We start from the raw sequence: 288358 nt of genomic DNA, 5'->3' as shown, positions 1-288358 counted from the left end.
AACCAGAAAACAAAACAAGAAAATAAAAAACAAACTTATACATACATTTTGGTATCGGTAGGTAGTAGGCAATTAATGCCTAAATAAACAGGAACTTTGATACACAACCTTAATGCTGTAGTAAACATACAAAAATATTCAACTTAACATAAACTCAACAAAACAAAAAGTGAAAACTTCACTGAGGTTAATCAATACGGCACTAAACGTTAAGACACTAGACTTTAGTTAGGCACATATTCGTCTGTATGATAGGGATCTTCATCCAACTATCTTCACATCTATCACAAATGAAATAGGGATCCCTACTATCATTATTACAGATGCCACAAATCCATTTTTGGCATTTGCAGCATTTTATCCATTCAACTCGATATTTGTAGGTTTCCCACAAACACTTACAGATGCCACATTTGTTTGAATCATCTATTTTTCGTGTCGATTTTCTTAATGGGAGATTTTTTTCTTTACCCTTAACGCCCAACTTTGATTTATTTGTTACGCTCTTCGAATTTCCTTTAGAGGTGGATGGTTCTGCATCATCATCGACAATATTCATGGCGCTCTCGCCTACTTCTGAGGAGGTGATGGACGAAACATTTTGCCCTGGTTCTATTTTTTTTCTTCTCGGGATTTTGAACTCCCCTATGTTCTTTTAATAACTCAACTAAACTTTCGTCTAATGTTCTCCCAATTTCTTTTTCGTGAACAGCAGTATCGGGAAGTTTTCGTAGAACCTCTTGCGCATTACATGGATATAAGCCGGTGGTGCGAAATCTTGATATTAAATTTTGCGACACTGTGTCACTAATGGCCACCCAAAATCTGTTCAGTAAAATGGTAAATTGTTCTTTTGGAATTGACCCAGGATATCGACTTTCTCTTCGCCAGCTTTCGAAAATATCACGCCATCTCTTCTCCATTGGTCCGAATACCGCCACATCTAATAGTTGCATTAGATGTGTGGAATTGGGAGGAAACGGGCTCATATATATATCATGTTCTTGCGCTGCCTGTACGACACTTGGAGCAAAATGGCTGGCCAAGTTGTCTCCTACGAGGATCACTCTTTTTCCAGGTTCTCTTGTTCTTAGGACATGTGGGAGGAAAATTTCCTTAAACCATATCTCGAATAAGTTGGCGTCAAACCAGTCACTTAGACTATTTTTGTAAACTGTTCCTGGCAGGCCGCCTTTACACCAGTTTTCATAAATATTATTGGCTTTATATACCACCATGGGCGGCAACAAGACTCCACTGGCGCTACCGCAGACCATTATGCTATAAAGGTCATTGGTAAAGAAACAATGACTTTTTTAGCACCGGGGTCATCAGTGGCGTTTGTTTCGTCATAGTTACATATATGATCCCCACTAGAGTCTAATAATACTTATTGCAAAAAACTTCAAAACATCCTCTTGGTCCACTGAGGATCGGGATCTTTTGATATCCGAGGCTATTCGAACAGATAAATTGTTTCGTTTGATGAAAGCACTAACCATATCATCCCCAGGGGTGTTGTCTTTTAGTACAGGTATAACAATACCCTTTTTGTTAAGGTATTTTTTAATAACAGCCTTTGTTAGTGGAAATCCCCATTCTGCCACAACTCCCAAGGATCTTGATATTAACCCTTCTTCTTCCTTACTGAGGACTGTCGGATGTCCAACAGACTTTGGGTGCCTTCCAAGGCATTTATAGACTAGAGTTATGCGTGGGATCCTATAGGTTTAGGCCGCTAGTTTTTTGCTCATACCACTTCGAACGGCCTCCACTGCTTTTTCTAAATTTTCTTCGCTATAGTTGGCATATGGCTGGCTGCCAGGGGTTTTTTCGTAGGTCCTCATGGTTTAATTAGTTACTTGGATTTGTAACAAAAGAACTATCATTATGTTTTAAATTGCAGCCGCACATTTTTCCCTTCATAAAAAAAACTTTTTACAAGGTTACCCCGGGGTGACAGAGTAACCCCGGTTTACGGTACTTGAACCTTCAATATTTAAAAACATGTTAAGACGACAAATGTTTCGTGAATTAAACTAATGTTAAACTAAGTGCAATTCAGCTCATTTATATTTTGTTAAGTATCTTAATTTTTTTTTAATTATATTTTTCTGTGCATCATATTTAAGATTTTAAGAAGTATAGTGTTAATTTTGATTTTGTTTCTTCTTAATTTTTGAAATGTATTAGTTTTGTTTAATTGTATAGGGGTTGAACTTTGAATAATTTGTACTTGCTTTTATCTGCTTTTTTTTGCAATTCGTACATTTATTTGTTTAGCCTATGGTTTTGATTATGTTGCAAAAAAATAAATGGTACTATTATTATTATTTATTAAAAAAAATTAAATTTTTCGCGTCATGTAATAGCAATTATTGTATCGCTTTTAACAGATTGAAAAATTGTGTTAAAAATATACTTCCTTTAAAATCAACATTTATAGTAATGGAATCACAGATCTTATTATTAATTTCGACATTAATACATAGGTAACTTAAATGTATGATATTAAGAAAAAAAAAAATTTCCTTTAAAATCAATATTAATTATGAATTCTAATTAAATCTTATTAATAATTTCTGCAATCACGCATAACTTAAATGGCTATGTTCATTTTTTTTAATTATAGAATTTCATGTTTTAATATTAATTTTGGCATTAGTGCATAAATTAAATGGATCTCGTGATAATTTTCTTTCATTTAGATGTAACAAGATTCTGATGGTGCTTTACAAGCAATTGTTTAATTATTTTTTACAAACCAAAAAATTTTATTAAAGTTGTACTTCTTAAAAAATTAATATTTTTGCATAGCTTTAATGGATACTGATGGATAATTGAGATATTATTAAATAACCTATCGCCGGCTTTGTTCAAATATTGTTGTTGCAATCTTAAGTTCGGCAGATCAAAATTGCACTTAACTAATATGCTTTTTAAAATCCATACTCACTTTAATAATAGTGATGATAATTCAGCTGCTTTAATATCGAATTTGTAGTGCATAATTTAAGTGGCTATGATGACAATTTGTTAAAATAATCTTGTATCCTAGGAAACCGTCTAAAGATGCTCGTATAGATCAAAACCCATGTTAAAGAAAAATGTTATTGCAACCCCATAGAAAACTACACAGTTCCTCGAATTGGTCTCAGTGTACAGCATAAGAACGTTATTGTGTGGTACCGAGAGTATCATGTAACATTACTCGAAAAAAACATGCCCGTCGCTCACAAATTGAAAAATGTTATCTGCGATCTTCCAACATATTTTCACATGCGTTTGATCGCCGTTTGACGTGTACCCCGATAAATATAAATGGCCATATTTTATTACACGAGATCATCGTTCTCGATACGAGGAAACAAAACGTCGAATTACAAATACACTGTTTGTTTGCCTTGCTGACTTGCTTGTTTTGTTAACAAACAATCATAATTTTATATTACATGAACGTGTGTGCGTACAGGTATTTTTTTTCTCTCTTGATTTTCAACCACCCTTCAAAATTCATTTTAAGGTCAAGGGTTCGTTTTTGCATTTCAATTGTTTAACAAACGATTTGTTTGTTTTATATATTCAGCTGTCAGGTTTATTTTAGGTCAAAGTATTTAAATAATAGCATGTAAAACCTTTTGTGTGCATAACTTTAATGTACAAAATAAACAAATTCAAATATAAAAATTACCTATACATGAAAAAACCTCTATAATAATTTAAGATGGACGTAAGACACGCATTTAAATCACTATAATGGCCCCACCTGCCCATCATTACCATAGGTGTGTTTACCTTAAAGCCATCATTCAATATTCAATGTCAACCCATTCAAAAAGTGTGTGGTCTTTCGAGCCGCACAATAACTGGAAATAATAACAGTCACATTTTAAACCATTCAAAATATTTACCTCAATGACGACGTACAATGGTTTGAAGTGGGTTGACGTTGTCTCCTTGTAAGTACATTTTAAAGGGATTCCTATAGTGAACCAGATCTTTTTGACCACCTGGATGTGATACTGTATATCTTGTTTTAATTGAGATGATCCTGTTGAAAAGCCAGTAAGTTTCGAAACGATAAAATTAACCCAACAAACCGTAAATTATATTTTATTTCCATACGTAAAGGCCGTTCGTCCAAATAAAAAAAAATATTGTAATGCCCAGGAGAATTATAGCTCACTAAACCAAAGATTTAAGGCATTGTAAACTGAAGTTATAATTTGTTTGGAAGAGCACCGTATTTATTGGTTTCTAGGCTAGCATTTATAGATGTTGCAATTAAAATTACTTCCAGGAAAATAAATGAAAATCTATGGGGATAATTGCAACCACTTATAATGAGAGTATTGTTTTAACTTCCTAATTAAGGCAGTTGAAAGTTCCTTACAAAAAAAATAAAATTAAATTTTTTATATATAGTCAAAAAAAAACTAAAAATATGACACAGTGAGTCAAAGGCAAAAATTTATAAAGTAGTCAAAGGCTAAAATCAGTTAGTAACCATAGTTGACTCACCGTAAACCGCAAAAATTAATTCTTCGAACCTGCGAATTAAAATTACCGAATATAGCAGGAGATAAATTGCAGCAATTTATAAGCAAAATGGTTTGTATTTATCTAGAAGTTCGGCTACTAATGGTTTTCACCTTCATTTTCATTTCAACATTTTCTACCTGAATAAAGGATCTTTCAGTTATTACTCACCGTCAATATTTACAAGCAAGAACTAATATTACGATCAAAATTTTATATTAATTAATTTGTGTTTGCGCACCCTATGGCCCTTGCAAAATTATGTTTTGATTTAAAATTACTGAATAAGCAAACTCATGACAGTGTATCCAAATGCGAAGCAAAACCAACAGGACGGTACCTAAAAAAAACACTCAGTTTTGCATACAATACTGTCATGCACACAATACCCTTATCAACCTACACATGAACATAATAAAATAGCAGAATTCTGATCTGAATATTCCTCAACTAAAAAATTAATAATAATCTGAGTCATTAAAAAAGGGCGAAATTTACTTGTCTTCCCGAAAAAATAATGTGACATTTGGGTACAAAAGCTGACTAATTATGGACCATGGATAGCGTGAAAACGGGACTGAAAAAAGGGGTTCGCAGGACTTTTTTCGGTGTCTCTCGGTACATTACGTGTATTATCTGTAAATGAGTCAATTAAGCGGAAAAAAAGGACGAAATTAGGGGGAAGGCTTGCTTATATTTGTATTCAGGTGTTTATTATGGACCAATTCATTTGGGGATGCGATTTTAATAAAATGCTAAAAGGTTTTAGGCATTTTTTTATTATTACGTCTTTAATGTGATATTTTGTTTTTGGATAATATAATATTTTTTAATTTTTAGTACTTATTGTTTTAAAATTTGTACTTAAAATGCCTTGTGCCACCAAGCAATTGTATCATTTATCACGTTTTTTGCATTTAAATTGGAACATGTTAAAAATTTCTTAGTTCAGCTTCAGAGGCTTTTTTTATTGAGACCTCTTTAATTATGCAGGTCTCTTGTAAATGATATTGATATTCCATTCCATCCATATACGTGTAAGAATAGTATATCGTATCCTACACAATGGCATATATGCGATATCGGGGTTATTTTATTACATATTTGGGGTATAGTAATCGAATATAAAGACTAGCTATGTAAATCACACGTAAAAAAAAAAGAAAAATACGATAAAAAATGGCACTACTGCAATTTATACGCCTTGCTTTCGTCAAATAAAATAGGATTTTTTCACGATTTACTCAAAAACTAAAAACCATTTTTTTTTCAGGCATTTATTTTCTGCAAAAAAAAATTTCTCATTAACTTCACCCTTACCCCCCACCCACCCCACCCAACTTACCAGTAAGAAATTGTTTTCAAAAATCATTGTTTTCCAAAATAATACACATGAATAATAGCTGGTTTCGTCGTTAATATGTAATCTAATAACATAGTTTGTTTATGTAAACTTCATATAATTATATAAATGTATTTTAATAAATATTTATTACAAAAACAGTGCTATTAGATTGGATATTACGAACGAAAAACGGCGATTTTTCTAAAAAATTTCTTACTGGAAAAATGTTTGGGGTGGGTGGGGGGGTAAGGGTTGTGATGATGAAAAACAATGTTTTTGTGCAGAAAATATATATTCACTATTTAATTTAATAGCACTGTTTATTTAAATTTGATATAATTTTATACATAAATATTTAGCATAAAAACAGCGTTATTAGATTGGATAATATGGACGAAAAATAGTGATTTTTCGGAAAAATTTGATCAAACATTTGAGATATATTAATCAAATTTAAAAACTAGATATGTAAATCTCGCGTTAATTTTTTTAAATGCCTTTTGTAAACAGAGTAGTATATGATATACGTATATTCTACAAATTAATCAATATACCCTGACCTAAAAAATCATTGATTAAATATATATTTAATGATAATAATATACGATGTGTTGCTTGGGCCGTTATTGATTCACTTAGGCGACTTCGATTTATTCTTATTTAAATAGTACCACAGCGTTGCCAACAAACCTAAAATTTCCAAACCTTTAATTACTTCTTAAGACTTAAAAAGAGAGCCAAGGAAATATAAAATCTCAATAAATTAAAAAAATGACTTCTATTACCTATAGTTTATTTAATAATCATCAAATTATCTTAAATTCCAGTATCTATAGGTTGAATATTTAATGCAAAATCTCCTTTCTCACTAATGGTATAAATTAGACCAAGTTAAATAATTACACGTTGACTGCCGTAATGCTGAAAAAAAATCAGTCCCTCAGGCCAACTTTTTTTTTTCTTTCAAAAGTTAATTGTGGTATTCTAGAACACTCATGAATATTTTGTTTTAAAAAAGAATGTAATTAGAAACTTTTTGATAATTTTTTTATGAGAATCTTCGTATGGCCACGCCACCTCAACATATAAAGCTTAAATCACAAAACACATTACGATACTTATTTACAAAAACTAAACCTTTCAATGAAAATGAATTTAATAAAAATGTAATCTATAAAATTCCTTGTATTTGTGGTAAATTTTACATAGGTGAAACCTGTAGACCATTACCAAAAAGAATTAATGAACATAAATCTTACATAAAAAACAATGATTTTTAAAAATCAAAAATTACACAACATGCATTCGACAATAATCACAGAATAGACTGGAATGCTTCCTCAATTTTAGCAAAGGAACCAATTTCAAAATTACGTAAGCTAAAGGAAAGTGCATTTATAATGTTAAATGAAGATAAATGCTACTTGTTCGGTTGATTTTCATAATACATGGATTCCTTTGCTAAAGAGAGAAGTAGATCAGGGTATTCTCAAAATTAATTAATGATTTAAAATATTTGATATTCATGTATTTTCTATGATTAATTTACATTAAGATCACACCCCTTTAATTTTTAAAAAAGTAACCTTTGAAAATTTTGTTATCTTTCAAAATAGTTTGTTAAACTATTAATAAACCGTCAAATCATATAAAAAAGTATATAAAGTATTTTCGAATTAGGAAGAAATTTTGATGAGACTGGATTACTGAAAATTTGAAAGATAAGTATATTTTATTTTTAATATAATTTAATTTTACTTTAATTACCTTGATAACGGTAGTAGATATAACTACCGAAACGTTGGTTCAAATTAGGTATTTTTAAAAAAAGTAGGTCTTCTTGTTGTTTTTTATCGTTTTTTAATTATAATATTCATAACAAAGTTAGGTCGGATATTGAAAAGAAGAAACGAGCTTAGAGATTAATAGATTGAACCTCAGCTCCTAGGTATATAAAAAAATCTATTATACCTCAAGTAAATTATTGTATTTAAAACTTATTGAACTTAAATTAAATTAAGTATATCAAACGGTATCGTTACAGATTTAAGTTCATATTTCTTTTAAATACGTGAATAAGTCTATTTTCTTCTTCTTTTCAATTGTTGAGCGTGTGAGGTAAAAAAAAAAAAAAAATTTCTAAGTTGATTTTTGCTATAAGTGACGTAATACCCAATATAATAAGTAACTCAATATAAAGCTTAAATCAATGCTTGTATGCAACAAATGTTGCGTCTCACTTCCATCTGCCTAAGCCTGTCGTTTTGAGAAGCAAAGTTGTACGTAGCATCCGTTTTAAGCATCCTTTATCCTCCGAATGCATAAGTTCGGAATAAACCTTTATAAGATGTGCATCGAAAAGGGATATACTTACAGTATGGTGATTTATTGTGGGCAAGATTGGGTAGAGCACCAATCTTCATCACAAAAAGTAGTACTCACTCTTGCAAATGACTTTCTTTACAAAGGAAGTATTATTTTTACAGATAATTTTTATACAAGTGTGGTTTTGGCACATGCTCTACTTGCCAGGAATACTCACTTAGTTGGCACTCTTCGGTCAAATCGAAAAATGAATCCTAAGCAAATTGTTAAAAAAATGCTCAGGAAACCGCTGCCTCGGTTTCCTGAGCATTTTTTTAATATATAATAATAAAAGCACCTCAGGTCTAATTGTACAAGAGTGGAAGGACAAAAGAGATGTGTTTACCTCATCCACAAAACACACTGATGAGTTAGTAACCATGATAAAGAATTCAATTGAAGTCCTACACCACTTCATTACGCAGAGTGATGAAGTGGTACCGTAATCTTGCTACTGAACTTCTTATTGGCAGTGCTTTGGTAAATGCACATATTTTGCGACAAGAAGTAGCGAATGAAAAACTGTCCATCACAAATGTCAAGCAGAAGATCGTAAACAGTCTCTTAAATCTTGATGTTTAGCAACCCAGGCAAAATGTTGTTTTGGAAGAGCGTAAACCTTAGAACATTGAAAGCGTTTTAATTTTCTAAGGCGTCAATATTCGTTGGAAGATTCGTTCGTAACAGACGTCGATGCGCTATTTGTTATCAAAAGCTTTAAAGAGAATCTGGACGCTTTTTTCAATGTTTGAATTTGGATGTATTTCGTTTATTTTTTTAGCTTTCTTGCTTTTATGCTGTATTTTAATCAATAAAAATGTTTATTCTCTATACATTTTGACTTTTTATTAATGACCTATTATTAAAACCTTGAAGATCCACTTTCGAGTCTCAAATTCAAAAACCAAAACTAGTGGCCGTTACAGTGGAAGTTAGAGCCACACTATTTCAGTTCATATAACTTATATAGGACTAAGACGCCGATCAAGGCTCACACGGCTATGGTACACAATTACCTCTGAGACACCACAGATATGTCACGCGGCTATTATTGAAAGTAACATGAGACAACACATTTATGTCTCACGGCAGTTAACGTGTTAAAGTGGTTCAGTACAAGATATCTTACTAACTAAATAGGGTTGAGGGTTGTGATTTAAAAAAATAAATAAAAATCTTAATGACCTGAAGGGTGATTCTAGTGAAATTCGAAATTTCTAATTTAGTTTGGCACCACCTAAATTAAAAATTTCACCGGTTTATCTAAATTTAAATTAAATGTATGTTAACTAGAACCTTCGAATTATTAACGAGTGTCATCAAATTTTCAGTCTAAACGCCTAGGTACAAGTTCTTCAAAATATTATTGAGGACAAAAATACGGAAAAATAAAAACCAAAATTTAATTCTTCTACAGGCCAATCATTATAGGAATCAATTAAATCAAATTAAAATATTTGGTTTTCATCATAGTGGCTCACATAGTTCAGGTACCTTTTATTTAGGAAAAAAATAGAGAAACAGCTTAATTATTAAATTTTACTTTGCAAGCGAAATATGAGCATACATATAAATTTACAGATCAGCAAAACCCTACAACTAAGGAGAGATTTAAATGTAGTCAACAATATAAAATTTAAAAGATAACCTGTTTATTATCGAAATTCAATAGTAAATCGAATAAGTATTTACCATTGAATCAAGGGTAAGATGTTCCAAATTAGCTCGTCACAATCAGGGAAAACACAGTAATAGGAATCCAAAATTATCGCATTTTAAAAGACAAAAGGGTAAATCAGCGTCAAATCAATGGTACCCAAATTTAAAATGTAATTGGACCATTTTTATCCCCTGTAAAGGGTGAAATTTCCAAGGAGATCCAAAAATAACGTGCGCTTACAACTACAATCTCCAGTCAATTGAGAACCACAGCAAAATTTTTTAAATCTTATATATAGATTTTTATATAGTTTTAGATATTTACATAAGAAAGGAAGGTCGCCAACGTCCATAAGGAAAATAAGAAGGAATTGAACACAGAGTGATAAGCTCTATACATGGCATTTCTCCTCATATTAAAAAGATCGTATTTGTAGCTATTTGTTAAGGACTCAAGATAAACAAACATCAAGAGTTTTCAATCTTTTCCGAGGAATACGTGTTCGAAGAGCATGGGAACCAAGCAAACCAAAAAGTCAACAAGAATGACCAATTTAACTAACAAAGAAACTCTGAATACCAAGGAAAATTGGGTATAATACAGCTTAGACCTAGTGGAAAGATACTAATACAGGGATACTAGAAAAATGTGTGAAAACAATAATTGGACCCAAAGAAGTGCCCAGCAAAGGACTTTTGTGTGCTTGGCACAAATATAATAATAATAATAATAATAATAAACAAAATTTATTATTTTTTATGACAGACTTACAATAATATAGTATACGGAAAATAGTAATAGAATATGAAAAATAAAAGGCCATGTCAATGCAGCCTGCAGGCAATGCCAGAAACTGTTTAGGCCCTAGTAAATACCTATTAACAAATATAACAAAATATAAGAATAACGCTTTAAACTGAAAAAAAAACTTATATAAAAATGTTAAATAATATAAGTAATAAAAATGCAAGCAGCATGAAGCAAGCATATATACACATATTTAATGCATTAAGGGATAAGGAGCGGGAAAGGGGAGGAAAAGGATTAATGTCGGGATAAATACGTATATATTACGAATGAAAAAAAATTTATATATTGATTTATTTTTTTTACTGGCAAGAGAATAATAATTGTTTAACTTGCTTTTTAAAGGTAGCACAGAATAAGACAAATGTTGAAATGTTAATAAGTTAACAGTATTGGCGAGATTATATAATAGTTAGTAAATGTAATTTTCCAAAGCGTCGGTGGTGAGTATTTATTCGAAACTGGAATTTACTGTATAAATATGAAGGTGTTTTTAATTTTAAAACTTTGTAACTAGGAGAAGCAAAATATAATTTTCGACGATTGAACATATTTAAGCTTATGAGATATATGGAGGCATGCATTTTGCACTTTTTGAATTCTACGTGAGCCGATTTGATCCAAGCAAAGTCCATAGACGATATCACAATGGTTGAACTTGGATGACACTAAAGATGCACAAAGAAGTCTTGACCTAAGACTTTTCTTTGGTTATAGATAAGTTTAAGTGAACTATAGGCTTTCTTTAATTTATCAGTTATATGCTCATGAAATCGAAGATCAGAATCAATAATAAGACCTAAGGATTTCGAAGTGTTAGTTATTATAATAGGGGTGTCACTTATCCTTAATTTGAGTTCCTCGCTTATTCTAGATCTGTGGCTTTTATGTCCTCCAAATAAGGTAACTGACGATTTTGTAGGGTTTATTTTTAAATGATGTTATTTGGAAACTGTAATAATATATGCACAAAAAAATTACAGGGCAAGATGCAACATTTCTGGTTGACTTCTAATTGAATATATTATATTCCAGAAATTACTTTACATTTTAAATCTTTATGATATTATATAAAACTACAAAATAAATCAGACTATGCTGCCAATATGCTTAAAATTTCCTCAGAATTCATATACATGACGAACCAAGACTAAATGAGCGTTAAATCTATTTTAAAACAGTGGTTCGCACGGACTGTCACCAACAATAACTTCGGAACATTAACATTGCAGAAATAATAACGAAGTCATATTTCTACGAAGCGTTTTTACCCGCCCGAATTGGACGCAATACGGTTGTCCGATTTGCTCCGGTAACCGGTCAAATTATCCGACGTCTTTTTAAAATATGTTAATATAGGTTAAGTCGTTCTTGCATAACAGATACGCGTCAAAATATCATGTTCACTTATCATACCCCATGATATACTTACGAGATAACATCACTTGGAACAAAAAAAAGGAGTTCGCTTATGCAAAACGTAATGATGAAGATGATGATACGGTGGATGCACGGTCGGGGGATCAAAGTCGCGTGTAAGTTGGTAGAGTTTTTTAATTCTGACTTGCTGAAAAGTTTGTATAATGTGAGTCAGATTAAGGATGAACCGGAGGGACTTATTATTGCTTAATTTTTTTTCTTTTAAATAAGAGCCATCGTTTAGGATGACAAATTGAAATAACGAAGATGTCTGAGCCATAATTTAGAGGACCAATAAAAAAAATTGGAGGTTAAACCATTGAAAGTCTATAATCTTTGACAATCATTTATAGTGAATATAAAAAAATTAATTACTCATTGATTCAATGTACATTAGTATCCCTTTCAGGATTACAGGCCCAGGAAATTAATGTGCAAATACCGTGAATTTTTTTATTTATTTTTTTTGAAGAAAAAATACTGAAGTTGATATTTTATATGTAGAACATGAGTTTTAATTTCCAAGGTTAATTTTTAAATTTTTAACAAGTTTTCGTAAAAATCTCTCAATATTAATCCTTTTATTATTAGAATATGTGTTTCACTTTTTGAATCTCTATGTAGTTTTCTTACAAATAAGCAATATTTTAAAAGAATACTAAATATTCATATAGAAATATCATGAAATTATTAAAGTTAAATTCAACAATACTTTTAATTTAAATAAAAAAGAAATAACTAATTTATTTAATAAACATTAATGCATATTAGGATAAATATATGACCAAAAAATAAAAAAATCTGGAATGATAAATAATATATTTTTTACTTTCTTTTCTGAAGAAATAATAAAGAAACTGAACGGCAAAGAATCGCCTGGATTTGATGGCATACGTACTGAAATTTTAAAAATAGGTAAAGAAATTGCACACCTCTTAAATGTATAAAAATAGGATATTTTTCAAAATGCTTAAAAACAGGCCTTATTTCATTAATGCTTAAATCTGAAAGCAGATTAGATACCATAAACAGGCCAGTCTCCCTATTATCGAACATCGCAAAAATATTGGAAAAAGTCCCTAAAAGTAGAATCATGAAGTTTCTTAAAAATACTAACTAATATCTCATAACCAGTGATGTCAACTGCTGGACTTACATCACCAATATACAAAAATCTTGATAAGAGTATCTCGATATTGTCTATCTTTCTTAAGACTTAACTAAAGCGTTTGATACAGTATTTAATATTTTCATCATTTTTCTTCATTTAGAGCGATATTTTTTATATTCACTGAACTCGTTTTAGATTTTTTAGCAAATACATCAAACTTACGTTTTGATGTTTTTAAGCTATGTTTGTTACTGCAAAGACGGAAAAATTAATAACTAAGTTCACTAGTGATATCCGATACCATTCAATAGATTTTTCCAACAATACACAACATTGTGTCATCAGCAAATAATATAATAGAGATTTTTTGGACAAAATAATCGTATCATTAATGTATAATAAAAACAGCAATAAACCAAGCACAGTTCCCATCATGGCATGGCCCCAAGCACATGTGTCACATTATATTTAACATAAATAGTTTCAGATATAGAATTTTTATATTTAACCCTTAGATAAGTGTAACTTAAATCAATTTATAGCATTATACTTAACCCTTATATAATCTATTTTCTCAATAGTCTGAACATGTCTATAGTGTCAAAGGCTCTCTTCCAGTGGAAAATTACCACCAATACAAAATTGCCAGAATTTATAGCCTTGAAAAAATCATCACAGATATTATTTGCATAAGTGATTTTTACAAAAACCCGATTGATTCGGTGCAAATATCTGATTTTTGTTACAGAATTAAATTAGCTGCTCCTTTACACACACTTCAAGAATCTTCTCGTACATTGACACTAGGTTGATTGACCAAAATTCATTAGGGCACTTTGAGCTTTGCACCCTAGGAACCAGAATAACAATTGGCAATTTCCAGGACTTAGAGAAGACACCATTGGTTAATGATGTATTGACAATATCCAGAAGTTAGTCTTTTGCAGCGTAAGGGCACATCACAAGGAACTTTCTTATAGATCCCACTTTCACTACATTTTTAGGTTTTTTAAGTCGTATATAAATGTATAGAAAATAGATGTGAATTGATACATAGTTCCAATGTTTCCTGGTAAAAGAGTCTTTAGATGTTTCCATGTTTGTTTTGGATCACTTCTATTTAGACCAGTAAAGTTTTTTTTAGTTATAATTTCTTTCACTACATAATTTCTTTTCTTTTTATACTTGTTTCAAATATCTTCACTTCTAAAAAAAAATTGCCCTTTATTTAATATGTATTTCCAACATTGGAAGTATTCTAGTTTTTAACTATTAGTGAAGAAATAGTCCATACTTGCAGTGAAGTCGTAGGTTAAGGTAAAATGAAAATCCTGCGGCTTCCCTCCACTTTTTTATTAAACATTCAGTTATTCAAAACTCCCGACATGTTTCGGACATAGTCGTGGCCATCATCAGAGGATAAAATTTATTATTATTGTTTGATTAAAAAAAAAAAATAAAAATAAATAGAAGGGTAAATAAGGTCTAAAATTGGTATTAGATATACGCCCCAGGGTTTAATTCCATGTCGAAAAACCCTCTATTTATTATTATTATTTTTTTTTAAATTTAATTCCAATGCCAAAGCCTGATTTCATATCAAAAAACCCTCAAATAGTGCAGGGAGACTGAAGGATTTTCATTTTATCTTATTCTATTTTTTAGTCAAGGAATTTCTGTTTATTAATAACTTTCGTAATGAGACACATCTTATTACTCATATAATTGTGCATGTGATGATCTTTTCAGCAAAATCAAAATTAACGAAATCGTCTATACAGTTTCATTTTCTCTTTCTCTCATTTCATGTTTTGCTTTAAATCTTTTAAATTTCCAAGTCGATTTTCGTATATCGATCCACGCATTTCAAAATTCATGCATTTCCCGTGGTAGTACTGCTTTTATGGTAGAAAGCAGTTTTAGATCTTTGAACATTTTTCTGAATTTATCCGATATGTCGCTTTACAAATTCTGACTGGTAAAATCAGAACGGAGCATTTATAAAAGACAATTTTGTGTTGTACTACGTTTATCCCACCTATTGCCACAATGGTATTTTACGCGACTCTGTATAATCCAAATAAGTAAAAATTTTAGCTTCTTAAGTTGATAATTTCAAAGCACAGACTTTGGTAATAAATACTACTTTTTAAACGGCGTTTAGCCCTTAAAAACAACGAATACGTGTCAAATACAAATTTATTTTACATAAAAAATTGGTCTTAAACAAACCTTTAAACTAATAAACATTTTTTTTTACTTCTCCCTCTATTTTCTCTCAATACAATCTGCTCCTGTAGAATGAAACATCAAAAATTTAGTTCCCATGACCGAACACAAAAATATTCAACCTTTTTTTCTCGCTTAAACTCGGTGCTATAGTGGTACCATCTGCGGCAGGTGGCACATGTTAAATTGATATTCTAACCTAGTTGTAAAGGGTTGAAACAACTTGGATGCTACTGTTTTATTAAGCAATAAAAGGTTCTTAATGAATTTATTTACAAGCAAAATATGGTTAAAATAGAACCGTCAGAAACAATAAAAAAAAAAAAAAGGCTCAATATTCAATGAAATTTGAATCCTTTTTACGTGACGTGCGATCAGCAAAAAGTATTTTCACAGCGCCCTGTCAGTAACTTTTTTCACACTCGAATATCGGACATTTTAGTCGCTTATGCGGTTTACTGAAAATGGAAACTTTGTGGAAATTAGTCTTTTATTGTGATTAATGAGTTTAAACTCTGTAAAAGGGAGTGTTTTTTTTTATTAGGGTAATTTGAAATGGTGCACCTTTATTGGATTTATTTATTTATTCAGCGATTTGCATAATACGAAAAATGTATTGGAAAATTTAATTTGATCGGTCATTCTAGGCAGTTGAGGTTTATCCTCTCTAAAATCTAATTGAACTTTTTCCTTCAATTTTCAGTTGTAGCGTTCTGTATTTTTCCGTTTTTTGCTTCTCATTGTGTGCCCAAAGTAACTTGCTTTTCTTTGTTTAACTGTATTCATTATTTCTGTTTATTTTTTCATACGGTTTAGGAACCCAATTTTAGTAGCATATTTTATTAAATAATAACTTCTGAGCTACACAATGATTTTTTATTGAATTATAAGATAGTATAGAGAAGCTGTACCACCTTGGGAAAAATTGATTTCTTGCTTTAAAAATCAATAAAAGTAGTTCAGGATATATATATATATTTTTAATAGATTGATTTGTTTTGTACCTGGGATATGACAATGCGTTCTTGGTAGGCAGGAAAAACAAAAAAAAAAGTCATTTTTTATTATTCATAATTCGTTTGCATAAAAAATCCCCCATTTTACTCATCAAAATACTGTCTAATCAAAATGATAATTAAAACATCATGCAACATTATTTTTCCATGTGCTCACCCACTCGTAAAAGTTTGTTAGAGAGCCGCGTTCAAAACAACTCAACTTCGGTATTGTATTCATTTGCTGCTCGAACTCACCGCTACAACAATAATATTTTAATTTATGTAAATTAATTATTGTAGGGAGCTTTGAAAGCTTATATATATATACATGCATTTTTTAAAAATATTTGAAAATGATGATTTTCATGCTACCGTCAGGGATTGAATCGCATACATCAAAAGCAAAATAAACAAAATTTCCTAAGCCACTTACGGTTTACAGAACGGGTCGGATAAGCTTTTGAACAAACAAATTATATTTTCTATCCGACCTACCCTCATTTTTTGATGACGAAGCAGACAGAGCGAAATTGCGCAAACGAGTTTCGTTAGGTATAGGGTCAATATTAACTTTTTACATTAGTATGTCGTTTTGTGCGCTTTAATTTTATTAAAAAAAAAGTTCATATTTTCTTGTCTATTTATTTGACTATAAATAGACGGGATAATTGATTATTATTATTTTTCAAAGACATGAAAAGATTGGAACCGTATTTCAGTATAAAACTTCATCATTAAAAAAAAACGACTTTTTAGGACAAAACGTGTATCCCAAACAGCACACATCCACAAGTAGACGTCCTGTATTGGTGCAAACTAGATCAAAATGTCCATGGATTAATTACGTATATCCTTTTGATCATAGTTTTGTACAATTCAATGGATTTTAAATTTTCTTTATCCAGTGAAGCTTGACAACGACCTTTCAAAAGATGTTTTGAAAAGTTTTCAGGAAGCTTTTTTTTATAGATATACCAGACATTCATTACTGAAAAATATTTTTTTAATTTAATGAATATGCATAATGTTCCATGGATTTCGCCTGGATCAGACAGCTTAAAGAAATGAGAAACCATTTAACCAATAATAATGAATTAATAAAAAGTAATTGAACTCATATTTTTATAACACCATTACATATACAGTGTGTCCAAGATAAGGATGTCTATCATTGGGATCTCGGCAGCTAAAGAAGATACGAGGTTGATTAAATTAGAGAAAAGTTGCGCATTTTAGAGCCGTATAGAAAGTTTTAAAATTTTATGTAGTTCCGGAGACATTCGAGAAAAACCAAAATTTGTCGATTTCGTTTTTATTTTTTTCTGGCGTTATTTAAAGAGATATGAAAAAACAAAACACACTTTTTTCATAGATATATCAGACATTCATTACTAAAAAATATTTTTTTAATTTAATGAACATGCATAATGTTCCATGGATTTCGCCTAGATCAGACAGCTTAAAAAAATGAGAAACCATTTAACCCCAGAGCAATAGCCCCAGAGAAAAAAGTCGAGCGGAGTTATGTCTGGGGAACGAGGAGGCCACGAAACTGTTGAATGTGTTCCTATATCCCTGTTTAGGATTTTTTATTATTTTTTACTTTTTTAAACATTTTTTAATTTTTTTTTTAACGAGAGATTTTTAATGACCTTTTTTTTTTGACATTGTATACATTAAATTGTATATTTTATAATAATATTTTTGACTACTTACAATTCCTAAATTGTATTAATCTGTATATATTGTAGATAATCTATTCTATTTATTTATTTATATTTTTTTTTAAATTTTGTTTTGTTTTTCTTTTTTTTTTAATTGTGTTTTGTTTGCATTTTTGTGTCTTTTTTGTTTTACAGCTTTGTCTACAAATTGTAACAATTTCTTGACAATAAAGCATTGATTGAATGATTACATTTTTCCGAAAATCTGTTCGATAGATACTCTCGCACGATTAGGGCATTGTGTGCGGGCGCACCATCCTGCTAAAACCAACAGTTTCTAACCTTGGCAAGCGATAAGTTGTCCAAGGACTCTTCCAAATCGCGTTCCAATAAGTTGCGATACCGCTTTGAGGTAAGAAAATTGTTGTAAAAAAAGGGGCCTATTAAATCTGTTCCGAAAGTGCCAACCCACATATTAAAACCGAAACGGTGCTGATCTCTAGCCATTCGGTGTACTTGGGGATTACCTCTTGACCAATAATGGGTGTTCTTCCGGTTAAAAATTCCATTATTTGTCGGACCAGATAATCCTATGGGGAAATTTTTCATCCTCCTGATACTTCCTGGTGTACCATTCACAAAATGTTCTGCGCCTTTCTTCGTCACCAGGTCTGAGGCCTTGACAGATTCTGAATGGGGGTGGTATATATGTTTTTTCAAAATGAAATGGGCAGTGGTATTTTCAATTTTTCTAACAGATATTCCCGAATTTTCAGTTACAGCTAATACCACATTTTCTTTTTCCTCATTACAGGGCTTATTTCTTGACAATACTGGCTTCTTAAACGCACCATACTGCTTAAGATTGAAAACCAATCGTCCGAAAATTTTTGTACCAGGTTGTTTCCTGTCTGGATAGTTATTTAAATTAATACGACCAGCTTCAACGGCGTTGCTGTAGCATAGGATATATAATATTTCAACATATCAAACTTTTTCTCAGGTAAAAAAGCGTCTTCCATTATGTAGCAAAAAAAACTAGCAACAAGACGCAAAAAAAGCAGTGTTTAATAACACAATGTCAACTAAATTTATTAAATAATTAAAACTATTTACTTCACTTAAGATAAAAAGAATAAAAAATAATGGTTATAATAAAAACTACTTTGACATTTAATTTTGACATTTTCTCAACGTCATTATTTTACATCAAAACTATCGGAATTTAATAAAAAATAATTTTTTACAATTTAAATATTGTAGAAACATATTATATCATACATCGTTGTAATCGTAAAAAATATGCAATTTAATACAGAGTATACTTTTTTTACGCGCCATATGAAAAAATAAAGATGATGATGGTTTCTTCGAAACGAAACGTCATATGAAAAATCTCGCAATTTTAATTTTTAGAGCATAAAAAGTGGCCATGAGAAAGTGTCTTTTGTTTTTCCATATCTCTTTAAATAACGCCAGAAAAAAATAAAAACGAAATTGGCAAATTTCTTGAATGTCTCCGGATCTACTCAAAATTTTAAAACTTTCTAAACGGCGTATTGTTAGACTCTAAAATGCGCAACTTTTATCTAATTTAATTAACCTCATATCTCCTATATATCTGCCGAGATCCCCATGATAGACATCCTTATCTTGGACACACTGTTATTACCATTATATTATATGTATGCCCTATAAGGATTTAGGTGAATATTTTAATGAATATATTGGACATCTGGTGGTTTTACAAATTTCTTAATCTCATAGATCACACAATAATAAATAGCCATTGGACATTGGACAATTCCAATTATTTAAGCATCTATTAACAATTGAACCCTATACGGACTGGATGTGTGTCTAAATAAATCAGCGTAATTCATGTAGGTGCCTCTGACTCCACTGTAAAAATTTGAAAAAAAAATTCTGTTTAAAATTTTTTGTTATTTTGTTGTTTCAATTTATATAAAATTTTAAGAGAAACGCGACAAAAAATATACATATTTTTATAATATAGCAAAAAAAAAATTTTTAATTATTATTGCAGTAATAAGTTGTAGTAAGTTTTGTTATCTCTATGTAATGAGGAAAACTTACTATTGCTATTTTATATATTTCTGTTCATCAACAAATCATCTCTACAGTGGACAATTTTATTTAAAAGTCCTATACTCGGCAAATCCAGGATCCATTGGTTTTTTCGATAAATTAAACGTATAGTCCTATGGTTAGAACCTTTGGTGTGATGCCCAAACGCGACTTTTTACTACTATCAAAGAGTTTTGGTTAGTGGTAAAACTGTCTCGTAAATTGAATTAAACGAATATTTATTGGATATTCTAATTTCAAAAAAGGGGAAACCTATGGATGCCCATGGGATAGATTTCTGCTGTCTGGGGTAATAATGTAAAAAATAATAAAATTTGCACCAAAGAGATTTAAATAGACCTGAACATATAACTCTGCTTCTCCTCCCAAATATTGATATTGGTATCACCACAAACACCATCAACATCTAACCTAAGCAATTCAGATGAATAGCGTAACAAATCATTAATAAATACATGTACAATCTATTGATGGTAATGTATAAAAATGTGTTTTTAAGCCTTAATAATTTTTACATTGAACAATTTTTTTATCTCGTATTAGTATGTGAATCTTGGATTGATATATTCGAGGGCACCTTCATTTCCCTTAATATTGCCGTTACTGTATACCCCAAATTTTCAAAATATCTGTATTCAATATCTTTTTTTACGCTAGTTAGACCTTTGTGAAAATTTTTTATTTCGTTCCAGGCATTTGATATACTTTGTAACTTCTAGAGCTTTAAAAAAAAATTGTTTCTAAATTTTAAATGTGTTAAAAAAAATATTGCAATTTTTCAGTTTATTCCAAGCTTTTAATCCCATTTTTCATGTCTCCCAGATACTAAAAATAATTTTTTGTGCTATTCAGTCATTTAAGAAAATTGCGTATTTTATTTTAGGTATTTAATCACATTTCACGTCTTTTAGGTATTAAATATCGATGGCCTAGGTGCAATGCCTCGTAAGTAACAAATTTTTAAAAATCGAGGTTTTCGCGCCATATCGCTTTTTTAATACTCCTGCGTTATTGGGTAGATCTTGAACGGATCAGAACCAATAGAAACCCCGGGCCGGCAGCGTGGCAATACCAAAATGCGCAAATGTCACTTGCAATAACTCGTAAGTACATTTTTAGATAAGAGTTCGTACATAGTGCCGATAATTCAGTTTGTGTGCCGTCTTTCAAGCTAAAATCAAGGTAAGTTTATTATTTTTTTTTGTGGAATTTTAGTTCATTTATATCTAGTAGGTACCTGGAGATAAAATCAATAATTAAATTATCGTTTTTCTGTTTTTTTTAAATAAAATGTCATGTTTAAATTGCATTGTACATACGTGTTATTGCAACTCTCAGAACAAGTTTAGTCACATTGTTCTGAGTTACCTACGATGTGTTGCCATAAATTTTTAGTATTGAATTGTATCCAATTGATATTTTTTTACGTCCCTAAATTCAATTAAGTAAGATATTAGATTTAGGTTAGAGCCTCTTTAAAATGTGGTTTAAATAGTCAGTACTTTTTACCGAATTTTTAACATAAATATTACTTTATTTTATTTATTATTGTTTATTTTCACTAATACCTCTATAGAGCCTTTCCTAAATTATATTTTCAATATGCTTGTATTAAATTAAAATTATTTATAATCTTGATTAATGGGTTAAAAAACAGTACTTAATTAAACTTAGAATATCTATTAAAATGAATTTTAAATTATTATTTTTGTTTTTATGACTAAAACAAATTTTATAAAGGGCATCACTTTGATGAGAGTATGTCAAAGGGGTTAAGTATGACGTAAATGCCATTCAAAACCGTTGCAAGTCATCCATGCACACATTCTCATGAAATTTACTAATGATCGTACATGCAACAGTTTTTGTTTGGCGTTCACACCATACTTAATCGCTTTGACATACTCTCGACCCACTTGATGAGAGCAATAAATCAGAATCCTCTTTATAAAATTTGCCTAGTTTGTTTTGGATATAAGGAGATAAATATTCAAGTACCTACCAAATATGTTTACCAACACTAGCTATTTTTGCAGAATGAACAGGGGTAAAAAATTAGTTGCGCTGGCGCTGGAGGAAGCTGCAGAAGGCAAGGCTTTGTAAATAACGACAGTTTTATCAATTTACTTGATAATACTGTATTATTTGATGAAAACATTTTAATAGAGTGCTGAGCCTCAAGCTTGTGAAATTTATGATGTTGCTGATGACGGTATAGTGACTGAGCTTAGCAGTTGTTGGCAAAATAATGAAGTGGCATCAGCTAGTGGAAATGAAGGTTTGGCCCACGACACGTTCTTCAATCAAATATTCACTTTGGACATCCCCGTTAACGAAGAATGTACAATCTCAACCACCAGACCCTCAGTTGCCTTAAAAGAAAGAAAAAACGGCAGCGTTGAGTTCCAGTTGGAGGATCAGATTCAAAGACTAGAAGAAATTCGCGACCCAAATTTCCAAGTTGAAAGTGAAGAAACTGCAGAAGAGGATGAAGAAGAGAAAGAAATCATGGATGAAGAAGAAGAAGAAAGTATGGATGCAGAAGAGAAAGAAAATATGGATGAATTTCCTGAGGAAGAAGTTATAGAAGAGAATTTGCATGAAGAACATAATGAGAAAAGGACGAGGTCTAAAAGAAAATGATGTAGATCGAAATGAGTGGAAACGAAACAAGAATAAAATCAAACGCATGAAGGGAGAAAATTACTTAGGATTTACAAGGAAAAATAAGAATTGGAAAAATGATAAAATGCGCGATAAGACAGGTTAAAAAAAGGTGTACCGGAAAACATGATAAGAGTAAAATCTATGAATGTGACAAAATCACAGATGATGAGAGAATGCAGACTTTCAGCAAATTCTGAAAAAACTTATCGTAGGACCAGAAGAAAATATTTATAATTAATAACATCGAAAAGACCGAGCTAAAAAGGAGGAAAACGGAAAATAAAGAAACGCAGAAGTCACAAACCATTTTTAATTGTCTTAAATTTGAAAATAAAAAATACCGCGTGTGCAAAAAATTGTTCCTAAATACATTATGTATTGGAGAGTGGAGCGTAAGAGAATGGTGTAGAATAGTCAAAGCAAGAGAAGAAGTTCTTTCAAAGCGGAGTGAAAACAGAGTTCCTAAGATAAGTGAGAGAAAAAAATTTTTGGAGGCCTGGTTAGAGCAACTACCAAAGTTGCCTTCCCATTATTGTAGATCGGATTCGAAGAAACTGTTCCTAGAAGATAATTTTGTAAAAAACAAAGCGGACTTGTATAAAAGGTATGTGTCATGCTGCGAAGAAAAACCTCTTAGCAGTTGCGTTTTTGATGAGGTACTTGAACAAAAAAATATTGGAATATTTCAGCCAAGGAAAGATCAATGCGACGTATGTTGTAGCTTTGAGTCCGGCAATCTAAATCAGCAAGAATATGAAACACACATTGCAAATAAAGACAGAGCAAGAATGGAAAAGCAAGCAGATAAGGAAAATGGTGCTAAAGGTCACTGCCATGTATTGGCAATGGATCTGCAGGCAGTGCAATTATGCCCTAGGATGTTTGCTTCCATGCTTTACTACAAACAAAAACTCAGGGTACATAAAGACCTGTATACATGCAAGCCCAAAATATCGTATGAAAAATACCAACATCTTCAAGAAATTACAAAAGTTATGAACTCAGACTACCATTCGTTTTACAAAGATTTGCCTCACGAAACTACCAAAAAGAAATAGTGAAAAATTTACATTTCAGGTACTTTTATTTATTATTAATAAGGTTTCATTTATTTTTTGTTTCGCAATGGTATTTTAATTTCACTTTCAGAAACATACAATTACAATAATTTACCTTTTTCCATTCAAAATACATAATTTTACATTATACCTAGTTCCTTGTGTTAATTTTTACCTAACATTACTTGTTACCTAATGTAAACTAAATCGAATAAACAATAAAATAAATGGGTAAGTATGACAAAATTACAGCAATATTTTATCATTTAAATTATCTCGTACCAAAAGTACCAAAACTAATAAAACTCAGAAATGCAATACCACGTATGTTACTCAAAAAATTTAAATAATTAAAATTTAAAGCTAAAGATTTTCCATTTTATCAATAGAAGATGATTGTAAATTTCTTTTAAAAATGGTGTAGGTTTAAAAGTCATAGAGTATTTAAGTTTTTTTACAATAACAGCAAATATTGCTCATAGTACATACGAGGTATTGCACCTAGGCCATCGATATGTTTTTTGTCAATCTTTTAAAAAAATAAAATTTTATCTAATTTTTCATTTTCAGGCCTATAACGGCATTGTTAATGCCTTCCAGGCACTCAAATATTAATGGTCCTATTCAAACATTTAAGAAAATTTCGTATTTTATTCCAGGCATTTGATATCACGTTTCATGTCTTTTAAAAAATAAAATTTTAAGTAATTTTTTATTTTCTTCCAGGCCCATACTGGCATTGTTGAGGCCTTCCAGGCACTTACATACTAATGGTCCTATTCAAGTATTTAAGGAAATTTTGAATTTTATTCCAGGCATTTAATATCACGATTCATGTCTTTTAGGTATTAAATATTTTTTTGGGTATCTTTTCAAAAAATAAAATTTTAAGTAATTTTTAATTTTTTCCAGGCCTATAACGGCATTGTTGATGCCTTCCAGGCACTTACATACTAATGGTCCTATTCAAGTATTTAAGGAAATTTTGTAATTTATTCCAGGCATTTGATATCACGTTTTATGTCTTTCAGGTATTGAACATTTTTTTGCGTATCTTTTAAAAAAATTAAATTTTAAATAATTTTTTGTTTTCTTCCAGGCCTATAACGGCATTGTTGATACCTTCCAGGCACTTACATATTATTAATGATCCTATTCAAGCATTTAAGGAAATTTTGTATTTTATTCCAGGCATTTGATATCACGTCTTTCAGGTATTGAAAATTTTTTTGCGTATCTTTTAAAAAAATAAATTTTAATTAATTTTTTATTTTCTTCCAGGCCTATAATGGCATTGTTGATGTCTTCCAGGCACTTACATATTGTTGATCCTATTCAAGCATTTAAGGCAATTGTGTATTTTATTCCAGGCATTTGATATCACATGTCTCTTAAATACAAATTTTCCTAACCAAATTTTTATTAAAGAATTTAGTGTTAGTACATACTAGAATTTCATAGTTTTTTAACTTCAAAGTTTATTGTATATAGATCCATTATTTGGTTTTTAAAATTATTTAAAACGTTTTTAGAACTTACTCAAGTCCTTTGCATAGTAACAATTTTCAATAAACTTAACAGTCTTATACTATTTTACGGCAATATACAGAGAACTTTTTACATTTTTACAATACGCTTTTGGGCACTAAATTAAAGGTACCTTTTACCATTACTCTTTACTAGACCTGGACCTCACTCTAGGTCTGATGGCGATGACGTTTTATTTTCTATTACAACAGCAAAAGAATGAGTGTTTCTTGTGTACTAATTGAGTGACTAATTTTAGTGTTTCTATTTTTTTATTTAGACTTTTCATTCAAAGGTTCTCGACTTTCTAACAACTTCTTTCGTTTTTTATGATCCAATATCTGTTCACCTTATCCGTCTCTTAAAGATCATTTTATTTAACTTTTATAACTCAAGAAGTAGCGGCAACACGGAAAGCCCGTTAGTTTCTCCATTTTTCCTTAACGTCGATCATTCGAGCGAGACAATATATCAGATTTCCCATTCGCCATAATGCAATGGCGGTGACACGTAGCCGTTAGTGAAGGCAGATACCGTGTCACGTGACGAAAACATAGAAAACTGCTCAGACGACACACACACACACGGTCGGGTTTATATTATGATCCGCTATTTCCAATCTTGTCATTTTCTTGTTTTATTTTTCTAGATGGAGGCGTTTTGTTATAGATGGATTTTCAATGTATTAAAGTTTTTTTTTTATCGTCGTCCCTCGCAGACGCTCGCGATAATCTAGAGAGAGTTTCGAGTGGAGAAAAAACGATTGAAAATATATTTTGTTTCATCCAATTAATAACTCTTGAAGCAATTTATGCATAACTTAAATGGACTTGACCCTCCTTTTCTCAAGACACTTTGTTTTATATGCTAGTTCACTATTAAAATGTGAAACAAGTCTTCTGTTTTGGTCAAGCGATTACTGATGATATATTTGACAAGCGCTGTCAAGTTTAATTCCATGATTAATACGTTATAGGGGCAATTATACAAAAAGCGAATACATCCATATCGAAAAAAAAAAATTTTTTTTTGGAATTTTGTCACGATTCCAGCAATTTAAAGCTCTTAATAAAATAATGACCTCTTTGGGCGATTTAGTATTTTGGCGCGCCGCTCGGTGAAATTTACGAGTGCGAAAAGTGGTCGTAATTCGGCCGGCGATAATTCAACTGTGCAAGTGGCAATTTAGTTGATTGTCTTTGTACTCACTCGTGAATGAATGATCATGCCCTCCTCTGTTTGTATCGCCCCGTTAAGTAAATAACTTTAAAGATAAATTTTTCCGCTTTAAAATACGCCCGCGCGTCTACAGGGTGGAAGTGAAAATATCGCCAACGCAAACAATAGGAGAAGAAATCCTCCGGTATAATACTCCAAACTAATTCTTTTATACCACATGATATCAAATACCAACCTTCTAATAGGCATTTTTAGTTTTACATTCAAAGGTCTTCAAGTAGAGGTATTTTTTTTACAAAAGTCTCGAATGTATAAAATATTTCAGCCATAGGTTTTTTTCGGAATTTTGATTAATTTATCGTGAAATTTTCACTCTGTCACATTTTATAAATAAAATAAATTTTTTTTCAGGCATAACTCAAGTAGATTCTATACCCCTTTTCTTAAGATAATACTTGTTTTGCTAATAAAATGTTTAAAAAAATCATTATCGTTTGCAATAATAATGTTAAAAAATAGAACCCCGATAGCACCTTTTTCCAAAAACTGCTCCTTAAACCCCAAAAATCACTTCCTTCAAGTCTAATAAAGAAAATTTAATTTATTTCACGCATAACTTAAATGAACATGATGCCTTCTTTTTTTTAATTTATATATTTTGCATACAAATAATGTTCTTTCACGCAACTGAAGTCACTCCAACTGCCTGAAATAAATTAGGTATTAACTGAAAAAATCAAAGAAATAAAAAGTTCTGAAGGAACTAAAGATAAAAAAATGTCAAGTACTTCAATAAAATTTGACTACAGATTTATTTGATTTTTATTATTTTTTCAGGCAGTTGAATTGCCTTTATTTGGTAGAAATGAGGTAGTACCTAAAGAGTCAACTGCCTGAGAAGAATTTATTTTTACATTGACTAGTTAATTGCAATTTTCTGATCTCCAATGTCTTGTAGAGAAAACTCACTTTAATTTAAGCATAACTTAAATGCATCCGATACCCCTTTTTTTTAAGGTAGAAATAATTGGCAAAAATGATAGAAGCATATAACCTAGACATTTTGGTTTTTCAAAAATCACTTTTCTTAAGCCAACTAATGCTCCGTTAAGGAATTAAATAAAAATAAATTAACGCATAACTTACATGATTCGGATGCCCACTCTTTGCATGATCATTTTTACTGTTTACTGACACAGATTTCAATTAAACAATCCTTAGTATTAACAGGAATAACGCAAAATTTCGTAAAACTTTAAAGAAAACAGCCTTGAGTCATATTCTCTTAGAAGTATCATTGATACAATTAAGTTTGTTTAATTTATGCATAACCTAAGTGGATGCGGTGCTTTTTCTTAAGATTTTATGCTGGTTTTGCTCTGAAAATATAATCTTTTTTAAAATAAAATGCAAATATTCTTTTGCAATTATGTTTTTTTAACAATAGATACAAACGCTATATTTAACCAGTTTGTATAATATTCCATCCTCATTTCTATTACGGAAAATAAGGATATTCTTTTATTTTACATATTAAATAGGCTTATAAAAAGCATTTTTTATTTTATTGCGTTAAAATATCTATATATAGTGTCCTAGTAAAAATAAAGTTTTTTTTTCAACACTTTCAAACGGATTAATTTTGATAAAAATCATTTTTACTGACCCCTTCTGTCATATCTTATAAATAAAACAAAGGTTAATTCATGCAGAACTTAAACAAATGCAATGCTCTTTAAGACTATTTATTTATTTATTTACGTCACTTAACAAAGAAACTCCAATAATAAAATGGAAACAAATACATATAAAGATTGTAATAAATTAAAGTAATTATTAAATACTTAAAAAAGAAAAAACTGCTGAAACTATCACACTGATCCTGTATAGAGTTGAACATATTACAAAGGGTTAGAGAGAAAATTTAGTTTAATTAATGCATAACTTAAATGCATGCGACACCACTTTTTTATGATAATTGTTATTGTATACTGGTTCTACAACTAATTACAAATTTAATTTAATTTTGAAGTTCACAAGTGGGTGCAAACAAAGATTTCCCCTTATTTACTGCTCATACTAAAGTGGAATCAGCTGTAAAAGCTTTAAAATTTAGTTTTCCACGTGAATTTCTAACCAGTTCTCTCTTGGATAGTTAGGCGAGTTATTCTAGGCATTCCAAAGCTTAAAAGATGTTGTCTTGGATTTCCTGGAATAAGTTAATTACTCATAAATACATGTGAGTGGCTTGATCATTTCATGTGGAAGTATTAAATAAAATCCTTCAGGAAGTTTAAGTGTTCCTGGCATAATCAAACTAATCACATTTATATTGGTCGCTTTTGAAGACTTAAGGCCTCAAAACACATTCCTTCTAGCCAACTTAAGTTTTGTAGATAAAATTAGGCCTAATTCATGCATAACTTAAATGGATCTAGTGCTTTTTTTTTTTAATATTTTGTATTTTATGCAGCTTTGACTATTAAAATATATTTTTGTAAATAAAATCCTTTGTTCTAGGAGTAATGCAAACATTCCTTGAAAAATACAAATTTGACTTAGTGTGTTTCCAAAAATGACTTGCCTTAAGTCAACTGAAACTCCTTTAATTAATTAGTAACTTTCTTTTCTAACAACCGCTTTTTTTAAGCCAACTGATGCTAAAAAATAATTTATGCATAACTTCTATGTACTGAAAACCCCTTTTTTTAATATAATTTATATGTTTTTAATTAAAAAAAATGTCAGAAATATTGCTTGAATTAAAAAATTAGTTTGAGGATGTAATACTAACGTAGCTATACTACTTTTGCAATTTAAACCTGTAAGCCAACTAAAAATCCTATAAATTAATTAAAGTTTATTTCATGCATAACTTAAATGGATCTAGTGCCTTTTTTTAAATATTTTGTTTTTTATGCTGGTTTGACTATTAAAATATATTTTTGTAAATAAAATCCCTAGTTCTAGGAATAATGCAAACATTCCTTGAAAAATACAACTTTGACTTAGTGTGTTTCCAAAAATGACTTGCCTTAAATCAACTGAAACTCCTTTAATTAATTAGTAACTTTCTTTTCTAACAACCGCTTTCTTTAAGCCAACTGATGCTAAAAAATAATTTATGCATAACTTCTATGTACTGAAAACCCCTTTTTTTAATATAATTTATATGTTTTTAATTAAAAAAAAATGTCAGAAATATTGCTTGAATTAAAAAATTACTTTGAGGATGTAATACTAACGTAACTAAACTACTTTTGCAATTTAAACCTGTAAGCCAACTGAAAATCCTATAAATTAATTAAAGTTTATTTCATGCATAACTTAAATGGATCTGGTGCTTTTTTTTAAATATTTTGTATTTTATGCAGGTTTGACTATTGGAATATATATATATTTTTTAAATCCTTAGTACTAGGAGTAATGCAAACATTCCTTGAAAAATACAACTGTAACTTAGTGTGTTTCTAAAAATGAATTGCCTTAAGTCAACTGAAACTCCTTTAATTAAACAACCGCTTTCTTTAAGCCAACTGATGCTAAAAAATAATTTATGCATAACTTATATGTACTGAAACCCCCTTTTTTTATAATTTATAAGTTTTTAATAAAAAAATAATGTCAGAAATATTGCGTAAATTAAAAAATTACTTAGAGATTTAAAAATTTCTTTCCTTGTTTTATTTAATTTAATGTTTAAATTTTACATGCAATTCTAGGAAATTCAAGACAACGAGCTCCACTTTAAACATGAAATCTCCTTAAATAGGAAAAACTGTGGATATATTTCGGCCAACTGATATTTTTGACTTGATTCTGTAGAACCTACTAACAAATATTGTGAGCCAAATTCTCTAAACAATATTAAAATTTTAAATTAATTTAACCAATTCTTTAACCCTATATTTCTCTTTACTGTATAAACTACCGAGGTTTAAGAGTGTAGGCGTCCATAAAAATTTAACGTCGTACATTTATTTTAATAAGCAGTGTCTTCTAACTTTGTAGGCCGACCTTTTCGTACGTGAGGTCACAAAGTTTTCGTGCATAAATTGCCGAGAAAAGATAAAAACTTACTCAGCAGAAAAATAACGTTGGATCTTTTTCTTTATGTTATATAATCCTTAGTGACAGGGGAGACGTTGAAAAAACTGCTGAAATTCGTGTATTTGGGTATTAGGTTTGTTACTTCTTCAATTTCACCTGGTTGGACTATTTCGAGGTGCCATTTGAAGCAACAGAAGATGCTTAAAATAATCAAAATTCAACTTGCATCACTCTAAATAAATAATATCGTACGAATCTGGAAAATATTTTGCCGGAAATAGCCGAAAAGGGGGCGAAATATATACGAAAAATATGCACATCGAGTCATAAACCAAAGTATATGTGACACAATTTCGTTGCACGGAATCGCGCATTGCATTTATCACTCTAAAACCGGGAAATATAAGAAAGTATAAATCAAAGAAAGTCTTATTTAAAGATGGCCCGATATGAAATTTTTGCAAGATGGTGTCAAATTTATGGAGGCAGTTTGATTTCCCGTGCCATCTGCTGACGATACGGCCGTAATATCTCTTTGGAACGTAAAAAAAAATAAAACGGAAAACAAGGGAGAAGCAGGAGGTTTTTCGAGACGTTTACCGGTAAAAGTGAAGGGAACTGGTAATAAAATAATAACTTATGTGGTTTCGATTGATATCGAAAAAGACGGTTTGAATTATAACTAATGTTATGGTGGAAATAGGGGTTCTGATTCATAATTTATGATCAACTAAAGTCACAAGATTGTATTGATGTTTCTTATAAAAGTGTTAGGCTACAAAAATCCCTTAGGACTTAGCAATTCAGCTCCATATTGACCCACTTTACCATTATTTGAGTTATCCAGACATGTACGCACTTTTGTTATTACAATATAAGTTTCTGTTAACTAAATTCCTTAGTATTGGCAGGAATATTTCGAAATTCAAAAAAGCCTAGGCGTTCTGTTCTTCCAACAACCCTAAACTTAATTTTTTCAAACCTTATAAAGCTCTATCAAGTCTTATTGATAAAATTAAGTTTAATTTATGCATAACTTAAGTGGATGGTGTGCCCCGTTTTTTAATACACTTTGTATCATATAGTGTTTTGCTATGATCTTTAGTGGATTGCAGCCCGATATTGACTCACCTTATTCCAAAAAGTGGAATATCTCGACGTACAGAAAATTTTGTGTTATCCAGACTTATCGACATTGACCCACCTTTAAAAAAAGTGAAATAACTCGAGAAATATTATAAGTGTAAATAAAAATAAGATGAACTTATTAATCAATAATTATTCTTATATTTCTATTTACATTCCCATAATTATCAATAACCTTTCATTTAAAATATGATTTTCCTTTTTGCTATTTAAAAAATATGACTTTACGTCATCGTACCCTTGCTACGTCAAGCTCATTGTTTTTTGATGATAGCTCTTGATCTACTGAAGCTAAAATCACCAAATAACTTTTATTTGATTCACAATAATTTGCTTTAAATTATTGGTAATAAATATTATAGGCTAAATCCGTAAAATCAATAGGGCTGCAGATATCTTTGCTCTTAAAGAAAATATCTTCTTTAAAAGGAACATAACCCAAAATTTGTCTATATTTTTTTTTGTAATAGATCTACAGTGATAATTATTAAAACTAAAGTGGAAACCCAACTAATTATCAATTAAATTGTTATTTTACTATTTGCTGTTTGAGAGATATGGCTAATTAAATTTGACTTCACGTCATCGCCCCTTGGCTACGTCAAGCTCATTGTTGTCACCATAGAAGCGTCATTTAATTTCTTATAGTTTTCCTAAGATTATTGGTAATTACCATTAGACCTGTAAACTCTATAGGGCTACAGATATTTTGGCTTAAAAAAAAATTACAAGACAAAAATCAATTATATCTTATTTGAAAAACGACTTACAGTGATTATCATAAGAACTGAAGTAGGTCTACTGATTATCAAGCAAATATTTTTTAACTACTAGTTTACCATTTGCCGTTTAAGAGATATGGCTAATTAAATTTGACTTCACGTTATCGCATTTTTGCTGAGTTAAGCTCAGTGTTTGTGGATGATAACTCATAATGTACTGAAGATAGAATTATCAAATAACTTTTATTTTATTCCCAATAATTCATTTAAAATTATTGTATATACAAATTCGTATAGCTAATAAGACTGCAGATATATTTGCACTTAAAGAAAAAAAAAATTGTTTAAGGAGACCCGATAGAAAATCAAGTATAACTTCTTAAAGAATCGACCTATATTATTAATCATAATAACTTAATTAAAAGCCCAGATAATTGGCAATCAAACTCTATTTAAATTATCATTTTTCTATATGCGATTTAAAAGTAATGGCTAATTAAATTTGACTTCACGTCAACGCACCTTGGCTGCGTCAGGTTAGTGTTTTTGGATGATAACTCTTGATCTACTAAAACCAGAGGCATCAAATACCTTTTATTCGATTAAAAATTATTTATTTAAGAATATTGGTAAATACTGTTTATTGTTGAACTCATCGAATTAATAGTTCGCAGTTTGTGATCGATATATTTCATGAATTGTGGTAAATTATAAGGAACATCTTTGATTTCACGTAGTGTGACATTGGACATCCTTAAATCTCTACAATTTTTTCATTTATACGAAGTAGTGTAGCACTTATGAAAGAGAAAGAAGGGATCCACATAGGTATAGGAAAAACTGAGTAAATAATAGCTTTCTCTTTCTTACTCTTGATAAAGACAATATTTTTTAATGCTAATTAGGACAGAAAAAACAAAAAAGTGAATCAGATTTTTGGGCTATAGTAATTAATTAAAGAGAATATCTATACTTAAGCATAATCTACTTGCAGCTGATTGACTATAAAGAGATTCTTCTTTATAAATGAGGACATACGTAGATGCGTATTCTATTTTTGACAAAAACTAGTAGATTATAAAACCGGCCTCATTATCTCCGAAAAATCTGAAAAACAAAAAAACAAAAGCAATTACTCGCAGTCCGAAAATGAAAATCGATTTTACACCGAAATTAAGAGACCCCTATAACGCTTTCGGCCTTTATATTCATGGCCACCGACACGGATCATAAACATTTAAGGTTTAACTGGAAAAAATGAGTCGAATTAATAAAATGCGCCTTTTTTCATTCATTTTTTTTTTTTTTTAAATTTTTATGTCTTTGTAATGGCGGACTCAAGCATGAAACACGAATTAGGCCGATGAGTTCTAGTAATGATAATAACAATAATAATAGCTCTCGAGCTTAATTGAACTTCGAATTAGTCTTGTCTATCGTGTGTTTTCATGTTAAATAAACGGACACCAAAAGGTTTTATAAAATCTATTTCAAGCCCGTTTAGAATAAGTCAAAAAGAGATAAGGTCTGACGGAAGGGACTATTAGTCCTTGGAACTAAGCCACCGAATTAATTGGCCAAACTTTTTGCCATTCCGACAAGAAGGAGCGTTTTACATCAATTCTACAGCTATCTAGGGGTTTAGTTTCGGATTCTGGCTAATGTGAAAAAGTCAGAGAGGAATTGTCTCTTTCAAATCGAGTTCTCCTTTCTCCTTTTATTTATATTGTAGACGTCCCATGGAACTTATTAAATAAAGTAAAATTTTTTGGATAAAAAAAATCAATACTCGCAAATATTCCCTTTTTTAGGTGATTTCGACAAAATAAGGGCTTTCCGTTATTTCACATCCCCTTAATAAATTGCTTCTTTTTTATATTATACGTTTCGCTTTATACCCCTTATAATTTGGCACCCTCTGACATTATCCTTAGCCAACCGCAAGACAATTTTGTAATCCCGAAAAAAGTGAAAAAGTTCCTCTCGTCTGCCACGTGTCTAATAATACACGCAAGTTACTTTTATCACGAGCAAAGACGGAAGTTTTTATGGAAAATATAATAATAAGGTGGAACCTTGAGTTTACGGCTGTGGTGTAGACAATGGGATTCACCCTTAAAAAAATTAACAATTTTTAAAGTTTTTCAATTATATCAAACTGGTATAATTTTTTTGTACAAAAATTCCGGTTTTTATGACATGCATGACTGGCCCGCTAAGGAAGACGTTCCATTTCAAAATTTATGATTTGTCACTTTCGAACAATTAAAATGAGAAACCTGATGATATTGAGAGCAGTGAAGTGGATAAGGCGTTTTAAATAAGATTTGCCTGATCGGAGAAAAAAAATAAAATTCAGATCATTCGGTGCCTACGAGAATAATTATAAATAAACTAAAACCGTTGGTTCGGTTGAAAATCCTGAGAGAGTTATGGACTATTTTTTTAACTAAAATTAAACTATACAGAATAAATAAAAATTAAAAAGTCAGGTCCCACCGAGATTTGAACTCGGATCGCTGGATTCAGAGTCCAGAGTGCTAACCATTACACCATGGGACCTATGCGTTCAAATTTCAAAAATATTCTATTGCAAACGTTTTTTCTTATTTTCCTTTAATGCATAACTTAAATGGATAAGACTCTTATTAGACTTGCTTTAAATGTATAATTTAATATACAGTTAATGGTATGTCATAATTTTAACGGGGAGTTCTTGGATAAATTTTAAGTCGAAAAGATCATGTAAACTTGGGTTTTAAAATGCTTGGTTTTTAAGATACAGGGTGTTTAGTTTTTAATAAATTTTCCTAAGATGGATTGAGATATCGAATTTAATTTTACCATAGGATATTATGGTAACTTTTTTTCAGTAACCAGTGGCGTAGCTATGAATAATTATCAATACAATTTAAAAAAAATACCACGCCATTGACTTGGGAACAAATATGACTTTGTATTAATGACCAATCAATGATAAACAAAAAGGGCCTATCGTTTGGGAGAATTCGGCAAAAACATGTTTTATGTACATAATATGTGTTACAGTTTAACTTGAGGACCGGAGATATTAAATTCCATCCTAAACATTGAGATTTTAGATTTTATTGAACTCCTGACCAGCTAAATTCATAATATTTTGTTACATAAAATAAACAATAATGACCCCAAAACTGCACCCTGTCAAATACCAAATCTAGACTCAAAAATAGGATTTGAACCAGTTTAAGACATTACCCTTAATCCCTAAACCTTCCAATTTATAAAGCAACATTGCTTTGACATGACAACACGGCTAGAACATAATCATTTTTATCAATTACTCTTAAAAACTCATCGCATATATTTACACAAACGGGCTCGCAGTTATATTAATGTTTTCTGCATTTAGATTAAATATGAAACTCAACTTTCGACCCAATGGGTTCATGATTGGTTATTATTGAATATATTCAGTGAATTTTGTCATAATGAAGTTGTAGTTGAATAATCTTGAAACATTGACAGACTAGAATTAGCATTATCGTGAAACTATAGTCAGTTTGTTTGTTTGCAACATCACTGATGCAATGATGTCAAATGATTATCTAGAAATGGAAAAAAAAACAAATTTTATAATATCATAAAAATTTGTCACTTATTTTGACAGGCGCAAAATAATACTATTCCTCTTTAATAAAATATGATAAGATACTTTATAAAGAAGTGGATAACGTTCCTTTCACCAGTGACTTTATTATTAATTTATTATGCTTTAAATTATAAACAATTGAGAAACAGTGAGTTTCAAATTTTTGTTTGAAAATCATTTTAGGTTTGAATTCTAACTAAATCATTATAAAAGGCCTTAAGAGGAGCTAGATCCGTTGCTACCGTAATTATCATAACCATATAGAGAAAGCAGCACATAGAAGAAAACGCAATACCATATATCTGACTTTGTCAGGCCCTTTAGCCAGAACTAGACTATGTGGTGGATTCCGAGAGAGAACAAAGGGCCGTCGCCCTGAGGCCCTGGTATAAATCATATGCGGCGACCTTATCTCGGCCGCAAAATGACGAAAAATTGCACCAGCCCGCTATAAAGTTAGCGAGTGTAGCGTAAACCCGCAAGTTCTTTAGCTCCTTCCGCCCTTTAGGACTATAATAGTTCCCCCTCTCCTGTTCACTTCACCCCATTTGCAGTTTATTACTTTATATATCGTTGGGATTTAGTTTATGACGTTTTCTGCCGTCTTTAGTTTATATTTATTTTAGTTATTAGAATGACAAAAGTACTGGCACGAAATATATGCATAACTTTATTGGGCATGACTGTTGTTTTTATATTCATGAGAACTACGTGGTTAATCATGAAATGATTTAGTGAAACATCGATCAATTTGCATTGTAAGCGTCCAGTTGTGGGTCCCTCCCGGCTTATTTTTTACTTAATCTTATGATACTTAAGGGGCCGGTGTCACAGCGGATATATATTTAAATCCGCAATTTTTATGGCCGAACGATCTATAACACCACGCACAGTTAAATGCTTTAAAGACCTCTTCTGGAAATCTTCTGTTATAAATTATACTTTAGTTAATGGCAGCTGGGTAAATTTGCATGTCGTTAAGTTGAAATTGGTATTTGGTATTTGCCGCGGCAATTTATTTCTTATGATAGATCAGAGCCTTCGTTTTATTTGAATAAAAATCATATTTTGTTTGTATGGCAACCACCGCATAAGGTCTTTTTTTAAAAAAAATTACTTACACGTCAATCAACCAGAAAATAACTTAATTTTTTCCTAAATTGGTATTTTATGCAACATTATGCTGCAATTATAATATTAAACGCATTCGTCGCATGACGTATACTTTGGGCCTTTTGTAAGGCCGAGTATGCATTATTTTAATATTGCGGATATGGCTTTTTATTAATTTCCATTAAAACAATATAAATTTAGTAACTGTTTTAGTTATTATTAGGTTAATAATGTTGGGCAAATTGATAGTTTTTCAAAAAAGATTATTTTGTTACAATTTTCAATTTAAAAAAAAAAATGGAAAATAGAGGAGCACTACATTTTACAAAACACACCATTAAATTAATTACAGCTATAATTTTAATATTTAGGTACGAGCAGTAGCCATGTAAATTATGCATTTCGAGGAACTAAATGAAATTCGAAGGCGAAATGACTGATCAAACAAGCAGGAAAAATATAATTTTAATTAATTAATGTTAAATACAAATTATTTCTGTTATAAGTAGTTTATTAGTCCGTTAGTCAAAATAAGAGTTTTATACATTTGAATTATTAATTTTTTAATAATATGTATTTACAAGAAAAAAATGTAAATAATATCCATTTAAATTATGCATCTTAAGAATTTTAAAAAAAATGGGAAAACGAAGTGATTAAAGGGCAAAAAAAAATTTTATTTCAAAAATGTAAAATTTAAAAAAATTATTATAAATAGTTGAATACCTTAGTTATTATAAGTCAAAGTCAGTGTATTTAAAATTATAATAGTAAAAAAAATATTTAAAAAAAATGTAAATAATTTAATAGCCTTGGTTTTTGTTAGTCAAAATATGGATATTATGCAATTTGTGAAACTTGAAAAAAACAGAGAAAACGATAACAAAACAAGAAAATATACTATTTAAAAAAATTATTATAAGTACTTAAATACCTTAGTTATTGTACGTCAAAATCAGTATATTTAAATTTATATAAATAAAAAAAATTAATTAATTAATGTTACATATAAATTATTTCTGTTATAAGTAGTTTACTAGTCCGTTGGTCAAAATAAGAGTTTTATACATTTGAATTATTAATTTTGTAATAATATGTATTTACAAGAAAAAATGTGAATAATATCCATTTAAATTATGCATCTTAGGAATTAAAAAAAATTGGGAAAACGAACTGATTAAAGGGCAAAAAAAAATTTTATTTCAATCAAAACAAATGTAAAATTTAAAAAAAATATTATAATTACCTAAATACCTTAGTTATTATAAGTCAAAATCAGTGTATTAAAAATTATAATAATAAAAGAAATGTAAAAAAAAAATATTTTAAAAAATGTTGTTAATAATTTAATAGCCTTGGTTTTTGTTAGTCAAAATGTGGATATTATGCAATTTGTGAAATTTGAAAAAAACAGAGAAAACGATCAGAAAACAAGAAAATATACTATTTCATTTAAATTAAATGCAACATTTAAATTGCTATTAGTTCTTTATAAGCTTAGTTATCATAACTCAAAATCAGAGTCTTACCCGTTTAAATTATGTATTTTTTTAATGTTATACATTTAAAATTTTAATATTAAAAGAAAATATTTAAATAAGTATCATATATATAAATATAATAGCCTAATATTTATATTATTTATTATAAACTATATTTACTCAAATTATGCCTTTTAGGAATTAAAAAAAAAAAATGGGAAACGGACTAATCAGAGAAAAAGAAAATATATAATTTCAATTGAAATAAATGTAAAACTTAAGTTAAAAATAAATATTTTAGTTATTAATACGTTATTTACCTAGTTTTCATTAATTAAAATGAGAGTCCTATCTATTAAAATTATGCATTTTTTATGATACTTATTTAAAATTTTAATATTAAAAAAAGCGTTTAAAAGAAAATATTAAAAAAAAATTAGGTATATAATTTATTCAATAGTATATGACATAAGTATATTCTACAGTTTAATAAATATACCTTGACCATATACAATTGATAAATATACCAAAACCAAAAATTTAATAAAAAATCGTTGAATAAATAAATATATATTTAACGATTGGTCTCAGAAATCCCTCTTGAGGACACCCTGTTTAAAAGATTTAATACAATAGCTACATAGTTTTTAAATACATTTAATTCGTTACTGTGCGATTCTTATTTGAAGTTGCTGAATTATAGGTGCTGTGTTAAAAGTCCCTTGACCATAAAGATTTAACCTCCTAGGTTGCTATTATACTATTAATTTAATGTGTTTAATGCAATAAAATTAAATATATTTCTTTAAATATTTTTTTGCGTTCTCTAACTTAATCATTCCAAAATAGAAATATTTTTTCCTATTTAAAATAATTTAAAATGTGAAAATTAAAGGAAATGTATTCACTTAATATTGTTTGTACGTCCAGCTACCACAGGTCTAATATCTTTATTTTTTGTTTATAGATATACACCAAAATATGATTGTCGAAAGAAAGCTTAGAAAATATTCTTTTTTTGTAATTTTAATTACAATATAATTAGAAATTAATAACATTTTAATTAAAAAAATATATATTTTTCACAAATTAGTGGATCGATAATTTCTTTAACCTAAACGTTCTTCTTCTGCCAAGTGTTTTGTCTATGTAATTATTAATCAACCTTTCACCTCATCAGACATAATAACTTTGGATCACTGCGTCTTTAAACTTTACACTCAAAAACCCTCACAAATTCAAATTGATAAAATTCTGATTAAAATTTTTACGGTAGAGCGATACGAAGCGTGACGTCATTTATCAGTTAACCGATATTTTTGCTCTTTAAATGATTTCATTATATATGTGATGTACTGCTTGGCATTGCATGCATGAAAAATATCAGTTTCTACATTTTTATATAGACACAGTTAAAGACCATGCATAAAGTAGTACAATTTCCAATAGTTAATTTAATTGTAAGAAAATGTATATACTATTTTAATTATAAAATAGTTTAATTAATACAATAGTCGAATTTAACAAGAAACCTTCAAGAAACCCTCATACGGTAAGAAAAATAGTACCAAAAAAAGATAATTGCACTATTTGATAAATTATACTGAAAATGTATTAATTGCATTATCATAATATCCTTATTGGTTCAAGTTTTTTTTTTTGTATAATATACTGTACAAAATAAAAATAGAATTTTGTACTATATAGAAGCTCGTCGTAATAAACCCTAAAACTGAAGCTAAAATAATACATTTCATAACCCCAAAAAACTAAATCTCAATAACCATAATTTAAGCCCATCCACACAAAAAGATTTAATTTTGTTTAAATTTATCGCTAGGTTAACCCAATAATCTACAACTTCATTCTGACGAAACGATGATGGTGGTACCACGTACTTTTACTCTCTAATTATCTCCCCACAAATTGCCATTATTTCTTTGAATCCAAAGTGTGTCTTTAATATCAATTTTGTTCCTTTTTGTGCGTTTTTTTTTAGTGGCCAACATAGGTGTCACAGGAAGTGGTACTAATGCTATTTTAAGTATAGCTTTTCGGTCCTATGGGCTGAGAAATGGATATCAGGTCTCGGTTGAAGTTAATTATTATAACATGCAACGGAATTTAGAATATTAGCGATTTCGCTTAAAAATTGTTTGTCAAAGTTTGAACAGTACGGACCGTATTATCTTATATTCTCAGTTAACGGAAAAAAAATCTCGCATTAGACAAATGGCTGCCATAAACCATACACGGGTCATCACCGTAATCGAGATCCTTGATCTCGGAAAATAAAAAAAAAAATTAAATGGGCAAAAAGTATTCTGTTGAGATAGCATCTTACTGAAGAATATTAGATATTGTGGGGGTAAATAAATATTATTATATCCTGATGCGCAGATTAGGATCAGCCATTTGGCTTTAAATAGAAATAGACCAAGCAGCATTGTCAGGTTTACTCATAAATTACCCTCATACATATGAACAACTTTAAAAAAAAATAGGATATAATAGTAATGAAGTAAATTTTTGAACCTTTTTCACTATTAGGTATAGATACTTAAAATGGGACTTTCGAAGAAATATTTAAATAAAAACAATTATAAAGACCGGCAACACTGCCATGGGTATACCCGGTAAACCTTCATTGTTTCACTAATGTGACACAGCGTGAGCTTTGTCTATTATTTTAATGCCTATTTATCTTAGACGGAATTATGTGTGGGTTAACCAGATGGCTTCTTGATTTTTTTTTCCTTACACTTAAGCACGAGTTACTTAGATATTAAAATAACGCCTCAGATATAAAGTTTTAGTCAATTATATACTAGATTCGCATAAGAAATAATTGGCAAACATGTACCGAGGAGCCCTATCAGACATTCTTACATATCATCTGTACATTTTATCATAAAGCAACGAAAGAAGATCTGAGCTTTATGAATTATGAACGTTCTAGGTAGCACATGACCTTACGTTCTGTAATAAAGTCTGTTCTTTTGGTCAACTTTATGGAAATTCTGCAGCCATAAAGTTTATTTAAAAATAAGCATAACTTAAATGAGTATGATACACATTTTAATTTTTGTTTAATGAGAGGGAAGTGGTTGGTCTTATTAAACTATGAAAATTTGTTCTAAAGTAGTTAAAAAGAACTTAATTTCTAATATTTTAGACACGTTTCGCAAGTTTTAGAACGACTAAGAATTTTTTAATTAATTCAGTGCTATGCTCCTTAGTGTATTTCCCTTAACGAGGTCTTCTATAGCCAAAAAGCTTATTTAAAAAAATTAAAGCATAACTTAAATGAATAGGATACTCACTTTTATATATTTTTAATAAGTCAGTTTTAATGTAATTCAGGCTAAATATTCCTTAGTAAGCAGGAAATGGTTCGTTAGGTTCAATTAGGAACTTTTAATTTTATTAGCAAAGGAGCGTTTCATTTTTTACTTTATAAAACATTAGTTTGCAACAACTTTTTAATCTAATTTTAAGTTTCTTTAAAGCATAACAAAAACGGGTATGGTGCCCACTTTTTAATATAATTAAACAAGTACATCTTCAACTTCCTAGCATTCATTTAATCTTGACTCTAAGATTAAACAACTAGGTCCTGACGTATTCGGGTGATTAAAAAAATAAGTCAATCCGATCCATCTGGGGCGACAGTAACATTAATAAGAGCAGAACTTTAATTTGAAATTACGGAACGCGAAGAGAGAGGTGTTTATTATTCAACCGCTGAAATTGAATCGTTCTCAATTGTCGTAACTTAAAGGTGTGTAATTTTCCAACCAGAGCAACTCACTTATTAAGTGCAACGTGATTACAGCTAGATGCAGCGATGCAACTACTAACGCAAACGTTCTATTTCCTACTGGATGAATACAATCAAGCTAAGGCCGCGTTTATACCGGCACGTTTCGCGACATGCCATATTAGAAAATTGGATCTCTCCTTGCAGATACATTCCTGAATAAATTAAAAAGGTTCAATATCAATTTTGGGAAAAGGGCATTCCGTACATTTATCTGGCACTTAATTCTTCCTGGTTGATATTCTTTAAAATTTGATTCTAGCGGTAAAAGAATGTCGAAAGGGCTTAACGTGTGTGCGGGTTAAGAATAGGTAATGAAACTACGTAGCGTGGCACATTACGTTTTCAACTTAGGCATTAATCTCGGCGAATTCAGTAACGATTTCCTCTCAAATTAGGTTGTATTCGACGTTTGCAATGTCGACAACTTCGTTTGTTTCGGAAAGGAAATGACTTCTCCTCCAGTCGCTCTATTTACCTTGTGCCCCGATTAGTGCAAATCGATCCTTAATTAGCTTTCTGTGTTTCTATTTTATGCCATTTTCTAATTGATCAGAGTTTAATCCAAAAATTCATTGACGGTTGAGCATATGATGAATGTCGGCTATGGGAATCCTTTTTTGAAAATTCCCAATTAGAAAATTTTATAAATAAAAATGCATTTTTTCAGCCAAGGAATGTTGCTGAAGGATTCAAATAAATTCTCAAAAAATTCTCTAATTATGAACAAAAATACCAAAATTTAAAGTAAAATAGAATTCCTAATTAAGATCTAATATGTTAAGAGAAAAAATATAAGAAAAGAGAAAAGAAGGGTAAAAAGTGATCCCGTTTATTTTGATAAGACCCTAGTTATTTCAAAATAATTAATCGCAAATTCCTACTATACTTCATTTTTGCTTGTATTGTGAAAACTAAATTATTCAGTGCATTTATTTTTATTTAACCTTTTTATCCTAAACCTTTTAACTCTTATTGTTTGAAAAAATATACTATAAGAAACGTTAAAATTTAAATAACAAGAAAATAAGAAAGTGGCAATGGTCACCAGTTAGGTTATGCCTTAGTTGTCATGTAATTTCTATTAAATGCTCAATTTTAAACAAACTTTGATGAAAGTTAACTAACAAAATAATTAATTGCAAATTTCTACTACTACTTAATTTTTATTATTTTATAATTATTTTTTCTTTTTCACTCTTAACCTAACTTTACTATTTAAATATTTTTTCCTTAATGAATACAACTACTATTATTAGCCTATAAAGTTGACAGAACTTTTTTTTTATCAAACGGTGTATCTTAATCATTTGAATTATGCCTTATTTATATTTACAATAAATTCCAAATTAATTTTTGTAATTAAAAAAAAGTTTAAAAATTAAATTAATTAAATATTTAAAAGTGGGTATCACACTCATTTAGCTTATTTCTTATTTGGATATTATATTTCTGTACAAAAACTATAAAACCTCTTAGGATACTGTATAATTCGAGGCTCATAAAAAGCTTGTATGAATCTTATGAAGCGTTATATATAATTTAACCTTAATCATTCAAGAAAATCCAATATTAGTAACTTAAAACTAGAAATAATTGGCAAATAAAAAAGTGGTCATCATACCCATTTAAGTTATGCCTTAGGTGCTATTAAATTAATCTAAAAAAAATATTAAAATTAAGCTACTTGATACAGGGGAATATAAGCTTTACCGAACTTTTTCAACTAATTATTTCCGAATAATGACTACTATATTATTTCCTTCCAACAAATAATCATTTGCCAAAGAAACCACTTGAAAATAAGAGTAAACACAATCCTCGTACATGCAGTGTGCAAAATGTGACTCATCCCTCAATTAATTCTATCTACCCTGCGAAAGGATTACAGTATTGCAAATGAGAAGTGTTTGTTGTCACTCTTACCACCCCTTTCCCACGTAGGTGAATAAATATAGAACATGGGGTTGATTCTTTTGTTAGGTGCACCTTTACCCTTTGCCGAAATGGTCATTATCGAATGCCGTTTTATTGAAAACATCAGATAGTGCATGTAAAGGGATTGACAGTTTATTGTTGGCGGTGGGACTGTGGACATTTGTAACATATGATAATGTACTACGAACCTCCCAGAAGGATTAAATATGAAGGCCAAAAAAAACCGCGACGGCGATCTCTTCTACGAAAACATTAAGATATTTCACCAGTTTTCTAACTTAAAATTCCGAATCCCAGACGACAGTAACAGCCAACAAATTGCAGTAATTTATAAGAAAGAATCATCCTTATTTATCTCTTGGTATTAATGTATTTAACCTTGATTCTGTTAAAAATCGTTACCTGAAGCCTTTCGGCTTTACTGCTAAAAGGCAACGGACATATTTATGTAACCAAACTCATTTATTTTAATATTCGTTTGAAGAATGAAATTTGAAATGAATCACTCGGCTAATCTGAAAGTCAATTTTTAACAGCAAATACACGTGATGTATTAATTCGTGTATTATTTATATCACTTACCTGACGATTTAAGTAATTCGAAGTATCATCAAGTTTCATTTATAAGACAAAAAGTGGTCTTTTGCAAATCATCACAATAGGTAGTTAATACGCCGCAGCAGCGGAGCAATAAGATTGATTGCCGTATGCGAGATTTACCATTTTTTTCTTTATTAATGGCTTACGTTTTTTCGCTTTAAAAGAATTTATGCTGCTGCTATTTTGATTGTTCATTAAGTTATTTATTATCCGTTGGAATTTCATTCAAAAAAAAAATTTTAATTACAAAGGTCTAATTAATATTAGTATAGACTGTCGCGTAGAAAAATATAAAACCGTAACAGTAAACCAAGTTTCACCTAATCGAAGGAAGTTGTTGAGTACATATCGGATGGCGGAGTTTCCATTTATTGAAATGGGGATCAGTTTTCTCGTATAGGAAAGAGAATTCGAGACACCGTCATTTTTAACGAGAGCAACTTTCAATCATTTTAGTACCAGTTTTCGAAGTTGTTTAAAGTAAACAACGTGTACGAATTGCGGAGACGTTTTAATGCAGCAATAAGAGAAAAATAACGGGAAATTTCATTGTTTCGTATACTGTCAATATTAAACAATAAATAGGGAGTTTTTTGAAGAATGACGGGTGAAATTGGAGCGGAGAGGGTTGATTTTTAAGGATTCAGGTAGAGAAGAAATGAATTTTTTTTTTTTTTAATATGTATTCACTATAATTGTTTTTGCAATCGTTTCTTTTTTTTCAAACTTAATCATTTGAATTATGTCTTATTTATATTTGGAATAAACTTCAATAATTCCCATTTTTTTTGTAATGAAGCAAAAAATACCAAAATTAAATAATTAAAAGTGGGTATCAGACTCATTAAGTTCATGTCTTATTTGAATATTAAGTTTCTGTACAAAAACTATAAAGCTTGTATGAATCTTATGAAGCGTTATATAATGTTACCTTAATCGTTTAAGAAAATCCAATATTAGTAACTTTAAACTAGAAATAATTAGAAAATAAAAAAATGGTCATCATAACCATTTAAGTTATGCCTTAAAAGCTATTAAATTAATCCAAAAAAAAATATTAAAATTAAAATTGGAGTGGAGAGGGTTGATTTTTAAGGATTCAGGTAGAGAAGAAATAAAAATTATTTTTTTTAATATGTATTCACTATAATTTTTTTTTGCAATCGTTTGTTAATAATTTGTGTCCAAATAAATATACATAGAAGTTTGTCATTTTTGTTTCCTTTAATTTGTCACATGTACATTTTTCATAGATATTTTGGCTTAAGCATTAATTTTTTTTTTTTTTACCGCAAGTTGTTTTGGTTAGTATCGTTTTCAGTTCAGGACAGATTGCGAAGACGTTTAAATAAGAAAAAAATAACAAGAAATTTCATTGTTTTTTATACTGTAAATATTAAAGAATAAATAGATAGTTTTGTAAAGAATGAAGGGTGAAATTGGAGTGGAGAGTACAAGAGAATTGATTTTTAAGGTGCTATAAAGGAAGTTGAAAGTGGTAATGAATTTTGTTTTTTTCAGTGTAATTTTGTTAATATAGGAGTAAAGTAATTATATAAAATGTGTCGGAAAAACACAATTTTCTTCAGATCCAAATAAAGAAAATCTGAAAACCTTAATATTTTGTGTTGAAATAAAAATTATATATTACTTGCCAGTACAATTTTTCTCCATTCGTTTATCGACCTAAATTCATGAGCTTGAAATACATTTTTTAGCTTCTTTGGCTTAATGAATGCTGCTTATTTTTTTTTTTTTTTTTTTTTTTTTTTTGACCACAAGTTGTTTCCGTCAGTACCGTTTTTAGCTTAGGAGAGATTGCAAAGAGGTTTTAATGCAGTAATAAGAAAAAAATAACGAAGGATTAAAAATTACGGATTAAAAATAATGGAGGGTACCAGAGGGTTGATTTTTCAGTTGTTATGGAGAAAGTTAAAAATGGTAATCAATTTTGTTTTTTTCAGTGTAATTAATATAAAAAGAGTGGTAAAATTTTATAGTAATTATTATATAAAGAACAAAATTTTCATCGATTCCAGATAGAAAAAATGTAAAAAACTTACTATTTTGTGTTGAAATAAAAATTATATAATACATGCCAATACAATTTTTCTCCATTCATTTGTCGTACTAAATTAATAAGCTTGTAAGTATTTTTACATTTTTTAGCTTCTTTGGCTTAATGAATGCTGCTTAATGATGTTTTTTTTTTTAGTTTTTTAAAAAATGGAGGGTAAAATTGGAGTGCAGGGTACGAGAGGGTTGATTTTTCAGTTGTTATAAAGAAAGTTAAAAATGGTAATACTTTTTGTTTTTTTTCAGTGTAATTTTGTTAATATAGGAAGAGTGTGGTAAAATTTAATTGTAATTATTATATCCCCATCTCAGTCTGAAGTAACATGAATAATGGTTTAAGTAAAATCTGTATTGTTGTGACGAATTCATAATGAGTTACTTATTATATTGGGTATTACGTCACTTATAGCAAAAATCAATTTAGAAATTTTTATCTCACATGCTCAACAATTATTGAAAAGAAGAAGAAAATTGTGTAATCTTTTCTTCTTCTTTTCAATAATTGTTGAGCGTGTGAGATAAAAATTTCTAAATTGATTTTTGCTATAAGTGACGTAATACCCAATATAATAAGTAACTCATGAATAATGGTACCTAATAAAGTTATGTTTTTTTTAAGTAATTTTATAAAATATGTCCTTAATGAATTCTTCTTAATGTTGTTCATGTTTTTTTTTTTTTTTTTTTTTTTGAATTTTTTGAAACACAACTTGTTTTGAGGTTGGTATCGCTTTTAGTTTGCGACAGGAAAGTGAAATATTAATAATATTATGATATCCTGATTTGTGTATAAAGGACAATGAATCAACGTTTTGATCTTTGGGAATTGGCTCTACAACAAACCTACTCTTCATTTACCTCATCTCTCTCTTACTAAGTCCAATTAATTAATCGAAAAAAAAAACCCGTTGCACATTTCACCTATGAATAAACCCAATATCCCAAACAAACTACACCCCATTACGGACTTTTCAACAACTACTAAACGACTGTCACGAACTTTATTGCTCGGTAATTCAAGATCGCAGACAGTAGGGATGTCTTGTACTCCTATTTTCCCGACAATCCAAATTGTCGGGAAAATATAAAACCGTTATACGACTAATGTAATTTCATTACTTCCTTAGATAAAACATTTCGTGGTACATTAGCTTGATTCGAACGTAACTTTTTCATGCAGGGGCAGATTATTTTTACGACCGCCTTTTGTTTAGTGTCCCCTCGGTGTTTAAAAGTTAAAATTAGAAATGTCATTTTAATTCGTTAATTCATTACTTTATAATTTGACGTTCTAATCCTCATAATCTTATTTAAATTATATGCGTGAGACATATTGCTTTTTATTAAGCAATTTTAAAGAGTCAAGGTGTTAACCAGTTTCATTCTTATAAGGGGATTAAAAGCCTTTTTGTATATTCCAGCGGTTTCTCACTGTTCAATTTAAAAAAGAAAAACTAAACTAAGTTCGAAACATATTAAGCCAAATCCCATCAATCTTAAAATTACAAAAGCTAATTGTTTAAACGAACTAAAATGATAGGGTGTGATTTACAGAGAGTGACAGTGAAAAAAAATCAATTCATTAATTTGGCAGCGTTAAGTCATCGTTCTCTGATGGATTATCGTAAAAATGGGGTTTTCTGATAAGAGTTATTTATTGTTTTCGGCCTGCGTTGCTTCCCGCATTCGATGCGGAATTTCGGTTAAAATATCCATCGGTTTTTCATTAAAATATATCATATTTTTGAGGTATTACAAATAGTGCTAATGAAGTTTTGTTTCTCTTCTGTAATTTGATATATTATGCTGGAAAAAAATATTTACAATTAATTTATTTTAAAAAAATATCGTATATAGTGAACATTTCCATTCTCAATCTGCACAAGTTAATACTTGAAATTAGATATCGATAAAAGCATGAAAAGGTTGAAGAAACAAACGCAGAATGAAAAACTCGTTTGAAATATTAAAATAGTTGGAAAATTTCGATAAAAAAGAAGAAACTAGTAGTCTAGTGTTGTGAAAAGGAATAAATTTCTCCCTTTAATTATCAAACTAAAAATAAATGGAAAAAAAAAACTGTTAAACCTTTATTTATTTTCTTAAATAAAATCAAATCGGTTGAATAAATTATAGCCATTATCAATTCATTGTGATCACAATATTTTTTATTATATGTACATACCTATAATTGTAACGTTTGTCAAGGTTCTATAGCCCATTTTTTTCCAATGTTACTTTTCAATGCAAAAAATTGATTTTTTTTGAAAAATTAATAAAGTATAGGCCAGGAGTTGAAAATAATGTTTCTACAGAGTCTTATTTAGAAACTCAATCACATGACCAAGAGTGTAAATTTACATAAATAACATTTTAATCGTCAAGGCTCCATTATACAATTTATATCCGAAATGTATATCAATTTATTTTTTTTAAAAGTTATGATTATTTTTTTACAAAATAAATCTCTTAAGAGATCATCAAAAGGCTGCCAGTGTAAGCTTACATAAAATATAATTGTAATGTTATTAAAGGTTCTCAAGCCTACTTTTATATTTAAAAAAAATGCAAATTTATGTTGCTAAAAAATTTGTTTATTAGTTGTTGTGAAAAATTAATAGACCATAAGAATTAAAAATTATTTTTAACAGCATCCATTGGTGAACTATTACAAAGCAAATAATGTAAATGTTTGTCTAGGTTCTATAGCATAATTTTACTAAAAAGAAATGTAAATTTACATTGTAAATAAATGGTTCACAAATTCTGCTGAAAAAATAATAAATTATGAGACAGAGATTAAAAATATTTTTTTACAGAATTCATTGACGGACTATCACAAGATCAATAGTGTACATTTATAAAATTAATGCTGTAATATTTGTCAAAGTTCTGTAGCCTAATTTTATTTTTAAAAGTGTAAATTTACAGTATAAAAGAATAGCAGGGATTAAAATATTCTTTGCAGAATTCAGTAAAACTACTACAAAACGAATGGTGAAAATTCACAAAATTAATAATCCAACGTTTGTCAAGTTTTAGTTTTTAAACTCGATTACTACACCTCAAATATTTAATAAAATATTGTGCAAAAGCATTGTTTTTCATCAATACAATCCTTACCCCCCCACCCACCCCAAACATTTACCCAGTAAGAAATTCTTTTGAAAAATCACAGTTTTTTGTCCATAATATCCAATCAATTAGCACTGTCTTTATATTAAATATTTATTAATATATAATTATATCAAATTGGAATAAAGAAACTGTGTTATTAGATTAGATATTAATGACAAAACCAGCTGTTATTCATGCATATTATTTTGGAAAACTATTATTTTTGAATACAATTTTTTACTGGTAAGTTATGTAGGGTGGGTGGGGGGGTAAGGGTGGGGTTAATAAAAAACGGTTTTTTTGCAGAAAATAATTGCCTGAGAAAAAAATGCTTTTTAGGAAAATTATATGTGAATATAAAATAATTTAAATTATATAAGAATATAAAAATTATATATTCTCACATAACCTTAAAAGCCTAATTTTATTTTCAGAGTATACATTTTTAATATAAAAAAATGCCAGGATTGATGGACTTTATTTAAAAAAAATATAAATTTAATATGTAAAAAAATAATAAAAAATTTTTTCTTAAACTGATAAATTATAGGGCAAAAAACATTTTTTTTAAATAGAAATTTACATTGTAAAATGCGTGTAAATTAATATTAATTCGTCTGTAAAACCACAGGTTAAGAATATAAAATGATTTTTTACAGAACTAATATTAATAATAATAATAATAATAATCTTTATTTAGCAAATTGCTACATATAAAATACAAAGAGGTTAAAACGACAAAAATTAAATATAAAAAACAAAACATGGGCCTAATAATACAATTTTAAAATATGTACTCTTAATATAATCGTTTAAACCTATTTATATTATTACAGATTTTTAAGTCATTAGACAATTTATTAAATTCGAGCAAACCTTTATAAAGCACGGAATTAAGCATTTGAACGGTGTTACACTTATGAGCTAAAATCAAATCAGTACAATTCCTAGTATTATAATTATGGACATCACGAAATAGCACTAACTTAACACATATATAATTAGGTGAAAGGCCTTTCTTCAACCTAAATATAAATACACTAACATTAAACATAATTCGTTGATGGACGGTCAACATATTTAAGACATTTAACATTATTTTAATGAGAGTATAGCGGTTACATCTCAATATTATTCTCATTGCCCTATTTTGAATTTTTTCCAATTTAGAGATTTTCTATTGCGGTAAATTATATAAAAGAGTTGGACAAAATTGTAAATGCGGTAGAGTTATAGCATTAAATAACGTTATTTTTGTATTCATTGATAAGTTTTGTCCCACCCTATTAATGAACCCTACCTTTTTAGCAAACATTCTCATGATATAATCCGCATGAGCCTGAAAAGTTAAGTTCGAGTCTAAAATTACTCCGAGATATTTAATTTGATCCTCGTAAACTAATTTCTGTCCAACCACACAAACACTTACACTTTCAATGTCAATAGAAGATGTCTTCGACCGTCTACCAAATATTTAAAATTTTGATTTTGTGGTATTTAAGCTTAACTTATTGTTACAAAGCCAGTCAAACAAATTGCCAAGTTCTATGTTCATGTCGCAAACCATTTGCTGTAGATTTTGACCAACTATATAGAGCATAGTATCATCAGCAAATAAAATAATATTTGATTTTTGAGCCACCCTAACCATATCATTAATGTAAAATAAAAACAATAATGGACCCAAAACAGTACCTTGGGGCACACCGACATCGACATTTACAGTTTCAGACATAGCATTATTAAACTTCACACGTTCTAACCTATTACACAAATAAGACTTTAACCACTTTAAAACGTTCAGCTTAATTCCTATGTGCTCTAACTTACCCAACAATATATCTCTATCAACAGTTTCAAACGCCCTTTAAAAATCCAAAAACACAGCCAACACATAATTACCTAAGTCAATTGCCTTTAAAAAATTATCACAGATATTCAGAAGTACAGATTCACATGAATGACGTTCACGAAAGCCAGACTGGTTGGGAACTATAATTTGGTTGTTATCACAGAACTGCAGTAATTGCTCTTTTATACATAAATCTACAATGCAGTACATAATTTTTTCTAAAAATTTAGGCTAGGGATTAAAAATGACTTATTAAAAACTATTATATAAAATTATTAAAGCGCTTGTAAATGAACAGTAATTATCCTATAAAATCATAAGCCAGCGACTACAGATGATTTATTGCAGAATCCATTAAAGAACTATTACAAAAATAATAACGTAAGTTTAAAGAATCAAAATTGTAACATTGGTCAAAAAATTGTACATATACAATGTGCTATATGTGCAAAAGTACAGTACTACTTCATATAAATTAATAAATAATAAGACACAAATTAAAAAATATTTTTTTACAGAATCTTGTAAGGAACTATCGTAAAACAAATGAACGAAAATTAACAAAGTTAACATTGACACTGTCAAGTAATCAAAAATGTAAATTTACAAATTAAGTGCCTGTAAACGTATATTAAATATTAAAAATAATGATTTGCAGGTGCATTTGAATTTTTTAAATATATTTTTTTTAGAAAATCCATTAAGGAACTTTTACATAATTAATACTGTCTACTACATAGTACAAGTTATTTCTATTTATATACTTGATGCAAATAAAGAAAACACACATGTTTCGTCTTCTATGCTGGGGTTCTTCAATCACATTAAAGACTCCATGTAACCACACACCGTTTAGGTTCACGGATGCTTTATGTTAAAAAAAAAAAACTGTATGTCGATTTAAGACTGCATGCGCTTGCGTAATAAATTACGTTTTAATTACTCGCATGTCTCGGTCGCATCTCGTCGAAAAAATATATAAAATACGCTCCACGACAAAAACGACTTTTCTCACAGCTGGAAAAATACATTTTAAATTAACGTTAATGCCGGGCATATCTCAATTTAAACGACGGACTACCGGTGGTGCTGGAATGATTTCACGCGAGCACGCTCACACTTTCGTCCGAGCTGAATTATTACCAGGACCAGCGAAAATTACAATTAATCCACCGAGAAGTACATACAAAAAATTCTCTTAAAAAGTCTACTTTAAACCCTCAGTAATACCGATATAACGATTTTTTTTCCAAATAATCTATTCCGGATCATTTATCTGACGATATACATTTTATGCCCCTATATAGAATTATCGGGACAAAATTTATCAAGCGATGTTTAACGTTATCAATTTAATGTATTCAAACAAATAAATTAATTTATATCATTCCACGCGCCAATAATTCTATATCCAATTTAATAATTAAAGTAGCATTATCATTGGTTATTCATCATATCCGAAATACTTCTGCATTTATCACATGTATTTGCATAAAAAAAAAATTGTTAAACTTCTATTTAATTTATGTGTTTAATTAGATTTTGTGTTATCCGTTAAAACGGTGCGATCTATTTATTTATTTAATTAGAAAAAATATAGTTTTTTATTAAAAACAGAATTTTAATTAAAACTAAATTAATATTAAATGTCCCCGAGAATAGGCATGGGTAATTTCAGTTTAAATAAGCTTGTAAAAATACAGCATTTGAAGTAAATAGTAATTCATAATTTATCGAGGGAAAAATATAAATACTTGCTTATACAAATATAACAATATTCGTGAAAATTAAGTAAATAAGTTTATTTATTTATTTTTTTTAGATTTTCCTTCTTTCGTTTTTTCAATGTGTCAAATTTTGAGAACATTCAAGTATCCCGATTATCCTTGTTATTTAGGCAAAAAATGCATAACTTAAATGGATTTGATTTTACTGTTAAGCATTGTTGTAATTTTTAAGTTGTAAATAATAATTATTGTAGTGAAATCCGAAATTTTGAGTACTCAACCGCCAGAGGCTCAAAAATTGAAAAAAAATTATGCCTAATGTAATGTAAAAAAAAAATGTTTTTTTTTGCCGATTTGTAAATTATTTGCACATTAAAATTACTGGGAAATCCAAAATTTTAGAACCAACATGGTAAAAAGACATTTTCAGTAAATCTAATTTTTACTCCTCAGTTAATTTTTGTATGTGTTCATTTTTTAATTACATTTATTCATTTATCTATATCTTTCTTTTGACTAATCAGTTTTACTATAAACAACCAGGCATTTAAGAAAAAAGAACCTCCATTTAACAACAAAAATTAACGATATCATAAATAAATTTAAAAAAGTAATTATGCATAACTTAAATGGATTTTATTCGGCTTTTAAGCATTGTTGTCAATTAATTAAATATAAAGAATAGTTACTGCATTCACTCTTTTGCCATGTCATAGTTATTTAAGACAATATTATGTGTGTTTTGAAAGAAACCCTAAACCTTCAAAAGAAGCTTTTAAAAGATCCCCATTAAATTGAGGTGTAAATTTGGCATTCACAAAAAATTGGAAAAAAATTAATATAGCATAAATTTCAATTAATCTAATTTTTGCTTCTTCTAAGTAAATTTACCCAGATATTTTATTGGAATTTTTTTTTAAACAAGCAGGTAATTAAAATAAAAATACTTTAATTTAATTTAAAAAAAAAAGGAAAAAAAAAAACGTTACATGGTATACATGGCCTAACAAGCTAATTCGGATGATTAACAAAACTTGACAGCAATATTTGAGGCAGATGCATAAAAGATTTAAGGTTTAAATTAAACTTAGTTTAAGGTAAATAAAATTTTCTTATTTCCCTATAGATTCCTGTTTCAGTAATCCTTTCTCTTTAAAAGATTTTTTTTTTCAAAATATAGTTTTTATTTAAACCAATATTATGAAGATAAACTTGAAGTGCGGTCCTGTCCTATAACAAATCAGTCGCCTTGGCATGTCGATGTGCGCGCAGCTTTAACGGCGGCCATCTTGAATCATTTCTATAAGGCGAAACGACAGGACCGTAGTAAGAAGTTTGTTTATTCCAATTTTTGAGAAAAAAAAGCGTTTAATTAAAGCTAGCTTTATTTTACATGTTTATATACTTATGGTTATAAGATTTCAACCACTTTAAGGCAAAACATTAATTTCAGGTCCTAGATTCATACCAAAATGAAACTTTTTGTAAAAGAAATTGTATAATTAAATAAGCCTATTGTGGTTGAATCTCCCTTGTGTGCTCGTTTCAATTTAACCAATTTTTTTAGCAAAACACTTCAATTTCATGTGCAGCAATAAGTTTTAAATTAAAATTTAAATTTAAATTTGAATTAAAATTTAAATATTAATTACCATTAATTTAAAATGTAATTTAAAGTTAAGGACCTAAACTAAAGAATAAAATATCGAAAATGCAATTTAGAAAAATCCTTTGTGTATGTTGCTGAAATTTAAATTATTTTACATTTTGTAAGAAAATTGAAGGAATTTTCATATTTTTTTTTCTACAATTAAAATAATATTCGTGTGTTGTCTGAGATTATGATTTTTTTTCTTTTTTCTAAAATTTTAATAATTTATTGCACTGTTTCCAGGCAGTAGAATTAATTTATTTTTTGTGTTTCTGGAATTGATTTTTTCCCATTTTTCCAGGAATTCCAGGGAATTTTGTTGTATTCCTGGGCTTTGAAATATTTTTCACTTTTCAAAAAAATAGAAGGATTTTGTGCATTTTTTTAAGGCAAATAAAGTAGTTCTTCTGTGGGGTCCTGGAATTTTAAATATTTTTCTTTTTTCCAGGAATTCGAACGAAATTTTGTACTTTTTCCAGGCAGTGGAAATAATTTATTTTTTGTGTTCCTCGAATTGATTTTTTTCCAATTTTTCCAGGAATTCCAAGGAATTTCGGTGTATTCCTGGGATTTTAAATATTTTCCACTTTTCAAGGAAATAGAAGGATTTTTCGCATTTTTTTAAGGCAGTTAAAGTAGTTCTTCTGTGGGGTCCTGGAATTTTAAATATTTTTCTTTTTTCCAGGAGTTAGAACGAAATTTTGTACATTTTCCAGGCAGTAGAAATAATTTATTTTTTGTGTTTCTGGAATTGAGTTTTTCCAATTTTTCCAGGAATTCCAGGGAATTTTGTTGTATTCCTGGACTTTGAAATATTTTTCACTTTTCAAGAAAATAGAAGGATTTTTTGCATTTTTTTAAGGCAGTTAAAGTAATTTTTCTGTGTGGTCCTGGAATTTAAATTTTTTTTTTTTTTAGGAATTCAAACGAAATTTTGCGCTTTTTCCAGGCAGTGGAAATAATTTTTTGTGTTCCTCGAATTGATTTTTTTCCAATTTTTCCAGGAATTCCAAGGAATTTCGGTGTATTCCTGGGATTTTAAATATTTTCCACTTTTCAAGGAAATAGAAGGATTTTTCGCATTTTTTTAAGGCAGTTAAAGTAGTTCTTCTGTGGGGTCCTGGAATTTTAAATATTTTTCTTTTTTCCAGGAGTTAGAACGAAATTTTGTACATTTTCCAGGCAGTAGAAATAATTTATTTTTTGTGTTTCTGGAATTGAGTTTTTCCAATTTTTCCAGGAATTCCAGGGAATTTTGTTGTATTCCTGGGCTTTGAAATATTTTTCACTTTTCAAGAAAATAGAAGGATTTTTTGCATTTTTTTAAGGCAGTTAAAGTAATTTTTCTGTGTGGTCCTGGAATTTAAATTTTTTTTTTTTTTAGGAATTCAAACGAAATTTTGCGCTTTTTCCAGGCAGTGGAAATAATTTTTTGTGTTCCTCGAATTGATTTTTTCCAATTTTTCCAGGAATTCCAAGGAATTTTGGTGCATTCCTGGGATTTTAAGTATTTTCCACTTTTCAAGGAAATAGAAGAATTTTTCGCATTTTTTTAAGGCAGTTAAAGTAGTTCTTCTCTGGGGTCCTGGAATTTTAAATATTTTTCTTTTTTCAAGGAATTCGAACGAAATTTTGCACTTTATCCAGGCAGTGGAAATAATTTATTTTTTGTGTTCCTCGAATTGATTTTTTCCTATTTTTCCAGGAATTCCAAGGCATTTTGGTGTATTCTTGGGCTTTAAAATATTTTTCACTTTTCAAGAAAATAGAAGGATTTTTTGCATTTTTTTAAGGCAGTTAAAGTAATTTTTCTGTGTGGTCCGGGAATTTTAAATATTTTCCACTTTTCAAGGAAATAGAAGGATTTTTTGCATTTTTTTTAAGGCAAATAAAGTAGTTCTTCTGTAGGATCCTGGAATTTTAAATATTTTTCTCTTTTCCAGGAATTCGAACGAAATTTTGCACTTTTTCCAGGTAGTGGGAATAATTCATTGTTTGTGTTCCTCGAATTGTTTTTTCCAATTTTTCCAGGAATTTTGGTGTATTCCTGGGATTTGAAATATTTTCCACTTTTTAAGGAAATAGAAGGATTTTTTGCTTTTTTTTTAAGGCAAATAAAGTAGTTCTTCTGTAGGGTCCTGGAATTTTAAATATTTTTCTCTTTTCCAGGAATTCGAACGAAATTTTGCACTTCTTCCAGGCAGTGGAAATAATTAATTTTTTGTGTTCCTCGAATTGATTTTTTCCAATTTTTCCAGGAATTCCAAGGAATTTTGGTGCATTCCTGGGATTTTAAGTATTTTCCACTTTTCAAGGAAATAGAAAGATTTTTCGCATTTTTTTAAGGCAGTTAAAGTAGTTCTTCTCTGGGGTCCTGGAATTTTAAATATTTTTCTTTTTTCAAGGAATTCGAACGAAATTTTGCACTTTTCCAGGCAGTGGAAATAATTTATTTTTGAGTTCTGGAGTTGAAATATTTTTTTCTTTTTTTTTTTCAAGAATTTGAAGGAATCTTTTGTGTATTCCTAAAATTTGAATTATTTTTCCAAGAATTTAAATAATATTATTCCAGGAGCTAAAATATTTAGTTTTTTATTCCCTAGAAATATGAAATATATTTCCAGGAATTTTCGTATTTCTTCCAGGCATAACAAATAATGACAAATAAAAAAACTCACAAGTTTTGGCACAAAAGAAGTCAAATAATCACCCTTTAGCACTGATTTTGATTCGCTTAAGTCAACTTACTAAGCTTATCATTAATTCTTATACCAACTAAACATTTGTCTTTTTACTTAGACCCGAAAAACCAATCGGAAACCTTCGCTAATAATTTAATTAAAAATTCCTTGTTTCTCAAACGTAATCCTTAGCAACGTCACACAGTCAAAAACGAGAATTCCACAAAACAAAATGACACGACTAGAGTCATGTAAATGCACAGTAATGAGCTCAATTAGGTCTTTATAACTCGAATTAAAATACCTACAGCGTTACCGGAATTATTTTAAAGCTTGAACACGGAGTTGTACAAATTTACCTTTAATTCCGCCCGGAATTTGTAGTCTCTATGTGAGAATTTTCTAATTGGTAGCGGCTTTACGGATAACACTTATATTAAGCAATTTTAATACAAGAAAAGGGCCAACTTTTATCTTTTACATATCAAACATTTTTTTCACGGCCTTAGAATTAAAAAGCCGTTAAGTTCGAATTTTATTGCACCCGGAACATTAAAAAAAAAACAGAAGATAAACATTTTATCTTATGGGCGATATTGAAGAACTTGATACGGACCTACTAAAAGCATGTTCGAAGATTTGTTTGATGCAGTTTATGGCTGTCTTTAAAAGCGTTAATAACTTCTTCATTATAATATCCATTGCTATCTGATAAAAAAATTTAGGCTAGAATTTATTTATAAAATCGTTTATATATTTCCTATTATAAAAGACATATTTAATGTGTAATGATGTTAAATTAAACCGCTTAAGATAACGATATCCATGTTTGTCAGCGAGTCAAAATAATTATAGTTTATACGTCTCTAAGTTTTTCTAGTTAAAACTGTTGAAAATGTGGCAGGAAAGCCCCCGGAGAAGTAAAATTGCATGCAATTTCCACCATTTTAACTTAGGTATAATATCCATACGAAATGTATATTTAGTTACGTGCATTGCACTAGTGAGGGTAATTATTTGTGCAAATATAACAAAACTCGTTTCACCGTAGGGCACATGAGACATGCTTTGGCAGGTCGACTTATTAAAGGGTTTTGCCATTTAATTATATTAATTTGCACCTTAATTCCTAGAGGGAACGGGGTATTTTTAAAGAATTGCACGCTTTTTTTCCTATTATATCGAGGTACTGTTTTTTTTTTAAATTATCGGCTTGTTTAGGAGTATTTCTTAGTGAACGTCTCATTATTGTGTCTGGGAGGATTTAGTTAGAAGAAAAATAAAATTAAGATTAATTGTAAATGATTTTTTACGTCAAAATTTGAATTTTTAAAGATATGCTCAACATGGATATTAAGCGCCATTTTCTTTCAATTTTGGATGATTTTTAGGTAAATTAAAATTTATTATTTACTGTTATTTATGCGTTTTATTTTGGAAAACGATAATTTTTGAAAACAATTTCTTACAGGTAAGTTGTGTGGGGTGGGTGGGGGGTAAGGGTAGGGTTAATGAAAAACGCTTTTTTTGCAGGAAAAACGTTGTAATTTATTAAAGAACTTTAAAAAAAATACGATTCAAAAAAAAACTTTTATAAAAAGTATATAAAGCTGTCCATGCTGTGTATAAGTGATTAGAAATTAAGAATACATATAGAATAATATAAACTATAATACGTTTAAGTCTAAATTATAAACCTAAATTAATTTTTTTTTGAAAACAATGATTTTATGCAATTAAAACCATTTTCATCAACATAACTCTTACCCCCCCACCAACCCCAGACATTTACCCAGTAAGAAATTCTTTTGAAAAATCACCGTTTTTCGTCTATAATATCCAATCTAATAGCACTGTTTTTGTATTAAATATTTATTAATATACATATATATAATTATATAAAATTTAAACAAACAAACGTTGTTATTAGAATAAATTATAACGATGAAATCAACTGTTATTTATACATCATATTTTTGAAAACAATGATTTTTCAAAACAATTTCTTACTGGTAAGTTGTGTGGGGTGGGTGGGGGGGGTAAGGGTAGGATTAATGAAAAACACTTTTTTTGCAGAAAAACCTTTGTAATTTATTAAGGAAATTTAAAAAAATTCCATTAAAAAAAACTTTTATAAAAAGTATACAAAGTTTTCCATGCTGTGTATAAGTGATTAGAAATTAAGAATACTATAGAATAATATAAACTATAATACATATAAATATAAATTAATAAATCTAAAATAATTTTATCAAATTTAAATCAATTTTGGATGATTTTTAGGTAAATTAAAATTTATTATTTACTGTTATTCATGCGTTTTATTTTGGAAAACGATGATTTTTGAAAACAATTTCTTACAGGTAAGTTGTGTGGGGTGGGTGGGGGGGTAAGGGTAGGGTTAATGAAAAACGCTTTTTTCGCCGAAAAAACTTTGTAATTTATTAAGGAACTTCAAAAAAATACCATTTAAAAAAAACTTTTATAAAAAGTATATAAAGCTTTCTATGCTGTGTATAAGTGATTAGAAATAAATAGAATAACAAAAACTATAATACACACATCGGAAAAGTCTAGGGCTATTTTTATAAATTGACCTTATTTTTTTTTTAATTGTTCTGGATAAATATTAGCCGAAATATAGTAATTAAGACTCTTTTACTATACTAAAAAAATAACCAAAATTACAAAAATAAAAAACTGCCTATAACTAAAATTAAAAAAAAAAGTCTACAATTTCTTTAAAAAATTATTGTTTATGTGTATAATGAAAAAAAATTTTTTTTTTAAATTAGATACAAAAAAAATCTTTATAAAAAACGCAAATTAGTACAAAGTATGACCTCCACGCTTATCTATCCACGCTAATCTAAATTAATAAATTTAAATTAATTTTTTTCTTTGAACACAATGATTTTATGCAATAAAAACGTTTTTCATCAACACAACCCTTACCCCCCCCACCCACCCCACACAACTTACCAGTAAGAAATTGTTTTGAAAAATCACCGTCTTTCGTCCATACTATCCAATCTAGTAGCACTGTTTTTGTATTAAATATTTAATAATATAAATATATATATATTTATATGAAATTTAAACAAACAAACATTGTTATTAGAATGAATATTAACGATGACATCAGCTGTTATTTAAACGTAATATTTTTGAAAACAATGATTTTTAAAAACAATTTTTTACTGGTATGTTGTGTGGGGTGGGCGGGGGGGTAAGGGTAGGGCTAATAAAAAACGGTATTTCTTGTAAAAAAAACTGCCTTAAAGGAAAAACTTTATAATTAACTAAGAAAAAAAAAAAATTCAATGAAATTCATTGGATAAAAAGTATACAAAGCTTTCCATGTTGTGTATAAGTGATTAGAAACAATAAATACTATAGAATAATATAAACTAAACATTAATTTTTTGTAATGTGAAAGAGTAAATTATTTATTAAATAATTTTTTTAAGGCAAATATTTTATGCAATAAAAAGGTTTTTTATCAACACTACCCGTACACCCCCCACCCACCCCAAACCCTTACCAGTAGGAAATTCTTCTGCCAAATTCCTGTTTTTCAAAATGATACACGTGGACCAGAGGCGTTTAATTTTTTACTTAACAGCTAAATTTTCTTAAATAATTACAATATACAATAAAATACACTAATTATTAAATAATGCTTAAAAGCCACATCAAATCCATTTAAGTTATTCATTTTTTTTCCTCATAATCTTATATAAACATAATCTCCTTAACCTAAACGAAGATCTCTTATAGTAGATTATCGTATCTCTTGGGGCTACTTAAAAAATATGTTTGCCGACCAATTTAAAGTCCATAATTATTAAAAAATTAGCATTATTTAAATCACCCACCGCTATTTACCGAAATGCAAATAAACAAAACAATTTAACAACGATAACAAAATAATTGAGGCATTCTGAATTTTTAATATCCATCTCGGGATACTTGAATGCTCCCAAAATTTGATTTTAATTGATACTTTGGGAAACGACAATTTACGATAATTATACCTATGGGAACGTGAAATATAATTATTATTTCGTTTGTTGTTTAATTTTTGCGGTTTGTTAATTTCAGATTTAATAATAATTGCCGCCTGAATATTTTAAAGAGTGCCTAATTTATTTTTAATTAAATCCCTATAAGACCAAAAGACTAAAATTCCATACAAGTAAATCTCAATATGTCATGTCTAGAGATAAAAATATTAACCCGGAGACCAAAACACAGTCTTACATGGTTAAAATTTCTTTGCAAGAGATAACTGATATAAATAATGCGTTTACATGCAATCGTGAATGTTTGGGTCAAATCGTAATGTACATTTTTCATCCAGTGCGACGTATTAAAAAGAATTTTTAACATTTAACATGTTGTATATATAGTCCAGGAAAATACATGCTAGGATGCTCCTGGAAGCAGAAAATGGTGCACATGATAAATTTAGTTTATAATAATAGGATTCCTTTAGCGGGAAAATTTTTAGAAAATATTATAAGTTAACTCAATGACTAGTTTTCGCTTTAAAATTTTATTTGTAATTTTTTTGGTTTCTTTGGTATTTTATTTGCTTTAAACTGTTAATTTCCTTATGAATTTTAGTTCATTTATAGCAATTTTTCAGGATTATTAAGTGTGAAATGCGTTATTGTGCCTAAAAATAAATTAAATTTTTTGCAATATTTGGGGCTTCTGAGGATTTGAATTTTTTAATCGCCCTGAATTGTTTAGCCCATTTTAGGCATAAACGTAATTTTTAGATCTGGAATGGCGAATTATGTCAAAAATTTATGTTTTGCCAATTGTTTTTTTTTTATAATTCTAACTCACTTTAGAGCTCCAACAACATAAAATTTCTTAAATTGCTTTAAATGGCTGATCATGCTTAGAAATAAATAAAATGTATTTTTTCAAGCCACTTTAGAGTCCAAAAATATTACTTTAAACGTATTTTTTGTTAAAATTAAATTTATGTCAGGTTTTTATCCTTTTTTTTTGAGAGCAATATGTTATCGACTCACCGTAAAGACGAAGCATTTTTTTTACAATTTACGGGTATAACGATGCCCAAAAATAATTTACAGTGTTAATATTTTCGATTATTTTTGGGGTTAGGATCAGCATTTTAGACTCAAGAATGTCAAGAAATTGATATTTTTAGTCCAGGAGTGCCTGTAAGAGACAAAATAATTTTTTCTTCTTGGAACGCCAATATTTAGGGTTTTAGTAGTCACAGTTTTGCAATTATTGTTTTATAGAGTACTCTGAAGACCTTTTTAGTTTTTTCTAAAAAAATTACAAAAATAAATTAAATAAAAGTCAAAAAAATTTAATTTTTATTCCAGGAGTGCCTGTATAAAAGAAAATATTTGTCTCTTTTAGGCACGCCAATATCTTGAGTTCTGGTAGTGAGAATTTTGAAATTATTAATTTATGGACTAGTCTAAAGACTTTTTTAGTCTCATTTAAAGAAATTACTAAAATCTATTAACTTATAGTCATAAAAATGAAATTTTTATTCCAGGGGTGCCTATGAAAACCAAAATAATTTTTCTCTTATTGGTATGCAAATATCTTAAGTTCTATTAATTAAATTTTGAAATCATTAATAACTGAACTACCTTGAAGACTTTTTCAATCTTTTCTAATAAAATCATTAAAATTCGTTTACCAAAACTCAAGGAAATAAAATTTTTATTCTAGGAGTGCCCGTAAGTAACAAAATAATTTGTCTCTTATTATCTTAAATTCTAAAAGTCAAAATTTTGTAATCGTTCAATTGTGGCTAGTTTAAAGATATTTTTAGTCTTTTTCATGGAAATTACTAAAGTTCATTCACTAAAGATCAAAAAAGTGGATTTTTGAGTCCAGGAGTGCCTGTAATAAAAAAAATTAATTTGTCTCTTATTTGCAAGTAAGTATATTGTATTGTAATAGTCAGAATTTCGAAATTATTGATTTTGTGGACTACTTTAAAGGTTTTTTCTATTCTTTTAAAAAAAATTACTTAAATTTATTTACTTAAGATAAAGAAAATAAAATTTAGATTCCAGGAGTGCTTGTTAGAAACAAAATAATTTTTCTCTTATTTGCAAGTGAATATCTTAGGTTCTAGTCGAAATTTCAAAAATATTTATTTATTGAATACTCTGAAGCCTTTTTAGTATTTTTTAAAAAAATTACTGAAACTTATTCACTACAAGTCAATAAAGTGAACTTTTTATTCCAGGAGTGCCTGTAAGAAAGTAAATAATTTGTCTGATCTAGGCATGCCAGTCAATATTTTGCAATTATTGATTTATGGACTACTTTAAAGGCTTTTTTATAGAAATGACTATAATTTATTATCTAATAGTCAAAAAATTTAAATTTTTATTCCAGGAGTGCTTATGAGGATTCAAATAATTTTTCTCATATTGACACACCAATATCTCAAGTTTTAGTTGTCTCAAGATTTGTTGACTATTCTGAAGGCTTTTTTAGTCTTTTTTTAAAAAGTAACTAAAATCCATTTATTGAAAAAGAAGAAAATGAAATTTGGATTCCAGGGATGCCTGTAAGAAATAAAATAATTTGTCTCTTGTTGGCAAACTAATATCTTAAGCTCTATCGATTAAATTTTAAAATAATTGAATTTTTTTAGTCTTTGACTAATGACAAAAATCGGTAAGCAGAAGTCAAGAAAATTTAAATTGCCTGTAAGAAACAAAATAATTTCTCACTAATTCATGAATGAATATTTTGGTTTCTAGTGGTCAGAATTTTGGAGTTATTGATATATGAACTACTTCAAACTACTTCAGTCTTATCTGAAAAACTGACTAAAACTCAAGACAACAAAGTTTTTATTCCACGTGTGCCTGTAAGAAATAAAATAATTTATTGTAATTGACACAAAACCTTCGAGCTTTTAAAATGTCTTTTATTTCCCATTTTTCAACATACCAAATTATAAAAAAAAAATAAAACTAAATGACTGAAGATATTATAGCACGGAAGACCTTATCTTAAATACCCATCTAAAACGAGTGCAAGGCCTTAACCTAATATGAATATTTCCATTATGATGATAAATGATTTTCTTCAAGTTAATATGTGCGAGCGCATTTTTCTTAAAAACACATTAGCTTGTAGCACATAACCATATAGAGCCCTCGTTATAATAATATATAGTCTATTACGTAGAACGGGAATTTATTATCAAAAAGTTTTAAGCCATAAACTTTATCAATAAAATAAATAAAATTCTTATCTTAATTTCTAGCATCAGCATTTACACTTTAACAGAAGCGGCTTAAAGACTGCCTGGATCCGACTTAAATAAATAACTTGCTTAAAAAAAACTGGTGGCCAATTAAAGTTCGATAACGTAACGACAAAATTATGCTTTCACTTTAAATCACGTCACATATCCTTATCCTTTCAGATTACCGTATATCCCAAACGAATTTATCTCTAGACTGTCCCACCCGAAATACAGTCACACATATAATAAGTGTAGTGCCGTGTAATCGGGTTTTTTCACGCAACCCTTGTCTAAATTTATGATTTTTTTTTTAAAACACTAATCGGATTGAGGGATTTTAGGGGATTAAATACTTAAAGGGCATATGTCAAGTTTTTTTTAATCTGAAAATTATTGTTATATATGAACAACCTAATTGCAACAAATTGTGTCGATCAATTATCTGCATATTGTTCGTGTTTTTTTACATAGTTAATTGCTCTAATTTTTATTAAGAACAATGTTATCAACTCAACGTAAAGGCGAAGCATTTTTTTCTGCAATTTACGGGTATAACGATGCCCAAAAATGGTTTACATTGTTAATTAAAAAAAAATTTTTTAGAGTTAAAATTAGAGAAATTGAAATTTTTAGTCCAGGAGTGCCTGTAAGAGACAAAATATTTTTTTTTTCTTTTAACGCCAATATTTAGTGTTATAGTAGTCAAAATTCTACTATTATTATTTTATAGAGTACTCTGAAGGCCTTTTTAATGTTTTCGACAAAAATAAATTAAATAAAAGTCAAGAAAATAAAAATTTTATTCCAGGAGTGTCTCTAAAAAAATAATTTGTCTTATTCTAATAGTCGTAATTATTGATTTGTAAACTACTTTGAAGGCTTATTTAATCTCATTTAAAGAAATTACTGAAATCTCTTGACTTAAAGTCATGAAATTAAAATTTTTATTCTAGGGGTGCCTATAAAAAATAAAATAATTTGTCTTTTATTGGAATGTAAATATCTGCAGTTCTATTTATTAATTTTTGAAATTGTTAATTACTAAAAGTTTTTTCCAATATTTCCTAATAAAATCATTAAAATCCATGTACTAAAACTCAAGTAAATAGAATTTTTATTCTAGGAGTGCCTGTAAGAAACAAAATAATTTCTGTCTTATTTGCAAGATAACATCTTAGGTGATTTAAGGGGATTAAATCCTCAAAACTTTTTATTTATAAAATACCTTTACTAAAAAAAAACTTTAATATTTCATGATGTTGCCTTTCAAGTGGAATTTTGTTAAAACAGAGTGCTTTGTGTGGGCGAAATGCCCCGATCCACTATTAAATTTTTTATTATCAAACATTTTTCTAACATGAACCTTTGAACTTTCCTTATCTACAGTAATACTGTCCCCTCGCATTCCACTTATCGAACAAACAACCTAATTGCAACAAATTGTGTCGATCAATTATCTGCATATTGTTCGTGTTTTTTTACATAATTAATTGCTCCAATTTTTATTAAGAACAATGTTATTATACAGCTCGTAGATAAGTGGTAAAACAAGGCGGTGTTACACCATAACCAATGCGTTCTTAATAGAGCGGATATGTTGCTATTTCGTTTTTTCTTATGTTTTATGGTAATTCTAGGTCACATTGTTATAGAAAAACAACTTCTTAGTTAGCCCGTTATATTGTTCTATGAGAAAATAATAATATGATGGTTTTTATGAACTAAGGCGTGTGTTATTTAGTCGAGAGTTATCTAGCTGGAAGAATAACTCTTTCCTCAAATTTTCAACTATAAATTTCAACATCCAAATTAATAACGGTCGATTTAAATTGAACCGACCATTACCGTTTGTCTACAACCTTGTTCAAATCTGTTTCCCTTTAATGAGACACCGTTGGTTAACATTAAAATTAGACAGTTACAGACCGCAATAATTTTCACTCTGTTCCTTTTGAAGGCGACCGTTTCTTAAATCACCGGGAATTTTTATTGGCGGACTTCAAAGCTCAACGCGGGGCGTAAATATGTTCACATAAATTTCCGAATATAAATAAACCGCGGTTAGACGGAAAACAGGAGATGTCGGTGTCGTATGGGCCTTTGCACTATGGCCTTTGAAGGACTGAGTTTTGCACACCCATTGCCATAAATAATCGCGTTTTGAATAGTTTGTTGTTGGTTTTAAGGATGGTCATGTTGTATAAGGAACTCTGGTTAACTCCTTCAGCATACCATTATTATTATCGTCGTTATTGCACCTTTCATAGGGGATTTGTAAAGGAAACTACGGTTGTTGGACTAATTGGGAAATTTTGAAATGATGGCAATGTGAAAATTGGCTCAGTTAAGACGCTGGCTACTATTCATCTATTGAGTCTGTAGCCGGCAAAAGAATGTGAATGAAATATTAAAGAAGGGGAAATTTAGTACATATATATAGCAATAAAATAATTAATAATTTATGACCTGCACCTACCGTTTTTTGTACCTTTCGAGTTTTTGTATATCTTAAAGGGCTAATTTGATAACAGTAGGTAAACCAAACATGTTTTAATCTAATAATTTATGATATATATTCATATTGGTAAATTATATGGGGACAGGGTTATTAATCGCTTTTTTTATTAGAACTGCCTATCTTTTTCTAAAAGTGTGCAGTGTTTAAATTTTCATTTATTGATAATCTTGTGATCTCACGTCAATTTTGTTCCTTGGTGTTTATTATTAGTTTTTGTATGGAGCATTTAGGTCAGACTCGCGAGGTTATTGCAAATGTATTAAGAATTGGTGAGGAAAGTGCCAATAATGCTTTTAAGCTACCCTTAAAAAATAAAACAGAACGAGCAGCTATGTATTGTAGAGTAGGGCGAACTACTATAATTAAAATTAGAAAATAAAATCAACATCGACGTGAGTTTGACCCTACAGAGCCTTTATCGACTCCAGGAAAAACACGGAAGAGATTATCAGTACTGGAAAAAATTGATGATGCTGATTTTGGCGTAATAAGAAGAATTATTGAGAAATTTTATACAGAATTTAGGAAAGATACTGCCGAAAATTAAGGAGGAAATTCAATTTTCATATGAAAAAGACTCACTGCGACTATTGATTAGAAAGAAGAAAACATTGATCCTGATTCTGACTAAGAAACAATGAAAATTTGTTTGTGTTTATTGTTGTTTGTTTATTAGTATAAATTTAAGTAAGATTACTCTTTATATAATTATACATATATATATTATTTATTATGTATAAAGTCTTTTAAGTTAGATTGTAGTGTTTAATTTTACTCGTGTTTTGTTTAATTTCTTTGTTTTATGATGAAAATAAAAAAACCAGGTAAGTAGAAAGTAATAAGGTAAAATATCCAATATTTTTTTAATTGATAGTGTGCGCCACTGAAAATGCCTCGAGACCAAGTTCGAAATGGGTTTTTTACAGTATTTATGGCCTTCTTTCCCCTTTCGTCGCGATTACAGTTACCGCAGATGAATAGTAGTTAGTTCGATATAAAATAAAAAAATTGATACAAGAAAATACCTGAAAAATAAAAAACCTAAAATGACTTTTTTAAAACAAATTCGATACGGAAAATGAAAAATCCCAAAATTTGGAGCCCGATATCTCGGCTTCTATTGATCCTATCGGAAAAATTACAACAGCTTCATCTTAGTTTCGTCATTCTGAATACAACGAGATCATTCGCGAGGTCGTAGCTCTTACATTAGCTGAGATATTGCATTTTTGGAGCCCATTTTTGGCCTCAAAAACAAGGTTGAAAAATGACCTTTTCAAAGTGCTCTCATTCAGTTACTTCTGCTCAAAACCCATTATTACCCGGTGTTTTCGTAATCTAGGTGGTCTGAATAAGACGCTGGAATACTTAGTTTGTTTTCGAAAAAAAATCAATTTTTGCTGAAAAAATTCGATACGGGGGGTATACTCGCAAAATAAAAAATCCAAAACTTTGAAGATCGATATATCGGCTTCTATGGGCCATATCGGGAAAATTCCAACGGTTTTATCTTAGTTTCGTCATTCTGAATCCAACGAGACCACTCGCAAGGTCGTAGCTTTTATATTAGCTAAGATATCGCATTTTTGGAGCCCATTTTTCGCCTCAAAAACGAGGTCGAAAAATGACCTTCAGGATTTTCAAAGTGCTCTCATTCCCTTAGTTCTGCTCGAATCCTGTTATAACCCAGTATTTTAGTAATCTAGGTGGCCTGAATAAGACGCTGGTATACTTAGTTTGATTTAAAAAAAATCAATTTTTGGTGAAAAAATTCGATACAGGGGGGTATTCCTGCAAAATGAAAAATCCCAAACTTTCGAACTCGATATCTCGACTTCTATTGATCCTATCAGGAAAATTCTAACAGTTTTATCTTAGCTTTATCATTATAAATCCAACGAGACTAGTCGTGAGGTCGTAGCTCTTATATTAGCTGAGATCTTGCATTTTTGGAGCCCATTTTTTGCCTCAAAAACGAGGTCAAATTACTTTTTCAGGATTTTCAAAGTGCTCTCATTCCCTTAGTTCTACTCAAATCCCATTATAACCTGGTGTTTTTGTGATGTAGGTGATGAGAGCAAGTCGCTGGTATAGTTTGTTTGATTTCGAAAAAAAAAATTTTCGGCCCCCTTAATCCAATAGTTACTCTTTACCTCAATACAATCACTTATATCCAGAAAATAACTGTTAATAGATTTAACTAGAGAAAAAATTAATAAATGCTCCATGCAATCATTAAAATGGCAGAAATAATTAAATTGATAATAACTAAAGGACAAAACCGCCGCATGCAATCTAAACACACGCGTCGCTGTCTAGCAAAACGGCAGAATTTTCTCTGCATTTCAACATTTATATTTTCCGTGTTATCGACAAAACATAGTTTCATTTATTTGTTTTTCCTTTCGTTTTCCCCTATTCGTGCAAAAAAATGCCAGCGCATTTCGTTTTGTAAAATGTGTTTTTGTTGCCCGCGCAACACGAATGTTGTGCGGCTTTACATTGTATAATAACCGCGATATTATAATTTTTCAACAATACCGATTGTACCGCTGTTTCAGATACGTGGGTTATGCCTACAATATAAAAGATTTCCGTACAGTTAAACTGCGAAAAAAAACATTTATTTGAAAATAATTGACTGAAGTAAATCCCGATGAACTGAGCCAAAGTCAAGATAAATACCAGGTCATAATCTGCCGTTAAAACCTGCGAATCTCTCATTTGGGTAATGAGGGTTTCATGCAAATTAATTTACTTACCCTGCTGCTTCTACTACCCGTTTTGTCTTTATCTGATTGAGGTGCTCGAACTTAATCGATTTACAAGATTAAGCGTTTTTTGAGACCGCCAATTAAGTTAAGAACATTTAGGCGATCCAAGATCCATGAAAAAATATATTCGGTAAAGAAAGATTTATTTTCCTATGTAAATATATAAACAAAAACTGCTTAAGTACATTAAAAATGATAATCAGACTCACCATCAAGCAAACAAAAATTTATCTTATGATTCTCATGCTGTCATTAACAATTACCGGCTTGTCAATGGTGCTGTCAAAAGTGTTTAAAATCACATTAAATACACGGAGTGTCTAATATCACGGGACCTAAAACAGGTGTTTGTATTTATAAATAAATAATTTCGGTGGTCGAACGTTTTGAATAATTCCCGATCGGTCGTGCATCTACATATCTTCGCATCGGCATTTTTTACACCGTCCCAAAAAAGGAGGCGCCTAAAATTGTAATTTAAGATTTATTTAATTTTTTTTTCGGGTCGGATTTAAGTTATTTGGTTAAGAATGTCGCTTTGGACGGTCATTAGTCCGACAGAGAGTGATACAGTGACATTTGCAATTTATTTAGGATGTAGAGCATTTTGAAATAATTATATCGGCTTAAAGGTCTTTATTAGGAATTGTGTTAATAATATGATTTTTCTTAGGCTTTTTTTTTTTTTGAAAATGTGTTTTTATTAAAACCTGGATCATATACATTTAAGTTATGCATTTAAATATTTTGGTAATGCACGTACAATCATTAATGATTTTTATTTTAGATAAAAGGCGATAAGTTTCTTTTCCCCTAAAAAGTCTTTACGAGTTTTCGAGTTTTTAAGTAACTCTTCAATTGACTGGTAAAAACTTGGTACTGTATTTTTGTTAACAAAAGTCTAAAAAATTCAAAACATTGACGATTTTTTATAATTTTGCATTTTATGTTGATGGATTTCTTTACTAAAAAATTATCTAATAATTATTTTGAGTACTTACACACTTTCCATGGAAAGGGAGGGATGGGTGCATAATTTTTAAGAATAAATTTATTTTTGCCTTTGACTTTTGTATATTCTCATATAAGAGAAAAGAAGATTTATATAAGAAAATGTGTCATGTCCATTTAAGTTATGCATTTATAAAATACTAAATTCCTAAATTTCACAAGTTTTCTTACATTTATGAATGAAGAATAATTTATTTACTAACAAGTTATCCATCAAATATTTTGGATACCTGTTTTCCATGAGAAAAAGAGGGATATAAAGGGGAAATACTTGAGATTTAGTGCATAAATTCATTTAATATGTACATGAGTTTTTAATAAAAACATGGATCACATCCATTTAAATTATGCACTCATCATATAATATTCACTATTCTTGAAATAATAAGCTAATTCTTAGGTGACTGATACTGTCAAAGGCATTATAAGCATCAAAAAAATTTTGGAAATTCACGTAAAAATTTTATTAAGTTTTATTTAAGATTAAAAGCAATATGTTACTGTTCCAAAAAGGTGTTTACGAGTTTCTTTGTTAGTACAACCGTTTTTGAGTTAATATATAATTTTTCAATTGACTGCAGGTATTTTACAAAAATCCAAGTAATTTAAAAACTCGATGATTTTTTGAATTTGCGAAAGTTTTCGATGAAAATTGGTGGATTTTCTTACTAAAAATTTATCCAATAATTATTTTGGATACCTACTTTCCATGAGAAAAAGAGGAATGAGTGCATAATCTAAAATATAAATTACTTTTTTCCATATGGCGAATTATAGAAAATAGGGACTAGCCTTGATAATTATAGGAACAAATGTATCATATCCATTTAAGTTATGCCTTAAAAAATTACAAAATTCGTAAATTTCAATGCTTTACTCAATTTGATATGGTGTAAAATTTAAAATACAATGTAATTTATTCTTTATAAATAAAAAGTCAATTTTTAAAGGGTTTTGACCCTTTAGCCAGCAAGAAATGAGAAACTACTTCTAGGCAGTTAAAGGGATATTTGACTGCCTGGAAGAAATAAGGAATTTCTTCCAGGCAGTTGAACATTGAACTTTAACCTTTTTGAAAATACTATAAATGACTTCAATTGCTTGAAAAAAAAAGGAATAAGCTCAACTGAAAATTGAGAAATCTCTTCTAACTGCCTGGAAGAAATAAGGAATTACTTCTAGGCAATTAAACAATAAACTTTCACCTTCCTGAAAATACTTAAAAATAGACTTCAAGTGCCTGGAAGAGAAAAGAAAGCTATAATACTAGTCTAATAACTTCGTAATTATCGTATACTTAATGCATAATTTAATTGCTTAGGGGGTACAGTTTACAGTTTTAAATAAAATTTATTTGCTTTCACTGAATGGTTTTTTTATTTAAATATAAAAGTTAAAAAATATATATCCACATTTTGATGTAGCAAATCAATTTAAAATAAAATTGTTGATTTTCGACGTATGTAAATGGCAGTTTAAAAAAAAATAATTGGCGCAGTGAAGCCGAACAGAACGACCCAGTTTCCCGATCATCGTTGACATGATCCTCGACATTCCGATAAAACCACTCATAAGCCACGTCAGTCGTTCCTAAATTTCAGATATGCAAAAAGGACGGGAGTACGCCGATTTCGCCGCGAACGATCCTTCAATTTTGGTTTTCCCCGAAAACAGGGAAATTCGGTATTTTCACCGCGTGTTTTAAGAGGAATTTCATGTCGGGATTCGGGCTAAGTGGGACCTCGATTCTGTGGGAGTTCGAGCACGTGACATTGTTTTACTTTATTTCATAGGGTTACGCAAAACTCGCAGTTTTTGAGGTTTCGTTTTGATTCCATCGGGTTAATTATGTCCGAAAGGATCCTTCGAGTTTTACATCCAAAACAAACGCAACCGGAAAAGGTTGAAAGGGTTTGCATGTTTTAAATACTCTTAATATATAAACTATAAAAGCCCTAAATAGGTTATTTTTAATTTTGTTATAAAATGACCCGCACATAAAGTTCTTTGACAGTTTTGAGATAGCATCGCGACCCCCGAAGTAACCCCACCGAGTTGATTTACACAAAGTCAAAATTATTAACTATTTCCCGTTGACAGTCGTTAATCAAACAGTTTTTTTAAAAGCCGCATACCCCGAATTTTTACTATGCCAACATAATAATCGTCGCGGGGTTTCGCCCTTTGTGAAATTTGGGTCCGAAGGTCTGTTTTTGATCGAGTGGATGCTGGCTGAGCCCTTAAGTGGATTTGTTCTTTTAGATCTGCGTTGTCTGCACCAAACCACATTTAATTTACAGACCCTCACTCATTTTTTTACTGATTCAAAAATTCAATTATATATTCCCTATTTTATAACAACTAGATTGCCATATCCATTTAAGTTATGCATGTGTAAACAAATGACCACCCATATTCATTATTAATAAAAACTGTTTACAAATTAAACTATCTTTTATTTATTCGATATCTTTAAAATTCTATAAGTCGCTTCTCTGAAATCCTCTTAAAATTTGAACAACAAATGCAAACATGTATGGAAATGGCATTATGCTAAAGTAATGGAAAACTGGTTTAATCTTTTATAAATATAAAATGAATTTTCAACCTTCAGGCTGAATGCAACCGTACTTCAATAAATTGAGATTTTTCAAAATAGCCCAAGAAACAATGTTTTATAGAAAACATCCAACATGTCCATTTAAATTATGCATTTTTGGGCAATTTTTAAAAATTAGGCCACATTATTTTCAATATTTTATATTTCTTAGGTAAACTGACTTAAACTAATATAATTGTTTATTATTTTTTGCATCACTTAAAATTTTCTTATAAGTAATTTATTACCAGCGATATATCCAATTATTGAAAAATATTATAGATTAATTTATTAATAAGGGTATCGTGGCTATTTAAGTTATGCATTAGTAAACAATTTTAACATTTAATCTTAAGTAAATTGGATGAAATAAGTGTGTATTGTTTGTCATTATTTTAAAATGTAAAAAATGAATACAAAAATATAAAAAACTCAGAATATGTCCTTAATAAAAAACCTATTAACGGAAATAATATTTATCGAAAATTATCCTCCATTATTTTAAGTGTCACTGTGTCCATTTAAGTTATTAAATAAATCCAAATAAATATATAAAAATTATGAATATGTTTTTAATAAAAAACTTGTTAATGGAAATATTCGATATTACAAATTTTTTAAATTATTTTATATAAAAGAGTAATCGTGTCAATTTAAGTTATGCATTTCTAAGCAATTTTAAATATAAAACAAGTAGTTAAGAAAATTGGCCTATATGTTTTTTGTCATTACTTTAAAAATTATTCAAGTTCATTTATAAAAATAACAGAATATGTTCTTATTAAAAATTATTTAATAATAATGCTCATATTGATGTAAGAAAGGTATTTTCTTGCAATAAAAAAATTGACATATTCGACTAAAATTGGAATATTTTCACAGTTGACTTATTGGCGCCCAACACGTGTAAAATTTTTATAAATTTTTTTTTTGCAGTAAGAAAAAGAATATTCAAATAAAACATGAGTTTTTTTTTACTTTTTATATTTTTGTAATCAAAAAAGAATATTTAATTAAAATTTATAAAATATTGTTGATTTATTGGCGCCCAACATGTGTAAAAACTATGTTACCTTTAGATAGAGTTATTGCGTCCAGTAATTTTATGCAATTATCACCATTATTTCAAAAACAATTAACGTTCATTTAAAAAGTAATAAACAAATCCGACTACACACGGATTCGTGATTTAATAACCGAATATCGTATTAATCTTTTATTAATCTACAATCAATTTCTGGAAGTTGGCTCTCGGTATTCTCCGAACATGGCTGCATGCAACAATACTATTAGAAGATTGCTGAATTCAATAAGCGGCGATATGAAATTACTAAATTATATATTTATTTCCTTTTCCATTATCGTAAAGATTATAATTTCACAAAGAACACGATTACGTCAATTGTTATCGATTAGATTCCGAGCCATCCTTAGTAAAAATGTGTAAGCCTAATGGAAACCAAACGGTAAATTTTATTATTTTTTACGAGTCTTATTAGGGTGTAGTTAAAAGAAATAAGCATGTCGTACCCATTTAAGTTATGCACGCTTAAGAATTAATGCTTTTTAAGCACTTTTTAGACTAAGACAAACAAACTGAATACAACCTGTTAAAGTGTAACAGGGTAAAAATCTATTGAAACATCGTCCCGATAATTTCGTGATGAATGGTGGGCAAATACACCCCAAAAAGACGAACTGTACAGATTTCGCTACAAAGTTGCCTCGAGAATGTGCCCTTTGTATTTGTCTGTTACACATGGGAATTTTCTGTTTGGAACAGTTTCGTTTGAGCGAAGCAGACAATCTGCACCAATAAAAAAAATACAATTTCTAGCTATTTTAATGTCACTTAAGCACACCCACAAGTTATTACTTTCACCATAACTGTTAAAAGACTTAAACCGAGCTAAAGCTTAAATTTTATACCCGCTAAGCCACTTACCTTTTAAGATCTACGCGCCAGTTAGGAATTCCAGAAGAACCGTTTGTTAATTCAGATAAGCGGCTCAACTGCACTAACCTCATAGCAGCATCGGTTTTGGTTCGTCTCATTTCATACACATCAGGTCTTACATATAACATGAAATGCATTGCATATCGTCAGGACCGATTTAATGCGCTCGCTGTACAAATATTTTTACAGCATACGCCTGAAATAAGAAGATGTTATGATATTATTCGCTGTCATATTAAATCAAAGTGGTTTAATACCCGCTGCTGGGTACTTCTCGTTTTGTTATTTTTTCGCTTACTCAGTGCATATAGACACATTTCTTTTAATTATTTAACTAAACAACTTAATGTTTATTTGGGTGTTGAGTGTCTTGTGAATTTGCTTCGCAGGAGTAAGAGTGTCACTGTTCGAAATTTTACGCTGTTTAATGTAATTGGCTTAAAAGGAAATTTTTAAACATTATTAAATTGACGTTTATAAAATCACGTCAAAATGGGATAAATATCGATGTTTTAAGTTGTGCCTCAGCAGCTCATTTTTTAATAATGGCCTTGGAATTTATTTATTTAAAAACGAAATAGTTTAATAAAATAATAGCTAAACATGTAAAAAATATTTAAAAAACATAGATTTTTAAGACTACAAAATACTATATTAAAAATATCATATTGTTCCTTTATTACATCATAGACATGTTAATAATAAGGGAATTTAAATAATAGTTTAAATTCTCCTATTAGCATGTTTTATGGTGATTTTTGGGTCTATTAAGGAAAATTACGACAAAAAATTAGTTACAAATTTTTTTTTCTATTAAGTTCTAAATAGTCTTTAAATTTGATTTTTATTACATAACTATACTTACACGGACAAAAATCATAATTTTTTATGATTTTTGGGTCTAAGATGAAAAAGTCACGCATAATTAAAATTCTCTCTTTTTTGGTATTCTACCATATTTATTAGTTTAAGTCATAGAATGTATTTTTTTTTACGTTTATTGAAATTTTTCATGATTTATGGGCCTAATTCTGAAAATCACGTTAAAAATAATAAACTAATCCTCGATTCTTTGTATTTTATTCGCACTTTTAAATTTTAAATTGATGTTGTTTAATGTTATTTGATTATAAAATTACACTTAGTACAGGCATAATTTTTTACGATTTTTTACCGTTTACTGTGTCTAAATTGTATATCCAAAAATTAAAACTCACTTTTGAGTACAATCGTTCACGATTTCCGCTCTTACAATAAATGGAACATTCATTTTTCGATTAAAATTTAAGCTGTTTTTAGGATGGCACACAGTACAAAAAATCAATTGAATTTTCTAATGTTAAAATTTGTACTAAAATACCTTGAGCGTGAATAAGGCCTAGCAACATTATTTAATACCTGAAATTATCACAGATTTTGTATTAAAATTAAACCCTCTCAAATAACCGAAACGATATAACTGATAACTATTTTTAACTAAAGATAAATTTCTGTGCCTTTATACACTTGCAATTTGTTACAGAAACCGCTAGTTTTTTCCATGATACATATTTAATTAAATTTTAACTGAAAAGGTCTTTACGAGTTTGTCTATTAATTCCACCGTTTTCGAGTTTTTAAGTAACTTTTCAATTGACTGGTAAAAATTTGGTACTGTATTTTTCTTAACAAAAGTCTAAGAAATTAAAAACATTGACGATTTTTTAAATTTATTAGTATTAATTATGTTGATGGATTTCTTTACTAAAAAAATTATCCAATGATCATTTTGGGTACCTACACACTTTCCATGAGAAAGGGAGGGATAGATGCATATTGAATAGCATAGATAAATTTATTTTTGCCTTTGACTTTTGTTGTTTTTCTCATGGGGAAATTTCGAAAATAAAAACTGGATTAACATAAGAACATGTGCCATGTCCAATTAAGTTATGCATTATTAAAATACGAAATTCCAAAATTGTACAAGTTTTTTTAGATTTATGAAGGATGATTAGTTAATTTATTTACTAACAAGTTATCCATCAAGTATTTTAAATACCTGTTTTTTCATGAAAAAAACAGGGATATAAAATATAAATAAATTTTTGACATTATTTCTGACATGACGAATTTTTCTTAATTAATTATGAAATTCTTGAGATTTAGTGCATAAATTCGTTTGATATGTACATGATGAGTTTTTAATAAAAATATGGATCACATCCATTTAAATTATGCACTCATCGTATAATATTCACTATTCTTGGAGTAAAAAGCTCATTTTTAGTTGACTGATACTGTCAAAGGCATTATAAACATTAAAAAGTAATTTTTTAATTGACTGCAGATATATTTATAAAAGTTTTCTATGAAAGTTGGTAAATGTTTTTTACTAAAAATTTATCCAACAATTATTTTGGATACCTACTTTCCATGAGAAAAAGAGGAATGAGTGCATAATCTTAAATATAAATTAATTTTTTCCTTATGGCGAATTTTAGAAAATAGTAACTAGCCTTGATAATTATAGGAACAAATGTATCATATCCATTTAAGTTATGCCTTAAAAAATTACAAAATTCGTGAATTTCAGTGCATTACTTAATTTAATATGGTGTAAAATTATAAACAACTTTACAAAAGCTCTATTTAATTTTCTAATGTTAAAACATTTGTACCAAAATACCTTGGGCATGGATAACGCCTAGCACCATTATTTAATACCTAAAATTATCACAGATTTTGTATTAAAATTAAATCCTCTTAAATAACCGTAAACCCAAAATCGTAATAAATCTACTTTACAAGTATAACAAATAAACTATTATTTTACAAGATGTTATTTGTAGTTACTTTTTGAAATACCAATTCATGATTTATTAATAATTGATTTTTTCGAAAACGAAAGCTCCTATCGAAATTAGACAAGAGCACCTTTTTTATGTAAAAATGTTTGTTCTTTTCAATTCTGATACCAAAATTATCACGGAGTTGCTAGAAAAAAAGTTTTACCAATTTAAACTTTACCGACCACTTATTTTACACGACCCTGTATACATTTTGGCAAAAATAGTTGCATTATCAGTTTTTAATAAAACCAGTAGTAAATGTTAAAAATTTCAAAAGATTACAACTAGGCGTTCCGGATATATTAACAAAAAACCATCTTTAACATGATTCATAAAACACCCTGTAACTTAAAAACGATGCACTTTTGAACCATACTGTATACTTTTTGTCTTATTTTTAGACAAACATGCGGCTGGTAAAATATTGCGATGTAATTTCGGGACACCCTGTATATTTTGTAAATAAATCATAATATTCATTATTATTAAATAGTTCTATCTACCTTTAAATTGATAGTCAAATGATTAATGAGTAAATAGTGAATAAGTATATTAAAAGACTCATTGCAAATAAATCACTAATTTTAAAGTTGTTTTGGCATCAATAAATGAATTTAGTTTTTTTGTTAACCTTTCTATCACAATATACTAAAATGGTATTTAATTGTTAGTGGAAGGACACTTTCAACCTACTTTTATACATTATTATGCATCTTAGGTCCCAATAAACGTAAAAAGTCGAAATAAAATTATACCTGCTACAGGTAAATATACTTACAATCCTTAGTTGTTCTCTATACACATTTATATTTATTGAAAATATGGAAAACCTCTAGTTATATCTATAGAAACCCCTAGTTTGTTTCTTGAAACAGTTTAAATCATGATCAATTCATAGCATTTTTTTTCATGGTGAACTTTTTTAACTAAAGATAAATTTCTGTGCTTTTTGACACTGCAATTTTTTTACAGAAACCGCTACTTCTTTCCATTAAACATGTTTAATTATATTTAATCTATGATGATCCACTAGCAATTTAATTAGAAACCCCTAGTTTTTTCATGATGAACTTTTTTTTAACTTTAAACATAAAATAATCTAATAGTAATTCTTTTAAAAATCCTTAGTTTGTTTTATGATAAATTGTTTATATTTTAACTACATAAGATCAGACAATCCACTAAAGAACCCATAAGAAATATTATACTGGATGGAAAAGAGAATAATATTTAACCTCATTATAATTTATTTAAATTATCGTAAAAAGTAGTAATAAAATTATTCATGGAAAGGGAAAACTTATTTTAGGTGAAACTATCCATTAAAAAAATTAGGGTTTGACTAACTATTTTGGGGTTGATCTCAAACATGAGATATCATCGATATCAACTATAAAATTATACTAACTCAGATAAAAATCTAAGTAAATAAACCAGTACATTTTTTGCTTATTTGACCAAAAATTACACCATAAACAATAATTTTTTACCAAAATTTTCTAAAATTCCCAATAAATGATAAAGACCCCTAAAAATCTAATAAAAACGTTTCATTTCTTTCTACCTAATTCACTTTTAAAAAAAATATTTTTACTCGGAGATCGCATCTATCCTCCCTTCCTTACTACATAATATACTCAGATTACGTTATTCCTTCAGTAAATATCACAATTTTAAAGGGACAAAGGGCAGCCCCATTTGCAAAAAAAAAATACACACACACAAAAAGTCGGGGGACGAAATGGAGCCCCTGTTTATTTATTTCGAGTGCCATTGAACAGTCGTTTGAAAGACCCCCCCTTCCGCCGTACTTTTTAGCTTCTGTTAGTTTTATACGACGAAAAAGGGTGCCTTGCATTATTGAATTTAATTAAAAGCGGCATTTTCAAGTATACTCGAGCATACTTTGTTTAAGTATGTATGACATAGTAGTTTGACAGTAATTGTAAACCAATAAATGGAACCTTAGGGGCATTAATTAATACTGTATCGCGTTCTTCCGGTAAACTCCACATATATGTGCATTAACTACAAAAAAACAAGATTTTATATCGTTATCTAACATATTGTGCTGTTGTTTACTGACCATAAATTTTGCCTAAATATCACCGGAAACTTTCATAAAACGCACGGGTGACAGATTATGTAATTACAACTTAAATGCGAGTAGACACATCCGTTTTTTTTTTGACATCAATTGACTAGATTGTTGAAAGCTAGAGAAGCGTGGTTGTCAGGTGTAGATATCCAAAACTTTGCTCTGATTTAATAAATTTCTTGATTAATTATGTTTCGTTTTAACTAAAGAAAAAAAACAGATTCCAGGAACGTATTAAAAAAAAAATAGAAAATTACAAAGCAACGGCCGGATGGTCCGATTCCAAACAACATTTGCCACATCGTTCGGACGTATGTAGTTTACAAAGAAATTGGATTTATTTTAAATTAAAGCCTCAACCCTTAATTTGTCCGGCACAAAATTGAAACTCGGTACAACTGCATCAAAAAGCAATCGGTAAAATAAATAACATAAACGAACGACAAACACACGTGTAAAAACGTTTTTACAGCTGATGACAAACCCATCCATGCCGCTTGCTGATGCGGCTAACCCGAAAGCCGGCATTATGTCTGATGCGGCGGAAATATTTTTATGGTTTTGCCAGACGAAAAACCCATAAAAAATTTAAAAGCCATTCGCTGAAATAATATACAGATATGCAGTTAAAATCCGATTCGTGTACACACACGCATCTCTATATGGGAGTATTTACCATATGGGGACTGTGTGACAACTATCAATGACCCTCCTAGTCTCGAAAACTCAAGAGTATCAGTCATTAAAAAAAGTTATCATTTTTTTTTAACTTTAGGAGATTAATAATTATTTGGTAACACAGACCTAAATAAAATATTATAACGTTTTTTTTATTTAACATATATAATAAAAATTAGTATAATACTTCTTATAGTATTTTTTAATTGATACAATTTACATTCTTAACGACAGCAAACTTAAGGCGTGCACACTTACCCAAGCAACACACCATATATTATTATCCATAAATATATTTTTATTCAATGATTTTTTAATGAATTTTCAATTTTGGCGTATTTTTTACGGTTGATAAATACACTGGTTAAGGTATATTATTTAAACTATATAATTATACAGTAGAGTTGGTCGGTTCTCTAGGTTTTTTATGCCTGTAGTAAAAAAAGTTGCCAAATGGTCCATAATGAATACCAATTTTTTACTTTTTTTTTATTTTTTTTTATTTTATTATTTTATCCCGCCCAAGCCCTAAAAAATTAAAAAAAATTAATTTATATTATAAAGACTGCTGCTTCAAACCCCTTTCACAAAAATTTTTATTCAATTTAAACAACGTTAAGCCTCCCCGCCAGGTAAATTTGTACGGAACGGCCCCTCCCTTCAAAAATTTCGTGATGAGGATAATACTAAACTCTTTGATATTTCAAAGTGCAAATGTACCGATTTTAACTTGTGTATTTGTGTATTTGTGAGAAGTCATACAAAGTTCCAAAAATGGAACAAGCTTTCCTAAAAGACCAGAGAACTACACGATTAATGTCTATAGGGCAAGTAGATGCCAAAATTTTGCAGCAAAAACAAAAAAGAAAAAGCAGGGACCTCTCGCGTAATATTCCGGAGGATAAAAGTCAACAAAACATTTCGCGTAATGAATCAGAAAAAAAAATTGAACAAGGCAATCTATCAGATATATCAGTGCAAAGCGAACTAGACAGTGATCCAGACTTCGAACCAGAGCCGTCAACTTCTACGGGCATAAGCCTCGACTTTCCTGCATTAGCAATAGCAGTAGACCGAGCTGGATTATCAAGTAGAAAAGGAACAATGATCGCCAGTGCAGTTCTGGAAGATGTTGGATTGATATCCAAAACTGTCCAAATTGATAGATAAAAAGGCAATGACTTGATTTACAAAAAAATATAATAAAAGATGGTACTAGTCTTCAAGCTCTCTATTTTGATGGACGCAAAGATAGAAGTCTTCACATTAAAAAACAGGGTGAATCATCATCTAGGAAAATCATTGTCAAAGAACATATAGTGTTATTAAAGGAACCAGGTAGCGACTATATAGGACACGTAACACCTGAAAACGGTACTGCAAAGACCATAGCAAATATTTAACCGAAAATGAAGTATTAGTTAGCGAGTTAGTTGCGGTTGGCTGCGATGGTACTGTCATTAACACTGGGCCTCACAGTGGTGTAATACATTTGTTGGAACTACATCTTAAACGACCTTTGCAATGGCTAATATGTCAACTACATGCAAACGAGTTGCCATTGCGACATTTCGTTCGAAATCTGGACGGAAATACCACTGGACCATTATCATTCTCGGGTTCTATCGGCAAACTTATTGAAACATGTGAGCGATTACCTGTCGGGTGCTATGAAACAATCAAAGTTAATTTGCATGAGGTAAATTGAAAAGAATTAAGCACTGCCATATCTACTGGAAACTGTCCATCTAATTTAGCGAATAAATCTTCTGGCAAGTTATCTCACGCAAGATGGCTAACAACAGCAAATCGTATCTTTCGGGCTTACATTGCGGTAAGAAATCCTTCGCCTAAATTAAAAGTATTGACAGAATATATTCTGTGAGTATATGTGAAGATTTGGTTTCGAGTAAAAACTGTACCATTGTGCACATTTGGAGCTCTTCACCTTGGCAGCTAATTCAATATTCAAGCTGTCGCCATTCTGAAAATATTATACTAACGATGATCTTTGACTCACGTCGTCATATAAAAGAATTAGGGTACAGAAAAATATTAAGTTGCAGATCGAATGAGAAAAAAATTCTTGTAAATTTGAATAGCACGATAAAAAAATTGTGCAATTTTGAAGCGGAATCATATATTTATTTAATAAATTGGCAAGAGTGCAAAGTAAGAGAGCCACCAATGATGAAGCATATTCTGTCTCATGAAGAAATTGAGGAATTTATTAAAACTAGCAGCTATCCAGAGGGAGATTTATGGAAGTTACCCTGCCATACGCAGGCTGTTGAAAGATGTGTCAAATTAGTGACAGAGGCATCGTCGGCCGTATGTGGGTTTACTAACAGAGATGATTGGATACGTACAAGCGAGATGCCAAAGTTTAATACCAAATCAGGCGATGAAGTAGGCAATTAGAAATTGCTCATATGGTTGGGTGAGTAGGGATGGAACTCGATGGGAGCCACCTCCCCGTGGTGAGTCCTGGGTTATTTTGTATTTGTTTATATACAAAATAGGCAAAGAGCTGCTCGTAAGTGGAAAAGTTGAAAATGCTTGATTTTTTTTAGGTTTAAGAGCTGGCGGCGGCCTAAATATGTCTACAATTTAATAATATTTTTTTTTATTACATTATTTTATAGCACAGGCAAATTATTTTCTTTTTATATTTTTTTTGTATTTTTGGGGGGTGCAAACGCTGATGATTTTTTTTTTAAATTTGCACGAGATTATTTTACCCAGTAGCAAATTTTTAAACCACAGGTCTGTCAAAATTAAAGAAAAAGTATAAAAACGACTCACCCTATTATACAGTCATTCAATAATTATGAAATACATTCAAAGGGATACATCAGACGAGTTTTATCTATATTATCATTCCTGTTAAAAAAAATGTGTTTAACAGGGAGTTAAAGTTAAATTTGTAAACCATTATTATTGAACCTTTATAAACTGTTGTTTTTTTTTATTTATTGCAATTTCATAGTTATTTTCTTATTTAAAGATAAATGTATAAATTTGAACTAATCTTTGAAAAACCTAAAATTGTGTGTTTTTTTTTTTTTTTTTTTAGAAGAGAAGTTATTAAGAGTGGTGTTCGTTTTTTAAAATAAAAGCACTGTATATAAACAGTTTACTAGCTTGAGGGTGCATGATATGCAGATGATATAGCCTTAATATTTAAAGGGAAAATATGGGAGGAAGCCAGGAAAAAACAATAAATAGACCAACTTTCAATTCCATAAACATCAATGATATTCACCCATGTATCGAAATTGTATATTTTATTATATAAATCCTTAGTGGAATCTTTGTTACGTTATGCTAAAGTGGTGTGGGGTGGAATCTAGATTCCTATGGTTATTTATAAAAAAAAGTAAATTATATAGCACTGATATGATGATAGTGTCTTAAATATTCAAGAATTATATATTCTAACAACCTACGCATAAAAAAGTTGAAATACTCCCACCAAATTAACCCTATGGCTAAATCAATATTTTTAATATCTAAAAAAATTGTTTTGACCTTGAGATATAATGACCTAAAATTTGTAGTCTTTTTTGAATATTGTATGAGAATTTGTATTTGTTGGCAAATTTATTATTAAGCATTTTATAAATATTATTTAAGGGAACTTTCTAACAGAGGTAAACTGAACAGTTTGTAAAATAAGAAACTAAGTAATCATTAATCGTAATCAAGTCAAATTTAATATCTGAAGGAATTATAATGACTGTTTAGAGACCCGAGAAAATTAAAGTTTATTAAAAACATCAATTAATGGATTCTATTAAACCCAAAATAATGATTATTAAATATACTGGGCAAAAGTATCTAATAGTAACACAATAGCAAACAAAACAAAAAAATATCTTAATTAAAAGTGACCTTAAAAGTCATAAAAAAGTTTAATTTTAGTATAAAATTGACACCACCACTAATTCCTCCAATTATCACAGTTTTTGCATTAAACCTTAAAGCTGGAAAGAAAATTAACAATGGATGTCAATTAAACAGCAAATTTAAAAATAAATGATGCGATCTTTATTTAAATACTTTTATAAATCACGTTAAATTTATGCGTTCAATTTTATATTTGGAACTTAGATCGTTTAATCACAATTAAATATGTGGACTTCTTGCAAAATACCAAAATAATGATTTGTCCTTTGGTTAGTTAAATTTTAATATTGAATTTTTAGATTGTATTCATATGCATGAAAATAGGAACCATCATGATTAAGGAATGTTAAAAAATTTAAAACTTTGAAAAAATATATATTTTATTTTCAAGTAAGATACTCTAAATATAAAAGTATTTAATGCTACATCAGCTGTATTGCTTTTATTTAATAGTAGTAATTATGAATTGAAAATTTTGGAAATTCCTTAGTGATGCGAGGCCTCTGGCCACGCATAAGGCCTTTTTAGTACAATTTTAATACAAAACTAGTTGAAAAATAGTACAGAATCTTAACTGATTTCTTATCTGTTAAAAAAATTGTACTAAAACTTTGTACCAGAGACATTTTTAGTACTCAAAAAAATAACCCAAATTCGGTGCAAATCCAAAAAAAAAAACACATAAATGAACCTACAGTTAAATTAAAAATATTAGTATTTTCCTTGGTTCGATAAACACGAACTGTGCTTACTGAACAAACAAATTAAACTAGCATCTCATTTTTCTATTTTCTCTTCAGATTTTTTTATAGACGACAATTTAAAAAAAACATAACCAATAATGTCCCTCTTATAACTAAATTACTGATCCTTACACAAAATAACGATAATCAATGTGTTCAGCTTTAAGTTCACTTAATGTTAATTTATGTAGAAAGGGGGAAAACTAGGGTTAATACGAAATCGAGTCGGATACTTGTTGTTTTGTAATTACGCTGATGGGCATATCGACAAAAAAATAAACCTCCAATAAATCGATCTGTTATTCCTTGAACCAGTTGTAATAATTACTTCCTAGGCGTGAAAAATCGATTAAAATAAAAGCTTCGGTTTCAGAGAATCCTTACGATGCGAACGTATCAATCAGTTTGTGCATTTAGTTTTTACTTTCGCGCCATTAAAGATGCCGTGTTTTTACTTTTTAACACCGTTCCGAATTGCGCTTCGATTAATTTTCGAATTTTTATTTCTCGACCTCTGGGGTATATATATCAAATTGTTACCAAGAAGTTGTTAAATTAATTTGGAATCCCGGCTCGGAACAAGCAAAATCAAAATTTCTTCAAATCGCCGTTAAACTATCCAAACTAGGCATCCGCAGAACCCTTCTTAATTCTAATTAAAACCAGAACTTCCACCCTTAATGATAATAAGCAGACTGGCTTGTCCAGAGTCACGATTTAATTGACCTAAAGTTTGCTTTTCCAGAGTCCAGAAGCCACTAACGATCCGGAATTGGGTTTAGGGCTTGTATTTGTAATATGTTATCCGAAATTGATGAGGAGAAAAACGGTGTAGCGTTTAAAATATTAAGTGTGGACTTTTTTGTTTATTCCTAAACCCCTTTTGTTCCTACCCAAACACGCCATAAAAATACCATTAACAAATTATACAAATAGATCATAAACCTGTTGAGAGTCAACACGCCTCTTTATCCTAACTGTGTACAAAAATATACCCTGATCAAATAAAAGGTATACGTGTAAGAAATGTGCAAACAGAGACAAAGGTACCGGTAAAAAGCGGCCTTAGCTTAGTAATGACTTGGGTATACATTTAAGGGTATTTTTCAATAGGTGCGACAAAGAACAAAATTTTTTTAGAAATTTTTTTGACTTAGTTTGGTATTAGAGCATTACTACTTAAAACTGCCTAGAATTTGTTTTATATATTTATTTATTTATTTGCAGCAATTTTTTTTTTATTAAAATAATATTTTCGAGATAAATTTTTAAAAAAATATAATTTTTTGCTTGGCAATTTATTTACAAATTAACGTTTGATTTTCTGCTTAACTTAGTAATCCATGTTAAAATAAAAACATTGTAACACAATGACGTTTTTGCATCAGGAGTAATTGAGAAATAACATGTAGGAAAATTTTGCAAAAAATGTATAGATTCCTAATTAGTGGGGTATACATTTAAGGGTATTTTGCAACTGGTGCGATAAAGAACGGAAACTAGAAAAATAGTAAAGGATTCCCTGGAATTTTTTAAATTTATTTGTTTACAGTAAAAATGACTTTTTAAATTATTATGCTTTTTTCAAAAATTAATTCAATATAATACATAGTCTTCTATGAACATGCTAAAAACCGAAATATATTTTGGAAAATGTTAATTTTATTTTACCGTGTACATTTGAAACAAAAAAAAAATTTTTGAAAAATCATTTTAAAAACTAGGAGCTTCTAAAAAAATACTAGCGAATACACTGAAGATCATTCAACAAGAAACAAACTAGGGGCTCCTACAGATATAACTAGAGGTTTCTCGTATTTTCAATATATCTATATATGTAAAATGTATACACTTAAGTGAATAAAAAACCAAACAAACAAAGTGATTCCTATAGGAATTAAACTGGTGTTTTTTTGCTTTCATTCATTCGACATTTTATATGTCTAATTAATTTTAAGAAGAAAAATGTAGGGGTGCGTAATAAAATAAGTACCTAAAATCTTTCTTGAACTTCAGAAAATTTCATAGATTATTAATTTATTAATTAGTGGAGTATACATTTAAGGCTATTTTTCAACAAGTGCGACAAAGAACAAAAATTAGAAAAATATTTTAAAATTCTTTGACTCACTTTTGTATCAGGACATTACTAGGTAAACCTCTTTTTTCTTGCTCAATTGCCTGGAATTTATTGATATATTAATTTATTTTATATTTGCACATTAAATTATTAAAATTTTTCCAAAATTAGTTTAATAGAATATGATAAATAAATAAATTTAGTTTAAGGGCTCCAAGCCAAAAAGCTCAAATAAATTCTGGCAAATTTACATACATTGTATATAGTAATATCTATTTTGAGTATACTGCTTTAATATGATAATTTTGTGAAAAATCTTAAAAAAAATAAAAACTAGGAGTTTCTAAAAAAAATACTAGGGGCTTCTAGAGATATAACTAGAGGTTTTTAATATTTTCAATATATGTGTATATAAAAGTGTATCAGAAAATATGATAGGAGGCTTTTGTACTTGAGTGCATAAAAAGACCAAACAAAGTGAAGATTTCTATAGGAATTAAATTAGTTGTTTGTTCTTTCATTTATTTGAAAATTTAAATTTTAAGAAGAAAAATATAGGAGTGCGTAATAAAATAAGTATCGGCTTTAAAATCTTTCTTAGATATAAAGTATGGTGTAAAATAAAAAGAAATCTATAGCCCGAAAATTTCCAGCAAAACTCAACCCATTTTAATTCACCAACATTTTTCCTTGGCAACTTATTTGAAAATTTGCATTTAATTTACTGCTAAACATGATAATTTAAGTTAGACCATAGAAATGGTAATCAAAACACGTTTTTTGCATTAGGAAAGTTACAAAAAAAATATTCGCTAGTCGAAACTCTGTAATAACGTACTACTACAGAAAAAATATACGAAATCCAGTACATATTCAGCAGTTCCAAATAACTGTTTTCAAATTTAATAATCGTGATAAAATGATACCTTTTGATATGTAAAATAACAGTTAATATAACATTTTATTCGGGCTTGACCTGGGAACCTTTACAATCGCCGTAATCCTAATAAATCTTAGTTTTATGTCGGGTCATAAATATATTTAAATTAGCGCAATCAATTATTTAATAGCTTAGTTTTACTGCGATTTCTCCACAAAATCTAATGGTGCTTTTATAGGCGGTGCTCTAGAAATAAAGTCAATTTGAGCGGTTTATTTTTTATATTTTAATAGTTTACACATTTCTAGGTTAATTGCCTTTAAAAGGGCATTTTTGTTTAATTTTTACTCGCGGTTAATAGTGATTAAATGAATATTATTTTAGGACAGGGCAGCCGCATAAGATAACAGATTAAATCTGGCCCTTACCTATTCGGGTATTACACTAAATAAATCAAAATTAAAGCTAGAAAGCCAGAAATGACCAATTTCCTGGCAGGCGTCAGAAGTGGGATAAGCAGGACTGCTTGCCCCGATTCAGGAAACTTGGGAAATCACATGGTAATTACAATATTGAATTACATCTCGCCCTTTATTATTCGAGTCGGAACTGGAGTTAAGCGTAGCGGCGTGGCAGTTCATCATGGAGATAAGGAGACCAGGAACTGATGGATATTTATCAGGTGGTCGGCCAACGAACGAACACTGGCACGCAATTTCTCCGTGAAAGTGGCGAGTTTGCATGCGATTTCCTTGAGTTGACTCGACTTGACGCGACCTCACCGCCATAAACGAATCGATATCAGTTTTTCGGATTTTTTACTTGTTTTGTATATAAAGTTTATTGTCTATATACTTTTAATTAAAAAAATTGCAATACCAAGGTCCAAGGCACCTCCAAAGCACGTCAATATAATTAAAACATTAACATGTAGAAGTTTGAAGTAAATAGTTAGTTTAAAATGCATAACTTAATGGGATATTATAGACATATCTCTATGCCAAATTGGCCCTTTATAGTCTATAATTTATTTAATAAATGCATAATATATAAAGTTGACCCAACTTGATGCGACTTCACCTCCATAAACGAATCGATTTTTTAACATGTTTTGGGTATATAAAGTTTATTCTCCATATACTTCTAATTAAAAAAAAATTAAATATAAAAATTTAAATTAAATAATTAGTTTTAAATGCATAACTTAATGAGATATGATATACATTTTTTTATGCCAACTTGTTCCTTAATAGTCTATAATTTATGCAATAAATGCATAATATATGGAGTTTACTTGATATAAATGGGATCCCACAATTAATTAATTTCTTAAGTCTTAGGAGCCTCCAAAGCCCTTTAATGTAATTGACTTAAACAATGTTTAAATAAATTATGAAAAACTAAAATTTTTTGTTAAGTAAGAAAACCTGTTTCAGAAGAGCGATTTTTTTTGGTCGACGTTTCGATCTTTATGAGATCATCCTCAGAATTCTAAAAGATACCCAAAAACGCAACTAAAATCAGATATTCTGGCATATATTAATAATATTTGCTCAATTAAAATAATTAAATTAATTTGCATAAAATTAATGCTTTAAAAAAAATTATTATTTTAGACAACTAAAATATAAAAAAATCTTACGTTAAACACAATTTCTAAATTTTTAAATCTGTAGAATACTTAAATTAGACTAAAGAAAGCACACTTTTATTCAAGCACACTTTTATTAATTATTTATTACATTTATGTGCAAAAATTTAAGTTTACATGTATGATTTTATTTCTATTTTTGTGTATCTTTTAGGTGTATCTCCTGAGGAAGATCTCATCGAGATTGAAACGTCGATCTTCTGAAATTTTTTTCTGACCTACAACCTATAAAAAAATTAACAAGCTTATGAACTGTACTCATGAGCAATATTTCACACAAAAAATTAATTTGAGAGGCATAACTAAATAGGATATGAAGATTTTTGTCAATATGCTCCTTAATAAGTAGACGTCTCTTTTTTTTTTGTAAGTAAAAATCCATTGAATTAAATAGATATAAAAGGCATAACAAAAATGGATATGACTTCTTCTATTAGGAACAATAAATATTCTATGTTTAATAAACAACCTAATTTTGGTAGATTTTTTAAGACTAAACCAATATTCCTATTTTACACTATGCAATATCCCAAATAATTCATTCAAAACGTATGTAGGCCCCTTTTTTAAATTATCTCCATTAATTGTTCATTAAATAAACTTCCTGGCCGTATTTCAATAAAAAAATTACTAATATTAAAGTTAACGCTTTCATAGGAATAAAAAATTAAATTTACGTCCGGGATCTTTATCAGTACTAGACAACTTTTATATTTAATCCCCTTGAATAGTCGTTTCAAGAACTTTTTAGTGCATTTGCAGTATTCAAAATTAAAAAAAAATTAAAGTCAGCAGGACCTATTTATGAAAATAATTAAAGGAGTTAAAGCGCTTCTTAAATTAAATTCCTAGGAGTTAAATAATGTAGAGACGTTAGAGACTCTTAAAATGCATAACTAAAGTGGATATATATATCAGTTAATATTAAATTAAAATATACACAAGATTACAATGTGGATTTTTATATCTTGCTTTGCTATCTAAACCCTATTTGCAGCTAAACCATTGGTTTTAGGATATAAGGTGCCCCAGTTAAGTATTGAATTGATTTTAAAAAATTCATATTATAAAAACCTTCCGACATGAATGTAGCTGCATTATTAGTAGTTAAGTCGCAAAAAAATCAGGAAATATTTTAAGGGTATTTGAAGTACAAAAAAAAACAAGGAAAATATAAAAATCAGCATGTGGTCTTTCTCCCACAAATCTAGAGAACCTAATAACAGTTTACAAAACGAGTGAGTTTAAATAATTTTAATTTATCAGTAGGTAGCAGTTTTATGTGCAAAACACCCGAATATTAATTTTTTATTTGCAAAAATAAAATAGGAATTAATATTCTGATAGTGATTTAAGTCCGTTCTTTTAAAAAACTCATTTTAACTGACAATAACCTCATCATGTTATAATTAAAATGCATAACCAAAATGGACATGATTGTAATTTTCTTATGTATTTTATTTACAGCTCACCCTATTGTGCTTATGAACTTTTATATCATAAGTCTGAATAAAAAAGTCATTAGACTTGATTTCCTAAGGAAAATAAATGATTTAGAGTAGAAAATAGGAGAATAAACATAAAGAATAATTTATACGCAAGGCACACTTAGGCCACGCGACATGGCCTTCCCAATATCGATAAGAGTAACATGGCTAATCTGGATCCGATTTCTGTTTCACTATTCACAAGGTTACGCTCTTGCGACCGATAGAAAATTCCTAAATGTCGTCACGGTCCTAACTAGGACCCCAACGACAGTTTCAGCGTGTCAAATCATTAAACTCCAATGCCGATAAAAGAGGCCGCCATTCAAAATGGCCCATTTTTCTGACAAAAAGGCCTTTTTCTTCTCAGCTCAGTTTTGTCGGCTTTTAGGTGGTCCCGCGTGGTTCGACAGGGTCGTTGACAAACTTTTCTATAGGGTTTGTTTGGGGATTTTTGCCCTCCCATGGAGAGGAATTAGTTCTAATGTCTTCTATTAAACAAAAGTTACCAGAAGTACATTAGAACTTCCTTTTGTCATAAAAAAAAACACGATAAAGTAATAGTAAAAGCACTATGCTTACAAGTTAAATCAATAACGACCTTAGTTAAATAATTGACGCGATAGGGATCAGCTGTAACAAACAAAAGTTTACGATTACACTTGTGTTTTTCAGAAAATTCGTTCATAAATTTCCAAGGACCATATATAACTTTAATGTAGAAATTTCCTGGAATAATATACCTCTAAGGAAGCATGAATAACATAATGTTTTTTTCCCTAAAACCAATCAAATCAAACTTCCCACATACGTATTTATTTTCGTGGAACAATAACGAATACGTCGATATTTACCGCACGAAAACGAAATTTTGTAGCTTGTCATATTTTGTTTGCCTTTTGTTCGGGTCGGATGCATTTGCTTAAATTAGAGCTGACGTTTAAATTTGAGCAAAACTACCGACTAAATAATAATAAAAGTTCGATAAGGCTTAATGCTTAAAACTTTTAAAATAAATGAGGCAATTATAAACGAGCCATTAGGAAGATAATGATAATACGTGTGGGACAAACAGGGTTTAACTAAAAACTGTGTCCCGAGTAAGTTTTCTCCCTAGATAAAACTACAGGCCGCACTAAAAATCACCATAAACAAGGGAAGTTGGTACGTGAAGCAGCGTTTAGCAAACTTTTAGCTAGTTTGCTTATTTGCCACAGCTTTACACTCGATAAACTTATCGGGAATATAAAGTAGCCCTTCGGTTGAATGCGCAATTTCGGAAACGAAGGCACGAACTTTTTTCTTGATAATCATGTTTTCTTTTCAGATTTTTAAGAATATTTTAGCATGTTTTTTAATATTTATCAAAATTGCTAAAATTGCGTATTATTCTTTTAACGAAAGAAAAGTAAACTTACTTCCTGTTTATTACTGATTTTATAAAAAAAATAAATCTAAAGTCTTAAAGTGATTTAAACCATATATTATCAACTACTTCTTGTGCGACAAAAAGTTTAATTAAACAACTTTCACTAATTAATTTACCTTAAGAAATGCATAACTTAATTGGATACGACTTAAACTTTCGTCATAATTCAGTTCTTGATTTAGTAAATAATTTTATTCTTGGAAAATTATGTTTCCTAGAATTATTATATAAAGGGAGAGTCAAGAGTTGCACAACAGCAAAACGGTAAATTTGCAAAGCAAAATAATAGACGAAGGGTCCTGTTTACTTCACAATCTTTATTTCAAGAATCCCGACGCGTTTCGGCTGTTAAACCATTCTCAAGGGAAAACTATGTAAGTAGAATATAAAAGGTTGTTATTATACTAATAAATTAATTAAAAACATAGTAAAACTTACATGATATTATTACAAAATGTCCATAAAAAGGTCAAAAAACAGCACACACATAACATGACAATACACCAATCTAAAAAGATGTCATCACACCGTATTTACAAACAATAACGGATTTTGGTTTTTAAAAACTACATTATACACAGATATTTAATACTATTACTAATAGAGATATCTAGGATAAAATGCGGTTAACAGAACATTTTAAAAAACAGTAAATTCACAGGAATGTGGAAACTACTTAAATAATTTACAATTTTCATTGATGATTATATAATATTAAGGAGTGTGGTTGAATAGCTTGGATTTTAAAGTTGGTTTTAAGAAAAAAGCACAATTAAAAAAAAACACATATTTACCTTAAAAATAATTCAACTTCTTTTAAAGGAATAAAACTTACTAACTTAAGAAAAATTATCCTTCTTTTAGTTTCAAAAAAATATATTTAATAATACTTAATAAGCATAACTTAACAAGGTACGAATGTTACCTTCTTACAGAATTTATTTTATTCTATATTAAGAAACCTCAATGAGATTTAATTAATGTTTTTGCTAATTTAAATTTAGGACATTTTCTAGTGATACGCCTTGTTTTCGAAAAATAAAATACGGCTTTTTTACGTTTTACTGGAAAACTTTAAGGTTATGTGGAAAAAGTATGGACATAGAAACTATAGATTTTTTTATCGCCTATAATTTTCCTAAAAAGAATTTTTTCGTAGGCAATTATTATTTTCTGCAAAAAAAACGTTTTTTGTTAATCCTACCCTTACCCCCCCACCCACCCCACACAACTTACCAGTAAAAAAATTGTTTTCAAAAATCACTGTTTTCCAAAATAATACGCATGAATAGCAGCTGGTTTCGTCGTTAATATCTAATCTAATAACACAGTTTGTTTATATAAATTTGATATAATTATATATATGTATATTTAATACAAAAACAGTGCTATAAGGTTGAATATTATCAACAAAAAACGGTGGTTTTTCAAAAGTATGTCTTACTGGGTAAATATTTGGGGTGGGTGGGGGGGCAAAGGTTGTGTTGATGAAAAACAATGTTTTTGCAGAGAATATATATTTAATATTTAATTTAATAACACTGTTTATTTAAATTTAATTTAATTTTATATATAAATATTTAGTATAAATACAGCGAAATTGGATAGGATAATATGAACACAAAAGTGACCAGAAGCGAGTGATTTTTAGAATAATTTTATCAAATATTTATTTTTTTTGCTAAATTAAGTTTGCTATTCCTGTATTTTAAAAAAATATTATAATCTCAAAATAAATATAAAAAAGTCAGTTTTAAGAAATTAAAAACTTTTCTTAAAAATAATAAAGTTTTCTTATACTACAGAGTCTTAGTTATTTGATTTTCATTTTATTTTACTTTAATAGTAATAAATGCATAACTTAATGGGATACGCATACATGTTCTCATGAAAAATATAACGGACCGGAATATTGCGGTATTCCTTGGATTAACCGGGATGCTGCTGTTCCTGGTAAAACCGAGGCGTCGCAAGTGTCGGGGATCGGGATACCCAGCATTTGATATTTATTGCTTACTTATATGGTACTCTTGCTGACTAAATATGTTGTTGAATTAGCTTTATGAACATTATTATTAAAATTGTATGTATTTTTATTTTTATTAATTTTCTGGGAAATTTGTTGTTTTTGTATGTAGCTCTTTATGCTAAATAAAGATTATTATTATTATTATTACTTAATATTAAGAAACCTTAAAAAGAGTAAAATAATTTTTTATTTGCTAAATTAATAAAAAAAAAAAAACATTTTCTAGGAGTTCTTTATTGAAACTAATTCGTCATCAACTTCTAAATAAACGCAATTTAAAAAATAACTAAAAAAAGTCATTTTCAAGTAATGTAAGCTCCTTTCAGAAATTTCAATTTTAATTATATAAAAAAGCTAAATTTAAAAAAAAATACAAAATTAGCTTTAAATAAATTAAACCTCTTTTATAGTCAGAAGGATAAAACTGCCTAATTTTAGAAAAAATCTCTTAGTTTTGCTTAAAAACACATTGCCAATGCAAGCATAACTTAATAGGATACCAATGTTCTTTTCCTATTAACATTACTTAATTTCATAATAAGACACCTAGATGAGATCTCAGTATTTTTTTTTGGTAAATTAAATTAAGAACTCCGATACTTCTGGAAAATTCAATTTAAGATAAATTATTGCTCATTTACAAGAAATTATAATAAAGAAGAAATAAACAAGAAATATATATTTTCTCTAAATCAAAAATTAATTTAATAGTAACAAATGCATAACTTAATGAGACATGCATGCAGTTTTTTTTTTGTGAAATATATTTGCTCTTATTATAAGATTCCCAAGTGTGATTTAAGTAAATTTTTTTATGCTAAATTAAATTTAGGGTAATTTATGATTATTTTTTAATAAAACTTTGGATTTTCTATATTTATTTTTGAATATTTTTTAACATTTATTTCTTAAAAAGCTCCATTAAATAAGAAATTAAAAAAAAATAATTTTAAGGAATTTCAGTTCTTTTACATTAAGAAATGTTAGTTTGCAAAAATTAATTTATAACAAATGCATAACTTAAGGGGATACAAATGAAATTTTCTTATAATATTTATTTAATTTCACTCAAAATTTTCTATTGCCAAATTAGGTTTAGGACATTTTATACTTCCTTATTAAAATTTTGATTTGCGTTTTAATAATTTTTTTTTAATGTTTCATTTAAAAGGCATCAATTTAAATAAAACATAAAATTAGGAATTTAAAATTTTTTACAGTAAAAACTTTTAAAATCATAAGCTTATCTGATATTAGGAGAATTATTACAATAGTTAATTTATTAGTCACAAGCGCATAATTTTATAGGAAGCGAATTTAATTTTTTTAGGAAAATTATTTCATTTAATAATAAGACACCTAAATGAGATCCAAATAACTTTTCCTTTTTGCTTAATTAAATTTAGGACCTTTTCTAGCAGTTCCATATTAAAGCTTTGAATTTTTAATATTTACATTTTAATATTTTTAGTTATTTCACGTAACTTTCTCATATCAGTACTTTTACTTCAAAGGGTATTTCAGATTAAAAAACAAGCTTAATATTATTTAATCTTAAAGCAACTATATCCCTTATTTGACGTGATTATATATAAAGAGAAGTCAAAAAAAACACTTTTTTATTAAAAACAAAACAAAAAAAGTAAAGATAGAAAATAGATAACGAGATATATAATATCCAGCCTGTTACGTTCTTCTTTGAGTCATTTTGATAAAAATAATGGGAAGCCTATTACATGACTTGCTTTTATTTTGCATTTAATAAACAAGGCAAAAGCAGCAGCACCCAAACGAGCAAGTTTCATTTTCAAAGCTCCTCTAAGACGGAAAATTAAATTAAATGGAAAATTTAAACAACATTACTGTGACCTTTTCTAGGTGAGTTTCTTGTTTGTATAGTGCTAATGATGGAAAATTAAACAAATAATTGCCGGTTATTTTAACATTTTCCGAACGGCTAACAAAGACGTTTCGATTAAGTTAACAGAAAAATTACCTGAAGGTATTACGTGTAACACTAAAACGTAATTGCTTATTGTAATCTCGACTTATATTACCCGAACGGCGCGACTTAAATTTATTTATCTGTCACTTCTGGCTAGAGACGATCTATTAGCGACATCTCAGCTAACATCTAAGGAAGAAACCCATTCTTTGTTGCCACCCATGAGAAATCTGTTGATTTAAATTACAGCAATGCTTCAACTTAATTTCCTTAGGTCCGTTATAGTTAGGCGAGAGATTAGATTCGAGATTTTTCGAAAACTTCTTGGGGATTTTATGTAAATTTCACAAAAAAAATGCTGTAAAAATTCCTAAATTGGACCTAAGTAGTTTTGGGTTAAAATTGATGAAGATTGAGGAGACAATTTATGTTTATCGTTGAGGATGCATAACAAAAATGGATACTATGTGCCCATATTTCTTTTTATTTGATTAAACAGTTTTTATTGCAATAAAAGACATTGGACCGTAAAAAAAAGATAAATCAGCATAATATTAAATTACCCGGACTTAACGAGAAACGATTTATGTTAGTTTTGAACGATTGAACGATTGATACGCTAATCCCCTAATGTAATAACTTACCCCACTTATGACATTTGGTCCTATTGTCAGTGCGTCCCCCAAAAAAATACTGTTCATTTTTATTTCTATTGTCCTGCTAATGGAAGGCACTTGTTTGTAACGGATTTATCAAGTGCGTTTTTTACAAAATGTGGGGGGTGGTTTTTTTAATTTTGAACACGTGTATACAGGCTTGGGAATTATTTATTTAAATATTCATTTTTAAGGGTTATAGTATGGAATATGTAGGCAAATTATAAAGTAACTAATTGTGAATTCGTTGCACTAATACAAAATTTACTTAAATCAGTGGTATAGACCCAATAGTTTCGATATTTAGAAAAAGTGTATATTAAGTTTTATACCAGAATGTCTAAAATTACACACATTATACAAAAATAAAAAATCACATCAAATTTTAGGAAGAGCAAGTCAAGCGTTTTTAAGGAAAATAATTTAATTAATATATTAAAATTAATTTTAATAGTGAAATACAAAACTGTTTTATTGGTGTATTTCGAATATGATAATAAATTTTACAAACAAAACTTTAGTATGGCCTTGGGCAAATTTAGGTAATGAATTTAGGGAAAATTTAAAACTAAAATTATTAATGTATTTGATACAAAACCTATGTGTGGTGAATTTGTAAATTAATATTTGGAGTTAATAAAAAAATTATTAAATGCTCGGATAATAAAACAAATTAGCAATAACTATCAACATACTCAAAATGACTTCAAATAAGACAATGAAATTTAAAATGGCTTAAAACGCTTGGAATATAATCAAAAATTGGTCAACACTATGTAGAATTAAATAAAGTGCTTAGAATTAATTTGAAAATAAATTATAGAAGCCTGGAATATATATAAAATTACTTTAGAGATTTGAAATAAATTAACTAGGACTTCAAGAATAGCTTTAAATGCCTGTAATTATATAAAAAATTATTTTAAATACTTGAGTTGTAAAACAAAGTTCCAATAACTATTAAGATATATAAAATGGCCTCAAATGACAGAATGACACTAAATTATTTAAAAATCTTCTATAATTGTCTTAAATAACTGCATTAATTAATAAAGAATATTCAGTACTAAAGTTCAGTACTAAATTCTCCCTTTGGTGCATATATTACAAAAGCATACTGGAAATGGGTCTTCCCTAGAAGTTGTACTATCTTACTATATTTTGTTGTGTTCCTAATTATAAATCCCAAATTGTTACAAGCTTTATTTGTTATTATATTGTAATGGTTATGAAACTTTAGGTCTGTCTGCAAGTTCATACAAAGATGTTTACACTCATACTTTCTGACCAATTTATGATTTTTGCCATAACACGATGGCTTTTTGTATAAATGTATAATAGAACACCTATCAAAGTTAAGCAGCGTTTTATTGTCCTCAACAATGCATTTAGATCCTGCTGCAATCAGAAACAATTATCAACATAACTATTTAAAAAATGAAATTGTCTAATCAAAACAGCTTGTTAGATAACTATCTGCCACCTAATTATGAATATTGTAAGGATATATCTCATTTTACTTAGTGCCGTATGACCTTAATAAACTTAAGCCCTATTAATGTAAACTAGAGTTAACTTTTAATAGAAAGAATCTTTCTAATACCTGGATCTGATTTTTTTTTATAATAATAGTTAAATTATTAAGTATGATGGGTTTATTTCATCACTTGGTGTTTAATTCTTCCTTAAAGGGAATAATTATCCAGAAATCAGGTTAAAAGAACATTAAACTGTAGAAAAATGACTGCCTGGACTAAATTATCGCTTTATTCCAGAGCTGTAATTGGGGGATGCGAAACATACAGAAATCATGTTATTTAACTAAATATTCTACGCGATTGGACTCAGTTGTATTCTGAAGGCAAAGGATGCCTGAAATAAATTATTGCTTTATTCCAGGCATTTAGGGTTGAAATTTTTCTTTAAGGGTAGAAATGATCAAGAAATTCATCTTTTAAATAAAACTATATATAAATGACTGCCTTATTTATCATTTTATCCCAGGTAATTGTGGTTGAGTTATAACTGTTAAAAAACATCCAGAAATCATGATTTTAAAATATTTGTTCCACGCAACTGGGCTCAGTTAGATTTTACAGGCAAAAGGGCGCTTTAAATAAATTGTTGCACTTAGGGTTGAAAATTTCCTTTGAGGGTAAAAATTATTAACAAATCAGGTTAAAAGGGTATTAAATTGTAGAGAAATTACTGCCTGGACTAAATTATCGCTTTATTACAGGCAATTGGGGTTGAGATGTAATTTGAGGAAGAGAAACATACAGAAATTATTTACTCCAGGCAATTGAGCTCAGTTATATTTTAAAGGCAAAAAAGGGTGCCTGGAATAAATTGTTTCTTTATTCCAGGCATCTACGGTTTATTGGTCTTTGAGGGTGGAAATAATCCAGGAACTAGGTTAAAAAAGCAGTAAACTGTAAGAAAAAAAATAAATTACAATGCATGGAATTAAATTAAAGGTTAGTCTAAAGTGCCTGGAATAAAATAAAATGCTTGAAACAAGAAGTATAAACGAAAACAAAAAATTTTTTTGCTAATTTGAATTTTGGTATTTCTGTACTTTTGAAAAACACCTTATTAAAAAAAAAAGTAACAAAGTCAATTCCGAGAAATATAGGGTGTTATACAGCAAGAACTTTGGAAAGGAGAAACATTCTTAATATTAGAAGAATTTTAGTTTTTTTTTTTTCAAATTTTAATTTAATAGTAACAAATGCATAACTTAATGGGATATGCATGCAATTCTTTTATGAAATTCATTTTTATATTAATAAATCTAGATGAGATCTAATTTTTCTTTTGCTAAATTAAATTTAGGACGTCTTCTAGCAGTTACGAAAAAAATAATAAAAAAATTTTCTAGAACCAAAAAGAACTGAAATTTTCAAAACTTAATGACTTATCTCAAAAAAACTGAATTTTCACTTATTTGCGATAAAAAATGGCACAACTACTGTAATTTTCATAGCGAGAAATAAAATAGGGTTTTTCCAAGTTTTACTCGAAAACCTTAAGGTTATGTGAGAAAAGTATAGATACAAAAACTATAGATTTTTTGATCATCAATAATTTTCTGCAAAAAAACACGTTTTTCATTAATCCTACCCTTAGCCCCCCACCCACCCCACATAATTTCCCAGTAAGAAATTGTTTTCAAAAATCAATATTCTCCAAAACAATACGCATGAATAACACCTGGTTTTATCATTAAAATCTAATATAATAACTCATATTGTTTATTTAAATTTGATATAATTAAATATATGGATATTGATAAATATTTAATATAAAACAGTGCTATTGGATGGGATATTATGGACGAAAAACGGTGATTTTTCTAAAGAACTTCTTATTGGGCAAATGTTTGGGGTGGGTGGGGGGTTAAGGGTTGTGTTGACGAAAAAAAAATTTTTTGCAGAAATAAATAAAATTAAATTTGATATAATTTTATATATAAATATTTAGTATGCAAACAGCGTTATTGGATTAAATAATATGGATGAAAAACAGTGATTTTTTAGAAGAATTTCATGAAATATTTAAGGTGTTGCAACCGAGTTTAAAAACTAGTTATGTAAATCTTGTGTCAATTTTTGGAATGCCGACATTTTCTCCCTTTTGTAAACAGAATCGTATATAATATACGTATATTCTACACTTTAAAAAATATACCAGAACTAAAAATTTATTAAAAATTCTTTGAATAAATCAACATTTACAGATAATAATGTGTTGCATCGGACTCATTGGGTTGATTTTAATAATATATGAACAGGACATTTTTAAAATTAATTACTTATTGAAAATATATTTAATTCATGTAGTTTCTATTAATAAATTAATTTAAACTTTAATTACTAAAAAAGTAACATTTGTATTTTCCTTGTTACATTTCCACCAGTCTATCAAAATCAAACAAGTATTAACTAAAAAAAAACTTTAAGTAAAATTGTTAAAAAAATTCTCTTATTGAGTAATACGTAAGTGAGCTCAAGCAAACTCGCTTAGAAATTTTTGTCACTTTACATTGATACGATGGAAGAATAATGAAATACTAAAGAAAAGTGCGATTTTATCGAGCCAAATCTGATTTTTCATACATTTTGATTTTTTTTGAGGATCACGTAGCGACTCTGTCCTCGCCAGAATGTCGGACACATGGAGACGGAACGTGGCCCAAATACCAAATTTTCCCATTCTTGTTAGTTGGTTTCTGCTCTTCTTTCGGCACATCGATCCGCGACGATATTATAATATTAAACACATTTTTGAATCACACTTATCATAAAACATCCCTAACCGGTTGACAGATTTATATATATAAAACAGCACCCTAACAAGAAGCATTGTTACCAACTGGCATTCAGCATTGACGAGACAACCCCCTCATTTTCGGCTATTAATTTTTGCGGTGTGTTCGACAAGTGCAAGTACCATACCCCGGCTAACTATATCACATACGTCATAAATTTCGGACAATCGAACTAAATTCAAATATGGCCGTATTGAGAGCTATAAATTATAGGGCAGTTGAGTGACGTAATAATAAGGGCCATAGGGTATTATTAGTAGTGGGTATAAACTTGGGAATGTATAGTTGAATTTAAGCGCGGTTGCGATGGGATCAGTTCAGGGGGTTTTGCATGGTATCATTAACATTTTTAATTCGTAAAATGCATCACGTTCTGAACGGTGGTTGGGATATTCAAGAGGCCAGTGCGTCGTCGCGGCAGCTTCCCCCACCAGAATTAGATTTTCATTCTTATCAGCCAATATTTAAAAAAATTAAATTAATATAAAAAATGTAAGTTACCCAACACTAGAAAAACATAATTTACACAATATGGTAATAAACAATTTTTAATATCCCATAGTAATATTGATAGAACTTCACTACATTTAAGAGAGTTAAAAGTATATTTGGATAAATTGAAAAGAGATTTTTCCGTAATTGTTTTAACTGAAGCGTTTTGTTATATTTATTGCTGACTATAAATTAATCTACAGTAAAAAAGATGTACATAATTATGATGGTTTAAAAATTATTGATTTTAAAAATATTGAAGTAATAAGCCTGAGAATTAAAGGAAGTCGCTGAACTCTGCAAGAATCATATACAACTTTGTACAACATAAAAATTAATAAATTAAAAATTTTGCTAAATAAAACTCTATTAAACTCTATAAAACCTGTCTAGTTTTCAAACTGGATTACTACACCTAAAATATTTGACAAAATTCTTCTAAAAAATTACTTTTTTTCGTCCATATTATCCAATCTAATAACGCTCTTTTTATACTAAACATTTATAAATAAAATTATATCAAATTTGAATAAATAGTCTTATTAAATTATATATTTCTTGCAAAAATATTGTTTTTTAATAATAAAACCCCTACCCCCCCCACCCACCCCAAACATTTTTCCAGTAAGAAATTCCTTTGAAAAATCACCGTTTTTGGTCCATAATACTCAATCTAATAGCACTCTTTTTGTATTTAATATTTATTAATATACATATATATAATAATATCAAATTTAAATCAACAAACTGTGTTATAAGATTGCAAAACCAGCTGTTAATTATACGTATTATTTTGGAAAACAATGATTTTTGAAAATAATTTCTTACTGGTAAGTTGTGTGGGGTGGGTGGGGGGGGTAAGGGTAGGGCTAATGAAAAACGAGTTTATTGCAGTAAATAATTTCTGAAAAAAATTCTTTTTAATAAAATTATAGGTGATAAAAAAATCTATAGTTTTTGTATCTATACTTTTCTCAGATCACCATAAGTGTTTTTAGTAAAATGTAAAAAAAACCTATTTTATTTCTCGAAAGCAAGACGTATTTCCATGAAAATGGCAGTAGTTGTGTAATTTTTTATCGCAAATTAGTAAAAATTCGGGTTTTCATAGATAAGTCATTCAATTTTGAAAAATTTAAGTTTTTTAAAAATTAAATAAAAGATGTAAATATCAAGGAATTTAAACAATTACTATAAGAATTAAAAACTAAACTACTTTATATAAGAACAATGTTTCTCACATTAATTAATTCAAAAATTACCTTTATAGTTACAAATGCATAATTTAATAGGGCACCTATGCAATTTTCTTATGCAGACTATTTTATTTCATAATAAGATACCTATAAGGGATCTAAATAAATTTTCTTTTGCTAAATTAAATTAAGGACATTTTCTAACAGTTCTCTATTAAACTTGGATTTTCCCTCATACCTCATAACCTCTTTCTATTTTTCTCTACATTTTAAAATATTTTAAAAAATTTTTTATTACATCTTTAAAGCTCAGCTTAAAACATAAATAAAAGAAGCCAATTTCAAAGAATATAAGCTCTTTTACAGCAAGAACTTTTAACATAATAAATTTACCTTATTAATGGTAGAATATCTTCCTTACGTTAATTAATTAAAAAGTTAACTTCATAGTCACAAGGGCATAACTTAATAGGAGGCGCATGCAATTTTCTTTTGCAGTATTATATTTAGGACATTTTCCAGCAGTTCCCTAATAATATTAGAAAAGCATAGTTTCCGGAATATAAAAATAGTAATATAAAAATAAATTGGTATAATTATAATTATGCATAAAAAATAATTTTTTTTTAAGACGGTTCAGACAGTAGTTTTAAAATTGGAATTAAATTCTTTAAGAAAAATGATTTTAATGAACCAATTAATGATATATATAAATAAATAAAATTAATGGTAGTTTTTTTTAATCCGATAAAACTAGTATTTAATACAGTATAACTTAAAAAAATTGAAATTATAGATGAATGGTCACTTTTTCGTGAACCAAAGTTCACAAAAAAATCACTAAATTTAGAAATTTACCCTAAAAATTACATTAAAACTTTAAAATTTTCTGATTTTTACACACAAAAATTTCAAAATTACATTATTCTGATAATGCGACTATATAAATTATTATCATTCCTTCTTCTCTTACACTTTCTACACTAGTGATGTAATACATCGATGTAATTTTTCTAATGGCGAACACAATTAAAAAAAAAAAACAACAGATAGCAAATAATACGCTTTGCCGATTAAAATCCAGACAGGTAAATGAAAAACCATTATTCTCACTAAACAACGCGTAAAAATCGTTATACGGGCAATTGCAACGATATCACATTACTCCAGTTAACATAAATTGATTTAATGAATTATTGACGTTGTGTATTATGTACAGCACGGCGATCCAGTGCCAGTAGACATATTGAATTAAGTCTGTTTAGATTTCATTACAATTAGAATTAACTTCGTATTTGTAATTGGGAGTTTATAGCCCGTGACGACAGTATTAATTTTAAATCCTCGATACGGAGTCCTGTCTGAAATTGATTGAGGGTTGCATATATCGGATATCAGTGATTTATGTTTTACAACGGTTTTTACAGTGAATAAAGAAAAATCAATCAATTAGACCATAAAAGAATTAATTTAAATTAGGTGCATTTCGAACCATAATGGTATCCGAAGAAGCCGTAAAACCAAGTAGGCACAAAATTCCAACGAGCAGCAACCTGATAAAACGATGTTCTAATGGCACCTCTTAATGGTCATCTACATACCATAAACCGAGTATTGGGTTTTCGAAAAGAGTTGCCTGTAGTAATTAGCTTTTAAACGAGTTTACGTACTATAGGAAGTATTACAGCTTTATATGGTTTAGTGGCCAATGTGTAGATGAAGGCGTCATATTCCTTAAAGTTAATTAAAACGAGTTAAGAGAGTTACAAAGAGATTCTTTGCTTAGAATTTATAATGAATAAATTATATTTATTAACTTAGGGCAAAAGAAATATAAAAAAATCATATATCTACTATGAGCAGTTTCTGAGTAATTTATTTCTTAATTTATTCCAGGCAGTTGAAAAATAGCCACAATTTACTCCGATATGATGCACTAAATTGTCTTATAGCTCAGAAGTTTGGATTTCAAACTTTCTGAGACATAGAGAACAGTATTAGGCATTTTTTTTCCTTTGTAGCATGTCTTATTTTAAAAATCACTGTAAGCAGTTTTTCAGTATTTGAATTTTTATTTAGTCCTGGCAGTTGAATATCAGCAACATTTTACTCTGAAATGATCATTTTAAATTGCCTGTAACTCAGAAAGGGCCATTTGGATAGGTTTTATGCATTTTCTTTCTTTCATGCAGGTAATTAATCCTAATTTCAAAATTACTCTCTAAATTTTCTAAAGATTGTTTTTTCATGCATAATAATAATAATAATAATAAATAAAAATCTAAATAAATGTAATTATTTCCATATTTTTCTATTGTACTAATTGACTTCACTATAACTATTTCTATTTTCTGGAAGTTATATTTTACTAATTTGAGTATTAACAGGAATCTGCTAAAAAAATTCTTAAATTTAATTTTGCTAAAGAAAATATATTGAGATCCCATTTAGGAGATTTATTATGAAATAAAATAGTTTGCATAAGAAAATTGAATGCGTGTCCTATTAAGTTATGCATTTGTGACTGGTAAAATAAATGTTGAATTAATTAATGTGAGGAAAATTCTTTTACTTCTAGATATTTTAATGACTTTGAAAGTGCTTGCTGTAAAAGAGCTTGAGTTCTTTGAATAAAAATTAAATTAAAATTTAAAAAAAAAGTTAAATTTAATCATAGTAAATCAAAGTTTTAATAGAAAGCTACTAAAAAACAAATTGAATTTTGTAAAAAGAATATTTTGAGATCTTATGTAGGTATCTTATTAAGAAATTAAAAAATTTTTATAACAAAATTGAACACTATTAAAATGTGATTATAATAAATAAAAATTTTTAATAGGAAACTGCTAAAAAATGTCATAACTTTAATGTTGTAAACGACAATTTCTTTATGTCCGATTTAGGTGTCTTATGATGAAATAAAATAATTTTTATAAAAAAATTACATGCATGGCCTATTAAGTTATGCATTCGTGAGTATAAACTTGAATTTTAATTAACTAATGTAAAGAACATGCTTCTAATAAAAGGTATTTTTATGATTTAGAAAATTCTTGCTGTCAAAGAGCTTAAATTCTTTAAAATACAATTTTTCAAATAATTTCTTAAATTGAGCTTTTTCAGAGGTTAATAAAAATAAAAAAAAAATTATTAATACATAAATATAATAAATCAAAGTTTTTATAGAAAACCGGTAAAAAATGTCATTAATTAAATTTAATAAAAGAAAGTTCATTTTGATCTCATTTAGGTACCTTATGATGAAATAAAATATTCTCATAAGAAATTGCGTTTTTCCAATATTTCCAAAAAACCTTGAAAATAATTTTTTGAAGCTTTAAAAACTTTTAATATATCCAAAATATTCTCTTAAATTCCAAAGTAATCTTGCGATCATTTAATAAAAAGTACTCGGAAATTAATCACATCTTATGAAGGCACTAACATTTGCAAAAATTATTAAAAAACATTCTTTAAAATCTTCAGGAACTTCTTGGTATTCCGAAAATATCCTGTGTTCAAAAAATCAAAATTTTCTAAAATTTCCTTAAATCTTCATACATCTCTGCATTTTCCTAAAAATAAAAATATGTAAAATCTCATAAAATTGCTAACAATTTAACTTCAAAATTCTTTAATTATTAACAAAAATCTAATATATTAAAAATTAAATAAATAAATCTTTTTCTTTTCTTATATAATCTTATTCCATTGTATACAAAAAATATATATAATTTTTACAGGTTTTTGGGAATGATAAACTAATTTCGGAGTTGTATTTATTCACTTTACTACAATAAATCTAGATAACAACCGTAATAAAAAAAACTCCTTACTAATTAATCTAAATGCGGCAATATTAATTCTTATGAACCCATTTTGATATGGGTGACTAATTCTATTTTACCCTGACATGTGAAAAACAACAACAAAGCATGCAAAATTCCATCAAGGTAAAATATACTAGATACAATTAACAATCCGACATGTTTTATTTCTATCTTGAACCGTACAAGCAGACTGTAAATCCATGAAGAATCTTGATAGGCCTGTAAGACGTATCGCGAAATTCTGATCTGATGCTATTTTGAATAGATGCAAAGATATCATCTGCTTATCTGGTGTAAGTGAATTTGTATTTTCGTGCATTAAACGAGTCGATCTCTCTACCGATTTAGATTTATTTGACGTTTGCTCGATAGCTTGAGACCAGATTAAAGGAGTGCCCATGGTAAACCAATAGTAACAACCCAAACATGGCAATTTGGTGATGCATAACTTAACTGGATTTGTTGCCAAACTTCATATACATTTTATATTTAAGCGGTTAAATTTAAGAGGGATTAATTTGAACACAAATGATTTTCAGTTCGTTGATCAATAATTCCTTTTGTGTCTTGTTTAATATTTCAATCCACATTCCATTAATATCAAAGAAAAAATGAAGCAGGAATACACCTGAAACTGTATATAAGCAACCTAATTATCTCCCAGGTAATAAGTTTAATAAATTAATTATCCCGTTATTTACTTAATATTTAATAGGCTCGCAGGTAATTTGCACCATAGCAAATGTAGTAGAATATACGAGTTAAATATAGGAAGACGTAAGATCACCTGCCTAGCAATGAACTTGCCTACTTATTTGAATGCGTATAGAACCGTTAATACGCGTTGTGCAAGTGCCACTTTGACTCCGATTCCGTGATTCCGTTCTTATAGATTTTGCGTCGGAATTATGTAAATTACTATGAAGCCGGGAAAGAAATGAAATCTTTTGCATGTCAATTCCATTTGGTGGCAATAAAGTGCCTATAGGAGGATTTTAACGGGACGATTTATAAGAAAATTTACTTAAAACCCTCATGTCGATTTAGCATCTTTTTATGATAAAATATGACGGAGGCTCAACTTTGTTAAGTCAGTGCTAACGCGATTTGTAAAAGGTGATAATGCGTTTATTTATTTCTTTCTGCAATTCTAGAAAATCAGATTTTTTTCAGAAGAGGCTGTTTAATATAGATTTTTATTCACAGGAACCTAAACAAAGAGAAAATCAATATATTAATAAATTATGTTAGACTTCAAAGATCTAAAGTGAAACCACATTTTCCATAAATTGCATCAGATCTACATCTGATTAATAACTGCAATATAGAAATAAAAAAAATATTTTTTCTCGAACACTCTGTACTACTCCTATAATAAAAATGTGTATACACATTAATCCCTTAATAATAAAAATCTCATATTACTTTTTAATTCGTTAAAATATAATTTTTTTATGAAATTCAGCAACGAATCCTATTAAGTTATGCATGCAACATTGGTAAAACCATTGTTACGAACAAAATCGCTTATGAATGTAAAAAATGTTTAAATGCATTTCCGTTGATTTACAGGTGATTCTGATAATGTTTTTACCCCTGACAATTCTCTTAATTATATTATTTAATAATTTATTAAAGCATTTTATAGGCAAATCCAATTAAGTCATGCTTAGCGGTTTTAAAAGAGAGTTTACTGGAGATTTCCAAGGTTCTTTTTCTTAATAAAAATAAGTTTATATTTAGACTGACTAGCTTAACATAATTTTTCAAAATAAACGATCCCGTGTATAAAATAAATAAATAATACACCATGTAGCGATACTTGTAATAATAACTCAAGAGAATTTATTATCAATAGAGATCTAGTTTATATATAATTTTAGTTTACTTTCTGAGCGTGAACTCCCTGTAGTGCCCATCAAGACCAGTTTCGCGTTACGTTTCCGTTTCCTACATCCACATACGTCCTTTAACGTTAAAAAGTGAATATTTATCGCCATAACAACGTCGATTTTACAACGTCGTTTATTTTTACGGAAAGTCGTTCGTTTCGCCGTGAACCGGTAAAAATAATAAATGCAAATATATCGTCTACCGGTAGGATTTTAATTGGAAGCACAATTATGTATCCTGTATTAAGAATGTATATAATAAGTGGAATTCATCCTCGGGGATCATTAACTTAGTTGCATGCCTAGTAAATAAATGATCGCCAGTTAATGGTTCAGGTGTGCCGAATGTTCAGTTTTTATTATTTTAATAAAACAGTTTGGCAATTTATTTTAATATTGGCACTTAAATTATGCATCAATAATTATAAAAATCCCTTTTTCCTTATTTTTAATTGTCAAAAGGAGTAAACTTAAAGAGCCACCATATCCATTTAAATTATGCATAGATAATTATTAATTATAAATTTCCCGTACTTTTGCAGAAGTTCCTTATATATTCCAAAGATGTAAATAATTTTTTATATTTTAAGCATTTAACAAGTTTTCGTTGTTTTTGGAAAGTTGAAGTTATTTGCTATTTCGTGCTAGAAATTTTAAATAATTGTTTGTTTTATTTCAGGATTTCGACAGCTATTTAGAATCTAATTTAGCATTTTATTGCAGATATTTGATGTTATTTCGAGGTTAAAAAATTTTCACATATTTGCATCATTTATGAGAATAAAATTATATTTTTCGGGTAGAAATAAGACACATTACGAAAGAAAAACACTATTTCCACCCGATGGAAAAATCAAATTCTAATTTATATGTTTTATTTATTCATTCTAATTTTTTTTTGCTATTTATAAAATTTAAAATTTACTTGCCAAAGAATTTACTTAATTATGCCATAATTGTGTAAATTATTTACATTTTAATTGTAAAGTCACAATTTAAAGCAAATATGTCAAGTGCCCTAAAATATAATTTATGCCACGCAGTAATGATTTATTAAAAATTTTAATTATTATATTTTATAACTTTTCTAAAATATTATGCGTAAAGCACCCCATATACCTTCGCTGGCACCCTAAAAGTGACTTCTTAATTTCAAAAAACCAACCCAGAATAAAAATTCCATATCTGCTCGGGATTCCAATAAAAACTTTTGCCCAAACAAACTCTTCCATCAAAATTCCTAATGTAATAAGAAATTTGTCCCCAAGAAGCAAACACTCAACTTAAAATTATGTGTTCCCTTAAAAAAGATGGGGAAAAAAAAGTTCGGACCCGTCACCCGCCATAAATGTTTAAGCAGGCAAAACCTTGAAAAAGAGCGAAATCCTCGGGGGTAACTTTATACCGTTCCTCCGTGCAAAAATTAGTTTTGAATTTCGCCGATGTGGGGGTTGCTTTAACGTTTTTGAATCATTTAACAGTTTTCAAAGTATTAATTATATTGATGGTATTTTAGGCCACGGGCTTTTCGATCAGCATCTATTATTTATATCGGCTTTTCTGAATTCGGAGCATTGATTAATATAAAAAGGACATTCATTTATTGTCATTTATAATCATTAGGTTCGTTATTAATGTCGTAAAAAACCCATTTCCCCTTAAGTCTCATTCATATTTGATTAATGAAAGTTATTGGTAAAACCGGAAATTAGAATACAAATTGAAACGCTAATAGTACTAAATTCGATATTTGTACAATTTCACCTATATTAATAATTATTACAATGCAGATTATTCCAGTGCAGAATTTGATTTAATAATATTGCTAATTTGTTACAATGTTATGCAGTACTTGACCGTGTATAATTGCTATGGAATCAAATTATGCATAACTTAAAAGCACACCAGGCTGATTTTAATATTTCAATTTTTCCTCCTGTTTCTTAAAAACGACATTGCAACATAAATTCTTACAAGTCGACACAGTGTAACGTATAACTGACATAAACCCAGACGTAAAAAGGCATAAAAATATATGGTGTTAATTTTCTACGAGACGTGGTTATATCGCGTAGGACGATCAGAGTGATTACGGGTCGAGATGAAACATTATATTTTGCGCTAAAAAGAAATGGCTTTCATTAAACTCGGAGGTTTTAAATAATATTAAATATTTTCGTTGTCAGACCGTAGGGAGAATTTCATACGTCTTGCCGGCTTTTGTGGCGACAAAACGTTGAAATCTGAGACCGAGGTATAAGATAACGTCGCTTGTTTAAGACGTATGCTTCTTACTTCTTATTTGAAGTGTTAATAAATATTATTTAGGAAATATTATGTCATTAAAAGTCAACACTTTTTATAAAAAAGAAATTAAATCAGTTAAAATTTCCTGCTCGTATTTACTTTATTACGAAAATTAACAGACGTTCTCTTTAACAATGTACATCAACCTCTTGACGTTTACAGTATTTCAGAAGACAAACTAAATCCGACTCGAGTTTCATAGCGACGAGAAGAGAAAGAGAATTATAAATTTAACCGTGAAATTACTTTATTGTTCCTGTTTATGGTCGGCATTAGGCCTTTATATGACGTCGAGGGTCTTAAAAATTTCTGACTGCTCTGCTGCTACGTGCATTTCTTTAACGGATGAGTCTAAATCATCTCTGTAATTTGTCTTATTTTAGTTATAGCCGCTTTTATTAAAGGAATATGCTCGTCTGTCGTAAATGCCTTTTATGTTTCTGCTTTTGTAGTTTGTCAGGGAACGTGGTGCGTTGGTGGAAGATCGGATGAAAAATTGGATTAAAGCCAAGATATAAATTTAATGGCACAAGGCACACTTTTTAAATTCTTAAAATGGTTAAGAAAAATCAATTAAATAGGCATAACTTTAATGGACACGGTTCACATGTTTTTATTACTTCATATTTTGGCCACACAAATTAGTAGCAAGCTCCCTTAGGGTCTGTATAGCGAAACACAATAATTAATAAAGAATGTTTCGTCGTGTCCATTTGAGTTATGCATGTTTATATATTTTAAAAAAAAAATGTTTTAAGTAATATTTTCTAGGGTATTTTCGGGTTGATGTTTCCGAAAATGACATTCATTTGTTCTGATCAGTTCTTGTTTTTAAGATGTTGAGAAATATATATTTTTTTTCAATAATGCAAAAATTTGCAGTTTTGTTATTCCTGTCAGTAGTGACAAACAAAAAAACATCATTGGTGATTGTATATGCCAACGAACCATGAAAATTTTTTTTCACTATTTTTCATGAAAATCCATAGTTGGATAAAAAAAAACATGATAATAATGAACAGAAGTATTATAACAAGAATCATTAGTTGACTATTATTCATATCAGCTTATCTTATTAATATTGATTGAATGACAGAACAATCCAATAACTTAAGTATGATATATTTAACTCCTTATACGATACGGCTCCAAGGACTATGAATAAACAAAATTTTACTTAAAGGACCATAAATAGTTTCAAAAATGAAATCTTAACCTAGGATTGTCCTAAAATTACACACATTTTCAATGCGTCTCGAAGGACCATGAGTAAATAAAAATTTAGGGCCTTAAAGACTTAGGGGTGGTTCTAAAATTATAAAAAAACTTCAATCCAGCTCAAAGTATCAAGAATAAATAAAATTCTAGTTAGAGGACCATACATAGCGTGAAAAGTTAAATCTATCTTAGCTTGTCCCATAATTGCCAATAATTTCAATCCAGCTTGAAGGAACGCATATAAACAAAGTTTTATTTTTTTATAGTGTCCTAAAATACAAACAATATTAATCCGGCTCAAAGGACCATAAATAAATAAAAATTTCAAAAATCCTAAAAAAGTCCTAAAATTTCAAAAACTGGAATTCAGCTGGAAGGATCATGAATAAATAAAATTTATTTAAAGGTTCATTAAGAATTTAAGAATATAAATCCAAATCTACTGTTATCCTAAAATTAGAAACACATTCAATCCGGTTCGAAGGACCACAAATGAATAAAGTTTTATCTTAAGGATCGTAAACAAATTGAAAAACTAAATTTCAATCAAAGATTGTCTTAAAATTACAAACAATTTTAATCTGGCTCGAAGGACCACGAATAAGCAAAGTTTAACTCAAAGGACCGCAAATAAATTAAAAAAACTACATATTTCAATCTGAGATTTTCTTAAAATTGCAAACAATTTCAACCCGATTCAGAAGATCCTAAATAAATAAAAAATTAACTTAAAGGGCCTTAAAGACCTTAGAGAGGGTAATTTAAGATAGTCGTTATAGAAATAGTCGTTTTATTTAATCAGGGTCGAAGGACACTGATTAAATAAATTTAACTTAAAAGACCACAAACAAGAAATAAGAAATTAAATCTTAACTTAGGGTTGTCCTAAAATTATAAAAAAAATTATTCCAAATCGAAGGACCGCGAATAAATGAAGGTTTACTCAAAGGACCGTAAATAAATTAAGAAACTAAATTCTAGTCTGAGGTTATCCTAAAATTACGGACAATTTCAATTTTGCTCAAAGGACCATGAATTAATAAAATTTTACTTAAAGGACCATAAATAGTTTGAAAAATTGAATCTTAACGTAGACTTACACTAAAATTACAAATAATTTTAATCCAGCTAGAAGAACCTTAAATAAAAAAAATCTACTTAGCATTCTACTGCATCTCACTCTTTGTGCTAGATATGCAATTTACATTCTTCAATAAATTTATTTATAGGTGTTTAAAGTCAAAAAGATTACTTTACATATTTTTTAATTGTTTTATAACTGCCTCTAATGACTTCAAAATAAAATCTCCAAGTCTTAAACTAAATCTCTTTTTGTTGTTGCACTACCGTAACCTGAATAACAATGTCCTGAATTTAGGTACATCAACGAAAATCTGAATAAGACTTGGAATTTAATTCAGACACGTTTAAAACACAACAAACTCCATTAGCGAATGTGTTTACAATTGCTACGGACTTGAATTACGAATGAGGCAGACCGACAACATCTTTGCTTAAAAGGTGCACATCGTTGCCAAATGGTGATTTTTAGCTTAAAAGGGTTTCGAATGCAAAAACTCTACTAGCTGATTTATTTTAATTTATATACCTTAAGTGAAGCCTCTTCTGCTCAATGTTCTTAACCGGTATAATAAAATTTAGTACCGGCATTATCCTTAAGTATTACTTTTATCTTAAATTCGCTCCTATTTATTTATATCATTTTATAACCCGATACTAGTCGATAAATCGTATCGTAAAAATAATAGTCGCTATTCAGATGGTTTAATTATCGCGGTGGTCAAAAGGAATAAAAGCAAACGAGCCTAGTTTTATCAAAAGTCGTAAAATCGATGGGGAATTTAGTCGGTATACTTCATAAAACTTTTAGATGCAGAAATAATTATGCTTTTATGCAAATATTTCTTTTTTGCATTTTGTTCGGAGCCAGGCAGCCGGTGCCAATTATGGTAATAGAGATATTAAAAAATTATATATATTTTTTTAACGGAAAACATCTTAGTTTGAAGTGTCATAAAAAAATAGTCACAATTATGATTTATATCAGTTTGGGTACAAAATTTAAATTAATCAACTCATTTACTAAAAAAAAAATTGAAAAATCATTTAAATACGTCACACTGACTTTAAATTACCTTGAAAATACCATTTTATTTAATAAAAAGATGCATAACTTAAACGAACACGAGGCATGATTTTTTAAATTCTGTTTTAAAAATATAGGTAAGTAGTAATTTCTTAGTACTCTAAAAATAATATTTTCTTAGATAATTTCATCATATATCTGGAATTTATGGTATATAAACCATAGGGGAGCTTACTAATGGGATGTATACAGGGTGTTCGAAAAATAGACGGAGATATTTCAATGGGTGATTTCTTGTAAAAAAATATGAGAAAAAGTTTCTATAAACATGGGTCCGGAAATGCACAGTTTTCAAGGTACAGGATGATAAATTTTAATTTACTCGAATAAAATTATTATCCAAAAACATGCAAATTAATTTCCCTTAAAACTGGCTTGTAAGCCGATGAATATAACATTTAATTCAAATAAACATGCATAACTTTAATGGGCGCGATGCACCTATTTTTAATGCTTTACCTTATACAAATCATATGGCGAAAAACAGGTCATAAAAAATACGTGCGTCCTGTCCGTTTAAGTTATGCATATTTTGATTAAATTAAATTAAAATTTTATTACAGACGCCCTGTATAATTTAATATCAAGGTTTTTTCTGACCTATGATATGCAAAAAACTCTTTGGATTGTGAAACGTTAATTATATAGACTCGAGGTAATTTTCTAGACGATATTTTGCTTATAATGGACACAAGGCACATTTTTTTAAATTTCTAAGTTAAAAATATAGTTATTATAAGTATTAATTTCTTAGTACTTTGAAAATACTATTTTCTTAGACAATTTTATCATATATATGGATGTATATATGGTATAAAAACCATAAGAGAGCTTACTAAACGGATGTATATATAGAAAACAATCTAAAGACACTTGGATAAAAATTATCCAAATACATGCAAATTCATTTCTCTTAAAATTAGCTCAAAAACCGATGAATATAACATTTAATTCAAATAAGTATGCATAACTTAAATGGGAGTGATGCACACATTTTTATTGCTTCACCCTATACCAACCATATGGCGACAAACTTAAGTCATAAAAATATGTGCGTCGTCTCCGTTTAAGTTATGCATATTTCTATTAAATTAAATGAAAATTTTATTACAGACCCTGTATAATTTAATATCAAGGTTTTTTCTGACATATATTATGCAAAAAACTCTTTGGATTGTGAAACGTTAATTATATGGACTCGAGGTAATTTTCTAGATAACCTTTTGCTTATAGCAGATAATAGAGTAATGGTAACAAAGGCGGTAGTTTATATGTACTAGAGAAAAAAAACTTTTATTTAATTATTTTAATTACTCGCAGCTAAAAAAAATAAACCCATATAATTCTATTCACAAGCTGTTCGCTCCTTCAATTTATTTGCTTTTTAAAATGCCAAACACAAGAGAAAAAAAAAACACGGATCCGAGTGCAACTTCACGCTCTTCTAAATCACTGGGTTCACTATCGCAAATGTAGTTAATATGCAAATGCGACATGCAATTATAAATAAACCAGCTTCTAAGAGACATCCTATCACAACGTAATCATACGACGCCCGTTAAAAAATCTTAAATAATAATACTTAATAAAATTACTCGAAGTTATCAAACTAGAACAATAATTTCCTGGTAATGAAAATTCTATACGGCATGTAATTAGTTATTCAAAAGAAAATAAGACGGAATAATAATAAATTACAAGTTGCTGCAAGAATATTAACGTCTCAGATAACATTTTATGCATTTTCTACACGGGTATGTTATTATTCGAGATTGCATTTAGAGTATACGGAGGCGTAGAAAAGTTTATGAGGAAAGATAATACAAAGTATTTTGCTACTTGGATTAGCAAAGGCGTTACCCCGAAGGGAAATTTACCGTCGTAGCATTTGACGTGAAAAACTTATATGTTTTAATAAAATTAATAATTTAGAACATCTGCAGAGTAAACTTTTAGTTCTTTACTTTTATAACAGAGAATTTTTTCATGCATAACTTAAAAGGTCACGAACGCTTAATTTTTATTTAAATTAAAGCCGATTATATTTTATTAACGTATAATTTAGCGCTAATAGGACACTAAAACATCAATCAGTCTAAGGTATCATTTTTATGTGACAATTTCCTGCATGGTAGCAGAACTACCGTTTGTTATAAGACATTAAATGCTCATAATTTTTAACATCGTAGCATTCAAATAACTAATTTAACAGTGCCATTTTTAGCCACTCCATCGAGTTAGTCATTTAAATACAATAACTGTATGTCATTAGGGTTATTAGCATTAGAAATGTAAATCTATTGACACGAGTGGCAATATTTATAATTTTATTGAAGTTTCATGGATAAATATTAGGAATGTTTATTAGTTAATCAATTATTTACAAATGTGGTCCAATTACTTCTCTAAAATTGGGTGTTTTTATTGCTCTCTTCATTAGTTAAGCGCCTAATATTTAAACCGTCTAATGAAAATAAGCTCGTTAAGCAGCTCTTCCTATGAAACATTTATTGCAAATAAACCGCCTTAAGGTCAATTACGATCATTTGTCTTTATTCCAGTTTATGATCGCACTGAAAATTATTAATTTTTACGGCCGCTATTATTAAAATAATTTTCCGACCTACAAACTTGTTAAGCCGTTTGTTAATTGATGGTGAAATAACGAGCCCGTATGAAATTCGGGCTTCAAACTTAAACCAAATTAGGGACAAATTAATTGATGGCCCTTAACACATTGACCTTCTGGTTTAAAGAAATTAACCGCAAGTTAATTATGACACTATCATATTATCGTTAGAGCTGTCATGAATATGCCTGTTTATTACTTACAAACAGATGCTTAAGATGTCGTAAAATTGTTATTTAATCTTAATTAATCGTCTTGTATTATATTATATATTAAGAGTTTTTATATTTGTAAAATTAATCTAACCGCACCTGATTATTAGATGACATAAATAAATATTTATCCAGTCGGTAAGCACAGGGGAGGAACGATTAGAAACTTTTCGATGTAACTTTGGTGGAATAGTTTGTTTTACTTTTTTTAAATATTCATATGAATAAAGTCAATGTTTAGTATCTAGTTATTTGATTAATTGTAATTAAAAGACGTATAAAAAATGTGTGGCTAAAGATAAAGACTAAAATTTAAATAAATATGGGGTTTTATTTAAATATATTAATAAAGTAAGGTTAGTCATTGGTGTTATTTTGAGTTGTCTTTGCAGGGAACTGTTTTTTTTTTAAGAACTTGTATATGCTTTGACAAATGGTGAAATAGGTTAGTGCAGAATTATATATAGAAAATTGAAAAGTTTAATTTTTGCTGGTTTTTAAGTTATGGGCATTTTGTAAATTTTGTCATAAAAAAAAAATTTTTTTTTTGAAGTTTAAGTGATTTTTTTAAAACCCTTAAATAAGTGTCCACTCAAATTACTGCAGAAATAGGTGTAGAAACTTTTGGAATTTTATTTTTATTAGTTTTTGAGTTATGGGCAATTTGTGTATTTGGGCATAAAAAAAAGGTATTTCCGATTTTTTTTTCTAAATTTTGTAATTTTTTCGAAAATCCCTGAAATAGGTGTCAATTCAAGCTAGTTTAGCAATATGTATAGATATTTTCAGAATTTTATTTTTACTGGTTTTTGAGTTATGGACATTTTCTGAATTTGTTCACAAAAAAAATCTAAATTTTTTTTTTTAATTTTGTGAGTTTTCTAGAAAACCCTGAAATAAGTGTTCACTCAATTTAGTCTTTAAATATATATATCGGAATATTTAGAATTTTTGTTTAACTGGTTATTTTGTTTTGTGTATTTGTTGATAAAAAAAGTCATTTCCGATTTTTTTTTTGATAGTTTGCGTGATTTTTTCGAAAAACCCTAAAATAGGTGTCCACTTAAATTAGTTCAGAAATATGTATAGAAATTTTCAGAACTTTATCTTTACTGGTTTTTGAGTAATGGGCATTTTGTGAATTTATTCATAAAAAAAAATTTCGTTCTCAAAAATTACTTTTTTGTCTTTCAAATTATTTCATGAATATGTATACAAAATTTAACAATTTTATTTTTACCGGTTTTTAAGTTATAGGCATTTTTTAAATTTGTTTATAAAAAAAATACTTCCCGAATTTTTTTTTCCAAAAATTTGTATTTTTTTTGAAAAACCCTAAAATAGGTATCTACTAAAATTTGTCCAAAAATATGTATAGAAATTTTCATAGTTTTATTTTAACTGGTTTTTGATTTATGGGCATTTTGTGAATGTGTTCATAAAAAAAAGTTGTTCCCAAAAAAAATAGTTTTTGCAAAATTTTGTATTTATTAAAAAAAATTTACTTAAATTTTTTATTTCAATTTTTTTTTTTTTTTTTTAGTGATCTACATAACTATGCTACCAGACAACAGGAGGATTTTGTATTGATGGGTAGACATACTTCAAACAGAATGACAAACACTATTCTACACAAAGGTCTTAGACATTTTAATGAATTACCCATTAATATAAAGAACTGTAGAGTGTAGAAGCCTAATTATGTTTAGAAAAAGTTGAAAAGACATATATATATATATACATATGTAAGTGTTTTATATTTTAATTGTCTTTCTTTATGTCTTTTATTTTTACACTTCTTAGTATCGTTTTAAATTATATCTGTGCATAAGTTTTATGTTTATTTATTTTTTTTTTGTGTAGTTTAACTTTATATTTTACTCTTTTATTATTTATTTGCTTACTTTTATTATTGCTTTTTATATTTTCTAGTTTTATCAAGATATTGTAAATATGTTTTAAAAATTATAATATACAGGGTATTTCTTAACTACGGTACGATACTATACAGGGTGAATCGTTAGGTCGTTTTATGAAAAAAAGTTCCTATGAACGTATGTCGGAAGTTGCTTTGTTTCTGAGATAAAGGGCGATGAAGGTTCAAAAAAATAACGGTATTTTAAAGATACTATAACTATCCTTAAACCGATTTGGTTGAAATTTGGTGGAGTTATTTGAAGTTATAAGACGCTTATTTAGCTGTAACTAGATTGAAATTATTAGGTCCAGTGGCGTGTCAGTGGGCACCACATGCTTATTGTTGAGAAAAAAACAAGGCCAATAATTGTTTTGCAGCTTTTTATTTATTTTTGTATTTAAGCAACTAAAAATACAACTTTTTCGTATTTTATATTATCATTCATATCTTTGTTTTCGAAAAAAAAAAATCTTTAACTCATTCTAAAAATTATCCATGGACGACAACATGAAATAAAAACCAATTAATTCGATAAACAATTTCGACCTTAAAGTACATGAGCAAAATGTCCACCCTCCAATGCACGACTTTTTGGTCTCTTGTGTCTTGTTTACTATAATAATAAACATTCAACTTCTACGATTTTTATTATCAGATTTAGGATTTAGATTAGATTAAGGATATACGCCTATTTTTTTGATTTTATTTGGCGAAAAAACCTATACGTTAGTCATACCCGTTAAAGTTATGCATGCGAAACAAGAAATTTGTTTGAGAAGAAGTTTTGCAAACTAAAATCATTCCGAAATGATTTTATTTACGACGATATATGATACATGTAAAACCACAATAATTTTAATCGAAAATAATGTTAAAAATTATATTTTCTTATTAAAGACTAATAAAATTTTATATTTTTAAATTTAGTAATGTAATGTAAATTTGTAGTTGGATAATTGACATTTGTAATTTTTTTTTTATATAATACAAGAACAAGTGTAAAAAGGATGAAAATAAAATTAAAAATACACTGAAGAAACTAACATTATTTCTTCTTATTTGTACAGGTCAAATGCCTGGAATAAGCGGCTTTTTTGCAAACTATAAAATCCCCAAAAGTCTGGAAATTCTGGCTAATACCAAATTTTAATACTTGGAATATATTATAAATAACTAGAATTACAATAAATTTACTTTAAATGCCTTAAAAAAAGACATAAAAAATTATTTACAATTCCTTAAAAACAAAAAAAAATACGTGAAAATCCTGAAAGAAATAATATTTCTGAAAAATATAAAAATTCTATAAGCCTGGAAATTACAAGAAATTTTTGCCATTACCAATTTTAATACTTCGCATACATTTTATAAATATCTGGAATTCGGAACTTGAATTAGGTGTCCACTCAAATTATTTTAATAGTAGTGCTATTAGTACAAATTTTAAAATCTGTACTAGAACCACCTTGTTCATCCATATAATCCACCTTCATCTAATCCTTTAAATTATCACATTTTCTTAGTCAGTTAAAAAACTTAACCCATGCTTAGTAAAACATGTTTAATAGTTCAGAAATGTTTTCTACTAGATATAGAATATTTATTATGTGCTGGTGCTACTTTAACAATAAAAAAGATAACAATAGTGCATACACCCTATATATTACCAAATAACCAATTTTCTCTTTTGGCTAACCTAATGTGAAATTTATGAATATTAATAGGGCAAAACCGCTGCTAGTATGCCGCACCATCTTCAGTTTCTTAGAAAACCAAACCTGCTATACCCAAATGGTATAGACCTTCAAATTAATATGCATCAGAAAATGTAGATTCTACCACCCGGATGATATTCTCTTTCTTGTCTAGGCGCTGTCTTAATATTTTTAGTGCTTTTGTGACATACTCTAGGTCATTTCGATCGTATCAGACATAGGCCTTCACTAAGCCGTCTAATTACATGTTATGACGGCATACAGGTAAAACATATGCTCTTTTTTTTATTGTTAATTTATTATGGTTGACGTAAAAGAATTTGCTGCCAATCGTAAAATTATTAAGCGTCTGGTTTATTATAATATAAAATTGAAGTTGAAGTAGTAAAACGGTTCTGCAGGCATGTTAGGTAAAACTTTGAAGTCGTAAATTGCCGAATTTATAGATTTTACGTGAATACTTCTACTGCTATAGCTATTGGTTATTTTATTATCAATAGCAAGTTATTTTTAATTTTACTGTATTGCTTATAAGGTTATATTATTTATCCCCTTAGTATGAATAGGCTTTAAATTAAAAATGCAAAGGGCACTCGTATACATTTAAGTTATGCTATATTATTGTTACTTTTTATAAATATTTTTCATTGATGGACTCATCATACTGAATTATATGACTTACTGAAGAATGATTATTTTGGAAAGCATTATACAAAACTAGTGGCCAAATCTTCCTAATAAATTAAGCGGCCTGCATAAAAAAGCTCTATTAGGAGAGCCACTTAGAAAACCATAATATAGAAACGAAAACCATAAAATTTTAATTAAAAAAGGGCTGAGATAGTAGCTCTTTTAATTTAGGTTAATTGCTTTAACATTTGACACAGGACCGCCATGCCAGTGAGGAAGCCTAAGCATTTTAAATGGGTTAATTTAATGCTTAATCCCTTTATTTTTAATATTTCCAATGAAAAATCGTTAAATTCTATGGTTATTTGTTGAACGCCTCAAGGACTTATTTATCGGGTTATACATAATTAAACTTTCAGACCCTTAACTTCACCAATAAAACCACTTTACAAAGGTTTACATTATATGCACGAGTACGTTTATAATTACTTCTCTGAAGTCGTCCGTTAATGCCTTGTAATTGCTTGACGACACCTGCCTTAGTAAGTAGCTCAATTACAATCATTACAAACATCATTATCATAACCGAAATGATTAGGCTACTCTATGCAGGAAAGACGTTTGTTATTATAATATTTTCACTCCCAAGGATATCCGCCTATTTTGTTGTTTTTATTTGGGGAAAAAACCTATACCCCTTAAGGTTATGCATGCGAATCAACAAATTTGTTTGAGAAGAAGTTTTGCATCATTTCGGAAAGATTTTATTTACATTCGTTTGCACGATGTGCGACCAATTAGCGCCGCAATGCATTACCGAGTACCAACATTAAAAAAAAACCATTTTAAAATGGTAATTACCCGAAGACACCTGCAATTAACAACAAGGGAACTGAAGGAGATTAAATTAGAAAAATAAGCCAATTAGCGAATAAAAACTTGTAAATATTAGAAAACATCCGCCGAAGGCGTGCGTTTTATTTTGCATTAGTTTTAAAAGGCTGACGACCCAGAGAGCAAGTTACTTTATACTTATGCAATTATTACTATTGACGGTCTGATTCATTGGCGTGCTACTTTTGATACTCACGATGTTTTTGCTATTGTAATTATGAGAGAAATGTATCATGACATGGTTAGCATAGTTTCAGAAATATGCTGTTCCGGTATGATTAGTTGCGTTTACCTTTATGCATCGATTGTTTCATAAACTATCGAAGAAATGCAGGTGTACAGCATAGGTCGTAAATACTCTTAAAAAAAATCATGTTTACAAAAATTGGATATGCATAATTTAATTTAAAAAAACTGAATTTACTACTAGGGTTTTTTAGAAAATATCAGTTATTTTTGCATAATTTAAATGGATATGATGACTCTTTAAAAAATTAATTTTTTTTCACTTACAAAAATAGGCAAACACTTAGGGATAATTTAAATGGATAGTGTCTCCTAAAAAAATAACTTTACTTCCTCTGATAGTTAAAAATAAGCCAAAAGAGATTGTTTTTTTACATTACTAATAAATTTAATGTTTTTCTGTCATTCAAACTAAGTAAATATATAATATTTAATTAAAATTTAATCCAGGCAAGCAACTTATTACGAAATACGTAAATTTTAAACACGTGTAATAATATTATATAGCAAATTTCATAAAATCATAAAAATGTGTGCCTCACCTCCATTAAAGTTATGCACTTTTATACTTTATTAAATTGCTGTATTTTTACTGTTATTTGAGTGTACTTCTGTAATCCGTGCTTTACGATAAATTTTTTTTTAGTAATCGTGTGTTCCTTATAAAGTAATTTTTTAGCAAGTGAATTGAAAATTTATCAAATACCAAAAAAAAAGTTCAAGGCAAAATAGTTTATTTACAAAAAAAGAAATATTACTTAATGAAATGTAATAATGTAATTTAAATAATGATATATTACAGTCATATAATAAATATAATTTATTGGAGCAAAAAATACAGGGATAATTTCGCTATAGAATTTTTATATTAATTTGTATAAGACACGTATATTTCATTATTCCGATAAATATACTATATTTAATAAATAATTACAATGTTCTTTTATATTACAAATAAATTTAACGTACTTCTGTAGGTATATTATAATAAAAATAATAATATTAATAAATTCAATTTGTTTACTAAATTGCACAATATAAAAGAGATCCGTAAATAATAAAAAAAAATAAATGTAAATAAACAAGCAGTTAGCAAATATTTAATATTGAGTTAAAATTTATAACAGTCCTACATAGTTATTTATATTTAATAATATATTTTTATAATATGATGTTTAAGTGCATTTATATTTACATTGTATCATAAAAATATGTACCTCGTTTCCATTAAAGTTATGCATTTTTATATGTTGTACTTGAGAAAATTGCTGTATTTTTAACAATATTTGAACATAGTTGGATATTGTTTTTTAATGCTTAATGCTATGTTAAGCAGCAAAGAGAATTTTATTATAGAGAATAATTTTAATCGAAAATAATATTAAAAATTATATTTTTTTCTAAGGACTAATAAAATTTAAACTTTTAGATTTTGCAATGTATTGCAAATTTGTAATTGTATAATGGACACTTGTAAATTTTTTTTTATATAATTGAAGAAAAAGTGTAAAAACAGTGAAAATAAAATAAAAAATACAATAAAGAATATAAAAATAAACTTAAAACTAACATTATTTCTTTTTATTTATACAGGTCAAATGCCTGGAATAAGCGGCTTTTTTGCAAAATATAAAAACCCCAAAAGCCTGGAAATTCTTGCCAATACCAAATTTTATTACTTGGAATATATTTTAAATAACTAAAATTAAAATAAATTTACTAAGATTTACTTTAAATGCCTTAAAAAAAACATAAAAAATTATTTACAATTCCTTAAAAACTTTAAAAAATTACGTGGAAATCCTGGAAGAAATAAGAATTCTGAAAAATATAAAAATTCTTGAAGCCTGGAAATTACAAGCAATGTTTGCCATTACCAATTTTAATACTTTGCATACATTTTATAAATACCTGAAATTCGAAATTTATTTAGTAATTTGCAATTCCATGAAAACATTAAAAAAATTACGTCAAATTCGTGGAATAAAAAAAAAAATAATACAAAAGTTTAAGCACTTTTTAAATAATAATAAAATTTTTATTTTACGCCCAATTAATTGAACCATTAAAACCAAAAAACCCATCCGAATTTTATCCTATTAAACCCGAATATAACGAACCTTATCACAAGTTATAAAAAAAAACTAATTAAGTTCACATTTATGGCTTACATATACAGCGTGTAAAACCCATTGAAGGAGCCTCGTCCATCATTAACGAACTTTTCCACAGGACCGTAAACTTATTGTTCTGCACTTCCATAAACAAAAACAAAAAATCCACCGTACTTTTTTGACTATAAAAAAACTCCCCCCGCTCTAGCAAATTTGAATAATTACATTACACACTTGATTTACCTGATTTGCATACATTAACTGTTTTAAGTGAATCATTTCCCTCCTGCCGGAAATTAAATTAGAACTAGAAAATTAGTTGGGCGGCTTTCCTTTGCCCCGTCTTTACATCTGGAGGTTTTTTGTCCTACTCGGTAAATGTTAAATTTAAATTTTTTTCTTTTTTTAGTTTATCAGTGAAACAGACCAGGCAGCCAAACTTCATTAATCAGAGAAGAACGGCAGTAGTTGAACATACTGCCGACAACAAGAAGAACATTAACTAATCACCGAGTACAATGCAGAAACCTTTCATAGATCTAGGTTACGTCATTTTTACAATGGGAAACAGGTTGTCGGCTGTACGTATCCACTTCCGTAATTGCATAAAGTAAATGCATGTTATTTTGCAGCAGAATGGTGTTCTCCTTATTCAAAAGAGATAGTAGCAACTATAGAATGTTCTTCTTTAGATTGGCCACTACTCAGTTAGATTTAAGCAAGTGAAATAAGTATTAACAAATTTATGGTAGAAAGATTTTTTCGATCACAAATATGGAAACTAAAAAAATTCCATTTAATTATTCTTAGACTAAAAACAGAATTTTCCCAGGATGTTTTATTGTACCTCGATGAATCATATTTTTTTTTATCCATGTCCCAGTACTTCTTTGTGTGTCTAATTACAACGAAATGCCAAAGCAACAAAAGGCATTTTATTATTATAATATCCAAAAGTAGTTTCAGTTAAATTGACGCGTTTCAAGAAGATCTTCTCGGACTAATCACAGATTAAAATGGAGCAAAGGGGTCATCGATCAATCAGGATCTGCAAGGGGTCCTTAATATTTATAAAACAGGACCGGCGTTCGGATTTTTTTTGTTATGGAATTTTTTTTGTTTGTAAAAGTGGGTCTCACATTTAATGCAATAATAAAATATAATGTTTTAAAATTTCGGTTCCTTGAAAATGTGCAAAAAGCATTTTGTTATTTAGTGTGAAAAAATTTAACTGATCGACAAAACCTCTATGGACTTAAATTTGGGACACACTTTAATAATATTACTCAGATTTGTTGGCATATTTGTAATAAATTTTATATAGTCATATTTTATATGCAAATAGTTCATTTGCAGAAAACAAGGAAAGTTAAGTCCTATAACTAGTATAAAAATGTACTTAAGGCTTCTGCTCCTACAATACTGTAAAAATTCCTAAATCCAACTCTGTAAAACCAAACACCAATACGAGTTTGCTTAGTGTCTATCTTCTCGAGATGGCTTATCTATAAAACGCGAATGCTGTCCATCTTACTAACAATGGAAGAGAAGTGAGTAAGCAAGAGTCCCGTCACTTAGAATCGGAACGTTTAACAAATAAAAGGGCTTTTTGGACCTCCATAAAGACGATTTATGTATAACAATAGAAAAATATTAAAAGCGATTTCAGATCTTGTGGTTCCCTGACATTTGTAAGCTTAAGAGCTTCATGGCACTTTAAACTGTAATAATGCAACTAAAGCTGTCCGTATTTAATATTATTTAAATAGCATAAGAGACCTCTTACTGTTCGTTCATAACTAAGTGACAGTTCTAATAAGGATTCGATTTAAAGTCCTATGCTTACCGAAAACACGCAATTTTAATATTAAGCGTTTTTTAAATCCGCTTAATTATTAATTATTGCTAGTCGTCTGGTTTTATGTATTTTAAAATATGCTGAAATAGTCTTTTGTCGCTACCCCATGTTGATATTTATGAGCATGTCGGTCCATTTACTTACGTTAACTAACTGAAGGTACTTTTAAATATGACGTTTTTATATTTTATGGTTGGTGTTTATTAATTTGGCCCTAATAAATTTTGATTTTTATTATTTAACGAAACGGTGAAAATGTATAAAGCTACTAAAAGTGAAAGTTTGATGCAAATTTAATACCTTAGTGCCGATTGGTTCCCGATTAAACCTTTTAAAAATGGCCGTTTTAAGCAACTTCTAATTGGTTAAAATGTCAGGTGGTACAGCTGGTATTCAAGGTGGAGCCCTGTAAAAAGTAAATTGGGGGGCAACGGTTAGCTGGTTTGCAATTAAATGGATATGTTAAATAAGACGTATATACGGGTACTTATGTATTAGCATGACATGAAGTGCAAATAAATAAATAATAAATTTTATATAACCAGTAATTAAGTAAACCAGTTGTCAAAGAAATTAACCGTAAGTAATTAAAATCGTAGAAAATATTTTTTTGGTAAAAAAACATGCTTCTTGGAAGGAACCCTAAAAATGAAAAATCCTAAATTTTGAAGGTCATCAATCAACACTATTGAGAACATTCCAATGGTTTTGACTTACTTTCATCCTTCTGAATCCAACGAGACCATCCGCAAGTTCGTAGCTCCCATATTAGCTGAGATCTTGCATTTTTGTGGCCCATTTTTGGGCTCAAAAACGGGGTCAAAAATTGACTTTTTTCCGAATTTTCAAAGTGCTATAATTCCACTTGTTTTGGTCGAATTCCGTTATAACCCGGTGTTTTCATAATGTAGGTGATGGGAATAAGCCGCTCATAAGGGATTCTATAGCTATTTTCGAGTTTAAAAAATTTCGAAAAAAATCAATTTTTGGTGAAAAATTCGATACGGGGGGGTATACCCTTAAAATGAAAAATCCCTAACTTTGGAGGTCCATATCTCGGCTTCTATGGGTCCTATTTGGAAAATTCCAACGGTTTTGACTTAGTTTCGTCCTTCTGAATCCAACGAGACCATCCACAAGGTCGTAGCTCCCATATTAGCTGAGATCTCGCATTTTTGTAGCCCATTTTTGGGCTCAAAAACGGGGTCGAAAACTGACTTTTTTCCGAATTTTCAAAGTGCTATAATTCCACTTGTTCTGGTCAAATTCCGTTATAACCCGGTGTTTTCGTAATGTAGGCGATGGGAACAAGCCGCTGATAGGGGTTTCTATAGCTATTTTCGGGTTTAAAAAAAATCGATTTTTCGCATTTTCAAAGTGCTATAACTCCCTTAGTTTTTGTCGAAACTCATTATAACCCGGTGTTTTCGTGTTGTAGGTGATGGGAACAAGCCGCTGGTATAGTTAGTTCAAATTCGAAAAAAATCAATTTTTGGTGAAAAATTCGATACGGGGGGGTATACCCTTAAAATGAAAAATCCCTAACTTTGGAGGTCCATATCTCGGCTTCTATGGGTCCTATTTGGAAAATTCCAACGGTTTTGACTTAGTTTCGTCCTTCTGAATCCAACGAGACCATCCGCAAGGTCGTAGCTCCCATATTAGCTGAGATCTCGCATTTTTGTAGCCCATTTTTGGGCTCAAAAACGGGGTCGAAAACTGACTTTTTTCCGAATATTCAAAATGCTATAATTCCACTTGTTCTGGTCGAATTCCGTTATAACCCGGTGTTTTCGTAACGTAGGCGATGGGAACAAGCCGCTGATAGGGGTTTCTATAGCTATTTTCGGGTTTAAAGAAAATCGATTTTTCGCATTTTCAAAGTGCTATAACTCCCTTAGTTTTTGTCGAAACTCATTATAACCCGGTGTTTTCGTGTTGTAGGTGATGGGAACAAGCCGCTGGTATAGTTAGTTCAAATTCGAAAAAAATCAATTTTTGGTGAAAAATTCGATACGGGGGGGTATACCCTTAAAATGAAAAATCCCTAACTTTGGAGGTCCATATCTCGGCTTCTATGGGTCCTATTTGGAAAATTCCAACGGTTTTGACTTAGTTTCGTCCTTCTGAATCCAACGAGACCATCCGCAAGGTCGTAGCTCCCATATTAGCTGAGATCTCGCATTTTTGTAGCCCATTTTTGGGCTCAAAAACGGGGTCGAAAACTGACTTTTTTCCGAATATTCAAAATGCTATAATTCCACTTGTTCTGGTCGAATTCCGTTATAACCCGGTGTTTTCGTAATGTAGGCGATGGGAACAAGCCGCTGATAGGGGTTTCTATAGCTATTTTCGGGTTTAAAGAAAATCGATTTTTCGCATTTTCAAAGTGCTATAACTCCCTTAGTTTTTGTCGAAACTCATTATAACCCGGTGTTTTCGTGTTGTAGGTGATGGGAACAAGCCGCTGGTATAGTTAGTTCAAATTCGAAAAAAATCAATTTTTGGTGAAAAATTCGATACGGGGGGGTATACCCTTAAAATGAAAAATCCCTAACTTTGGAGGTCCATATCTCGGCTTCTATGGGTCCTATTTGGAAAATTCCAACGGTTTTGACTTAGTTTCGTCCTTCTGAATCCAACGAGACCATCCGCAAGGTCGTAGCTCCCATATTAGCTGAGATCTCGCATTTTTGTAGCCCATTTTTGGGCTCAAAAACGGGGTCGAAAACTGACTTTTTTCCGAATTTTCAAAGTGCTATAATTCCACTTGTTCTGGTCAAATTCCGTTATAACCCGGTGTTTTCGTAATGTAGGCGATGGGAACAAGCCGCTGATAGGGGTTTCTATAGCTATTTTCGGGTTTAAAGAAAATCGATTTTTCGCATTTTCAAAGTGCTATAACTCCCTTAGTTTTTGTCGAAACTCATTATAACCCGGTGTTTTCGTGTTGTAGGTGATGGGAACAAGCCGCTGGTATAGTTAGTTCAAATTCGAAAAAAATCAATTTTTGGTGAAAAATTCGATACGGGGGGGTATACCCTTAAAATGAAAAATCCCTAACTTTGGAGGTCCATATCTCGGCTTCTATGGGTCCTATTTGGAAAATTCCAACGGTTTTGACTTAGTTTCGTCCTTCTGAATCCAACGAGACCATCCGCAAGGTCGTAGCTCCCATATTAGCTGAGATCTCGCATTTTTGTAGCCCATTTTTGGGCTCAAAAACGGGGTCGAAAACTGACTTTTTTCCGAATATTCAAAATGCTATAATTCCACTTGTTCTGGTCGAATTCCGTTATAACCCGGTGTTTTCGTAACGTAGGCGATGGGAACAAGCCGCTGATAGGGGTTTCTATAGCTATTTTCGGGTTTAAAGAAAATCGATTTTTCGCATTTTCAAAGTGCTATAACTCCCTTAGTTTTTGTCGAAACTCATTATAACCCGGTGTTTTCGTGTTGTAGGTGATGGGAACAAGCCGCTGGTATAGTTAGTTCAAATTCGAAAAAAATCAATTTTTGGTGAAAAATTCGATACGGGGGGGTATACCCTTAAAATGAAAAATCCCTAACTTTGGAGGTCCATATCTCGGCTTCTATGGGTCCTATTTGGAAAATTCCAACGGTTTTGACTTAGTTTCGTCCTTCTGAATCCAACGAGACCATCCGCAAGGTCGTAGCTCCCATATTAGCTGAGATCTCGCATTTTTGTAGCCCATTTTTGGGCTCAAAAACGGGGTCGAAAACTGACTTTTTTCCGAATATTCAAAATGCTATAATTCCACTTGTTCTGGTCGAATTCCGTTATAACCCGGTGTTTTCGTAATGTAGGCGATGGGAACAAGCCGCTGATAGGGGTTTCTATAGCTATTTTCGGGTTTAAAGAAAATCGATTTTTCGCATTTTCAAAGTGCTATAACTCCCTTAGTTTTTGTCGAAACTCATTATAACCCGGTGTTTTCGTGTTGTAGGTGATGGGAACAAGCCGCTGGTATAGTTAGTTCAAATTCGAAAAAAATCAATTTTTGGTGAAAAATTCGATACGGGGGGGTATACCCTTAAAATAAAAAATCCCTAACTTTGGAGGTCCATATCTCGGCTTCTATGGGTCCTATTTGGAAAATTCCAACGGTTTTGACTTAGTTTCGTCCTTCTGAATCCAACGAGACCATCCGCAAGGTCGTAGCTCCCATATTAGCTGAGATCTCGCATTTTTGTAGCCCATTTTTGGGCTCAAAAACGGGGTCGAAAAGTGACTTTTTTTCGAATTTTCAAAGTGCTATAATTCCACTTGTTCTGGTCAAATTCCGTTATAACCCGGTGTTTTCGTAATGTAGGCGATGGGAACAAGCCGCTGATAGGGGTTTCTATAGCTATTTTCGGGTTTAAAGAAAATCGATTTTTCGCATTTTCAAAGTGCTATAACTCCCTTAGTTTTTGTCGAAACTCATTATAACCCGGTGTTTTCGTGTTGTAGGTGATGGGAACAAGCCGCTGGTACAGTTAGTTCAAATTCGAAAAAAATCAATTTTTGGTGAAAAATTCGATACGGGGGGGTATACCCTTAAAATGAAAAATCCCTAACTTTGGAGGTCCATATCTCGGCTTCTATGGGTCCTATTTGGAAAATTCCAACGGTTTTGACTTAGTTTCGTCCTTCTGAATCCAACGAGACCATCCGCAAGGTCGTAGCTCCCATATTAGCTGAGATCTCGCATTTTTGTAGCCCATTTTTGGGCTCAAAAACGGGGTCGAAAACTGACTTTTTTCCGAATTTTCAAAGTGCTATAATTCCACTTGTTCTGGTCAAATTCCGTTATAACCCGGTATTTTCGTAATGTAGGCGATGGGAACAAGCCGCTGATAGGGGTTTCTATAGCTATTTTCGGGTTTAAAGAAAATCGATTTTTCGCATTTTCAAAGTGCTATAACTCCCTTAGTTTTTGTCGAAACTCATTATAACCCGGTGTTTTCGTGTTGTAGGTGATGGGAACAAGCCGCTGGTATAGTTAGTTCAAATTCGAAAAAAATCAATTTTTGGTGAAAAATTCGATACGGGGGGGTATACCCTTAAAATGAAAAATCCCTAACTTTGGAGGTCCATATCTCGGCTTCTATGGGTCCTATTTGGAAAATTCCAACGGTTTTGACTTAGTTTCGTCCTTCTGAATCCAACGAGACCATCCGCAAGGTCGTAGCTCCCATATTAGCTGAGATCTCGCATTTTTGTAGCCCATTTTTGGGCTCAAAAACGGGGTCGAAAACTGACTTTTTTCCGAATATTCAAAATGCTATAATTCCACTTGTTCTGGTCGAATTCCGTTATAACCCGGTGTTTTCGTAATGTAGGCGATGGGAACAAGCCGCTGATAGGGGTTTCTATAGCTATTTTCGGGTTTAAAGAAAATCGATTTTTCGCATTTTCAAAGTGCTATAACTCCCTTAGTTTTTGTCGAAACTCATTATAACCCGGTGTTTTCGTGTTGTAGGTGATGGGAACAAGCCGCTGGTATAGTTAGTTCAAATTCGAAAAAAATCAATTTTTGGTGAAAAATTCGATACGGGGGGGTATACCCTTAAAATGAAAAATCCCTAACTTTGGAGGTCCATATCTCGGCTTCTATGGGTCCTATTTGGAAAATTCCAACGGTTTTGACTTAGTTTCGTCCTTCTGAATCCAACGAGACCATCCGCAAGGTCGTAGCTCCCTTATTAGCTAAGATCTCGCATTTTTGTAGCCCATTTTTGGGCTCAAAAACGGGGTCGAAAACTGACTTTTTTCCGAATTTTCAAAGTGCTATAATTCCACTTGTTCTGGTCAAATTCCGTTATAACCCGGTGTTTTCGTAATGTAGGCGATGGGAACAAGCCGCTGATAGGGGTTTCTATAGCTATTTTCGGGTTTAAAGAAAATCGATTTTTCGCATTTTCAAAGTGCTATAACTCCCTTAGTTTTTGTCGAAACTCATTATAACCCGGTGTTTTCGTGTTGTAGGTGATGGGAACAAGCCGCTGGTATAGTTAGTTCAAATTTGAAAAAAATCAATTTTTGGTGAAAAATTCGATACGGGGGGGTATACCCTTAAAATGAAAAATCCCTAACTTTGGAGGTCCATATCTCGGCTTCTATGGGTCCTATTTGGAAAATTCCAACGGTTTTGACTTAGTTTCGTCCTTCTGAATCCAACGAGACCATCCGCAAGGTCGTAGCTCCCATATTAGCTGAGATCTCGCATTTTTGTAGCCCATTTTTGGGCTCAAAAACGGGGTCGAAAACTGACTTTTTTCCGAATTTTCAAAGTGCTATAATTCCACTTGTTCTGGTCAAATTCCGTTATAACCCGGTGTTTTCGTAATGTAGGCGATGGGAACAAGCCGCTGATAGGGGTTTCTATAGCTATTTTCGGGTTTAAAAAAAATCGATTTTTCGCATTTTCAAAGTGCTATAACTCCCTTAGTTTTTGTCGAAACTCATTATAACCCGGTGTTTTCGTGTTGTAGGTGATGGGAACAAGCCGCTGGTATAGTTAGTTCAAATTCGAAAAAAATCAATTTTTGGTGAAAAATTCGATACGGGGGGGTATACCCTTAAAATGAAAAATCCCTAACTTTGGAGGTCCATATCTCGGCTTCTATGGGTCCTATTTGGAAAATTCCAACGGTTTTGACTTAGTTTCGTCCTTCTGAATCCAACGAGACCATCCGCAAGGTCGTAGCTCCCATATTAGCTGAGATCTCGCATTTTTGTAGCCCATTTTTGGGCTTAAAAACGGGGTCGAAAACTGACTTTTTTCCGAATTTTCAAAGTGCTATAATTCCACTTGTTCTGGTCGAATTCCGTTATAACCCGGTGTTTTCGTAACGTAGGCGATGGGAACAAGCCGCTGATAGGGGTTTCTATAGCTATTTTCGGGTTTAAAGAAAATCGATTTTTCGCATTTTCAAAGTGCTATAACTCCCTTAGTTTTTGTCGAAACTCATTATAACCCGGTGTTTTCGTGTTGTAGGTGATGGGAACAAGCCGCTGGTATAGTTAGTTCAAATTCGAAAAAAATCAATTTTTGGTGAAAAATTCGATACGGGGGGGTATACCCTTAAAATGAAAAATCCCTAACTTTGGAGGTCCATATCTCGGCTTCTATGGGTCCTATTTGGAAAATTCCAACGGTTTTGTCTTAGTTTCGTCCTTCTGAATCCAACGAGACCATCCGCAAGGTCGTAGCTCCCATATTAGCTGAGATCTCGCATTTTTGTAGCCCATTTTTGGGCTCAAAAACGGGGTCGAAAACTGACTTTTTTCCGAATATTCAAAATGCTATAATTCCACTTGTTCTGGTCGAATTCCGTTATAACCCGGTGTTTTCGTAACGTAGGCGATGGGAACAAGCCGCTGATAGGGGTTTCTATAGCTATTTTCGGGTTTAAAGAAAATCGATTTTTCGCATTTTCAAAGTGCTATAACTCCCTTAGTTTTTGTCGAAACTCATTATAACCCGGTGTTTTCGTGTTGTAGGTGATGGGAACAAGCCGCTGGTATAGTTAGTTCAAATTCGAAAAAAATCAATTTTTGGTGAAAAATTCGATACGGGGGGGTATACCCTTAAAATGAAAAATCCCTAACTTTGGAGGTCCATATCTCGGCTTCTATGGGTCCTATTTGGAAAATTCCAACGGTTTTGACTTAGTTTCGTCCTTCTGAATCCAACGAGACCATCCGCAAGGTCGTAGCTCCCATATTAGCTGAGATCTCGCATTTTTGTAGCCCATTTTTGGGCTCAAAAACGGGGTCGAAAACTGACTTTTTTCCGAATATTCAAAATGCTATAATTCCACTTGTTCTGGTCGAATTCCGTTATAACCCGGTGTTTTCGTAATGTAGGCGATGGGAACAAGCCGCTGATAGGGGTTTCTATAGCTATTTTCGGGTTTAAAGAAAATCGATTTTTCGCATTTTCAAAGTGCTATAACTCCCTTAGTTTTTGTCGAAACTCATTATAACCCGGTGTTTTCGTGTTGTAGGTGATGGGAACAAGCCGCTGGTATAGTTAGTTCAAATTCGAAAAAAATCAATTTTTGGTGAAAAATTCGATACGGGGGGGTATACCCTTAAAATGAAAAATCCCTAACTTTGGAGGTCCATATCTCGGCTTCTATGGGTCCTATTTGGAAAATTCCAACGGTTTTGACTTAGTTTCGTCCTTCTGAATCCAACGAGACCATCCGCAAGGTCGTAGCTCCCATATTAGCTGAGATCTCGCATTTTTGTAGCCCATTTTTGGGCTCAAAAACGGGGTCGAAAACTGACTTTTTTCCGAATATTCAAAATGCTATAATTCCACTTGTTCTGGTCGAATTCCGTTATAACCCGGTGTTTTCGTAATGTAGGCGATGGGAACAAGCCGCTGATAGGGGTTTCTATAGCTATTTTCGGGTTTAAAGAAAATCGATTTTTCGCATTTTCAAAGTGCTATAACTCCCTTAGTTTTTGTCGAAACTCATTATAACCCGGTGTTTTCGTGTTGTAGGTGATGGGAACAAGCCGCTGGTATAGTTAGTTCAAATTCGAAAAAAATCAATTTTTGGTGAAAAATTCGATACGGGGGGGTATACCCTTAAAATGAAAAATCCCTAACTTTGGAGGTCCATATCTCGGCTTCTATGGGTCCTATTTGGAAAATTCCAACGGTTTTGACTTAGTTTCGTCCTTCTGAATCCAACGAGACCATCCGCAAGGTCGTAGCTCCCATATTAGCTGAGATCTCGCATTTTTGTAGCCCATTTTTGGGCTCAAAAACGGGGTCGAAAACTGACTTTTTTCCGAATATTCAAAATGCTATAATTCCACTTGTTCTGGTCGAATTCCGTTATAACCCGGTGTTTTCGTAACGTAGGCGATGGGAACAAGCCGCTGATAGGGGTTTCTATAGCTATTTTCGGGTTTAAAGAAAATCGATTTTTCGCATTTTCAAAGTGCTATAACTCCCTTAGTTTTTGTCGAAACTCATTATAACCCGGTGTTTTCGTGTTGTAGGTGATGGGAACAAGCCGCTGGTATAGTTAGTTCAAATTCGAAAAAAATCAATTTTTGGTGAAAAATTCGATACGGGGGGGTATACCCTTAAAATAAAAAATCCCTAACTTTGGAGGTCCATATCTCGGCTTCTATGGGTCCTATTTGGAAAATTCCAACGGTTTTGACTTAGTTTCGTCCTTCTGAATCCAACGAGACCATCCGCAAGGTCGTAGCTCCCATATTAGCTGAGATCTCGCATTTTTGTAGCCCATTTTTGGGCTCAAAAACGGGGTCGAAAACTGACTTTTTTCCGAATATTCAAAATGCTATAATTCCACTTGTTCTGGTCGAATTCCGTTATAACCCGGTGTTTTCGTAATGTAGGCGATGGGAACAAGCCGCTGATAGGGGTTTCTATAGCTATTTTCGGGTTTAAAGAAAATCGATTTTTCGCATTTTCAAAGTGCTATAACTCCCTTAGTTTTTGTCGAAACTCATTATAACCCGGTGTTTTCGTGTTGTAGGTGATGGGAACAAGCCGCTGGTATAGTTAGTTCAAATTCGAAAAAAATCAATTTTTGGTGAAAAATTCGATACGGGGGGGTATACCCTTAAAATAAAAAATCCCTAACTTTGGAGGTCCATATCTCGGCTTCTATGGGTCCTATTTGGAAAATTCCAACGGTTTTGACTTAGTTTCGTCCTTCTGAATCCAACGAGACCATCCGCAAGGTCGTAGCTCCCATATTAGCTGAGATCTCGCATTTTTGTAGCCCATTTTTGGGCTCAAAAACGGGGTCGAAAAGTGACTTTTTTTCGAATTTTCAAAGTGCTATAATTCCACTTGTTCTGGTCAAATTCCGTTATAACCCGGTGTTTTCGTAATGTAGGCGATGGAAACAAGCCGCTGATAGGGGTTTCTATAGCTATTTTCGGGTTTAAAGAAAATCGATTTTTCGCATTTTCAAAGTGCTATAACTCCCTTAGTTTTTGTCGAAACTCATTATAACCCGGTGTTTTCGTGTTGTAGGTGATGGGAACAAGCCGCTGGTACAGTTAGTTCAAATTCGAAAAAAATCAATTTTTGGTGAAAAATTCGATACGGGGGGGTATACCCTTAAAATGAAAAATCCCTAACTTTGGAGGTCCATATCTCGGCTTCTATGGGTCCTATTTGGAAAATTCCAACGGTTTTGACTTAGTTTCGTCCTTCTGAATCCAACGAGACCATCCGCAAGGTCGTAGCTCCCATATTAGCTGAGATCTCGCATTTTTGTAGCCCATTTTTGGGCTCAAAAACGGGGTCGAAAACTGACTTTTTTCCGAATTTTCAAAGTGCTATAATTCCACTTGTTCTGGTCAAATTCCGTTATAACCCGGTATTTTCGTAATGTAGGCGATGGGAACAAGCCGCTGATAGGGGTTTCTATAGCTATTTTCGGGTTTAAAGAAAATCGATTTTTCGCATTTTCAAAGTGCTATAACTCCCTTAGTTTTTGTCGAAACTCATTATAACCCGGTGTTTTCGTGTTGTAGGTGATGGGAACAAGCCGCTGGTATAGTTAGTTCAAATTCGAAAAAAATCAATTTTTGGTGAAAAATTCGATACGGGGGGGTATACCCTTAAAATGAAAAATCCCTAACTTTGGAGGTCCATATCTCGGCTTCTATGGGTCCTATTTGGAAAATTCCAACGGTTTTGACTTAGTTTCGTCCTTCTGAATCCAACGAGACCATCCGCAAGGTCGTAGCTCCCATATTAGCTGAGATCTCGCATTTTTGTAGCCCATTTTTGGGCTCAAAAACGGGGTCGAAAACTGACTTTTTTCCGAATATTCAAAATGCTATAATTCCACTTGTTCTGGTCGAATTCCGTTATAACCCGGTGTTTTCGTAATGTAGGCGATGGGAACAAGCCGCTGATAGGGGTTTCTATAGCTATTTTCGGGTTTAAAGAAAATCGATTTTTCGCATTTTCAAAGTGCTATAACTCCCTTAGTTTTTGTCGAAACTCATTATAACCCGGTGTTTTCGTGTTGTAGGTGATGGGAACAAGCCGCTGGTATAGTTAGTTCAAATTCGAAAAAAATCAATTTTTGGTGAAAAATTCGATACGGGGGGGTATACCCTTAAAATGAAAAATCCCTAACTTTGGAGGTCCATATCTCGGCTTCTATGGGTCCTATTTGGAAAATTCCAACGGTTTTGACTTAGTTTCGTCCTTCTGAATCCAACGAGACCATCCGCAAGGTCGTAGCTCCCATATTAGCTGAGATCTCGCATTTTTGTAGCCCATTTTTGGGCTCAAAAACGGGGTCGAAAACTGACTTTTTTCCGAATATTCAAAATGCTATAATTCCACTTGTTCTGGTCGAATTCCGTTATAACCCGGTGTTTTCGTAATGTAGGCGATGGGAACAAGCCGCTGATAGGGGTTTCTATAGCTATTTTCGGGTTTAAAGAAAATCGATTTTTCGCATTTTCAAAGTGCTATAACTCCCTTAGTTTTTGTCGAAACTCATTATAACCCGGTGTTTTCGTGTTGTAGGTGATGGGAACAAGCCGCTAGTATAGTTAGTTCAAATTCGAAAAAAATCAATTTTTGGTGAAAAATTCGATACGGGGGGGTATACCCTTAAAATGAAAAATCCCTAACTTTGGAGGTCCATATCTCGGCTTCTATGGGTCCTATTTGGAAAATTCCAACGGTTTTGACTTAGTTTCGTCCTTCTGAATCCAACGAGACCATCCGCAAGGTCGTAGCTCCCATATTAGCTGAGATCTCGCATTTTTGTAGCCCATTTTTGGGCTCAAAAACGGGGTCGAAAACTGACTTTTTTCCGAATATTCAAAATGCTATAATTCCACTTGTTCTGGTCGAATTCCGTTATAACCCGGTGTTTTCGTAACGTAGGCGATGGGAACAAGCCGCTGATAGGGGTTTCTATAGCTATTTTCGGGTTTAAAGAAAATCGATTTTTCGCATTTTCAAAGTGCTATAACTCCCTTAGTTTTTGTCGAAACTCATTATAACCCGGTGTTTTCGTGTTGTAGGTGATGGGAACAAGCCGCTGGTATAGTTAGTTCAAATTCGAAAAAAATCAATTTTTGGTGAAAAATTCGATACGGGGGGGTATACCCTTAAAATGAAAAATCCCTAACTTTGGAGGACCATATCTCGGCTTCTATGGGTCCTATTTGGAAAATTCCAACGGTTTTGACTTAGTTTCGTCCTTCTGAATCCAACGAGACCATCCGCAAGGTCGTAGCTCCCATATTAGCTGAGATCTCGCATTTTTGTAGCCCATTTTTGGGCTCAAAAACGGGGTCGAAAACTGACTTTTTTCCGAATATTCAAAATGCTATAATTCCACTTGTTCTGGTCGAATTCCGTTATAACCCGGTGTTTTCGTAATGTAGGCGATGGGAACAAGCCGCTGATAGGGGTTTCTATAGCTATTTTCGGGTTTAAAGAAAATCGATTTTTCGCATTTTCAAAGTGCTATAACTCCCTTAGTTTTTGTCGAAACTCATTATAACCCGGTGTTTTCGTGTTGTAGGTGATGGGAACAAGCCGCTGGTATAGTTAGTTCAAATTCGAAAAAAATCAATTTTTGGTGAAAAATTCGATACGGGGGGGTATACCCTTAAAATGAAAAATCCCTAACTTTGGAGGTCCATATCTCGGCTTCTATGGGTCCTATTTGGAAAATTCCAACGGTTTTGACTTAGTTTCGTCCTTCTGAATCCAACGAGACCATCCGCAAGGTCGTAGCTCCCATATTAGCTGAGATCTCGCATTTTTGTAGCCCATTTTTGGGCTCAAAAACGGGGTCGAAAACTGACTTTTTTCCGAATATTCAAAATGCTATAATTCCACTTGTTCTGGTCGAATTCCGTTATAACCCGGTGTTTTCGTAACGTAGGCGATGGGAACAAGCCGCTGATAGGGGTTTCTATAGCTATTTTCGGGTTTAAAGAAAATCGATTTTTCGCATTTTCAAAGTGCTATAACTCCCTTAGTTTTTGTCGAAACTCATTATAACCCGGTGTTTTCGTGTTGTAGGTGATGGGAACAAGCCGCTGGTATAGTTAGTTCAAATTCGAAAAAAATCAATTTTTGGTGAAAAATTCGATACAGGGGGGTATACCCTTAAAATGAAAAATCCCTAACTTTGGAGGTCCATATCTCGGCTTCTATGGGTCCTATTTGGAAAATTCCAACGGTTTTGACTTAGTTTCGTCCTTCTGAATCCAACGAGACCATCCGCAAGGTCGTAGCTCCCATATTAGCTGAGATCTCGCATTTTTGTAGCCCATTTTTGGGCTCAAAAACGGGGTCGAAAACTGACTTTTTTCCGAATTTTCAAAGTGCTATAATTCCACTTGTTCTGGTCAAATTCCGTTATAACCCGGTGTTTTCGTAATGTAGGCGATGGGAACAAGCCGCTGATAGGGGTTTCTATAGCTATTTTCGGGTTTAAAGAAAATCGATTTTTCGCATTTTCAAAGTGCTATAACTCCCTTAGTTTTTGTCGAAACTCATTATAACCCGGTGTTTTCGTGTTGTAGGTGATGGGAACAAGCCGCTGGTATAGTTAGTTCAAATTCGAAAAAAATCAATTTTTGGTGAAAAATTCGATACGGGGGGGTATACCCTTAAAATGAAAAATCCCTAACTTTGGAGGTCCATATCTCGGCTTCTATGGGTCCTATTTGGAAAATTCCAACGGTTTTGACTTAGTTTCGTCCTTCTGAATCCAACGAGACCATCCGCAAGGTCGTAGCTCCCATATTAGCTGAGATCTCGCATTTTTGTAGCCCATTTTTGGGCTCAAAAACGGGGTCGAAAACTGACTTTTTTCCGAATATTCAAAATGCTATAATTCCACTTGTTCTGGTCGAATTCCGTTATAACCCGGTGTTTTCGTAACGTAGGCGATGGGAACAAGCCGCTGATAGGGGTTTCTATAGCTATTTTCGGGTTTAAAGAAAATCGATTTTTCGCATTTTCAAAGTGCTATAACTCCCTTAGTTTTTGTCGAAACTCATTATAACCCGGTGTTTTCGTGTTGTAGGTGATGGGAACAAGCCGCTGGTATAGTTAGTTCAAATTCGAAAAAAATCAATTTTTGGTGAAAAATTCGATACGGGGGGGTATACCCTTAAAATGAAAAATCCCTAACTTTGGAGGTCCATATCTCGGCTTCTATGGGTCCTATTTGGAAAATTCCAACGGTTTTGACTTAGTTTCGTCCTTCTGAATCCAACGAGACCATCCGCAAGGTCGTAGCTCCCATATTAGCTGAGATCTCGCATTTTTGTAGCCCATTTTTGGGCTCAAAAACGGGGTCGAAAACTGACTTTTTTCCGAATTTTCAAAGTGCTATAATTCCACTTGTTCTGGTCAAATTCCGTTATAACCCGGTGTTTTCGTAATGTAGGCGATGGGAACAAGCCGCTGATAGGGGTTTCTATAGCTATTTTCGGGTTTAAAGAAAATCGATTTTTCGCATTTTCAAAGTGCTATAACTCCCTTAGTTTTTGTCGAAACTCATTATAACCCGGTGTTTTCGTGTTGTAGGTGATGGGAACAAGCCGCTGGTACAGTTAGTTCAAATTCGAAAAAAATCAATTTTTGGTGAAAAATTCGATACGGGGGGGTATACCCTTAAAATAAAAAATCCCTAACTTTGGAGGTCCATATCTCGGCTTCTATGGGTCCTATTTGGAAAATTCCAACGGTTTTGACTTAGTTTCGTCCTTCTGAATCCAACGAGACCATCCGCAAGGTCGTAGCTCCCATATTAGCTGAGATCTCGCATTTTTGTAGCCCATTTTTGGGCTCAAAAACGGGGTCGAAAAGTGACTTTTTTTCGAATTTTCAAAGTGCTATAATTCCACTTGTTCTGGTCAAATTCCGTTATAACCCGGTGTTTTCGTAATGTAGGCGATGGGAACAAGCCGCTGATAGGGGTTTCTATAGCTATTTTCGGGTTTAAAGAAAATCGATTTTTCGCATTTTCAAAGTGCTATAACTCCCTTAGTTTTTGTCGAAACTCATTATAACCCGGTGTTTTCGTGTTGTAAGTGATGGGAACAAGCCGCTGGTATAGTTAGTTCAAATTCGAAAAAAATCAATTTTTGGTGAAAAATTCGATACGGGGGGGTATACCCTTAAAATGAAAAATCCCTAACTTTGGAGGTCCATATCTCGGCTTCTATGGGTCCTATTTGGAAAATTCCAACGGTTTTGACTTAGTTTCGTCCTTCTGAATCCAACGAGACCATCCGCAAGGTCGTAGCTCCCATATTAGCTGAGATCTCGCATTTTTGTAGCCCATTTTTGGGCTCAAAAACGGGGTCGAAAACTGACTTTTTTCCGAATATTCAAAATGCTATAATTCCACTTGTTCTGGTCGAATTCCGTTATAACCCGGTGTTTTCGTAATGTAGGCGATGGGAACAAGCCGCTGATAGGGGTTTCTATAGCTATTTTCGGGTTTAAAGAAAATCGATTTTTCGCATTTTCAAAGTGCTATAACTCCCTTAGTTTTTGTCGAAACTCATTATAACCCGGTGTTTTCGTGTTGTAGGTGATGGGAACAAGCCGCTGGTATAGTTAGTTCAAATTCGAAAAAAATCAATTTTTGGTGAAAAATTCGATACGGGGGGGTATACCCTTAAAATGAAAAATCCCTAACTTTGGAGGTCCATATCTCGGCTTCTATGGGTCCTATTTGGAAAATTCCAACGGTTTTGACTTAGTTTCGTCCTTCTGAATCCAACGAGACCATCCGCAAGGTTGTAGCTCCCATATTAGCTGAGATCTCGCATTTTTGTAGCCCATTTTTGGGCTCAAAAACGGGGTCGAAAACTGACTTTTTTCCGAATATTCAAAATGCTATAATTCCACTTGTTCTGGTCGAATTCCGTTATAACCCGGTGTTTTCGTAACGTAGGCGATGGGAACAAGCCGCTGATAGGGGTTTCTATAGCTATTTTCGGGTTTAAAGAAAATCGATTTTTCGCATTTTCAAAGTGCTATAACTCCCTTAGTTTTTGTCGAAACTCATTATAACCCGGTGTTTTCGTGTTGTAGGTGATGGGAACAAGCCGCTGGTATAGTTAGTTCAAATTCGAAAAAAATCAATTTTTGGTGAAAAATTCGATACGGGGGGGTATACCCTTAAAATGAAAAATCCCTAACTTTGGAGGTCCATATCTCGGCTTCTATGGGTCCTATTTGGAAAATTCCAACGGTTTTGACTTAGTTTCGTCCTTCTGAATCCAACGAGACCATCCGCAAGGTCGTAGCTCCCATATTAGCTGAGATCTCGCATTTTTGTAGCCCATTTTTGGGCTCAAAAACGGGGTCGAAAACTGACTTTTTTCCGAATATTCAAAATGCTATAATTCCACTTGTTCTGGTCGAATTCCGTTATAACCCGGTGTTTTCGTAATGTAGGCGATGGGAACAAGCCGCTGATAGGGGTTTCTATAGCTATTTTCGGGTTTAAAGAAAATCGATTTTTCGCATTTTCAAAGTGCTATAACTCCCTTAGTTTTTGTCGAAACTCATTATAACCCGGTGTTTTCGTGTTGTAGGTGATGGGAACAAGCCGCTGGTATAGTTAGTTCAAATTCGAAAAAAATCAATTTTTGGTGAAAAATTCGATACGGGGGGGTATACCCTTAAAATAAAAAATCCCTAACTTTGGAGGTCCATATCTCGGCTTCTATGGGTCCTATTTGGAAAATTCCAACGGTTTTGACTTAGTTTCGTCCTTCTGAATCCAACGAGACCATCCGCAAGGTCGTAGCTCCCATATTAGCTGAGATCTCGCATTTTTGTAGCCCATTTTTGGGCTCAAAAACGGGGTCGAAAACTGACTTTTTTCCGAATTTTCAAAGTGCTATAATTCCACTTGTTCTGGTCAAATTCCGTTATAACCCGGTATTTTCGTAATGTAGGCGATGGGAACAAGCCGCTGATAGGGGTTTCTATAGCTATTTTCGGGTTTAAAGAAAATCGATTTTTCGCATTTTCAAAGTGCTATAACTCCCTTAGTTTTTGTCGAAACTCATTATAACCCGGTGTTTTCGTGTTGTAGGTGATGGGAACAAGCCGCTGGTATAGTTAGTTCAAATTCGAAAAAAATCAATTTTTGGTGAAAAATTCGATACGGGGGGGTATACCCTTAAAATGAAAAATCCCTAACTTTGGAGGTCCATATCTCGGCTTCTATGGGTCCTATTTGGAAAATTCCAACGGTTTTGACTTAGTTTCGTCCTTCTGAATCCAACGAGACCATCCGCAAGGTCGTAGCTCCCATATTAGCTGAGATCTCGCATTTTTGTAGCCCATTTTTGGGCTCAAAAACGGGGTCGAAAACTGACTTTTTTCCGAATATTCAAAATGCTATAATTCCACTTGTTCTGGTCGAATTCCGTTATAACCCGGTGTTTTCGTAATGTAGGCGATGGGAACAAGCCGCTGATAGGGGTTTCTATAGCTATTTTCGGGTTTAAAGAAAATCGATTTTTCGCATTTTCAAAGTGCTATAACTCCCTTAGTTTTTGTCGAAACTCATTATAACCCGGTGTTTTCGTGTTGTAGGTGATGGGAACAAGCCGCTGGTATAGTTAGTTCAAATTCGAAAAAAAATCAATTTTTGGTGAAAAATTCGATACGGGGGGGTATACCCTTAAAATAAAAAATCCCTAACTTTGGAGGTCCATATCTCGGCTTCTATGGGTCCTATTTGGAAAATTCCAACGGTTTTGACTTAGTTTCGTCCTTCTGAATCCAACGAGACCATCCGCAAGGTCGTAGCTCCCATATTAGCTGAGATCTCGCATTTTTGTAGCCCATTTTTGGGCTCAAAAACGGGGTCGAAAACTGACTTTTTTCCGAATTTTCAAAGTGCTATAATTCCACTTGTTCTGGTCAAATTCCGTTATAACCCGGTATTTTCGTAATGTAGGCGATGGGAACAAGCCGCTGATAGGGGTTTCTATAGCTATTTTCGGGTTTAAAGAAAATCGATTTTTCGCATTTTCAAAGTGCTATAACTCCCTTAGTTTTTGTCGAAACTCATTATAACCCGGTGTTTTCGTGTTGTAGGTGATGGGAACAAGCCGCTGGTATAGTTAGTTCAAATTCGAAAAAAATCAATTTTTGGTGAAAAATTCGATACGGGGGGGGTATACCCTTAAAATGAAAAATCCCTAACTTTGGAGGTCCATATCTCGGCTTCTATGGGTCCTATTTGGAAAATTCCAACGGTTTTGACTTAGTTTCGTCCTTCTGAATCCAACGAGACCATCCGCAAGGTCGTAGCTCCCATATTAGCTGAGATCTCGCATTTTTGTAGCCCATTTTTGGGCTCAAAAACGGGGTCGAAAACTGACTTTTTTCCGAATATTCAAAATGCTATAATTCCACTTGTTCTGGTCGAATTCCGTTATAACCCGGTGTTTTCGTAATGTAGGCGATGGGAACAAGCCGCTGATAGGGGTTTCTATAGCTATTTTCGGGTTTAAAGAAAATCGATTTTTCGCATTTTCAAAGTGCTATAACTCCCTTAGTTTTTGTCGAAACTCATTATAACCCGGTGTTTTCGTGTTGTAGGTGATGGGAACAAGCCGCTGGTATAGTTAGTTCAAATTCGAAAAAAATCAATTTTTGGTGAAAAATTCGATACGGGGGGGTATACCCTTAAAATGAAAAATCCCTAACTTTGGAGGTCCATATCTCGGCTTCTATGGGTCCTATTTGGAAAATTCCAACGGTTTTGACTTAGTTTCGTCCTTCTGAATCCAACGAGACCATCCGCAAGGTCGTAGCTCCCATATTAGCTGAGATCTCGCATTTTTGTAGCCCATTTTTGGGCTCAAAAACGGGGTCGAAAACTGACTTTTTTCCGAATATTCAAAATGCTATAATTCCACTTGTTCTGGTCGAATTCCGTTAACACATCTCGTGAGAGTTAATGTAGGCGATGGGAACAAGCCGCTGATAGGGGTTTCTATAGCTATTTTCGGGTTTAAAGAAAATCGATTTTCGCATTTTCAAAGTGCTATAACTCCCTTAGTTTTTGTCGAAACTCATTATAACCCGGTGTTTTCGTGTTGTAGGTGATGGGAACAAGCCGCTGGTATAGTTAGTTCAAATTCGAAAAAAATCAATTTTTGGTGAAAAATTCGATACGGGGGGGTATACCCTTAAAATGAAAAATCCCTAACTTTGGAGGTCCATATCTCGGCTTCTATGGGTCCTATTTGGAAAATTCCAACGGTTTTGACTTAGTTTCGTCCTTCTGAATCCAACGAGACCATCCGCAAGGTCGTAGCTCCCTTATTAGCAAAGATCTCGCATTTTTGTAGCCCATTTTTGGGCTCAAAAACGGGGTCGAAAACTGACTTTTTTCCGAATTTTCAAAGTGCTATAATTCCACTTGTTCTGGTCAAATTCCGTTATAACCCGGTGTTTTCGTAATGTAGGTGATGGGAATAAGCCGCTGATAGGGGTTTCTATAGCTATTTTTGGGTTTAAAGAAAATCGATTTTTCGCAATTTCAAAGTGCTATAAATCCCTTAGTTTTTGTCGAAACTCATTATAACCCGGTGTTTTCGTGTTGTAGGTGATGGGAACAAGCCGCTGGTATAGTTAGTTTAAATTCGAAAAAAAATCAATTTTTGGTGAAAAATTCGATACGGGGGGGTATACCCTTAAAATGAAAAATCCCTAACTTTGGAGGTCCATATCTCGGCTTCTATGGGTCCTATTTGGAAAATTCCAACGGTTTTGACTTAGTTTCGTCCTTCTGAATCCAACGAGACCATCCGCAAGGTCGTAGCTCCCATATTAGCTGAGATCTCGCATTTTTGTAGCCCATTTTTGGGCTCAAAAACGGGGTCGAAAACTGACTTTTTTCCGAATATTCAAAATGCTATAATTCCACTTGTTCTGGTCGAATTCCGTTATAACCCGGTGTTTTCGTAATGTAGGCGATGGGAACAAGCCGCTGATAGGGGTTTCTATAGCTATTTTCGGGTTTAAAGAAAATCGATTTTTCGCATTTTCAAAGTGCTATAACTCCCTTAGTTTTTGTCGAAACTCATTATAACCCGGTGTTTTCGTGTTGTAGGTGATGGGAACAAGCCGCTGGTATAGTTAGTTCAAATTCGAAAAAAATCAATTTTTGGTGAAAAATTCGATACGGGGGGGTATACCCTTAAAATGAAAAATCCCTAACTTTGGAGGTCCATATCTCGGCTTCTATGGGTCCTATTTGGAAAATTCCAACGGTTTTGACTTAGTTTCGTCCTTCTGAATCCAACGAGACCATCCGCAAGGTCGTAGCTCCCTTATTAGCTAAGATCTCGCATTTTTGTAGCCCATTTTTGGGCTCAAAAACGGGGTCGAAAACTGACTTTTTTCCGAATTTTCAAAGTGCTATAATTCCACTTGTTCTGGTCAAATTCCGTTATAACCCGGTGTTTTCGTAATGTAGGCGATGGGAACAAGCCGCTGATAGGGGTTTCTATAGCTATTTTCGGGTTTAAAGAAAATCGATTTTTCGCATTTTCAAAGTGCTATAACTCCCTTAGTTTTTGTCGAAACTCATTATAACCCGGTGTTTTCGTGTTGTAGGTGATGGGAACAAGCCGCTGGTATAGTTAGTTCAAATTTGAAAAAAATCAATTTTTGGTGAAAAATTCGATACGGGGGGGTATACCCTTAAAATGAAAAATCCCTAACTTTGGAGGTCCATATCTCAGCTTCTATGGGTCCTATTTGGAAAATTCCAACGGTTTTGACTTAGTTTCGTCCTTCTGAATCCAACGAGACCATCCGCAAGGTCGTAGCTCCCATATTAGCTGAGATCTCGCATTTTTGTAGCCCATTTTTGGGCTCAAAAACGGGGTCGAAAACTGACTTTTTTCCGAATTTTCAAAGTGCTATAATTCCACTTGTTCTGGTCAAATTCCGTTATAACCCGGTGTTTTCGTAATGTAGGCGATGGGAACAAGGCGCTGATAGGGGTTTCTATAGCTATTTTCGGGTTTAAAGAAAATCGATTTTTCGCATTTTCAAAGTGCTATAACTCCCTTAGTTTTTGTCGAAACTCATTATAACCCGGTGTTTTCGTGTTGTAGGTGATGGGAACAAGCCGCTGGTATAGTTAGTTCAAATTTGAAAAAAATCAATTTTGGTGAAAAATTCGATACGGGGGGGTATACCCTTAAAATGAAAAATCCCTAACTTTGGAGGTCCATATCTCGGCTTCTATGGGTCCTATTTGGAAAATTCCAACGGTTTTGACTTAGTTTCGTCCTTCTGAATCCAACGAGACCATCCGCAAGGTCGTAGCTCCCATATTAGCTGAGATCTCGCATTTTTGTAGCCCATTTTTGGGCTCAAAAACGGGGTCGAAAACTGACTTTTTTCCGAATTTTCAAAGTGCTATAATTCCACTTGTTCTGGTCAAATTCCGTTATAACCCGGTGTTTTCGTAATGTAGGTGATGGGAATAAGCCGCTGATAGGGGTTTCTATAGCTATTTTTGGGTTTAAAGAAAATCGATTTTTCGCAATTTCAAAGTGCTATAAATCCCTTAGTTTTTGTCGAAACTCATTATAACCCGGTGTTTTTGTGTTGTAGGTGATGGGAACAAGCCGCTGGTATAGTTAGTTTAAATTCGAAAAAAATCAATTTTTGGTGAAAAATTCGATACGGGGGGGTATACCCTTAAAATGAAAAATCCCTAATTTTGGAGGTCCATATCTCGGCTTCTATGGGTCCTATTTGGAAAATTCCAACGGTTTTGACTTAGTTTCGTCCTTCTGAATCCAACGAGACCATCCGCAAGGTCGTAGCTCCCATATTAGCTGAGATCTCGCATTTTTGTAGCCCATTTTTGGGCTCAAAAACAGGGTCGAAAACTGACTTTTTTCCGAATTTTCAAAGTGCTATAATTCCACTTGTTCTGGTCAAATTCCGTTATAACCCGGTGTTTTCGTAATGTAGGTGATGGGAATAAGCCGCTGATAGGGGTTTCCATAGCTATTTTTGGGTTTAAAGAAAATCGATTTTTCGCATTTTCAAAGTGCTATAACTCCCTTAGTTTTTGTCGAAACTCATTATAACCCGGTGTTTTCGTGTTGTAGGTGATGGGAACAAGCCGCTGGTATAGTTAGTTCAAATTCGAAAAAAATCAATTTTTGGTGAAAAATTCGATACGGGGGGGTATACCCTTAAAATGAAAAATCCCTAACTTTGGAGGTCCATATCTCGGCTTCTATGGGTCCTATTTGGAAAATTCCAACGGTTTTGACTTAGTTTCGTCCTTCTGAATCCAACGAGACCATCCGCAAGGTCGTAGCTCCCTTATTAGCTAAGATCTCGCATTTTTGTAGCCCATTTTTGGGCTCAAAAACGGGGTCGAAAACTGACTTTTTTCCGAATTTTCAAAGTGCTATAATTCCACTTGTTCTGGTCAAATTCCGTTATAACCCGGTGTTTTCGTAATGTAGGCGATGGGAACAAGCCGCTGATAGGGGTTTCTATAGCTATTTTCGGGTTTAAAGAAAATCGATTTTTCGCATTTTCAAAGTGCTATAACTCCCTTAGTTTTTGTCGAAACTCATTATAACCCGGTGTTTTCGTGTTGTAGGTGATGGGAACAAGCCGCTGGTATAGTTAGTTCAAATTTGAAAAAAATCAATTTTTGGTGAAAAATTCGATACGGGGGGGTATACCCTTAAAATGAAAAATCCCTAACTTTGGAGGTCCATATCTCGGCTTCTATGGGTCCTATTTGGAAAATTCCAACGGTTTTGACTTAGTTTCGTCCTTCTGAATCCAACGAGACCATCCGCAAGGTCGTAGCTCCCATATTAGCTGAGATCTCGCATTTTTGTAGCCCATTTTTGGGCTCAAAAACGGGGTCGAAAACTGACTTTTTTCCGAATTTTCAAAGTGCTATAATTCCACTTGTTCTGGTCAAATTCCGTTATAACCCGGTGTTTTCGTAATGTAGGCGATGGGAACAAGCCGCTGATAGGGGTTTCTATAGCTATTTTCGGGTTTAAAGAAAATCGATTTTTCGCATTTTCAAAGTGCTATAACTCCCTTAGTTTTTGTCGAAACTCATTATAACCCGGTGTTTTCGTGTTGTAGGTGATGGGAACAAGCCGCTGGTATAGTTAGTTCAAATTTGAAAAAAATCAATTTTTGGTGAAAAATTCGATACGGGGGGGTATACCCTTAAAATGAAAAATCCCTAACTTTGGAGGTCCATATCTCGGCTTCTATGGGTCCTATTTGGAAAATTCCAACGGTTTTGACTTAGTTTCGTCCTTCTGAATCCAACGAGACCATCCGCAAGGTCGTAGCTCCCATATTAGCTGAGATCTCGCATTTTTGTAGCCCATTTTTGGGCTCAAAAACGGGGTCGAAAACTGACTTTTTTCCGAATTTTCAAAGTGCTATAATTCCACTTGTTCTGGTCAAATTCCGTTATAACCCGGTGTTTTCGTAATGTAGGTGATGGGAATAAGCCGCTGATAGGGGTTTCTATAGCTATTTTTGGGTTTAAAGAAAATCGATTTTTCGCAATTTCAAAGTGCTATAAATCCCTTAGTTTTTGTCGAAACTCATTATAACCCGGTGTTTTTGTGTTGTAGGTGATGGGAACAAGCCGCTGGTATAGTTAGTTTAAATTCGAAAAAAATCAATTTTTGGTGAAAAATTCGATACGGGGGGGTATACCCTTAAAATGAAAAATCCCTAACTTTGGAGGTCCATATCTCGGCTTCTATGGGTCCTATTTGGAAAATTCTAACGGTTTTGACTTAGTTTCGTCCTTCTGAATCCAACGAGACCATCCGCAAGGTCGTAGCTCCCTTATTAGCTGAGATCTCGCATTTTTGTAGCCCATTTTTGGGCTCAAAAACGGGGTCGAAAACTGACTTTTTTCCGAATATTCAAAATGCTATAATTCCACTTGTTCTGGTCGAATTCCGTTATAACCCGGTGTTTTCGTAATGTAGGCGATGGGAATAAGCCGCTGATAGAGGTTTCTATAGCTATTTTCGGGTTTAAAGAAAATCGATTTTTCGCATTTTCAAAGTGCTATAACTCCCTTAGTTTTTGTCGAAACTCATTATAACCCGGTGTTTTCGTGTTGTAGGTGATGAAAACAAGCCGCTGGTATAGTTAGTTCAAATTCGAAAAAAATCAATTTTTGGTGAAAAATTCGATACGGGGGGGTATACCCTTAAAATGAAAAATCCCTAACTTTGGAGGTCCATATCTCGGCTTCTATGGGTGCTATTTGGAAAATTCCAACGGTTTTGACTTAGTTTCGTCCTTCTGAATCCAACGAGACCATCCGCAAGGTCGTAGCTCCCATATTAGCTGAGATCTCGCATTTTTGTAGCCCATTTTTGGGCTCAAAAACGGGGTCGAAAACTGACTTTTTTCCGAATATTCAAAGTGCTATAATTCCACTTGTTCTGGTCGAATTTCGTTATAACCCGGTGTTTTCGTAATGTAGGCGATGGGAATAAGCCGCTGATAGAGGTTTCTATAGCTATTTTCGGGTTTAAAGAAAATCGATTTTTCGCATTTTCAAAGTGCTATAACTCCCTTAGTTTTTGTCGAAACTCATTATAACCCGGTGTTTTCGTGTTGTAGGTGATGAAAACAAGCCGCTGGTATAGTTAGTTCAAATTCGAAAAAAATCAATTTTTGGTGAAAAATTCGATACGGGGGGGTATACCCTTAAAATGAAAAATCCCTAAATTTGGAGGTCCATATCTCGGCTTCTATGGGTGCTATTTGAAAAATTCCAACGGTTTTGACTTAGTTTCGTCCTTCTGAATCCAACGAGACCATCCGCAAGGTCGTAGCTCCCTTATTAGCTAAGATCTCGCATTTTTGTAGCCCATTTTTGGGCTCAAAAACGGGGTCGAAAACTGACTTTTTTCCGAATTTTCAAAGTGCTATAATTCCACTTGTTCTGGTCAAATTCCGTTATAACCCGGTGTTTTCGTAATGTAGGCGATGGGAACAAGCCGCTGATAGGGGTTTCTATAGCTATTTTCGGGTTTAAAGAAAATCGATTTTTCGCATTTTCAAAGTGCTATAACTCCCTTAGTTTTTGTCGAAACTCATTATAACCCGGTGTTTTCGTGTTGTAGGTGATGGGAACAAGCCGCTGGTATAGTTAGTTCAAATTTGAAAAAAATCAATTTTTGGTGAAAAATTCGATACGGGGGGGTATACCCTTAAAATGAAAAATCCCTAACTTTGGAGGTCCATATCTCGGCTTCTATGGGTCCTATTTGGAAAATTCCAACGGTTTTGACTTAGTTTCGTCCTTCTGAATCCAACGAGACCATCCGCAAGGTCGTAGCTCCCATATTAGCTGAGATCTCGCATTTTTGTAGCCCATTTTTGGGCTCAAAAACGGGGTCGAAAACTGACTTTTTTCCGAATTTTCAAAGTGCTATAATTCCACTTGTTCTGGTCAAATTCCGTTATAACCCGGTGTTTTCGTAATGTAGGTGATGGGAATAAGCCGCTGATAGGGGTTTCTATAGCTATTTTTGGGTTTAAAGAAAATCGATTTTTCGCAATTTCAAAGTGCTATAAATCCCTTAGTTTTTGTCGAAACTCATTATAACCCGGTGTTTTTGTGTTGTAGGTGATGGGAACAAGCCGCTGGTATAGTTAGTTTAAATTCGAAAAAAATCAATTTTTGGTGAAAAATTCGATACGGGGGGGTATACCCTTAAAATGAAAAATCCCTAACTTTGGAGGTCCATATCTCGGCTTCTATGGGTCCTATTTGGAAAATTCTAACGGTTTTGACTTAGTTTCGTCCTTCTGAATCCAACGAGACCATCCGCAAGGTCGTAGCTCCCTTATTAGCTGAGATCTCGCATTTTTGTAGCCCATTTTTGGGCTCAAAAACGGGGTCGAAAACTGACTTTTTTCCGAATATTCAAAATGCTATAATTCCACTTGTTCTGGTCGAATTCCGTTATAACCCGGTGTTTTCGTAATGTAGGCGATGGGAATAAGCCGCTGATAGAGGTTTCTATAGCTATTTTCGGGTTTAAAGAACATCGATTTTTCGCATTTTCAAAGTGCTATAAATCCCTTAGTTTTTGTCGAAACTCATTAAACCCGGTGTTTTCGTGTTGTAGGTGATGGGAACAAGCCGCTGGTATAGTTAGTTCAAATTCGAAAAAAATCAATTTTTGGTGAAAAATTCGATACGGGGGGGTATACCCTTAAAATGAAAAATCCCTAACTTTGGAGGTCCATATCTCGGCTTCTATGGGTGCTATTTGGAAAATTCCAACGGTTTTGACTTAGTTTCGTCCTTCTGAATCCAACGAGACCATCCGCAAGGTCGTAGCTCCCATATTAGCTGAGATCTCGCATTTTTGTAGCCCATTTTTGGGCTCAAAAACGGGGTCGAAAACTGACTTTTTTCCGAATTTTCAAAGTGCTATAATTCCACTTGTTCTGGTCAAATTCCGTTATAACCCGGTGTTTTCGTAATGTAGGCGATGGGAATAAGCCGCTGATAGAGGTTTCTATAGCTATTTTCGGGTTTAAAGAAAATCGATTTTTCGCATTTTCAAAGTGCTATAACTCCCTTAGTTTTTGTCGAAACTCATTATAACCCGGTGTTTTCGTGTTGTAGGTGATGAAAACAAGCCGCTGGTATAGTTAGTTCAAATTCGAAAAAAATCAATTTTTGGTGAAAAATTCGATACGGGGGGGTATACCCTTAAAATGAAAAATCCCTAACTTTGGAGGTCCATATCTCGGCTTCTATGGGTGCTATTTGGAAAATTCCAACGGTTTTGACTTAGTTTCGTCCTTCTGAATCCAACGAGACCATCCGCAAGGTCGTAGCTCCCATATTAGCTGAGATCTCGCATTTTTGTAGCCCATTTTTGGGCTCAAAAACGGGGTCGAAAACTGACTTTTTTCCGAATATTCAAAGTGCTATAATTCCACTTGTTCTGGTCGAATTTCGTTATAACCCGGTGTTTTCGTAATGTAGGCGATGGGAATAAGCCGCTGATAGAGGTTTCTATAGCTATTTTCGGGTTTAAAGAAAATCGATTTTTCGCATTTTCAAAGTGCTATAACTCCCTTAGTTTTTGTCGAAACTCATTATAACCCGGTGTTTTCGTGTTGTAGGTGATGAAAACAAGCCGCTGGTATAGTTAGTTCAAATTCGAAAAAAATCAATTTTTGGTGAAAAATTCGATACGGGGGGGTATACCCTTAAAATGAAAAATCCCTAAATTTGGAGGTCCATATCTCGGCTTCTATGGGTGCTATTTGAAAAATTCCAACGGTTTTGACTTAGTTTCGTCCTTCTGAATCCAACGAGACCATCCGCAAGGTCGTAGCTCCCATATTAGCTGAGATCTCGCATTTTTGTAGCCCATTTTTGGGCTCAAAAACGGGGTCGAAAACTGACTTTTTTCCGAATATTCAAAGTGCTATAATTCCACTTGTTCTGGTCGAATTTCGTTATAACCCGGTGTTTTCGTAATGTAGGCGATGGGAATAAGCCGCTGATAGAGGTTTCTATAGCTATTTTCGGGTTTAAAGAAAATCGATTTTTCGCATTTTCAAAGTGCTATAAATCCCTTAGTTTTTGTCGAAACTCATTAAACCCGGTGTTTTCGTGTTGTAGGTGATGGGAACAAGCCGCTGGTATAGTTAGTTCAAATTCGAAAAAAATCAATTTTTGGTGAAAAAAATTGATACGGGGGGGGGGGGGTATACCCTAAAAATGAAAAATCCCAAATTTGGAAGGTCAATATCTCAGCTTCCATTAGCACTTTTAAAAAAATTTAAACGGTCTTGACTTAGTAGAAAAATGAGTTTTTCCGAATTTTCAAAGTGCTCTCAATCCCATAGTTTTGCTCGAATCCCGTTATAGCCCGATGTTTTCGTGATTTAGATGATAAAAACAAGACGCTGGTATAATTTCAGTGGTTTTAAGTTAGTTTGGTAACCTATTAATTAATATAGATACATATAATATTCAATTCCATCAAATGTAGAGGTCTTCCTTGTCAATGCACTTCCATATAATTTAATAAACCGGTGTAAAATAAAGAAATCTTGTGGCATGTTTACTTTGGTATATACAGTCAATAAAATCCTGTCAACAATCATAAATACGGCATGCATCAAACCCGACGACAAGTGTTCTGAGGTTCGGTAAATATTTACGTTGAAATATACACACAGCCCATACCCGCACACTCTCATTCAGGTATCCATTCTGTTTGGTTAATAATAATTTAACTTTTACGATGTGACTTGGTCAGAGACGAGAACAACCATTTTTTCTTAATTTTATTAAGTTAAACAGGTCAAATATTCTCAATTCATGCAATTTACCTTTTTTGGCTTGTAATGAATTGAATTCCCACTATTGCTTAAGCAAATTTCATTTGTGGATATAACACCTCCGCATTATTTGTTTTCTAGCCAATGAGTAAATACAAATAATTTAGGATTTTCAGGATTATGGTGCGTTTGTACGAGGACTTAGCAATATTATTTGTTTTATGTTTAGAACAATGCAAAATTTGCATATAAATTTCTAATGATAAAATATTTATCCTATAAAGCATATTTTCGGTCAATCCCATTACAAAAAGCAAATACTATATAAATTTGACGTTTAAGATACCAAGTGTCATTATTATCCCACACAAGTACATAAGTATGGACGGCCGAATGTATAAAAATAACAGAGAGTAAACTCGTTTTTAAGTGGTTCGTATTTAAATAATAATGTTTCTTGTGTGGGGACGTAACAGTGACAACGTGAAGTAGGCATTTCTTATATAGTTATGCAGATAAGAAATGCATAGAGTTAGCCACAGCAGGTCATAGAAATGCGTGTGTGTACTGCTTTTGCAATGGTTTGTTATGATAAGGTTCCGTTAAAGATAAAACACTACTTACATAAGGAACATTTTAGAGAAAAATATAGTAATGACTCGATTTATGCATAACTTAAATGGACACGATAAATGTTTATTTATAAATTTTTCAGTGCTTCAGCCAAAAGTGATAAAAATAATACATTTTAATTAGGCTAACAAATCTATCACAATTAACGGTTAAATATGCATAACCTAATTAAACACGATGAACATTTTCCTTTCAAATTTAACAAAAGCAGATCCAAGAAGGTATTTGAGTGTTATAAAATTCAAGTTTAATCCGTTTTTTAATTAAATATGGAACTTTCATTGTGCGAGCTTTAATAAAAAGCTTCACAAATATGTTTTCAGAAAATGGCATAATGCAAAAAAACGTAATTAACATTTTCCCTTTGAACTTAAGTTAGTAGACATTTTTTTTGTAATTTTCGTTGAGAGGTGTAAATGAGTTTTAATTAAAAAGAAGTCATATAAAATATTCCATTTTTATGCTTTTGTTTTTAAAATATTCGTTAATGCTTAGAGCATAAAAGGGAAGGAAAAAATATCAATTCAATTTATTTTTTTGTTTTCGTACGAATGTACAAATAGGGACATTCACACTAAGAATTATAATAAAAATTAAATAAATACCTCATATTAATCCCATCGTCGTATTGCACTTCAGAAAATAAGATAAAACTTGAGCCTTCACATCCAGTTTTACAACCTCTGGTGGCTTTTACGATTGTTCTTCCAAATGGCCGTAACCAATATCCATACGAGCTGAATCTATAATTTTATATTTGTCATTAAAGGCGACTCGGCTCGGTTATTAAATTTTAAAATAACTACTAATTAGATACGTGTAATATATACATGCATAAATGAATTGAACAGTTTTTGGTCGTAAAATGAATATTACTTTCTTATGACCTCTCTTATTACGGCTCTACAAAGAGGAAAGTTTAATTGGCATTTATGATAATAATGAAATTTTTTTTTTATTATATAGTACTCAAGATAATCCAGTTTTCCAAGAAATGGTGCCTCTCGAGACCTAAAATCCGACGTGCAACGTGTGTGTTTTAAAAGCATAAAAACCGTGCGACGTATAAAGGACCTCAGATTTATTAAATCTAAAATACAGAAATTTAGAATATAAACGAAAATTCGTCGCGAGCAGATGCACGCACGGAAATCCGTAAGAAAACCGTCGGCCTTAACTAATCACTGAATCGGTGGAACGATCCCGAGCCGATGGCATCTGTACATAGGGCCTAAAAACGATTTGAAACGGGTGAAAATTGAATGGATTTTTAAGAAATGAATGTAGGTGAGTGTGTTACCTTTCGAAAAAATGCGTCTTTTAATGTCACATTGGACACACAAGCTGATATTGTTTAGGCCCTTTGAGACGTTCGCCCTGTTATTTATCGACAACGGTGGTCTTTACATGCAATTGAACAAGACGTTTTATAATTGATTTTAATTTCAAAAAATTGAAATTTTGATAACGAGGCATGGAAAGTGTGCACATATAAATAACATTAGGCACAGCAAACTATTATATAAATATAATATTAAATAGAAAATTTATAGGACAAAGTCTGAAATGTGCATACTCACAGGCATTAACGAAATATGTTCAAATTGATTGATTAATTATAATACCTTGTAAATTAATAAAATATTTAACATATATACAGTTTGTCCGAAAAGTCAACGGTAATACTGAAAGAGCAACTCATAAGCATTGTTAAAATCATCTTGTGGGATTTTTTATTGTGACACCTCAAAAATTTATGCTTTTCAGATTTCTTATTAATCTTAAAATTAAACAGTGAAAATGTTTAAAATTAAAATTATTTCTAAAAAAATGTTGGCGCCCAACGTTTTTTTTTAAATTAATTTGCATACAATTATTATTAAATTTACCAAGAAAAAAGTTTTGTGCTAAATAAAAGAAAATTGTGGTGCATGATGCTTGTCTAATATTAAATACAAATCCACACTGAATTTTGAAATTAACAATGTAAATTTTGACAATGAAAATATAATAAAAAAATAATGCAAAAAAAGTTTTTTGGCGCCCAACGTATTTTTTTTATTAATTTGCTTACAATTATAATTATATTTACTAAGGTAACGTTTTGATTTTAATAAAAGGAAATTGTGTTGCACGATGATTGCCTAATATTAAATACAAAATCCTCAGTGGATTTTAAAATTAATAAAAATAAAACATACTTTTGAAACAGACTTTCGAGTGTCACACCTTAAAAATTCATATTTTTTTAATTTATTATTAAATTTGAGATTATTGGACGCAAATAGTTTAAAGCAAAAAAAGTGAAAATGTAAATAAAATTATTTTTTTGACCTCCTAATTATAATACCTTGTAAATTAATAAAATATTTAACATACATACAGTTTGTCTGAATAGTCAACGGTAATACTGAAAGAGCAACTCATAAGCATAGAAAAATCAATGATTTTTGTCAAAATCTTCCTGTGGGATTTTTTATTGTGACACCTCAAAAATTTATAATTTTCAGATTTCTTATTAATCTTAAAATTAATGTTTGCGAATAATTTAGAGCAAAAAATGTTCCAACAGTGAAAATGTTTTTAATTAAAATTAATAAAAAAATATTGGCGCCCAACGTTTTTTTTTTTTAATTAATTTGCTTATAATTGTAATTATATTTACTAAGAAAAAAGTTTTGAGCTATATAAAAGAAAAATGTGGTGCATGATGCTTGTCTAATATTAAATACAAATCCACATTGAGTTTTGAAATTATTAGTTGCAAATAATTTAAAGCAAAAAATGTTGAAATAGTGAAAATATAAGTAAAATTAATGCAAAACAAAAGGTTTTTTGGCGCCCAACGATTTTTTTGCTTACAATTATAATTATATTCACTAAAAATAATGTACTGATTTAAATAAAAGGAAATTGAGCTGCGCGATACTTCTCTAATATTAAATACAAAATCCTCATTGGATTTTAAAATTATTAAAAGTAAAACATAGTCTTGGATCAGATTTCCGATCGTCATACCTCAAAAATTAATATTTTAGATTTTTTAATAAATTTAAAATTAATGATTGCAAGTAATAATTTAAAGCAAAAAAATATTTTAATAGTGAAAATATCAATAAAATTAATATAAAAAAAAAAACGGTTTTTGGGGCTTAACGTGTTTTTTTTTTTGTTAATTTGCTTACAATTATAATTATATTCACCAAGAAAAAAAATGTTTTTTATAATAAAAGGAAATTGTTTTGCGCGATGCTTGTCTAATATTAAATATAAAATTTACATTGAATTTTAAATGCTTCACACTTCAAAACTTCAGATTTTTAAATTTACTTTTAAATTAAAGTTTAACAATGCAAATTTTGACAATGAAAATATATTAAAAAAATAATGCAAAAAAAATTTTTTGGCGCCCAACGTTTTTTTTTAATTAATTTGCTTACAATTATTATTATATTTGCTAAGGTAACGTTTTGATTTTAATAAAAGGAAATTGTGTTGCACGGTGATTGCCTAATATTAAATACAAAATCCTCAGTGGATTTTAAAATTAATAAAAGTAAAACATACTTTTGAAACAGACTTTCGAGTGTCACAACTTAAAAATTCATATTTTTTTAATTTATTATTAAATTTGAGATTATTGGACGCAAATAGTTTAAAGCAAAAAAAGTAAAAATGTAAATAAAATTATTTTTTTGACCTCCCAATTATAATACCTTGTAAATTAATAAAATATTTAACATACATACAGTTTGTCCGAATAGTCAACGGTAATACTGAAAGAGCAACTCATAAGCATAGAAAAATCAATGATTTTTGTTAAAATCAATTGTGGGATTTTTTATTTTGACGCCTTAAAAATTTACACTTTTTAGATTTCTCGAAGAAGAATTTTCAAGAACTTAAAATTAATGTTTGCATATAATTTAGAGTAAAAAATGTTCCAACAGTGAAAATGTTTAAAATTAAAATTTATTAAAAAAAATATTGGCGCCCAATGTTTTTTTTTAATTTTTTGCTAAATAAAAGAAAGTTGTGGTGCATGATGCTTGTCTAATATAAAATACAAATCCACATTGAATTTTGAAATTATTAGTTGCAAATAATTTAAAGCAATGTTTTGACAGTGAAAATATAAAAAAAATTAATGCAAAAAAAGTTTTTTGGCGCCCAACATTTTTTTTTGTTAATTTGCTTACAATTATAATTATATTTTCTAAGGTTTTGATTTAAATAAAAGGAAATTGTGTTGCACGATGGTTGCTTAACATTAAATACAAAATCCCCAGTGGATTTTAAAATTAATAAAAGTAAAACATACTCTTGGATCAGAATTTCGAGTGTCACACTTTAAAAATTCATATTTTTTAAATATTTTATTAAATTTGAGATTATTGGACGCAAATAGTTTAATGCAAAAAAAGTGAAAACGTAAATAAAATTAGTTAAAAAAAAGGTTTTTTGGCGCCCAACGTTTTTCTGTTAACTGCTTATAATTATATTAACCAAGATAAAAGTTTTATTTTAATTAAAAGGAAATTTTATTGAAAGATGGTTGCCTAATATTAATTTACAAAATTCTCAATAAAAGCATAACATTAAATATTTTGATATTGCTTTATTTTACAAATTTATTTTAATTAAAAAAAAAGGAAGTGGTGGTTAATGTTTTCAAGTTATAAAGGGCTCACAAAAACACAATTCCTCTGCATCACTCTTAAAACTGCCAAGACCTACTGGGTTAATTTTTTGTTTGAAAAATTGAGTGAGTACCTTTGTGTATCTATTCTTGAACCAATATGGTGTCATTTAGCCAGACTTCTGTTATAACAACCACATAAAAGAAATAGTTACCAAGTCCTTTAATTTTACTTTAAAACCTTGAATATTTTGAGCATTAATGGCTAGTGAGAAGGGCATTTTTAAATGTAGGAATCTTTAGATATGATTTGTTATTGATAAACAGAATTTTATAAGCATTGGGAATTTTCTCAAAGATTCAATGCATTGCAGTAATCAATTTTTAAGGATTCAACAATAGGGTCTTAAAAATCTGAAAGAGGTCCAGAGGATTTTAAACTAGAGATAATTTTCACATGCAAAGAAAAAGGCACTTTTAAACTGTAATATACATTTTTGACATTTTAATATAAATTACTGCGGTTCTAATTAACACCATAAAAAGAAAATCCCATTTCAAGTGCATTTTTCTTAATTTTCACATAATATTATAAATTCGCGTTCGTATGCAAAAAAAGTGCCTTATCTGCATAATCCCGCACTGAATGTTCAACCGTTCATGGCGTTCACTAGTGACCCAATTATAACTTTATTATACAATTTCGCAACAATGTTTTCTTTCGCTTCTTTCGACATTTTTAATTTCCTATTACAAAGTGTCACTTTAATTTTACACTTCATGGCTCACACTAATGACTACTTTTTGCCTCGGAAAGTGTGAAGAAAATTAGAATATCAAAGTCGCGTGTAACGGACATTAGCCATGCTTTTTTTCCTTGCCTTCGCTTTTATTATTTTATATTCGTCGTAAATTTTAAATTTATGAAATAGGAATAATTTTTTAAAGAAAGTAATTTTTCTTTTAATATTAAAGTGTGTTTCGATTTGGGTGGTCTAAGTATTTTGATTAAGTCAGCAGCGTCAAGTATTATCGAGTCTACTCGGGTCAAAAGTTATCAAAAAAAGCTCCCAACTTAAGGCAACAAATAACTGTTGACATGAGACAAAATTCTGATAATCTGATAAATTTAACATATTCTTATAGAAAATCTATGAGTATTTTATAAAAGGGCTATGGATCTTTACTCCTAAAGATCTAGAAGTCTTAATGCTAAAAATTCAGCGTTTTTCCTTACACAACACTTTTCAATTTGCTTGCTAATGGTTGGTTTAAAAAAATAACACGCAGAGGGGTAGAAAATAAACTTCGACAGCGGCCTAAGAGGCTTTTTTTTTGCAGGTAGCTGCTCTGAATATTAAGCTCCTAAAAAGCCCTCGTGAGTTTTTACACTTTTGACCTTAATAGAAGATAAATTTTAATTTAGAAACTCAAAAAGTTTCCTTAGTGAATTAACAATTTTCAATTTAAAAACCCACAAATCTCGTAACAGTATATTACTAGCTTATCATTACGGTCGTTTTTACAACAGGCAATAATTTATTTAACGGGAAATGGCTCGCATTGTTCAAATAAGTAGCAACCATGCGAGTGTAGCCATGTCCTTATAAGCCCCATTATATTATAGTTATGGTATAGTTATGCACATTTTCTTTTATCTTGGCATGCAACAAGCTAGTAAATAAAATTAAAAACAATTTGCACACTAATTAGAACTTACCGTTGTTATTGTTTTCGTTGGGAGAAAGTTGCATATGTTCATGAACTAGTTGGGCAACAATAAGAAATGGCGCAATAAATATAAGAAAACCAAAAAGTGTCTCGGTTAAATAAAAACTCATATTAATATATACGTTTCTAAATAAATGATTGAACAGTTATACATTAACTTCAAAAGACGTTCATTAAAATATAAAATCTGAAATAAATGTAACAACGACATGGTGGAAGTATAGAATCAAGTGATTAAGCGTCGACAAAATTCCCGTTATGGCCACGTCCGGAGTAGAATCCGATATAGAAAAAGAAGTATACTGCATCAGACAGCAATTTTCCGTTTTCTATTAAAATTCGCCGCCAACCAGCTGAGAATATCGGCCCTAACTTCACTCGTCAGCGTTTTAATGAAGCTGAAATGCACCGATTGGAATGTCGTTCATTTTCTCTCCATTTATTTACTGTTATTGGGTTAAATTTACATTCATAGTCGAAGAATTCATATTAAGGAACGCGAAAATTCGTGTGAAGCTGTTTACGACACACGTCTCTGGGTCATTTAAATTACCGATAAAACAGTTATTGTTATATGGATGTGAGCTACAGGCTGCAGATCGATCGATACATAAATTCGCCTTTGTTCAAAATCTCCATCTCAAATCAATATCCCGTAATTGACGTTTTACTCAATCCAATTTAGCCGAAACTTGTCCGCGGATTCCTTCGCGGATGATCAGGGATGGGACTTGAATCGATATTTTAGGTACATTACAAGTACCACCCATGGAAATTATAGACTAGCTGTATTTACTTTATTACGTCCTGATTTCAAGTATGCATAACTTAAATGCATATGACGCGCCATTTGTTATGTTGGGATTAAATGTCGTTTATCCCTAATTAATTATATTTATTAAAATATATTGAAATATATGCATAGTTATGTAAGAATACAATTTAGTACAATGGTGAGTGAGGCAATAATGGATAAAATTAAATGAGGAATCGCGGGATCGTGGATAACTGTAGTGGAAATTTACCTAAGAAATCTGCAAAAAAACCCAAGTATCTTGTATTCGAAGATTTCCGTCAAAAAGTGATCAAATGCAAAAAAACTGTTGGGCGCCAAAAGTGAACACTTGCTGGATTATTCTGCGGAAAGCCTTTTTAAGCCTAATAACTGAATTAGCTGCAAGGACTCTGTTTTTTTATTCCAGGTGCTTCTGGATTTAAATATTACATAAAAAAGTACCTTTTTAAAGGTTATTGATAACGCACCGATTGCTATATTGCGGGTAAAAGTCATTTATTGGTAATTAATTTCGATTATTAAAAATGATCCTGCAAAATGACAGTAACATGTAAATAAAATAAGTAAGTAGGTAACAAGTATATAAAGTATGGTGATCCCTTATGTTTTTTTCCTTTACTTTTTTCTTTGGTTTTCTGGTTGCCCTGCCCTGAAGAAGCCAAAAAGCAGAAACACGTGTCGGCAGGTACCACCTTTTTCTGTTCTGCTTCCAGTCTTATGGATCCTGATAAAAGAAATTTTTTTTATATTTGACTCTCCGTGCTATGCCTAATTTTTTTGAAAGTCTCTTTGGTCTAATTTTTATTAGTTTGATGAAACAATTAATTAAGCGATACCTTGTGCAATATAGGTTATTGCTAACATATGGCGAAGATATCCTGGAGAAATGATTACTAGTGTTTGGAGTTAGTCCAGTTACGTAAAAATATAATTTATTGATGAGGCAGTAAGGGAGAAATGAAATGAAGTAGAGACAAATAAATGCATTCTAATCAATTAATTTATATCGTAAAAAAATGGAAAAAACTATTTCAGAAGACTATTGTCTGCAAAAAAATCTATATACTTTCAACAATACCCAAATTTTCGCCAAAACTTATTAAACGCAAAAAACTGTTGGGCGCCAAAAATAAACACTTTTTAGATTTTTTTGCAGGAAAACTTTATTGTTAAGGTTAATAGTTGATGTTCCTAATCAGCTGCAAGGATTTAAATAAAATAATGAATTTTGCTAATACGCCTATTTAAAAATGAAAAAACATACAACAGATACGCCTTGCTTTCGAGAAATAAAATTTTTCACGTTTCACTTGAAAACCTTAAAGTTATGTGAGAAAAGTGTGGATATAAAAACTATTGATTTTTTTATCACCTATAATTTTCTTAAAAATAATTTTTTCTCAGGAAACCATTTTTTGAAAAAAAAACATTTTTTATTAATCCTGCCGTTACCCCCCCACCCACCCCACACAACTTACCAATAAGAAATTGTTTTCAAAAATCATTGTTTTCCAAATGAATACGTATGAGTAATACCTCGTTTCGTCATTAATATTTAATATAAAAACACAGTTTGTTTATTTAAATTTTATATAATTATGTATATGAAAATATTAAATATTTAATACGGAAACAGTGCTATTGAATTGGATAATATGGACGAAAAACGGTGATTTTTCAAAAGAATTTCTTACTGGGAAAATGTTTGGGGTGGGTGGGGGGACAAGGATTATGTTGATGAAAAACAATGTTTTTGCAGCAAATATATATTCAATATTTAATATAATAACACTATTTATTTAAATATAATATAATTTTATATATAAATGTTAAGTATAAAAACAGCGTTATTATATTGGATAATATGGACAAAAAACGGTGACTTTTCAGAATTTTTTTAAATGGAAAAATTTTCCTATTTCTATAAACAGAATCCTATATGATATCCGTATATTCTACAATTTTATTTACTTGAATCCTGCTTTGTGTCATATTTTAACAATTTTTTCAGCATACTTTAGTTCGAAGTAGTTCTGTAAACACAAAAACATTTTGTAATGCAGAGGACCTTTTTTTTAGTAACCAAATTATTATTATTGCCCCTAGACGGTGAATTAATGTTTATTCGTTTACTTGTATTCTAAGTCCATTATAAAACTCTTTTACCTTAATACCTCAAAAATCCATCATTTTAGCCTCAATATTAGAATATTTTTGCCATATATTCATAAAATGTAAAAAACTGTTGGGCGCCAAAATTACAACTTATCCCAAGTAACTCGATAACGTAGACCCGGCTCTACCATTAGAATGATTGTGTCGCTCAGTTCCTAATGGGCATCATTGCAAGATTGACGTGCAGGTGGGCTTCGTAGTACCGGGTTCTTTTCCTGTCGTCATTGTCGAGACATTGCGCGGGTTAAAGGCCACGACTCGGATCAGAGCTTGCTTTAAATCAATCAAATTATTATTGTAGCGGCCTCGAATGCCGTGCCTATTAAAGAAAAATCAATAATAACTACTCTTTTGTATCCTTTTTCACTGAGAGAGTCCTCCTCGTAATAATAACGTGAATAGGACATCGTTTGGAGAACTGCTACAAACGAAATAATCTAAATTATTGCACCCTATAGACTCTGTTTTGTAATTACGTAATATTCAGGAAGGAATTAGCGATCTTTATTAATTGACAGAAGGGTTGATGAATGCCTGCAGTCAAAGGAACATGTAATTTAAACATGGGGTTAGTTAGTCGTAATTATGGGTGTGTAGATTACTACAGTCTACGGGTTTTGTTTTCTTGATGTACGGCAAACTATACGGTGATCATTCCTCGGTGACATTTAATAAGGGGTTTGAAAACACATTTGGGGTTGCTAGAGTAACTAGTCTTGACGCTGGAGCTATATAGGGTGTCCTTGGTTTAATACTGATTATGTGTTTGTGAAATTATTAGGAGCATTAAAACGAGGAAAAAGGAAGAAAATTTATAATGATGTTGGATAGGGCTTTATTCGATAGAGAAAAGTAGTTTTTTTCAATAATGTAATTAATTTTTAAAAGTCAGTTGTCACTTTGATCCTAAGTTTAAATTTTTTTAAAAAAATTTTTACAAACATTTTTATGTTTCTTAGAAGCTATATTTGACTAAAATAGTGAACAAGAACAGCAATGTTATTTACTCGTGCCAAAGTAAGAAACCATAAATCCAAGCCGTTTCAAGTAAAAATAATCGACCTAATTAGGTTTGAAAATGTACGCAAAGCAAACTTCTTCGCAACCTACTTTCTAGGTTGCCATTCATCTTCCACCTGAAGCCGTAATAATTTGGTTTTACCTCGTCGGCATCCCGCCCTCTTGTTTAATTAACGGAACCGCATTAACAATAAAAATAGAGTAATAATCCGGGCTCGAGTAACTTTAAATTAAAATTTAATTCCCGAATTAAAGGTAGCCCCGGTGTTCAAGGAAATTGATAGTGCGGTCTGGCGTGGGCCTCCCGCCAGCTTTACGATTGCTAGTCCTTAATTTGGTTTCGACGGATTTTCAACTATTATAATGAAATGCCGAACTTAGTATAGCTGGGCACCTACTCCGATTAAATAACAAACTGCCGGGCGAAAAGCCTCCGTTTGTTTTCACTTTAAACTATACACATTTTTTACTACAGAAAGGTCCAAACAAATACTTTGACACTTTTAAATTTTCTAACAAAAAACAGCATACAAACCTGAAAAAACCCCGCTTTAATATTATCCCCCTATCTTAATTACAAGAACTCAATTCCCCATTCCCCCATAGGCATGTCAAGGCATAACCAGTCGCCAAACAAGACGGCCGGAATCTGACATAAAAAGCAAATAAGCAAACACTAATTGGGTTATACAGGGTGGGGACTGAGTTTCTTTTTTAATTGCCGACGTAGTTGTAGGAGTATTTTTGTCCTTAAGGGTTTTCGCTGACTTCGAATGAACGCGAGGTGAAATGAAGCCGATTGCTTTCGAGATTAACGGTTCGCGTTGCGTACGCAGGCTTAAATTAGAGCGGAATTTTCAGTATAAACCAGGGATTGCATCTACAATTTAATCTCAGGAAATAATGGAATCATTTAAATTTGATAGTTGAAGTTATTAACTGACAAAAATGGGGTGATGCCTCGAATGTTTCTGTCAAGTGAACCTGAGCCAAGCCGATCCGAGCCGAGCCTGAGCCGAGCCAAGCAGCTATTACTATTATTAGCAATATAGACAATCTGAGTGAAGTGTTGTTGTTTTACTATGAATGTTTTAATAAATATAAATACACATTTAGTGCTCAATTTAATATGGACCAGTAAAATATCTAAGGAGATAGCGTAGGTGTTATTTTTTTTAATTATTTAAAACACCTTCAATTTAAGTAATTTATTTAATTATCTAAGAAATTTAATAAAATTTTTAAGTATTTTGTCAAGTTAAGAAAAGGGCATTTTCATTGACAAATATAATGTATGTATTATAGAAAAAATAAACCAAAATTTAAAAAAAAAATCGATACGAAGTCAGAAAAAAGCGAATATTTAAAAAAAAACAATTTTTAAATTTTATTTTTTTTTAATGAAAACAGTAAAAGTATTATAGGGAATTGTATCAAATAGTGTTCTACGAAAAAAAGAGGGTATACTTATGTATTACTTTATTTTAACGGGGTTAATAGAGATAAACTTATGACTAAAATAATACATCAGACAGAGATAAATCGATATAAACCTGAATATTTTAATTTTTCTTTATACTTTGTTTTTTATAATTTTATTCTGTGTTTATTTTTTTTCGGTTCATACTTCCTATATATGAAAAAAAAATAATTAGATTTTGAAATTTGAATTAGCTTTAATAAGTTTGACAGGGATAAATTTATGACTAAAATAATGAATCAGACAGAGGTAGCTAGATAGAAATCTGGATTTTTTTTTATGTTAATAATTTCTATATAAACATCTAATTTTTGAAATTTGAATGGTTTTGACAGAGATAAACTTATGAATTAAATAATACATTAGGCAGGGGTAAATAGATAGAAGCCTGGAATGTTTGGATTTTCTTGAATGTCTTTTGCTTTATCATTTTATTCTTTATTTAATATTTTTCGGTTCATAATTCTTACATATTAAAAAAAATTAAGTTTAAACAACGTATCACACAGAGATAGATATATAAATATTTAAAAAAAGCGCAATATGTTTTTTAAATATTTTTTTTCTTTATTTCACCCTTTATTTTAATTTTTTTGTCAATATTTATGAAAATAATTTTTGTTTTATATTTTTTGGTAAATTGGAAAAAATTGTTTTTTTTATAGACTTTTAACAGCATAATGAGCTTAACAAAGGTTAACTTATGGAGAGAATAATGTGTCAGATAGAGACGCGTAGAAGGATTGTATTGAGAAAAAAATTAATTGTGTATAATTTTTTTATGATTTTTTTTAATTTTTTACCAATCATTTGTTTAATGGATTTTTCACGTTTTTGCATTTAATTAAAATTATAAAAATCGGCTATTTTTCTGTTTTATTATACAACCTGTTCACAATAAAGAAACACGTCTAAATAAAAATAAAAATATTAAAATTTGATAAATATTTAACTACAAAAGTATATTTAAATTTTTTTGAAGCATAATTACTAAGTTTTAGGTCATATTTAATATACTGAAAGTTGATTTCTCTTTTTATCTTAATTCCTTAAAATTTATTTAATTTCATTTATAATTAATTGAATTATAAGCAAATTTTTAAATAAAAAATAATTTATGAAAGCAAATGCTCTTCGTATCCATTTAAGTTATGCATAATTTTATTCCAATTTGTGCGTTTTCTTTAATTAATAAAATTCTGGTCTGCAAATCCTATTAAACCAAAAAAGTTCCTCGTGTGCATTTAAGTTGTGAATAGCTTTAATTAATTTATGGGGCGTTACTGTAAATTTAAACAATACAATGATTAGATCCTAGAATAATCTCTTCTTTGGGTGTCTATAAAAGTTTTCATCCACTTTTTTTAAATAAATAAGAAAAAAATTAATTTTTTAGAAAATTGCTTAAAATCGACCTAAATAAATGACACTAATAATAAATATGGATTTCTAGGATTAAATCTGAAATCTCAGGATTCAATCTCGCAATCTCAAAGTCCTGGGATCCCTGCGAAAAAATTACAAAAAAATTACATTCTTTTGAATTTCTTTAATTTATTTTCCAGGCCTAATTAGAGCAGATTCCTTAGTTTAAACTCACGTAAATTTTATTTTAATGAAAGAAATGAAATTTATAGAAATTTAAGAGATATTCACATAAAATAATAAAACAAAAGAAAAAAGAAAAATTGCCTTTAAATCAGCAATCTTTTCACATTAATACAAGTCAAAGTACACAATGAACAGTTAAACAAAAACCAGCCTGAATGGCAATCATTAAAAACGAAGAAAATTCCAAAACAAATCACGTACTTCTTCTTCAAACTCCGGAGATTTTTTTAAATCAGGGGCTGTTTTTTTTTTGCTACCTTCCCGAGTAGCGAAAACGTTTTGTTTGGTAAATGGCACACTTTCCGAGATATTAATTCTGGTCTTTAGTACTTGTCAAGTCTAGATCTATCGCGAGAAAAAAAAACATATTTGAATTGCAAATGAGGGGACCCCATCCAGACTTAACGCCGGTAGCGGAAAAATTGCTTTTTTTCCCCTTATGCCAGAAAGGGAATAAGCAGACAGTCATTAGGAATCTGGATAGTTTCAGGAAAATACAAATTTTATTGTTTTCGGAGGACCCTCGTGCCTTGTTCTTAATTAGGGCTTTATTATTATGGGGCAATGTGTATGAGCAACATTTTTACCATTTTCCACTATAGAAAAAAAAACTTTTTAAAATGAGTGCCTGATATAACTTATTGTAATTTTTGGCATAATTTAAATGGATATGATTCCTATTTTTCTTTTTTTTTAGTTATTAGCTAATATATTTTAATAACTTCTTTTTTTACCTTTTTTATTTTTCACAATTTCTCACAGCCTCTCCCTCCTATATTTTTATGAAATTATGTGTCTAATGAATTTTTTTCACTTGATAGTATTGCATAACTTAAATGGATACGATTACATTTTATATTTATTAGCTTTTGACTTAATCCTTATTATTTTAAAACAAAGAAAATTAGTTAAGAAAATGTAAATTTGATTTTATTGCGAAATTAAGAAAAGATAGTAATTAATCTTTATGCATTTTTAATTGCAAATTCTCAATTAGTTTAATTTATTTTATTAAGTAATCTTTTTGCTTATTTTATTTTTAGTGTAAAATATTTTTTTACATTTTCTTACGGTCCCTCCCTCTAGGAAAAATGTATATTTTTATTAAATTATTTTATATATAATGTAACTTATATTATTTTTTAATTGATAGTATAGCATAACTTAAATGGACACGATTACATTTTATTTTTGTTCATATAAATTTAGTTAAAAAAATGCAAATCTGATTTTATTAAAAAACTATGAAGAAATTACGTTAAATTAATTTATGCATTTTTAATTGCAGATTTTTGATTATTAAAATAAATTTTTGATATTTTCGCTTTCTGTATAGAAATCGCATAATTTTATGAAATTATTTTTTAAAAGATACTATAGCATAACTCAAATGGATACGACTCCATTTTTTAAATTTTAATGTACTTTTACATGTGTATATAGCAAACTCCTCAGCAGGTTTCAAGCAGTGCCTTATCAATTTACTTACTTGAATTATGCTGAAATAAATAACAATACCTTTGTTTGGACCCTAATGCAGTAGCATCCAATTTAATAAAAAATCATGAGATGATTATCACCCTCAGACCGTTCTACACATGTTCAAAAGCAGAAAAAAAACAACATCCTTTTAAAATAAATTCTATATACTTTTGCACCTTAGTCAGTTAAAAGCAACCTCTGGAGAACATTAAAAAGGCATTTTATTATAGAAAACATCGCAGCTGTTATCAAAAAAAAATCTGAACCACAGGACGCGTCAAATATTTTGACCTTGTTTTAATGTCGAAAATTGTCATATGGTGTCAACGACTAGTGATCTTGACTCCCTTTTTTTTACTATTAAGGGATGTTAGCACCATTGGCGTAGGGAGTTTAAAAAAAAGTATTTAAATGACCATCTGAAGCCGGTCAGAGCGGCATCATGAAACGCGTACCGATGCCGCAACAAATTATATTCTAATTTTCCGGCATATATCAAAACATTCCATTAAACAAACGAATATCGCATTTCATGACAAAACATAATTCATGCAATTAGCCACGAGCGAGCGGCCTCAATCACTGGCTATGGCAACATGGCCGGCAAAAGACAGATTGCGCACAGTCCTGTCCGATCAACTATTAAATTAGATTGATTGCTCTTTTCTGCTTTAAAAACGAAAATATTTACTGATTCGGTGGAACTGAGCATAAATAATTGAGGAGGGAAGTTAACCCGACGATGACGTTGTCGATACATACGTTTTTTAGGATCTCACATGACTAGCTGAACAGAGTCAATCAATAAGAGTTGGTTTAAAATCACTGGAATAATAATTTATGTTAAGGAATCCTAGAGCTAGTGGAATATATATAATTTCATAATTTTTAATATTTTCTTTACATTTCGTACTAAATTAGGGCAAAGAAGGACACAATTTACACTCATATATTTTTTTTTACTTAAATTTATGGCATAACTTAAATGGATACCAATTTCACTTTTTTATTTCTATTCTTTCTTTAAATTTAAGGACTTACTTATTTATTTATTTAGTTCTAAAATATTCATGGAAAACTAAAAAATTACATTTTTGGATGATATCTTCTGTATGAATGATGGATCTATCTTTCGTTTTTTTCGTAGAGCTTTTAGAGAAAATACATAATAAAAATACAACCAAATGATCTAAATTTTTTGTGTTTTCTTCAAAAATCTATAATTTTCAGTTTTTCATCCAACCTTCAATTTTTTTTTAATTCTCCATAATTAATTTTCCATTAAATAAACCAAAAATCAGAACGCTATTTCTATTTTCTTTACTAAGTAATACATTAAACCATGAATATGAGAATCCATTTTATTAGAATGTGGACATCTTTTCTAAATTCATAAAATAATATTCAACAATTAACAAAATAGACCCAACATCTGAAATACCTGGATTTTTTTACAAAAAGTGTTGTTATTAAAGAACCCTTTTAAATATTTACTAAAATCATGAATTGAAGAAAAAATAAATTAAATCAAAATCAAAAGCTTAGTTCCTATAATCAGTTTGGATTAAAACTGTGCAAACTTTAGAAAATTCACTAGAACCAATTTTTTAAAAATTCTAATCCCTTAATACTAAAAAAAGCAGGCTGTTAGAAGTTTTAACCACATATAAATAAATAATTATATATAGATACTTTAAATTAATTTTTCTTGATTTTATCAAAAATTCTAGAGTAAATTTTTTTCGATATAGTATGATATGGCATAACTTAAATGGATACGGTGAGAAGTGCTATGGAAATATGCCAATGTTTTAATAATTTTTAACATTGTCTTTCGATTTCGTATTAAATTATAGCAAAAAAGGACTTTTTTTTTAGGAATATATGTGCCCGGTAATTTTTTTTTAATTTAATTGAAATCATAGCATAACTTAAAAAAACACGATTTGCACTTTTTTATTTTTTTATTTAGTAGCTTTTAACGTATCCATACATATATTAAATTAAATTTATGGCATAACTTAAATGGACACGAAGTTACCTTTTTTATTTTTTAACTTATTTATTTAGTGTTTACAAATAGGTAAAAATTGCAACAAACTTTTTTTTAATTTTAATCAGTTTTTAACCAGCTTTAGTGCTTAGTTAATGCTATAAATGTAAAACAATTTTTGACAAAATATAGGTCGCACCAAAATAATAACTGACAAAAATATGAAAAATAGAAAAATACACAATTTAAAAAAAATGCAATTTTTCCATATATCAAATCTTTGTAAGTTCTTAAAAAATACTGTTAATAAATCAGGATATAATATATTTTTTAAATGTATTAATATTAATTTTTCTTGATTTTATTTCAATTTCTAAAGTCAAAGAAAGCAAAATATAATTTTTGTATATTAGGATTTAAATACTTAAAAGGACAGAAATACTTTTTTTATTTCTAAGGTTTTTAAATATATTGTCAATTTTCATTATATTAATTATTATTTTTTTATAATTTCATATTAAATTCTAAAGTCAAAAAAGGCATTTTTTATATATTTTAGGCTTATTTCTCTGCAGCAAAACTATGGCATAACTCAAATGGATACGATCTCAGTTTTCCTATTTTTCAGTTTTCTTATATTTCATTTTATTAGAAACATTTTAAATTAAGATTAACCAAAGTAGAATTATGACTTAAGTGCTTGACAAACACATCCATATTTAGACCTCAAATATAATTAATAAATAGTAAAAACAAAATTCCTGTTAAATTTTTTAATTAAAGACAAAAGAGTAGAAAGTATAGCGATATATTATCTAGAAATAAGAAGACTAATTTGACGATAATTCTCAATGACGTAGTATCCTAAAAAGTAGAAAAATACCCGGATTAAGGTTAGTACCGATCTAAAAACTCTCAGTTCAAGTGAAGAATGATTACAGTAACCTAAAAACTAAGACCTACCCAACCGCACACCTGAACTCATAAAGCATAACCGTTTCAGAAGCACACAATCTGCATAAACTATCAAACAGAATATTTTATACAGTACGTAAATATAACAATAAAATGAAAGTTTCACCTAGCACGAAGCGTTTTTTAACTTTCCATATTTGACGACGCTAAAACGATTACAAAAGGAAATACTGAAATCGCTGTTACAGATTTGTTAGAATATTAAGGTTAATAATATGGTTAATGTTTAATGGTTTATTAGACAGGTATGTGTATTAATTTAATTACACGGCAATTGCATTCTACGTAACGTTAATCTATTAATGCTTGGCTTCGTATTTGAAGTGAAAAGTTCGTTACGTCAGAGGGAAATGATGATATTTGCTGTCGTCAGCAAACAAGTAAAAACCCGCGTTATTCACCCAGTACCTTTTGTAATGCCTGAGACAATTTGCAAGCCATCGCAGAATATAACGGAACGGCAGAGCGCCCTGGGCCTTTCGGCTGCTCTACTTCTGGTTTTAACCGAAGTAAAAATTGCTGAGATTTATTGCGTTCGCTCTTGATTGTATTAGATTGCAGAAGTAGAAATTTATATTGGTTTGGTTTGGGTTTATGCGCAGCCGTCGGCTATGGGTATTACTATCATTTTATCTACACTTTTATTTTTTATAGTTATTCCTATCGTTTCAATCGGTTTCGTACAATGTTGCACAAAGCAAATGTTTAATTTAACTTTTTTTTTATTTGTGAAAGCCCTTTTTCATAATTAAAAGCCAATTAATTAAAGATACGAGGGCGGGTCAATAAGTGCGTGACTTTTTGAATTTCCCGCCCTTTAATGGAAATGGCAACTCTGCTCCTGTCAACAGAGAACTGTCAGTTGACGCCTGTCAAAATTTGAACAAGCTGCGTCATTTAGTTTGTGTTTGACAGCTGTTGATAGAAATGGAAAAAAGTGAATTTCGTGTGCTCATTAAGGATTATTTTTTACGGAAAAAAACCAAGGCTAAGCTTGATAAATATTATGGGGACTCTGCACCATCCATTTCCATGGTAAAGAAGTGGTTTACTGAATTTCGATGTGGCCGTACAAGCACGGAAGATGCCGAACGTTCTGGACGCCCAGTCGAGGTCTCTACATCCAAAACAATTCACGATATAGTTTTAGCCGATCGGAGATTGAAAGTGAGAGAGATTGTGGATAGGCATAGGCATCTCACATGGTTCAGTAGTTTCAATTTTGAATGATCATTTGGGTATGAGAAAGCTTTCCGCAAGATGGGTGCCGCGTTTGCTCGCAATCGACCACAAACGCAACCGTGTGACAATTTCCCAGGAGTGTTTGGCGTTATTCAACCGCAATATGGACGAATTTTTGCATCGTTTCGTCACCGTGGATCCACCATAACACGCCGGAGACCAAACAGTAGTCAAAACAATGGATTTCTCGGGGTGAATCGGTGCCCAAGAAGGTAAAGGTGGGTTTGTCAACCAATAACGTCATGGCGACGATTTTTTGGGATGCACGCGGTATAATCCACATTGACTATCTTCAAAAGGGGAAAATAATCAATGGAGAATATTATACCAACTTATTGGATAGATTCAATGAGGAACTGAAAGAAAAAAGGCCACATTTGGCCAAAAAAAAAGTTCTTTTCAACCAGGACAATGCAAGGGTCTACACATGTGCAGTTTTCATGGCAAAACTCCATGAATTAGGTTACAAATTACTTCCTCATCCGCCCTATCCTCCAGATTTAGCCGCCAGTAACTATTTCCTATTCCCAAAAAAGGTGGAAAGAGATTTGACTCCAACGACGAAATCAGCCCTCAAACAAATGCCTATTTTGATGACCTCGACAAATCATATTTTGCCGAAGGGATAAAAAAATTGGAGAAACTATGTTGAAAAATAAAATAACTTTATATAAAAACCTGTCTTTTATCCAAAAAGTCACGGACTTATTGACCCGCCCTCGTACAATAAGCAAGTGTGCGTCGTACCCCTTTAAGTTATGCCACAGTTCTATATTAGTTTGATATTTTTACGGCTCAGCAGGTTTCCAAGGCAAATATTACTGTCTGTGGATTAATTAATATTTTTGTCAGTAGGAAAGTGTGCATTGTGCTCTTTTAAGTTATACATAGCTCCGATTAAAATTAATTTTTTTTTATAATGAATCTATCATAGCAAATAAAAAAAAAATCAAAAGTATGCATCGTGCCCCTTTAAGTTATGCTATAAATCAAATTATATTTAATAATAAATAAGCCACTTTGGTAATTTTACGTTTTAGTGTTAACTTAAGTTTACCAATATTTCGCAGTCGCACTTGCTGCAGTAGATTTTAAAAATAATAAATTTTTCAGTAAATTCATCACACAAATTAAAAACCAATAAAAGCGTGGGCATCGTACCCTTTTAAGTTATGCCATATAGCTGTAATTATTTTTTTTTCAATTAAATTTATCAATTTGACATTTTTACGGCTCGGCAGGTTTCAAAGGGACACATAAACCCTTAATTTGATCAACCATCCACAACACTACTGTTTATTGTTGATCAATTTAGATAGTTAATATTAAGTGTGAATTCTGCCCTTTTAGGTTATGCATTGCATTATCCTATTAGAATATTTTTCTTTTACAATATTTTTATTTTTTTGTAGTTTTTCAGTAAATTGATATAGAATTCAAGTTTAGTCGTTAAAGTGCATGGTCCCTTTTTAAGTTACGCCATAGTTCTAATTATTTTTATTAAAGAATACATTAATTTGATATTGTTACGTCTCAATGGATTTCCAGGGCATGAGCAACCCTTAATTTCATTAACCTTTAACAACTTCTTAGTCTGTAGTGAAGTTTTTAAAAATATTTAGCAATTTTTTATTTCCCAGAAAATTCATCATACTTAATTAAAAGCCAATAAAATAGTGTACGTCGTACCCCTTTAAATTATGCATAAAATAATAATTACGTTAAATATTTTTTTGCTCCAGGGAGACCAATAGAATTAAAACTTTATTACAATTAAATAAAAAATAAAGAAAAAGAAATTGCAGAAACGAATTTAAAAAGTTTATTGCGGGAAATGAAACGCTTCCTATCGAACCATCATCGCTGCCGTATTTTCTCGCCCTCTCACATTATCTCTTTTTAGTCTAACAGAATAGAAGGGAAACTTTAGCAGGAAACCTTTTAAAACTCTAAGTGTGTTTAATCGGAGTTTACGTATATTTAATTTTCTTAAAACTTGATTTTTCTTGGGAAACTTCTTAAGTCTCTGGAGTGTTTTGTGATCGCTATTTAGTTAAGAGGCTTATACGGTTTGTACTTAATTTATTTAGCAATATTTTCGTGAAGGCCTACTCCTAACAGGTTACAATTAACAATCGAAACCAGTGCGCTTTAACAATAAAATAATTAACATAAAACAGAGTTATTCTCGTTCATCGAACCGTCTGATGATTTCCTCTATAAATTAACCCGTCCTAATCAACGATCTACTGTTTTGTAATACAAATCGCGTCATCACCAAAATAACCAATTGGCTCTTTATCAGCGATCAGACAGAAGTTAGAACTTTAACGACACCAAATGTATCCGTTACATGTAAATTAAAACATAGAAAAGACACTTAAAATCTTATCTGGGGTACTTACAGGCTTTCTTAAAATTCTTTTACCGGGTCTCTAATTAGAGAATGGCCCCGGCAAGGTCTAGGAGACAAAAAAGCATTAGTGAGAGACTCTCTTTTCTCACCGTTTTTCGATAAAAAGCCGCCTTGTGGTGTTATAAATATCCTTTAATAAGCAAATGGGCACACCCTCTTGCTGTGGTGGTTCGGGTCCAGTGGCGCCGACATAATTATATATCTACAAGGCGTATTTCAACAATTTATTTTTTTTTTAGTATTTTGATAAAATAGTACTATAGAGTATGGGTATTGGCCCTATTTTACGGAATATATAGTATTGACAGAAGAGAACAAATTGAAAAACACTACACTGGCAATCGTATCCATTTAAAATATGCTATAATAAAAATTAGGAAATGATGGAAATAAAATGATGTTTTTTGGGTTTAGTTAGACACTTTACGGGAGAAAAACACTATTTGCAGGTGATCCAAACACTACTTAGAAAATGAATCGATGATACAGAAAATAGTTGGAAAAATCGAATTCTCATTTATATATCTTTATCTCAATCTTAAAATTAGAAAAGGATAAGAATAAAGTGATATTTTCAGGATTTAATTAGATACATTACAGGGAAAAAACACTATTTGCAACCGGCCAAACACTACTTAGAAAATTAAACGATGGTATAGAAAATAGGTGGAAAAATCGAATTCTCATTTGTATATTCGTATCTCAATCCAAAAATTAGAAGAGAATGGAAATAAAATTAAATTTTTCGGGTTAACTAACTAAGATACATTATGGAAGAAAAACACCATTTGCAGCCGATTTATATACTACTTAGAAAATGAAACGATGATATAGAAAATGGGTGGAAAAATCGAATTCTCATTTATATATCTTTATCTCAATCCTAAAATTAGAAAAAGATGGGAAGAATGTGATGTTTTCCGGGTTCAATTAGATACATTACAGGAGAAAAATACTATTTGCAGCCGATTCAAACCCTACTGAGAAAATGAAACGATGATATAGAAAAAAGGTGCCAAAGTCGAATTCTCATTTATGTATCCTTACCTCAATCTAAAAATTAGATTGGTATTAATAGGTGTATACTCATCCAGGTGTATATTCTGTATAGCTTGCATTAAATTTTGCATCATTTCTGTTAAATAAATAAATAAACATAATCTAAAAATCCCAAATTAGTGATTGTTCGTATATTTTTGTGAATGTAGTGATAAAAATGTGAAATAAAAAAAACATCCTAGTAAGTAACTTCAAGAAAAATAGGAACTGTAGCCATGTAAGTTATGCCATAATTTACTAAAAAAAATAATTTTTTACTACAGGAGAGTAATGAATTATTTTTTCTATTCATTCTTAGTTTATTACCTAGTAACTTAACTTAAGTTTAAGTCGACCTCATATCATTGTTATTAGAAAACTGCTGATCAAAGATATTTAATTTAAAAATAAAATAATAGCTATAGGGCCCATTGAAGTTATGCAATAATTTAAATTACGCAACTGCACGCGCAAACACAAACCTTTAAATATTAGAAATCGATTGTGGAAAAGTAAACAAAACATATTCACCAGAATAATCAATAATAAATTAGTACGTATTAATACATAACAAATATTAATCTCAAACACTAATAAAATGTGTAATTTCCGGGTGACTGAAAACTGAACCGAAACACTTGTAATTAATCGAACCTCTTCACGCTCCGCTGGTTATATTAATATACATGTTTGTTGTGTAAATATTAAGAAAAAAAAACCTCTTTAAACTGATGCATGGTGATGCGTTCATCTGCGTTCCTTCTTATCTTAAGAGCATGACATGTGTACTGATAGCTTAAGAGGCCTTATTTAACCTCTTATTAATAGCTCGCCTTTAGTTTTATGTGATTATTGATCCATATGCTACAAACTTATTAGCTAATTTAAAGATTATTTTGTAATCCATTTAAGTTATGCTCGGCTAGTTAATTGCAAAGACTTTATTAAAATATTGAATTTATGTCCTGAAAAATTCATTGTCTGTAAAAAACCTCAATATTGCCAGCTTTTATAATAATTTTACTAAAAACCCATAGAATGCTAAAAACTGTTGGGCACCAAAATTTGAACTGAATTTGATCAAAATTATGACAGTGCGTATCATATCCATTTAAGTTATGCAGGCTAATAACTAAATAGCTTAAAGTAGGAATGTTTTGATAAAAAGTAAAATCCACTCGATTTATATGCCGAAACTAGGTAAATCTAAACTCCATAATCCGTTCGAAGCGATCGATTAGCTCTCGCTACCTTCGCTGGCGGGTGTCCTGGATTCCAACTGGCTTTTTCGGCCTCTCGCTAGGATAAACCCTTATTGGATTACCGACAAATACGTTTCCCAAGTCTTTTACAAAGAGAATTTCCAAAAGTAAATTTCTATAAATGCCACCTTAAACAGTCCCGGGATTACAGGCTCGCCTACTACTTCTTCTTCTTCGTCTTCGTCTTCCACTCTGCGTCGAACAGAACGAACGGCAACTAAATGGTAAAAAGGCGAAATGGTTTTTCTTTTTTGGCAAATCGGAAACGGTTTATAAAGAACTGGGTCAAGATTATGTTTTGAGAAACTGAAATAATATTTAAATATCTTAGTGCCACTTGAAGCGTCCATGTGTTCGTTATAGAGGTAATTACAACACCCATGAAAACCTCTTAAGTTAGTAAATTAGTAATAACTGCGTAATAAGACCGGATGCTAATAACTTGAGCTGAACGGGGTTAATATCCCTTTTATTATCCAATATAGCAGTCGCTTGTTATAAGGTATCTATCGTAACTTTAATCAGTCAATTTAACCCGAAATTTACTATTAATTCACACATACGATTACACGAAATGAACAAAAAGCTTCTGCTAAAATTTCCGGCTAATATAAAGGATTAGTGACGCGCCAATTAACCAACAGGGAAACTTCATTTGTGTTGTTAAAAAAATTGTTTTTTTGGAACATTTCTACGCTTCAAGAACCACAGACTTTAAGCCACTTATCTTGTAATACCCATCTTCCTTCCTAGTTAACGTTTTCAATTTTCCTATACATGTTGGCATCGCGTCTAGCGGTCAGCTTAACATTTTTTTTTTCAGTCTCAGTGTATAAATTACTATCGCCGGGATTATTCATCCAACTGCATTTGAAAAAAAGCCAAGCATGAAAAGCCCGCATATTTTTAAGAGGGCTTAAGTTAAAAAGCTTGTTTGGTTAATGGTTTTAACTATTATTTTTGTCATACTTTATGTTAGTATTAGATAGGGAATTAATGATAATTTTGTGTATGCCACGTGTGGTTTTAATTATGTCCTTGCGTTTAATTGGGGACATCGACCATTAATTTCTTTAAGAATTTTAACAAAATTGATTGAAACAAAACCAACAAAAATTAAATTCCTAAGGGTTTAGTTAGAGACACTGCTTATTTTTTTATTTATTCATGTTTTTCCAAAAATCGAAAAGTTACTATTTGTTTAAAAAATACAGAAAGAAACAATAAATAATTAATAGAAAAAATTTACTTAATTTTCTAAATACTCATGAGGCAATTCTAACATATCAATATATAGAGGATTTTATTTCTTATTAAAGAAATATTTAGTAATCAATATGCGTGGAACGTGTATAAGTAGTACAGCAGGAACTAATTATAATAATTAAATTAAAAAGGCAAAAAATTCAAACTCATTAAAATCATTAAAACGACTACTTGTCTCTTTCTTGTTGCAAAAATAATGAAGATATTTGGCATAACTTAAATGGAGACGACTCTCCACTTCTCTGTATGAGGATATATTATAATTAAATCAAATTAATAGTCAAGGAATTCAGTTTAAATATGTGAACTTTAATTATGAGCATTAACTTATTATATTTAAATTTACTTCAATAATTTTAATTGTTAAGGTAAATTAAAAATTGGTTCTTAAATTATTGTATTAAGGACTTTCTAATAATTTTGATAGAAACTATAACAGAATCTAAATATTTAAACAGCATTTGAATTAAAAAACAGATTAAAATGATGGTAATTTAATTATAAATTTAAGAGTGTTAATTTTTTATTAAAAATTTTATACACTTGATCTTGATTATGTTGATTTTTATTGACTTTTATTAAAAAAAGTTAAAGAATAAATGGACATTACCTGAGTTGGAGGAAATTAAAATTGATATAAATTTTAATTAATTTTAATCTAAAAATTTAATTTTTGTCTTGAACCTAGAAAGAAAAATCTTAAAAATGATGCTTTAATATGAAGATTCAAATGTTAAAGAATTTTTAATTAGTTTTGAAAAATAGTTTTTAAATGATTAAAAATCAATATTTAATTACAACATTTAATCTTAATTATGTTAATTATGAAACTTTTTAATAATATAAATTTTATTTCATCTAAATTAAAAAAAAAAAATTTAAGTGAAACTTGGTGGAATTAAATTTGGTAAAAAAAAATAATGCAATATTATTAAAGAAATAAATATTAACGGATTTTTTAATTATTAGTTAAATTTAAAAAAAAATCCGTTTTAATTATTAAAATTGAATATTTAATCGAAGAAAATTAATTAAAAGGCAAAAAAATTTTAGACCTAAATTAATTATAAAGATATTGACCTCAGAACTTTTAAATGATTTTGCTATAAACTATAAAAAAATTCTTAAAAATATAAGAAATTAAAATATTCAGAAATAATACAAAATTATTAATTTTAAATACAATATTACATTTTGGAAATTTGCATTTAAAAGTAAAAATAGAAAATCTCTTGCAACACTGACAAAAAAATTAAAAATTAATAAGCATTAAATTATTAAAATTAAATATTAAATTTAATGAAGTTTAAACAAAGAGCATTTTATTAACAAGCATATAAATAAAAAAAAACATTTTTTAATTATTAAAATGAAATATTTCATTGAAGATAATTGATTAGGAGTAGCTTGCGATGAAGTTTGCTTTACGTACATCTTCAAACCTAACTAAGTCGATTTTTACCAGAAACGGTCTTAAGCAGTAACATAATTGGAAATGACTTTCACTTTCTCTAAAACATATTTTATTTGTGACAATTTTACTCTTATTGCATTAGATATCAGATAAATAAAACAATCAAACTGATAATATTTTTTTTTTGCTATAAATAGTCACGAGGCAATTTTTATTTATCAATATATACGGGATTTTCTTTCTTATTGCAGAAATATTTAGTATCAACATGCAGGGCCTATTAGTAGCTAAGCAGGAAATAATTATATTAGAACGACAAAAAAATCACAAACTCATTAGTGTATAATAAATTAAAATCAATAACATGCCTCTCTTGGCATAACTTAAAAGGAAACGACTCTCCTTTCCCCTCAATGGGGTTCAACAGATATAAAAAAAATAAATTAATTATTGGCAATTATTCAACAGACACCCAAACAAACCAAGAAAAGGCGTTTTTTTTTTAAGGTCTACATGAAGAAATACCATAATACCTTTAGGTAAGTAAACGTGAATTATCTCATAATTACACCATAAAACTCGACGGAAGAAGATACCCGGTAATCTTGCAAATTGCAATTGATGTTGTATCGCACTAGAAGACGGTGAGCATGAAGAATTCGTAAATTAAAATGGGCAAATCGGGTAGCAACATGGAAATATTTAGGGAAAATTACGGCGCCGAAAGGTGCAATTTTTTACCAGTCTCGTCTTCGCGATTTTACGCAGACCGGACTTATGGTATATTTATTGATTTTAGGGTGTTTCAAGCGTGTACTTTAAAATCAATGCAGCGATCCTTCACGTGATCGTAACCCGATAATTTTTTAATTTATCGATAAACCGACGATACTGAGATTATTGATGCATTTTTAAGATTAAAAAAATATTATTAAGGGTGGGAAAAAGGGGCAGTAAGAGTCTTGAAAACATCATTTTGCAACAAGCATGTCATCCCTAACTCATTATTGTGCCCACTTGAAGTTCACATATACATTTAAAGTGTCGTCAAAACCTAAAAATGTTCGTTGAAAGATACTCGGTTAATTGAGATGTTTTGAAATTTTGGCGATCTATGGGAGGTCTGTTTTCTGTTTTATAGTAGTACTTGGCCTAAGTGCTCTCTCAAGGCTTATTTGGGTCTTTAATGGGTCTTTACAGGCAAGATAATTTAACAAACAACAAAAAAAAATTAACGGAATATTAAATTTCCGCTACCAAGCTTTTTAATTAGTTTGAAAACCTACCGAGTTGGCAACACTGATAGGGGAGCAAAACCAGTATCGAATTTTAAAATGTGTCCCAAACAAAGGGTTCAGGAATTCAACAGGTTAAAATTTCACCTAAACGAAATACTTACAGACAAGGAGCGGGCTTGGTGTTAACTTTCAAACAGGAAGCTCCAGACGGTATCGATGTTTCATGTTTCAAGCTCACAGAAAGTTTAAATTAAGGCCTTAAAAGATCGTTTTTCTCGAAATATTAAAAGATTTTTTCGCTTTTAATCGTTCGAGTTGACCCTTGTGTATGTTATAGTGTGTCAAACGATGAAATATGAATAAAATAACAGTTTGAGTGAATGCCTGAATAAAATTGTTTCACTTAAAATGCAGCCGCGACCGCGTCTCCGACTAGTAGAAAAGAAAAACAATGTCGTTGAACTTTATAATTTAAAATAATGTTTTAAAGATGGACTTTTGTAAATTATGAATGTATTGCCGCATTACTGTAGCCACTTAAATATTCTATTTGTTCCTTGTCTCCTTATGTATTCAGAATACGTCACTAGTCTTTTAAATCGTTGTAAACATAAGGAGATATTTTATGTTCTTGGATTTTTCAAAGCGAGGGACGAAACTTCACTGTTGGAATTTAACCAATAATTTAATTTTAGATCAGTTTTGTTCCTATTTTAAACCAAGAGTATAAGCAAAAATCGTTTAGTTAAATACAATTTTAATTAACAGTCGGAAAAATTATTAAAAATTAAAGATTATGAATTTTTGTTTACGATCTTTAAACCAATAGTTTGGTTTTTCTTCAAATTGATTATTAAATTTTGAATTTTAATTAGGAAAACCTTGGTAATATTACCAAAAAAAAATTGGTATTAAAAAAGAGATTTTAATAAAATCTCTATAAAAAGTATTAAAAATTAAAGATAAATGAATTAATAAAGAATTTTCAAAAATAATGCTAAATAATGACTTGCCGATATAATATCATATTTTGGAAATTTAAAATAAGAAAAACCCTTGCAACTAAATTTAATAATAAGAAAGCACTTAAACGGAAAATATTTTATTGTTTAATATTTAACTAATTAATTAATTTTGAAGAAAGTTAGAAATTAGGACCTAAAATATGTGAATTTTAATTACGACTCTAATATTTTCTAATGATTAAAAAAAATTAAAGAGAAACGAAATATTTAAAGAGAATTTAAATTTAAAAAAGAAAACGATTGTAATTAAATATTTTATTTATTGCATGAAAAATTTTATTTAATTAATTTTGATTATGTTGATTTTTTTAAATTAAAAAAAATATCAATTATTGAAAAACCTAAATTAAAAGAAATTAATTAAAATTGACTTTGAATTTATATCCATTTGAATCAAAGAATTATTTGAACATTTAATAATATTAATAATGATCTTGATTTAGCATAAAAAAGCTACATATAAAGTACAATACATTTTATAAAATTCAGTAAAAAAATTAAAGAATAATCCTTATTACAAGGCAAAATTCGAAAATATTGCAATATTAAAAAAACATTGATTAGGAGTCAAAAAAATTTAGGAAATTAATTTTAAATAACTTTTAATTTAAACACGTCGACTTCAGAATTTTTTAATTATATTAATATAAATTATAACTAACTGTCAAAAATTTAAGAAATTATAAATTCCGAATGCAATAGTACATTTTGCATTTAAAATTTGAAATAAAAAAAGTCGTAAAACACTTAATAAGAAAATATTTAATTAAAATAGTACTTAAAATTATATGCCTTAAGTATTAAAGGTTAATATTTAACTTCAATAATTTAATTAAAAAAAGTGTAAATTGACTTAAAATAAGTTAATTTTGATGATAAATTAGTTGATCTTATTACTTTTTAATGACTTTACAAGAAATTATAATAAAAATTAAATATTTAAAGAGTATTTAAATTAGAAAACAAATATAATAAATATTTAATTTAAAGTTAATTACATATAAAGGCGAAGAAAAATTAAAAAAATGGTTTGAAAAAATGTGAACTTATAATATGAACATATTTACTTTAAAATGGTTTTAATATAAATGATAAAAAATCCTTAAAAATAATAAAATTATTACTTTTAAATACAGTTGTTAAAAAAATGCATTTAAAATAGGAAAATTTATTCAACACTAATAAAAATTTTCATATTACAAGAGCCCTAAAATTAAAAATTGTTTTTTAATGTTAATTTAATCAAAAATTAAGAAATTGACATAAAATCTGTAAATTTTAATTCTTACCTCAGAACTTTAATGATTTAGATTGATACAAAGACTATATATTTAAAGAGTATTTAAATTAAAATAGTTTAAAATGATGATAATTAAATATATAATTTATACAATAAAATATGGGAAAAAACTAAAATTGATATAAGTTTTTATGACAAAAAATATTGAAGAATAGTCCTGATATCAAAGAAAATTTTAATATAAGGCAATATTTATAAAAAAATTATCTTTTAAAATATTAGTTAAATTAATTATATTCAAATTAAAAAAAATATTTAAATTAAGAGAACTGAATATTTAATTTAAACAAATTAAGAAAAAAATAATAAATAGTTCTTAAACAAATATAATTTAATATGTTACTTAAGAAAATTAAATGTTTAATTAAAAATATAATACATTTAATCTTAATTTCATTGATTTTGAAACATTTTAATGAAATATTAAGAAAAATTGGAACTAAGTAAGAGGAAACTAAAGATTATATAAATTTTAATCCTTGTGAATCAATGAATTATTTTTTTGAATTTAAACCTTAATGAAAAAAACGAATAATACCTAAATTAAAGAAAATATTAAAAATAATGCAAGAAACTAAATATTAAACGATCATTTAAATTATTAATAAATTGCATGACCATTATATGAATATTTAAATTAAATAGGTAAATTTTATTAAAAAAAAAAGATTTTAAATGTAAATATTTAATTTAATACAATTGATTTTGATTTTATTAATTTTAAAGCTCTTTGATGATTTTAAGAAAATTTTAAGAAAAATTGGAAATTAACCATTAATCCATCTGAATTAAAGAACCTTTAATTATTAATTAAATGTGAGTAAACCATTATAATAATGTTATTAATTAAGGGGTTTTAATACTAAAGTTAAACATTATAATTATGTTGACTTTCTAATGATTTTTGCAGAAAATTTAAGAAAACTTAAGCTTTTTGAATTAAAGAGTTTATTTTTTGTCCTTGAACTGATCTTTAATTTAAAAAAAAGTTATTAAAATTGAATTAGTCTTTCCAATATAATGAAATTAATCACATTAATTAAAAACGAAAGGTATATTTTCTAAAATGTATGCACTTCATTTCAAACTTTTAATTACAGTTTTTCTTAGCACCTTTTTAACATGCTTCTTATGCACAAAATGAGAAAACCTTCCCAACTTTCCTGAGAGTGTAGTATTTGATAAAACCCACTTAAAAATATTTTTAAAACAGGTCAAGGTAATTCAAAAAATAAAAACCAAAATTGCTAACACAAATGGCCAAAGTTTAAGCGATATGCTTTTGTGTTAGCTAAATGGGAAACGAATTAATGGCTTTTTAATCTCCAGGGGGACACGCTTGTAATAAAGTCATAAAACACAACGGGACGCGGTTTTTACCTTAAATACGAATTAATTACTATGGCATTTTTATTTCTTAACAAATTGGGGCTTAATTTACTGGATCTAAATTAGCTAATGGGTATTTTTATTCTCCCCAAGCGATAATAATAACGTAGAAGAGAGTTAAATTATTTAGAAGCATCCAGGCAGCTCCTCGGGGTCAAAAAATGCTCCCCTGTAAGAAAAATAAAACATTTCGGCGAAATAATTGAGTTCTCGAAGTTTAATTGGTATAATTAGTTGTCTGAAGATAGTTTCCTTTACGTTTGAAACAACTTCTGTTTGCTTTCATTTCCAGAGACACGCGAAATAGTAATTTTTTACCAAAAAAACTAGACTTGGCATATTATTATTGATCAGTAAGTTTTCTTTGGTTGTTATTGGGTTGACCTCATAATTCTGTGAAAATCGATATTTAAACCGCTCTATCGGGTCGTTGCCGTCAAAAACTACTTCTGCCAAATAAGAAAAATTGAGTGTGTATATATTTAATCGATATAAATTCTTATCTATATCATATTTCCGAAGTCGTTCGTCATTTTGATGCCGAAGAAACCGATATCCAGAGCTGTTTTTAAGGCAAACATCCAAACAAAGATTTATTTCGTAGTCGGTCTGGGATGCGACACGTCTCGGGAAATCGAAATTGATAACCTAATTGAAAACGTCTTTTATTTGAACTGCGCTGTTGAGACAAAAGCAAATAAAAGTCGAAAATAAAGGGTGGAATATAACAGTTTGTTGCTACACGTTTTTATTTGAAATTCCCTTTTTATTTTTTTTTGTATATAAAATTACTAATAACAAGCCGTGCACACTAAAATAATTAACGCAAGCAACACATCATATCACATTACTATCGTTAAATATGTATTTATTCAACGATTTTTTAGTAAAGTTTTAGTTTTGGTATATTTATCAACCGCATATGGTCAAGGTATATTTATTAAACTGTAAAATATAGGTCAATTCTGTTTACAAAGAGGGAACATTTCGGCATTTAAAAAAATTGACGCGGAATTTACATATCTACTTTTAACCTCGATTACTAAACCTCAAATATTTAATGAAATTCTTCTTGAAAATCACTGTTTTTCTTCCATATTATCTAATCTAATGACGCTGTTTTATGCTAAATATTTCTATATAAAATTATATCAAATTTAAATAAACAGTGTTATTAAATTAAATATTTAATTTATATTTTTTGCGAAAATACTGTTTTTCATCAACAAAACCCTTGACCCCCCACCCACCCCAAATATTTGCCCAGTCAGAAATTCATTTGAAAAATCGCTGATTTTCATCCATAATATCTAATTTATTAACACTGTTTTGGTATTAAATATTTATTAATATAAATATATATAATTATGCCAAAATTAAATAAATAAGACGTGTTATTAAATTCAATATATACGACAAAACCAGCTGTTATCCATGCACATTATTTTTGAAAACAATGATTTTTGAAAGAATTTCTTACTGGTAAGTTGTGTGGGGTGGGTGGGGGGGGGCAAGGGTAAAGTTAATGAAAAAACGTTTTTTTTTGCAGAAAATTACTGCCTGAGAAAAAAATGCCTATTAGGAAAATTATAGGTGATGAAAAAATATATAGTTTTTGTATCTATCTATCTAAAACATGATAAAATTCCAATTTGGTTTCTTAAAAGCAAGGCATATCGCTATGAAAACTGCAATCCGTATGCCACTTTTTATCGCAAATACTTGTAAATAAATTTTTTTTTTAATGTTTTTCTTTGTCTAACGGTGTATTCCCAGATGATTGGAAACTGTCTACTGTTATTCCTGTTCCCAAAGTACAAAACACAAATTTGCATAATGAATTTAGACCCATTAACACGGTACCTGTCTATGAAAAGCTCCTTGAGAATTGTGTTGAGGAACAACTTGTTGAGTTTTGTGATAAAGGCAAAATAATTGTTCCTGGACAGTCGGGATTTCGTGAGCATCATTCTTGTGAATCCGTTGTCGTTAATATTTGTAATGATTTTCTCAAAGCTATCGGCTGTGATAATCTTGTTTTAGCGGTATTTTTAGATTTTAAGAGAGTCTTCGAAACGATAGATAGACAAATTTTGATTACCAAGCTACAGTAATTAGGAATTAGGGATAAGAGTCCACCGTATAATGTTTAAAAATAGTATATCTCAGTGTGTTTCTGTTAATTATGGTGTGCCTCAAGGAACTGTCTTAGGACCTTTGTTATTTCTACTGTAAATTAATGATATGGTAAAAGTTTTTTAAAAGTGTAGGGTGGTATTATTTGTAGATGATACAATGGTGTATATTATAGGCAAAGACTTACAGCAAATGCAAATCGACCTAAAAAATAAATTGAATAGTTTATTTGTCTGGCTTTGCACTAACAAATTGTGTTTAAATACAGCTAAATCGAAGTTTTGCATATTTGGCAAAAAGTCACGACTTAATCAAATAGACATGGATAGTGTGAGCATTACTGTAAATGGGGATAGCATTCTTTATGAGAGTGAAATTAAGTAATTGGGTACTATTCTAGATGCCAATTTAAACTTTTGTGCACATCCAGACTACGTCATCAAAAAAGTTGAAGAAACCTCTCCATGAACATAAAGTTGCTATTGTTCAATAGCATTGCACTTCCGCATTTGCAGTATTGCTCCACGTTGTTGTTTAATCTGCCACAATATAAAATACACTGGTTGAAAGTAATACAGAATAGAGGTATGAGACTAATTTTAAAATGTGATCGATATACACCAATTAAATGTATGTTAAGTGTCCTAAATATGATGTCTGTGACTGAACGTATAAAGTTCAATGTCTATTTGTTTATATTTAAATTAAAACACCGTTTGTTACCCAGCTATATCTGTGATAAGTTAAAATCGTTTGAGGATGTACACACATACAATATTAGACATCGTCAAGATTTCGTGGATAGGTGTAGCACTGTTCAGATCCTTAATTCGATTTTATTTAGAGGCTCAGTAAAATTTAATAAATTGCCTGTGATAATGTAAACCAGTTTAGGAGGCTATTGAGAAAACATCTTTTAAATAGGGATAGCTAAGAGTATTTTTGTTTTTTTTTGTGTTGTACATTATATTCTTTTTATGATTTTAGTTATAAGATTTATTATACCATTTGTGTTATCTATAATAATTGTTGTGTACGCTTTGTTTTATTACGCCGATCACCACTCTATTATACCTAATGTAGCCCTGTATGTAATGAACTTTTATTGGTTTATTATTATTTTTATTGTAGTTTATTTTCTTTGTAGACTTTAGTACTTCTTTATATTATAATTATAATTATTGTAATGCATGTTATAGTCTTTATTTATTTAAGTCAATAAGTTAAGAAATTTCAGTTTTTTCTAGTTCTAGACAACTTTTTATATTAATTATATCAAATTTAAATAAACAGTGTTATTAAATTAAATATTTAATTTATATTTTTTGCGAAAATACTGTTTTTCATCAACAAAACCCTTGACCCCCCACCCATCCCAAATATTTGCCCAGTAAGAAATTCATTTGAAAAATCGCTGATTTTCGTCCATAATATCTAATTTATTAACGCTGTTTTTGTATTAAATATTTATTAATATCAATATATATAATTATGCCAAAATTAAATAAATAAGCCGTGTTATTAAACTCAATATATACGACAAAACCAGCTGTTATCCATGCGCATTATTTTTGAAAACAATGATTTTTGAAAGAATTTCTTACTGGTAAGTTGTGTGGGGTGGGTGGGGGGGTAAAGGTAAATTTCATGAAAAACGTTTTTTTTTGCAGAAAATAACTGCTTGAGAAAAAAATGCTTGCTAAGAAAATTATAGGTGATAAAAAAATCTATAGCTTTTGTATCCATATGTGTCTCACATAACCTTAAGGTTTTTGAGTAAAACGTGACAAAAATTCCTATTTGGTTTCTTAAAACTGTATAGTGCCATTCTTTATCGAAAATACGTGAAAATTAATTTATTTTTTAATAAGTCAATAAGTTTTAAAGAAATTTCAGTTTTTTCTAGTTCTAGAGAACTTTTCATTATCTAGAATCAAAAATCCAGTTTTTAAATTGAAGCTATTGGTATATTTATCAACCGTATATCGCCAAGGTATGTTTATTAAACTGTAAAATATACGTTTACCATATACGATTCTATTTACAAAATGGGGGAAAATTTCGGCATTTAAAAAAATTACATATCTACTTCTTAAACTCATTTACTACACCTCAAATATTTGATGAAATTCTTCTTGAAAATCACTGTTTTTCTTCCATATTATCCAATCTAATGACGCTGTTTTTATGGTAAATATTTATATATAAAATTATATTAATTTAAATAAACACTGTTATTTAATTAAATATTGTATATATATTTTTTGTGAAAATACTCTTTTTCATTAACACAAACCTTGACCTCCCACCCACCCTGAATATTTTTCAGGTAGGAAATTGTTTTGAAAAATCACTGTTATTCGTTTATATTATCCAATCTAATAACGCTGTTTTTATACCAAATATTTACATATAAAATTGAATTAAATTTAAATAAATAGTGTTAATAAAAATAAATGTTGCATATATTTTTTTTGCAAAAACTTTGCTTTTTATTAACACAACCCTTAGCCCCCCCCCACCCACCCCAAACATTTCCCAGTAAGATAATGTTATGAAAAATCACTATTTTTTTTAAATATTATCCAATCTAATAGCACTGCTTTTGTATTAAATATTTATTAATATACATACATATAATTATATCAAATTTAAATAAATAAACTGTTTTATTAGGTTAGATATTAATGACAAAATCTGGTGTTATTCATGCGTATTATTTTGGAAAACAATGATTTTTGAAAAAAAAATTTAAGAGTAAGGTTAATGAGAAACGGCAAAAAATAATTGCCTGAGAGGAAAATGTATACTATTAACATGTAATAAACCTTATTATTAAACGTGAATAAGATAAACATAATATTAAATTCCTTAACGTATATCACGCGGACGTTTTACCCTAACAAAAAAATAAACGTTTATTTAACTATTGTGTAATGCTTGTGAATATAAAATATTAGCGAATGGCCAGGCAGCAATTGTAATCGCTTACAATAGACAATTAAAACCTAATTATTATATTCATAATTTGAAATACAAAAACCCGAATTAGAATATATATTTTAACAAACGGAATTTGAAACAGCCTGCCCGCATGGCCTGTATGGTCGGACTATTAACATTTCAAACGCAATTCACCCTGCTGTCTGTGAATTAAAAACAATTAACCCCCTACTGTATAATTTAACAATGATAATTATAATTGAATATAACGACACATCGAGGCACAATAATAACCCTGGCGAAGCGATACTGTAGATAAATATTTTAATAGGGGATGGTTTTGATAGCGGAATTTATTATTGGAATTTGTTATTGCATTTTTCGATGTAAATGAACTATTTAAAGTTCAATTAACTTAAAAGTATTAAGGCGAACGGTGCGTTTTTTTTTATTGTGAAAACAAACACAATTCATTCGGTTAAATTGAAAACAACTCCGCAAAATCAAGTTACGACTGCACATGAAATTTGACTTTCAGTTGCCGCAACTCCACTCGAATTACCGCATAAAAAAGTTGTAATTGGAGAGAGCGATCGTAAGTGAATTAAAAACCGATGTTACATACATACGTGCAGCTTTGTGAGCTTTAACTAACAAACTTTTACCTTAAAAATGGATTTCTAATAATTAATTAATTAAGCTTAGTTTAGGTTAAAGTAAATACGAATTTCGTTAGTGGGCTTCTGAAGCACCTTTAGCAAGTAAAAGTATTTAATTTCATTTTTGACCGCAAAGCAAACATCCTTGACAAATTGCTAATATTCTTTTAAATTGATGTTTTTTCACCTGCTGTAACCTATTTATTTAGGATGGGCAAAATATATCAATTATCTACGCATATAGTATAACAATATTAATAATGTTGCATTTAAAGTAATGGAATTTTTGCTGTGTATTTTCAAGCTATTGAATATGGTTCTGATAGTATATCGAGCATTCTTGGCAGGAGTATTTTAAAATTAAAGGAACAAACGAAAAGTATCTACTACTAAAATATTTAAAAATGAGTTTATTTCATGCATAATTTAAAAGAATTCGACACCCTCTTTGAAAGATAATTGGTAATATATGCAACTAATTTTTTTTCAATTTGGTATTGACTAGAAGAATTTTATTTAAAGATTTTAAAAGATTCATGACTGAAAATTTCCAATATTCAGTACTCCTTTCTACCTAAGTATCTTATTGATATATTTACTCCCTGTAGAACTTTTAATTTAATTTTAAAACTCGCATGTGGATGCAAACAAAGATTTCTCCTTATCTACTGTCCATAGCAAAGCGAAATCAGCTTCATGACTCAGTTTTTCAAAATAATCCACAATATGAACTTCATTACAATCCTATCTTGGATAGTTAAAATACTAAGGGATTATTTCAGGCACTTTAGAACGTAAAAGGTGTTGTCTTGGAATTCCTTGAATAATCTAATGACTCTTGAAAAAGGATTGAATAAGATCCCCTAGAGAATGTATGTTTAGACTTGGCACATACACTATTGGTTTCTCCTGAAAACTTAAAATTGATTCTTTTTTTTTCAAGCCAACTGGTTAAGCTATTATTAGTCTTATCTCTTAGTCTAATCTTCAAGCTCTATTAAGTCTTATGGATAAAATTCGGTTTAATTCGTGCATAACTTAAATGGATCTGGCGCCTTTTTTTATTATTTTGTATTTTTTGCAGTTTTTACTTTTAAAACATATTTTTTTAAAATAAAATACTTAGTATTAATAAAAGTAATGCAAACATTCATTAAAGAATATAACTTTCACATCGTGGGTTTGCAAAAATCACTTCCTTTAAGCCAACTGAAACTCCATTAATAAATTAAATAAAAAAAGTCTGATTGATAAAATTAGTCTTTTTAAGTATAAATAATTATTTTTTTTAAATCCTATTAACTCTACGTACGCAGATGACACTGCTCTAGCGCAGTATTTCCAGTAGTTTAGGATGATCAACTGTGTCAAATGCCTTGGCTAAATCCACAAAGACACATTAGGCTTTTTATCCATTATTAAGACCAATATTTATATTTTTTTTAGTTTAATCAAGAATTCTTCCGTTCACAGACCTTGTTAAAATCCAAACTGACTCTTAGACAAGATTTTTTTTTTAAATAAATTAATCTAAGTTTACTACTATAATAAAAAGTGTGTTAATATAAAGTGATTTACCATAAAGTGCGCATTCTGTTGTAAATAAATCTCATTTCCCCAGATAAAATGAAAGTTGATTTTAAAGGAAACTACTATAATTTTCATATTTATATCCCCATCGTTTTTTTTCCTAAACAATATTAAAAGAAATCAATCCTAAAAATAGAAATCGATTTAAAATAATACTCGGCCATTCATTATAAATCGCTTTGACAATATCGCGACAGACAATAATACTCTATAATTATTTAGCCCATATTTCCTGACCAGAGCGATAAGTAACACAAAAGAACTTTGAGAAAATGACCATCAGCTTGACCGATATAAAGGAACAAAAGGGGGCGAGGATCCCTCTACCAGGGGTGGATTAACTCTAAGAAAAACCCGGGGTAGATTTATGTTTTAACTGGGTCAGAGATACCGACTAGTATTTGTTATAATTACAATATTAATTAGAGTATCGTCAGCAAATAACTGTCTGTAATTATTCTTCTCAAACAAATGTTATTTGAAACGAAAATGATGCTCACTGATTCCGTACCACCGAAATTGATTAAGCATATCAAAGATTCAAGTTCAGCAACCGACGACCTAATTTCGACACCTTTACATGACAATACCCCTTTACAGGCAATGATAATTAGTTATGCGCCATTTCCTGTGAATAAAAGGACATACTCAGTCTGAACAAAGACCGGACTCTATTAGTTTCTAGCTTTAGCAAAACTAACACTTTAACACGGTCGGGCATTGTCGACACCGTGACTCCCTCTCTTACTTTACTTTCACCCCATTTAATAACAAATAAAAATTATCTAGCTTGCTTCCGCGTTTGTTTTACTATAGCCTTTGTTAGAAATGTTTAAAAGGAATTTTTCGAGTGTGAACATTGACTTTTTAAACATTTTAATGGCATAACTTAAACGGACGTGAAACACTTTTCTTTATTGAATTGAGGTTTTAATAAAGAAATATATTTTTTAGGTTAAGTCATCAAGCTTTAAGTGTTTACTCATCCAAAGATAACCGACCTGTCAATTAATGTATCTTAAAACGGTTTAAATATTGGAAGAGAAAATTAGTTCCGAAAAGCGATGACCATAACAGTTTTTAACCGAACCTAGTGATAAATAAATACTACATTTTCGACTTAGGTAGCTCGTAAAAAAAGTTAATAAACGTAAACTAGCGCATAAAATTTTATTAACTTAAAGGAGGTGACATCACGCACCGACATCGACAGGTCGGCAGCTACTCGATAATGGTTTAAGGCAGTAAAAATGTCAGTGACTTAAATTTTTAGATTAAATTTTTTTTGAGCACTATTGAGTCATCTGGGGGACCAATTAATAATTTATGAGTAATTTGAATTTATTAGAGTAATTAGAAGTGTTTTTTTTTATTTAATATAAAAAAATCCTCACCACTATCCGAATAAATTTATGTATTTGAATAAATTGCGCTGAAAAATTAATGAAATCACTATTAATATTTATAATTAAGGGTATTATAGAGTAAGGTGCTGATCCACAACAGAAAGGATACATTAAAAAGATTTATTTGAGCAATAAAGCTACAACCGCGTTATTTAATTATTATTAATATTCCAGGCCGTTAATCACCTCAATTAATGGAAAAATTTTTGAGGTATAAGAACCGGATCATACTTAATCAGTAGGTAATTAATGCACTTTCTTGCACTAAGATTATATCGAGACTATTCCCATTATTTCTTAAAATATTCCTAAGCTAAGTTAGAATTTGCTAATAAAAGTAGCAAAAAAAAAATCTTAAACTAAAACGGCCGTAGCCACTTTAATTTGTACAAATAGGTTCCATATTATATGATGCGCTTGCATTACCAATAAGCACGTAGTATTTTTTATAAATATACAAAAATCTCTTTGAATGCATTATACAGAAAAGATACTATAAGTATGACGCTTAAATGATAACGAATTTGACATTGCACATGCATAATGTGGAATTCGATAATTTTATTATTATATAGAAAATCAGTGTTGTGTACTTACAACATAATGAACTTTTTGATAGTCACTCATTGCTCGAGTTTATAAAAATCATTTTTTCAATCTTGTACATTTAATGAATTAATGTATTGAGACAGGCGAATTTCCTAAAATTTGTAAATATAAAACTCATTTTTAAATTTAGATCAAAATAACTACCATCGAACAGTAGGCCCATTTTATTGTTAAATATAGCAAGAAAAATCATGGAAAAAATGGTAAACTTTGCAGAAATACGTTAAATAATGTGCTTAATTAGGCATTTATAACATAATATAAAAGAAAAATGTACAAGTATATGAAGCAAATTAACAAACTATGAAAGAATAAGTTATTAAACTATAAAAGAATAAGTTAAAAATGTTGTAAGTGTGCAAAAAAATTAAAAGAAATAAATAGTAGTTCTTTTTCAAAAAATTTAAAAGTTTATTACATTATAAATATGCGATTACTGAGTATGATTAAAATGCAGTAAGGCTCTAAAGCACTTGTATGTGCTAGTTGTTTAGACTATTAAGGAAAAACCTTAATATTTAAGTTTAAGTGAACCGATCCTAAAATTACCTAATAATTTTAAGTCAAACATACATTAAAAAAATACATTTTTAGACAATACAAACAATTAACTTATTAATTAGTTTAAGATCAATGAAATGTTAAATTTGTTGACCTATAATTTAGAATATAATAATAGCGTAGAAAAAGATGTTATACCTGCAGTTTTATATATTTTTTTTATCTTTAATTGTATCTGAATTGTCTAAAAGGAATTTGCCAACTAAATTTTTAATTTTTTTTTTGTTTTTTATATTAAATGGCAAACTGTACCACTTTAAGCCAAAAAGTGACTTAATAAGGTAGTATTTTTGGGTTGTGGTATATAGTATTGCGAATTACATGCTATCCTAAAGTTTCGTATAGACCTGAGAGGACGTGCCCGCGACGCGCGCGCGACTGGCCAAATTCGTGCAGGATGTACGGGCTCGAAGGAGGCGCGCGAGCCGCCCGTTGTGGGCGCGCTGCGATCCATTTTCTGTCGGTATTTTCAACGCGCTCAAAGGGCCTCGTTGGTACAAGTAAGTACGGTTTGTGGCAGCTTCCGAGGGAGACACGTCGAAAATTAATAAAAAAAATTAAAAACAAAACCTGTTGCGATGTGGACCGAAGACAAACAACTTGATTTAATCGATTTGTATAGGGTTTGATGCTGTAGTTTCTTCGTCGTCTGACATTGTCACGAAATAAACATTAGGTACTAATCAAAGCAGAGGCTAGAATAGAACTGAAAAAAAATATCCGACCTGTAGGTGGCGCGTGGCAGGCCCGTCGCCCCTCGCGGATAAAAATTCGCGTAGTAGGCGCGCGGTAGACCCGTCAGAACAAAAAGCCCGAGAAAAGCTTGCCGCAGACGCGTCGCGGTCACGTTGCGTGCGCGGCGCTTTAGGTCTGTACCCGGCTTAATGTATACTAATAAATATTTAATACAAAAGCAGTGCTATTATATTGGATATTATGGACGACAAACAGTGATTTTTCAAAGGAATTTCTTATTAGGAAAATTTTTGGGGTGGGTGGGGGGATCAAGGGTTGTGTTAGTGAAAAACAACGTTTTTGCAGAAAATATACCTTCAATATTAAATTTAATAATACTATTTATGTAAATTTGATATAATTTTATAAATAAATAATTAGTATAAAAACAGCGATATTAAATTGTATAATATGGACAAAAAACAGTGATATTTCAGAAGAATTTCGTCAAATATTTAAGGTGTAGTATTCCAATTTTGATTTCAAGAAATAAATGAAGGTTTTTCACGTTTTACTCGAAAACCTTAAGGTAATGTAAGAAAAGTATAGATACAAAAACTATAGATTTTTTTTGTCACCTATAATTTCGTAAAAAGCATTTTTTTTCAGTCAACTCTTTTCTGCAAAATAACGTTTTTCATTAATCTTACCCTTAACCCCCCACCCACCCCACATAACTTGCCAGTAAGAAAGTGTATTTAAAAATCATTGTTTTCTAAAATAATACCCATGAATAACAGCAGATTTCGTCATTAATATCTAATTTAATAAACAATTTGCTATTTTTATTTTGTTTTAATTCTCTGCTTTTTTTATTTATATATTTAACCTGTGAGTTAGCAATAAAGCATGCAATGAAATTGATTTATATTTTGTCTTAGCTTTTCTTTCAGTTCTGGTTTGCATAGAGAATTTAAGTTAAAAGAAGCTTCGCTAAAATTTGCCGAGTTAAAAATAAAGTCCTATTTATTTATTTATTTATTTATTATCATTATTATTATAATTATATAGAAAATTAACGTAAGATAATATGAGGCATGTCAATCAAATGAAAGGCCTGGTTTAGTTTTGATTATTAAAATAAAATCAGAAATTGTGATTTTAGGCTAATTTATTACTGCCAAAAGTGCCTGGAAGAAAGAATTTATTTTCTTATTATTGTTATTATTATATAGAAAAAATATAAAATAATTCAGTTTTTATGTTGATTCCCCATTTCAGCCTAGGGATATTAAAAGAAAAACCCGTTTTTTTTCATGTATGTCAAAAAATCAATTAGAAAGGGCAAAAAATAACCAGTAGTAAAATGTTATTAAACAATAGGACTGCTCAGTTACTCGTCATAGAAAATGATTAATACCAACTAAAAAAAAAAGAAGAAACAAAAAAAAAAACATAACGAGCATCACATGTGTGTTCGGCAACATTTTCGACATACCGCTGGGAGAATTTTGAGCAGTGTAGTGACTGAAATACATCGGTGTTGACAAAAGACCGAGGCATTATGTGATTTAGATATTTTGAGGTTTCGCGGTTCAAATTATTTGACAGGCGAAATTAAACAAATAAATTTCCACCGGTGACATCGGTGTTGAGACATAAAACGTTCGATTTATCGTTTTCTATTTTTTCCTTAGAATTGCGTGTTTTTTCTTTTTCCCCGAATAAATGTTAAAATAACTGACCAGTTGACCCAAATTTTCTAACTACGGCCGAAAATAAAAACAAAAGGCCACATGTTCCAATATATGTAGCTCTAAGAATAATGCCCTCTTCAACGTGTTTTACAAATAGGAAAAAAACTCGAATTGTCCCCTTAAAAGGCCACTTTGACACTAATGGCATAACAAGCAAGAATACGGACATATTTTAAAACGTTTTTCTCACAGAAACAAACTTTTGTGTTTTGTTTAGTACGCTTGTATCATTTTAAGTAGGCAGTACGGGTAGTGCTTAGCGTACGAGAGAATTTTCTTATATGTATAGTATCGACTCTATAGGCTGCACTGCATTTTTAAATATGTGCCTGTATATATTAACTGTAATATACAGGGTAATTGATGATCGATGGTAGCTGTATTTTTTTTTAATTTGGTTAGTATGGTAACAGACAATGCTCTATTAGTCTAAAATATTTGAAACACTACAAAATTGCCGCTTATATAGAAAAATGGCAACACTTTGGATTTTTTAAATAAAATACCCTATATTTTTTAGATATTTTATTTCCCTGCCTTATTTTGAGACTTTTTTAATTATACTTCTCTACACCTATCTTTAGCGATTTTTGAGCAAAAAACGTAAATTAGAATTATTTATTTATTAAAATAGCACCTTATATTTTATTTTATTTCTACTAGACAGCTAAAATACTTTTAATTTATTATACACAAGGTGGAGCTGTTTTAGAAATAAACACTTATTTTCATAAAATTTTATAAACATTTTTATTTTGTAAATTACTTAGTTAGCTATGAAAATATTACAATGACAGTGATATTTTTAGTTATAGTATTACCGTTATTTTATAATAAACTTAAAAAGGAACATGTAAAAAACTTAACACACTGTATCTAGATGTACAACCAATGAATGAAAAAAGCTTATTTATACTACCAAATGCTTCGTTAAAATTTTAAAAAAAATTGTTATTATAAGAAATTTTTAAAATGACCCTAGAATAGGTGCTTAATTAAGTTACTTCAAGAATATGTATAGAAAGTTTTGGAATTTTAGTTCCATTGGTTTTTGAGTTATAGGCATTTTGAAAAAAAAACTATCGTCTCCAATTTTTTTTTCTTAAAACTTGATATGTGTAAAAATGTTCAGAATTTTGTTGCTACTGGTTTTTGAGTTATTGGCATTTTGGAATTTAAAAAAAATCGACTCCTTCAAAAAAATTTTTTTTCAAAACTGTACATTTTTTGAAAAATGCTCATTAGAAAAGTGCGTGTAGAAATATTTAAAATTTAATTTTTACTGGTTTTTGATATATGGGTTTTTTTGTGAAATTTTTGGAAAAAAAATCAACCTTTCCAAAATAACTGAGAGGCTTTCAGAAAAAGAAATTTTTCAAAATTGCTGGAATAGGTATCCAGTCAAATTCTACCAGGAATATGTGTAGAGATTTTCAAATTTTTATTTCAGCTAGTTTTTACGATATAAGCATTTTGTGAAATTAAATAAAAATATTCATATTTCTCTAAGCCCTGTTAATTTTTTAAAAAACGCTAAAATAGGTGTCTAGTCAAATAATTCCAGAAATATGGGTAAGGATTCTTAAAATTTTATTTTTACTGGTTTTTGAGTTATAGGCATTTTGTAAAATGTTGAAAAAAAAATCGACTTTTCATATAATTTCTTAAATACGGAAAATTTTTTTTTTCAAAAATCTATACACTTTTTCAAAAACGTTAAAGTAGATGTCCAGTCTAATTATTCCGGAAATATGTATAAAAATTCTTAAAATTCTATTTTCACCATTTTTGAAAAGCAAAAACATTGTTTTTCATGAATACAACCCTTACCCCCCCACCCACCCTACACAACCTATCAGTAAGAAATTTTCTAAAAAAATCATTAATTTCCAATATAATACACATGAATAACAGCTGGTTTTGTTGTTAATATCTAATCTAATAACACAGTTGGTTTATTTTAATTTAATATAATTTTATATATGTATATTAATAAATCTTTAATACAAAAACGATGCTGTTAGATTAGATATTATGGATGAAAAACAGTGATTTTTCTAAAGAATTTCTTATTGGGCAAATGTTTGGGGTGGGTGGGGGGTTAAGGATTGTGTTAATAAAAAACAATATTTTTGCAGAAAAAAATATATGCAATATTTAATTTATTAACACTCTTTATTTTAATTAAATTTAATTTTATATGTAAATATTTGGTATAAAAACAGCGTTATTAGATTGGATAATATGGATGAAAAACAGTAATTTTTCAGAAGAATTTCATCAAATATTTGAGGCGTAGTAATTGTGTTTAAAAACTAGATAATGGGTGGAATACATAAAAAGTCGTATATGCTAATGCTTCAAGTATGTACTACATTTCTAAAGTTTATACTACACTAATGAAGCATTTACTACTCTCTGTAGCATATACTACTATGTACGCGATACATAGAAAAAGGTGCTATGCTTTGGAAGTATCTACTAGTTATAGTAGTATTTACTACAGTTTAAATGAAGTTGGTGTTTGACAAACTTCGGCCCCAGCAATCAAAGTGTTTTAGTAAAAAATGGCAGTTTTTATGGATGTGCATCGTCAAAAAGTATACAAACAAAGAAGAGAATACAATAATGACGATTTATATCGAAAATTATTTAGGTAATTACCATAAATTTAATAGATTTTTCTATCCCAATCATCTAATCACGCTTTGGTATTTTAGATTTAACAGAGAAAATGTAGAGTGGCTTGGACATTATTTTCTCCAAGATGATAATGAATCGGTGGAAACAAGGGGTGGAGCCCTGTCACCAACTCGGAAAATGGAGGTTTTTTTGAGAAAATTAGGTGTTTCGAGTAAATTAACTTTGTAATTTGAAAAATGTAAATAACTTTTCTTACAGGAGATCCTGGATTTCAGCAAGGAGTTGGTGTTGATCTAGACATCAATCAAAGCACTGTTTCCAGAACCTTAGCCATGGTATCTAAAGCAATTTATTCAAAAAGAAACAATTATTGGATAAAGTTCCCCAACACTAACGAATTGCTTAGAGTTGCTATTAATGAGGGAGCACGTGGTGAGAGAATGCCCAGGGTTATAGGTGTTATTGACTGTACCCATGTAAAAATAACAAAACCATCTAGTCACGGTGATGAATACGTGAACAGAAAAGGGGTATGCTCAATAAATGTTCAAGCTACTTGTAATGCCCGAGAAATGTTTACAAGTGTGGATGCATCTTGGCCAGGCTCCGTACACGATAGTCGAATTTGACGAAACGTATTATTATGTATAATAATGTGCACGAAACAGCTTTATTAGGTGATGAAGGATATGGTGTTGCCCCGTGGTTATTGACACCATATAAAAATCCAACTACACCAATGCAAGAAAATTATAATTTAATCCATGCAAAGGAACGATGTGTCATAGAGCGCTGCTTTGGTCAGTTAAAATGGCGTTTTCCAATGCTCCAGTATACTTTTCGCCTAAAAACTGAAAACATTCCGGAACCTATTGTGATGGTCCAGTTGGGTGGCCCCCTCGCTCGTCTGACCTTAATCCATTAGACTTTTATTTGTGGGGTCATATGTAAACGAAGTTGATACTGAGCAAGAGCTACGACATCGCAAAAACGCTGCCAGTGACGCAACTCGCCTACACTCTACAGCCTGGTTTGGCACGTGCACGTACGTCTTCATGAATTCGACGAGCTCAAGTCTGTATCGAAAACAATGGAAACAAATTCGAACAGTTGCTTTAATATTAGTTTAAATTAAACACGTTAAAAAATACACGTTTTTTATTTAAAAAATATTAATATCTCCAAAACTAAAAATATTTTACTAAATTTTTTTTTCATTATTACTCATTATTACTCATCAGCTATCATTTCCCAAGTTTATGTGCATAGGTTGAAAATCACCCTGTATACGGTGGATAAATGTACCAACAATATAATTTTCGACGTCAGTATATAATTCAATCAAGATTAAAGCGATGTTTAAAACATGAGCTTATAGGAACTAAATAGCTGAGAAATAAACAATTAGTTATCCTTTTTAAGCTATTTTTCCTATTTAGTTATATTAACTCCTTTCAAATAGTGCTATTTTCACTTCTGCCTTAAGATTTTTAGATCTGTGACGTCCAAAATAGAGACAAATGCCAATTCTTGGCTCATTTTTTAATTCTTAATTAAACAAATAGCACTTGAGTACAATCGTTCAAAATTCTTGGGTTTAAGATGAACTTCCCTATGAAATAATCGGTGAAAACTCAATCTTTTCAATTTCTATCGTTAGAACATTACGATCTAAAATGCCCTGACTTGACTTGATCTTTCAATAACAAAATGCACATTCCTAAAATTGCCCGATTTGCAGTGCCACCATTTTCGCCTCGATATTTGGGCACATAAATTAATGCCGTTCACAATAAACTGTCATAACATTACGTACGCCAATTTCCCTAATGTGCATACTTTATATACTCGAAAAAACAAACATGGTGTGTCAACCGACCATTTTTCCATATTATGATAATCAAATGAGTCCCGAACAAAAGGCTGAAATATAACTTTTTCCTCCATTTTTATCATCCTTTCTGGCTCGCGCGTTATGTTTTAGAGCCACGCAAGGCAAGCGATACTTATCAACCTGTCAACAAATAAATTTCATTAATGTTTATTTTTGCTAACTGCTTTATAAAAATAACAAAAATTCTTTAGATGGCGTCTGAATATACTTTCACGTGCCAAATGTCATTTAGCTCGTTTAATTTACTAATAGGTACTGATTTTTTTTCTTATAAAAAAGGCTCCTTATTAATATGGGTAATGCATATGAAAATCCCATCAGAGACATTTATATTCAGTCATTTCACTTACTTAATATTCCCTAACATAATCTAATAATATGTAAATCCAATCTATTTAACTATAGATAAAGACTAAGTCATACAAAGATTTTACAGGCACACATTACGTCACGTACTTATGCTCAGACTATGAGTGATATACTGCTTCCCCTTTTCAAAAATAAAAGACGTGGTGTATCGTTTAGATAGGCATAAAGATACGTCCATCATTTTCCTACTATAATAATAAGAATAGTGTTTACTTAAATATAACATACAAAAAATTACAGTTGTAATCAAACAACAAGAACTTTAATTATATAATAATTATTAACTAAATTAAATATATATAAAGTAATGAAAGAGAATTCAGATATTTCGTTTTTGAAGAACCCAACAAGTAGTAGTTGAAAACGAATATTATTAATGGGAATCGACTGTTTCCTATTATTTAGGTAACCTGTAATTAATCTATTAACAAGTCTTAGAATTTTTTCGGGTAAAATACTATAATCAGACACTTTGAAGAGATTAACAAAGATGCAGAGCGAATGTTTTGAATTATCCAAATTTATTTAATTTTAAATTTACTAAAAAATACATGCAATGTCTCTCCAATTTTCTCTAAACCATAATTATTATTAATATATATAAAAAAAACATTTCAACAATATTTTTTCCATATCAGTCTTAAAAAGTTTCAATATTTGATTCAGCAATAGTTAGGTCCATAAAAAAGTCCCTTTTAAGATTTTTAAATAACATTTATTTTTGTATTTACTAAAAAAAATTTCCTATAGAAGTGAAGTATAAATTTTTTATTAAATAATAGTAGAAGTAATTATATTGTTTAAAATTACTCTACAAATAGCAACATAACCTACATATGTATATTTTAATTATTAGTATTAGAATATGCCTATAGGTATTATAATATAATAAGTACAAAGATATTTAAAATATTACTAAAAGAAAACATATTTATGACTAAAATGTGTCATGCATTTTTAATATAATTAAAATTTTCTGTAAAGGATCTATTATGTTAGGTATAAAAAAGTAACATTATTATAATAATTAAATTTATATTTATTTATTTTTATATTAATTCCTTGGTTGTTTGGACTGATAGTTACACCATTTACCAAAAATTATAATGTGATTGCACAACATTTAAAGAATGTTTTTTTCCATATTAATTCTTAGAAAGTTCCAATATTTCATTCAGAAATCGTTAGATCCATAACAAAAAAGCCGTTTTTTTTTTAACTTGTATTTCAAATTAATGTTGACTTTTGCTATTTGATACAATCCAAAAAATTCTGTTTTGAAAATAAATGTTTTATTTGTGGGTAAACGGTTTTGATGTTTGATTTTTTAGAAAGTGCAAAATTTCAGATTATAAAAAATTAAAACAAAAAAAAAATTTTAAAATAAATTACACCTGAACAGGTGTAGTAAAGAAAATAAAAATGCGAAATCAATTTTTTTTAATAGAACATTAATCTTATATCAAAAAAAAGCAACAAATAATATTTATATATAAAATATTAGGTCACTGTACAATTGTATCCATCGTACATGTCGTAAAAGTGGTACATTTTTATTATTTAAACTTATAACGCCTTTATTGTCGTACCTTAATTAATTTAAATTAAATTCCAGGCTTGTCAATTAAATTTTTTTTAAATGGTAAATTTATATTAAAAAAACTATGAATATTACTTATGTATATATAAAATATTAGGCCACTATACAGTTGTATCGCGTGTGCATGTAGTAAAAATATCATGACACCCATAGTGTGTTTTTATTATTTATTTTTATCTTATAACCTGGGCATTTTCTTAACTTAATTAATTTATTTAAATTCCAAGTTACCAATTATATATGTGTATTTTTTTAATACAGAATGTTGATTTTATATTTAAAAAACTGTTAAAATTTATATATGTTACACTTGTATCCACTGGGTATGTAATAAAAATGCCATAACAAAGTAATCAGTTTAAATTAATTCAATTATATATGTGTATTTTCATATTTTATTCAAGTTGTGTTATATTTTCAGTAAAACCCAAAAAATAACAAAAAAAATTGAATTTTATTTCAGATGTAACAATCGTTCTAAAAACGTGCTGACCACCTGGAGATGAAAAGCAATATGGATGAAAAACATGGGAAGAAACAGGCCTTGAAAAAAATTGAAAATATACATATTGACATTTTATTAATCAGACAGTCCATATAAAGAGAAAAACTACGATATCAACTTCTGCCATAACAAGCGATGGAATCTCGTTCGCCGAACTTGAACCGAGGCAACTTTTCATTTTACCCCGTCAAACTTGTCGGTTTCTCAACCTCTGGGTGTCCGTCGTCATAACAAAATAACGCAGCAACGAGATCAACAATTTAAAATTTTTAATCTTCACCTTATGCCAATTAAAAATTCCAATCAGCAGATCAGGCGGTCATCAGAATGTCTCGGCCGTCCTTATTCGACTTCATGAACCTGTCACCACCGCGTCATAACATTTAATGTGCCATTGTCCGCTCGGTTTTGTTATAATCGTTCTTTGCCGACATATTAAAAACCGCTAATGACCGACATAGACGTAGATCCGATTTTATTTATGTTTATTTATAGTACTTCTGATTCATTTAATTCACTTATAAAGTTTTTTCTCACTTAAGTGTCAGTCTCGAGTGATTTCTCTTCCTAACATGACGGTATGAAATTTAAAATTAAACACTAAGATCAATCTGACGTTATGGAAAAAAATACAATGACACAATGATAAATATCTGCCAAAATAAGTTACTAGGTTTTATTATATATTATTGTTTGATAGTAAAACAATGAATGTAAGTAGTGTAATGAATGTAATGTAAGTGCTGAATCCAATGCCAATATGAACCAAATAAGTTAGTGTAGATACGTTATTCATTGATCCCAACAGTAAATATGAAATTACGAATATACGAATTTTTATGAAATAAGTTTGTAGGTTTTGGGCACAAAGAGACCGTAATAAAGAAGTTGACTAAATATCTGAATTTGTTTCTCTAGGAGTGAGGTTTCCTTAGGAGGCAACCAACGTAAAAATCGCTCTTTATCGATTGTAAAATGATAGTCTAGGAAGTACAGTTGTCAGAAGCAATTTCCAAATAAAAATTTACCTTATTTATTAGTTTCTTTTCACCTAACTCTAGTTTTGGGCAAATAATTGAAATTTATTCCAGGCAATTGAAGCTAGTTTCATTTGTCCAATTTCCAGGCAGGTGAAGGTAGTTTTTTTTATTTTTCTTCATTTCACTTCTTTATAGCGAAACCTCGATATAATCTCTGTGTGTAATGGACCTCGAGTCCTACTGAAAAAAACGCATTTTTTAGGGTAAAACTTGGGTTCTATAGTTGAAGAAATATTGAAATATGGCAAAGATATTGGCTGTACACGTAGGTAATCTCTTACGTTAACGTTACGACTTTGGTAATTTTTTAATATCTCAAGAACGAAGAAGGCTAACGAGTTGAATTTTTCAATGATAAAAGGCAATAAGCCAATACCTGTCTGAAAAACTTTTGGATACTAGAAGTATTCTTTATAAGCACTTGAGCGTGTGACATTTTGAGCACCACTGAGGGCGAAAAACAGTGATTTTTTAGAAGAATGTCTTACTGGGTAAATATATGGGGTGGGTGGGGGGCTAAGGGTATTTTTTTGCAAAAAATATATGTCCAACATCCAATTTAATAACACTGTTAAAAAAATATTAAAAAAACACTGTAAAAAAATAGTGTAATTTGAATGGATAGTACGGACGAAAAATAGTGATTTTTCAGAAGAATTTTTTACTGGATAAATATGTGGGGTGGGTGGGGGGGTAAGGGTAGTGTTTATGAAAAATGTGTTTTTTGCAAATTATAGTTGCCTCAAAAATGCACATAGAGTAAAGATTTTTCTAAAGTAAACCTACATTTAAAAGTAAAATATCAACTGTCTGGACGAAAATAATTAAAAACCCTTCCAGGCAATTCAATACTTTTAAATGCAGGTTTACTTTATAAAAATTTAATTCTTTATTCTATGTGAATTTGTATGTTCTGCAAAAAAGTCGTTTTTTACAAACACTACCCTTACCCTCCCCAAACAGCTTACCAGTAAGAAGTCTCCTGAAAAATCGCTGTATTTGTCCATATTATTCAATCTAAAAATACTGTTTTAATGCTAAATATTTAAATCTAAAATTATGTGAAATTTAAATAAGCAAACATCGTTACTAATTTGGATGTTAGATGTATATGTTCTGCAAAAAAAAAGGTTTTTTAGAAACACAACCCTTGCCCCCCCACCCACCCCACACATTTATCCAGTTAAAAATTCTTCTGAAAAATCACTGTTTTTCGTCCGTAATATCCAATTAAATTACACTATTTTTTTATAGTGTTTTTTTTTACATTTTTTTAATAGTGTTATTAAATTGGATGTTGGACATATATTTTTTGCGAGAAACACCCTTACCCCCCCACCCACCCCAAGCAGCTTACCAGTAAGAAATTCTCCTGAAAAATCCCCGTTTTTCATCCATAATTTCATCCTGAATCAAACTGAAAGTGTTCTTTAGCGAAAAAATTCTTGATATATGAAAATGTTCCCCGGGAATTTCGTTAATTTTGAGGAAAATCTTCATTGAAATCATCATGGATAAAAGTGAAATTTTCTATGGATAGAAATAGCGCAAATAAAACGGCTGTAGCTCAAACTTTAATGTTTCTTTAAAGATTTTCTCTAGAATATAGTTCTAGCCTCACTTGACTCAATTGCCTAGCATAAGAAATAGGAGTATATAGATTCATATAACAATTTTCCCTTGTACAATCATCTTTTATGCGTCCGTCCTAATTAAAAAGGATTTAGAAGCCCTTGAAACAAACAATACCGAGATTAATAAATCTCCGATTTTAATTAGCAATTTGCACGACACTGATTTAGCCCTACCCGGTTGAAAAAAGCAAAAGTGACCTAATAACTAATTAAAAATCTGCGTCCGTTGGTCATCGACGGGCTTCTTGTAATTATAAAATCGTATTGATATCCAGCTCCGACTGTCACGGAGCTATTTCGTTTTTAATAATTCCAGTTTTTACTGTAAAAAATTCGCTTTATGAAAATTCATATAGGATCCGATCGGCAAGCGAGGATAATTAATTCTTTTGTCTTTTAATGTTAATGTACTCGGCAGGGCGAAAAGCGAACCTAATGTAAAAGGAGATGCCTCCGGATATTACCACCAGGGAAGACTTTTTTAAGGTTAATTTATTAAAAAGTAATTTTTATTAAAAATACATACATAACTTCAAAGGATATCGCCCGCCATTTCTAATAATATAATTGAAAAAAAACATAACGTCACGTAGCATACAAACGCTATGCTTTATAGCATTTATCTCTTTCGAAATCTTCACATGACATCACGACATCCTATTATAATGCACCCCTTATACAAAGGAAACTCATAGTAATCCTATCATTTATACTAAGGCCGACGTTCCCTAAAAAAAACCACCCTATAATGAGCAACCATACCAATATATACCCCCGAGATATGATTATAACAATACCTTCTAAATAAAGCTATTTTATATTTTACCGCAGAGAATAGGGATGACATGTGGGACCGAAAAGATTTAGTGACTCAGTGGTTTTCAGTTTGTTTTCAAGGTAACTACGGAAAAGTGATTTTTCAAGACAGGAAGAATTATTTTTAGAGGCAGGCATTAAAATTTCTAATTTATTGAAATGCCTACACATACGTAATTCTCGGTGTCAACTCTCGGATTCCGTAAACATCGGAATATTAAAAAGCCATAAAAGTGGCTGTCACTTGGTTTTTGTCTTTGAGGCAGCTAATTTGTATTGGTGATAGCGGACGCTAGATGTACATTCTTTAACGACATTTAGTTATGTACCGGTAATTTGCTTCTATATATAAAAATTTTACATACATACATTAATAAAATGATATTTATTAAAATTTTTATAGCCATACATGAAAACCTGAAAGTTATGTGAGAAACGAATAGATACAGAAACTATAAATTTTTTTATGAGCTATATTTATGTAAAAAAAGCCGTTTTTTATTAACCCTACCCTTACCCCCCCACCCACCCCACACAACTTACCAGTAAGAAATTGATTTCAAGAATCATTGGTGGTTTGGTCGTTATATATCCAGTCTAATAACACAGTTTCTTTAAGTCTGATATAATTATATATATGTATATTAATGAATATTTAATACAAAAACAGTGCTATTAGATTGAATATTATAAAAAAAAAACAGTGATCTTTCAATAGAATTTTTTACTGGACAAATGTTTGGGGTGGGTGGGGGGGGTAAGGATTATGTTGATGAAAAACAATTTTTCTGCAGAAAATATATATTCAATATTTAATTTCATAATACTGATTATTTAAATTTGACATAATTTTACATATAAATATTTAATATAAAAACAGCATTATTAGAGTTATTCACCTTTAACTCGAAAACCTTAAGGTTACATGAGAAAACTAGAGATAAAAAAACTGTAGACTTTTTTATGACCTAAAACTTTCTTAAAAAGCACTTTTCTTCCAGGCAATTATTTTATGTAAAAAAAAAAGTTTTTCATTAACTCTACCTTTAACCCCCCCACCCACCCCACACAATTTACCAGTAAGAAATTAATTTCAAGAATCATTGTTTTCTAAAATAACATGCAAGAATAAGAGCCCAGTTTCGTCGTTAATATCCAGTGTATTAACACAATTTCTTTATGTTTGATATAATTATATATATGTATATTAATGAATATTTAATACAAAAACAGTGCTATTAGATTGAATATTATAAACAAAAAACAGTGATCTTTTAATAGAATTTTTTACTGGACAAATGTTTCGGGTGGGTGGGGTGGTAAGCGTTGTTAATGAAAAACAATTTTTCTACAGAAAATATATATTCAATATCTAAGTTAATAATTTGATATTATTTTGTATATAAATATTTAGTATAAAAACAGCGTTATTAGACTGGGTAATATGGACGAAAAACAGTGATTTTAAAAAAAATTTCATCAGATTTTAGGTGTAGTAATCGAGTTTTATAAACGGAATAGTATATGATTAACGTATATTTTAATCAATCAATCAATCAATCACATGCTTTATTGTCAAAAAATTACAAAATTTTGTAGACAAAGCTAATAAATAAAAAAAAAACATATAAGAACAAAACAAAACACACAAAATAAATACATGCAAAACTGTACAAAAACAATATACCTGGTCAATATACATCATGATGTATAAAATGTCAATAAAAATAAACACAATAGTCAATAACAGTAAATTAATTAAATACAGAATGAAAGTGCAATTCATTTACTAAAGAAAAGAAAAACTAATATATTCTCTATTCTAAGACATAAAAAAACCAGTGTGTGTGTGATACCCAAAAAGTTATCCTAGAAAAAAATCCTCCACTGCGTACAAGGCTTTTTCCAGAAAGTATGCCTTCAAAGCATTATGAAATCGAGGAAAACAAGTAATTGATTTAATTTCCAAAGGCAAATGATTATGCATCTTTTTGGCTCTGTATAGAATTTTTACTAACTCAAACCGAGGGGTTTGCAAATAACGATCATGCACTGCGTTGCGAAGTAAATAATTGTGAGACGGCCTACTTGGCATTTCTGACTTATGTTTGCGTACTAAGCAAATAGATTCCAATATGAATAAAGAGGGAAGAGTAAGTATCTTATATTTTTTAAAGATTTCTTGACAGTGAGCTCTGCTATTAAGTCCAAACAGATACCGAACTGCTCTCTTTTGGAGTTTAACCCTTAATCGACTAATGTATCTCCCAAGACACAGAACCTTTGAAACGTTTTTTAAAAATCATCGTAATAATATCGTGAAAACAGGCAGTGTGTACTGAAAGTTACAAAAGCATCTAAAGCAAATCCGGTGGTGGAAACGATTGGAGCACAACCTGTAACATTTTAGCGTTTTGTGCAATGGCGGCCGAAAAAGATGTCGACGAGGTGATTTTTTTTTGAAACTTCGTTAATTTTGAATTTTTTATTGTTCTGTATCTTGCGATATAAAGTTAATGCTTCCAGAAGCTAACTGTGATCTTTTATTACGAAATATCTTTTTTTTTTCAATTTGGACCTTAGGTTTTTTTATTTGTATCTGAAAATATACATTGCCCATTAGAGGTACCTAAGTCTTTCGCAAACACAAATATTGTTAGTTATTTTTTTATTTATTCGTGTAGTTTAAGGGTGCGCTGATCTTATAATCTCATTATTGGCAAAGTCTTTTACAGATGCTGTTTAGTAAAAAGAGGTAATACATTTACAAGAATAATTTTATTCAGTTTTTGAGCAGTCTCAATAATCAAAGAAACAGGGAAGTGGAATATGTTAAGCTAATACCACTCGAAGACTGTTACGTTTCTGATTATAAAGTCAATAATAATGCAGGCATTGCCGTTGTAAAATGGGCTGAGACAAAGTGCGTTACCTTGGCCAGCTTGTATGTATCACATACTCCTACTTTTCAAACAATACGATACAGCAAAGAGAAGAAAAAGAAATTTGACGTGGAATGTCCACAAATTATAAAGCAATACAATTCCAACATGGGTGGTGTAGACTTAGCTGACATGCTAATAGCTGACTCCTTATAAAACACCTTATAAGTCTCGGCATTAGTACCTTGGGATATTCGGAAAAACTTATTAACATTTGTGTAAATAATGCTTGGTTGTTGCATAGAAGAGACAGTGAAGCTCTTGGACGTTTGGCATATGACCATTTGAAAGAGTTCCGAGTAAGTATGGCTTTATCGCTAGTAAAATCCGAGCAGAAGATGAAATTTCGAAAAGCTGATTTTGCTTTGAACTGCAAGACCAACTGTCGATATCCAATATGACCAAATAGGAAATTTTACACAGAAAAGAAGATGCAGACTATGTACCAATGGATAAACCACGGTTTTCTGTCAAAAGTGTAGTCTAAGATTATGTTCTGTGCGAGGAAAGAATCCGCGCAATTGTTTTTTAATATATCATGCTAAAGATATTGTAGGGGTAAATGTATCCTATAGGATACATAATTTTTCTCTGTACCTAGGCATGAAAAATAAAAAAAAAATTGAATTTTTTGAAGCCTTTATTATATAAATAGAGAAAAAAATATGCGAAAATATTTTTTTAATTAAAAATAAAAACTTGCCTGATTAAGGGTTAAAGATGCGCTCAAATTGAGTCACACCGCATGTGCCCCAGAATGGAAGGGCGTAACGTAGATGTGACTCAAAAAGGGCATAATAAACTGTTCTTGAAGTTTGAAAACTTAATTCCCTGGAAACTGATCTTAAGGCAAAACATGCTGAACTTAATTTTTTATATAAGGCATCAATATGCAAGTCCCATTTTAGGGAGTAGTCAACATTCAGTCCCAAGAACTTCACAGATTCAACGACGTCCAAACTGGTGTTGTTAAGTATAAACGGTTGAATAGTAGTTTTATATATTTTTTTTTTTTTTTATATTTTATTTATTTATTCATACATCAATACATAATAATATAAATTACATGAATGTAGGAATGTAGGAATATACTCATAGGCACCTAGGTAACTTAAAACCTGAATGAGCCTTTTAAAAAAATTTTTTATATTACAAAATATCAATAAATCCATCTGATGCTAATTTATATTCACTTAAAACCTAAATTACATATTCGGTTACTTAAACCTAACCTATATAAATTCCAATTTATAATTTTAACTGCTGTTAAATAGTTCTTTAACTTTTTTATTATTTGTATAAATATAATGTCTGCAAGATTTCTTAAATTTTTTTTTATTCGCTATTTTTCTTATATCTGTTGGAACTAAATTAAATATTTTTGGTGCAAAATAATTTATAAAACGCTTATTTAAATTTGTATTACTTTTGGGAGTTTTTAAGTGTTCATTCATCTTATTGCGAGTATTAAAGGTATGTGTTACAGCAATATTCAGTTCAGGATTTTTATGAACAAAGCAACAAACTTCCAAAACATAAAGTGATCGGACATCAAAAATATCACATGAGTACAATAAATTGGTTGAATATAGTTTATTTTTCCCAAATATGATTTTTAAAATATAATTTTGTACCACATTTAAGGGTTTCAAAGAAGTTTGGTACAGTCCACCCCATGCAACAATACCGTATCTAATCAATGACTCAACCAATGCCCTATAAACTGCAACCAACAATTTCCGGCTTAAGATTTGTTTTAGAATGTAAAATTTGTGTAAGAGTTTTCGAATATTTTTGGTTAGATTTAAAATGTGGTGATTCCATTTTAGATGCTTATCAATAGTAACACCCAAATATTTAGTGAAGTAAACTTCTTTAATAATATTATCCTGTTGTGTATTGTTTTCTATATCAAGAGAATTAAATGATGGGCGGTTTGCTTCAGTTAATGAAAATGCAATATAGTGAGTTTTTGATATGTTAAGTGATAATTTAAAAGTGTCTAGCCAGTTTTTTATCTTACGTATTCCGATTATTGCACTGTCTTTCACATTTTCCCATGTTGTTCCAGAGAAAATTATTGCCGTATCATCTGCGTATGATATAACAGCACCATCTTTAATTTTTAATTCTGTTAGTGAGTTAATATATGTAATGAACAGTAAAGGTCCTAACACGGTTCCCTGAGGTATTCCTATTTTTATTTCTAATGGTTCACTTAATGTATCCTCAATTTTTAAATATTGCTGCCTTCCAGTTAAATAACTTTGAAAAACCTCCAATACTGGGCCCCTAACTCCATTTGAAGATAAAACATCCAAGAGAAGATCATAGGGCACAGTATCAAAGGCCTTTGCCAAATCCAGGAATACTGTAATACATTTCTTGTTCTTTTCCAGTTTATCTGTTATTTGTTTAGTAAGTTGATATAGGGCATCTGTTGTACTTGACCCACTAAGAAAACCGCATTGTCGTTTCGATATTAAGTTTTTACTTTGCAAAAATGTCATTAGAATCGCACCACGATTTAATGGTAATTAAGTCATTAGAAATAGTAGCATGTAGTGCCCTAGCATCCGGATTGCTCCATATAAAGCTAGTATCGTCAGCAAAAAGACAGATTTTGCCACTGATGTTAAGATTGGTCATGTCATTTGTAAAGATCAGAAACAAAATAGGGCCCAGGACTGAACCTTGAGGTACCCCACATTCTATTGGTTTGCAAGAAGACTTCGTCGTATCAACCTTTACAAGCTGATTTCTATAACTGAGATACGATTTAAACCACCCAAGGAGCGTTCCTCTGAACCCATAGTGATTCAATTAAGATGTTATGGTTTGCATAATCAAAATCCTTGGAGAAATCACAAAAAATTGTTGCTGTTGAATGATTATTATTTATACTGATGTAAACACTATTAAAGAGAGATAACACTATTAAGAGAATTTATGGAAAATTTAGTTAATGCAGCTTCATGATCAGAAAATCCGGAATTAAAAACCGTACAATCTACGAATTCAGGAGCAAAAGATGACCCGACATAGTCGATGGTACTAGAACTATTTCTAGTTTACAGTTTAGTAAATATACCTTGACCATATACGGTTGATAAATTTACTAAAACCAAAAATTCACAAAAAAATTAATAATATTTGACGTATTGCTTGATGTATTAAAATTGAAACACCTTATTAAAAAAATCTAATCAAACGCTTTTTTTTTCCCAGAAACCTAAATTTAATAAGTGATTGTTCTAACATTATTTTACATAAAAAAAGCGACATCCAATATAAAAATTGTTTACTTAACACACAATACTAATTTCATTCAATTTCATGGACATTTCAGTTTAAACGTCAATCTAACAGTACGTCGGGCAGGCAAATCGCTTCACTCGTTATGAAAAACCACCGACGACCGTTATAAAACAATCTTTTCGAGTCTATATAACTCCGAAGTACTTATGATACAATTAACGCAACGGTACCCGAGATAGGATGCATTAGTAGCGTGTTGTCTAGAAATTAAGATTTGTTCTTAAAAAATAAAAACACGCGGAATCTTGATGGGTTTCTGCCTGACGCTAAATGTTTAACGACTGCAAAATTATGGGTGAGGTAAATGTGTTATGGGTTCGATGCCTAACTATTTTATTAGATAGTTATTAGCTAAAGTAACTCGGATGATTTATCTTGTTTTGCAGAATGCCATCGACCAGTTAATGTCAAACTTAATACTACTTAAAGCGGTTATTCGATCGGAAAGAACATTAGAAAGTCTTCGCTATATACCCTGCTAAATCATATCTGTTTTCGTTAACTTAGAGTTATTATTATTTTACCTAAAATTTAAGATTAGGCTAGAATCTATCAATATATATTAGTTCTATTTTTATTGGATCAGCCCTTTATAAAAAATAAGCTGTAAGGTCTTTCTTAAATAATATTGTGCATAATTTAAATGTATACGATGCACTTTTATTATTTTTTTCATTATGCTGTTTCAAGGTAGGAAAATATTATTTAAGAAATTTAACCTAATCGCTATAAGTATTTAATTTTTTTTTCAAGTAACGGCACACCTTTTTAAATTCCCCTTAGAAATTCGAAGAGGATGATATAGAAAATAGGTGGAAAAATCGAATTCTTATTAATATATCCCTATCTTATTCTAAAAATTAGAAGAGGATGAGAATAAAATGATGTTTTTCGGGTATAATTAGACACACTACAGCAGAAAAACAACATTTCAATTTTGCTTCACGTTATCCGGTCATTTTTAGCTGAAAACTGTGAACAATTTATTGATTTAAATATAGTAATAATAATGGTCTTTTTATTAGAGAAAAATAAAAATACAGACAAATAAATATATATAAATGACAAATAGAAAAGAAAAAACAAAGTAATATCCATAAATATTATTTTTTTAAAATGCTTCAAAGTACTCAGACATGTTAAATTTTCATCACTATCACAATTAAGTAGGAAAGGGATAAAGTCATAAAAAGAACTATTTATTAGGCCATTTTAAATGTATGCATAACTTTAGTGGATACAGTGCACTTAAATAATTTTGTAGCATTTTTTTTTCTATGCTGTTTGAGGTTAGAAAAATTTATATTTCTTAAGGATCAGTTACTAACAAAATATAATAAAAATTGAAATTTTGATATATGTCGAGCACAACTATTTATTAAATTGCGCTTAAAAATGTGCATAACAATAACGGATATGATTTACTTTCATTTTTTATTAACGTCTTTTTCTAGATACATTTTATCTATTTATTCTAAAACAGTATAATTTTCGAAATATAACAAAATTAAAAAGGGTTTTACTACCGTTAATACATATTCCAAAAATAAACGTATTTATATTTATCGAAAGAGAAAAAGATAAATCTAAAATGTAGCTAATAAATAAATTTTATATAACTACCGTTTGAAGTAATATAGCATTAATTAAAAAGCAACAAAAACCCATATTTAATCCCACAGAAAAAGTATAAATATTAAAAAGCAAAAGGTATTATAAATCCATTTTTCCCGAAAACTCCGAAGTTACAAAACGGTTTAAAATATATATAAAATAAATACCCGAGCATGTTCCGATAAATCAAACGGAATTTAGAAGCAAACGAGTAGCTACAAAAACAGATATTAATCATTTTCAATAAATAATCTGACAATATAAAATTACTATTTTATACCCCTTTTTCGAAAAGGAGTAAAATATAAATTTCGACATTTTTTTTTTTTATTTATAAAACGGATGCATATTGTTTTATGCATCCATTTAATATTCCAATTGGTTATATTTCGTTGAAAATTATTCGCTACAATAATAATGTTTACTATTTCGAGGGAGTTTTCACCCAACACAGTTTTGTTTAATTTGCATTTGAAAGTGGGTCAACAATTTTGTACAGGTTTTTTAACACTTTATTTAATTACATAATAAACGGTATTATGCTCGTTTTCAAATATTATACACCAAACAAGCTTTTAAAAATTTATAATTAAATTGATATCTTTAGTGTCTAACTAAGTGAATTAAGCAGTTAAAATTTACATTTTTATTGACTTTTTTGTTTATTAAGAAAATGGCCTTACATAGCATACAATTTAAATATCTCCCATTAATAACTGTTTACTCGTATATCCAATCGGTAGTGTGCTGAATAAAATATCAGTTCGAGGAAGTTTCTGTCGAGAAATGAAGTTTAATAAGTTCAAAAATACAATTTAGCTAGAAAAAAGCTAGCAAACGAAAAAATCTATGATTAAAGCCCCATTTCCAAGTAAACTATCTCCCTAATAGCTGCTAACCTATTTTCCCAATTACATGCCCGACATTTGTAAAGTTTATGACACTAGTCATAAAACTTTTCTCTAAATTGCTTTACAAATATATTCGGTAGTCCAAAATTACAACCTTCACGCTTAAAATAGGTTCATCACGTTTAGTTTGTACGCTAAAGGTAAATTCGGTTTTAGACATGCCCTAAATATTTTGTTAGACCACCCTTAGATATGCCACACTTATATTTCTTGAAAATTGTTTTGTGTCACTGTGTCACTAGTAGTGAAGACGTTTGGCATTTGCAACGCATATAGAGGGGGTGGATTTGTTCTTGGAATGTTTTATTGAATACCAAATTGACCTAAAAACTGTGTTATTGAAGTCAAAACAAATATTTATGAAGGTTTCTTAAAGGTGTGCATAACTTTAATGGACGTGATGTAGTTTACTTATTGTGTTTGTAAAATGAGGAAAATTATCTAAGGAATACGAGTATTCTAGAGGATCAGTCTTTTATGAGATATAAATAACCATTTAAATTCTGCTTTTTTAAAATTCTAATAGGTATTGAAAACATAGTAACAAGTATTTATTAAGTTTTCTTAAAAGGGTGCATAACTTTATTGGATTTTATGCACTAATTATTTTTTAGCTTGTAAGAGAAACTATCTAAGGTAAACAAATATTCTAGGGGATTTATCAGATATAGAGGATTGATCTAGAAATAACCATCTAACATTTGCTTCACGTCAGCACATCATTGTTGGTTTTTTCGTTAATAAATTTAAAATTTATATTTATTTTTTTAAATGTGGTATTAAAACTATAGTCACAATCCAAGCAACACATTATATATTATTATCATTAAATATATATTTATTCAACAATTTTGGCATTTAAAAAAATTTACACGGGATTTACATAACTAGTTTTTACACTTGATTACTGCAGCTCAAATATTTGATAAAATTCATCTGAAAGCTCACTGTTTTTTATTCATATTATCCAATCTAATAACGCTTTTTTTATTTGAAATGTTTATATATAAAATTATATCAAATTTAAATAAATACTGTTATTAAAATAAATTTTGAATATATATATTCTGCAAAAACATTTTTTTTTATTACACAACCCTGACCCCCCTACCCACCCCAAACATTGGCCCAGTAAGAAATTCTTTTGAAAAATCAATGTTTTTCGTTAATATCCAATGTAATAGCACTGTTTTGTATTAAATATTTATCAATATACTTATATATATAATTATATCAAAATTAAACAAACTGTGTTATGAGCGTATTATTTTGGAAAACAATGATTTTCAAAACAATTTCTCACTGGTAAGTTGTGTGGGGTGGGTGGGGGGTTAAGGGTAATTTAATGCACTTTAATTATTTTTTATTATTTTTTTTAATTTAAGGTGTCTACAGTTATACATACGCAAATTATATAAGAATAACAAAATTTTAAGGGGATTTTAAAGATATCATCAAAATATAAATATTTAAAGTTTGCTTCACGTCAGCACATCATCGCTAAGTCAATCTCGCCATTTTTAAGGAAAAAATGTATAAACTCCATTGCTTCAAATGTAATAGTAATATTTGCTTTTGTGTTAAAATAAAATAAAAATACATTTTAATGTAAATAGGAGAGAATAAAAAATATATAATATAAAAAAAATAAACCTAATGCTTCAAAGTACTTAGAGGTCCATAAATGCAAAATTTTCATAACAATTAAGTAAGACAATGATAAGGATATGTTATACAAAGAATTAGTTATTAATTTTTGTTAAATGTGTGCATAATTTTAATGGATATGGCGTACCTTAATTATTTTTTAACTGTTTGAAATAGGAAAAATTATTTTAGTAGTTTAAATTGGCTTCACGTCAACATATTTTTGGTCGAAAACTGTATTACTTTAAATGTATGATTAAAAAAAAATTAAAAAAGAATAAAAATCAAATATTAAACATCCTTAACTGTGTGCATAACTTTAATGAAAACGATGCATTTTAATTAGTTTTTACAATTTATTTAACTGTCCCATTTAAGGTTAGAAAATTTTATATTTCTAACAAATCAGTTGCAAATAAAATATAAATATTTATATTTTCTTTCACGTCAGAAAACCAATGCTAAATTAACCTGGCTAACTTTACAACCTCTATTACTTTAAACATGTTGTTGATAAGTAACTATTTATTGATTTTTTCTTAAAAGTGTGCATAACCTAAAAAGATATGATTCACTTAAATTTTTTAGGTATATTTAATCTTTTTAAAAAAATTCTATTATTTTAAATATGGTATTAAAATTATAGTCACAATTAAGTTTTCTTAAAGGGGTGCATAACTTTAATGGATGTGATTCACTTTACTATGTTAATTTTGTTTAACTGCCTGGAATAAAATGAAAACTTCTTCAGGTAATTATTTATTGTTTTTTATTCCGATGAAAGGAAATTATTCAGTGATTTTTTACAAAATGCTTCTGATTGTTCTAAAATAAGTTTCTGTGAGAATTCTTGGTGCATGTAGAATTCAAAAATAAAGAAATTTAATATTTAAACTGGCCTTTAACCGTTCAGTTTTTTTTGTTATTTTTATAAACATAAACCTAATATTTGTTATTTACTTAAGAGCTAATGACGAGTATGGCTCGTTTATAATTTTTCCAACCACCAACGGCCGCTTCGCGTTGTTAAATATATCAATATCCCCCACGTGTAACCAGATATTTTTGTGACTTTGGAGACTTGTCATACACTCTGAGATATAACACACTCGGTTCTCAGTCCCTTTGGAGTTTTCGGTTTTAATTTTTAATTTATTACAGATGCTCTCTCTCGGCGTTTTTTGTTTCTCCTGGTGTAACATTACAATATGAATATTATTCTCTACCGAATGATTATTTAACAGACAGGAGAGGTTGTTCATCCTTTTATTATTAAATGCCTTTAAAAAAACATTGTTGTAACTTATCGATGGCCCACGCACGACTTTTATTACCGCCTTTTAGTAAATAATTTAATGGGTGTCATATAATCGTTTGCCCTTAAAAGTGTATTATTAGCTGCGTTAATTAGACAAAAACTAATTAAAAATTTCTTAAAAAATAAATAAATAACGTTCCAGACTTAATGAAGTGAGGATCAAAGCCGAAAAGCATGACAAACCGACACTTTATTAAGGGGCGCAGAAAGGCTCCTCCTGCAGGAGAGAGATAAAAATAATATATAACTAATTATGCGCATTGCTGAACTTTGTCTTGCCGTCAGTTTGTTATGCTTTTCTTGCAAATACTCCTCCTTTTGTTTTATGAATTTAGAATATTTAATTGGGTACAGTTCGTTTAACTAAACGACGTACGACTTTTCAGGTAGAGGAACTTTTAGGCCAATTTTTGACCACAGTAAGTCATTTAGTACACCAATTCTTTTGTCCGCTTTGACATTTTTACCCTGTTCCCAATCTGGTCAAAACGGTAGCGGCATTTAGCAAGAATTTTTGGTTTTCTTTTTATTATATTTAATTGCCCTCGGCCCATTTTACTAGAATATCTTGTAAAATCGGTTTACGATATCTGCCTCTTTTGTGTTCTCGTCTTGTTTCACTTTTAAGCGGAACTTGGAACGAAACGATTTTTTATATAGAAAATTCGAAAATGCAACGGAGAGCTTTGTAGATGGTATTTAATAAAGTTAAATTTTTTTATGGGTCCTCAAGAAGTCAGAAAAATATTAATTATAATAATATGTAAATCAATGTGAATGGAAATTAAAAACAGTTATGAACATAGTGCAAAAAATGGGATTTGAGATTTTTGTAGTTGCAGTATCAAATATGACTCAGAGTGAAGACATATAGAAGAGTGGAAATTCCAAACATTCTAAGTGCCTTTAGCTATTTTTTTCAGGAAAGGAAAAAACTGTCTAAGTCAAATGTTAAGTTAAAAGCTTTATTAACATTGGGGTATATTCGCTCTTAACCTATGTAATTAAAAAGAAAAAAATTACTCCAAATGTGCTACAAAAACTGTATTTAAAGAACGTTTTATGTACCATGGTACTTAGAACCATCTGAATGGAAAATGTATTATTACATAAAACATAACTAACCAAAGAATTATTAATGACATACTAAGTTATTAAACATTTTTATTTTATTAATAACCTTTAGCAGTTTCTGGCAAAAAGTCCAACATGGCTGACAAATCTTTTTTCTTAGGCTTAAAAATTAATGACATGCAAGCTTTTCCAATATCTTTAGGTTTAGTACCTTTTTTTAGTACATTGATACATTTCCAAGTTTCTATGTTACTGTATGTGGTTTTATACTGAATAATACCTGGATAATCTTTGGAAACTTTTATCATAGTAGTTTTTGATATTGGAAAATTTACTTTTAGTACGGAATCACAGGCGCTTTTTAAGTCTAAAAAGTATGAATTTTCTATGTCAACTACAGTGAATGGTTCCCCTGTAACCTTAACTGAAGCAACTACTTTCTGTAAATCCACCGGGGTAAAACACTTTGAGACTCTTTTTCTTTTTTCAATAATCGCGAAGTCCCGATCACACGATAAGAAGCTATGTCCGCTTAATAGAAATTTTTGAACAATCTCTTTAAAATGTCCAATTTACACCATTAAAAAAATAAGAGTGCGGGTCTTATGTTGTCCTGCACAATTGTCTGACCATAGAACGAGTTTTTTTTTATCAAAAACTTCATAAGAATTCACTGGACGTAAAATGCAGGATCCAACTTCATTGCTTCCATGACAAGCTTTTGTTTCATACCACATACACATAAAAGCTTTATTTAGATGAGATACATGGATGCCCAGATTATAACAACTCAGTTGTCTACTATAGTACATATTACTATGAATTAAATTTGGTACCAGTAAAACTTGCTGAAGATCCACAGATATCATACAAAAGTCACAATTGGGAAAACATGAATCGTAAGAGTCCTTATTCATACATTCAAGGGCTCTCTTATACTAGCTGTGATGAAGTAATTGCTCTCGTTTAGCAGTTACTAATCCAGATCCACTGGAACATGAAATCTTACAAACAAGCAAATCGCAGCTAGGTTTTCATCGGCGATTTCTCGTCTCGTCTCGATGTTTTTCTCGATCTCGATTCCAGGTTCTCGAAATTTCGAGAGTTTCGAATCATTTATTTTTTAATAATAATATTTTATCCATGGATTTAAAATTAAAATTTAGTTAGTTAAATACACAGACTACATACTGCGCTACTTGTTATTCATTGATTAACATGACATGACTTTGATAATTATTATTTTATTAATGTAGGTATTATTATTTTAATAGGCGCGGTAAAAAGATCCATTTTAGTCACAGAACACTTAAATCTATTAAACAATAAAACGCTTTTAATTGATTATGCTTGATATTGATATGCTTGCTTGATAATTGATTATTTTTTATAAAGAGGTTATGTTTTCATTTATAATAATGTATTTTGCCCTGATCTTTTTGGTTTAGTGCAGAAATAAACATTTATGTGCGTACCTTTCCAAATACTTATATTGATACAACTTCTTTTTTTTTGGACACAAGATCTACTAAATTATAGAGAATAGCATGTTTTTTTTAATGGGTCTTAAAGAAAAGGGACAAATGATGATGTTGGTTGTTTTATTTTTTTTTAAAACACCCCATAATGGCATCTACAGGGCAATAAAAAAAAGGCAAATTTTCTTCAAATTTTCATTATTTTTTTTTTATTTCAAAAAATTAAAACAACCAATATAAAGAGTAATCCTTAATGTATCCAAAATGGTTTAAACATTTAAAAATTTTTACATATCAGCCGAGTTTGAAGGTCCGAAAAATGCCCTATTTTTCACGTGAATTTCGAACTCTTATCTTAATTATCGTTGTGTCTTTTACAACAATAATTAATAGATTTTATAGCTAAGACCTGCAGAAGCGTATTTTGTATGGCAATTTAAAAGTTTTTAAAACATTATTGATCCATTTCAAGGCGAAAAATACTGCACATTACCTATGGTCATCTTAGGAGCTAATATGCTTCTAGATAAATTGGAAACCTGGGCTTTTGGACTGGATAATTGTCCAAGTAGGAATACAACCGACGAAAAAGTTATAGAAGCTCTTCAAACAGCAAGGGATAAAATCGGCAAACACTATTCAAAAACCAATTGGTTAAACCAAAAACTTTACGAACTGGGGAAAAAACTTAGAACAAGAAGCCATAACTAAATTCGAAAACTTGTATAAAGAAATGTATTACTTTAGTTCTAATATTGATAATCCTTTAGCATCTCAACCTCTCACCGATGATATTGATGACAATACTGATGACCTTAATCTGCAAAGTTTGTTTGAAAAAAGCAATGGCGACAGAGAGAACTGGAGAAAAGAAATTGATGAATATTGTTTATCTAAGAGAGCTGAGGGCAATCAAGATATTTTAGAGTGTTTTTTGACAAATTTATCGAAAATGGCTCGTGATTTTTTAGGCATACAAGCCATTTCAGTTCCTGCAGAAAGACTGTTCTCAAGGGTAACACTGACAATTAGACAAGAACGAAGCCGACTGACTGGAGAATCAGCTCAATTTTTACTATGTTTAAATTCTTAGATATGCAACAAAGATATATTTATGAGTGCATAAGCAATAATTTTGTTATCTATACTGTTCGTATATCTATTAATCTTTATTTTATGTTTTGTTCATTTTTAAATGTTTAAAATTTATGTTTTAGTTTAGAAGTTTTTTTCCTTTAAAAATATAAAATTATTTGAGTTTTTACCATTGCTTTGTTAATTTTCTTATGTTTAAAACGAATTAAATTTATTTCCCAACATAGTTTTTAATTTTCATTCTTCTAACCTTTTAAAGGCTGTTGAGTTATTGCAGCATCTTCAGTCTTTCGAGATCGAGAAATCTCGAAAAAATTTCTCGATCTCGTCTCGAAATCGACAAGACGAGACGAGAAATCTCGAATTTTGAGAATCTCGTGAAACCCTAGCAGGCCCTGCAAGTATTGGTCCTGGGACGGCAAAATGAAACATGTGGAAAACATTTCAGAAATACTTTTCGATAGAATTTGTAAGTAATTTTGCTTCCTGGATTTTTGCTGCTAAGACGACTAATATTAAGATCACTACTAAAATACACTTTGTTACTTTTAGCGCGACCATAGTGCCTTTCATCGCATGGAAACGAGTTAACGTGGTGTTTGATTTGCTCCCAATCTTCGTTTGTATGCTTTTGGTGATGTGCGTTTCCCTTTCTTTTGTCTGTGTAAGTGATAAGTCCTTCTTGACACCGACTTTGTAGACGTCTGTGCGATACTGCAAAAATATCCTGGAAATTTTGCTTGCACACTTGGAAGGAGCTACCTGTATTATTAGGAACAGAATAACAAATGGTACATTTCCTGCGACTGTTAGTCGGGGTATCATAGGTCCCATAGCGGCGCCTCCGCTTTATTTGTGACACAGACAAAAGTCGCAGCAAAAAAGTGTTCTGCAAGTTGTGATTTTCCAACCTAATTTGAGTTTCAAATCGAGCGAGATATTTTTGCATTTGCAAGTTGCCTGTAACAATAAAAAGTGATTAAATTTGCGATAATGATTTTAGTAAGTAACAAAAATATGTAAGTTTTTATTACTGCAGGCACTTACGAAAATGTTTTGACTAAAAATTTCAAAGAGTCCCCATTGTTATAACTTATAACACAAATTAATCAATTTATTGACATTTTTTATATAAAACTTAAGTGCATTAAGACAAAATACTCACGTTTTCTTAAAGAGGTGGCAGTGCTGGAACACTTTTATTCTTTCGATTTTTATAGGATTTACCAGAAACGCGATTTTTATACTGTTCTGCATGCTTAGAAGTTTTACTGAGTTCACACACATGCTTATCTGTTTTATATATATAAACAAAAATATACAAAAAAAAATAAATACAAGGCAGTGACTCGAGTCCGTTAAACGGACGGCTAATTTCAATAAAATTCGCTGATGGCACCCGTTTGGAAAAATTATAGGTCGCGTACTTAGAACATTGTCATTCTTTAGGTAGGCAACATACCACGTTTAAAAGGGTCTGGCACTTGAACCGAACGTTTTCAGGGTTGTTGGCAATGGCACATAGAACATTTTTAAGGCAATATCTCTATTTTGAAAAAAAATGGCACTTAGAACGTTTGGAATTTCCACTCTTCATATATACATACATACACATAATTATTTTTGTAAAGAATGAAATTACAATCATAAACAACGAAAGGTATATGATGAAAAATAATTAATGGGTACAAGTACTGGAGGTCAAAATGTACAGTGATAAAAATGGTAGTAATAATTACAAATATATCATGTACATTTTACAGAATATTTTAAGTAATAATATTTTTAATTGATATATTTGGTAAAATTTTAAGAATATTCGGAATTATAGTTAATATTTTGTATAATGTATTTACATGTATATTTACATGTTAAATTTTCCTATATAAACTATGTGAGTAAATAATTCATGCAACAAATAATAAATAAAAAACTACAAGACATATTATGTGGTTTTTTTGCATTGATCTACTTAACATTAATTTTTTTGACTTTACATTGATTTAATTGGTCTTTATTTGTACCGTTTAATGTAAGTAAAAAATTATTTTTTAATGACAAAATGCAAAAATAGTTTTTTACATATTCACAAAATATGAATGGCGTCGTATTTTTTTGCAATATGATTTTTAAAATATTCATTAAATAAACATAAAATGTATAATAAAATGTTATATATTGTCTTTTAGGCGATTATTTCAGTAAAAATTAAAAAAACAAATGTATGCATGCTTATACCCACAATTAATAGTAAATTTTAAAAAATATAAATAAAAATATTGTAATATACAACATAGAGTATTCCAGAGAATGGAATTGTCAAACCATGTCTTCAATTAAATATAATAAAGGGAATTTATTAAAGCAACTTCTTTTGAAAAGTTAAAAAAAAATAAAAAGAATCTAAAATAAAAAAAATAAAAGGAATATATTGAATTATTTCATGTTTTTTGAAAAACACACTTTGCAAAAAGTCAAAAAACAAAGTAGAATTACACCTGTACCAAAAGTTGCTAAGGCCAATATAGTGTCAGGAATTAGACCAAAAAAACCATTGCATCAAAAAAAATTAGAAAAGGGAAAGATTTTTCATCTATTTACCGTAATACTTTGTTAAAGAAATTAGAAGTTTATTACAAGATTTAGGGTAAAAATATATGTGATTAAATAAAAACTTTGTTTATTATATTTTTTTTTGCATAACTTAATTGAATATGAATTACTTTCATGTATTAATAAAAAATTAAAATAAAAAATTTTCAACCCATGTTGGGCACCAATAAGCCACTAGATAAAGAAATCAACTCTCCAGACTTAACCAATATTTCATATTATATTAAAAACTATTTAATAATTTTTTTTTGTTAAAGTAGTTTTGCATAACTTTATTGGATATGATTCGTTTTGCTATATTAATTGGAATTTTTAAAATTTTTTATCAGAAATTTTTAACCCACTTTGGCTGAACAATAAATATAACCTTTTAGGCACCTTTTTATGGTAATTATTTACAAAAAAAATATAATTAAACAATAACATTCCATTAAAGTATATTTCATTTCTTAACTAGACATGCTTTATAGTTTTTTATATGAATTTTAGAAATCATTTAATTCTTTAAAATTATAGGAGATAGAGCCAAAATTTCTATAGCAAGGTTGCAAAATTGCCAAAAATTCACAAAATAAAACATTTCTACATATAGAGGATGAGTTACACAAATGTTCCCATAAAATATGTTTTAAACGCCTTGTATATTGAGGACAGCTTTAATTTAAACCGGTAAATAATTTCTTTATTATTTTTGTTGTCTTTTAGAGAGTTGATTTAAAAAATTCTCACTAACTACAAATTCAATTTAGACCTACGACATTTGTGCCATAGTTAGTTTATGAGACCTACTAAAGACTGGCCGTAATATTTTATTTGTCAATAATTTTCGAATTTACCAAAAAGCGGTTGCTGACCTTGCACCCTGTATATACCAGATTAATAGACGAGTTAATTTAGCTTGAGTGCCTTAAGCCAGCTTAAAATAATTAATATAAAAACAAACGAACCTTATTCAAAAAAAAAAGACAAAATAGCGGTAAAACCACTTTTCCTATAAGTAAAATCCTTACTTTCTAATTTTCCACTTTTTTGAAGAAGCGACACGACTTAATGGCGTCTATTTCCTGAAAAAGGGGGGCTGATTGATTGACAGCCTTCTTGTACTAATTAAAACAAAACAAAACTCCCATTATTAGAATCTATTTTCGTTTGAAGGGTTTCGGAGTAATATTGAAGACACACGTAAGGCGCCTTCTGCGTTAGGGATATTATCTCAAATAATATATTTTTGAACCTGAGCACGTTTTCTATTTAAAGGTTATATTATTTGTATGCATAACTTAAATGGAGGCGACACACAGCTTCTTAAACTGTTAATATTTTTATGATTTAGAGCAGTAATTGGGATGACATAAATAACAGGTGCTTTTATATATACATTTTTAATAAATAGAACAAAGTAAATTATATCCAATTAAATTCTGCAAAAATATTATAACAAACAGTATTTATTTAATTATATATGTTTTTTATATAATTACCATATAACATTGCCTTTGAGACTATATTTATTTATCTAGTGTTATATTGGTGCCCAACGTGGGATAAAAAAATCCAAAAAAATATATAAATTTCCAATAAATAAAACAAAGTGAATCATATTAAATTAAGTTATGCAAAATTATTATATCAAAAGCTGTTTATTTAATTTTATTGACTCATCCTATATAGGTAAAAATATTATTAGTTAATTGAAATTTCTGCTCTAGCTCATATGGTTTAGATGCTATCTTTATCGTACTTGTTATAGACGTACCCTGTATATGAAAAAAATTCAAAAAACCATCTTCTTCTAACCTTTTGAAAAAATAAAGATAAAGCATCAGGAAATCTACTGTGCACCTTCATACAGATAGAACGCATATGCATTACAACTCCTTTTTGAGTGAACTGATATTTTCCCACTCCTTGTCCCTCTAATCACTGTTTTTTGTAATTTCTTAATAGACTTCTCAATACATTTTCTCAGCACTAACTTCGAAAAAACCTGAGCTTTCTTAAGTGTTTTTACGGAAAACTCTCTTATAAATTATCTGTCCTTACTTCCTGATTTTTCCCACAAACCAGATTGTCTTTGGCAGTGGAGACATAATAATTCAGGGTCTATTTATCTAAGACACCAACGTCAATCTCCAGCTTTTCAGGAATTCTTAAGAGCAAAAACAAGACGACGAGTTATTTTTAAAGCCCCACTAATTTTTGTTGTCTCACCATTTCAGTCATCCCGCGACTCAGTCGTTTGCTTTAGAATTATTAAGAAATTAAGTTAATAAATAGCCACGTCGTCGGCTCGGCTTTTAATAAATTGGCGCTTAAATCCTAAACGGCTCTTTTCTTTTGAACCTTTTGTTTCCCGAGTAAATATTTAGTTATCTAATTTTTCGTTCTTCTTGTTTTCGAAAAAAAAACTTAATATTTACTTTGTTTTTTCATTTAGGTTTACACGTCATAAATATTTTTCTTTTTGATAATATTCATATAACACTACGTATTTTATTAATTCATATAAATTAAGAAAATTATGATGTAATCCTTAAAGTAATAAATGACTCGAAATGTGTTGGTCCTAACGTTTGTTATTTTTAAAAATTAAAAATTGTTCCTTGTAAATTTTTCCAAAAAAAAAGGTTATTAGGTACATACCGAAACTGTCAACGGATTTTAAGCTACAAACCCTTGAATGAAATAAATAAGAAATAACTGCATAATGGCTATAGTGTACTAAGGTGGTCTTACTATTTTAATTAATTTGTACTTAGTAAAACAGTTGTTCTCAATGATAATCCCATTATAATAAATAAATTATTATTATTATAATGCTTGTAACGTGAAATCCGTTACAAATATCGGTACATACCTAAAAATCTTTTTTGTTGCACATTTTAATAGCAAAATTTTTTTTCGAGGTATTTGCATTTGAACAATTAAATTGTTTATAATTTTTTGTTCATAAAATAAGATGCTTTTAAGCTACCACATAAATTTTTGCTTTATGTCACATGCTGATTGAAAATTGTAAAAACCTGTACATCGCCTCCATTAAAGTTATGCATTACCTTAACATCCCTCTATATATATTTCGTTCTGATTTTTCTTAAAATTAATAAAAAAAAGTGAATAATATCTTATATAATAACCCACCTGCTGGCTCTGATTAAATTGCCCTTTAAGTAAAAAAACCTCTTACAATTACAAAATAATTGGCATTTATAATTTACCCACATAATAAAATCGAAATTTCAATATTGCGATGTAATAAAAGCAATTTCTGCCGAAAAAGCTGCACAAGAAACGGTTGTTGCGCAAGGCGATATTGTATTTATTAGGTAATAAAACATAATCAGAAAAACCCGGAACATGCCATTTTTAATAGGGCGATTTAATGCAGATTGCACCGGCGATGTACTCAAAATAATTACTACTAATATACCTTACGCCTTAAGAGTAACTTGCCTTGAATAATGCTCCGGTTAGATGACCTCGTATGGGACGTACTAGTACGTTTTATTTAAAAAAAATAAGGCCAGATACATCAGGTTCATAAATCAAATTAAGAATATAAGCGTTTTTTAATAAAAATAATAATGTGATTCATATCAACTAAAGTTATGCATAATTAATACCTAATAAGTTCAAAATTTTAAGAGCAAAAATTATAATTATAATTTGAATTCGTCTAAAGTTAATGTTCTGCAACATTAATTTTCTTACATAATCATAATCGTTTCAAGTAGAAATTTATGCTAGTACTAAGTGCGGCCCTGTTTAATGTTAAGATGAGCCTACTGTGCTTGTTGCACAGCTAGTATAGAAAAACTGTGTTCAAGCAACTCTGAACAGGGTATAAGTTTTAAATTACCCGTTGGTTTTTACCTTACCAAAGCAGTATTAAGTATCTGAAATTTGATATTAAGACCGCCGCGTCAAGAAATCAACCGGATTAATGAAGGGTGGGAAGAAATTTCGCTTTTTGAGTGCTTTTCACTTATATGTATACATAAACCCATTTGCCATATTAATATGGCATGTTTTGCCTTCGTACGTGCGGTAATAATTAGACGAACTTATTTTATGACGACAAACATAGACTGCACCTGCAACCTGTCCAACTATAAATCCGACCAGTTCAATCAGCGCCATTTTGGTCTCGGTTAATTCTCGACGTCACCAGGCGAATAAATATTTATAAAATATGGTGGCACTGCTTCAGTGGTCGCATAAATTTAACACCTACAAGGCGACTTCATTTGGATTCGTTTTAATCTTCCCGTACGTCCGGACGACAGTGATTTAAATAACTGCTGTCACTCCCGATTTCTCCCAGGCTAGAGTTTAACAAAGCAGAGGTGTCTAGGATTGTTTGGATTTTCTGAAAGTATATAATTTCATTTTCTGATTTGTGTAGATCGTATCGGTTTTCGTAAAAACGGATCAGGAATCGAATTTTGGACACCCAACGTGGGGCTAAAAATCCTATTAGAAAAAAGTACGTCAACAGTTATTATATAATTATATTTATTTTTAATGTAATTTCAATTATTGGTTAAGCCTAGGAGTATATTTTTTAATTTAGTAATTTATGGGTGCTCAACGTGGGGCCAAGTCTGTTGAACATTTTTTATTAAAGAATATAAAAAATTGTAAATATTATAAGAAAGTGAATCATATTCACTTAAGTTATGCATGAGTATTGCTGCAAATAGTATTGATTTAAATATATTTGTATTTAATATAATTATCATGAGACAATGCCATTGAGATTATACTTATTTATTTATTTAGTGTTTTATTCAAAATTATATTTTGGATTTTTTTTAGCTAAGGAAAATTGCTCTAGGTTAACAGTTTAATTATTTTATAATGAGTATGCCTTTTATAGTGTGTATACCTTTTATAAAGAAATATATTAATGATTTATGTGTTTGTTTATTTGTTAATTTATTTTTTGCAAAAATAAAACAAAATTTTATAAATCTCTGACTGGAAGAACAAATATTGAAAATTTCTTACTTATAGTGACTTTATTTTATTAATTTTTATTCAAGCAGTCAAAGAATAAGGCAGTTGAAACTGTATTTTTGTATATGTACCTTATACTGAAAAAATTAAAGAATTAATATTATCATTAGAAGTGCCTAACGTGAATTGAAAATTTCCAATAAAAAATTATACAATTTTCAGCTTACTACAGCAAATTCTACAATATCCAATTAAGTTATTCAAAAATACCTTAACAAAATATTAATTAATAACTATTGTTAAAATTATTAACAAAAGTACTATGACAAAAAAATTATTTAATTATATGTTTTTCATATAATTACCAAAAAATGTTGTCCTTTAATTTTTTTTAATTAATGTGTTATTGGCGCCCAACGTGAGTTAAAAATAAAGACAATATGTATAATTTTCCAATGATTTAAGCAAAGTCTATCATATCCAGTTAGGTTATGCAAGAATACTATAATACCAAGTATCTATTTAATTAAATAATAAAACAAAAGAATTTATAATTTTCCAATTGATACAGCAAAGTCTGTCTTATGCATATAAGTAAGGTAACAAAACTATAATAAAAATTTTACTTTTTTTATATTTTTCTTTAATATAATTGTCATAAAACGTTGCCATTGGGATTATATTTCCTTTTGTAGTGTTTTATTGGTGCTCAGTGTTGTTTAAAAACTTCCGATAAAAAAAAATTCAATTACTACCTGACAGTTTACCATATACTTAATTATATTTGTTAATAATATTTAAGGCGGTTAAATTATTGTAAACATTGCCTATGAAAATATATATTTGTTTATCTAGTGTTTTTTTTGGTGCCCAACGTGGGTTTAAAATTTAGAATAAAAGAATATACAAATTTTTAATTTATACAGAAAAGTCAATCATGTCCAATTAAGTTATGCAAGAATACTAAAACCAAAACTATTTATTTAATTATATTTGTTTTTAATATAGAATTCATAGGCCATTACCCTTGAGAATATATTTCTTAATGTAGTGCTTTATTGGTGTTCACGGTGGGTTGGCAATTTTTGATAAAAAAAATTAAATTGTTTAATTATTAGAGCAAAGTCTATCACAGCCAATTAAGTTATGCAATAGTACTATATCACAAAAAGTATTTATTTAACTCTATTTGTTTTTAATAAGAATTATGTTTAGTGTGTATGTTATTGGTGCCCAACGTGGGCTGAAAATTTCCGCCGAAAAAAAATATATATATACATTTCCAATTAAAAACAGCAAAGTAAATCATATCCAATTAAGTTATGCAGCGACTCTAAAAAAAATTATTATTTCTTTTTAAAATAATTACGATTGAATGGACGGTGTGTTGCTTAATTGGTATAAATAAGTTGGGACTAATAAAACCCTAGGGGCAACTTATCAATCTGTCAATCCATCAAGATTTCTTTGAGCCATTAAAATATTTCCTTAATTAAAAATAATTCTTATCGCAATGAAATATTCCGCGCTACCATCGTAATTTCCACCGGTCGCCGTTATTATTTATTTGTCATTGTACCTTCAATTCCCATTGTTAATTAGTATAATTATAAAATAATTTTTGCCGTTTGGAGTCAGCGAGTTATGGTCGCCGCCTTTTAAAGATAAACGCCCAATATCGGATATCTACTAGCCGACAAAACGCAGTAAATATTAAAAAAAATATTCCTGAACAAAAATAGCATATTATGAAGGAAGAAACTAGAAGATCTAGACAGCAGTATAGAAATAAAAGGATATCAATAAATGAATCAAATTCGTCCTTCTTAAGATGATCGTTCTTAACTCGCAGGATAAGACACATCGATCAATGCAAAACTGTGAGCCGACTAGCAACTATAACAAAATGTTGATCTTGCAGGGCCGCGTGTCGTGACTTTTGATGGAATGTTCTCATCAGCATGATTAATGCGAGACTGTTCCCTTTGTGCGTTTTATCAACCGATTTAATGCCGGCCAATCTGTTGTAGATAGAAATTTACAATATTCAGATAAGGACCGCGTGTTTGTTTTAAATTGCGTCGGCAACCCACCGATGTGAACTTGCTTTATGGGTATGCTGCTTGAAGTATGATATATGGATTTATGAGCACTAGATTTCTTTACGAATCCAAGAAAATCATAAATATCTTAACTTAATCTAATTTGCTTCGATCATTAGCATCGATTTTCATAAATTAGTTTCAGACGTGTTTTTTCAGTCCTAAATACAGCTATAAAGCTCGAAAGAATTAGTGGGATGGGAAAACCTTTATATTATAGCCAAGGGAATCTAATAAAAGCTGATTGGATTAATGGGTTCATTCGATTTAAAGTGTTATATAGATTTATTAGTGGGAATAGTAAAATACTTAATTTCGTGAAATATAACCTTGCTAGTCAAGGTTTATTTGGGAAAACCTCTATTTATACTATAAACGCTTGCTCCCTCTAGGTAGGAAGACATTTCATCTTCAAGAGAAAAAGAAACGTCCATTTTAATATTAAGGTAAAGAAAATAACATGTTAGGAAATTCCATATGCGATAAAATATATAGATTGTCTTATTTACGGTACGCACTAGCAATAATTAAGGACGGTACACGCACTTAAATAAAATAATAAATTATTATCGTATGGTGGTCTGGTTGGTACCAGGGGGGACGCGATTATTCCTTTATACACTGCTCAACTGTACACGTATGTGAAAGAAGGTTTTTGTGGAATATTAGTCATAATATTGAGAGTTTTTTTTTGTTGGGCGCCAAAAGTGTTAAATTGGGGCTAGACGAGTCTGGGAGGTATTTTTGGTTTCTTAGGTTTAAAGTCAATTAGATTGATTCAAGAAGTCAAAGATTTGTAAAAAATACGAAGATCTCAAAAGATTGATCGGAAAAACTCCAATTAACTCAAACAAATGAATTTTTTAGGCAAGTTTTTTGACATTTTGTGAGTTAATAATTATAAATTTAAGAAATTACTTTTTTGTTGGGCGCCAAAAGGCTGAAATTGGAGCATGAAAACTAGGGTAGTTTATTTGGTTTTTTAAGCATAAAGTTAATTAAATTGGTTTAATGGGTGAAAAATATCTAGAGACACGCATTTTAATAAAAAAATTTTTAAATGTAACTTCTTTTTTTTTAAGTTTTTAAGGAATTAGAATTCAGTTTTATTTGGCATTTCAATGATTTTTAAACAATTTTATTTCAAGCATTTTACGTAATTTTTTATTTTTCACAAATAAATTTTTTTTTTCAGGTATTTATTGTAATCGAAAGTTTTTCCATACAATCTCAAGTTTTCCATGTTGTTTGAATTTTAATTTTTTCAAGGCATTTTATCATTATTTACGCCTTTTTTTAAATTTTTCCAGGTAAAAAAAAATTTATAGTTTTCCAGGCTTTTTACCTTTTTTAATGATCTCCAGAAATTAAAATTAATTTTTCTTTTTTTCCAAGCATTATACCTAATTCTTTAAAATCTTTCTTTAGGATTAAAATAAATTTGTCGTTTTTCCAGGCATTTAAAGTTATTTTAAGTTTTTCCATATCTGATGCCAGATATTTGAAATAAATTTTAATTTAATTAAAATCTTAATTTCTTTTTCAGGCATTTTAATATGTTTTCTTTAATTCTGTTTTGGGCATTTTACGTAATTATTTTATGATTTCCAGGCATTAAAACTTTTTTTTCTAGGCATTATAAGTACCTAATTTTTCTCATATTTTCCACGGATTAAATTTAATTTTTCTTTTTTTACATGCATTTCTTAACTTTTTTCCTACAGTCTCTATAGTAAAAACAATTTTGAAAAAAAATTGCAAAATTTTCTTCAAATTTTCCACTAATTTGTGTGTTTTTTAGGAATCGCAATTAATTTTCCATTTTATTTTGGGTTTTTGGAATACGTTATTTAGATATTTAATTTATCTTTTTATATTTTCTTGATATTTGAAATAATCTTTTATAGTTTTCAGTATGAGTATCCCAAAAAATTGATCGAAAAAACTCCAAGTAACTAACGCAAAGTATGTACACATCTGTTAAATAAGGTTTTGTGGCTTAATACTTACGAAATTAGGAAATTTTTTTTTTTTGTTGGGCGCCAAAAGACTGAAATATGGGTTTGAAGAGCCAGGGCATTTTTTTTTGGTTTTTTAGCTATAAAGTCAATTAAACTGATTAAAAGGGCCAATAATTATCTAAATAGACTTCGTAACAAATGTAAAAATCCGAAAAAATTGATCTAAACACTCCAGGTAACTCAAAGGCATTCATTTTTTTAGGCAAGGTCTGTAAGTATTTGCTAAAGAAGGTTTTGTGACATTTTGGGGGTTAATACTTATAAAATTAAGAAATTATTATTTTTGTTGGGCGCCAAAAGGCTGAAATTGGGGTCTGAAGAGCCAGGGCATTTTTTTTTGGTTTTTTAGCTATAAAGTCAATTAAACTGATTAAAAGGGCCAATAATTATCTAAATAGACTTCGTAACAAATGTAAAAATCCCAAAAAATTGATCTAAACACTCCAGGTAACTCAAAAGCATTCATTTTTTTAGGCAAAGTCTGTAAGTATTTGCTAAAGAAGGTTTTGTGACATTTTGGGGGTTAATACTTATAAAATTAGGAAATAATTATTTTTGTTGGGTGCCAAAAGTGTGATACCGGGCTAGAGCGGTTTTTTTGTTTTTTTAAGGTAAAAACCCAATTAAATTTATTTAATGGGTAAAAAATATCTAGAGACACTAAAGAAACTCAAAGGCATTAATTTTTAAGCCAAGGTCGGAATATACGAAACGTGCCACCTGGGGCATTTTGAACCCCCCGAATCGAGGGTGGAAAATGTCGGATAAACTATTTAGGACACTATCAAAATTTAATTTTCTTTTAGGGTATGCCAGTTGTATGTCTCTACTTTTTTGGGGTTAAATTACTGTAGACTTGCTGGGAAAATTAAATTGTGATAAAGAAAATTTCCTAAGCTCCTAAAAAGACTTGACAAATGAGTACAGAATCAAATATTCCAAATATTCACCCTCAAAAATTGCTTAATATTCACAATATAATAAAACATTCAGTCAATCAAACCCATTAAAGTTATGCCTAAAAGAACACTCAAAAATTCAATTTTAAGAAAACAATCCTGCTTTTGTTATCCCAAAATCTTGATATCAAAGCAACATGCCCCTCTGGGCAACAAAACAAAATCTATTAATTAAAGTTTCTCGCAAGTAAATCACGAAACATTAGTCATATTTTTATTCTACCGCCGAACGTACCCCCTATAGGGCAACATGCCTCCACACTGCCTGAGAGTCTGAGACATGGACCCACCCTAAGGAAGCCTTGATGACCCATAATCTGCTTGTCAGCGAGCGTTATTTATCAATTTAGGGCTTGGCTTAACATGCAGTTTCTTCCTGTGTTGTCTTATTGTCTTCAGGCTCTCTCGTGCTACCTACAAGTTATAGGATGTTTTGTCTACTAGACATAGGTCTTCTAATAGAACATTTTTTATTTCATGCTTATTACAATGACAAACCCGGTGAATCTTCAGCGAACCTTGGTATTCTCATAGTTTCAGTTTTAATATTAACGCAATGATAATAAATAAATGACCCCCCAGGGCATAATGATGGCTCACATTGTATAATTTTTAATTCCTAAGTAGATCAAATAACTTCTCATTATACCTGCCGCAATGTATAACAATGAACTTAATTATGAAAACACCGCATTATTTTGTTTTAATTATCAAGGCTGAATATGATCCCTCCTTTTCCATTTTCTCACAGTTAAGCATGTACATGTTGATGCGGTAATATTCGATACAATGTTTTTTTTTTTATTGCTTAACGGGAAATTGGAATATAATCGTGTTTTTTTTTTTGACATATGGGAAAAGAATTTTTTACCAATTTGATTATTATATTAATTTCATTATGGAAGTCAAAACGGGTTAAATCCGTTACTAAAAACTGTCAACCGCAAGATAGACAAATAATGTATGCGTGTGTCAACTAAAAGTCAAAAAAATATGTTTTAAATGCGACATTTGAGTATTTTTCATTAATTTCCCGCCGATTGGGAAAACTATGGGACGTTCGCATATGGCGCAGTGAAAATATTAATTACCGATTTTTTTTTTTGGTTCGAATTGTGCTGTTTTCCCGTATTGTTTATTCAGCGAAAATTGCTGCAGTATTGTTTCGTTTTAAAAAGGTATTATTTATGTTGTTATATTTTTTAGGGAAAAATTAATTATTAATGGCGCTACGAATACTAAAATATTTTCGTAACAAATTAATGTAGGCCTTACAATTGTAATTTTGTTTTATATAAAAAACATTTGAAACATAAAATAACAAGAAAATATAATTTTAACGGGTTAAATAATGAGTTTTTGTAATAATATTTTGGGTTTGGATAGCTTTTAAATTATAGCATTGGAATATTACGCCTCCTGCGGAATACTATTCATTGATTTTGGCGAGAATTATTATAATTACGATTTATTTTTAAATTTTCCACCTAAAATACTCAATCAGATCAGTTTTTTTTTTAAATTTATGTGGCATTCTGTGGGTTAATATTAGGATTTTTTTTTCTTGTTGGGCGCCAAAAGGCTGAAATTGGGGCCTGAAGGGTCAAAGCATTTTTTTTCTTTTGTCAATTAAATTGATTTAAGGGTCAAAAAATATCTAGACACTCAAAGTTCGTTGCAAACATGAATATAATTGAGCACCTCCAAGGTATTAATTTTTTAGACAAGTTCTATAAGTATATGTTAAAGAAGGTTTTGTGACAATTTGTGGGTTAATACTTCTAAAAATAAAAAAAAATTTTTTTTGTTGGGCGCCAAAAGGTTGAAATTGGGGATAGAAGGCCTATTTAATTTTTCACAGCTATGCCAAGTATCATTTTGTTGAAATTCAACCAATCAATAATCAAAATAACAAAGCATCTCAATTGCCTTGAATTGTTGATTTTATTTGGAATGTTTTATTTTAAAGTATAACTAGTTTAGATTTTTGCAATTTTTTCAGTTAACATCGCATTATATTTTCTAACCACCCCCTAAATTACCTTAAAATATTACTTTGAAACATAGTTATGCTTACCAGAAACCCTAAGTATATTATTGCTCTAATTTTCTGCGATTTTTGAATCTAAATAATGAAGAGAAACCAAATATTCACATATTTTTCTGCACTTACCAAATTTTTAAATGATGTTCAAATTGCTAATAAAGCTCAAGTAGTTGAATGAAGAACTTTTTATTTAAAGGGAATTTTATTTAAATCAACTAGCTGAAAAAAAAAATTAATTTTTAAACTCTAATAAAAAAAAAGAAATGCTTAGTAACCAAATAAATAAAAATCGAATATTTTGTACTGAAAATATAAATTGTGGTATATAGTAAAATATAAATAAATAAATAATGCAAAGCCATTTTCTATAAAATTTCAAGTTTTTCAGGTATAGTGAATAATTTCTCATTTTATTTTAAATAATTTTTTTTATTCCAGGTGTTTTACGTCAATTATTAATGTTTTCCAGAAATAATTTTTTTTTTTCAGGCATTTGGTTTTTTTTTCAGACAGTTTTTAAACTTTCAGATAATTAAGATAATTTCGTATTTTATTTCAATTTCAATTTTTTTTAAGGTATTTTAAATTATTTTTTTAAAATTTTATTTCAGACATTTTGGATATTTTTTTTTTATTTTTTAGGGTATAGAGATAATCTTTCTTTTTTTTCAGGTATTTGAAGCAATTTTTTTTTCCTACAAATTCCATAGTGGATAAAATTTAAGAAATAATCGAATAACGAAATCTGTTTTCTAATTGATTTTTTCTCTCTTGAACGATTTTTTTAAGTTTAATTCCAGGCATTTTACGTCATATTTTAAAATTTTCCAGAATTAAAATAGTTTTTTTTCCAGGCACCTAAAGTAATTTTTTTTCCATATAGTTTCAAGTTTTTCAAATAATTTTATATTTTATTTTATTCTAAACATTTTACGTCCTTTTTTACTTTCCAGAGATACAATAGAATTATTTCTGTTTTCCAGGCATTTGAAGTTTTAGGTTTTAAGTATTAAGCTTTTTCATACAGTTTCAAGGTATTTGAAATAATTTTCCACCATTTTTAATATTTTTTATTTTTATTTTTAGTAGGAAGTATTTTACAACTAAAAATAAAATAAAAATTTTTCCAAGCATTTTACTTTATTTTGTTAATCTTTTCCCGGGATTATCTCAAGTCTGTAAGTATTTCCTGAAGAAGGTTTTGTGACATTTTGGAGGTTAATACTTATAAAATTAGGAAATAATTATTTTTGTTGGGCGCCAAAAGTGTGATATTGGGGCTAGGGCGGTTTTTTGTTTTTTTCAGGTAGAAACCCTATTAAATTTATTTAAGGGGTAAAAAATATCTAGAGACTTTAAAAAAACTCAAAATAACTCAAAGACAGTAATTTTTAAGCCAAGGTCGGAATATACGAAACGTGCCACATGGGGCATTTTAAACCCCCCGAATCGAAGGTGGAAAATATCGGATAAACCATTTAGGACACTATTTTACGTCCTTTTATACTTTCCAGAGATTCAAATGATTTATTTTTGTTTTCCAAGTTCCAAGCAACAATTTGAAGTCTTAGGTTTTAATTATTAAGCTTTTTTATGCAGTTTCAAGGTATTTGAAATAATTTTCCACCTTTTTTAATTTTTTTTTCTAATTTTTTTACAAGTATTTTACGCTATTTTTTAATTTTTTTTAGGATTGTAAACAAAAATCTTATTTTTCCAGGCACTTTACTTTATTTTGTTAATCTTTTCCCAGGATTAAATTTAATTTGAAATTTTTTCCAGGCATTTGAAGTAACTTCTAGTTTTTTCATATCTTATATCTTTTTTATATCTAGGTATTTGAGTAATTTTATTTTATGAAAACTGTTTTTTTTTTAGACGTTTTGCCTAATTTTCCTTAAGTTTTATAGGAATTACATTTTATTTTTTTGCATGCATCTAATGTAGTCTTAATTTTTTTTAAAGTCTCTCTAGTAAATACACTTAAAAAAATATTAAATCTACATTTCTCCACTAATTTGTGTATTTTTAGACATTGGATTTATATTTCAGGCTTATATTGTTTTTGTCTTATATCTTAGAAATTTGAAATCTTATTCCAGGCATTTGGAGTACTTTTTTATATTTTTTAGCCATTTTAAGTCCTTTTTCTTTTTTTTCAGGCAAACTATAGTATCTAATGGTGAATACAATACGGACTAACACTGTAGGCTTCTTGCCCTGCTTATCATTATTATTAATGGTAAAGAAAATGACCAATGAACTGATGCTTTTTCAATGTAACTGAGTATACTAAACCAGAAAAACAAAATGTAAAGAGAAGCGAAATAAAGTTATATACAAAAAAAATATTTAGCCATTTTTGTGATCTGTACCCTCATGTTAGTCAAATGATTTTTTTAATGCAGTAAGTCCAACTACACAAGAAAAAAGCAATTTTAATATAATTCAAGCTTTTTACGTAAATTGAGTAAAACAACGTATAAATTGTTCGTTTTACAGCGAATTGTGAGCCAAATATTCAATCCACGCTCAAGTTTTCCTTAATTTTGTTTATTATGGCCGCTAAGCCGATTGCCATTTAAATGCCTTAAATCAGTCCTAAATCCATCTAACGATCGGCAAATCCGTCCAATATATTTTCGGGCTGCGTTCCCGAAAAATAAAATAAAAAAAAATGGGACGTCCTTTATTGAGCGAAAACCAGAATTCTGGGTAATACCGGGGCTACCGTTGACTGAATTTATGGCCGCAAATTTGGCCCAATAAAATAATAAAAATGTGCCAGCTGTCACGATTATTTACGACACCATGTATAAATGAGAATTAGTTTCGGCCAAAACGGGGTATTGAAGTATGGAAATATATATATTTTGAAAAGGGGGTGAAACCCGGGATTTTTTTTTCTTCTTTAGGTGGTGGTTTTATTTTTTTTTGGTTTTATTTTTATTGGGGGATTGAAATTGAGGGGTTTATTGGGGCAATAGGCTTTTGAACGCCATATCTCTTTTACACGTTTTCCAATTCGGCTATAAATGTTTTTAGACAGCAAAATTCCATCTAAATCATCTCCTAATGACATTTAATCCATTTATTATGTAAGTGTATGTACATTCCAAATTTACTTATTATTATTAGTCATTGTAAACCGTTCAGTATACATTACTTATTTGATTATTTATTTAGTAAATATTTACACGGAATACATAAAAGGTAGGGACCCGTCAATACGTTATCAGTGGAAGTGTGTGCCCATAGATAAGTTCGAATTAGTTAATATTTCCTTTTTTGGGGTTTTTGCAATGCGTGACTCAAATATGCCATAAAACCCAATTATGACCATAGTTTTTATGGCCAAAAAATAAATTACAATGATTTTAACAAGTGTTGGGCGCCAACAAGTCAACAGTAAAAAAAAATTAATTTTAATCAACTCCTTTTTTTATTGCAAGAAAATAGCATTTTTACCCTAATAAAAGTAACACAATTTTTACACATATTGGGCGCCAACAAGCCAATAGCGAAAAAATCCAATTTTAATCAAATATTCTTTTTCTTATTGAAAGAAAATAGGTTTCACTTCAATAAATGTAATATAATTTTTACACATGTTGGGCGCCAATAACTTAATTTTTTTTTTCAATATAGTTAGTATATTTTTTTTGGGGTTTTCGCAGTGTATGACTTAAATATGCCATAAAATCTAGCTAACGCAGAAGCTGATTTGCTCCTCCTATCTACAGAAATAGAAAATAGAGGAGGACTTAAATGCCCCTAAACAATACAAACGGTTTACGAGGAGAAGCAGGAGAAGGAGGATGAGGAGGAGGTCTTGTCTCTAATAAAGCGTGATAGAGCTTGGCTCTATCTTTGCAATACAGACCGGGGAAAATTATCAACTTGTCTCGGCGTCACTTTAAGTCAGTTGCATCTCTAGTTTAGATTTAGTGCACCGAATGCAGGGAATGCAACAAAATTTAATTTGGACCATTGGCGTAGCAAACAGCTTCGGTCTCTTGTCGAAATTGTGTTTGTTTATGTGATTTATGGAGTTGTGAGGGGGATTTTCAGATACGGGAATAGTCCGTCTTTCACATTATTGGACGTATTAAAACCATTGATTTTCGTTAGGGAATCGGTCATAATGCTAAAGGAGAAAATAGACTATATTCTGTGAAGGTATTTTAGGTTTAAAGGTGGTATATTGGGCAGAACAATTTTATTTTTTATTAAAAATTAATGTGATTTAACACGTGTTGGGCGCCAAAAAGTTAATAGAAAAAACTTCTATTATATAAATAATTTTTCTCTTGTTGCAAGGAAATGTTTTTTCACTCCTAAAATATAATTTTTACACATGTTGGGCGCCAGTACCTCAACAGTAAAAAAGAACCCATATTTTATTTGATTATCCTTTTTCTTGTGGCAAAAAAATATTTTTTTTTTAAATAACACGTGTTGGGCGCCAATATGTCAACAGTAAAGAATTTTAATCGAATATTTTTAACTCCTTTAAAAGTAACATAATTTTTACACATGTTGGGCGCCAAAAAGTCTTCATTGTTATTGACTATGGGACGTATTAAAACCATTGATATTCGTGAGGGTCATAATGTTAAAAAAAGAAATAAACTGTATACTGTGAGAATATCTTATTTTTAAGGGTGACGTCTTGTTAAAAAAAAATTATACTAAAAATTTTCTGACAATGTTAAAACCACTCTATACAAAAACAGTTGAAGTACCCCCGAGCATACATCGCACAAACCACTAAAGACGCCTTAAGTTTACAATAGCGATGTAAGAAAAATGTCCCAGAACCTTTTCCGTGCTATCTTAAGTCCAACAGGCCGAAGGACTGTTTGCCAAGCGAATATTTCGAGTGCCGTTTGTGTAAAGTAGGTAACCCCGAAATTGCTGCGTCCCAAATAATAATTCGCCCCATTAAACACTCGAGTGTTTGCCAGGGACTTCGTTTTAATTGTCGTCTCGTTTTTGCACCTTTTCTTGTTTGATTTCCTTCCAAATCACCACTAAGAATAAATTTACTTTATTATAAAAATTTTTTTTTCTATGTAATACAGATCTACCATCAATATTTTGGTGACCTATTTCTCCGTCTCAGTTTGAAGTATTACCCAGAATATTAATAACATTATGCTTTTTTAGTATAATTTTGAATTAATTATAACAAAATTAAAAAAAAACATTGCAGTAAAAAAATTAATTGCTATTTTATCAACGTAAAAGTATGCCACAATAAATTAATTCGTACACCCATTTACCTTTGTTTCACTTGACAACAATTAATTTCCTAATAAAACCATTTACGTCTAATAAAACTCAAAAGTATTTTACCATATCAGTGACACATTCATTGTTTATAAACTTTTTAAATTAATAATATTAATAAACATTCGACACACTAATATGTATTCTGAGAAAATCTTATCGCACATCGTCAGTGATAACTATAAAACTTGCTATGAGCGAATTGAACAGGATTATTAGTTGCAATAATTATATTTTAATTGCGAAATAATATTTTTAATACACGTCTGTTACGCAATGCCTGTGCCATAACATAAATGTTCCTTTGTTTTGCATAAATCTACATTTATGTTTAAATATAAAAAATAAAACTGGTTCGCATATCTCCATTTCTAATGAGCCGACTGGCCAAGAGTAGTCTTACTGCTAATATTATTTCTATAATAACGTCAGGCCGCTATAGATAACATGCAAAACGTAATTCCGCCATGGCATTCGCGTTTTAGTTAGTTAAGGTATTACTTATTGCCGACAATATGTCATTTGGTTCGCTCTATTATTGCTTGGGGCTATATATCTGTTTAGATAGAACCTTTGACTATGGAAGGTCTAGAGTTATTCTAGAGTCTAGGTTTTTGGAACATTTTTTTTCAACCAGTTAAAGCAATTTTGTTATTTACTGGAGTAACTTTCAATTTTTTTAGGATTTACCTCTTCGATCCAGTTGTAATTACACAGTAAATTAATTTTGAAAAAAAAATATTATTTTTCAAAAGTTCTTCAGATTTTATTTAAGAATGTATTATCGGATCTACCCCTGCGAATTAAGGATAAAAAAGTGTGAATAATTCTCTTTGTTTTATATTATAATAAACTTGTCACACATGTTGGGCGCCAACAAGTCAACAGTGAAAAAATAAGTATTTTTTATAATTGCAAAAAATGACGTTATATTTAAATAAAATTAATACTAATTTTACACATGTTGGGCGCCAACAAATAATAAATAAAAATTCAACAATTTCTTTCTTAAGCTCGAGCTGTTGCTTCTCTACCACTAATAATCTTTAACAAAATCCCTCGCTAATGTCAATGCAACAAAACTAGAAAACAGAAAATAATTTCGTTCCTTCAACTATTTTATGCGTAATAATAATTATTATAATTGGAACACCTGCCATTCAAGAAAAATAAAAGGAAACATCTGTAATTACCGCCTCGCTCTTGATGTAGAAATATATGATTGTGTTTTTTCTTTAATGTTACCACATCTCGTGTTACCGGTTTCATAAGCGCGTCACTACAAGAATTTTCATACAATGGAATTAAATAGAAACGAAATGGATTTTTGCCATCAAATTGATCCAGATTTATCCATACTTAGGAAAAAAGGGTTGCAATTGAAATTGAAATTGACATGGCTTTTATTAGAGCTGAATAATTCGTTTTAGTGCATGTTTGTCTTTCTATGGCGCACTTGATTAAGGTTTAAATTAAAAAGTTGTTTTTTTAGTATCAAATACAATTGATGGATATTCGAAAATAGAATCGAAATCATACAAAAATCGTAATAAGTTAATGGGTTAAAATGGATTAATGGAATAAAAAAACATAATTTTGACATATGTTGGGCGCCAACAAGTCCTTAATATTCTTTAAATTTTAATTAAATTATTTTAATGCAAAAAAAATAAAACCAATAAGACCAGTTTATTTTTAACACATACTGGGCGCCAACAATTCGATAATATATTTTTTTAAATTTTAATTAAATATAAAGAATATTATTTATTTATCCTTAATAATTTATCCTTAATGGATATTTTTTTCAATATGTTTAATACTATTGAAAAAAAATTAATTGTAATAAAATTTATATAATTTTTACACGTATATTTAATAAAAATTTAAAAGAAATATTATTGTGTTTTTGGCGCCCAGCATGTGTAAAAATGATGTTTTTTTATTCCATTAATCCATCTTAACCCATTAACTTATGTTGATTCTGTATCATTTTTTGGTCTAAAAAAATTTCGATTGTATTTTCGAATATCCATCAGTTATATTGATTGGTTTTATTGAAATAAAAAAATATATTTTTTTTTGCATTAAAAGAAAGAATATTTAATTAAAATTAAACAAAATTGCAAAATTGCTTTTTTGCTCTAATAAAAGAAATTTAATTTTTACACATGTTGGGCGCCAATAAGTCGACAGCAGAAAAAATCAAATTTTGCAAGAAAATGGTTTTTTACTCCAATAAAAGTAACATAATTTTTAAAAATATTGGGCGCCAATAATTCAACAAAAAATTAATACACTTTCTATATAATTTTGAATATTGGACCTATAAAGGTTTTGATGTTTTTTTCCCATAAATAGTAAAACATGAAATTTATTTAAATATATCTAAATTTATTGATATCCCTTCTCTGGCCATTTATTATTATTATTTTTTTGTCTGATTTACCAAAAAAAATATTTTTTAATTTTTGGCCAATACTTTTCTCTATATTTCCCACATTTAAAAGGTAAAAAAAATAAAATGCCAAAATAAACTTTCACATCATATTTATTATATAATTCGTTTCTGCAATTCGTAAAAAATATACACATAGTACAAACCATTACGGTCAAGACAAATAAATATATCTATATACAGGGCGCTATACAAAAATAATACAAGAAAAAAAATAATTACAGTTTTATGTAAATATGAATATTATACATTAATATTGGGATTTTGTGATATATCTATAGTGAATAAGAGAGAGAGCACAGAGTATATCACGTTGATTTCACACTTAGAAATCTACACATTAAAAATATACAGTTATAACCATTAAGTGTTTACCTAATAATTATTTATTAGTAAAATATAACAAATTAAACGTTACATTAAACACTTATTATAAACATACATGGTCATCAAGCAATGTTTACAGTTTGGCTTTACATGATAATATCACAAATTAGTATAATAGCAAAGATCCTTGTTTAATTCATTTATATAATTAAACTTTCACAGAATTTAAACAGCAGAGCCCATACAATTTTGCAAACAATATTTAAACTCTACATATTATTTTTTATATAAAATTTATATTTAATTTAAATATATTATCTAACAGAAAACGTAAAAAGCTTACAATATAATACTATAATAGTAAAATTTTTATTTTTATTATATTTTTTTTTTCTTTTCTTATAATTCTGTGAAGATTTTTTAACGTATCTTTTGCATCTTATTACAATAATTTTAAATATAGGGTGTAAGTAGGAGATTATTTTTTTTACGTATTTGAAATGTATGTACAAAATGATAATATAAAACCTTAACACCCTAATTCTATAGGACCTGACAAAGTTAAATAAATTCAAAAAGGTCGTTTAAGCAAGGGCGTCCAATAAAACGTTTATCGCCCTGCATAAAGCGACCCATAATAAAATCCGTCCCTAAAACAAACAATTTAACATACCACAAAATCCCAAAAATTATTATTAAAGAGGAATTTTTTAAGTCTTAAAAAATACAACTTACTGTACATATACCTAATCAGTCAAGGAAAAAAATATCACACTAGATAGGCCTGGCCGCCGTTATGGTTACCATGCTGCAGGACCATATGAGGGTGAGGAGGCCTCCACTGCTGAGGAGGTCCCATACGCCTCCCAGAACCTCCCCGTTCCAGAGTACTGTAGTCTGAGTCTATACTAGAATAGATGTGATCAGAAATTGGCCTCTGCTCCTGCGAGATCCTCCTGGATGGCCTCGGAGATGGAGTGGCCGTTGTGGCGGAGGAGTAGTTGGCATCCTCCAACTCCTGAGGGACCCCCGAAGCGGAATATGCAGGAGGAGGGATCATCTGCATCCCGGGTGAGGGAGGCCCTTGGGTCCGCACCTTCTCGTGAGTGAAATGATGATGAGGATGAGTACCGTTGGCGACTACTCTCGAATCTATTGTGTAGTTGTTGATGTTCCTTCGATAGTTGGCGTTTATTTTCCCTCGGGAGTCCACTGAGGGCAGGGCGTATTTTAACCGTTCCCAACACCTGCGGTCGCTCCATTTGACTCGCTCAGCTGTTTTTAGATAGAGTTTCAGCTCTGGATCCATTAAAGGATCCTGGATTGGACCTAGCTCGATTATTATTAAGTTGTAGACTCGCACCTTTAGGGCCTCATGGAACGCTTGCCTTAGATCGAACCTGGACCATTCAGTCTCTAAAAAATTCCTCGTTAGGACCATAACTACCCGGCGACTAGCCTCTGAAGCCTCAATTACTGCAGGTGCAGCATGCTGTATGTAGGCAGGATTAGGAATGTCTCGGTAGTGTAGGCATAGCTGATACCTTGGTTCTAGCTCGGCAGCAAGGTTATGCACCACCCACTCCTCATCTTTGGGGCTGTAGCACACAAACGCGTCATATAATTTGTCACTGTCGTCGTACTGTTTTGAGGTAGAGTCCCTAAAGTTACACAGGCGCACTCCGTAACGCGAATAGAGCCACACACGCACTGGGTCTCTAAATATAAACCATAGCACGATTGCTAGGAGCATTAGGATCACTATACAGAGCGTAACAACTACCATGGGCCAATAGTCACTTACCAACATGGAGTCGATCACTGAACTACCTGCATAATAGTCACTACAGGCGGTGGAGTTGAAATCTAATTCGCGATTTTGAGTTGGACGTGAGTCGGGGATTGAGCACATTAAACTAGCACTGTCTAGCACTTTTACAGCGTTCTCAGCTACCCAGGAGGTTAAGCCTTGCAGGAATTTACAGCGACAGGACCAAGGATTTGCCGCCATCATAATTTGAGTGAGACGAGTGTTCAGGTTTAGTTGCCATACAGGGAAAGAGGTTAATCTGTTACCATCAATACGGAGGATCACCAGGGAGGTCAAGGGTTCGAACGTTTTATTATTTACCGCCTCAATAAGGTTGCTTTGGAGGTACAACTCCTTCAGGTTATCCAGACGTTCGAACTCATAACCTTTCAACTCACGCAGCTTGTTTTCTTCCAGGTGTAACACCTGTAGGGCGTGCAGACTGTTAAAAGTGCTGTTCTGGATAGACTCGACGTTACTGTTATTCACAAATAAAGTTTTCAAGTTTTTCCTGCCAATAAAAGCATGATTATGCAGCTCTTTAATGTTATTACCATCAAGGTAGACCTCGGTGGCATCCATAGGGATCTTCAACGGTATCTCCGAAGCAGTTTGTCCAGAACAGTCCACCACGTTGGTATTCCAGGTTTGGTCGTGATAGCAGCTACAGTTATTTGGACAAGTCATTTCGCAGTCGCATGCATCAAATTCGCAACAATGGCACAATGTGAAGCAATGAGTTTCATATGCACACAAGAAGTCGCTTGCTTTTGTTTGGCTGAGGGGCATATGAGTCATACCTCGTGAGTGAGTCATTTTACACATGACATTATCAGAATCCATGATTCTTGGATATTGTCTGGAGGCAGACATTCCATTGATGATCTGGAGCCATTCCATAGTGCAGTCACAGTGGAATGGGTTGCCTCCAAGGTAAACCTCTGGAATGGATCGGTTGGTTGGCACTGTCGTGAGACGAAGGGCATTTAGGTCTAAATTCACTAAATCATTGGCATACATGTCTACTCTAGCAAGATGGGTCTTATCAAGGAAAGTATTAGAGTGCACTTTTTTAATAAAATTATTGTTTATAAACAAAAGCTCCACACTATTAGGAATAGACATACCAGAGATCTCGGTTATCCTGTTATGGCTGGCGTCCAGGGTCTTTACGCCTATTTCATCCTGAATTTTATAGTAATTCCCCAAGTGCTCTATAAAGTTCCCATGAATATCCAGCCACTTTAAATTGCTTGGGATAAAAGCATAATCAAACCACACCAAGTGGTTTTCACTCAAATTTAGCCATAAAAGAGTGGCCAGGGTGGCAAACACCCCATTAATATCCGTAAGGAAATTTTCATCAAGCCTAATGGCTTCAATCTGAATGTTGCGCTCAAAAGTGCCTCTTTCAATAGTTTGAATTTTATTTTTAGCCAAATTTAGTACCTGCAAACTAGGCAAATCCCACAGCATCCCTCTGGTAAGGTTCCCAATCGTATTATCTATCAACCTCAACCCAGTAAGCTGATTAAGGTTCCTAAAAGAACCATTGAAAAACTCACTAATCTGATTCTCACCCAAATCCAAGGTCTTTAGGAAAGACAGTTCTTGTATAGCTTCAGGAACTTGTGACAAAGCATTCGAGCTTAAATCGAGCTCTTTAAGGGCGGAGCAGTTTTGGAAAGCCCGAGCATCAATAGTCACAATTAAATTATTATTCAGCGTTAATTTGCTTAGTACAAACAGCCCATTGAACAGATGGGGTCCAATGGTGTTCAAACGGTTCTCAGCCAAATTTAACGTGTGCAAGTTGTATAAAGGTAAAAAGGCATTATCCTCAATAAATCCAATCGAATTATTTCTCAAGTCCAATATTTGTAAAAAGAATAAATCTTTAAAAGTCCGGGAGTCTATTCTGGTAAGGGCATTATGTGAGAGGTTTAGCACAATCAAGCGTATTAACCCTGAAAAAGTCCCGTTGTCGACATGGCTACTTGTAAGCTGATTCCCACTTAAATCCAACACCAAAAGTTGCTCCAAACGGTGAAATAATCCTTTAGCAAGGGCATATAGGGAATTATTTTGTAAGTGTATTTCTTTAAGCTCTGGAGAGCCAGCGAATAATCCTTGAGGTAAGGAGCCTATATTGTTATTAGATAAATCCACAATTTTTAAGCTCACAAGTCCAGCTAAACTATCACCAGATAAATCAGTAATATTGTTATATTGCAAATTAAGGTGTTGTAGCCTACGGAGCTTTCCAAGCCCACTGTCGTCCCCCAAACTTCTAATATCGTTAAAGCTCAAGTCCAAGTTCTGTAACTCGCTAGAGCTACACTCCGGGGTACTGATCCCGATTCTTTCAGTGGAGCGGATTTTGTTCCTTGTCAAGTTTAAAGTTTGTAAATTCATTAAGGAACAAAAAGCGCCCTCGGGTAGGGCCCTTATATTATTATCCGCCAAGTCTAACACTTGCAGCTCCTTCAGCCCTTGAAAACTCAAACTCGTTAGCTCCAAGTTTTTATTCAAACCCCACTCGACATTGAAACTATTGATAAATAATTTTTTTAAATTATAAAGCCCCTCGAAGGTATTCGAGTCGATATTGAGGATCTTGCAATTTGATATTCTTAAGTCCTCAAGCTCGTGTAACCTATGTAAAGTTGATGGTAAAATACTTTCGTAAAATATGGCGTTGGAGCATTGGATTTTCAACTTGGAAGTGACTTCTTGCGGGATGTTCGTCAGGTTGCCCGCTTGCTCGTCCAACAGTCGAACGTTGCAAGTGACGGCCAACTTCGAACTTCCATCGTTGTTATCTGGTAACCATGAGCATTGCTCATTGGCACCGTCGAACCTCGCGTATGCGACACTTATAACACACACAAAAACTAGGAACAACATTTTTAAAATTAGTTCACGCATCCAAAAACACTACGGAGTTACTTTGCGTATCGCACATAACCGTAACGCGATAAAGTACTACTTTAACTTCACGCGATAAAACATATCGTATTTAATAGTGGTCACGGGATGTACCGAATGGCACTTCTGACTGCCAAGGATCTCAAAAGTAAACTGAGTAGCCTAGCGGAGCGACACTGCAGTATAAACACGAAAAGCGAATGTCGACGAACGCACGCGCTTTTTTTAGTACGAAAGCGCTCCGTTCGCTTTTAAGGGGGGCGCCACCGCACGGAGTGCACTGTGTGTGTGTGTGTGTTCTGTTGTTTGACGATGTATTTCAATGGTATTTGGGGAGAAACTGGTCCAGGCGTAACGCTTTAATTAAGATTCTTTCGATTTCGGATAAGATGTTCGACTGCGAGGGTTTTTTTCTTGTGTTTTATTTGGGTTTATTGCGAAAAAGAGCGGCTTTTGGGGTGCAATCAAGTAGGGTAGACTGCGCTAAAAAAATCGACTATTTTGAAAAATATATTGAAAATCTTGTTTAAGGTGATCATAAAAATATCGTCAAAATTTGAGCCCCTATCATCTATCTATCAAGAGGTAAAGAAAATATTTGGACACATATTTATAGGAAATTAAATGCACTACAAAAAACCTCTCTGAAGAGCCGTTTCTGAATAATCGATTCTTTTAGCATTGATATATTTTTTTAAACTAGGAATTTGATAGCTAACGGACAAATTAATATCTATACAATACAATATAATAAGCGGCATGCATGAGCAAAAAATTCCTACCGATCGTAAAAAGAATTAGTCCAAGGGCAATAATTTTTACTATTTTATATGTTTTAACTATTAATATTTATTTGGTTTTTAGAAAATAAATAATTAAATAATTAACAAATAATAAATTATTTGAACGTAAAAACCAAAATGAAATTCGGTATTTGGGTATAATTTTGCATTCTAAACAACTTTTTCTTATTAACTTTTTTTATATCTTGCCTAGAAATACTACTTTACCTACTCAGAAAATTTAAAAATGCTCGTATGCCAGGCATTCTTGATTTTTAAAAAATAAAAATATGCTAAATTTTATTTTTTAATCAAGCAGGGATGCCAAATGGTCAAATTTCAACCCCAAAACTTTACGTATAAATTCGCTCATCCTGAGACACATTGTAGATAAAAATAATATAGAATCTCAAGGAAAATTTAATGCCTTACAAAAAAGGTCTCTTAACGTTTTTACATAAAATCACTCTTTCAAAAGTTATTTACAATTTTAGTAATAGAAAAAATAAATTGATTGAATAAATAAATTAAATAAACAATTTAAATAATAAATAATAAATTTTTCTGAAAATTAAAAAAAAACATGCGTTTTAGGTTTTAAAAAGTTACTCATATCCATTAAGGTTATGCTACCAACTACCTAATATTTCTCTACGAGATTAATTATTATAATATAAGAATATTACTTGGCATTTTTTTAACTATTTATAACTATCAGAATTAAATATATTTATAAGACAAATTTACATTTTAACAAATTAATTATTTTTATTAAAAATTTATAAGGGATGACAAGAATTAAAGATGTAAAATACAGTAAAGAAAAATTATTATTAGTGGAATTTCATAGTAGAATCAATATTACCTTCTGCACTTCTGCAACTTAGGAATGAATCTAGTAAAAAAAAAAACTAGGTCGATTTAACGCAGTTTACAGACAAAAAATTTTTTGTCACCTTGAACAACATTTTTGATATATTTAAAAAAAAAAAATAGCCCAGTCCAAACGACAATCATCATATAATTTTTTAAACGAACATGTAAATATTAAAAGAAAGATAATCATATCCATTAAAGTTATGCCTGATCACTATTTGAATTTCTGTGATATTAATTTAGCTAAAAACCTGGTTATTCCTAAAATTATTAAGTACAGGTATTTTAAAAATTTTAGTGTTAAAACGTTTTTAAAATACTTACATACACTTAACTCCATGGAATGGTTTATTATATTTACATTTATTTGATGGTAAAATTAAATGATTTTATCCGGTTTTAATAAGCAAACTTGTATAAATAAACCTAAAGCACCATGGCTAACATAGGTTTGTTTGTGTCTTTAAAAATTAAGAAAAATATTACAAACTGGATTAATTTTAATAAATTGCATAACCATACGTTGCCATCTCTACCGTCTAAGGCATAAAAGTAATGAACTTTAATTTAAAGTATTAATAATATGGGTGCAAAGTTTACTATACATGGGAGAATCCATACATAATAAAATAATAAAACTTGATATTTTCGAATTTAACTTTTTAAATATATAAATATTTAGATCCTATTTGTAGATGGTATTGTAAATGCCTAATTTAATTCTTAATTCTTCAAAAACTAGTGCTGTGATTTTTGGAAACATAAACAAGGTAAATTGCGTTAAAAATAACAACAATATTCATATAGATAATACAAAACTTAAATTTGTTAAGTCTGTAAAGAATTTGAGGATACTTTTTGACACTCTGACACACTGCAAAAAATTTAATATAATATTTATATATTAATTTTAACTATTGCGATTTTTTATATAATTTTTCATTTAAATAGTAGAATTAAAGCAAGAAAACAAAATTCGTGTGTGCGTTTTGTATTTAGTAAGAGAAAATTTGACTAGGTATCAACAAAAAAAATTGGCTTAAAATAAAGGACAGTAACATACTTTATTTAGGTACTTTTGTAAATAATCGGCAATTATAATGAAGATTATCAATACGAGAAAGGCTAATTTTTAAAAGTGCTCAATTTAAGCGCAGTTTTTACCTAGAACAAGGTATTTTTTTATAACAAAATTCCCTCTGATTTCTTGAAGCTTGATTGAACAAAATTTAAGGATTAGTTATTAAAAGGGTAGTATTACTTTAATATTAAATTAAATTTTTAATTTAATTTTTTTACAAAAGACATGTGTATAATATGTATTTGAATAAATTTCTCAGATGATAATAGGTTAGTGCTAGTTATAAGATAAGAGTATAGGTCTTTTCCGATTGTAATCTGCAACTTATTTTTGATTATAATTTTGTATTTATTTATTTCTGTTTTTGATTGATTGTTGCTAGATTAAGAATAAATTAACATGCTCAATACCTTGGTCCAGTAGAGTCTAAAAGCTTGACTGTTTTTCTTTTTAACATCATTTTTTGTAAAAAGATTAAACAAATTAAACATATTAACATTTTACTGAAAATTAAAGTAAAAGATGCGGTTTAGGCTTTAAAAACTTACTCATATCCATTAAAGTTATGCTACGAACTACCTAATATTTCTTTAGGAGATTAATTAATATAAGAATTTTATTTGGCATTTCTTCAACTATTTGTAACTACCAGAATTAAATATATTTATAAGACAAAGTTACATTTTAATAATTTTATTTTTTTTTATAATAAATTTGTGAAATGTGAAATACAGTAAGGAAAAATTTTCTAGTAGAATTTTATATTGAGCTCTTCTAGAAACAATATAATCTTCTGCAATTCTGCAACTTAAGAATAAATCTAGTATAAAAAAAAATAGGAACTAGGCCGATTTAAGGCAGTTATAGATATGTATTTTTTACAAATTAAACTACTTAGTGCTATTGTAATTTTTCCCTATTCTAAAATGTTTTTTTTTATACTTGGCCTTAATATTATTTATTTAAGATGCACACACAGTCTATAGTACTTCAAAATATTGGGATTTTTTTTAAATTTATTACCTAAAAAATAAATCATATGTATTAAGGTTATGCAAAAGTAAAATGTTGAAAAGCATTTAATATGAGAAATAATATTTTTTTATATTAGTATATTAACATTTTAAATAACTATACTTTGTATCCAGCAAAATTAAGTATAAATTAGTGATTTTTTTCTTGCTCTTACTGTTTCATTAAAAACATATTTAAAAATATTTACAAACATAATTACAGTTTGTGTTACTTTTATTAACAATAAAAAAAATTCAGGGCAGTATTAAACAACAGTTACTTTACAATTTATATATTTCGTATTTATATAAGCGCGTAATTACGTAAACAAAAACGTATCCATTAAAATTATGCTAAGTACCGCTTTACCTCATATTTTCTTAATTAGTGTAAAAATTTGACTAATAATAATTTTAATTTTTCACTTGGTTCAATTGGAACACTTAAAATAAAATGTAGAGTACTAATATTAAAATTAATAAATTTGTAAAACTACGAAGAAATAAATTTATATCAATAGTGGCTTAAATTCTATTGTAAATGTATTCAATAATACTTTAAATAAAATTGATCATATCCATTAAGGTTATGCATTAACAACCAATTATACCACTAATTTTGTATCATTTAGCTTTAAACTGTGAAATAATATTTTTTTATAAAAAAGCCGTCATATCTTTTAAAATTATGCAAGTTTTATTAAAAAAATTAATTAAGTCAATAAAAAATTGTGAAAAATATCTTCTCCCGAAAACTTCTTAGTTCTCTCATCTCCAATATCACCGTCAAGGCAAAACCTTTCTGTAGGTAGTACCCATCAAGAGAAACGAAAATATATTGTGTTCAGGTAGAGTTAACTGGTTTCCCAGCGCTTTCACCAACTTAGCATGTGGTACTAAGCAGTATGTTGTCAAGCTAATTTAACTTTTTTTTGAATAAATTTTTTACACTAACAAATTTAATTTATTTCCATTCAATCAAGGTTTAATTAAATTCCTTTTCGATATCAACAAAATAAAACACAGAACATTAACCGCGATTTTGTAAATTTGTAAATGCAGCAACATGCGATCCACCTAAAACTTTTCATTTGAGTTAATAATTAAGCAAATTATTAAATTTGATATGTAGTGGCTTGTAAAATAAAATATGATATTTTATTCAATAGGCGAGTGTTGCTTTTTTAATCGACTCGGCAAATTGAATAATACATATTTATTAATTAATTTTAATATAATATGTGTATACGGCGAACATATATATAGTTTAATGGCCACTGATTTATTATTGAAACCCTGTTGGTAGTTTTTATTAGGAGTATAAAAAATGTTTTGCCCTAATTAGTTTCTGTATTTTGACATATTAATAAATAATTAAAACTGCCTGGGTTTCGGGTGCATTTGCCATAATAAGGAAAGTTATTACAAAAAATATATCATATCCAGTTAAATTATGCCTAAGTGGTTTATCGGATAGTCATACTCACAAGGGCACAAACAAAGTAAAACTCTTATAAATTTTTTTTCGAATTATCATTCGTATACGTTACATGCTGACATTTTACTATAAGAGTCGCATGGACACGAAACTAATTTCCCGTTACGATTCCCCAATGAATAAAGTGTCATATTGTCGCATCAAATATTGTATGAGGGAAAACTTATTTCACGGATCGCGAAATTCCGCATGTTTTGTAAAATTAAACATTTACATGCGGACACTGACTCATTTTGTAACAATATTTAAAGTGAGAATTCTTCTTAGGGCCTTTATGGGGTCATAAAATTAGGCAAAAATATTTTTTATTGGTAATAGGTCAAGAAGTAAAAATTACCTAATATTACTTTTTACAATGTAAGGTTATATAAAATGACCAAAAAGGTCTTTGGTAAAAAAGGCACAAAGTGACCCAGAATTTTTATAACCGAAATTTATTACGGTTTCTTAGAGGTTGGGTCACTATTATAGAAATAAAAATAAACCATTAAATTTACAATTTTTCATTATATTGTTTATCAGACCCAATTAAGTTATGCATTCGCAGGCAAAAATTGAGAGAGATGTAATAAAAAATATTTTTTTTACTGGTTTAAAATCATATAATATCCATTTAAGTTATGCATGTAAGTTCTAGGTTGTTCTTTAAAGGAACGTTAAAAGATGTTCTGTTGCAAAAGCCTCAGCGGGGATATAATTTCGGATATCCAAGACGATAAAACACACAGAACTATAATTACGTCACTGCAATTTTTGGTAGTTAAAAAAATAAGCATCGACCTCAGAACATGGGGTTTTAAATACGATTTAGGGCTAATAGGCCTCTGCTAATGCATTTACCTTTACCATAGGTAAAGCGATTATCTCAGGTAGTGTTTTTAAAATCGACTTAAGGACTTCGCGGTAATGAAGAGATGCGAGTTAGGGCAGGTCATTTTCTTCGGCTGCGGCTTTTATTTAAGCATTAAAACATTGTTGGTATAAGGATAGTAATAACCTGCTCAATCTTCTCTATTAATTTCGTTAAGTATAAACGATGGCGTGTTGCTTGCTAATGGGTTCACCTAGGAGGCAGGTGTAATTTGTATTTTGAGTACCGCAATGCCTTTAATGAGCTACAAAATCAAATTAAAATTGATCATTAGCATTAAAACTTAACTGGTACTCTCAATAAATTGCATTACCTTAATGGGTTAGAACAACTTATATAATTTGCATGTGACTTATAAGAACAGATGTTGCATGTGCATGAAACATTCTTTAGCTCTAGTGATGTAGGATAAAATTAATGTTATAATAAGTGATGTCCAAGAAAATTCAATAATTTTTTTAAAACACATAAATCGAAAGTTTATTATAGTGCAAGGGCTTAGTGGGCATAAACAAATCGATATATAGAATCATTCAGTACATTAAATATGAGAGTATAAGAAAGGGCAATTTTAACTTTTGTTATTAAAAACAAAAATTGTTTGCCATGAGTGTCTCAGAATCTCAATTTTTTGACCAGTTTTTCAGACATATCCCCGTCTCAGTTCCTTAACATCATCGGTATCAATCTAAAATTGTGTTTTTCTATTACACTTAATCTAATATCGTATGAAAACACTCATTTTATAAAAAAATTTCGATTTTTTTTTGTAGATAAAAATATCGATTTTTTTCCGGGATTAGAATAAATTATTGTCCTATCCTACGTGAACTATAAATAGAAATTCCCAAATAACTAAAAATGTCAATTTTTTTTTTGAAAATGTATACAATACCTTATTGAATAAATGATGGAAGGCATGTGGAAATACAAGGGCGCACTCCGAATGGACGGACGCCAAATAACATGAATTGTTTATGAGTTAATCAGGCCCATGTAGACGACGGCGTCGCGACGCTCCTATGCGGGTAAGCCATTTTCTATAGGCTTTTTCGTAAATAACAATTCGTCGCGTCATTTAATTTTTATAATAAACCCTACACCCCCTTGCCCTCATTTTTTTTTTTTAATAAAATATCAAACGTGCAGTGTATGAAAACCGCTAATCTAATATCATTTTGCGCCCTTTGATACTAAAAAGCGTTATTTAGCTGGCCGTGAAAATTCCCGTTTAATTTCGTTAAAAGTGTAAAATCATTAAAATTATTACGCCCAAACTCCCGTTCGAGTGGCTCTATTTAATAAAAGCCCAATTTATAATTGCTGCCAAATTGGAAATTTAAATATTTGCAACATTCATATTTTTGTGTCGGAATTTGCAATTTCCCCTATTTAAATGTTACAATTAATAGCCCGAGATTTTTTGTATTTTGTTATTGGAATTCCAATGAGCTCTTAGCATAACTGTTAATAAATATTAATCAATAAAAGGTTATATTGAGGGCGGACCTATAAAATGTTGCTTAAATTTATAAAGAATTGCCTCTCACGTAAAAGGAGCCCTTAAATAAGTGTTCTTTACAACGTAATAAAAAATATGCAGAGTTAAATATTATTACGTCTTATCCGGTAACTTTTACCAATATTACGGGTATTTTATGATCTTTAGGTTTTATTGGGTAATAGGCGGTAAAACCTAAAAAAAAGAAATACCGGCAAGAAAGTTATTTATTTCGATATTTGTCTTGGAGTTTTTCAAAAATTTTCTTTATTTAAATAATATGCATGTTGAAAAGTTTTCTGCAAATATTGCAGGAATGATTCAAGTAATTAACAGAACACTTTTGAATGAAGGACTACATATGCCACTATTAAAACACTTTGAAGTGATACTACAGAAAAAAGCTGATAAGGTCATGTTTCATTCTTAAATTTCCCTTTTAGCTAAGATATCATAAAACAAGACAATAAAATAAATGACAATTGGAATAACAGTATGCACAAGTGGGGCATGAAAATGCGAACACTCTGTACATTCCTAAGTGACTATATTAATATAGTTGAAATAACGCAATTAAAAAAATAGTTGTTCCAATAAATATTGACAGTACTACATAATTAATTAAAAAAAAAAATACAAACCCTTATGGCTCTTCATAGCAATCTTTTAAAAGTTTTAAGTTATTTGAGAAAAATTGGGTATTTCGTGCAAAACTATAAATATTTGATATTCGTTAACACTTATTACTTATTATAATATAGGGACGCGTATATACTAAACTGATGCGACACTTGAGGAATGCCACGCATATCACCCGGCCCGAGGAGGAATGGAATTTCGTTATTTAATTGGAACAAAATAGTTTTAGTTCAGTTTATATAATTCGAGTAAATTATTATGTTGCGGGTGTGAATCTCGAGTCGATGTTAATGATTTTACCGATTTTGGATCTTGCTATCCAATACCTTTACTGAACAGGTAAGTTTTCTGAGTTTAATTCTGTTTGTTTTATTTAAGCACTTGGAAAATACATTTTATATTGTGGATGATATAATAATATATAGGGTGTTAATTCAAATTCAACTACACGGGATCTATATATCTGGTTTTTAAATTTAATTGTTACACTTCAAATATGTGATGAAATTCTTCTTAAAAATCACAATTTTTCGTCCATATTATCCAATCAAATAACGTTGTTTTTATAGTAAATACTTATATATATAATTATATCAAATTTCAATAAACAGTGTTATCAAATTAAATATTGAATATAAATTTTCTGCAAAAACATTGTTTTTCATTAACACAACCCTTACCCCCCCACCCACCCCAAACATTTGCACAGTAAGAAATTTCTTTGAAAAATCACTGTTTTTCGTCAATAATATCTAATCTACTAGCACAGTTTTTGTATTAAATATTTATTAATGTACATACATATATAATTATATCAAATTTTAATAAACAAACTGTGTCATTATATTAGATATTAATGACGAAACCAGCTGTTATTCATGCGTATTATTTTGGAAAACAATGATTTTTGAAAATAATTTCTTACTGGTAAGTTGTGTGGGGTGGGTGGGGGGGCAAGGGTAGAGCTTATGAAAAACGTTTTTTTTTTGCAGAAAATTATGACCTGAGAAAAAAATGCTTTTTAGGAAAATTATGGGTGATAAAAAAATCTATAGTTTTTGTATCTATAATTTTCTTACATAACCTTAAAGTTTTCAAGTAAAACGTGAAAGAATCCTGTTTTACTTCTCAAAAGTAAGGCGTACCACTATGAAAATTGTAGTAGTTATGTAATTTTTTATCACAAATAAGTGGACATTAAGTTTTTTTAAAATTTTTCCTGGTTCTAGACATTATCTAGGTTCAAAAATGCTGTTTTTAAATTAAAACTATTGGTATATTTATCAAGGTTATTTAAATAACTGTAGAATATAGGTACAGGGTCCTGCAACAGTGCGTCGGTCTCCCATAAAGCCTAAAAAAATTAGGTTAAAATTTTCTAACCTCTTAAAAAAATTTTGGGACCCGATAGCGCATATCTGGAAAATATTTTGAAGTATACAGGGTGCTTCAAAAAAGTAGGGCGATATAAGCAGCATTTTTTTTAAATGGAATGCCATTCTTTTTATTTTATTTCTAAGACTATTTTATACCTATTTTATACCTAAGCGTATACGCGCTAAATATGGCTGCTTTGTCATGCGCAGTTTGACTGCAATAATTTTTTTTATAAAAAAAATCTAAAAATCATTTAATTTCATCTTGACACTAGAAATGTTAATTCAATGTCAATATTGGACTTAATTGGGATTCTGGAAGAATGGAGAATTACTTTGACTTAAATTGTTTCCTTCTGTCATATACAGGGTGTTCGTAGTAGCAATCATATTTTACGAATTTCAAAGCTCCATTTCTCGCTTTTTTTAAATGGAACCCTGTATATTTTTTATCCATTTAATGAAGATTTAATACATGAACATTTTTTATTATGTAAACATATTAGTTATCTTTAGTTGTTTTTAAAATATTCACGATAATAATTAAACAAGCATGTTAAAAATATTTATCATTTTATTATTATTATATTAAGTGTTCAATATGTCCTCTCTTTTGTTCAAAACATAAATTTATACGTTCCTGAAAACTTCTGCTTTCTACTTCATGTAGCATTTGTGGAGTTACTTGAGCAAACGCATCCCGTATTCTCTGCTCCATATCTACTGCCGTTGTAGGTAGATTTCTACTATAAACAATTTCTTTTAGAAAACCCCATAAAAAAAATCTAATTTTATTAGGTCAGTGCACAGATACACCTGTCGTTAAATCAGAATTTACTCTCTTTAAATATGAATAAAACCTTTTTTATAACTTTTACAGCTGATTGTTATGATCAGCCTGTTAAAGACCAAATTTTCATTCATAATAATACCTGTAAAAACGAATATATATGATGATGGTTTGTGAATGTTAACAGACTTTAAAAAATCCCATTATTTTGCAAAAAAAAATTGCGAAAAATCAGTTTAAAATACGTTTTTCTGATGAAAAAGTTTGCTTTTTCTGCACCTCGTAACCTTCATTACCTTTACACTTCAAAGCAGGTAGACAAATATCTAACAGTGACACAAAATAATAATTTTTTGCTCCATTGAAATTGTTCAAAAACTCTTTAAAATGTCGATTTACACTACGAAGGAACGTATTGAGATGATTTCAAACTACATTAGAGGAATGTCGGCGCAAGAAGTGGTAGATAATTTTGCCGTGTCTTATCCTAACCATCCCGTGCCGTCTAGATCAACTGTACAACGGTTTCATGAAAAATTTATTACGATTGGATGCATCGCCAGTTCCACTTAAAACGAAAAAGAACCGAAACTGTAGTAGACGAAGAATTTAAAATGGAGGTATGCTTGGCCGTTGAAGAAAATCTAACAAATAGTTTTACTCAGTTTGCTGAAGTTACCGGAAAAAGTAGGAGTAGTTGCTATAAGGCAATGAAAAAAGAAAAATACAAATCTTTTACAGTTAAAAATGTTCAAGAACTCTTGCCTAATGATTATTTTCTTAGAATGCAATTTCGTGAACAGTGGATGGAATGAATTAACAACGACCCCACAATTACAAACAAAATACTATTTTCAGACGAAAGTACTTTCTGTACAAATGGTACGTCTCGAATACTCGAATATGGGCGCGAGAAAATCCTCACGTCATCCAGAAAACGCATACCCAAACAAGATAGAAACTTAACGTGTGGGCAGAAATTCTTGGAGATCGAATAATTGGACCATTTTTCATAGAGGGTAGCCTAAATACTGCAAAATATTTAGAATTATTTCCCGCATTAGGAAACGCTGTTCAAAATGGCAGGATAATTTTTCAACATGATGGAGCCCCCGCTCATAGTGCAGCGACTGTTACCGAGTTTTTGAATGCCACGTTCCCAGGACGCTGGATTGGACGTTTTGGGCCATCTAAATGGCCGGCGCGAAGCCCCGATCTTTCGCCTTTAGATAACTTTTATTGGGGCTATCTATCATCGAAAGTGTTTGATATTGTTAGAGGCAGACCCAACAATATCGAAGAACTTCGTAATAGAATTATCGAGGCTTCGCGTACCATTACTCCCCGGCAGCTCCTTTCTACAACTGTCTGGGCTTTTGTTTGGCTCAATTTGGAGGTCACTTTGAACAATTTATTTAAAAGGTTTTATTTGTTTATTGTTGATTTTTGAAAATATATTTTTGAGATTTTGAGGAAATTATTTTGTGTCACTGTCAGATATTTGTCTACCTGCTTTGAAGTGTAAAGGTAATGAAGGTTACGAGGTGCAGAAAAAGCAAACTTTTTCATCAGAAAAACGTATTTTAAATAGGTTTCTCGCAAATTTTTTTGCAAAATAATGGGATTTTTTAAAGTCTGTTAACTTAAACTTCACTTGTTCCAAGTTTCAATCCTATCGATTAAATAGAACAGGTTCTAACATGGGGTTGAAAATATTACACTTAAAACTCTATGACCCGAGATAAAAAAAAATGCACTGTATACATATGTTGTACAACCTATCAAATACATGACAAATAGGACCATGCCTCGATTATAGAGAACCGTTTACACAGGTTCATCATAAGATGTGGCATAGCCCTTCAAAAACCTTAAAAGTAAAAAGTAAAAAAAAGATTTTCTTAATTAATCGAGACATGCATGTGCTGAGTATCATATTTAAGTATTTAAGTAAGGCGAAGCAGGCGGGGGTTCTGGATATGCAGGAAAGATAAATTAATTAATATTTATAACAATAATAAGTAGACAGCAATAGAAGATCGAGCGGCTCAGCTCTTTTAATGTTTAATTTAAAAGTCTATTCCAAAGTTGAGAGGCGACAAAAACAAAAGATTTTTGAAAATTTGCTGTTCTATGTTGTGGTATTCTAAATAAATTTATAAATCTAGTGTTATGCTCATGAAGAAAATTGTTAGCTAAATATAATGGCTCCCTAGTTTTTATAATTTTATTCACGAAGGAATACATGTGATATTTTCTACGATTTTTCATATTTAGAATTAAGTTATTGTTTAAATAAGGAGAAATGTGGCTTCTAAATGGAATTTTGTAAGAAAAACGGATGCAACAATTCTGAAGTTTTTGTATTGAGTAAGCGGAGTCTTTAGTCAATGAATCCGAATATACCATATCACAATAATCAAATAAGGATAAAACAAGTGTTTTTTATTTTAATTTCCTGTTTTTTTATTACATTTTATAGGTTGTATTTTTTATATTTTATTAGTATTGTTTTAGAGAATTTCAGTTGAAATGGCTTTTTAGGACACAATGGAAATTAATTTGAACAATTCTTGCAATATAAAAGTTTGCATAAAAAATAGTTTTCATAAAGTTTTTTTTTTAGGAATTATTAATACAATTAAATTGACATTTTGGAAACTTTACTTTTTTTGCTAAAATACTAAAAACGAATATTAAAACAAAACAAATGTATTATCTATGCAAGGAAAGCATATTTAAAAAAAAAATCAGACAGCAGTAGAAATTAAATAATGTAATAGAAAATGATGGAAAAGTATTAATTTTTATTTTTTTATCCTCTCTTTAAAAATATCATAAATTATTGTAAAAAAAAATTTTTTTTTTAATTGAAAATTAATTATGGAAGACAAACGCAACTTCTATACAGTAATTCAGTACGATTATAAGGAAATTTTTTTTTTTAATTTATTATCCCTCACTTAGTTTGAGATATCATAAACAATGGCAATTGGATAAATTAAACACGATTTTTTTTAATTAAAATTAATTAAATATTCATACTAGAAAATATTTAGGTCAATTTTTATCAGGAATGTGCAATACTTTTGCACCTTATCACGCAATCCATACAAGAATAAATAAAATTTCCAGAAAATCTAGAGAGTAATTAAAAAATAAAACGGTGATACCATAAGTCGGTTTACCAAAAAAAAAATCTGTAAACCTATAAATCCACTAAAGGAAAAAACACCCAATAAATTTTAACGACCAACAAAAAAATTCCTTTTTTAACAACACCCTCAATTAAAAAAAAAACATTTCGATCCTTGCAACTTTGTGCAATGATTATAAAACTTTATTTCGGTTTTATTGCCACGCAATAAAGTAAATACGCGGCTACCTAATTTAAAAACACTTTTTCCATAAAGCTAAAACATAATACGCCGTTTCCTCTTTTAGCGTTATGCTTTAATAATAAAAAAGTTATAACGTCATGAAAAGATTGAAATCTTAAGTGGTAATAAAGCCGTTTGCTGATAAAAAGTAATGCAAACATGTTTAAAATAATTACGTTATTTATAAAACGGTTACGTTTATATTATGCGGGGCAAATATCCCTTAAATTCATTTCCGACCGAAATACAAATCCACCGAAGATTAACAGATTTACATCTCGACTCTTAAAAACACTGACTAAGATAAACATGTCCATCACGCTAAGACTCGTCATCTTCTTCTCAAAACTGAATCCGTTCCTTTCCTATTTAAAAAGGTTATTATTATTCCTCCAAAGCTAATCCTAACACAATGAACGACCCGTTTAAAAGAAACTTTAAATTTAAGACCAGGTATTTATAAAAACTCATAATCATGGGTATTAGGCTCGCGGCCTGGTGTTAATCTCTGTTATGGTGGTCTTCGCCTCTATGTTTGGCTCTTTGGACATTTACGTTACTTATGTATCTTTTAAAAGTCGAAAAATTATTACGGGCCTGTCAGGAGTCAGGCCAACATTATTTGATTCAATGTGAAAGGATGCTTTAAGTAGCTTTTAATAGAAACCATTGTATTAAAGAGTTACATTAAAAATAAAAGTAATTTTATAAAAAAATTGAGTACCATTAATATTAAAATGTTTGTGATTACCTCAGAAGAATTTTTCATGTTGAGTCAATTATTGTCATCTGCTGCTTAGTTTCCTGATAAATTAACTCCCACTTATTTAAAGATTCCGTTTTTATTCCAAATACATCAAAGATTAAGGAATTTGAAATTAGATGTAGTTGTGCACACTATATTAGAAAAACTCTGTTATTTCCAAAAGATCCTATGATATAGGAAAAAAGTTAAAAGATTTAATTTTTATTTTTATATCAATTATTTACTGCAAAAAAACTGTTTTTCATTGACTCTACCCTTACCTCCCCACCCACCCCACATACCTGACCAGTAAAAAATTGATTTCAAAAGTCATTGTTTTTCAAAATTATACGCATGAATAACAGCTGGTTCCATCGTAAATATTTAATTTAATAACATAGTTTGTTTATTTAAATTTGATATAATTATATATATAAATATTAATAAATATTTAATACAAAAACAGCGCTATTATATTGGATATTATGTATGAAAAATGGTAATCTTCCAAATGAATTTCTTACTGGTCAAATGTTTGGGGTGGGTGGGGGGGCTAAGGGTTGTGTTAATGAAAATCAATATTTTTGCAGAAAATATACAATAAATACTTAATTTATTAACACTGTTTATTTAATTTACTATAATTTTATATATAAGTATTTAGTAAAAAAACAGGGTTATTAGATTGGATAATGTGGACAATAACGGTGTTTTTTTTGAAAAATTTTATTAAATATTTGAGGTGTAGTAATCGAGTTTAAAAACTGTATATGTAAATCCCCTGTAAATTTTTTAAATCCCTTTTGCATACAGAATCATACATGTTGTACGTGTATTTATATACGTATACCTTGACCATATACGGTTGATAAATATACCAAAACTAAAAAATCATTGAATATTAAACGATAATAATATATAATGTGTTACATGGCTTTGAGATATTTTTAATTTTCAATTGTACTTGCTTGTATATCTATGGCAAGCATATTCATTGAGAATAATACATAATATATGATAATATATTCGATGCTAGTGCTGGTTGATATAAATAAATTTGTTACATCATTTATGTATAAAGTGTCATGTAGAGCTTATGGAAATTGCATTTTTCTGGCACATTTTGCTCAAATGCAATGAAAAAACATAATTCTATCAAATTTCATAATTCTTTTAAAATTTATACTTTACAAACTGTAGAATATACGTATATCATACACGATTCTGTTTACAAAAGGGAGAAAATTATTATATTATTAACCATTATATTAAAGAGTTACATTAGAAATAGAAATGATTCTATAAAAAATGGAGTTAGTGAGAAGTACCATTAATATTAAAATGATTAAATCGAAGAAAATTGATTACCTCAGAAGTATTTGTCAGGTTGGATCAATTATTGTCACCTGTTGTTCAGTTTCCTGAAAAATTAACTCCCACTAATTTAAAGATTCCACATTTTTACTCCAAATACATCAAGGATCAAGGAATTTGAAATTAAATGTAGTTGTGCACACTATACTAGAAAAACTCTTTTATTTCCAAAAGATCCTATTATATAGAAAAAAGTTAAAATATTTAATTTTTATTTTTATATCAATTATTTACTGCAAAAAACTGTTTTTCACTGAATCTACCCTTACCCCCCCCACCCACCCCACACACCTGACCAGTAAAAAATTGATTTCAAAAATCATTGTTTTTCAAAATTATATGCATGAATAACAGCTCTTTTCGTCATTAATATCGAATTTAATAACACAGTTTGTTTATTTAAATTTGATATAATTATATATATGGATATTAGTAAATATTTAATACAAAAATAGTGCTATTATATTGGATATTATGTATGAAAAATGGTAATCTTCCAAATGAATTTCTTACTGGTCAAATGTTTGGAGTGGGTGGGGGGGCTAAGGGTTGTGTTAATGAAAATCAATATTTTTGCAGAAAATATACAATAAATACTTAATTTATTAACACTGTTTATTTATTTTACTATAATTTTATATATAAGTATTTAGTAAAAAAACAGGGTTATTAGATTGGATAATGTGGACAATAACGGTGTTTTTTTTGAAAAATTTCATTAAATATTTGAGGTGTAGTAATCGAGTTTAAAAACTAGGTATGTAAATCCCATGTCAATTTTTTTTAAATCTATTTAGTGCAAAAAAACTGTTTTTCATTGACTCTACCTTTACCCCCCCACCCACCCCACACACCTTACCAGTAAAAAATTGATTTCGAAAATCATTGTTTTTCAAAATTATACGCATGAATAACAGCTGGTTTCGTGGTTAATATCTAATTCAATAACATAGTTTGTTTATTTAAATTTAATATAATTATATATATGGATATTATTAAATATTCAATACAAAAACAGCGCTATTAGATTGGATATTTTGCATTAAAAATGGTAATCTTCCAAATGAATTTCTTACTGGTCAAATGTTTGGGGTGGGTGGGGGGGGGCTAAGGGTTTTTCTTAATAAAAAACAATGTTTTTGCAGAAAATATATATTAAATAATAAATTTAATAGCACTGTTTATTTAAATTTGTATAATTTTATATATAAGTATTTAGTAAAAAAAAACAGTGTTACTAGATTGAATAATATGGACAAAAAACGGTGAGTTTTTAAAAGAATTTCATTAAATATTTGAGGTGTAGTAATCGAGTTTAAAAACTAGGTATGTAAATCCCGTGTCAATTTTTTAAATCCCTTTTGTATACATAATCATATATGTTATACGCATACGTTATAGTTTAATAAATATACCACAACCAAAAAATCATTGAATATTAAACGATAATAATACATAATGTGTTACATGACTTTGAGATATTTCGTATTTTTTTATTGTACTTGCTTATATATTCATGTTTATTGGGAATAATACACAATATACATTCGCTGGTATTGCTGGTTGATATAAATAAATTTGTTTTTCCATATTATCGTTTATATATAAAGTGTTATGTGGACCTTCTGGAAATTGCGTTTTTCTTGCACATTTTGCTCAATTGCAATGAAAAAACATAATTTCATGAAATTTCATAATTCTATTACAGTTTATACTTATCAAACTGTAGAATATACGTATATCATAGGTTCGTTTACTACACCTCAAATATTTGATGAACTTCTTCTAAAAATCACTGTTTTTCATTCACATTATCCAATCTAATGACGCTATTTTTATAGTAAATATTTATGTATAAAATTATATCAATTTTAAATAAATAGTGTTAATTAATTAAGTTTTGCATATATATTTTCTGCAGAAACATTGTTTTTCATCAAAATAACCCTTACCCCCCCACCCACCCCAAACATTTGCCCAGTAAGAAAATCCTTTGAAAAATCGCTGTTTTTCGTCCATAATATCCAATCTATTTGCACTATCTGTATTAAAAATTTAATAATATACATATATATAATTATATCAATATTAAATAAACAAACTGTATTACTGAATTGGATATTAACGACAAAACAAGCTGTTATTCATGCGTACTATTTTGGAAATCACTGATTTTTGAAAATAATTTTTTACTGGTAAGTTGTGTGGGGTGGGTGGGGGGATCAAGGTAGAATTATTAAAAAAATGTTTTTTTGCAAAAAATAGTTGCCAGAAAAAATGCTTTTTGTGAAAATTATTGGTGATAAAAAATCTATAGTTCTTGTATGTATACTTGTCTGCCATAACCTTAAGCTTTTCGAGTAAACGTGAAAAAATTGCAGTAGTTGTGCCATTTTTTTAATCGCAAAATAACTATCTAAAATAATTTTTCATTTTATTCCAATTATTCCAAATTGGGAGTAGTAATTTCAAATTTCTTCCTACAGTTTTCAGTTTAAGATAAATCGAGAGATAATTCGTTTAAAATTATATTAAAATACAGTAATGGCCAAAAGTAGATAGACAAATGGTTTTTCTTAAAAAATCAAAGGAAATAAAAATTCTATAATATAGATATTTAAGTATATTATGGGCAACATAAACCTCTATAAAAATAATAAAACATTCGTGTCCGGTAAAGTTAAAGGGACGTCTAACAACCGATTTTTTTTGCAAATTTTTACATAGAATGTTAAGTGTGGTCAAAATATTGATAAAAAAGTGAGGATGATTGGAAAAAATACAAAACTTTGAAAATTATGAAGCTTTTTCTACATACGTTAAATACGTAATTATTGCCGGCTTGCACAATGTTTTTTAGCTCTTGATTTTGCTATAATTAAAAAATATATATATTGGGGCAATTTTGGAACTTTTTGGAGGCTATTATTGTAAATTTATAGCATTTTTTATCGCTTTGTACCCCTTTTAATTACATATTTTGTAATTTACACACAAGAAAAATAAAACAACAACCTTATTGACACAAATGGCAGTGGCTTCACTATGTCCCCAGTAGTATTTTTTGGTTTTGTCTGGAACACTTTTTAGTTAGATGGATTGGCTGTGGACTCAATTTTAGATAATAAAGGCATAATATAGTTATTACATGAACAGGTGTTAAAAAATAGGTATTATTTATTTAAATTATTTTATATAATTTAATATACATATAATAAGTATTAATTTTGAAAAAAAATATAATTTAAGATATTTAATTAATAATAGATAAATAATAACAATGAGGTTTAATGTACATTAACTTATAGTCAAAACAATTATAGGCATTAGGAATGGGAATAAGGCATAGGAATTATAGGCACAAACACGGGGTGGCAGCCCCGTAATTCCCATTTTCTAACTGTTATCCTATTCTCTAAGTAGGGCTCAAACGATAAAAACTAAACTATCTACAATATTAGTATTTTGTAAAATACCCATTACACACATACTTTTGGAGGTATACTTTGGGTCATTATCTTACTGGAATTGGAATCTCAATGGTAAATTGTCTTCGACATAGGGCAACCAACATAACATCTCTGAGAATATCCCTGTCCATTATGCCCTCTATGCGATGTAACGAGCCCATTCCATAACCTGAGAAGCAACCCCAAACCATCACTGATCTTAACTGTGGGTTTTGTGTACTTGGAAGGACGTGTAACAAATTGAATTCCATCGGAATTGAACAAATTAAACTTCGATTCGTCGCTCCAGCAAACACGTTTCCATTCATGCTTTGTCCAGTGTATATGCTGACGGGCAAATTTCAATCGGGCTAAGCGATTCTTTTTTGAAAGCAATGGTTTTTCTGGCCTACGTGCAAATAGATTCTCTTCTACCGACCTTCGTCTCACATTACAAATCCCTAGAGCCTGTAATTCTATCTGGATTTGACGAGAAGTCATGAAAGGGTTATTCTGGCTAATTCTAATGATCCTCTTTAGTCTAGTCTTAGTCTTTTCATATCTTTTGATAATTGCCCAAACAGCTTTTCTTTTAACATCAAATCTACGAGCAAAATCAATTTGACGATCACCCGCGCGATATGCATTAATAATGCGTTGTCTTAAATCAAGAGAGAATCTAATTCCGCGCAGCATGTTGCACCTTGATTTAAAGAGAAGCAATACTATACTAATTTTATTTTATAAATACCTAGACAAAAAAATAGTACCAAAATTGTTTTGTCTATCTACTTTTGACCAGCTAAATTTATATTATTGCTTTATCTGATAGCAAGCAAAATATTTAACTGAAATTTATTGGTATCTTTTTATAGGCCGCCTTACAAATAACAATAATTCAAAATCTAGGGGACCTGTGGGTAAATATTTAAACAATTATATGAAAATAATACTTTAAACATTGATGAATTTTTTATCCAAACTAGAATAATGAATGCATTCGTATTTTATTTCCGAACATATGCAGGTTAGAACCTAAATTTGGTTTTAAGTACCCTATATTTTACATCGCCCTCGAAAAAAAGAACCCGACCGTCTGCATATAAAATGTAACCGTTAAGAGCCTATGCTGTCTATTACGGCCTATTAAAGTAATAATTCAGGCGTTCTGCATATCCCAAACTGTGACCATCGCTCGTAAATTCTCGAAAATGTTTAGGAAACTCGGGCATTACCGAACCCATACCGTATATTTAAGAATTAGGTCTGATTAAACGGTTTTCGTGCCCTCTGCACGTCGAAATTACAGGGCAAATGTTCAAAACGGTTAATAATGCCTCTAACTCGCTTTAACGGTATAATTACGGGCATAGGAGATATAAAACATTATTTTCACATTAAAAAAACCGAAGGGAGAATTTCTTTATGGGGTACCCACCTTAATGATCGAGTCGAGTCAGACAGGAACCCGAAAGTTTACTTCTTTATGTGGTCTAGGTTACGATTCAACTCTGGAAAAATTTTGAAAAATATTGTGTGATAATCTGCCACTGGATTTCCTATTTTCAACACCCGCCTATCGGGAATTTTATTAGCCGCCCCTAACTTGATCATTTTCTGTCAATAAAGCGGGTTTACGACATCAAAACGGGGCAGATTTCGTGTTTTATTAGTTAAGGCGTTTACGGTTTTGTTACAATTATGTTTGCCCATAAAACAGTTTGTTGTTGTTGTTTAGCGTGCAATAAAAATATGGAAAGTAATATTTTTTTATTGGTTTAACCTATAAAAACGTGAACATTTCGCCCCTTAATATGTACTAACTTTACGTAGTGGCAAGATTTATTTTTAATATTTAAATAGTGAAATAATCAAACTGAACCTTTAAGCTCAGATTTCTATTTGAAAAAAAAAAAAGAAAACTGAGACCCAAATAGAACAATGAACAGTAAATCCCTTTTCGTTATTGTAAACAGATTTGACTTTTTTCCTCCCGTTTCATGGAGAAAGATTGATGGCTTGGGAAAAATGGAAAGCCCGATCGGCTTTTGCTCGTCGCCTTTTTAGCCTATGAACTACGGTATCGAGTGCGTGTTGACACATAGACGGGAAAACTGACACCGTAAATAATTCTGTTTGCATTAAACGAGAACGAGATACATCATTCTTACCTGAAAGGCTCGTTTGCTAACGGATAAATCTTTATTCTGGATCGGCCGTCCGATAGTGACGTACTCTGTTTGAAACAATATCGGGGTAATGGATAGTTTCTTATTCAATCCTCTATGCTGTTAGTTATTAGTGTCCAGGAACAAAAACTCTTATTAGAAATATTGATAAAGTTTATAGTGAATATTGAATCTCAACTATGAAGCTACTATTATTACTAATAAAAAATCGAGACAATTTCGGCATTTTAAAAACTTGACAAGGGATTTACATGTCTAGTTTTTAAACTCGATTACTACACCTCAGATATTTGATGAAATTCTTCTGAAAAATCCAATATATAATCTAATAATTATTAAATTAATTATTGAATATATACTTATTGCAAAAATATTGTTTTTCATCAAGATAACCCTTAGCCCCCCACCCACCCCAAACATTTAACCAGTAAGAAATTCATTTGAAAGGGTGATATTTTCTAGTCGTAATATCCAATCTAATAGCACTGTTTTGTATTAAATATTTATTAATATACATATATATATAATTATATAAAATTTAAATAAATAAACTGTGTTAGTAGATTAGATATTAACGATGAAACCAGCTATTATTCATGCTTATTATTTTGGAAAACAATTATATTTAAAAACCAATCCTTACTGGTAAGATGTGTGGGGTGGGTGGGGGGCCAAGGGTAGGATTAATGAAAAACGTTTTTTTTTTGCAGAAAATAATTGTCTGAGAGAAAAATATTTTTATGGAAAATTATAGATGAAAATATACGTATATATTATACAATTCTGTTTACCAAAGGGAAAAAATGTCGGAATTTTAAAAAATTTATAAGGGATTTACATAATATCTCGTTTTTAAACTCGATCACTACATCTCAAATATTTTATAAAAATTCTCATGCAAAATCACTGTTTTTCATTCAGCTTATCCAATCTAATAACGCTGTTTTAAAACTAAATACTTATATATAAAATTATACCAAATTTAAACAAAAAGTGTTATTAAATTAAGTATTTAATCTATATATTCTGCAAAAACATTGTTTTTCATCAACATAACCTTTAGCCCCCCACCCACCCCAAACATTTAACCAGTAAGAAATTCATTTGAAAGAGTACCATTTTCTAGCCATGACATCCAATCTAGTAGCACTGTTTTTGTATTAAATATTTATTAATATACATATATCTAATTATATGAAATTTAAATAAATAAACTGGGTTATTACATAAGATATTACCAACGAAACCAGCTGTTATTCATCCATTCGTATTATTTTGGAAAACAATTATTTTTGCAAACAATTTCTTACTGGTAAGTTGTGTGGGGGGGGGGGGGGGGGGTGGGGGGTTAAGGGTAGCGTTTAAGAAAAACGATTTTTGTCCAGAAAATAATTGTCTGTGAGAGACATGTTTTTTTATCAGAAAATTTTAGGTAAGAATATACGTACAGTATTATGCATAAATATAGCAACAAGCGATGTTTTCAAAAATATTATTTGCTCCTTTATTTATTCCATATTATTTCTTTACTTTTAAGTACACGCCTCTGTATTATTTATAAATATACCGAGATATCATAAAAATGCCAATACAGAGTAAGGAACTTCATGTTTGTTTATTCAGACAATGTGCATAAATATAGCAACATTCTTGTTTCGCATTTATTTTATCAGTTAAATATCGATTTACCTGCTGTAAAGTTGTTAAACTTAAAATGGGTCGCTCAAAAACCGTCTCTGGTGATGTAAGAAAAATTATTATGGAGCATTACCAAAATGGTGTTAGGCAGAGTGACATTGCAAGAAGCTTAAGGCTTCACAGGTCAATCGTATCCAGAGTTTGCAAAAAATTTCGCCTTACTGGAACAGCTGCACCGGCGCTCATTCCTGGTAGACCCAGAAAAACAATTTGAGGATGAATAGGCAGCTGCTACGAATTTCCAAAGAAAATCCTTTTTTGTCTTCTTCCCAATTTTTGGCAAAATTAAAAGAGGGTGGAGGAGTAAAACTCAGTTCCAGTACCGTAAGGAGAAGATTACTTGATGCCAATTTACCTGCTCGTCGCCCCGCCAAAAAACCGTTACTCTCAAAGAAGAACGTCAAGGCTCGTTTTAACTTTGCCCAATCTCATGTCCACTGATCTGTAGCTGATTAGAAGAAAGTCGCATTTAGTAATGAATCTAAATATAATTTATTCAGGACTGATGGTGTGATGTACGTCAGACGCCCCAGTGAACAAAGATTAAACAAAAAGTACATTTGCCCCACAGTTAAATATGGAGGGGGAAATATTCTTGTATTGTGATGTTTCTCGGCTCGTGGCATGGGAATAGAATAGTGGGCAAAATGGATCGTTTCATGTACAAAGATATTCTGCAAACACATTTAGTGCCATATATGGATGAAGTCATGCCAGTAACAGCCATATTTCAGCATGACAGCGATCCAAAACATGCTTCTCAATTTGTTAAGAGGTCCGATGAAAAAATAAATGTAATGGTCTGGCCATCTCAATCGCTAGACCTAAACCCTATAGAGAATTTATGGCATTACATTGACACCAAAATCAGGTACCTAACATGCTCTAATACAAATATTCTCTTTAAAATAGTGGAAAAGGCTTGGAAAGAAGTGAACAATGACTATAATATGAAATGAATTGAGTCCATGCCAAGGCGATTTGCAGACGTTATAAGGGAGAAGGGGTACTACACGAAATATTGAATTGATTTTAATTTAGTTGGGTTATATTTTTTTTTAGAATTAAAACTATTTTTTGTTGCTATATTTTTGAATAATAAATTTGCATAAAACAATTTGGTGTTTTATTTATTATGGTACAAAAAATATGATAATATGAAAATATAAACAGGCTCTAACTATTCTTGTAAATAATATATAAACCTTACTTATAAAATAGATACTAAAAGATATATAACAGGAAAGTTCAATGTTGCTATCTTTGTGCACAATACCGTATATAATATACGATTCTGTTTACCAAAAGGAGAAAATTTCGGAATTTTAAAAAATTTACAAGGGATTTACATATCTAGTTTTTAAACTCAATTACTATACCTCAAATATTTGATGAAACTCTTCTGAAAAATCACTGAATTTCATCCATGTTATCCAATCTAATAACGCTGTTTTTGTATTAAATATTAATATATAAAATTATATTAAATTTAAATAAACAGTGTTAATAAATTAAATTTTGAATATAAATTTTCTGCAAAAACATTTTTTTTCATCAAAACAACCCTTAGCCCCCCCACCCACCCCAAATATTTGACCAGTAAGAAATTCATCTGAAAGGGTGCTATTTTCTAGCCATAACATCCAATCTAATAGCACTATTTTTGTATTAAATATTTATTAATATACATATTTATAATTTTATAAAATTTAAATAAATAAACTGTGTTATTAGATTAAATATTTGCGACGAAACTAGCTGTTATTCATTCGTATTATTTTTGCAAACAATTTTTTACTGGTAAGTTGTGTGGGGTGGGTGGGGGGGTAAGGGTAGGGTTTATGAAAAACATGTTTTTTCCAGAAAATAATTGTCTGAGAGAAAAATATTTTTGTAGAAAATTTTAGGTGAGAATATACGTATATAATATACGATTCTGTTTACCAAAAAGAGAAAATTTCAGGATTTTAAAAAATTTACAGGGGATTTACATATCTAGTTTTTAAACTCAATTTTTATATCTCAAATATTTGATGAAATTCTTCTGAAAAATCACTGAATTTCATCCATGTTATCCAATCTAATAACGCTGTTTTTGTATTAAATATTTATATATAAAATTATATTAAATTTAAATAAATGGTGTTATTAAATTAAATTTTGAATATATATTTTCTGCAAAAACATTTTTTTTCATCAAAACAACCCTTAGCCCCCCCACCCACCCCAAATATTTGACCAGTAAGAAATTCATCTGAAAGGGTGCTATTTTCTAGCCATAACATCCAATCTAATAGCACTATTTTTGTATTAAATATTTATTAATATACATATATATAATTTCATTAAATTTAAATAAATAAACTGTGTTATTAGATTAGATATTTGCGACGAAACTAGCTGTTATTCATTCGTATTATTTTGGAAAAGAATTATTTTTGCAAACAATTTTTTACTGGTAAGTTGTGTGGGGTGGGTGGGGGGGTAAGGGTAGAGTTTATGAAAAACAAGTTTTTTCCAGAAAATAATTTTAGGTGAGAATATACGTATATAATATACGATTCTGTTTCCAAAGAAGAGAAAGTTTCGGAATTTTAAAAAAATTACAAAAGACTTACATACAGTATTGGCCATAATAGTTGGAACTTTTGAAAATTTATTATATTTTGTGTGCCATTTAATTAGCATTTCAATTTCTTTTATAAAGTTGTTATATACAAAAAACTAGTGTTAATTAATTTAAATGTTGACAAAAATTCAGCACCAGTAGCAGTTCGGAATAATAATTTTAAAAAAGCTGGACAAAATACTTGGAACTAAATGATTTTTATTCAAAAACGACATAAAACGTAACTTATTGAAACCATAATATTATAATTAATACTTAGCATTAATTACTGCCTGCATTCTTCTGGGCATTGATTCAATGAAATTTTCAATTATTTGCCTGTCAATGTGAGTCCAGGCTTCAACAAGCTTATGAAATAGTTCATCAGCATTTTTGACTGTTCCAGATGCCCGAATTTTGCGATCCAGATGTTCCCATAAATTTTCAATCGGGTTTAAGTCTAGACTCTAGGCCGGCCACTTTAAAACTGTGATCTTTTCTTGGTCCAACCATTCTTTTACCAATCGTTATCATGCTGGAATATAAAATTTACTGGCATAGACTCGAATGTGTAAGGCTCCCTTATATTTCGTAAAATATCCCGATACATAACTCGATCCATTTTCCCCACAATTTTATGTATTGGCCCAGTACCATACCAAGAAAAGTATCCCCATACTATCACATTACCACCTCTATGTTTAACCGTAGGTCGGATAAACTTTTTCTTGAGTCTTTCACCTTTCGGTCATCTTACATGAAGTATTCCATCACTGGAAAACAGATTGAACTTAGATTCGTCATTATATAGCACTTTTTTCCAATCTTGTACAGTCCAGTTAAGATGATCCATTGCAAATGGTACGTGTAACTTGACACTTTTCTTCCGCAGCAAAGGTTTTTTAGCAGGTCTGTATCTGTTAAGTCCACCAGAACACAATCGCCTTCTTACCGTTTTTGCAGAGATATTGGAAGGCTCACCTTCATTTAATTTTGGAGGATGACAAAAATGGGTCATTCTGGGAAATATTTAAAATTCGCCTATGTACGCGGGCAGTCGGTTCCAGTGCTTTTACCTGGTACCACATGTCCAAATATACGATATTTCTTAATTATCCGTGACACGGGGTTCTAGGAAGCATTTAGTCTTTGAGCAATATTACGCTGCCTAACACCCTGATTGTAAAAATCTAAAATTCTTTGGTGAACGTCGCTTGAGTAGGCCTTGCTTTCTGGTAAGCTTTTTTGTTTACCTCTAAATATGTTTATTGAATATATGTACAAAAATAAAATATAAATTTAAAATATTGGAAAAATTTTAAATTTTTAAAAGTTTAAACTTTTATGGCCAATACTGTATTTAGTTTTTAAACTCAATTACTACACATCAAATATTTGATAAAAATTCTTATGGGAAATAACTGTTTTTCATCCAGATTATCCAATCTAATAATGCTGTTTAAAACTAAATACTTATATATAAAATTATACCAAATTTAAATATACAATGTTATTAAATTAAGTATTTAATATATATTTTCTGCAAAAACATTGTTTTTTTATTAATATTACCCTTAGCCCCCCACCCACCCCAAACACTTCACCAGTAAGAAATTCATTTGAAAGGGTACCATTTTTCTTCCATAACATCCAATCTAATAGCACTATTTTTGTATTAAATATTTATTAATATACATATATATATAATTATATGAAATCTAAATAAACAAACTATGTTATTAGAATGGATATTAACGCGAAAACAATGATTTTTGAAAACAATTTCTTATTGGTAAGTTGTGTGGGGTGGGTGGGAGGGTAAGGGTAGAGTTAACGCAAAAAAATATTTTTTTCAGAAAATAATTGCCTGAGAGAAAAATTCTTTATAAGAAAATTATATGTGAGAATATACGTATATAATATACGATTTTGTTTACAAAAGGGAGAAAATTTTGGTATTTAAAAAATTGACAAGTGATTAGTCTTTAAATTCGATCATTAGACCCGAAATATGTGATAAAATGACCCCGATATCACATATATGTCAATGTGTAGCTTTCGATATATTTTTCATACACGTATATATCTTATAGTGTAATATATAAATCATACACAAAAAGAGACAATTTTATACACAAAGAAAAAAATAAAAAATGTATAAAATACAAAAAAACTCAAGAATAGAGACTTGCTCAATTCTAAACAAGAATTTAAAAAATAAACCTTATTTTAGAAAAATGCAGTGGTATAGTTTTCTTTTATTATAAAACATTTACTATAAGCCCTTTATGGACTTCATTTGAAAAAATTAACTTTTTTCTTGTACGTCGAAAAATTGGCCCCTGAAGCATAAAACACATTTACAAATTTAAAAAAACTAAATAAAAAAATTTAAAAAAATCTTAAATTTTTAACACACTGTAGATCCGAACAATTAAAATAATGGCTTTTATACTGCTTTTCTTTAACTAAATATTCGACGTTGTTTAGAAGTTTGTTCCATTAAATGCATTTTTGAAAACGTCTTTAAATAGTGTACAATACTTAAACGTTTAATTTTTATAAATTAATAATTGCATATTGTTAACATGGAATTAACCTTCTTCTTAAAATAACATAAACATAATATTAAATCACTCAATGCATATCACAGTTGAAGTATGTAGTATAGTTGAAGTTGAACCAAAAATCCTCCGAATCAATACAAATCCATATCTAAACCAACGTCTGCTAGAAAAAAATATATAAAGAGGATTAAAAGTCCCTAAATTAATTTATAAGCAATAAAATCTGGCAATATTTTAAATTTAAGTATAGGGCTAAAAGCCTTTACTTCTAATGCCTGACCCACCCTCATAATTTCCAGCCCCATTCAGGTACATCAGGCCACATCAGAGGCAAGAAGATAAAAACCTGGATAACAAGTCCTGAGGGCGAGCAGTAAACGGTCGACCTAACCGTTATCCAGCTCGAACAGCAAAAGGATTTCGTAATTTCTCTGGATCGTCGCGTCCACTCGAAAGAGGACATTAATTAACTGAAAGGTTTTCCTGGAATGATGTCTGGACACGACCTAATGCCTTGTGGCGAGAGAGCGTTGTTCCGGTTTACGATTTAAATTTACTTAATTTATTTTAAGGGTGTTTGCTGACGTGTATCATAAATGGAGAGGATGCTGGTGACGTGATTTAAAAAGTCATAAGTAATTTGGGAAATTTTTTAATTAGCCCAGGAGGTGGTTTGCATAGTGCGTATAAACTTGATAAGGCTCCACTTTTGGGTACCTGAAAAAAGCTTTTGGCGCACAGAAGCTCTTAAATCAATTTTTAACACCCGATAATGTGCATCTTAAGTCGTAACATTCCATAAGAGCATCACGTGACTATTACTTTATTAATTCTAGTTGACTCACATAACATATGTCAAGTGAATAAAGGGCTTCAACATTGAAAAAAGGAACATTCTTTAACTACCTGTATTTTTGCTGGCCTTGTTTCTGGGAATTTCCATCAAAAATACTCCGCTTTACTAAAAAGACAATTTCCTTCCAGGCCCTTTTTTAAATAGGCAATTTCGAATTGAGCATAAGGAAAAAAAATTGATCAAATCTATTTCTAGACGTTTTATTTTCTCTAATTCCTTTCGGAAAATCTTATGAAAAATAACCCAATCTAAATTCAAATTTGTTTTTTCCGAAATTTGCACACTTCAGGTCCAGCGCGCTGATAAGGTTTTACCGCCCCCCTTACGATAAGGGAAATAGAGATTTCGCCCTTTTCCGTACCTTTTCTTAAATTGAGGATTGTTAAAAATGGGGAGCTATTAGGTGATTTGTCATGCTTATAGCACAAATTGGAAGAAAATATTAAATTAAGTTTTTTTCATAACATCAAACTTCGTCCTATTTAAAGGCCTCATATTATGTAAATATCCCATCGGTTTTGTTTTGATGTTACAGTTAATATGGGTGGTCCACAAGCTATTTTTAAATAACCTTAAATTTTATGTTTGTCTAAGGCATAAGGTCAATGATGTATTTACTAGAAACATAATACAGTGTTTATCATTGTTTTGGGTCGATTCTTGACCTTGTCCTTGGAAACGGTTCTTCTTACAAGCGCGCCTAAGGTGCTAATATTGATGTTTATTTTTTTGTAAATTACCCATTGGTCTTCTATTCAATCCTTTCATAGAAATCCTACATTTATTATTTAACCGTTTTCGGCATTTTTCTTTCTTACATGCAGTTAAAAATATCAGTTTCCCCTAGTAGGGGATGGAAGGAGCTTCGCCAAGAGAATCACGTGACAATAGTTTAATAATACTAAATTACTCACATAACGCCTTCAAAAAAATTTTTGTTGTGAAATAATTCGTTTCGTCCTTCTGAATCCAACGAGACCATCCGCAAAATCGTAATTGACCGAAATTGACTTTTTTCCGAATTTTCAGTGCTATAATTCCAGTTGTTCTGGTCGAATTCCGTTATAACCCGGTGTTTTCGTAATGTAGGTGATGGGAATAAGCCGCTGATAGGGATTTCTATAGCTATTTTCGGGTTTAAAGAAAATCGATTTTTCGCATTTTCAAAGTGCTATAATTCCCTTAGTTTTTGTCGAAACTCATTATAACCCGGTGTTTTCGTATTGTAGGTGATGGGAACAAGCCACTGGTATAGTTAGTTCCAATTCGAAAAAAATCAATTTTTGGTGAAAAATTTAATACGGGAGGGTATACCCTAAAAATGAAAAATCCCAAACTTTGGAGGTCCATATCTCGGCTTCTATGGGCACTATCGAGAAAATTCCAACGGTTTTGACTTAGTTTCGTCCTTCTGAATCCAACGAGACCATCCGCAAAGTCGTAGCTCTCATATTAGCTGAGATCTTGCATTTTTAGGACCCATTTTTGGGCTCAAAAACGGGGTCAGAAATTGACTTTTTTCCAAATTTTCAAAGTGCTATAATTCCACTTCTTCTGGTCAAATTCCGTTATAACTCGGTGTTTTCATAATGTAGGTGATGGGAATAAGCCGCTGATAGGGATTTTTATAGCTATTTTCGGGTTTAAAGAACATCGATTTTTCGCATTTTGAAAGTGCTATAATTCCCTTAGTTTTTGTCGAAACTCATTATAACCCGGTGTTTTCGTATTGTAGGTGATGGGAACAAGCCACTGGTATAGTTAGTTCCAATTCGAAAAAAATCAATTTTTGGTGAAAAATTTGATACGGGGGGGTATACCCTAAAAATGAAAAATCTTAAACTTTGGAGGTCCATATCTCGGCTTCTATGGGCACTATCGAGAAAATTCCAACGGTTTTGTCTTAGTTTCGTCATTCTGAATCCAACGAGACCATCCGCAAGGTCGCAGCTTTTACGATAGCCGAGATATGGCATTTTTGATGCCCATTTATGGCCTCAAAAACGAAGTCGAAAAAATACTCGATTTCTTAGTTCTGCTCGGATTCCCTTATAACCCGGTATTTTCGTGATTGAGATGGTTTTTTAAAGTAATATTTAAAATTTGAGCTTTTTAGGGACTTAAATTTTTAAAAAGCAAACAATTTATTATACCTTGGTTTTTAACCAAAAAAGACGCAAAATTTTTTTTTTCTTGAAAACCGCTGGAGATACGTATAAGAAAGTATAAATAAAAAAGACTCAAAATGAAGCAGGGAATCAAAATATCGAAAAATATTTAGGGTGTTCCATTTAAAAAATCAAAGGTGTTGCCATTTTTCTATATAAGCGGCAACGCTGCAGTGCTGAAAATATTTTATACTTATAGAGTTTTGTCTGTTACTATAGTTACCAAGTTTTCAGAAAAATCCTACGTTCCGTTTTCCATATACAGCTAACGTACCATTGGTCGTCAATCATCCTGTATAATAAACTCTCATACACACTAAGCGACGAAATACAACGTTGCCGCATCATACACTCATTTAATATAAAACTATTAAAAACCCACTAGAAATACCGTGAAAAATAATTGGATTATTGAAGAATGCGGTTCTATTGGCAACGTTATCGCCGGTTTCACGGTTTAAAATAAAATAAATAAATAATATCTTTATTTAGCAAAAGCTACATTCAATAAAAATATAAATAAAAAAAAATAGAGTAAAAGTATAAGTTGGCCATAACTGTATCAGGACACTCCGGTTTGTCCATGGATGGTCTCGGTAATCCAGAAACAGCATCCCGGTTCCAGAAATATCCTGTCAGAGGTAGACCATAAATTAAAACTAGACTTAACCTAAACATTATTTCCTTGCCCACTTATTAAAAGCATAGTTAATTGTTGTTTGCCTTATAATAATAAAAATAATGTCGACTCAGGTTGATCGAGTCGGTTCGGTTGCAATCAGCCGATGACACACATTTGGAACTTGGTTGACCTTGCTGACCAGACACATTGGTCCCCCCGTGTAACACTTAGAAATGCTTCGGTAGTTCCAAGAAGCTGTAACCAGTATACCGGTTGGCCCAAAAATACCCAGTCAACAGATAAACCAACAATCAAGATGATGATTGGAGCGGAAACAATGCATACTATAGTAAAACTTAATAAACTACATAATTAAAATAAAAATAATAAAATAACAAACACAATTTTACTTATTCATAATAAATTTTCTCAAGAGCCCTCTGAATTGATTTAAAGTAATACAATTTTTGATGTTAGCAGGCAAGTTGTTAAATAGTATTAAACCTTTGTATAGAACTGAATTATGCATTTGAATTGTGTTACATCTGTCGACTAGTATGAAGTCTATACGATTTCTCGTATTATAGTTATGTATATCTCCAAAAACTCTTAATTTATTACAAATATAATCGGGGAGCATCTGATGTTTTAATTTAAAAATAAACAAATAAACGTTATACAAAATTCTTTGATGTACAGACAACATATCTAGGACACCCAACATAGAGATAACAGGCGTGTAACGGTTACAATTTAGAATCAGTCTCATAGCTCTATTTTGAATTCTTTCCAGTTGGTCAATTCTATACTGTGGCAAGTTAAACAATAATGTTGAACAGAACTGTAAATGAGGAAGAGCAATGGCGTTGTAAAGTTTTAATTTGATGTACATTGACAAGTTTTTTCCAATTCTTGTGATAAATCCAACTTTTTTTGAAAATTTTCTCATTACATAATCTGCATGAGCATGGAAATTCAGATTGGCATCGAAAATTGTTCCCAAATATTTTATTTCTTTGTCGTACAAAATACTTTCCCCATTCACAGAAATCTGTACATTGCCCATGTCTATAGAACTTAATCTAGATCTCTTGCCAAATATACAAAACTTAGATTTACTTGCATTTAAACTTAGTTTATTTCTACAGAGCCAGATGAATAAGTTATTGAGTTCAACGTTCATGACCTGTTGCAGTTGATGAATGTCTTTACCCACCACATATAACATTGTATCGTCCGCAAACAACACCACATTACACCCCCGCACTACCTCCACCATATCGTTAACATACAATAAAAATAGCAAGGGGCCCAAGACCGTTCCCTGCGGTACACCATGCTTTACATTAACACTTTCAGATGAACTATTTTTGTACATGACTCGCTGAACTCTACCACTTAGATAAGATTGAAACCACTTCAATACATTATTTTTAAGGCCTAACCGTTCTAATTTCCTAATTAACATTTCTCTACTCACGGTTTCAAACGCTCTCTTAAAATCCAAA

At 30.1% G+C, this 288358-nt stretch overlaps 2 protein-coding genes, 1 long non-coding RNA gene and 1 other non-coding gene across 4 annotated transcripts; all 4 read right to left on the bottom strand.

The window, feature by feature from the left end:
* Positions 1-542: 542 nt before the first annotated feature.
* LOC126748449 (uncharacterized) lies at positions 543-1277 on the bottom strand. The gene has a single exon (XM_050457704.1). It carries the CDS (start codon positions 1275-1277, stop codon positions 543-545), a length of 735 nt encoding a protein of 244 aa, XP_050313661.1.
* A 33807-nt stretch (positions 1278-35084) lies between these two features.
* Trnaq-cug (transfer RNA glutamine (anticodon CUG)) lies at positions 35085-35156 on the bottom strand. The gene has a single exon. It is a non-coding gene; the product is annotated as a tRNA-Gln (tRNA).
* A 73164-nt stretch (positions 35157-108320) lies between these two features.
* LOC126748559 (uncharacterized) lies at positions 108321-247331 on the bottom strand. The gene is made up of 3 exons (XR_007664766.1): positions 247238-247331; positions 158131-158268; positions 108321-108422 (listed from the first exon to the last, which is right to left on the bottom strand). It is a non-coding gene; the product is annotated as an uncharacterized LOC126748559 (long non-coding RNA).
* A 3176-nt stretch (positions 247332-250507) lies between these two features.
* On the bottom strand, positions 250508-254935 carry LOC126748558 (toll-like receptor 7). Its single transcript, XM_050457873.1, has one exon. The coding sequence runs from the start codon at positions 254765-254767 to the stop codon at positions 250799-250801; it is 3969 nt and encodes a 1322-aa protein (XP_050313830.1). The 5' UTR covers positions 254768-254935; the 3' UTR covers positions 250508-250798.
* Positions 254936-288358: the final 33423 nt, after the last annotated feature.

The sequence above is a fragment of the Anthonomus grandis genome, chromosome 22, assembly GCF_022605725.1.
Source record: "Anthonomus grandis grandis chromosome 22, icAntGran1.3, whole genome shotgun sequence".
Lineage (NCBI taxonomy): Eukaryota > Metazoa > Arthropoda > Insecta > Coleoptera > Curculionidae > Anthonomus > Anthonomus grandis.
The sequence above is the reverse complement of the archived record's forward strand: the minus strand, read 5'-3'. Positions and strand labels throughout refer to the sequence as shown.

Coding starts and splice junctions, on each gene's coding strand:
- LOC126748449 (XM_050457704.1), bottom strand. CDS start 1,277: ATGGTCTGCGGTAGCGCCAGTGGAGTCTTGTTGCCGCCCATGGTGGTA.
- LOC126748558 (XM_050457873.1), bottom strand. CDS start 254,767: ATGCGTGAACTAATTTTAAAAATGTTGTTCCTAGTTTTTGTGTGTGTT.